The sequence below is a fragment of the Bubalus kerabau genome, chromosome 8, assembly GCF_029407905.1.
Source record: "Bubalus kerabau isolate K-KA32 ecotype Philippines breed swamp buffalo chromosome 8, PCC_UOA_SB_1v2, whole genome shotgun sequence".
Taxonomy (NCBI): Eukaryota; Metazoa; Chordata; class Mammalia; order Artiodactyla; family Bovidae; genus Bubalus; species Bubalus kerabau.
Genome location: NC_073631.1, coordinates 8,681,929 through 8,944,149, shown reverse-complemented (window position 1 = coordinate 8,944,149; position 262,221 = coordinate 8,681,929). Strand labels below are relative to the sequence as shown.

General features: G+C 39.2%; 2 protein-coding genes across 6 annotated transcripts; one reads left to right on the top strand and one right to left on the bottom strand.

Annotated features, from left to right (window-relative positions):
* Positions 1-23,904: 23,904 nt before the first annotated feature.
* Positions 23,905-187,077, bottom strand: ZPBP (zona pellucida binding protein). Of its 5 annotated transcripts, XR_008717529.1 has the most exons (9): positions 186,880-187,072; positions 182,949-183,029; positions 170,250-170,375; positions 160,653-160,802; positions 141,055-141,273; positions 107,970-108,046; positions 84,964-85,141; positions 55,076-55,164; positions 23,905-26,770 (listed from the first exon to the last, which is right to left on the bottom strand). XR_008717529.1 is itself a non-coding variant. In XM_055589667.1 (8 exons), the coding sequence occupies exons 1-8, from the start codon at positions 187,004-187,006 to the stop codon at positions 26,676-26,678; spliced, it is 1,053 nt and encodes a 350-aa protein (XP_055445642.1). In that variant the 5' UTR covers positions 187,007-187,069; the 3' UTR covers positions 23,905-26,675. The 5 variants fall into 5 exon arrangements, 4 of the variants coding, with proteins under 4 accessions (XP_055445642.1, XP_055445640.1, XP_055445641.1 ...); XM_055589667.1 differs by lacking the exon at positions 55,076-55,164 and having other exon boundaries at positions 186,880-187,069; XM_055589665.1 differs by lacking the exons at positions 23,905-26,770; positions 55,076-55,164 and adding an exon at positions 80,888-83,136 and having other exon boundaries at positions 186,880-187,074.
* Positions 187,078-189,271: 2,194 nt separating this feature from the next.
* On the top strand, positions 189,272-252,492 carry SPMIP7 (sperm microtubule inner protein 7). Its single transcript, XM_055589669.1, has 9 exons — positions 189,272-190,638; positions 198,980-199,077; positions 219,585-219,661; positions 222,836-222,974; positions 224,786-224,853; positions 239,307-239,348; positions 240,668-240,775; positions 251,080-251,187; positions 252,357-252,492. The coding sequence occupies exons 1-9, from the start codon at positions 190,080-190,082 to the stop codon at positions 252,478-252,480; spliced, it is 1,323 nt and encodes a 440-aa protein (XP_055445644.1). The 5' UTR covers positions 189,272-190,079; the 3' UTR covers positions 252,481-252,492.
* The last annotated feature ends 9,729 nt before the right edge of the window (positions 252,493-262,221 follow it).

Here is a 262,221-nt window from a genome sequence, read left to right as displayed (position 1 = left end):
AATCATGGTTTCCTGCCTTAATGGACTTTTGCCTCTGGTGTAGCATGAATAAGAAATGACTGTGCTGTGGTGGGAGCTGTGCTAGAGGTCAGCAGAGGCAGTTGGAGAGGCTTCATTCCATACAAAGAAATCATTCAGTCATTAAAGTATGAATAAGAGTCAAGGAAATTTGAAACTTTTGTCATCACTAAAAAATTGACCCATGTGAACCTTGTAACCTGCAAAGCCACTGCTAACTGAATCCTCTGGAAATTTACAAATGCTTATATTTCATTTTTATCTTGGGCCTGATGGGTTCTGCACACTGCTTTTCATGAAAATCCTCAGGGGAAGTGCTACCTAGACGATCTCAGGTATGATCAGCTTTCCAAAATTTAATTTTTGGCGTTCAAGGCTACTAGACATCAGCCATCTCTCCATCGTCCCAGGGAAACATTTTATGGGACAAGGTTATACAAAGGTATGATTCTGCCAACAAACAGCCCAGCCCCCTGGGGAAGTAGGGTTGTCTCAGCACACAGGAAGCCCCTCCGCTCTCCAGGGGACGTGTTGCCACTAGAGACCCCACCTAGGCGGCCCAGAGCCCCCCGGCTTCCCTTGGTGAAGTCATCCCTCCCTGGGGGCAGTGAGCTCAGTGAGAACTTCAGGTAACCTGCTGCCGTGTTGCGCAGAGACAGTGAACCTGATGTCATCCTGGGACACTGTCTTCAAACTACATATCTGAAAACATGAAGGTACTTGTGTAAGAGTAGAGTGATTCTAGAACTTTCTAAGCTGACCTTTTAGATTTTCAAGTTAGAGTCATTCTTTCGGTTATAGGCTCTTTCTTTGTTGGATGGATCCATCAGTACTTGGACATTACACAGAAGCCCTGGGGAGTTACCAAAGCTCTTATTTCACTATTGCATACAACAGACATTAGCTGTACCCTTGGTGATGTGCCAAGCCTGCAGTTCAGATGGAGAGGTGAGCATGTGCTTGCCTTCAAGGAGTTTATATGCTTTGAAACTCAATTGCATTTGATTATTTTCTTTTTAATCTTTTCATACCTTCCATGCCTTCATCTCTGGTGTGCAGGAAAACATATTAAAGGACAAATTCTCAACATTAAAAAATTTTTCCCATCATGAACATTTAATAAACTCTTCTCTTCACTCCCCCAATGTTGTGTTGTGTATCTATAGTGTTAAAAAAGAAGTCCAAAATTTTTCAGAGAATTCAGATGTTTTTGATTATTTTGTTTTGCTTTTAAGCATTGAAATGGATTTTGTAATGTGTCCATTAGTTGAAACATGCAAATACAGTTTCTAACAAGCATTATTGAAAACTACATCAATTATTTTAAATATAGATTATTGAAACAGTGAAAACAAAAGCATAGACACAAGCCAAATTAGTTAAATAGTAACAACTAACTCTATTTGCTTTAATAGGCAAGAAAGCATCGGCTTTTTGTTTTCAGATGTCTCCCCACTGACACACGGGGCAGTTCCGGCATCCCCATTAGTGCTGTGCTGTGCTGAGTCGCTTCAGTCGTATCCAACTCTTTGCAGCCCCACAAACTACAGCCCGCCAGGCTCCTCTGCCCACCGAATTCTCCAGGCAAGAATTCTGGAGCGGGTCGCCATGTCCTTCTCCAGGAGATCTTCCTGACCCAGGAATTGAACCTGAGTCTCTGTGTCTCCTGCGTTGCAGCAGATTCTTCACCCACTTGCCCCGTTAGTGGCACCATTGATTACAGCACATGGTTTCTCTGGCCAGTGTAATTTGGAACATAATGTTCTCACTAGATGCCCACCCACTAGCACTCTAATGGCTGATGCAGTCATTTTCCCTGAATAATCCGGTTTACAGCGAGCAATACACATATTCTAGAAAAAATGCATTTTTATGGTTCGTACTTTTCACATTCCAGCTGCCACTCCTCACTGTTCCATGCTCCTCACTGCAAATCAACCTCCCAGTCTACTTTATTTTCCTAAACATAGATTTCCATTTTGACTGAATTCTCCCAACTGCACACAGAACTGCCAGACTCCTCAGCATGGCAGACTAGCATCTTCACAAATAGGTCCAGGTCCACACTCCGACCCGGCCACTGGCTCATAGCACTTAGGCCCTGGGTGCCTCAGACAGTGCTCTGACGATGTCTCAACCTCCCACCCCTGCCTTTTAAGTGCTGGGAGAGTGGAGCCACTTTTCAGGATGAACCTTAAGGGTCATTACTTGTGAGGAGCCTTCCTTAGTCCAGATTATATGGTCATTCTATGCCCCACCATACTATTCACTTGGTATCTTATTTTAGCATGATTTACTTTCTAAAATTAAATTATTGTTGATTTACAATGTTATGTTAATCCTGCTATACAGCCAAGTGATTTAATTGTACATATAAGCACATTCTTTTTTATATGCCATTGTGGTTTATCACAGGATACTGAATACCGTTCCCTGTGCTGTACAGCAGGACTTTGTGGTCTATCCATTCTCTATATAATAGTTCGCATCTGCTAACCTCACACTCCCTATCCATCCCTCCCTCACCCCGCCCCCTCTCGGCAGCCGCAAGTCTGTTCTCTATGTCTGTGAGTCTATTTCTGTTTCATTGATAAGTTCATCTGTGTAATATTTTAGATTCCACATATAAGTGATATCATATATTCATCTTTCTCTTACTTCATTTAGTACAATCATCTCTAGCTGTATCCATATTGCTGGAAGTGGCATTATTTTGTTTTCTAAGGCTGAATAATGTTCTATTGTATGTATACCACATCTTCTTTATCCATTCCTCTGTCAATGAACATTTAGTTTGCTTATGTGTCATGGCTATTGTGAATAGTGTATTTAAGCATGATTTCAAAATCATATCATACTTTGCCTTATGGTTCATTTTATTTTTACTCTGTTCTTTAAAAGCTCTTTGACTCACACTATTAGCCAATCCCTACTGTTGCAGAGTTTAGGTTCAGCAGCCATAAGACAGTCATTGGCCATTTCTGATGTAAGTCAGGGAAGTTTAGTGAAGTGAAAGTCGCTCAGTCGTGTCCAACTCTTTCTAACCCCATGATCTGTAACCCACCAGGTTCTGCCCATGAGATTCTCCAGGCAAGAATACTGGAGAAGGTAGTCTTTCCCTCCTCCAGGGAATATTTTGGTGTAAACTTTCTGATGCTGAACATAACTATTTCTTATACTGAGGAGACACTGGTACTCACTGATGATAAAGCAAGTCTATAGTTTTGGTATTTATTTCCTATTTTTGGAATGTAAATCTCTTATCTTAGACCTTCTTACACAGTTGTGAGTGCTCCTGCACATTTGAATTTTTTACATGATTAAACAACTCGCTAGTATCTAATGAATTAATGAATCAATGAACTGAGTTATCAGTACAGAAAAGTTTCCATTCAGTTCAGTTCAGTTCAGTTGCTCAGTCGTGTCCAACTCTTTGAAACCCCATGGACTGCAGCAGCCAGGCCTCCCCGTCCACTGCCAACTCCTGGAGTTTACTCAAACTCATATCCATTGAGTCAGTGATGCCATCCAACTATCTTATCCTCTGTCGTCCCCTTCTCCTCCCACCTTCAATCATTCCCAGTATCAGGGTCTTTTCAAATGAGTCAGTTCTTCACATCAGGTGGCCAAAGTATTGGAGTTTCAGCTTCAACATCAGTCCTTCCAATAAACATTCAGGATTGATTTCCTTCAGTATGTACTGGTTGGATCTCCTTGCAGGCCAAGGGACTCTCAAGTCTTCTCCAACACAACTGTTCAAAAGCATCACTTCTTTGGCCCTAAGCTTTCTTTATAGTCCAACTCTCACATCCATACATGACTAGTGGGAAAACCATACTTTTGACTAGATGGACCTTTGTTGGTAATGTCTCTGCTTTTTAATATGCTGTCTAGGTTGGTCATAACTTTCCTTCCAAGGAGCAAGTGCCTTTTAATTTCATGGCTGCAATCACCATCTGCAGTGATTTTGGAGCCCAGAAAAAAATGTCACTGTTTCCCCATTTTCCATGAAGTTATGGGACCGGATGCCATGATCTTCATTTTTTGAATGTTGAGCTTTAAGCCAACTTTTTCACTCTCCTCTTTCACTTTCATCAAGAGGCTTTTTAGTTCCTTTTCGCTTTCTGCCATAAGGGTGGTGTCATCTGCATATCTGAGGTTATTGATATTTCTCCCGGCAATCTTGATTCCAGCTTGTGCTTCTTCCAGCCCAGCGTTTCTCATGATGTACTCTGCATATAAGTTAAATAAGCAGGGTGACAATATACAGCCTTTCCCTATTTGGAACCAGTCTGTTGTTCCATGTCCAGTTCTAACTGTTGCTTCCTGATCTACATACAGATTTCCACAGCCTGTTGGAAAAGTGTTAAAAATTTATGGTTGTCTATATTTAGGGCTTTCCCATTGGCTCAGTATGTAAAGAATCTGCCGGCACCAGTGTCAAACTTCAATCTGAATTTGCAAAGAACCTGCTGTTCTAACCTAACATAGAAATGTGGCAATTAAGTCCACATGCCTAATTTTAAAAGTAATAAATCTCATTGAACATTAAGTGACACAGGACAGTCATGCCAGCTGAGAGTACTCAACCGAAGTTTCATTAACATTCAGAAACCGTAAATGAAAATGTGGTCTAACTGCTTGGCACATGGGCATTTTTTGGTGTAAGGAATACATTTTATTTAATTCCTGCCTGTTAGGTTCAGATAAGTACACAAAGCCTGTGGCTGCCACATGATTTAGACACAGAATCAAAAATAATCAGGATTTTTGAGCACATCAGACAAAGTCTGATGAATAAAAAAAAATTTTAAATAGTTACACCTAAGTTTTAATTCAATTTTCAGAAAATATAAACATTTCTCAATTTTATATAACATTTAATAATTAATTTCTTACTTTAAAAAATCTTGGAAATAATTTCAGGCAAACTGTTCTTCAGTATACTTTCTTAGCATATTTGTTTTCCCATTTTATTTACCTTATCAAAAGAACACAACTATTTTTCTGTGTAATTTGAGGAATTTTTTTTCTTCATAAGCATGTATTTTCCTATAATTAAAGAGTGAAAATATGCAGTAATATGTTTTTATGAAATTATCAGCATACTATATATATAACAGACTAGTTTATTTCATAGTCTGAAATAACCCATTTAGGCAATCAAGAAACACAAATTGTAAGCCAAGAATTATGCAATTTACCCAGGCAGTATTTAACGTATCTTTTTTTTTTGGCAGTAAAGTAAATGTAGATTCAGAAATTAAAAAACTGACTCTAGTTTCAGCCTACTCACTCAATGATGGAACCAGACTCTACTTTATACCAGAGCCAGAGACTTGAAGTCTTATCATTTGCTTTAATAGCAGACACTCTAGGAATCAGAGGGAAATTTCCAAAATGCTCTTCTACTCTAACCCACAAACGTACAGGGAATGAACAGCCACAGATTCCTCTAATTCAGCTATGGTGATTTTGACAGTTGTGAGACTGAAATTTTTTCCTCACAAAATATGACTCTCTAAAGATTCGGAGAAGGCAATGGCACCCCACTCCAGTACTCTTGCCTGGAAAATCCCATAGACAGAGGAGCCCAGTAGGCTGCAGTCCATAGGGTCGCTCAGAGTCAGACACGACTGAGCAACTTCACTTTCACTTTTCACCTTCATGCATTGGAGAAGGAAATGGCAACCCACTCCAGTATTCTTGCCTGGAGAATCCCAGGGACAGGGGAGCCTGGTGGGCTGCTGTCTATGGGGTCGCACAGAGTCGGACACGACTGAAGTGACTTAGCAGTAGCAGTCTAAAGATTTGTCATATGGTTTTTACTTCTAACCAAACTGTACCAGCATCCCTTGTTAAGAGTGTTCAGTAATCAGTGGTGTTTTATATCTTGTTTAGGTATGGTCCTTGCACTGAAATGTATAAAATACGACCACATATTAGGACTCATCTTCCTGAAACTAAGCCAGTTTTATGACATGCAGCGCAACAGACATTTCAGATTCTTTCATCTGATTTCTTCCTTTTGTCAACTCTGCTGTATCAAGGCGGGGATGGTGGATGACTTGTCTATATTTCAGTGTTAGGACTGAGGCCACATCTGTCTGGTCCATTTCTCTGCATGGGGCATAGTCAGGGCTGGAATGGGTGGTTCCGCCTTCATCAAATTTCCCAGGGCAGCATCTACTGACCTTCCTTCACCATGGAAGTCATATTACAGACATTTTTTGAGTGTATCCTGTATGTTGAGTATGGTTTAGGCCTGGAAGACCAAAAAATACCTGGCCTTTTGGCCCAGGGAGTTCTTGTTTAGGACACTGACTCTTTGTGATTCCATGGACTGTAGCCCGCCAGACTCTGTTGTCAATGGGATTTCCCAGGCAAGAATACTGGAATGGTTGCCATTCCCTTCTCCAGGGTATCTTCCTGACCCAGGCATCAAACCCGGGTCTCCCATATAGCAGGCAGATTCTTTACTGTCTGGGCCTTAGGTCAGTAAAAACAGCTCTGGCATCACATGCCACTTTGAACTTTTGCACTAAAGTCATAAATTTGCATCAGTACCACCATTTGAAATGTAAAAACCTTGCAATCTCCTGATATATAGTAGGGAGTGAATTATGAGGTTAAGATTGTATGGAACCAATAACAGTATTAAGTGCTTTCTTGGGTTAGTTATACTCCACCCACATTTTATTTTCATTTAATCCTTGTAAACTTTAGTTTAACTAATATAAATTAATTATAAATGTAATCTGCCCACATTGTGCATGTGCTCACTCAGTTGTGTCCAACTCTATGGACTGTAGCCCACCAGGCCCCTCTGTCCCTGGAATTTTCCAGGCAAGAGTACTAGAGTGCATTGCCATTTCCTTCTCCAGGGGATCTTCCTGACCCACAGACCACACCCACATCTTGCATCTCCTGCATTAGCAGGTGGATTCTTTACCATTGTGCCATCTGGGAAAAGCCCCATGTGCCTACATTCCATGTTTAATCTGTGGTTTCAAAGCACTTGTTAAGTCTCAAAACGAAGGCAAAGACTGTCCCCATTGGGAACAATCGCAGCGGTGGTGAGGGTGGTTGGGGCGGTGAGAAGGTCCCTCTGGGCGTCAGTCTTGACTGGCCAGGTCAGTCCAGCGGCCGCCACCCTCCACTTTTCTCTAGAAGAATTTCTACTTAAAAATAGGCATCAGTGCAATAAAGGATATTATTTCCTATCTTTTTATAGATTTGGATTAATTATAATGAATCAATACCATAAAAGGTACAGATCTTACAAACAGAAACACTAAAGAATCAAAATGTGTCCTCTATTTATGCAAAAAAATTGAACGTCTTTACATAGAGGAGAGACTGGTGGTTACCAAGAGAGAGTGAGGGAAGGATGGACTGGGAATTCAGTCTCAGCAGAGGCCAACTGTTACAGACAGGATGGGTAAACAACACGGTCCTACTGCGTCCTACAGGGAACTACAGTCAACATCCCATGATAACTGTAATGGAAAAGAATATTAAAAAAGAAGGTATATATATATATATGTATATGCTGCTAAGTCGCTTCAGTCGTGTCTGACTCCGTGCAACCCCATAGACGGCAGCCCACCAGGCTCCCCTGTCCCTGGGATTCTCCAGGCAAGAACACTAGAGTGGGTTGCCATTTCCTTCTCCAATGCATGAAAGTGAAAAGTGAAAGTGAAGTCGCTCAGTCGTGTCCGACTCTTAGTGACCCCATGGACTGTAGCCTACCAGGCTCCTCCTTCCATGGGATTTTCCAGGCAAGAGTACTGGCGTGGGGTGCCATTGCCTTCTCAGTTACACATACATATATATATATATATGTATGTATGTATAACTGAATCACTGCTACACAGAGGTAATTAACACAACATTGTAAAGTAAATGTACTTCAATTAAAAAGAAAAAAATTAAATGTCTTTAAAAGAAACATAATGTGCTTTTTTTTAGTACAATAAGCAACATGCCTATACTTTAAAGGACAGATAGGCTATATAATGAGGGAAATGTAAAGGAAATTATTAATTTGGATCTGGAACCAAAAGGTGTAAATTTATACTAGTACAGATTTTTAACAGTGTGTTACACAACTTTAAAATATTGAGAAGCATGATTTTCCCTTAAGGAAAAAAAAGACATTTTAAAAAGTAGTCTTTTTGTGAGATAATTTCCCTCAATTTATTCCTCAGAATTATCTATATTTTCCAGCTGGACATTTTCTTCCCATACATGCATTGCATCTAAACAAATGGATGAATAGTTATGCTCTGAGTTCACTTAGATCTGAAGTATAAATATAAGCAGGATCAGATTAAAACAAAACAAATAAAAGACAAGTAATGCATCACTGGGTAGACATTTCTTTTATGTCTGACATCAAAGAAAGTTAGATGGAAGCAGTAAAAAGTGTGCAGAGCAGATTGAAAGAGATGCCGCATGGTGGACTTCGCCATTCTAATTTGCCCATGTAATTCATAAGGTCTATAACCATTTGCTCATAAGCATAACATGTATATGCACATGTGTATTTGTGTTATCTACTAATTATCATTTAATTTTTTATATAATTGCAGATACTGATTCCATAGATCCATATTTGAAAGTAAAAATAATTTTAAAGGGCATCATTTATAAATATGTGTGATGACTTACAAGGTACCAAGTGAATATCAAACCATAGCTCTCTGTTTTCATTTTTAGCAGACTGGTGTAGGGATTGTACTCACTGCATTTATGAATTACACAATTTCCTGTAGACTGAGGTGATATATATATGCATTTTTAGTACAATAAACAACATGCCTGTACTTGAAAGGACAGATAAGGCTATATAGTGGGAAATGCAAAGGAAATTATTAATTTGGATCTGGAACCAAAATGGAAAGGTGGAAATAGTCAATATTTTATAATAAAAAATTTTTGAAGATTCTATTTAAGTAAAAGTATTATCTTAATTTGGATTTCCCAGGTGGCTCAGTGGGTAAAGAATCCGCCTACAATGCAAGAAACACAAGAGATGCAGGTTCGATCCCTGGGTCAGGAAGATCCCCTGGAGAAGGACATAGCAACCCACTCCAGTACTCTTGCCTGGAGAATCCCATGGACAAAGGAGCCTGGCAGGCCACAGTCCACAGGGTCGCAGAGTTGGACATGACTGAAGCGACTGAGCACAGCACAGCAAAGGACTCATTCTGTGCCTCTAAAATATATAAATTTAAAACATACTAACTTAGTTGTACCCCATTAATATATAATATCTGCCAATAATATGTTTTATAATACTTTAACTATGTATGGAGCTGAATTTATATGATTAGGTCCAATGTGCATGCATTGGTTCATGGGTATGTGTGTTGAGCATATTTATTAAGTGAACTATTAAGCTGGGTTTTGCACTACCACACAGAGTCACATTTAAAAGAATACTTCTAAAATATTTCAGGCTTTTAAACTCTATTAAACAAGAAGAGTAATATGTGTGTCATTAAAAAAATACTCAAAATGCTACAAATACTTTGAGTTATTTCAATATAATCCTTGAGACTTAAATATACACTATGGTTTTCACTTCTTATTTAAATAAAGGATGGACATTACACTGAAGCAGTATCTATAATAGAAACATCCCACAGTACAGACAGTAATGACAAGGCATTCTCACTTTGTCACTTCTAAAATTAAATGCAATGCTCATTAAGCTGCATAACTAGAAATAGGGTCTAATAATCAGTAAATACCTTAAGTGCACATTTTCACTAGTTTCCTCCATGTTAGCTTGGAGGAAGACGTCTTTAAAAAGAAACAAAAACCAAAAATTTTCAATTTAAAGCTAAGAATGTCACATTATTGAATTGGAAGATTAGTTAACTTAGAAAAATTCTCCTGTCAAAAGCAACAAAAAAAGATGGACAGAAGATATAATTCTTTTGGTATCAAAAGGAACCATGGAATTCTGAAGACAGTGAGGATCTTCAATGTGCTAAAGGAAAACCATTGCCACCTTAGAATTTCATATGCAGAAACAGTACCCTCCAGACTGCAGAATACATGCGTGCCTTATTAAGATGTAATACTCATTGATGCTTTTATCATTTTTACAGACAATGCCAAGTCATAGCATGATTTAACTCCATTTACCTCTTCCTTATGTATGTTATTTAATGCACTTTAATTCTATGCACTTTAACCTTGTCTTTACTGTTATTTTTCTGATACTCATTATTCATTTGGCTATATCCCTGTATTTGCTATTTTACTGTTTTTTATTCCATCTTTCATTGAAAATCATATTTTTTCTGCAATACTTTTTGGTATCTCTTTTAGTGAATTTCTATAGTTAGTGATTTTTTTCAGTTTTCATTTAACTGAAAATACCTTTATGTCAACTGCATTCTTAAAATATAAGGATATAAGACGGTAAAAAAATAAACATTAGATCTAGATAAAAATGTATAGGATAGTTTATACAGTAGTATTTTTATATATAACTGGTAAAATGAATAGGAGACAAAATACTCATTTATAAAAGAGACATTTACCAACCTGATTAACTTCATTAACAAAGCTGACCTGGTGGACATGTACATAATTCTTCCTTAAAAAATTATATAATACATACTGTTTTTACAAGTACATGTGGAAATTTATAAACAATGACTTTAGGCTGAGCTACAAAGAAAAGTCTCAACACATAAAGAACTGACATCATCCAGATTGTAAATCCTGACAACAGTTCAATTAAACTATAAATCAATAAGAAGAGCTAAGTAAAAAGTCTCCATATGTTGCTAATAGAATTCCAAATATCCCAGAGGACAAATGAGATGTCACAGTAAAAATTATAAATCTAATGGACAAAAAGAAAGACAAGGCACAAATAACGTCAGGAATGGAAGAGGCAGTCACTTGAGACTTGCAAAATATTAAGATAGTAAAATTATACTTTAGGAGACATCTGGTTCTGCCAGACAGAGTAGTTTCATTCCTCCAAGATTCTTCCTTATTACTAAAAACCCTGGACATAACAAAGAAACAAAAGAGGACTCTGGAAATTTCAAAGAAGCAGGAGGTCCCCTAAGTGAAGTGAGATTTGAGGAGCACCACAGAAAGAGTTCCCTGGTTTCCTTACTGCCTCCCCTAGAATCCAGACCCACCACAGGCACAGACAAAAGTGCTCCAAGAAAGGCTGAGCATGGGAAGAGGATGACCAATAGTAGGAGACTTTTTGCCCATACCTAACTTACCCCGGGTGCACACCCTCAGAAAAGTGTATCCCACCCTTGGTTTCAGCAGCCTTGGCCCTCCCACCTGCCCTCCACCAGAAGAAGCAGATGGCATTCCTGCTCCCCTACTGGGTGGTGAAGGGTCCACTCCTGCACCTTCTACTCTGTGGAGTGGTCCCATCCCTGGCTGGCTACTCTTCTGGGCAGGATTCCATGCCTAGAGGTCAAGGCTCCTGAGAAGCAGTGCTGAACAATAATGGCTGAACAGTTCTTCAAAGGATGGCCCATTGAAAGAAGATAAATCAGCGACTTGCTATCAAATTGCTGTGTCCTTGAGAAGCAGACTGTACTGGAGACTCAGTGTTGGTCTCTGTTCCAGGTAGGCTGACATGAGTTAGAAGAGTCCAGGAAAATGGGACTCCATGCCTCTGGCGGCACATGTAGCTTCACCTTGCTGTCCTGGCTCTTCTGTCCATGTGTCCACATGGGGTTCTTGTGCTGCCAATGATGAAAGCCAAGTGTCACCTGGTTGGAACATTTTACCCACTTGTTTGTTCAAGGCCTCTTCCAGGGTACATGCCCCATCTATCCTGGGCACTGTGGTCCTCAGTTCACTCTGCCACAGGACACAAAGGTGCTTGGACATGCCACTGAGAACCCCAGCCTTCCTCTCTGTGTCCAGAGTGCTCGGAACCCAATCTCCTCTGAATATTAGAATCAATTCCTCTGACCTGAGTCACCTCTGTTTTAACATGTTGATTCAAGACCATGAGGTGGAAGTTCCAGGTTACAGTTTAATAGAAGTGTTCCTACCTTGGTAAATACTATATAATACCACTAAACTCGCAGAGTCCATAGCTGCAGAGGCCAAGAGGCAGTTGGCCAGTAGATCAGCAGGGTAAATGTGAGAATCTTAACACAATCTTAAGTACAGAAGTGACACTGTATACTATTGTCACACAGGGAGGGCCAGTCCTTCCACTTTGCCCTTCTTCAAATAATCACTATAATTCTGTAAGTGAAAGTCAGTGAAGAGAATGGCCAGTTGCTATTGGTCACTGATTCAGAGCATAGATCACACCCAAGAAGACATTACCTGAGCTCCACCGAGTGATCCATTCAGGCGGCACCAGAAGAGTCTTCACCAGACCAACCTACCATCCTGTTAGTAAGGATGTTTCGCGGCAACAGGGAACAGGGTACGGCCAGGACACTGTAAGAATACAAGTCTATTGCCAGGATTTACCTCCTAGAGAATGAACTCAGCAGCAGTGTTACAATAGCATTTGGTAAGTGGTAAAGTATCTGCCTGCAATGCAGGAACCATGGATTTGATCTCTGGGTCAGGAAGATCCCCTGGAGAAGGGCATGGCAACCTACTCCAGTATTCTTGTCTGGAGAATCCCATGGACAGAGCAGCCTGGAGGGCTACAGTCCATGGGGTCACAGAGAGTCAGACAGGACTTAGTGACTTAATCACCATCACAAACCCCAGGCAGTGGTTTTGGCAGAGATACTGGAACACAAACCTGTACCCTGGTCCAGAATGAACAAAGTCCAGCCCCTGTCAGGATGGTCTTGGTGCCCCACTGCTGCACTTGCTGCCTGGGCAGCTGGCCACCTCCCTAGTAAAAGCTGCCATAATGGGGGCTTCTTGTTGGAAGGTAAGGCTCTCAGAACACGTTGCAGCCAGGTTGTGTCTTGATAAACAGACAGATCTTGCATCTCTGTCACCATAGCAACTTGGTTCATGGCGAGGAAGAGAGGCCGACCACTGACCACAGAGCTGTCACCTTGGTCATCAGGTGGTCAGGCTCTCCCAGCTGACTTCACCTTCAGTGTGTTTATTTCAGGAGATCTCGTCACACACATTTCCTCCTTGTCACCAAATTTCCAATCCTGTCCACTATACTTTTGCTTACTGCTGAAGAATTTATACAGATCCAGATGTCTAATCAACTCTCATTTCTGACCAAGTGGAAACAAAAGGGCACAGCTTAAAGTCCATCTCTTGGGATTATTTCCCTCCCCTACTGTTAGGGGAACACCTTGAGTATGGCTTAGAACTGTCTACTTCTGGGTGCTTCCAACATATTGTGTACAATCTTCTACAAATCAGGCTAAAACATTTTCTCCCCAGTGAATATGTCCAGAGGATCCCTGTGAGGTCACAGGTGCAGGTGTGGTGGGGAGGCAGGAGTGGGAACCAGGGGAGTTGGAGCACAAGCCTGCGGGAGCCGCCCGAGCCCTTCCCATGCACACCTGTCTGGCTCGCCCGTGGCTGGTCACATGGGGACACCAGCCTGGGTGGGGAGCAGCATGTGCAGGGCCTGCAATGGCTATAGAGCCATCTCTTGCTCTGAGTCTCATTCAAAACTGGCAGCTTCGTGGGTAACTTAGTAAATGAGCAAGAGAAACACATTAGTAGAAATAACTACTGATTCCAAAACCAAGAGAACTCCCCTCTTTGGCTTTGTTTCCCCTTTCTTACTGGAAGCAGCCAGATGAAGAAATTTTTCCACAGTCATGGAAGGAGATTGACAGGCACCACATCACAAAACCCCTAGAAGTGTCACCAAGGTGGCAGGCTCCTGAATTCCTGTGGGGCATATATCCAACTTTCTGACACGTGTATCTTACCAAAGGATGGAAGAATATGATAATTGCTGTTTACCACTGCAACCGCATGGTACCTTTCATGTAGGCACAAAAGGCTTGGACTGCCAGCTGTCTGCACTTGGAACCTGGCATGTCCTGCAGCAGGACAGTAAAACTGTTATTCCTGGCTGCCCAGCTGAAAGCAAACTGCTTCTGGTGGACTTCAAAGAAGAAAGCATTCACCAGATCAGCAGCTGTGAACCACATATTAGCCTATTTCAATTTATTCTAGTAAATAAATGACTGGAAAGGAAGTTGTAACTGGAACCTCACCTAATGGGTTGGATGGTCATTCTCTAAGGTCCAGCATCTTCTGCACAGGCCACAGAGATGATAGGAGTATGATGATGTGTGAGGAATCACTCTCCTTCATCTTCTAGTCTTTGAAAACAGAACTAATCTCCTAAATCCCTCCAGAAATGCAACGTTGCTTTTCATTTATTATTTTCATAGGCAGGGACAGTTCTAGGGATTCCACCAGGCCTTTCCAGTCTCTGTTCCATTGTTCATGGAACCAACAAGAGGAATTCATCCAGCTGCTATTTTAACTATGTATCCTGGAACTCGGAAAAGTAGGCCATGCAGTGGATCACGGGACTCATCCAGCCCACTGATCCCACACTCCTTTACTAGCCCCCACCCTGAGCAGAGTGGTGTTCAGATCCTGGCAGTAACATCAGTTGAGAGCCAGAATCAAGTAACCTCGAAAGTACTCAATATTTTTCACTCTCTATTATGCATCCATTTTAGCAAACGGCCATGGGTTTCTCTGGGAAGGCTGGTGAAATGTGCAGCATAAATCTTGGGCGGCATGGCGGTCATTTCTGAAGAGCCACTGCGGCTGCCTCTGCCCCAAGGTATCTGTTAGATTGTGAACTGATTCAGTTCTGGAGATTAGCTAAGAAGCCAGGATTCTCAGCAGGCCTGGAGCTGATGAACCAACCCAAGTTTGAATTCAACAGACTGAACTGCCCTCCAACTCCTTCAGTCCTGGGGGGAGTCATGAGCAACACAACAAGATCCCTAGCTAGATATACCAACACAACTAGATCAGGATCTAGTCATCCTGATCGCTGTCTCAGCCCTAACATCCACCTGCCTCCAGCCTCTGCACGGCCTTTCTCCAGGATGCCATCACCCTCCAGTGATTCATGGAGTTCATTTCAACTCCCGTCCCTGTACCACAAAGGGCTGCAGGGACATAGGCCTCAAGAATGCCAGCACTCTCTTCACCAAGAACTCTTCTGAGCCCTGGAAAGGAGTGGCCTCTGGGCTGATCAGGAGCCAATAATAGGGGGGTCAGCATAGAAAGCATATATAAAAAGTCCACGTAAGCATTCCAGCCTCCCTTAGCTGTCAGATGCTTTACTCAGTATGCCAAGTAATTCCAGGCTGTCAGCTTTGTTCAGGGCAACCCACTGCTGGGTTCAGAGTCCAGTAAATTAGACAAATAAGCAAATTGTGAGTGTGTTTCTCAGCTGTTTGAATAACATTCTGAACCCAGGCTCTCTGGAGATGACATTCATAATACTTTCAGCCGACCCAGCTTGTGCACCCTCCACTCTGGCTGCACTCACTGAAGGTCTACTCCCTGTGCATTGGTTGTTGTTCAGTCACTAAGTCATGTCTGACTCTTTGCAACCCAATGGACCTGCAGCAGAGTGCCAGGGTCATCTATCCTCAACATTCTCCTAAAGCTTGCTCAAACTCAAGTCCATTCAACCATCTCATCCTCTGCTATCCTCTTCTTCTTTTGCCTTCAATATTCCCCAGCATCAGGGTCTTTTCAAATGAGTCAGGCTTTTTGCATCAGGTGGCCAAAGTATTGGAGCTTCAGCTTCAGCATCAGTCCTTCCAATGAATATTCAGGGTTGATTTCCTTTAGGATTGACTGGTTTGATCTCCTTGCTGCCCAGTGGACCCAGTCTTCTCCAGCACAATTCAAAGCATCAACTCTTTGCTGCGCAGCCTTCTTTATGGTTCAACTCTCACATCCATACATGACTACTGGAAAAATGATAGCTTTGACTATACTTTTTGTCAGCAAAGTGAGGTCTCTGCTTTTTAAAATGCTGTCTAGGTTTGTCATAGCTTTCCTTCCAAGAAGCAAGCATCTTTTAATTTCATGACTGCAGTCACCACCCACAGTGATTTTGGAGACCAAGAAAATAAAATCTGTCTCCACTGATTTTACTTTTTCCCCCTTTTTTTTTTGCATGAAGTGATCGGAACCTATGCCATGATCTTAATTTTTCTAATTTATTTATTTGGCTGTGTTGGGTCTTAGTTGTTGCACACGGGATCTTTGGTCTTCCTTGCAGCATGTGGGATCCATTGTCTGACTAGGGTTCGAACCCCAGGCCCCCTGCATTGGGAGCATGACATTTTAGCCACTGGACCACCAGGGAAATCCCATGATCTCAGTTTCTTAATGTTGAGTTTTAAGCCAGTTTTTTCACTACTATTTCACCCTCATCAAGAGGCTCTTTTAGTTCCTCTTCACTTTCTGCCATTAGAGTGGTATCATCTGCATATCTGAGGTGGTTGATATTTCTCCTGGCAATCTTGATTCCAGCTTGTGATTCATCCATCCTGGCATTTTGCATGATATATTTGCATATAAGTTAAATAAGCAAAGTGACACTATACAGCCTTGTCTTACTCCTTTCCCAATTTTGAACCACTCAGCTTTTCCATGTCCAATTCTAACTGTTGTTTCTTGACCTGAATACAGATTTCTCAGGAGACAGGTAGGTGATATGGTACGCCCACATCTTGAAGAATAAAGAAATTCTTGAAAAATGTTCCAGTTTATTGTGATCCACACAGTCAAAGGCTTTAGCACAGTCAATGAAGCAGAAGTTTTTCTGGAAATTCCTTGCATTTTCCATGATCCAACAAATGTAGAAATTTGATCTCTAGTTGCTTTACCTTTTTGAAACCCAGCTTGTATACCTGGAAGTTCTATGTTCACATACTGCTGAAATCTAGCTTGAAGGATTTTGAGCATAACCTTACTAGCACATGAAGTGAGAAAAATTGTATAGTAGTTTGAACATTCTTCCACACTGTCTTTCTTTGGAATTGGAATGGAAACTGAAATTTTCCAGTCCCGTGGCCTCTGCTGAGTTTTCCAAATTTGCTGGTATATTGAGTGCAGCACTTTAAAGTCACAGCATCTTTTAGGATTTGAAATAGATCAGCTGGAATTCCAGCTAGCTTTGTTTGTAGTAATGCTTTCTAAGGCCCACTTACCTTCACATTCCAGGATGTCTGGCTCTAGGTGAGCTGATCACACCATCGTGGTTATTGGAGTCATTAATATATTTTTGTATAGTTCTTCTGTGTATTTTTGCCACCTATTCTTAATCTCCTCTGCTTCTCATAGGTTCTTAGTGTTTCTGTCTTTATTGTGGCTATCTTTGCATGAAATGAAAACTGATCTCTCCAATTTTTGTAAAGAAATCTCTAGTCTTTCCCACTGTATTATTTTCTTCTGCCTGTATACTGTTCATTTAAGAAGATCTTCTATTCTCTCCTTGCTATTCTCTATAACTCTGCATTCAGTCAGGTATATCTTTCCCTTTCTCCCTTGCCTTTCACTTCTCTTTTTCCCTCAGCTATTTGTAAGGCCTCCCCAGACAACCGCCATGCTCTTGCATTTCTTTTTCTTTGGGATGGTTATGGTCACTAACTCCTGTACAGTGTTATGAACCTTCATCCATAGTTCTTCAGGCACTCTGTCTACCATATCTAATCCCTTGAGTCTATTTGTCACTTCCACTGTATAATCAAAAGGGATCTGATTTAGTTCATACCTGAATGCTGGTGGCTCTTCCTGTGCATGCATGCTAGGTTGCTTCAGTCATGTCTGACTTTTTGTGACCCTATGAACTGTAGCCCACCGGGCTCCTCTGTCCATAGGGATTCTCCAGGCAAGAATACTGGAATGGGTTGCCATACCCTCCTCCAGGGGCTCTTCCAGACCCAGCAATCGAATCTGCATCTCCTGTGACTCCTGCGTTGCAGGCGAATTATCTACTGCTAAGCCACCAGGGAAGCCCATGGTTTTCCCTACTTTCTTCAATTTAAGCCTGAATTTTGCAATAAGGAGCTCATGATCTGAGCCTCAGTCAGCTCTGGTCATGTTTTTGCTGATTGTATACAGCTTTTCCATCTTCAACTGCAAAGAATATAATCAATCTGATTTTGGTATTGACTTTCTGGTGATGTCCATATGTAGAGTCACATCTTGGGTTGTTGAAAAAGGGTGTATGCTATGACCAGTGTGTTCTCTTGATGAAACTGTTAACCTGCTTCATTTTGTACTCAAAGGCCAAACTTTACTGTTATTCCAGGTATCACCTGACATCCTTCTTTTGCACTCCAACTCCTTACGATGAAAAGGACATCTTTTTTTTTTTTTTGGTGTTAGTTCTAGAAGGTCTTGTAAGTCTTCATAGAACCGGTTAACTTCAGCTTCTTCAGCATCAGTGGTTGGGGCATAGATTTGATCAAAGTGATGTTGAATGGTTTGCCTTGAAAAGGAACCAAGATCTTTCTGTTGTTTTTGAGACTGCACCCAGGTCCTGCATTTCAAACTCTTCTGTTGACTATGAGGGCTACTCCACTTCTTCTAAGGAGTTGTTGCCCACAGTTGTCATTGTTCAGTTGCTCAGTTGTGTCAGACTCTTTGTGACCCCAAGCATGCCAGGCTTCCTTGGCATGCTTCCCTTTACTATTTCCTGGAGTTTGCTCAAACTCATGTCCATTGAGTTGGTGATGCCATGCAACCATCTCATCCTCTGTTCTCCTCTTCTCCTCCTGCCCTCAATCTTTCCCAGCATCAGGGTCTTTTACAACGGGTTGGCTCTTTGTATCAGATGGCCAAAATATTGGAGCTTCAGCATCAGTATTTCCAATAATTATTCAGGGTTGATTTCCTTTAGGATTGACTGGTTTGATCTCCTTGCTGTCCAGGGGACTCCCAAGAGCCTCTCCAGCACCACAATTCAAAAGCATCAGTTATTTGGTTCTCAGCCTTATTTATGGTCCAATTCTCACATCTGTACATGACTACTGGAAAAACCATAGCTTTGACTAGACGGACCTTTGTCGGCAAAGTAACGTCTCTACTTTTTAATACGCTAAGTTGTCATAGCTTTTCTTCCAAAGAGCAAGTATCTTTTGATTTCATGGCTGCAGTCACCATCCACAGTGATTTTGGAGCCCAAGAAAATAAAGTCTGTCGCACTGTTTCCCCATCTATTTGCCATGAAGTGATGGAACTGGATGCCATGATCTTTTTTGAATACTGAGTTTCAAGCCAGATTTTTCACTCTCCTCTTTCACTTTCATCAAGAGGCTCTTTAGTTCCTCTTTGCTTTCTGTCATTAGGGTGGTGCCATCTGCATATCTGCTGCTGCTGCTGCTGCTGCTAAGTCGTTTCAGTCATGTCAGACTGTGTGTGACCCCATAGACGGCAGCCCACCAGGCTTCCCCATCCTTGGGATTCTCCAGGCAAGAACACTGGAGTGGGTTGCCATTTTCTTCTCCAACGCATGAAAGTAAAAAGTGAAAGTAAAGTTGCTCAGTTGTGTCTGACTCTTAGCGACCCCATGGACTGCAGCCTACCAGGCTCCCCTGTCCATGGGTTTTCCAGGCAAGAGTACTGGAGTGGGGTGCCATTGCCTTCTCCGCTGCATATCTGAGGTTACTGATCGGCAACCTTGATTGCAGTTTGTGCTTTATCCAGCCTGGCATTTCTCATAATGCATTCTGCATAGAGGTTAAATAAGCAGGGTGACAATATACAGCCTTGATGTACTCCTTTCCCAATTTTGAACCAGTCCATGATGCTTGGAAAGATTGAAGGCAGGAGGAGAAGGGGATGACAGAATACAAGATGGTTGGATAGCATCACCAACTCAATGGACATGAGTTTGAGCAAGCTCCAGAAGATGGTGAAGGACAGGGAATCCTGGCGTGCTGCAGTCCATGGGGTCACAAAGAGTTGGACATGACTGAGCAACTGAACCACAACAACTGTTCCATGTCCAGTTCTAACTACTGCTGCTTGACCTGCACAAAGGCTTCTCAGAAGGCAGGCAAGGTGGTCTGGTATTCCCAACTCTTGAAGAATTTTTCACAGTTTGTGTTGTGATCCATACAGTCAAAGGCTTAATGTAGTCAATGAAGCATTAGTAGATGTTTTTGTGGAATTCCCTTGCTTTCTCTATGACCCAATGGACAATGGCAATTTGATTTCTGGTTCCTCTGCCTTTTCTAAACTCAGCTTGTACTCAGTTCTCAGTTCACATACTGTTGAAGCCCAGCTCGAAGGATTTTGACCGTTACCTTGCTAGCATGTGAAATGTCCACATTATATATTATATAAATATATCTATATCTAATATATCAATATCTATATATCTGCTGCTAAGTCGCTTCAGTCATGTCTGACTCTGTGCGCCCCATAGATGGCAGCCCACCAGGCTCCCCCGTCCCTGGGATTCTCCAGGCAAGAACACTATCTCTCTCTATATACAAAGTAGTAGATATAATGGTCATCTGAATTATATTCACTCATTCCCATCCATTTTAGTTCACTGATTCCTGTCAGTGTTCACTCTTGCCATCTCCTGCTTGACCATGTCCAATTTCCCTGATTTGTGGACTTAAAATTCCAGGTTCCTATGCAATTATTGTTCTTTACAACACCGGACTTTACTTTCACCACCCAACACGTCCACACTGAGCATCATTTATGCTTTGACCCAGCTGCTTCATTTTTCTAGAGATACTAGTAAATACTCTCTGCTCTTCCACAACAGCATATTGGACACCTTAAGACTGAGGGGGCTCATCTTCCATATCAAAGCTTTTTGTCTTTTCATACTGTTCATGGAGTTCTTGAGGCAAGAATACTGAAGTGGGTTGCCATTTCCTCCTCCAGTGGACCATGTTTTGTCAGAACTTGTTACTATGACCTACCCATCTTGGGTGGCCCTGCACACACAGTTCATAGCTTTATGGAGTTACACAAGCCCCTTTATCACAAGCCTGTGACCCATGAAGGGGGGCGTTGGGTACATACTCTCTATTGCTGGGTAACACATCACTATATGCTTCATGACTGGAAACAATCCTGTTTTCATTTCATCCCTGTTTCTAAGGAAAGGAGTCTGGGGTACAGTTTAGAGAGGTCCTCTACCCAGGACAGAGCTGTTGGCAGGGGTTGGCTGGGCTGGGTGCCTTTCTACAGGAGGGTGTCCTCTTCCAAGCTCATGTAGTTTCTGGCAGAATCTAATTCCTTTTGGTCTAAGGACTGAAGCACTGCTTTCTTGCCAGCTGACAGTAGGGGCTGCCTTCAGCTCTCTAAGCCCCCTGCAGGTCCTTAACAGTTGGTTTTCTTATAGGTCCACTCATGACACAGCAGCTCCTTCTGTGCCAGCAGGAGGATCTCCTGCTCCAGGACACTAATAAAGAGCATCATGTAATATAATTATGCAAGTGACTCTGTCATCTTTGACACCTTCTATTGTCTAAAATCAAGTCACAGGTTCTACCCACATTCAAGGAGAGAGAGGATTATTATTCAAGACATAACTAACTGGAGGGGTCCCCACTGGGTAATTCTGACACAACCAATGCACATCCCTGATAAGCTTTTGCTATAAGCCAGCAAATACAATTTTCTGATACATACTGCAGGTAACACTTGGAAAACAAACACCCTTGGAACTGCTGGGATTCAAGCTTAACCAAGCTTACCCTTGTGGCTCAGCTGGTAAAGAATCTGCCTGCAATGTGGGAGACATGAGTTTGATCCCTGCATTGGGAAGATCCCCTAGAGAAGGGAAAGGCTGCCCAATCCAGTTTTCTGGCCTGGAGAATTCCATGGACTGTATAGTCCATGGGGTCACAAAGAGTCAAACGCAACTGAGTGATTTTCACTTTCACTTTCAAGCTTACCAAGTGTTATCTATTATATGTATCAGAAGATGCTCAACCTCATCAGTACTCCAAGAAAGAAAAAACATGAGAAACTATTTCCATCTGTTGAAATAAGTCATTTTAAAAATGAATTCAGAGAGGGTGTGGTGAAGTATGTACTCTGATATATATCATTGGTGGGACTATGCTGCTGCTGCTGCTACGTCACTTCAGTCGTGTCCAACTCTGTGCAACCCCAGAGATGGCAGCCCACCAGGCTCCCCTGTCCCTGGGATTCTCCAGGCAAGAACACTGGAGTGGGTTGCCATTTCCTTCTCCAATGCATGAAAGTGAAAAGTGAAAGTGAAGTCACTCGGTCATGTCCGACTCTTAGCAACCCCATGGACTGCAGCATACCAGGCTCCTCCATCCATGGGATTTTCCAGGTGAGAGTACTGGAGTGGGTCGCCATTGCCTTCTCCGTGGTGGGACTATAAATTGGTACAATTCTTTAGGAAAGAAATCTAGCAAATGGTCCTAAGGATTATAATATTCTACTTCTGGGTACTCAGCATAGAGAAGACTTAAAAATACCAAAGTATTAAGAAAGAAGATGTTAACTATAATGCTATATAGAACAGTGAAAATCTGGAAGCAGCAGAAATGTCCAACAACTAGAAATGTTTTGCCATATTAATTTTGCTGAAATGTATCAAATGTAATAGTCATTAAAATTATGTTGGTGGTTTAGTCACTAAGTCGTGTCCGACTCTTTGTGAGCTTATAGACTGTGTAGACCTCCAAGCTCCTCTGTCCATGGGATTCTCCAGACAAGAATACTGGAGTGGGTTGCCATTTCCTTCTCCAGGGGATATTCCTGACCCAGGAATTGAACCCAGGTCTCCTGCACCGCAGGCAGATTCTTTACTAACTGAGCTACAAGGGAATCCCAAAATTATGTTGAGGTGAATACAATTCTATAGAAAACATTATATATTAAGGGACATACTGGCTGCATATGCATGAATAAAGAATTCACACAAATGTAGGAAATTTCCCCAAATGTTAACATTGCTGACATCTGGGTTATGAAGCAATAAGTGGTATTCTCCCCCTACTTCTAATTTCCTCTGTTTTACCTATTTCCTATAATGAATGAACACTCTACCAATTAGCATGCTTTTGGTTGCAGAAAACCTAACTTGCTTTAACTAAAGAAGCTTTTGTATCTCACAGAGCTGGGGAGTCCAGGACAGGCTGGGATTCAGACAAAATACGGGCAGTGATTCATCATCACCATCAAGGCCCAGCTCTTCCTGAGTCTCCACTCTGGGTCCTCAGTGTGGGCTCCATCCTCAGGGCATTCACCTCACAGTTTCAACAAAACAGAGGTCAGAAAAAAGCCACATGCTGACTGGCTAAGAAGGACAGTTCTCTGGAGTAAACAAACTTGGTGTTCCACTGGGAAGAAGGTGGGCGAGTTGATACTGAAGAGATGAGCAACAGTGTCTTCCCCAAATGGTTACTCTTGTCATTTGTCAAAATATGTTTACTGCTTCCAGGATTTCCCAAAGTAATTCATTTCATTGCAGAAAATCTGGAAAACAGATGGTATCAAAAAAACCTCACACAGGAATCTATTACAAAGGATGGTCACTCTTAACATTTTGGTTCATTGTGTTTTAAGACCTAAAATTTTAATATTTTATTTTTTAAATTAATTTTTATTGGAGTATAATTGCTTTACAATGCTGTTAGTTTCTGCTGTACAGCAAAGTGAATCGGTTATATGTACACATATAGCTCCTCTTTTCTAGATTTCCTTCCCATTTAGGTCACCACAGAGCACTGAGTAGAGTTCCCCATGCTATACAGTCGGTTCTCATTAGTTATGTGTCTTACACAAGTATCAGTAATGTGTATATCTCAATCTCAATCTCCCAATTCATCCCACCCTCCTCTTCACAACCCTTGGTGTTCATATGTTTGTTCTCTACCTTTGTGTCTCCATTTCTAAACTCTATATAGTACTACATAACATGCTACCACATGGAAACAACATAATTTATTTAACCATTTTGCTCTTGTAGATAATTTCTATTAATTCCATTTTTATTATTAGTAACCCTAGATGGAATATTTCACCTGATCTCTAATCTGCTTCCTTTGGATAGTGTCCTTTAAGTGAAATTACTGGACCAATATTACATATTGCCAAATGAATGCATATTACACATCTATAATGAGAAAAAATCTAAACAATAAAATACAAAATGGAATCATATTTGCCATAACTTCACAGGTCAATGTAAACATCAGACTGTGTAATTTAAGAAAAGTTTTGATAAAAATAAGTCATTATATAAATGCAAGATATTATTTTGATATTAACAAAAATAATAAACACCAAAACTGCCTTATGTCAACAATCTATCTTAGGGATTAGTTTATAGTTTTTAATCATACACATTGTCAACTGCTTACAACTTTCAACATTCCACAACCTATCTGTCAATACGATAGAGGCAACTTTTATCTTAGTTTTAAAGCATTTATATTGATGGGACATTAATAATCTATTAAGTAATTGAAAACTTACTAAGGTCATAGCTATGTGCTATGAAGAAGGCTAGGAAACTAGGAATACTCTGGTATATTAATATCGTTGAATGTGAAAGACAGACATACAGGCAACTAAAATAAATGTGACATGTGATCAAACAGGGCAAAGAACATTTCATTATGGGACCCAAGAAAGAGGAATAATGAACATTTCTCTTTCTGCTCCTAGTCTATTCTCTGTTTCAGTTTCTACCAACTGTTCTCTCTGCCTGCACGCTTAAATCTGGCCTTGCTCCGCCCCGGCATTTGCGTGGCCCTGCTCCTGGCCAGCCTCCGTGAAGTGAGAACCTGTAGCTGGCCCTGATCACCCTGCCCCTTGTCCCCTCTCACCCTGAGTCCTTCTGCCCTCCTCTGCCCACACCACCGCGACACCCCGTGCTGCTTCCCAGGTGATCAGCGAGGGGCTGATCCTGGTCTCTCCTTACAAAGACTCATGGGAAATTCAAGTCCTCTGAGCTGTTAAATAAGAAGAAACTAATCCCAACTCAGGGAGTACAAAGGAAAGAATACGTATCCCAATTCAACATACTATACAATGTAGAAATTTGGAAACTCAAGGAGGCTGCACTGCTTTCACAGATGGAGACTTAATAGGTCTTTTACGAGTTACAGAAAGCATGTGCTAGAAGAACAATAAGCTACCCAAACAGTAAAACAGCAGAAACATGTTACTGAAGGGTAGAAATAAGGTTCCTGAAAAACCTCTAAAAAATAGAGGAAAACAATTACAACACGATTACAGTCCAAAGGGCCTGTTAGAGAAACATCACTAGGGCTCACAAAGAAATGCCATTTCCCTTGCCTCTGTATTTCTGTGAGAATTCCAGGGTAACACTTACCCACAGGGAGAACAAATGAGAAGCTAATATAGTAACTGGACCTTTCAAAATGCCACACAGGGCCTCAGGGTCAGTAAATGCCTCTCTGTAAACTGTCCAGTGTCCTGCACACTTGCATCCAGATCCAACCTGTGTGCATTTGCCATTCACATGTGTTCATGTTTCAAGAAAGGTAAGATGAAGAGAAACACAGGAAACATTCCAAAGAGTATAATAAAGCTGATACAAATATAATAAAGCAGTAAGTATAAAACTGAGAAGCTACTGATTCTGTGATTTACTCATGTATTTTCCCTGTAATTAACGTCTAAATCTGTGGCAATTTTTCATATTGGAACACAGCACCCCAGGCTGAGACAGTGAGGTGGCTGTAGCAGTGCCTGTCACAGACACTTTAACAGGGAAGGAGTGGAAGAGCTGCTGGGCTCTCATCCTTAGAGAGGCTGTATGGGAAGGGGCTGCTTAGCTCCTCTTTGTCTCCACAAAAGCTCAAATGTTGAATTATTTATTCATTTTTTAAAGACATGCATTTCTTTATTGGGCTGCACTGGGTCTTAGTTGCGGCATGCAGCAGAGACTGTCTAGCTGTGTGTGGGCCAGCTGCTCTTTGGTATGTGGCATCCTAGTTCCCCGAGCAGGGATTAAACCTGTGTCCCCTGCATTGCAAGGCAGATTCTTAACCACTGGACCACCAGAGAAGTCCTTCAAATGTTAATTTAGGCACCTACAATGACTGCTTTATTCTAAGATGTCAAAAAGATAATTTGAGGGACTTTAAACTGAAAAGTTTAAGATCAGCACAGTGAACTGTATTAAAAACCCATAATGTGTTTGGGGGTATGTGTGTGTATGGGTCTAGGTCTTAACTAAAGTAGCTAAAAATTGCAATAATAAGACTTGGAGTTTTAAAAAAGTGACTTTGAGCTATGAAAGTTCAAACTGCAAGGAATAAAATCACATAAAATTAAAGAAAAGAACTGAAACAAGCTGAAATTACAATTACTGTAGAAGAATATGGTGGCCTCAGATTAGTTAACATATAATAATGACAAAATGGGCAATTTTTGAAAAATCATAAAAACCTTTTGGGTTAACCTAATATAGTATATTTGAAATTATCTTAAATACAGCGACCCAAGAAATATTTTGGAGTCATATGTAGGTCTGGCATTAATGAATAAAGATTATTGGCTGTTCTGTGTATAAAGAATTTGGATATACAGCATTTCAATTAAAATGACATCTTTTTTTTGGTAAAATCTAATACATTTAATTTTGGCATAATAGTGATTTATTATATATCAATACTTCAAAAATATACTTTTGTGTTTGACAAACCATCGACGAGCTCAAAATGGACCTATAAACATGCTTTTGCTCCAAACACCAGGCTGCTATTGCACTGAAGGCAGTGAATTCCATCACGGGAGTTATAAGACCCAGGACTGCAGATCACTGTGAATAAAAAATAAGTTAGTAAATAACAGTCTCCTAATGCCATGTAGTTTAACTTTAGATGGAGAATACATTTTCAAAGAAGATTTTTTTTTCTTTTTGGTTTTAAATGTGGTAAAATGCACATAACATAAAATCTGCCATTTTAACCATTTTTAAGTATACAGTTGAGTAGTGTCAAGTATACTCAAATCATTGCACAACTAATCTCCAGAACTTTTGCATCTGGGACAAACTGCACCTCTACACCCATTAAATACCTCCTTATTCCCCCTTTTCTAGGTCCTGGCAGCCACCATTCCACAATTTGTTTCTATGAGTTTGACTCCTCTAAATGTCTCATGTAAGCTTAAGCAAAGACAGCCCACAGTGTTGACATTAGAAGGTTTATTGGCCATCCTGGAAATTCTAGAACAATGTGACTACCAGATGGTCCATAGTAAGCATGCTCCAGATGTATAAAGACAGCCGCAAATATGGGAAGGACTTGCAGATTATTTTTAACAATCATCTGGTTTCAAATTCTATTTCTATCATGGGCTAAAAGTGTAATTTTAGAAAAATTACTTATCCTAAAATGTAACTCAGATTGGTCATCCCTAACATAAGGATCTATCATCAGTATTACCAATGTTCCTTCTGCATGATGGGAAATAAAGAAAGGTAGAAAGAAACCAATACATTATGTTAAATACATTCTTTTTGTTGACTAAGTTTGGGATCCTGGGCAAAGTAGTCAATTCTCGTAGTTCTAGCTTCCTCATTTCTTGGCCACCTGATGCGAAGAACTGACTCATTTGAAAAGACCCTGATGCTGGGAAAGATTGAAGGCAGGAGGAGAAGGGGATGACAGAGGATGAGATGGTTGGATGGCATCACTGACTCAATGGACATGAGTTTTAGTAAACTCTGGGAATTGGTGATGGACAGGGAGGTCTGGCACGCTCCAGTCCATGGAGTCGCAAAAAGTCCGACACGACTGAGCAACTGAACTGAACATTTCTAAAAGAAATACAATGACAATCAAGTCATAGTGTTATTGTGAGGACTGAAATCAGATGACTTACAAAAGACAACACCAAGTTTGTGACAAGCACTGCACTCAACAAATGCTTAACCCTGTGCACTGCCTGGCTGCTATCTTCACCCACCTCTTCTACGTGTGTACTGCCACGAAAGTCATGGGAAGACATCAGCCCTCTAATAGGGCTTGGGTCTCCGATTTTCCTATTGCATATGTCATCAGCCAAGGGACCACAAAGATGTTAATAAGAGCACATCCAAGGACGGGTTATCATAGGCCATGAAATAAGATTTTTTTTTTTAGCGCCGTAATTTTAATAATACATGTCACTGATTGGATCTGGGTCATATTATATTATTTAATTTCATATTTCTTTCAAAATATATATTTTTTCAAATTGGGAAATATCTTAACCATCACTCAGAGAAAGTATTCTCTGTTCTAGGTTTCATAGAGTTCCTTGGTTTTAATAGATATTTTATTTGGAAATTAATGTTCCAGATGGAAAAAAAAATGGTAAACAAAATTAAATTGATTTACTGCAGTAATAAGAAGAGTATTTAAAGTAAAAATGCATGTGGTAAAATTCTAATGATATAGTGTTTCTCAAAGGAGTGTGACCATGGTACACATTCTCTCAAAGAAACATATTAATATTTCTTGAAGCACAAATATGGAAAGACTGAACAAAGGTATTAAAAATGTTAAACATTAAACATGGAGAACAGAAGCCTGCATGATGTCTTACACACATATTTTTACATGACTGTCACAAACAGAATGGAAACTGGCATAAAACCATTGAAACCAAAGCATAAATAATGATATTCTAATAAATATTCTTATATTTAAAAAGCTTTCATAATACTGTATATTTATATTGTTTAGTCGCTAAATCATGTCCAACTCTCTTGTGATCCCATGGATTATAGACTGCCAGGCCCTCCTGTCCATGGGATTTCCCAGGCAAGAACACTGGAGTGGGTTGCAATTTCCTTCTCGAGGGGTCTTCCTGACCAAGGGATTGAACCTGTATCTCCTGCATTAGCAGGCAGATTCTTTACCACTGAGTACCAGACCAGGGCCCTTATCTGTAACACTCTCTCCTAGGATATATTCTGAAATATTTTGCTCTCTCTTAAGCCAAATTGAGGGAAAATGCTAAAATATTATTAAATTTAAAGTACAAAATTAGTGAAATCATCTTTCAGGTTTGAGTCTCAGGGAATGGAATATCTCATAGCTACAGTTAAAAGAGTAGCCTAATTAAATTTTGATTATTTCAATAAGAAGAGAAGGAACCATTGGTGACTGATCAGTATCAACATATAAAGAAATGATAAGGAAATACAGGAAAAAATCTTCATGAATTTTAGATGGGGACTAATTTCTTTAAAGAGAAAGTGACTAGCAATAATATAAAATAATTGATTCATTTAGTATTAAAATTAGAAACTTAATAAAAAGAATCATAAAATTGACAATAGTTAAGCAGGAAACCTAGGAAATAGTTGCAGCTATGTAGCCACCAGAGGACTATCATTCAGAAAACATACATAATTCATATCAATCAATGAGAAAAGGATAGAAAACTAAAAACAGGCCCCAAAGAGAAAATACAAATATCCAATGATTGCTACTTTATTGATCCACAAAATAGTGCTCAAACAAATCACGAATTTGGGAAACACAAATAAAGATCAAACTATAAGACACTGAGCATGCTCTCAGTGAGAAGTTGGACTAGGAAATCCCTTGAGATGGGAGCTTAGCATTTTCTTGCAACATCAGGATTAGAAAAAGATGACGACCATTTCTACTTCCATTGAACACAGTATTGAGTCTTGCCCAGAACAATTAGACAAGAAAAAGGAAGCAAATTCAAATGGTAAAGGAAGAGTGATGCTATATCTGTTTTTAGTGGGTATGATCCAAATTGCCAACATCCATTGGATCATAGAAAAAGCAAGAGAGTTCCAGAAAAACATCTACTTCTACTTTATTGACTATGCCGAAGCCTTTGACTGTGTGGATCACAACAAACTCTGGAAAATTCTTAAAGAGATGCAAATACCAGACCACTTGACCTGCCTCCTGAGAAATCTGTATACAGGTCAGGAAGCAACAGTTAGAACTGGACATGGAACAACAGACTGGTTCCAAATAGGAAAAGGAGTACGTCAAGGTTGTATATTGTCACCCTGCTTATTTAACTTATATGCAGAGTACATCATGAGAAATGCTAGGCTGGAACCAAGACTGCTGGGAGAAATATCAATAACCTCAGATATGCAGATGACACTACCCTTATGGCAGAAAGTGAAGAAGAACTAAAGAGGTTCTTGATGAAAGTGAAAGAGGAGAGTGAAAAAGGTGGCTTAAAACTCAACATTCAGAAAACTAAGGTCCCATCACTTCATGGAAAATAGATGGGGAAACAGTGGAAACAGTGTCAGACTTTATTTTTCTGGGCTCCAAAATCACTGCAGATGGTGACTGCAGCCATGAAATTAAAAGACGCTTGCTTCTTGGAAGGAAAGTTATGACCAACCTAGACAGCATATTAAAAAGTAGAGACATTACTTTGCCAACAAAGGTTCGTCTAGTCAAAGCTATGGTTTTTCCAGTATCATGTATGGATGTGAGAGTTGGTCTATAAACAAAGCTGAGAGCCAAAGAATTGATGCTTTTGAACTATGGTGCTGGAGAAGATGCTTGAGAGTCCCTTAGACTGCAAGGAGATCCAACCAGTCCATCCTAAAGGAAATCAGTCCTGAATGTTCTTTGCAAGGACTGATGCTGAAGCTGAAACTCCAATACTTTGGCTACCTAATGTGAAGAACTGATTCCTTAGAAAAGACCCTGATGCTGGGAAGACTGAAGGTAGGAGAAGAAGAAGATGACAGAGGATGAGAGGGTTGATAACATCACTGACTCAATGGACATGAGCTTCGGCAAACTCTGGAAGATGATGAAGGACAGGGAAGCCTGGTGTGCTGCAGTCCATGGGGTTGCAAAGGGTTGCACATGACTGAGCGATCAAACTGAACTGATCTTATATGAAGAAAATCCTAAAGATTCCACACTAAAAAATATTGACTGATACAACATTCAGCAAGGTTGCAGGATACAAAATTGACACGCAAAAATCAGTGGTGTTTCTATAGACTAGACAATCTGTAAAGGAAATGAAAAAAAAAAAGCAGCTCTACTTACAATAGCATCAAAAATATATGCTATTGTAACTTGACCATGGAGGCAATTTCTTGTGTACTGAAAACTACCAAAAATTGCAGAAATAAACCAAAGACAAATAAATGGAAAGATATCCCATGTTCTTTAGTATTTAATGTTATTAATATGTCAGTACTACTAAAAATTACCCATGAAATCTCTGTCTCTGAAAACTACAGATTCTATGAAATCTCTATCAAAATCTCAGTGGTGGTGTTTTCAGAGACAGAAAAATTCATCACAAAACTCATTTGAAATCTCAAGGGATTCAAAATAGCCTAAGCGGGAGGTGGTCCTAAGATGGTGGAGGACTAGGACGGGGAGACCACTTTCTCCCCCACAAATTCATCAAAAGAACACTTAAACACTGAGTAAAATCCACAAAACAACTTCTGAATGCCGGCAGATGACATCAGGCACCCACAAGAACAGCCCATTGTCTTCAAAAGGAGGTAGGAAAAATATAAAAGACAACAAAAAAGACAAAAGAGGTAGGGACGGAGCTCCATCCCGGGAAGGGAGTCTTAAAAAGAGAGAAGTTTCCAAACACCAGGAAACACTCTCACTGCCGAGTCTGTGCCGAGCCTTGGAAGCACAGAGGGCAACATAATAGGAAGGAAAAATAAGTAAATAATTAAAACCCACAGATTATGAGCCCAACGGTAACTCAGCCAGCAGAGAAGCAGCGCAGATGCCTGCACCCACCAGCGGGGGGCTGGGCAGGGAGGCGCGGGCTGCATTGCTTAGAGTAAGGATCGGGCCTGAATGCCCGGGAGGGTAATCAGAGCGAACTAATTTGGGCTAGCAAACCAGACTGTGGGATAGCTACCACGTGAAAAGCCCTAAGACACCGCCAGGCCTGCACACAGAAGGGCTGAACAGAACTAGCCAGCTGCAGACCATCCCCCTCTGGTGACAGGCAGCCAGTGCCGGAAGGGGGCAATCACACCCCCAGAGAGACATTATCTACCAAACTGCAAGCAGGCTTCTTTGCTTACTAAGACTTCTTGGGGTTCTGGACAGTCATCTGCCTGAGAAGGTGTACAAATTGTACACCCAGAAAACCGAGCAGCAGGGATGGGAGAGGTGACAAGTCGCAGTGACTGCACTCACCAAACACCTCATCACCCAAGCTGCTCAGAGCTGGGAAGGGCACAAAACACAGGTCCAACGGAGTCTGCGCCTCTGAGGACTACCCAAGTGCCTGAACCTGAGCGGCTTAGACTTGGGAGATGCATGCAGCCCAGGGCCGGCCTCCAACGGTTCCCAGGGGAGCAACCTAGAGCCTGAGCTGTGTGGGCAGGGAGGGCACACGCGCCAAGAGCGGGGGCAGGCCCAGTGTGGCTGAGGCACTGCGAGCACATGCCAGTGTTATTTGTTTGCAGCGTCCCTCCCTCCCCACAGTGCCACTGAACAAGTGAGCCTAAAAAAGTGTCCACCACCGCCCCCTTGTGTCAGGGCGGAAATCAGACACTGAAGAGACCAGCAAACAGAAGCTAAAACCGAGGGAGCCGCCTTGGAAGTGACAGGTGCAATAGATTAAAACCCTGTAGTTAGTACCGACTACATAGGAAGGGGCCTATAGATCTTGAGAAATATAAGCCGGACCAAGAAACTATCCGAAAACGAACTGACCCCACACTGCCCACAACACCACCAGAGAAAGTCCTAGATACATTTTTACTATTTTTATGATCATTCTTTTTTTTTATTTTCTTTTTTTAACTTTTTAAAACTTTTAAGTCCTCTATTGCTCCTTTAATTTTTATAACCTACTATTACTTTTCAAAAAAAAAAAGACTTTTTTAAAGCACACTTCATATATATATATATATATATATATATATAAAACAACTTTTGTGACTTTGTTTTTTTTCTTCTTCTTCTTTTCTTTAATATTGTATTTTTGAAAATCCAACCACTACTCTAGAATTTTAATCTTTGCTTTTTGGTATTTGTTATCAATTTTGTACCTTTAAGAACCCAATCTTCAGTATCCATTTTTACTTGGGAGCAAGATTACTGGCTTGACTGCTCTCTCTCCCTTTGGACTCTCCTTTCTCTCCACTAGGTCGCCTTTGTCTCCTCCCCCCCCCCCACCCCTTCTCTTCTCTACCCAACTCTTTGCATTTCTGTGTGTTCCAGACGGTGGAGGACACTTAGGGAACTGATTACTGGCTGGATCTCTCTCTCTCCTTTTCATTCCCCCCTTTTATCCTCCTGGCCACCTCTGTCTCCTTCCTCCCTCTTCTCTTCTCTGTATAACTCCATGAACACCTCTGATTGGTCCAGACTGTGGAGCGCACATAAGGAAGTGATTACTGACTAGCTTGCTCTCTCCTCTTTTGATTCCACCTCATCTCATTTGGGTCACCTCTAACTCCCTCCTCTCTCTTCTCTTCTCCATGTAACTCTGTGAACCTCTCTGGGTGTCCCTCACTGTGGAGAAACTTTTTTCTTTAACCTAGATGTTTTATCAACAGTGCTGTATAGAAGGAGAAGTCTTGAGACTACTGTAAAAATAAGACTGAAAACCAGAAGCAGGAGGCTTAAGTCCAAATCCTGAGAACATCATAGAACACCTGACTCCAGGGAACATTAAGTGATAGGAGCTCATCAAACGCCTCCATACCTACACTGAAACCAAGCACTACCCAAGAGCCAGCAAGTTCCAAAGCAAGACATACCATACAAGTTCTCCAGCAACACAGGAACACAGCCCTGAGCTTCAATATAGAGGCTGCCCAAAGTTACTCCAAATCCATTGACATCTCATAACTCATTACTAGACACTTCATTGCACTCCAGAGAGAAGAAATCCAGCTCCACCCACCAGAACACCAATACAAGCTTCCCTAACCAAGAAACCTTGACAAGCCACGGATACAACCCCACCCACAGCGAGGAAACTCCATAATAAAGATAACTCCACAAACTGCCAGAATATAGAAAGGCCACCCCAAACTCAGCAATATAAACAAGATGAAGAGACAGAGGAATACCCAGCAGGTAAAGGAACAGGATAAATGCCCACCAAACCAAACAAAAGAGGAAGAGATAGGGAATCTATCTGATAAAAGAATTCTGAATGATAGTGAAAATAATCCAAAATCTTGAAATAAAAATGGAATCACAGATAAATAGCCTGGAGGCAAGGATTGAGAAAATGCAAGAAAGGTTTAACAAGGACCTAGAAGAAATAAAAAAGTCAATATATAATGAATAATGTAATAAAGGAGATCAAAAATACTCTGGAGGCAACAAATAGTAGAATAACAGAGGCAGAAGATAGGATTAGTGAATTAGAAGATAGAATGGCAGAAATAAATGAATCAGAGAGGAAAAAAGAAAAACGAATTAAAAGAAATGAGGACAATCTCAGAGACCTCCAGGACAATATTAAACGCCACAACATTCGAATCATAGGAGTCCCAGAAGAAGAAGACAAAAAGAGACCATGAGAAAATACTTGAGGAGATAATAGTTGAAAACTTCCCTAAAATGGGGAAGGAAATAATCACCCAAGTCCAAGAAACCCAGAGAGTCCCAAACAGGATAAACCCAAGGCAAAACACCCCAAGTCACATATTAATCAAATTAACAAAGATCAAACACAAAGAACAAATATTAAAAGCAGCAAGGGGAAAACAACAAATAACACACAAGGGGATTCCCATAAGGATAACAGCTGATGTTTCAATAGAAACTCTTCAAGCCAGGAGGGAATGGCAGGATATACTTATACAGATCAAAGAAAATAACCTACAGCCCAGATTACTGTACCCAGCAAGGATCTCATTCAAATATGAAGGAGAAATCAAAAGCTTTACAGATAAGCAAAAGCTGAGAGAATTCAGCACCACCAAACCAGCTCTCCAACAAATGCTAAAGGATATTCTCTAGACAAGAGACACAAAAACAGTGTATAAACTTGAACCCAAAACAATAAAGTAAATGGCAACAGGATCATACTTATCAATAATTATCTTAAATGTAAATGGGTTGAATGCCCAAACCAAAAGACAAAGACTGGCTGAATGGATACAAAAACAAGACCCCTACATATGTTGTCTACAAGAGACCCACCTCAAAACAGGGGACACGTACAGACTGAAAGTGAAGGGCTGGAAAAAGATATTCCATGCAAATAGAGATGAAAAGAAAGCAGGAGTAGCAATACTCATATCAGATAAAATAGACTTTAAAACAAAGGCTGTAAAAAGAGACAAAGAAGGACACTACATAATGATCAAAGGATCAATCCAAGAAGAAGATATAGCAATTATAAATATATATATGCACCTAACATAGGAGCACCGCAATATGTAAGACAAATGTTAACAAGTATGAAAAGGGAAATTAACAATAACACAATAATAGTGGAAGACTTTAATACCCCACTCACACCTATGGATAGATCAACTAAACAGAAAATTAACAAAGAAACACAAACTTTAAATGATACAATAGGTCAGTTAGACCTAATTGATATCTATAGGACATTTCACCCCAAAACAATGAATTTCACCTTTTTCTCAAGCGCACATGGAACCTTCTCCAGGATAGATCACATCCTGGGCCATAAATCTAGCCTTGGTAAATTCAAAAAAATTGAAATCATTCCAAGCATCTTTTCTGACCACAATGCAGTAAGATTAGATCTCAATTACAGGAGAAAAACTATTAAAAATTCCAACATATGGAGGCTGAACAACACGCTGCTGAATAACCAACAAATCACAGAAGAGATCAAAAAAGAAATCAAAATATGCATAGAAATGAATGAAAATGAAAACACAACAACCCAAAACCTATGGGACACTTTAAAAGCAGTGCTAAGGGGAAAGTTCATAGCAATACAGGCATAGCTCAAGAAACAGGAAAAAAGTCAAATAAATAACCTAATTCTACACCTAAAGCAACTAGAAAAGGAAGAAATGAAGAATCCCAGGGTTAGTAGAAGGAAAGAAATCTTAAAAATTAGGGCAGAAATAAATGCAAAAGAAACAAAGGAGACCATAGCAAAAATCAACAAAGCCAAAAGCTGGTTCTTTGAAAGGATAAATAAAATTGACAAACCATTAGCCAGACTCATCAAGAAACAAAGGGAGAAAAATCAAATCAATAAAATTAGAAATGAAAATGGAGAGATCACAACAGACAACACACAAATACAAAGGATCATAAGAGACCACTATCAGCAATTATATGCCAATAAAATGGACAACATGGAAGAAATGGACAAATTCTTAGAAAAGTACAACTTTCCAAAACTGAACCAGGAAGAAATAGAAAATCTTAACAAAATAGCCTAAGCAAATATGTGAAAGAATACAGTTGAACATCTCACACTTGCTGATTTAAATACTCCAAATCTACAGTAATTTAAATGGCCTGATACTGGCATAAAGACAGAATCACAGGCAAAAGGAATATAAAGCTTAGAAATAAACTCTCAAATAATTTTTAACAAGGATACCAAGATCATCCAATGAGGAAAGGACAGTTTTTTCACAAATGGTGCCGGGAAAACTGACATGAGAATGAAGGAGGCTGCACTCTCAGCTTACACAATATATATAAAAATTAACTCAAAGACCATAAGAGCTAAAACTAAAATTCTTGGAAGAAAACAGAAGAAGCTTTATGACTTCAGATTTTACAATTATTTTTTATATGACACCAAAATACAGGTTGAGAAAGGGTGAAGAAGGGTTTAACAGAGGATGAGATCATTGGATGATATCACTGATTCAATGGCAATGAGTTTGAGCAAACTGTGGGAGATCATGAAGGACAGGGAAGCCTGTGTGCTGTAGTAAACAGTCCGACACAACTTACCAACTGAACAGTAACAAAAGCATAAGCACAAAGGACAAACATAAACTGAACTACATCAAAGACCGAAACTTTTTCTTGAACCAAGGAAAGACCATGTAAGGACAATGGGACAGTGACCCCCTATGCCACCTGCAAGCCAGAAGAGCACTCAGTGGAAATGAGTCACCAATACCTCGAACTTGGGGTTCCAATCTTCACAAGTGCAAAAAATGAACTTCTGGTGTTCAATCCATTCAGTTTGGAATTTTGTTATGTAGCCCAACCTAATACAGTATTTATCTAAAAGAACCAGAAGCAGGATTTTGAAGAGGTATTTGCACACCCATGTTCAATCAGTGTAGCATTACCCACAATAGCCAAGGTATGGAAGCAACCCAATGTCCATTGACAGATGAAGGGATAAAGACAATATGGCACACACATGTGGATAAAGAAAATGTATTAATGTGGGAATATAAACTTACAAAAAGTGCTGTGGAATGGGATGAAAATGTGTTATGGTCACACACTATACATGTTGGAGGTGGGAATGTGATACACACACACAAATGCTGTGAAATATTATTTAGCCTTAAAAAGGAAGGAAATTCTGACATATCCTACAACATAGATGCCAAGTTAAATAAACCAATCACAAAAGGACAAATGCTTTCATGATTTCATTCACACAGGTGCCTGGAGCAGTCGTATCTACAGGGACAGAAGAAGCACGGTGGTTGCCAGCACTGAAGGGGAGGGGAAATGGGGAGTCAGTGTCTCATAGGCACGGAAGTTCAGTTCAGGAAGATGAAAAAGTTCTGGACATGAAAGGTATTAACACACAACAGAGTGAATATGCTTACTGCCACTAATTTGTACCTTTTAATATGCTTAAAATATTAAATCTTTGAAATATTTTACCATAAAAATGTGATGCGTGACATACTCATCAGATTGCCAATATTTAAAGTTATGTCAAGATGACAAACCTAGACAGTGTGTTGAAAAGCAGAGACATTACTCTGCCAACAAAGGTCCATACAGTCAAGGCCATGGTCTTCCCATTGGTCACATATGGATGTGAAAGCTGGACTATAAAGAAGGCAGAGCACCAAAGAATTGGTGCTGGTGAAGACTCCTGAGAGTCCCTTGGACAGCAAGGAGATTAAACCAGTCAATCTTAAAGGGAAATCAACCCTGAATATTCATTGGAAGGACTGATGCTGAAGCACCAGTATTTTGGTCACCTGATGCAAACAGCTGACTCACTGGAAAAGTCCCTGATGCTGGGAAAGATTGAGGGCAGAAGCAGAAGGGTGTGTCAGAGGATTAGATAGCTGGATGTCATTACTGATGCAATGGACATGAACTTGGACAAACTTTGGGAGATGGTGAGGGATAGGGAGGCCTGACATACTGCAGTCCATGAGGTTGCAAAGAGTCAGACACAACTAGGCAACTGAACAACAACAGGCCAAGAACTGGCACAGATATAGAACAATAGGATATGTCCTACACTGTTGTTGTAAAAGTGTTTTCTAAATTTGATGTATTGATCCAGTTTGACATATTTTAATATATTTCTTGAAGTCCAATATTAGCCAAAGACTTATGATATACAAACAAAAATATTCACAAGACCACTGTTTGTCACAGCAGTAAAACTGAAGAGCAGAAAGAAATTTCAACCAACAATAAAACAGATATATCTCCCTTGATATATTCATAAAATAAGAGTATTACACCCAGAAAAGAAAAAAAAATTTTAATTGTGCTATAACCACAAAAGTGTGAATGAATCTCACAGATATAATTTTCAATAACATGAATCAGTTAAACTAGCATATCACTGGACAGATTCTCAGACTGAATTTTTAAAAATTCAACTTTATGCTGTTAATGGAAAAATGTAAATTTTAAACAAATTAATCTATACCCGCACTGAATTCACAAAAAAAACTCAATGATTTTATGTTACTTGACAAATCAATTAAAAGAAAAAAGGAAGGCTATTTACCCTCTCTACATATCAATATATTTAATTACAAGAGAATAGTAAAACAAAAAAGAGGATCCTGTAAAAGACATATATATATATATATATATATTTTTTTTTTTTTATGTGAATGTACTTATACGTGTTCAGTTCAGTTCAGTTGCTCAGTCGTGTCCGACTCTTTGCAACCCCATGAATCGCAGCACACCACGCCTCTCTGTCCATCACCAACTCCCAGGGTTCACTAAGACTCACGTCCATCCAGTCAGTGATGCCATCCAGCCATCTCATCCTCTGTCGTCCCCTTCTCCTCCTGCCCCCAATCCCTCCCAGCATCAGAGTCTTTGCCAATGAGTCAACTCTTCACATGAGGTGGCCAAAGTCTTCACATGAGGTGGCCAAAGTACTGGAGTTTCAGCTTTAGCATCATTCCCTCCAAAGAAATCCCAGGGCTAATCTCCTTCAGAATGGAGTGGTTGGATCTTCTTGCAGTCCAAGGGACGCTCAAGAGTCTTCTCCAACACCACAGTTCAAAATCATCGATTTTTCGGCACTCAGCCTTCTTCACAGTCCAACTCTCACATCCATACACGACCACTGGAAAAACCATAGCCTTGACTAGACAGACTTTTGTTGGCAAAGTAATGTCTCTGCTTTTCAATATGCTGTCTAGGCTGGGCATAACTTTCCTTCCAAGGAGTAAGCATCTTTTAATTTCGGGGCTGCAGTCACCATCTGCAGTGATTTTGGAGCCCAGAAAAATAAAGTCTGACACTGTTTCCACTGTTTCCCCATCTATTTCTCATGAAGTGATGGGACCGGATGCCATGATCTTCATTTTCTGAATGTTGAGCTTTCAGCAACTTCTTCACTCTCCTCTTTCACTTTCATCAAGAGGCTTTTGAGTTCCCCTTCACTTTCTGCCATAAGGGTGATGTCGTCTGCATATCTGAGGTTATTGATATTTCTCCCGGCAATCTTGATTCCAGCTTGTGTTTCTTCCAGTCCAGCGTTTCTCATGATGTACTCTGCATAGAAGTTAAATAAGCAGGGTGACAATATACAGCCTTGACATACTCCTTTTTCTATTAGGAACCAGTCTGTTGTTCCATGTCCAGTTCTAACTGTTGCTTCCTGACCTGCATATACGTTTCTCAAGAGGCAGGTCAGGTGGTCTGGTATTCCCATCTCTTTCAGAATTTTCCACAGTTTATTGTGATCCACACAGTCATAGGCTTTGGCATCGTCAATAAAGAAGAAATAGATGTTTTTCTGGAACTCTCTTGCTTTTTCCATGATCCAGCTGATGTTGGCAATTTGATCTCTGGTTCCTCTGCCTTTTCTAAAACCAGCTTGAACAGCAGGAAGTTCACAGTTCACACATTGCTGAAGCCTGGCTTGGAGAATTTTGAGCATTACTTTACTAGCGTGTGAGACGAGTGCAACTGTGTGGTAGTTTGAGCATTCTTTGGCATTGCCTTTCTTTGGGATTGGAATGAAAACTGACCTTTTCCAGTCCTGTGGCCACTGCTGAGTTTTCCAAATTTGCTGGCATATTGAGTGCAGCATTTTCACAGCACCATCTTTCAGGATTTGGAATAGCTCAACTGGAATTCCATCATCTCCACTAGCTTTGTTCGTAGTGATGCTTTCTAAGGCCCACTTGCCTTCACATTCCAGGATGTCTGGCTTTAGGTGAGTGATCACACCACTGTGATTATCTTGGTCGTGAAGATATTTTTTGCACAGTTCTTCTGTGTATTCTTGCCACTTCTTCTTGGTATCTTCTGCTTCTGTTAGGCCCACGCCTTTTCTGTCCTTTATCGAGCCCATCTTTGCATGAAATATTCCTTTGGTATCTCTAATTTTCTTGAAGAGATCTCTAGTTTTTCCCATTCTGTTATTTTCCTCTATTTCTTTGCCTTGATCGGTGAGGAAGGCTTTCTTATCTCTCCTTGCTATTCTCTGGAACTCTGCATTCAGATGCTTATGTCTTTCCTTTTCTCCTTTGCTTTTTGCTTCTCTTCTTTACACAGCTATTTAAGGCCTCCTCAGACAGCCATTTTGCTTTTTTGCATTTCTTTTCCATGGGGATGGTCTTGATCCCTGTACAATGTCACGAACCTCATTCCATAGTTCATCAGACACTCTATCTATCAGATCTAGGCCCTTAAATCTATTTCTCACTTCCACTGTATAATCATAAGGGATTTGATTTAGGTCATACCTGAATGGTCTAGTGGTTTTCCCTACTTTCTTCAATTTAAGTCTGATTTCGGTAATAAGGAGTTCATGATATGAGCCACAGTCAGCTCCTGGTCTTGATTTTGTTGACTGTATAGAGCTTCTCCATCTTTGGCTGCAAAGAATATAATCAATCTGATTTCTGTGTTGACCATCTGGTGATGTCCATGTGTAGAGTCTTCTCTTGTGTTGTTGGAAGAGGGTGTTTTTATGACCAGTGCATTTTCTTGGCAAAACTCTATCAGTCTTTGCCCTGCTTCATTGCGTATTCCACAGCCAAATTTGCCTGTTACTCCAGGTATTTCTTGACTTCTTACTTTTGCATTCCAGTCTCCTATAATGAAAAGGACATCTTTTTTGGGTGTTAGTTCTGAAAGGTCTTGGAGGTCTTCATAGAACCGTTCAACTTCAGCTTCTTCAGCGTTACTTGTTGGGGCATAGACTTGGATTACTGTGATAATGAATAGTTTGCCTTGGAAATGAACAGAGATCATTCTGTTGTTTTTGAGATTGCATCCAAGTACTGCATTTCAGACTCTTTTGTTGACCAAGATGGCTACTCCATTTCATCGGAGGGATTCCTCCCTGCAGTAGTAGATATAATGGTCATCTGAGTTAAATTGACCCATTCCAATCCATTTTAGTTCACTGATTCCTAGAATGTTGACATTCACTCTTGCCATCTCTTGTTTGACCACTTCCAATTTGCCTTGATTCATGGACATGACATTCCAGGTTCCTATGCAATATTGCTCTTTACAGCATCGGACCCTGCTTCTATCACCAGTCACATCCACAACTGGGTATTGTTTTTGCTTTGGCTCCATCCCTTCATTCTTTCTGGAGTTATTTCTCCACTGATCTCCAGCAGCACATTGGGCACCTACTGACCTGGGGAGTTTCTCTTTCAGTATCCTATCATTTTGCCTTTTCATACTGTTCATGGGGTTCTCAAGGCAAGAATACTGAACTGGTTTGACATTCCCTTCTCCAGTGGACCACAACTCTGTCAGATCTCTCCACCATGACCCGCCCGTCTTTGGTTGCCCCACAGGCATGGCTTAGTTTCATTGAGTTAGACAGGGCTGTGGTCCTAGTATGATTAGATTGACTAGTTTTCTGTGAATATAGTTTCAGTGTGTCTGCCCTTAGTATGATCTAATTGTTTCCAACACAGAGGAGACTTTAAACCTAAATTACCATAGCCTGGTGTTATCTATATAAATCCATCGCATAATTGAGGGAGATTTTTTCCTCCTTTGTTGAAACTTTTCTTGTTGCTCTGATTGAGCTTGAGTAATAGAAAAAAGCTCAAATTTATGGCCAGAGTCAGAGCAGGCATAATTAATTGGCCCAGTGAGGGGATCCCATCAAGTAATATCACAGTAACCTGAATATGACTATAATTTTTTTATAAAGTAAATTTTCTCAGGGCCAACCAGTTAGAGTCTTGTAGTAGAGAAATTTAATAAGGTAACCCAGAAGTAGACACAGGTAATTGGCCACAAACCCAACAATTGAATTGATTTCTAAAACTAGCATAGAATCAGGCCTATGATTATATGTGTGTATATACACATGGCAGAGAGGCGGGGATGGGAAAAAGGAGGGAGGGAGTAGGAAAGAGGGAGAGAAACCTGAGAACACATAGTTATTACTAGAGCTAAAAAAGGAATTCAGCATACAGGATACAACATCAACACAAAAAAAATCAGTTACATCTATACAGCAGCAGTGAAAATTTCCAAAATTTTATTAGGAAAACAATTTTATCTAAATGATAATCCACAAAAAAAATCCAGATGTAAAGTTAACCAAGGAGGTGAAAAACTTGTGCATTAAAATTATAAAACACTACTGTAAGAAATAAGAGACCTACACAGAGGGAAAGACATCCTATGTTCTGGAACTGGAAGACAGTATTATTAAGATCATTGTATGCTGCTGCTGCTGCTAAGTCGCTGCAGTTGTGTCCGACTCTGTGCGACCCCATAGACAGCAGCCCACCAGGATGCCCCGTCCCTGGGATTCTCCAGGCAAGAACACTGGAGTGGGTTGCCATTTCCTTCTCCAGTGCATGAAAGTGAAAAGTGAAAGTGAAGTCGCTCAGTCATGTCTGACTCTTAGCAACCCCATGGACCGCAGCCTACCAGGCTCCTCTGTCCTTGGGATTTTCCAGGCAAGAGTACTGGAGTAGGGTGCCATTGCCTTCTCTGAAGATCACAGTATAGTCCAAAGCAATCTATAGATCCAATGTATTCTGAATCAAAATCCTGCCAACTTGTTTTGAAGAGTTGGATTGATAATCCTCAAATTCACATGGAATTTCAAGGGGGGTCTCAAATATACAACATAGTGCTGAAAAAAATGAACAAAGCTAGAGTACTCACAAATTTCAAAACTCCTTACAAAGCTACAATAATCAAAACAGTATCAGTTGGTCAGTTCAGTCAGTTCATTCACTCAGTCGTGTCCAACTATTTGCGACCCCATGAATCGCAGCACGCCAGGCCTCCCTGTCCATCACCAACTCCCTGAGTTCACTCAGTTATACATATATTCTTTTTCAGACTCTTTTAAATTATAGATTACTACAAGATATTGAATATAGTTCCCCATTATAAGCTCAGTTCAGTTCAGTTCAGTCGCTCAGTCATATCCAACTCTTTGTGACACCATGAATCGCAGCACGCCAGGCCTCCCTGTCCATCACCAACTCCCAGAGTTCACTCAGACTCACGTCCATTGAGTCAGTGATGCCATCCAGCCATCTCATCCTCTGTCGTCCCCTTTTCCTCCTGCCCCCAATCCCTCCCAGCATTAGAGTCTTTTCCCATGAGTCAACTCTTCGCATGAGGTGGCCAAAGTACTGGAGTTTCAGCTTTAGCATCATTCCTTCCAAAGAAATCCTAGGGCTGATCTGCTTCAGAATGGACTGGTTGGATCTCCTTGCAGTCCAAGGGACTCTATAGTACTATAAAATGATAGAACATACACAAATGGAATAGAACTGAGAGTCTAGAAATAAACTTGTACATCAACAGCAACTGATTTTCAACAAGGATGACAAAATCACCCAAAGTGAACTTTCTAATGAAAGGTCCCAGGACAACTAGACAACCACATGCAAAGAATAGGTCTGGACCCCTAACTCAAAATGCTTTCTAAAAATTACCTCAAATATTTTTCTTTGAGAAAAAGAAAAGTGGTAGTTTTTTTTTACAATTTTGGATTTCACAACAGTTTTTCTTAGATATGACACCAAAAGCATGAGCAATAAATAAGAAAAAGATAAACTGGACTTAATGAAAAAACTTCTATGCACAAATGGACATTATCAGTAAAGTGAAAAAAATATCTGAGAATAGATAAATATTTGCAAATCATACATGGGCTAAATAAAGAGTACGTAAATAGCCCTTAGAACTCAACAAGAATAAGACAAAAACCCAACTTAAAAAATGAACAGAGGACTTGCCTAGACATTTTTTTGAAGATATACAAATGTCCACCAAGTATGGGAAAAAATGCTCAGTATCATTAGTCACTTGGGAATACACAGATACTACTAAGTCAATACTAAGATACTACTTCACACACAAGGACAGCTACAATTTTTTAAAGGAAAATAACAAGTGTTGAGGAAAAATAGACACTCTTGTATATTATTAGCAGCACTGTACAATTTTGCATGCACTGTGCTAAACAGTTTGACAAGTACTCAAAAAGTTAAACACAGAATTGCCATATAATCCAGAATAATTTCATTCTTAGTATATAATCAAGACTTGAGGATGAATACTCAAGAACATATATGCATCTCAATGTTCACTGCAGCACTGTTCACAATAGCGAAGACATGGGAGCAACCTAAATGTTCATCAACACAAGAATGGATAAATAAGATGTGGTACATATATACAATTAGATATTACTCAACCATTAAAAAGAATGAAATAATGCCATTTGCAGCAACATGGATGGACCTAGAGACTGTCATACTGAGTGAAGTATGTCAGACATAGGAGAAATACCATGTGCTATCCCTTATATGTGCAATCTATACAAATGAACTTATTTACACAACAGAAACAGACTCGCACAGACTTCTGAGAATAAACAATGGTTGCCAGGGTGAAAGATGGGGTGAGGGTTAGTTAGGGAGTTTGGAGTGGACATGTACACACTGCTGTTATCTAAAATGGATAATGAACAAGTTCCTAAATTACAGAACAGGGAATGCAGCTCAATGTTATTGAGAGAGTTAATTCTTAGGTAGGTTGATAAGAAGTCCAGGGTCCCCAAGGAGGAGAAAGGGGTCTGGGGCTCTCTCTCAATGAGGAGAAAAGGAGAAACTTTTTTTTTCTGCATTCTTTAGTCTTAGCCACATAAAGCTTTTTTTTTTTTTTTTAATCCTAAACTAATGATTACACAACAATTCATGTTTTGTTGAGACTCTGTACTAAGAATTATATAACAACAATGTACCCTACTTGAGGATGTGTTTCTTCTTCTTAAGACCCTTCAGACTAATCCTGTCATCTTAAAATGTATATTATGGAAGTGGGTCTGTTAAGATTTTTGTATTGTTAGTTCTAATCCCATTATCTTAAAATGTAAACTGTGGGAATGGGTCTGATAAGATCTTTACAATCTTGAGACATTCTTGTGATTTACTGTAATAACCAATTGAAAAAGTACATAGCTCCTTTGCTAAGGCTAGCAAGGGGGTACTCTCGGTCCCAATTCTGATGTCCATGTGAGAAGCTTTCTCTGTCCCTTTTTATTTTTTATTTTTTTAATTTTATTTTATTTAACTTTACAATATTGTATTGGTTTTGCCATATATCAAAATGAATCTGCCACAGGTATACATGTGTTCCCCATCCTGAACTCTCCTCCCTCCTCCCTCCCCATACCATCCCTCTGGGTCATCCCAGTGCACCATCCCCAAGCATCTAGTATCGTGCATCAAACCTGGACTGGCGACTCGTTTCATATATGATATTATACATGTTTAATTGCCATTCTCCCAAATCATCCCACCCTCTCCCTCTCCCACAGAGTCCAAAAGACTGTTCTATACATCAGTGTCTCTTTTGCTGTCTCGTATACAGGGTTATTGTTACCATCTTCCTAATTCCATATATATGCGTTAGTATACTGTATTGGTGTTTTTCTTTCTGGCTTACTTCACTCTGTATAATAGACTCCAGTTTCATCCACCTCATTAGAACTGATTCAAATGTATTCTTTTTAATGGCTGAGTAATACTCCATTGTGTATATGTACCACAGCTTTCTTATCCATTTATCGGATTTTTACGATCATTCTTTCTTCTTTTTTAATTTTTAAAAAAATTTTAAGTCCCCTTTTTATACTTAATAAAACTCTGCTACACAAAAAGCTCTTGGATGATCAAGCCTTGTCCCTGGTCCTGAAGCTAAACCTTCTTTGGAGACCACGAAGCCGTCATCGTTCACAGTAAGCCATCATTATGTGGCAGCCTGGATGGGAGGGGGGTTTGGGGGAGAATGGATACATGTATGGCTGAGTCCCTTTGTTGTCCACCTGAAACTATCACAATATTGTTCATCAGTTATACTCTAATATAAAATAAACAAGTTTTTTAAGTTTCTTTTTTAAAAACCCTGAAAGGTGACCAAAAAAAAAAAGGAATTATTTACCATTTTGCCTGAAATAATCAAAACATATTAATAACCATAGAAATGTATGTAAAATGATTTTCAAGAAACCAGACATCAAACCACAAGTGACAGTGATCAGAAGGGACAGATAAGAAACAAAATACATGAGCTCTACAACTGCTCTGAGAGCTGGACAATAAAAAAGGCTGATTACCAAAGAATTGATGCCTTCGAACTGTGGTGCTGGAAAAGACTCTTAAAGAGTCCCTTGGACAGCAAGGAGATCAAATCAGTCAATCGTAAAGGAAATCAACCCTGAATATTCACTGGAAGGACTGATGCTGAATTTGAAGCTCCAATGCTTTTGACCACCTGATACAAAGAACTGACTCATTAGAAAATACCCTGATGCTGGGAAAGACTGCAGGCAGGAGGAGAAGGGGACAACAGAGGACAAGATGGCTGGATGGCATCACCAACTCAACAGATATGAGTTTGAGCAAGCTCCAGGAGACGGTGAAGGACAGGGAAGCCTGGTGTGCTGCAGTCCATGGGGTCGCAAAGAGTTAGGACACGACTTAGTGACTGAACTACAACAACTGTTGTAGCTTATTGCCTTCAGGGAGTTTCCAAATTATGGCAAAGGAAACTGCGGTGCAACTAAGCAAACTGAACTGAAGAGAAAAAACTGAAGTCCAAGAAGAAAAATGCAGTTACATTCTTTCTGTGAACCAGGAAGGAGAGAACTTCAGAGACAGAGTTTCTTTCTGTGAACCAGGAAGGAGAGAACTTCAGAGACAGAGAGCTCTGGAAATGAGTAGAACATCTTGCTTGAATACAACAACAGAAGCCAGCGTATGTGTCTGAGGAAGTGACCTGAATCTGGTAAAAGGACTATCAATTTTGATAACACTAGAGGAAAGGGTAACTGGCAATCACTCAGGCTGATGAGGAACAGTGTCTGTTCCCAACAACCAGAATGGAAAATTCATATTCAAAAGGCATTGGGTAGAGCACTTAGCGAAGTCATATAAAATGAACAGCTTTAGACTGAATACTGAACCAGAACATCTAATAAAATTAGAAAAGAAATGATCAAGTTGTCTTTGATAATGTATTAATTACATCTGAAAAGAAAGAAGACAAAATTCACAGGAATATAAAATTATTTAGCCCCAAATAAAATAAAATCACTATATTTGGAACCTACACAAAAATTATGAGGGGTTAGAAACAGGCAAGAAAACACATAAAAAAGGGAATAATCAAACAATAAAACCAAACTAGAAAACAGGAGGTAAAATACTTGTATACTAAAAACTACAACACAGTGCTGAAAGAAACAACAGGAGGCCTAAATAAATGGAAATTTATTCTGTGTTCACAGTAGGAAGACTTAATATTAAGATGTCAATAGTACACAAAGCAATCTAGTGATTCAATGCAACCTCTATGAAAATATCACTAGGGTTTTTTAAGAAACAAATTTAAAATTCTCAATTAATATTAAATTGCAAATGGTCCTGAATAGCTAAAACACAGTTTTGAAAAACAACAAACCTGGAGGAGCCATATATCCTCATTTCAAAACATACTACAAAGCACTAATAATCAAAGCTGACAGACCTATAGACCAATGGAATATAAATAAACCTATTCATTTATTACCAACTGATTCTTGATAAGGGTACCAAGTCCATTCAATGTGAAAATTAGTATCCTCAATAAATGGTGCTCAGAAATTTGTATTTCTACAAGCAGAAAAATGAAGTTGGATGCTTAACCCCATACAGATATCAACTGTGACTTAATTACAAGAGCTAAAAATTTCTAGAAGGAAAGATAGGGCTAAATCTTCATGCCACTGGATATGGCAACAAAATTTTTTAAAAATGGATAAACTGGAGTTCATTAAAAGTACAATTTCTGCATATCAGAAGATGTTATCAACATCGCTGTCAAATGGTTAAACAGATGTTAACATGGTCTGTCTCAACTGGCACAAGACATAAGCACCAATCATCAGAAAGCTGGAGTGACTATATTAATATCTAACACAGTGGACTTCAGTGCAACCAGCATATCAGGAATGAAAGGTGCATCAGTACATAATGATGAAGACTCAACTGATCAAGAAAAAAAATAGCAATCCTAGGTGCCTATAATTACTGAGTTTCAAAACACTTGATAAAAGAGAAATAGTCCAATCCACAATTACAACTTTGAGTTTCAACATTTCACTCTTACAAATTGATTTAACAAGTGGAAACCAGAACAAGAGAGAGAAAGAAAACTTGACTTCTACCTTAAATGCCAGAATAAATATTTTTAAAGAGGACACGGAAACATTCATCAAGATGGGCCATACACTTCCCAAAACAACTAAAAATGCCAAGTAATATACAGCATGTTTTCTAAATAGGAAAAAAAATAGTTATAAATCAACACTATAAAGATACACTGGAAATGATAAATTATATGGGAATTAAATAGGATACTACAAAAAGAGCCCTGGGACAAAGAAAATTACAAAGAAAATTAGAAAACATTTTGTACCAAGTGAAAAACTTAAATAGTGGGATGAAGGTAAAACAAGGGCAGGGAAAAACATATAGCCTTAAATACTTATATAAGAAAAGAAAAAGATATAAATCAATGTAGTATGCTGCTCTCTTAAACTAAATAAAGTGGAGCACATTGTTTCAGATGAGAAAGAAAGCAAAAATAATATTTTTAAAATGTTAAAGTAAGATCAGATATAAGAAAGAAATCAGATAAATGAAAAATTCAATAAACTAAATGTTGGCTCTTTGAAGATACTAATAAAATACATAAATTTCCAACTAGAGCTTGTAAAACCAGGAACAAATTAGTCAAGATAAATGAGTAACACCAGAATGATGGAAGAAGTATCACTACAGATGCTATGACATTAGTGGTAAAATAAGATAATACTGCTAAGTTTGTGGAATAGATTTGACCATTTAAAGAAAATGGACACACATCTTGCACATAAAATTATAAAAATGGACCCAGAAAACCCAAAAAGCACTTTGTCAGTTAACCGTTTTAATTACAACTCTTCCCACAGGGAGCTACAGTTCGGCTGTGGTGGTGGTCTAATGCCAAACGCTGAATGGGCTAGTGCCCTTTCAGCCCAACGGTTATGACTAAAACCAGAACCAAAAACGAAATAACTACCTGAGGGTGTCTAAAAAGCAAAGACTTTAGGTGAATTCATAAAGGTAGTTAAGAGAAGCAACTCACAGCAAGACAAGTGTCTCATTTGTTTTAATTTTCTCTCCCAGCCATGCCACCAAGGTTGACTGATTTGCAAAGCATTGCTGTACAGGCAGATAAAACTTCAACTGAAGACGTGACACACTTCTGGTCAATGGAATCAAGGAATAAAGCCCAGAGAGACAACAGGGTGAGAGGGAAGTCTTGGAGGCAACTGATGCTAAGAAAGAGTTCCCTTACTTCTGTTATGAGCCTGTACAAGACTCAGCAAAATTCCTGTGCCACATGTACACTACATAGACCCAAGCCAATATACAAAGACTTTAGAGAACTAAACTTAGATCTGAAACCATACAAATTGCAGTCTAACTCCTGAACATATAATCAGGGAAAAGACCCCAAACCAGCAATAACAAAGTCTTTGAGAAGAACTGAACTGGATTTGAATTAGATTTCCTACTAAAACAAAAACATCAACCTTTTCCAGATGATTATAACAGAATTCAGAGATACACAACATAACATTCACTAGTTATAATGTTATAATAGAAAGTAAATCAACACCTAAAAATCCAAGAAAATGTGACCTATTAACAAGAGAAAAGATAAACAAATGCTAACCTCAAGATAACAGATGCTTGAACTATCAGACAAGATTATTCTAAGGTAGATAAATAAATAAACTGAAGAACAGACAGAAAACCTTGAAAAACACTAAACCCTCAGGCACCTATATTACAGTAGCAATAGGCATAATATATGGGTATCACTGTCAATATTGAAGAAGAAAACAGAAATAGTTAATCTGGCAATATATATAAATGATATTACATAATTTGGTGAAAGACAAGTTCACAGATTCAAGGATCTCATAGAATCCTAAACAGGTATTATTTTTCAAAATGTCTAAAAACATCACATTCAAAAGGTTGACAATATATAATAAAAATCCAGAAAGCAGTTGGACAGAAATGACAAACTATATACAAGGAAACAACAATTCAAGTGACTGTAGATTTCTAAATCAGAGTCTGCAGGGGTCAGAAGACAGTGGAACAACAGTTTTAAGAACTGAAAAAAAAAACCTTCAACCCAAAATTCTATACTCGGAGAAAATATCCATCAAAAAATGAAGAACAGAGATGTATAGATAGAGAAGTGTCATCTTTAGACAGAGAAAAGTTAAGACAATTTGCCACCAGCATACCTGCTCTACAAGAACTGTTGAGGAAATTCTTGTAGATGACATAATACCTGAAAGATACTATGTGAAAGATAATATCTGGCAGACAACATCTGGAAGAGGAAACCTCCATCAGCAATGGAAAACATCTAGATAAACATGAAAGACTATTTTCTCCTTAAGTTATTTAAATATGTAAGATTATTAAAAGTAAAAATCACAATATGGTTTGGAGAACTTTTCAGTGTGAAAAGTGAAAGTGAAAGTCAATCAGTCATGTCCATCCCATGGACTATACAGTCCATGGAATTCTCCAGGACAGAATACTGGAATGGGTAGCCTTTCCCTTCTCCAGGGGATCCTCCCAACCCAGGGATCGAACCCAGGTCTCCAGCATTGCAGGTGGATTCTTCGCCACCTGAGCCACAAGGGAAGCTGTTTCAGTGTACCAATAAGTAATAAATATGATTGTAAAATAAAGAGCGGTGAGATGGTAGCCAGATAAGGGATTTCAAGCATTGCAAGGTTTCTACATTTTTGTGGACTGGTGTAATATCAACTCTTAAGTAGACAATGAAATTTTAAATTTGTATAGTCTTTAGACTACCAAAAACATATAAAAAGTACAGTCAAAAAGGAAATTAAATGAATCAAATACAACTAAAATGGCATTAAATGTTTTAACTATAATACTTAAAATAATCAAATAATATAAAAAAGGCAGCTTAATGAATTGAAAATGTTATAAGAAAAAACAAATGAGCTAGAATAGCTAACACAACTTTGCAAAAGAAGAAAAGAGAATCACACTACCCAATCTTAGTACTCAGTAGCTACAGTACAGTACAAGTTTTGGTAGAAAAACCTGACACAAAGATCAATGAAACAGATCACCTTCCTGAGTAACCCATCAAATATTAAAAGAGGAAATAATATCAGTTTTACAGAAACTCTTTTGGAAAATAAAGATGGAGGGAAAATTGCCCAAGTCATTTTTATGATGCCAACATAACTGTATTTCATAAACATGACAAAGACATTTAAAAAAATAGATGAATACTCTTGCTGAAAAACATATAAATATTAACAAATGAAATAAAACAGTAAGTCAAAAGAATAAAAGATCACGATTGGTAGAGTTTATCTCAGGAATGCAAGGTTAGTTCAACATTAGAAAATCAACCAACGTAAATTTCTATACTAATATAATAAAAATATATTTTTTAAAAATTCAGATAAAGAATGGGACAAAATTCATTAACTACTCACAATCATGACTTTAGAACAGCAGGAGACTGGGCTTCCCTGGTGGTACAGTGGTTAAGAATCTGCCTGCCAATGTAGACGACATGTTCAATCCCTGCTCTGGCAAGATCCCAAATGCTACAAGGCAGCTAAGCCCATGAGTCACAACTACTGAGCCCACGCACCTAGAGCCTGTGCTCTTCAACAAGAGAAGCCACTGCAATGAGAAACCCGTGCACTGCAACAAAGAGTAGCCCCTGCCTGCCACAACTAGAGAAAGCCTGCACACAGCAATGAAATCTAGTATGGCCAAAAATGAATAAATACATCCTAAAAAAAGAAAATAATAGTAGGGGACTACAGCAAGCTGAAAACAAGTATCTAAGACAGTCCTAGTGCTAATATCATTCTGAAAACCGAAAAAGTTATCTCTAATATTGGAATCAGGATAAGAATGCCTGTTTTTACTCAACATTGTATTGGAAGACCTAGTCTTGGCAATAAAACGAGTAAAGGAAAAAATGGCACAAATATTAGAAAAAATAAAATTTATTTGAAGATGATACATTTATTCTTGAAAAAATATATACAGGGTCTAGAAAATAATTATGAGCTCTCATCATTTGAATTAAACAGAGACACTGGATCCAGGTTAATATTTAAAAATCAACTGCATTCTTATATGTTATAGTAATTCAGAAACACAGAATAAGCAAAGAAATTTTTAAATAAAGTACTTACTATGCCGCTAATTCGCTTCAGTCATGTCCAACTCTGTGCGACCCCATAGACGGCAGCCCACCAGGCTCCCCCGTCTCTGGAATTCTCCAGGCAAGAGCACTGGAGTGGGTTGCCATTTCCTTCTCCAATGCATGAAAGTGAAAAGCTACTCAGTCGTGTCTGACTCTTAGCGACCCCATGGACTGCAGCCCACCAGGCTCCTCCGTCCATGGGATTTTCCAGGCAAGAGTACTGCAGTGGGGTGCCACTGCCTTCTCCAGTACTTACTATAAAGCTACATTAATAAAGGCACATGGTATTGGTGAAATGATAAATATAAGGATAAGTGGACCAGAATTAATTCAGTTGAATTTTTGACTTTTGACAGCAGTACCAAGGAGCTTCCCAGGTGGCGCTAGTGGTAAAGAATCTGCCTGCCAATGTAGGAGACAAAAAAGATGTGGGTTCAATTCCTGGGTTGGGAAGATCCCCTGGAGGAAGGTATGGAAACCCACTCCAGTATTCTTGCCTGGAGAATTCCATGGACAGAGCAGTCTGGCAGGCTACAGTCCATAGGGTCACACAGAGTCGGAAACAACTGAAGCAACTTAGCACGCACCAAGGATAATTTAATGAGAAAAGAAAAGTCTTCCACAAATGGTTCTGGATCACCAAGATGGGCTACCTGTATTGTGAAAAATGAATACTGATCCTTATCCTCATACCAAACAGAAATATTAATTCAAGCATAGACTTAAATGCTCAACCCAAAAGTACTAAATAAAAAGCACAGTAGAAATCTTTGTGACATTAGGGTTGGAAAAGTTTTATTAGATCACAAAAACACATGAACCACAGAATAAAAAAAAAAAAAAAACTTAATAAACTGGACTTTTTCAACTTTTTGCTTTGAAAACAAAAATGCAAGCCTTAGTCTGGAAGAATATATTCATATTATATATATCAGAAAATAACTTTTGTCCATACTAAACTAAAAACTCTCCCACTTTAAAAATTGCAAAGATATTTGAACAGACATTGTGCAAAAGAAAACCAACATCCAATAGAAACTTGAAAATATCTTATTAAAAGGAAAATTAAAATTAAAACCACAATGAGATACCACCACTTCATGGGAAATAGATGGGGAAATAGTGTCAGACTTTATTTTCCTGGGCTCCAAAATCACTGCAGATGGTGACTGCAGCCATGAAATTAAAAGACGCTTACTCCTTGGAAGGAAAGTTATGACCAACCTAGATGGCATATTCAAAAGCAGAGACATTACTTTGCCAACAAAAGTTCGTCTAGTCAAGGCTATGGTTTATCCTGTGATCATGTATGGATGTGAGAGTTGGACTGTGAAGAAGGCTGAGCGCCAAAGAATTGATGCTTTTGAACTGTGGTGTTGGAGAAGACTCTTGAGAGTCCCTTGGACTGCAAGGAGATCCAACCAGTCCATTCTGAAGGAGGTCAGCCCTGGGATTTCTTTGGAAGGAATGATGCTAAAGCTGAAACTCCAGCACTTTGGCCACCTCATGCGAAGAGTTGACTCACTGGAAAAGACTCTGATGCTGGGAGGGATTGGGGGCAGGAAGAGAAGGGGATGACATAGGATGAGATGGCTGGATGGCATCACTGACTCGATGGATGTGAGTCTGAGTGAACCCCGGGAGTTGGTGATGGACAGGGAGGCCTGGCGTGCTGTGAATCATGGGGTCGCAAAGAGTCGGACACGACTGAGCGACTGATCTGATCTGATCTGAGATACCACTACACATACACAGATTAGAATGGTTAAAATTAAAGAGTGACAACTCTATGCTTTGGAAAATATTTATTAAATAGAACAACAGGAACTCCACAACTTTGCTGGTAGAACATGAAAATTTTACAGCCACTTTAAAAATAATTTGGCTTTTTAAAAAAATAAAGTTAAACATAAACTTACCATATGACCCAGCAATCGCAGTCATAGGTATTGTCCACACAGACTTGTACAGGAATATTCATAGCAGCATTATTTGTAATGGCCTAAAACTGGAAACAACCCAAATGTCCATCATCAGGTGAATGGATAAACAAATGTGGTATATCCATACAATGGACGACTACTCAGCAATAAAGAGGAGCAAACTATTACTACACGCAATTATACTGACGAATTTCAACATCATTATGCTGAGTGAAAGAATTCAAAGATTATATACTGCATCAGTTCAGTTCAGTTCACTTGCTCAGTCGTGTCTGACTCTTTGTGACCCCATGATTCGCAGCACGCCAGGCCTCCCTGTCCATCACCAACTCCTGGAGTTCACTCAGACTCACGTCCATCCAGTCAGTGATGCCATCCAGCCATCTCATCCTCTGTCGTCCCCTTCTCCTCCTGCCCCCAATCCCTCCCAGCATCAGAGTCTTTGCCAATGAGTCAACTCTTCACATGAGGTGGCCAAAGTACTGGAGTTTCAGCTTCAGCATGATTCCCTCCAAAGAAATCCCAGGGCTGATCTTCAGAATGGACTGGTTGGATCTCCTTGCAGTCCAAGGGACTCTCAAGAGTCTTCTTCAACACCACAGTTCAAAAGCATCGATTCTTTGGCACTCAGCCTTCTTCAAAGTCCAACTCTCACATCCATACATGACCACAGGAAAAACCATAGCCTTGACTAGACGGACCTTTGTTGGCAAAGTAATGTCTCTGCTTTTCAATATGCTGTCTAGGTTGGGCATAACTTTCCTTCCAAGGAGTAAGCGTCTTTTAATTTCATGGCTGCAGTCACCATCTGCAGTGATTTTGGAGCCCAGAAAAATAAAGTCTGACACTGTTTCCACTGTTTCCCCATCTATTTCCCATGAAGTGATGGGACCGGATGCCATGATCTTCATTTTCTGAATGTTGAGCTTTCAGCCAACTTCTTCACTCTCCTCTTTCACTTTCATCAAGAGGCTTTTGAGTTCCTCTTCACTTTCTGCCATAAGGGTGGTGTCATCTGCATATCTAAGGTCACTGATATTTCTCCCGGCAATCTTGATTCCAGCTTGTGTTTCTTCCAGTCCAGCGTTTCTCATGATGTACTCTGCATATAAGTTAAATAAGCAGGGTGACAATATACAGCCTTGACATACTCCTTTTCCTATTTGGAACCAGTCTGTTGTTCCATGTCCAGTTCTAACTGTTGCTTCCTGCCCTGCATACAGATTTCTCAAGAGGCAGGTCAGGTGGTATGGTATTCCCATCTCTTGAAGAATTTTCCACAGTTTATTGTGATCCACACAGTCAAAGGCTTTGGCATAGTCAATAAAGCAGAAATAGATGTTTTTCTGGAACTCTCTTGCTTTTTTCATGATCCAGCGGATGTTGGCCATTTGATCTCTGGTTCCTCTGCCTTTTCTAAAACCAGCTTGAACATATACTGCATAGGTCCACTTATTAAAAATTATAAAATGTATGTAAATATGTAGTGATACAGAGCACAATATCAAAGTTAGCCTGGGAATGGATATTGAAGGAGGACTGATTACCAAAAGGTATAAGCAAACTTCAGGATTATGGCAAAGATCCTCTTCTTGATCACAGTAATAGTTTCATGGATGAATATAGTCCAAGTCATTAAACTGCATAATTTCAACATGTATACTAAATTGTATGTCAATGGTGAACACAAACAACGCAAATTTCAGAAGTTATTCAAGATAAGACACTACTCATTGATTATCATGCAAACCAATTATTTGCTAGTGTTGACTGCCACAATAGGGTTGAAAGCATAAAATCCTGATTTGAGGTAAAAAATATCAAATTCTGATAATAGATATATCTGAACAGAAGCAAAGACAATAGATTGTCGAGGCCTTCACAGGAAGCTTCACCTGTGTTCTAGTTAAATCACTTTAGCATGGCCTTGCTAAAACTCATAGTTCTAAGTGTTTATTTTTTATTTTTAGGATTGTTTTCATACCCATTCTTCTCACATAGGAATAAAGACAGTTTCACTGCTTTATTTACAGTTTTCATGCTCTTGATTTCTTATTAGTCTTCCTAGAATGTTCAGAAAACTATTCACCAAAAGTGGTGAGAGTTGGCATTCCTTTTCTCTTCCAGTTGTCAGGGCCCACAGGCTTTCCCAACTAGGTGTGATACTAGTTGGAGGCTTTTCAGAGATGCCATTAATTGGATTGATGAGGGAAATATCAGTCAGTTTAATACACGTTTAATTAGAATCTCAGAAGGAGAAAAAGTAATTAATAGGAAAATTATTTGAATAAATACAATTTTCCAAATTTGAAGATCACTTAGTCCACAAATCCAAGAAACTCAACAACAAACTACTAACAAAGAATCAAGAAAAAATCAACACCAAAATGCATCATATTTATATTCCTCAAAAGCATAATAAAAAGAAAATCTTAAAAGAATCCTCAAAAAAAAAAAAAACACACAGATTGCATAGAGGAACAAAATGAGGATGATACAGATTTCCAACTGGAACAATTCAAGTGAGAATACAGGGTCAACATTTAAATATGTTCAATATCCAGTATACAAAACTTTCAAAAATGAAAACAAAAAAATGACTATTCATCAGTAGCAAACTCACACCAGAAGAAATGTTAAATAAAATCCTTCAGGCCATAGGAAGAGAATTGTACATGGAACTGAGTCTACATCAAGAATGAAGACTAACTGATAGGCTAATTAGATGGGTAAGTACTGTAGAATATTCTTAAAGAAACGGGAATACCAGACCACCCTATCTGCCTCCTGAGAAACCTGTGTGCAGGTCAAGAAGCAACAGTTAGAACTGGACATGGAACAACAGACTGGTTCAAAATTGGGAAACAAGTATGTCAAGGCTGTATACTGTTACCCTGCTTATTTAACTTAAATGTAGAATATATCATAAGAAACAATGAGCTGGATGACTTACAAACTGGAATCAAGACTGCCGGCAGAAATATCAACAACCTCAGATATGCAGATGATACCACTTTAATGGCAGAAAGCTAAGAGGAACTAAAGAGCCTCTTGGTGAAGGTGAAAGAGGAGACTGAATAGCTGGCTTAAAATTCAATATTCACAATATGAAGATCATAGCATTTGGTCCCATCACTTCATGGCAAATAGATGGGGAGAAAGTGGAAACGGTGTCAGATTTCATTTTCTTGGGCTCCAAAATCACTTCAGAGGGTGACTGCAGCCACAAAATTAAGACACTTGCTCTTTGGACGAAAAATCTAAACAGCGTATTAAAAATCAGAGATATCACTTTACCGACAAATGTCCATATATGTCAAAGCTATGGTTTTTCCAGCAGTCATGTATGTGAGAGTTGGGCCATAAAGAAGGCTGAGTGCTGAAGAATTTATATTTTTGAACTGTGGTGTTGGAGAAGACTCTTGAAAGTCCCTTAGACAGCAAGGAGATCAAACCACTGAATTCTAAAGGAAATCAACCCTGAATACTCACTGGAAGGTCTGGTGCTGAAACTGAAACTCCAATACTTTGGCCACCTGATGGGAAGGGTGGACTGACTGAAAAAGACCCTGATGCTGGGAAAGACTGAGGGCAAGCAGAGAAGGGGGTGACAGAGGATGAGATGGTTGGATGGTATCACCAACTCAATGGACATGAATTTGAGCAAACTTAGGGAGATAGTGAAGGACAGGGAAGCCTGGAGTGCTGCAGTTCATGAGGTCACAAAGAGTCGGATATGACTTAGTGACTGAACAACAAATACATGTAACTTTTTCTTCTTATTTATATTCCCATAAAAGATAAACTGTTTAATAAACAGAACAACATAGTGTGGGATTTGTGACACAGGTAAGCTAAACTGGATGGATGTCAACAATAAGGAGGGGATGAAATGGAAGTATATTTTAAGATGCTTATACTTTATATGAAGTGGTATAATAATAAATACAGACTGTGATAAATTAATGACATACACTATAAACCTAAAATAACCATTACAATAAAAAAACACAGAGTTGTAACAGGTCAATAAGGCAGATATGTAGAAGAACAAACACTTCAACTGATTTAATCGAATGCAGAAAAATATTAAAAAAGGAACAAAAAATAAGTTGGAGAAACATAAAGTGGTGAGATGATACACTTGAACTTGACAGTAAGAGTAGTTATAGTAAATTGGGTTTAAAGATCCCAATTAAAAGACATATTTTATAAACAAATTGAAACATTTATCTTTTCTCTATATCTAAACCCTCCAGAGATTGGAAGCTCTTAGTTTCCAGTAACTTTATAAGTTAGGAAGGTTATCTGAATAACAGGTACAGAAATCTCAAGGAATTTTGGAGACCCTGAGAAGGGAGGAAATTACTTAGATCTGTTAGGCAAAATCTGTGACAGCCTTTGACATGGCTTTCTGCGGGGAAGTGCACCAGCTGTGACAGACCATGCAGAAGCGTGGCCGAGAGGAGCTACCCCACGCCCGAGGTCAGGGGCGGCAGCTGAGAGGAGCTACCCCACGCCCGAAGTCAGGGGCGGCAGCTGAGAGAAGCTACCCCACGCCCGAGGTCAGGGGCGGCAGCTGAGAGGAGCTACCCCACGCCCGAGGTCAGGGGCGGCAGCTGAGAGGAGCTACCCCACGCCCGAGGTCAGGGGCGGCAGCTGAGAGGAGCTACCCCACGCCCGAGGTCAGGGGCGGCAGCTGAGAGGAGCTACCCCACGCCCGAGGTCAGGGGCGGCAGCTGAAGGAGCAACCCCACGCCCGAGGTCAGGGGCGGCAGCTGAGAGGAGCTACCCCACGCCCGAGGTCAGGGGCGGCAGCTGAGAGGAGCTACCCCACGCCCGAGGTCAGGGGCGGCAGCTGAGAGGAGCTACCCCATGCCCGAGGTCAGGGGCGGCAGCTGAGAGGAGCTACCCCACGCCCGAGGTCAGGGGCGGCAGCTGAAGGAGCAACCCCACGTCCAAGGAGCAGTGGCTGCACGGGCACAGGAGGGCCAAGATGAGCTACTCCACATTCAAGGTCAGGAGGGGTGGCTGTGAGGAGATATCCCTCGTCCAAGGTAAGGAGCAGCGGCTGCGCTTTGCTAGAGCAGCCATGAAGAGACACCCCACGTCCAAGGTAAGAGAAGCCCAAGTAAGACGGTAGGTGTTGCGAGAGGCATCAGAGGGCAGACACACAAACCGTAATTACAGAAAACTAATCAGTCTAATCACACATACCACAGCCTTGTCTAACTCAATGAAACTAAGCCAAGTCCTGCAGGACCACCCAAGATGGGCGGGTCATGGTGGAGAGGGCTGACAGAATGTGGTCCACTGGAGAAGGGAATGGCAAACCAATTCAGAATTCTTGCCTTGAGAACCCCATGAACAGTATGAAAAGGCAAAATGATAGGATACTGAAAGAGGAACTCCCCAGGTCGGTAGGTGCTCAATATGCTACTGGAGATCAGTGAAGAAATAACTCCAGAAAGAATGAAGGGATGGAGCCAAAGCAAAAAGAATACCCAGCTATGGATGTGACTGGTGATACAAGCAAGGTCCAATGCTGCAAAAAGTAATATTGCATAGGAGCCTACTACAGTGTTAGGTCCATGAATCAAGGCAAATTGGAAGTAGTCAAACAGGAGATAGCAAGAGTGAACGTTGACATTCTAGGAATCAGCGAACTAAAATGGAATAGAATGGGTGAATTTAACTAAGATGACCATTGTATCTACTACTGTGGGCAGGAATCCCTTAGAAGAAATGGAGTAGCCATCATGGTCAACAAGAGTCTGAAATGCAGTACTTGGATGCAACCTCAAAAATGAAAGAAGGATCTATGTTCATTTCCAAGGCAAACCATTCAATATCATAGTATCCAAGTCTATGCCCCAACTAGTAACGCTGAAGAAGCTGAACTGTTCTATGAAGACCTACAAGACCTTTAAGAACTAACACCCAAAAAAGATGTCTTTTTCATTATAGGGGACTGGAATGCAAAAGTAGGAAGTCAAGAAACACCTGGGGTAACAGGCAAATTTGGCCTTGGAATACGGAATGAAGCAGGGCAAAGTCTAAAAGAGTTTTGCCAAGAGAACGCACTGGTCATAGCAAACACCCTCTTCCAACAACACAAGAGAAGACTCTATACATGGATAACAACAGATGGTCAACACCGAAGTCAGATTGATTATATTCTTTGCAGCCAAAGATGGAGAAGCTCTATACAGTCAGCAAAAATAAGACCAGGAGCTGACTGTGGCTCAGACCATGAACTCCTTATTGCCAAATTCAGACTTAAATTGAAGAAAGTAGGGAAAACCACTAGACCATTCAGGTATGACCTAAATCAAATCCCTTATTATATAATACAGTGGAAGTGAGAAATAGATTTAAGGGCCTAGATCTGATAGATAAGAGTGCCTGATGAAATATGGATGGAGGTTCGTGACACTGTATAGGAGACAGGGATCAAGACCATCCCCAAGAAAAAGAAATGCAAAGAGGCAAAATGGCTGTCTAAGGAGCCCTCACAAATAGCTGTGAAAAGAAGAGAAGTGAAAAGTAAAGGCGAAAAGTAAAGATATAAGTATCTGAATGCAGAGTTCCAAAGAATAGCAAGAAAAGATAAGAAAGCCTTCCTCAGTGATCAATGCAAAGAAATAGAGGAAAACAACAGAATGGGAAAGACTAGAGATCTCTTCAAGAAAATTAGAGATACCAAGAGAACATTTCATGCAAAGATGGGCTTGATAAAGGACAGAAAAGGTATGGACTTAACAGAAGCAGAAGATATTAAGAAGAGGTGACAAGAATACACAGAAGAACTGTACAAAAAAGATCTTCACAACCAAGATAATCACAGTGGTGTGATCACTCACCTAGAGCCAGATATCCTGGAATGTGAAGGCAAGTGGGCCTTAGAAAGCATCACTACGAACAAAGCTAGTAGAGGTGATGGAATTCCAGTTGAGCTATTTCAAATGCTGAAAGATGATGCTGTGAAAGTGTTGCACTCAATATGCCAGCAAATTTGGAAAACTCAGCAGTGGCCACAGGACTGGAAAAGGTCCGTTTTCATTCCAATCCCAAAGAAAGGCTCAAACTACCGCACAATTACAGTAATCTCACATGCTAGTAAAGTCATGCTCAAAATTCTCCAAGCCAGTCTTCAGCAATACATGAACCGTGAACTTCCAGATGTTCAAGCTGGTTTTAGAAAAGGCAGAGGAACCAGAGATCAAATCGCCAACATTTGCTGGATCATGGAAGAAGAGAGTTTCAGAAAAACATCTATTTCTGCTTTATTGACTATGCCAAAGCCTTTGACTGTGTGGATCACAACAAACTGGAAAATTCTAAAAGAGATGGGAATACCAGACCACCTGACCTGCCGCCTCTTGAGAAACCTATATGCAGATCAGGAAGCAACAGTTAGAAATGGACATGGAACAACAGACTGGTTCCAAATAGGAAAAGGAGTATGTCAAGTCTGTATATTGTCACCCTGCTTATTTAACTTATATGCAGAGTACATCATGAGAAATGCTGGACTGGAAGAAGCACAAGCTGGAATCAAGATTGCTGGGAGAAATATCAATAACCTCAGATATGCAGATGACACCACCCTTATGGAAGAAAGTGAAGAGGAACTAAAAAGCCTGTTGATGAAAGTGAAAGAAAGAGAAGAGTGAAAAAGTTGGCTTAAAACTCAACATTCAGAAAACTAAGATTGTGGCCTCTGGTCCCATCACTTCATGGCAAATAGATAGGGAAACAGTGGAAACAGTGTCAGACTTTATTTTTGGGGGCTCCAAAATCACTGCAGATGGCGACTGCAGCCATGAAATTAAAAGACGCTTACTCCTTGGAAGGAAAGTTATGACCAACCTAGAGAGCATATTCAAAAGCAGAGACATTACTTTGCCAACAAAGGTCCGTCTAGTCAAGGCTATGGTTTTACCAGTGGTCACGTATGGATGTGAGAGTTGGACTGTGAAGAAGGCTGAGTGCCGAAAAATTGATGCTTTTGAACTGTGGTGTTGGAGAAGACTCTTGAGAGTCCCTTGGATTGAAAGGAGATCCAACCAGTCCATCCTAAAGGAGATCAGTCCTGGGTGTTGTTTGGAAGGACTGATGCTAAAGCTGAAACTCCAGTACTTTGGCCACCTCATGCGAAGAGTTGACTCATTGGAAAAGACTCTGATGCTGGGAGGGATTGAGGGCAGGAGGAGAAGGGGACGACAGAGGATGAGATGGCTGGATGGCATTACCGACTCGATGGATGTGAGTTTGGGTGAACTCCGGGAGTTGGTGATGGACAGGGAGGCCTGGTGTGCTGCAATTCATGGGGTCGCAGAGTCGGACACGACTGAATGACTGAAGTGAAAGGATGGTTTTCCTAGCCCTGAAGGGCTTTATTTTAAAAGTTTAGTCTGGGAGGAGCCAAGATGGCGGAGGAGTAGGACGGGGAGAACACTTTCTCCACCACAAATTCATCAAAAGAGCATTTAAACGTCAAGTAAATTCCACAAAACAACTTCTGAATGCCGGCAGAGGACATCAGGCACCCAGAAAAGCAACCCAACTCTTCGAAAGGAGGTAGGAAAAAATATAAAAGACAATAAAAGAGACAAAAGAGGGAGGGAAGGAGTTCCGTCCCGGGAAGGGAGTCTTAAAAAGAGAGAAGTTTCCAAACACCAGGAAACCTTCTCACTGCCGAATCTGTTCCAAGCTTGGGAAGCACAGAGGGCAACATAAAAGGGAGAAAAAAAATAAATAAAGAATTAAAAATCGCAGATTGTGAGCCCTACGGTAACTCCCCCAGCGGAGAAGCAGCGCAGACGCCTGCACACGGCATTAGCAAGCGGGGGCTGGGCAGGGAAGCACGGCGCAGGCTGTGTCCCTTAGAGTAAGAATCGGCCCGAATGTCCTGAGCGCTATCTGAGCGAAATAATTTGGGCTAGCAAACCAGACTGTGGGATATCTACCACGCGAAAGGCCAGCCCTAACCTAAGACACTGCCAGGCCCGCGCACAGAACAAAGGACTGAACAGAGATAGCCGGCTGCAGACCTTCCCCCTCCGGTGACAGGCAGCCAGAGCTGTAAAGGGGCAATCGCAGCCCAAGAGAGACACTATCTATAAAACTGTAAGCAGGCTTCTTTGCTAACTAAAACTTCCTGGGGGTCTGGACGGTCAACATCTGCCTGAGAAGGTGCGCCGGTTTTACACCCAGATAACCGAGTGGCAGGGAGGCGATAAGTCGCAGCATTGGCGCTCGCCAAACACCTCATCACCTGAGCTGCTCGGATCTGGGAAGAGCACAAAACGCAGGCCCAACCGAGTCTGCGCCTCTGAGGACTACCCGAGTGCCTGAACCTGAGCGGCTTGGACCTGGGAGCTCAGCCCAGGGCCGGCCTCTGATTGTTCCCGGCGGAACAACCTAGAGCCCAAGCAGTGTGGGCAGGGAGGCTACACGCGCCGTGAGCGGGGGCAGACCCAGTGTGGCTGAGGCACTGCGAGCGCATGCCAGTGTTATCTGTTTGCAACATCCCTCCCTCCCTCCCCACAGCGCGCCTGAACAAGTGAGCCTAAAAAAATAATAATAAAAAATAGTGTCCTCAACCGTCCCCTTTGTGTCAGGGTGGGAACCAGACACTGAAGAGACCAGCAAACAGAAGAAGCTATAACAGAGGGAAACGCCTTGGAAGCTACAGACCATAGATTAAAACCCTGTGGCTACTACGGATTACATAGGAAGGGGCCTATAGATCTTGAGAAATATAAGTCAGACCAAGGAACTAGCCAAAAATGAACTGAACCCACAATACTCACAACAAAACCAGAGAAAGACCTAGATATATTTTTACTATTTTTACGATCAATCTTTCTTTTTTTTTCTTTTTTTTTTAATTTTTAAGTCCTCTATTGTCCTTTAATTTTCACTTTTATAACTATTACTTTGCAAAAAAAAAAAAAAAAACTTCAGCAAACTTCATATATATATTTTATAATTTTTTGACCGTGTTTTGTTTTATTTTGTTTTCTTTTTCTTCTTTTCTTTAACATTGTATTTTTGAAATTCCAAACTCTACTCTAGATTTTTAATTTTAGCCTTTTGGTATATGTTATCAATTTTGTACGTATAGTTTTTTTCATAATTTCTGTGACTTTTTTTTTCCTCTGTTTCTTTCTCTTCTTCTTTTGTATAACATCGTATATCTGCAATTCCAAACTCTACTCAAGATTTTTAATTTATGCTTTTTGGTATTTGATATCAATTTTGTACCTGTATTTTCTTTATAATTTTTGCGACATTGTTTTTGTTTGTTTGTTTTCTCTCTTTATTTTTCTTCTTCTTTTTTTTTTTTTAACATTGTATTTTTGAAATTCCAAACTCTACTCTAAATTTTTAATTTTTGCTTTTTGGTATTAGTTATCAATTTTGTACCTGTAGTTTCTTTATAATTTTCGCAACCTTGTTTGTTTTTCTTTGTTCGTTTTTTCTCTCTTTCTTTTCCTTCTTCTTTTCATTAACATCACATTTTTGAAATTCCAAACTCTACTCTAGATTTTTAATTTTTGCTTTTATGTATTTGTTACCAGTTTTGTACCTTTAAAAACCCAATCTTCAGGACCCATTTTTCACTAGGGAACGAGATTACTGGCTTGACTGCTCTCTCTCCCTTTGGACTCTCCGTTTTCTCCACCAGGTCGCCTGTATCTCCTCCCTAACCCCTCTCTACTCTACCCAACTCTGTGAATTTCTGTGTGTTCCAGACGGTGGAGAACACTTAGGGAACTGATTACTGGCTGGATCTGTCTCCCTCCTTTTCATTTCCCCCTTTTATCCTTCTGGCCACCTCTGTCTCCTGCCTCCTTCTTCTCTTCTCTGTATAACTCCGTGAACATCTCTGAGCGGTCCAGTTGTGGAGTGCACATAAGGAAGTGACTACTGGCTAGCCCACTCTCTCCACTATTGATTCCACCTCATCTCATTCGGGTCACCTCTAACTCCCTCCTCCCACTTCTCTTCTCCATGTAACGCTGTGAATCTCTCTGAGTGACCCTCACAGTAGAGAAACTTTTCATCTTTAACGTAGATGTTTTATCAGTGGTGCTGTATAGAAGGAGAAGTTTTGAAAATACTGTAAAATTAAGACCAATAACTGGAAATAGGAGGCTTAAGTCCAAATCCTGACTCCAGGGAACGCCTGACTCCAAGGAACATTAATTGACAGGAGCTCATCAAACGCCTCCATACCGACACTGAAACCAAGCACCACACAAGGGCCAACAAGTTCCAGGGCAAGACATACCAAGCAAATTCTCCAGCAACAAAGGAACACAGCCCTGAGCTTCAAGATACAGGCTGCCCAAAGTCACCCCAAAACCATAGACATCTCATAACTCATTACTGGACATTTCATTATGCTCCAGAGAGAAGAAATACAGCTCCATCCACCAGAACATCGACACAAGCTTCCCTAAACAGGAAACCTTAACAAGCCACCTGTACAAACCTACACACAGTGAGGAAACACCACAATAAAGAGAATTCCACAAACTGCCAGAATACAGAAAGGACACCCCAAATTCAGCAATTTAAACAAGATGAAGAGACAGAGGAATAGCCAGCAGATAAAGGAACAGGATAAATGCCCACCAAACCAAACAAAAGAGGAAGAGATAGGGAATCTACCTGATAAAGAATTCCGAATAATGATAGTGAAATTGATCCAAAATCTTGAAATTAAAATGGAATCACAGATAAATAGCCTGGAGGCAAGGATTGAGAAGATGCAAGAAAGGTTTAACAAGGACTTAGAAGAAATAAAAAAGAGTCAATATATAATGAATAATGCAATAAGTGAAATTAAAAACACTCTGGAGGCAACAAATAGTAGAATAACAGAGGCAGAAGATAGGATTAGTGAATTAGAAGATAGAATGGTAGAAATAAATGAATCAGAGAGGATAAAAGAAAAACGAATTAAAAGAAATGAGGACAATCTCAGAGACCTCCAGGACAATATTAAACGCCACAACATTCGAATCATAGGGGTCCCAGAAGAAGAAGACAAAAAGAAAGACCATGAGAAAATACTTGAGGAAATAATAGTTGAAAACTTCCCTAAAATGGGGAAGGAAATAATCACCCAAGTCCAAGAAACCCAGAGAGTCCCAAACAGGATAAACCCAGGCGAAACACCCCAAGACACATATTAATCAAGTTAACAAAGATCAAACACAAAGAACAAATATTAAAAGCAGCAAGGGAAAAACAACAAATAACACACAAGGGAATACCCATAAGGATAACAGCTGATGTTTCAACAGAAACTCTTCAAGCCAGGAGGGAATGGCAAGACATACTTAAAATGATGAAAGAAAATAACCTACAGCCCAGATTATTGTACCCAGCAAGGATCTCATTCAAGTATGAAGGAGAAATCAAAAGCTTTTCAGACAAGCCAAAGCTGAGAGAATTCTGCACCACCAAACCAGCTCTCCAACAAATACTAAAGGATATTCTCTAGACAGGAAACACAAAAACGGTGTATAAATTCGAACCCAAAACAATAAAGTAAATGGCAACGGGATCATACTTATCAGTAATCACCTTAAACGTAAATGGGTTGAATGCCCCAACCAAAAGACAAAGACTGGCTGAATGGATACAAAAACAAGACCCCTACATATGTTGTCTACGAGAGACCCACCTCAAAACAGGGGACACATACAGACTGAAAGTGAAGGGCTGGAAAAAGATTTTCCATGCAAATAGGGACCAAAAGAAAGCAGGAGTAGCAATACTCATATCAGATAAAATAGACTTTAAAACAAAGACTGTGAAAAGAGACAAAGATGGTCACTACATAATGATCAAAGGATCAATCCAAGAAGAAAATATAAAAATTATAAATATATATGCACCCAACATGGGAGCACCGCAGTATGTAAGACAAATGCTAACAAGTATGAAAGGAGAAATTAACAATAACACAATAATACTGGGAGACTTTAATACCCCACTCACACCTATGGATAGATCAACTAAACAGAAAATTAACAAGGAAACACAAACTTTAAATGATACAATAGACCAGTTAGACCTAATTGATATCTATAGGACATTTCATCCCAAAACAATGAATTTCACCTTTTTCTCAAGAGCACATGGAACCTTCTCCAGGATAGATCACATCCTGGGCCATAAAGCTAGCCTTGGTAAATTCAAAAAAATTGAAATCATTCTAAGCATCTTTTCTGACCACAATGCAATAAGATTAGATCTCAATTACAAGAGAAAAACTATTAAAAATTCCAACATATGGAGGCTGAACAACACGCTGCTGATTAACCAAGAAATCACAGAAGAAATCAAAAAAGAAATAAAAATTTGCATAGAAACGAATGAAAATGAAAACACAACAACCCAAAACCTGTGGGACACGGTAAAAGCAGTCCTAAGGGGAAAGTTCATAGCAATACAGGCACACCTCAAGAAACAAGAAAAAAGTCAAATAAATAACCCAACTCTACACCTAAAGCAACTAGAAAAGGAAGAAATGAAGAACCCCAGGGTTAGTAGAAGGAAAGAAATCTTAAAAATTAGGGCAGAAATAAATGCAAAAGAAACAAAAGAGATCATAGCAAAAATCAACAAAACCAAAAGCTGGTTTTTTGAAAGGATAAATAAAATTGACAAACCATTAGCCAGACTCATCAACAAACAAAGGGAGAAAAATCAAATCAATAAAATTAGAAATGAAAATGGAGAGATCACAACAGACAACACAGAAATACAAAGGATCATAAGAGAGTACTATCAACAATTATATGCCAATAAAATGGACAACATGGAAGAAATGGACAAATTCTTAGAAAAGTACAACTTTCCAAAACTCGATCAGGAAGAAACAGAAAATCTTAACAGACCCATCACAAGCATGGAAACTGAAACTGTAATCAAAAGTCTTCCAGCAAACAAAAGCCCAGGTCCAGATGGCTTCACAGCTGAATTCTACTAAAAATTTAGAGAAGAGCTAACACCTATCCTGCTCAAACTCTTCCAGAAAATTGCAGAGGATGGTAAACTTCCAAACTCATTCTATGAGGCCACCATCACCCTAATACCAAAACCTGACAAAGATCCCACAAAAAAAGAAAACTACAGGCCAATATCACTGATAAACATAGATGCAAAAATCCTTAACAAAATTCTAGCAATCAGAATCCAACAACACATTAAAAAGATCATACACCATGACCAAGTGGGCTTTATCCCAGGGATACAAGGATTCTTCAATATCCACAAATCAATCAATGTAATACACCACATTAACAAATTGAAAAATAAAAACCATATGATTATCTCAATAGATGCAGAGAAAGCCTTTGACAAAATTCAACATCCATTTATGATAAAAACTCTCCAGAAAGCAGGAATAGAAGGAACATACCTCAACATAATAAAAGCTATATATGACAAACCCACAGCAAACATTATCCTCAATGGTGAAAAATTGAAAGCATTTCCTCTAAAATCAGGAACAAGACAAGGGTACCCACTTTCACCATTACTATTCAACATAGTTTTGGAAGTTTCGGCCACAGCAATCAGAGCAGAAAAAGAAATAAAAGGAATCCAAATTGGAAAAGAAGAAGTAAAGCTCTCACTGTTTGCAGATGACATGATCCTCTACATAGAAAACCCTAAAGACTCCACCAGAAAATTATCAGAACTAATCAATGACTATAGTAAAGTTGCAGGATATAAAATCAACACACAGAAATCTCTTGCATTCCTATACACTAATAATGAGAAAACAGAAAGAGAAATTAAGGAAACAATTCCATTCACCATTGCAACGGAAAGAATAAAATACTTAGGACTATATCTACCTAAAGAAACTAAAGACCTATATATAGAAAACTATAAAACACTGGTGAAAGAAATCAAAGAGGACACTAACAGATGGAGAAATATACCATGTTCATGGATTGGAAGAATCAATGTAGTGAAAATGAGTATACTACCCAAAGCAATCTATAGATTCAATGCAATCCCTATCAAACTACCAACAGCATTCTTCACAGAGCTAGAACAAATAATTTCACAATTTGTATGGAAATACAAAAAACCTCGAATACCCAAAGCAATCTTGAGAAAGAAGAATGGAACTGGAGGAATCCACCTACCTGACTTCAGGCTCTACTACAAAGCCACAGTTATCAAGACAGTATGGTACTGGCACAAAGACAGAAATATAGATCAATGGAACAAAATAGAAAGCCCAGAGATAAATCCACGCACATATGGACACCTTATCTTTGACCAAGGAGGCAAGAATATACAATGGAGAAAAGACAATCTCTTTAACAAGTGGTGCTGGGAACTCTGGTCAACCACTTGTAAAAGAATGAAACTAGAACACTTTCTAACACCATACACAAAAATAAACTCAAAATGGATTAAAGATCTCAACGTAAGACCAGAAACTATAAAACTCCTAGAGGAGAACATAGGCAAAACACTCTCTGACATACATCACAGCAGGATCCTCTATGACCCACCTCCCAGAATATTGGAAATAAAAGCAAAAATAAACAAATGGGGCCTAATTAATCTTAAAAGCTTCTGCACATCAAAGGAAACTATTAGCAAGGTAAAAAGACAGCCTTCAGAATGGGAGAAGATAATAGCAAATGAAGCAACTGACAAACAACTAATCTCGAGAATATACAAGCAACTCCTACAGCTCAACTCCAGAAAAATAAATGACCCAATCAAAAAATGGGCCAAAGAACTAAATAGACATTTCTCCAAAGAAGACATACAGATGGCTAACAAACACATGAAAAGATGCTCCACATCACTCATTATCAGAGAAATGCAAATCCAAACCACTATGAGGTACCATTTCACAACAGTCAGAATGGCTGCGATCCAAAAGTCTACAAGTAATAAATGCTGGAGAGGGTGTGGAGAAAAGGGAACCCTCTTACACTGTTGGTGGGAATGCAAACTAGTACAGCCACTATGGAGAACAGTGTGGAGATTCCTTAAAAAACTGAAAATAGAACTGCCTTATGATCCAGCAATCCCACTGCTGGGCATACACACTGAGGAAACCAGAAGGGAAAGAGACACGTGTACCCCAGTGTTCATCGCAGCACTGTTTATAATAGCCAGGACATGGAAGCAACCTAGATGTCCATCAGCAGATGAATGGATAAGAAAGCTGTGGTACATATACACAATGGAGTATTACTCAGCCATTAAAAAGAATACATTTGAATCAGTTCTAATGAGGTGGATGAAACTGGAGCCTATTATACAGAGCGAAGTAAGCCAGAAAGAAAAACACCAATACAGTATACTAACACATATATATGGAATTTAGAAAGATGGTAACAATAACCCTGTGTACGAGACAGCAAAAGAGACACTGATGTATAGAACAGTCTTATGGACTCTGTGGGAGAGGGAGAGGGTGGGAAGATTTGGGAGAATGGCATTAAAACATGTAAAATATCATGTATGAAACGAGTTGCCAGTCCAGGTTCGATGCACGATACTGGATGCTTGGGGCTGGTGCACTGGGATGACCCAGAGGGATGGTATGGGGAGGGAGGAGGGAGGAGGGTTCAGGATGGGGAACACATGTATACCTGTGGTGGATTCATTTTGATATTTGGCAAAACTAATACAATTATGTAAAGTTTAAAAATAAAATTAAATTATATTAAAAACAAAACAAACAAAAAATAAAAAATAAAAAAACAAAACAAACAAAAAAAATAAATAAAAGTTTAGTCTGACAGTCTGACAGCAAAAGAGACACAGATGTATAGAACAGTCTTTTGGACTCTGTGGGAGAGGGCGAGGGTGGGATGATTTGGGAGAATGGCCTTGAAACATGTATAATATATGTGAAATGAATCGCCAATCCAGGTTCAATGCACCACACAGGGTGCTAGGGGCTGGTGCACTGGGATGACCCAGAGGGATGGTATGGGGAGGGAGGTGGGAGGGGGGTTCAGGATGGGGAACACCTGTACACCCATGGCAGATTCATGTTGATGTATGGCAAAACCAATACAATATTGTAAAGTAATTAGCCTCCAATTAAAATAAATAAATTTATAATTAAAAAAAAAGTTCAGTCTGAGACTCTATAAAAGTCTCAGCAAAGCACAAAAGTCTGATCAATTATGGTTATATAAGTCATCAGGCCAAGTTTATTGAGAACAGACCTATAATACAAACAGGTCTTAATTTGGTTAGATTTGGTACAAATGATGGTGATTTTAAGGAGGAAGAGATGTTTCAATGAATGTAAATCCCAGTTTGTTAATGGAGGCTTTTCTTCTAAGTCTTAGTTATCTACTAAGACTTAGAACTAAGTCTTAGTTATCTACTAAGACTCAGTTCCTGGATAGTTCTTTGCTGTTAGGGTATATTAATGTAAAATTGAATTGAATTATTAAAGAACTTTAATAATGGCTTCCCTGGTGGCTCAGACGGTAAAGCACCTGCCTGCAATGTGGAAGACCTGAGTTCGATCCCTGGGCTGGGAAGATCCCCTGGAGAAGGAAATGGCAACCCCCTCTAGTACTCTTGCCTGGAAAATTCCATGGACACAGGAGCCTTGTAGGCTACAGTCCATGGGGTCCCAAAGAATTGGACACGACTGAGTGACTTCACTTCACTTCACTGACAGACTAGATTTAGAAAGCAAGATCAAAATTACATGTTATCTAAATAAGTACATCTTAACATAAAGACATAAGTTTAAAGTAAGGGTCTAGTAAAAGATACAGCATTTGTACTGATCAATTTTATGTGTCAACCTGGCTAAGTGATACTCACTAGTTATTCAAACACTAATCCAAGCATTGCTGTAAAGATACTTTGTAGATAAGATGATTGTTTACAATCAGTTGACTTTAAGTAAATGAGATAACCTGGTGGGACTGTTTTAATCAGTCAAAAGGCTAACAACAGTACTACAACTCCCCTAAATAAGAAGAAATTCTGCCTGTGGACTGCAGCTTCAGACAGTGGCCAACAGTTTTTTGCCTGCCCTTCCTGAGAGCCTGTCCTATAAATTCTGGAATTGTCTCACTAGTTGTCATAATCATATCAAACAATTTCTTGCAATAAATTTCTCAATATGTATCTCCTACTGACTGTCTTCTCTAGTGGAACCATGACTGATAATCCATGATAACACCAATAAAAATAAATCTGTAGTTGGTAGTATTAATATTAGACAAAACAGAAGTCAGAGGATAGATTATTACAAGGAATAAAAAATACCTCACAATGATAAGGGCATGAATATAACCAGAAACATATAGCAGAAAACATGTTTCAATAATTAAAAAGTCTGACTCTTTGTGACCCTATGGGCTGTAGCCCACCAGGATTGTAGGAGTGGGTTGCCATACCCTTTTTCAGGAGATCTTCCCAACCCAGGGATCAAAGTCACATCTCTTATGTCTCCTGCATTGGCTTTTATGTCTCCTGCATTGGCTCTTATGTCTCCTGCATTGGCAGGTGGGTTCTTTACTACTAGTGCCATCTGGAAAGCCCCAAAAGTATTCACATACCACACATTCCCTTTAACAATTGAATTACATTAGATTTCAATAAAAGAAAGACCTCTGGGAATTTCCATAACAGTTGGTAATTAAACAGTTTTAATAATCAATTGCCTAAGAAGAAATCAGAAGAGAAATGAGCATTTTGAAATAAATGGAAATGAAAATAAAACATGACAAAATGTGTGAAGTGCCACTAAAGCTAGGGACAAATGTATACCTTACAGGCCACACATTATCTGAATGTTCTCCCTTACTCAACCTAATTAATCATATGTATTAAAGAAATTGAATTTTTAGTAAAACAAAACACACTTCTCAAAAAAGAAGACAAAATAGAAGGTATTCTCTGTCTTTGCCTTGATGATTATATATAAGACTAAGCTAATTTCTCTCTCCTGAAGCCAGCAGTGAGTAGGAAGATATATTTAAAGTGCTGGGGGAAAAGCGTCAACTGAGAATTATATATCTGGCAACAATGTCCTTTAAAAATTTGGGAGACATAAAGCCATTCCAAGATAAAGAAAAGATGAAGAGATTCATTACCAGTAGATCTGTCCTACAAGAAATATTAAACGGAGTCCTTTCAAAGTAGAAATTAAAGGATTGCTAGACAGTAACTCCAAGTCAGATGAACAAATAAAGATCTCTAGTAAAGGTAAACACACAGTGGGTATAAATGTCAGAATTATGGCAATTCTGGCTTGTAACCACTATTTTTATTTTCTGTAAAATTTAAAAAACAAATGCATAAGAACAATTATCAATTATGTTATTGGGCACACAATATTAAAGATAAAATTTGTTGTGGCTGTTTGGTCACTAAGTCACATCACATTCTTTGCAACCCCATGGACTGTAGCCCACCAGATACCTCTGTCCATGGGATTCCCCAGGCAAGAACACAGAGTGGGTTGCCATCTCCTTCTCCAGGAGATCTTCCCGACCCAGGGATCAAACCCACATCTCCTGAAATGGCAGGCAGATTCTTTACTGTTGAGCCACCAGGGAAGCCTCTAAAGATATAATTTAGAACATCAATAAGTTAAGGGGAACGCAGAGTTGTAAAGAGGGAGAGTGTTTATACTTGAATGAAGCTAAGTTGATACCAGTTATAATTAGATTCTTATAATAAGATGCTATATTTCATCTTCAATGGAGCCACAGAGTAAAGAACTTTACAAAGGAAATGAGAAGGGAATCAAAAAGTGTCACTACAAGAAATCAACGATTCATTTTGATGTTTGGCAAAACTAATACAATTATGTAAAGTTTAAAAATAAAATAAAATTAAAAAAAAAATTTACTTCCACAAAAAAAAAAAAAGAAAAGAAAGAAATCAACTAAACATAAAAGAAGGCAGGAATGGAAGAAATGAGGAACAAAGGTATGAGAAGTACAGAGAAGAAACAGCAAAATGGCAGTGTCCTTTCATAAGCAGTGACTTTAAATATTAACGGATTCACCTCTCCAGTCAAGAAGAGATACCGGCAACATGGATCAAAGGAAAGGAAAAAAGGAAATGTTTCACCCAGTGTTAACTATAAGAGACTCATTCAGTTCTTAAGCACAAAAAGGCTGAAAGTGAGAGAACAGAAAAAGATCTTACATAGAAAAAAAAATTTTACCTGCAAAGATTAACCAAAAGAAAGCTAGGTGACTATACTAGTATCAGAAAAAACAGACTTTCAGACAAAAATTATTATAAGATACAAAGAATATTACATATGATAGAAAATTCAGTTTATCAAGAAGAAATAACAATTATAAATGTATATGTAGTTTTCACCCAACAACAAAACTCTAAAATATATAAGGCAAACACTGAAAGAACTGAAAGGAAATAGAGTTTTATATAATATTAGTGACTTCAATAACTCATTTTTAAAAATAACAACCATACAAAAACTCAATAAGGAAACGGAGAACTTGAACAACACTATAAATCCATTAGACCTAAGAGACATATATAGAGGCCTCCATCAGAATAGCTAAATATACATTTTTATCAAGTGAACATGGAACATTCTTCAGGATAGATCATATGTTAGGTCCCTAAAAAGTCTCAATAAACTTCAAAAGATTGAAATCATACAAAGTGCCTTTTCTGATTACAATAGAATAAAGCTGGAAATCAGTACATTAAGGAACACAGGAAAATACATAAATATTTGGAAATCAAATAATACTGTTAATTAATGAATCAATTGATAAACAAGGGAAATAGGTACTTTGAGAAAAATGAAAATGACAATAAACTTATGAGATGCAGCAAAAGAAGTGCTAAGAGAGTTATTTATAACTCTAAATACTTAGATCCAAAAAGAAAGATCTCAAATTAATAAACTGACTGCTCAAAGTGAAAGTGAAAGTGAAAGTCTCTCAGTCATGTCCAACTCTTTGCAACTCCATGGACTGTTTTCCAGGCCAGAATACTGGAGTGGCTAGCCTTTCCCCTCTCCAGGGGATCTTCCCAACCCAGGGATCAAACCCAGGTCTCCTACATTGCAGGCAGATTCTTTACCAGCTAAGCCATCAGGGAAGCCCGACTTTGTTTAAGGAAATAGGAAACGTGAAACAAACAGAGCACAAAGCCAAGAGAATGATGAAGATAATAAAGATTAAAACTGAGGCAAAAAAAAATATATATATATATAAATATATAGGAAAGTATATTAACAAAAACACAAAGCTGATTCTTTGAAAAAACTAACAAAATTAATCACTTTAGCTAGACTATGAATAAAAGAAAAAAAGACTTAAAACACTAAAATAACAATCTGAGTAAAAGTTGGGATATTACTACTGATTTTACACAAAAAGAAATATAAAAGTACACTATGAATAACTGAACACCAATAAATTAGATAACTGAAATGAAATGGACACATTTCTAACAACACATAATCTACCAAAATGACACATAAAGAAATAGAAAATCTGAATAAACCTGTAACTAGTAAGACATTAAATTAGCAATCAAAAACCTCCTCATAAAGAAAAGCCCAGGGCCAGATAGCTACACTGGTGAATTCTATTAAAATTTAAAGAGGCAACATAATTCCTTTTTCAAACTCATCTAGTAATGCAGAGGAGACACTTCCTAACTCATAAAGTTATCATTATCCTGATACCAAAGCCTCAAGAAAATTAAACCAATATCCTTTATGAATGCTGACAAAAATCCTCAACAAAATACACCAAATTTAGCAACATATTTAGAAGACTGTATGCTGTGACCAAGTGGGTTTTATTCCCAGAATGCAAGGATGATTCAACATACAAAAACTTGATCAATTATATATACCACATTAACAGGATGAAGCAGGGAAAAAAATGCTCATCTCAATTTATATAAAACATTTTGCCAATGTCAATACTCTTTCATAATAACAATAATCAACTATGTATGGAAGAAAACTCTCTTAAAAGTCATATATGAAAAACTAACAACTGATATCATATTCAACAGTTAAAGATTGAAAGCTTTTTCTCCTAAGAACAACATGAATGGCCACGTTTGCCACTTATATTCAACATACTGGAAATTTTTGACAGGGTAATTTGGTAAGAAGAATAAATGAATATAATTTTAAAAGAAGAATAAAAGTATTTCTGTTCATAGATGTCATGATCCTACATGTATAAAATACTCAAAAAAAACCCTTATTAAATCCAATAAACAAATTCAGCAAAATTGTACCATATGAAACCAATATGCTAAAACAGGTGCATTTCCAGAAATCAGTAATGAATAATCCAACATGGGAGTCAAGAAAACAATTCACTTAAAACAGAATAACAAAGAACAAAACATCTAGGAATAAATTCATCCAAGAAGGTTGAATTTGTAGCTTTCACGCACTGAAAACTACAAAACACTGCTGAAAGAGTTTTGAAACAGGATACAAAAATTTGAAAAGATATCCTGTGTTCATGGATTACAGGACTTAAATAATAAGATAAAAATACTACCTAAAGCAATCTACAGATGCAAAGCAATTCCTATCAAAATCACAATTTGAGTGTGTGGTTTTTTCTTTTCAGAAATAGTAAAACTCATCCTAAAATCCACAAGGAACTCTAGGATCCATGAATAACAAAACAATCTTGAAAAAGAAAGATCTAGGTCAATCACATTTCTTGATTTCAGAATTTATTAAAAAGCTATAGTAATCAAAACTGTGTGATATTAGCATAAACACAGATATACAGACCAACGGATCAAAACAGAGGTCCCAGAAACAAACACTCACATACATGGTCAACTGATGTTCAACATGGAAGCTAAGACCATTCCATGGGTAAAGCGTAATCTTTTCAACAACTGGTGCTGGAAAACTGAATATCCACATGCAAAACAATAAAGCTGGACTCTTACATTGTATACAAAAATCAACTCCCAAAGACTCCACCACCAAATAGAACCACACTGGGGATTAGGTTTCAGCATATGAATTTGAGGGGATATAACTTTGGTGAAAAGTACAGAGGAATTCTTTGAACTATTTTCCTAACTTTTCTGAAGTCTAAATTTTATATCAAAACAAAAGGTTTAAAACAATCAGTTACCTAGATACAAATCTAAGTAAAATATTTCTAAGACATCTATAAGAAGAATTATAATTGGGATACATTTAAACGAAAACCTAACAGGATATATTTCAAAGAAGATGCACAAGCATATGCACGTGCACACTCAGATACACACACATCATGCTCATGAGTTGGAAGACTCAATATTGGTAGGATGACAATTCTACCAAAGAGACTGATAGATTCAATGAAGTGACAATCAAAATCCAACAGCTATTTTTATAGAACTTGACAAGATGATTTCAAAAGTCTGACTGGAAAGGCAATGGACCTCATAGCACATAGTGAAAGTTGCTCAGTTGTGTACAACCCCATGGATTATGGGATTCTCCAGGTCAGAATACTGGACTGGGCGGCCTTTCCCTTCTCCAGGGGATCCTCCCAACCCAGGGATCGAACCCAGGTCTCCCACATTGCAGGCAGATTTTTTACCAGTGAGCCACCAGGGAAGCCCAAAAATACTGGAGTGGGTAGCCTATCCCTTCGCCAGGGGATCTTCCCAACCCAGGAATCAAACTGGGGTCTCCTGCATTGCAGGCAGATTCTTTACCAACTGAGCTATCAGGGAAGCCCTCATAGTACATAAGGACAGGGCTTATCAGAGATTTGAGACTCATTAAAAGTTGTAACTATTTGTTGAAGGGATAGACTAACCCATTAGTGGAACAAGAAAGTATTCAGAAACATATCTACCTATAGAGACACAAATATGTAGCACTGGGTAAAGGATGATACTATTGAAGGTTTTAAAGTAATGAGATGATTACATTTAGAATTCACAAGTATAATCAGAAGCAATATGGTATACGGACTGAAAAGGAGAAAAAGTAAAGGGGCACCAGTTAGGAAAAGACTATAATCATTCCAGGCAAAAAACAATGAAATCCAAATTACAGTGGGAATGAAATCAAGCAGATAAATTTGGGTGAAACCTCTGAACAAGAAATTAACTGTAGAAGAGCAGTGAGGCAGAGTGATGAGAAGGAAAACCTGGAAAGTGCAAAGGACTGCTGTCCAGTTAACAAGTCCTGAGTGGCAGACCTGTGAAATCTCCCAGATAAAGGAATTAGTCTAAGCAGATGCAGCAGGGTGAGAGACATGGTCCTGACTTCAAGGGCTATAAAATTTTGCTTTTTAATTTTTGAAAAGTCATACTCAGAATCTATTAAAAGACATACCAAAATGTCTGTCGTTACATATACATTATAACACTGCAAAACATTATAACATTGTAATCCCTGTTACACACGTATTTTAAGAGAGATTAAGATAGGGTGAACATGCTAAACTATTATAAAACACACCAAAAAATGTAAAATATCAAAATGTCCATTATTTAAGATTAATACTCATTTTTCTATAAATTTATACAAAGAAGTAACTAAAAAAAATAAGCTGGTTAAGCAAAAGTGTAAACATTTAATACAATCATAAAAAAGGAAATAATCTAATTTCTAACATAAACAAAATGTTTAAATGTAATTCCTATGATTAGTTAGCTATTTTTAATAAATAAAAGTAATATGCATAGAGTAGAGTAACATGCAACTGCATTTATAACTTAATGGTCAACAGAAAAAAAGTCACAATAATTTCATTATTTCTGCTGAACCATTTATTGATATAGCTCTGTTAAAATTATAAATTTATGAATACAAAGATCAGGTGATACCATACACAAATGATAAATTTGAATTATTAGAGAAAGGAAACACTTGTGAATGTTTTTCTTTAGCATGCCTTTAGCGTTTTACCAACGGTGCTCAAGCTTTAAGGGAAAATTTTAAATTTTTACCTTTTTATTCTGAACTCTAACACACACAAAAAAATAAGATAGAAATGTACAATATAATGAATGCTTGCACAGAAGACCTGTCTAGAAACAATTAAGGAACATAAAATAGGAGCCTGCCACCTCTCAACACTGCTCCTGTGTCCCACTCCACTCACTCCCTGTCCCCATCACAAGTCAGCACTAGTCATGTGCGTCACGGTGATAATTTCCGTCGACTGCACTGCAGTTTTAGCTTTCAGCATTCATAAATAAATCTCCATAAAACACAGTTCAGCTATGCCAAACTGTATGGATTACACTGTGCTTGATTGGCTTCTTTTCCATCAGTTATGTTTATAAAACTTATCTACACGGTTGTAATTCCCATTCACCCATTATAGCCATTCCTATATAACACTCCCATTATATGAATATATCACTCTTTCATTTGTACATTTTAACATGAATGGACATTTCGGTTGTCTCTAGTTTGGGACTATGAAAACATATGCTGTGAAGAAATTTTCCTGAGAGTCACATGCTAGATCATAGAGTATGTGCATCATCACGCTTATAATAATGCCACACCGCTTCCCCGGGCACATGACTCACATCCATTCAGGCAGTGTACCCCAAGTCTCCACAGCCTTTAAACATAGTGTATTAAGACTGTTTACTTTTCACCCATCTGATAACTGCGTAGCAGGATCTCATTTAGTTTTTAATTTACATTTTCCTGATTACAAAAAGGTTGAACATATTTTCACGGATCCACTGACCATCTGGAATTACTTTCTTGTGAATTACTTGTTCAAACCTCTTTCCATTTTTTTCAAAATTGTCTTGGCTTTTTCAAAAATGTTTTCTATAGGTTTTTTATATGACCTAGTATTTTGTTGGTTATATCCATTACAAATATATTTCCCACTCTTTGGATTATCTTCTCTTTGGAATATCTTTTGATAAACCTAAGTACTTAATTTTTATGTAGACAAAATTAACAACCTTTTTTTATAAAAATCAGTGATTTTTGTGTTTTTTATCTTTTTCTGATGTTGAAGATGTGATGATATTTTCTTGTTATATTCTAAAATGTTTACAGTTCTTGATCTATTTATGTTTGTAATACATCACTAAGTGATTTTTAGCTGAGTCCAACCTTAATTTTTTCTATACTGCTTTATATGCCAGTATTACCTGACAGTTTTCATGTATTTCAGACCTATGTTAAGTCCTCACAAATTCAGAAATACTGTATTGTCACCTCTTCTTATTGGACCCATCCTTTCATCACTATGTAAAGCCTCCTTGTGTAACAGTAAGACTTCTTGCCTTAAAGTTTGCTTTGCTGACATCAGCTTTTTTTGTTATTATTTTTATTGGTGCTTGAATATAAAATTAAAGTAAGAGTTCACACATGTGTGAGCAGAATAAATTTTTAGAGTCTAAAATACCTTATTAAAAACAACTATATCTCCTAAATAATTCACTTTCACTGAAAAATTGAAGTGTGAAAGTATACTTTATTAATAAAATTATCCAATGTTTAACCTGTAAGCTGATTACTTCTAACACAGACATTACATCATCATGATAATCTTGCTAAAGTTTCCTGGGACTCCCCAAAGCTTTGGATGTGTGACAGAAAGCTTTATTTATAAAGAAAGTAACAGAAAACAACAATGCTGCATAAAGTGTCAGAAAGCTATCTCTTCACCCATTATAATCAATGAAAACCAGTCTACTGCTTCAGCAGGAGGAAAGGCATCCCATCTAGGTACTGCTTTATCAATACCAATATTCAGCAGGTTTAAACTTTCATGCACATCAATCCACCTAGGACACTTATAAATGTAGCTGACTGGCTCCCATACCTCGGATATATTTTTGAGAAGATCTTCAGGTAACTTTAAGACAGTGCCATAGTTTAAAGAAGAAGAAAAAGGAGGAGTGGGATATTATGCCCAAAAATGCTGTTTGATGAGGTTAAATAGGAATAAAATAAAGAGGAAAACAAGATATACAGAGTCTTACAGAAATAGTAGAAACCACAGAAATTATACAGTGAAACATATTTTAGAATAAGGATTATAAAAAAATTTTATCAGAAACAGTATAATATTCCAGCTGGACTTCAGTTGTAGTACTTTTATGATATAATTTATGAAATTATGAGATATCTATAATTAACAAATTAGAACTTCTTAATTATTCATGTCAAAATTATAGGCAAAATGATGCATATAATAAGCAATGCTAAATGTGAAGTTGAAGTTTTTTAGTAAAAATCAATTTAAAATGCTAAGTTAACTAGAAATGATAAAATAGTAGAGGTAGAAATGTTAAGTTTCCGGGCTTATAAGCAAACAATCTTTATCTGTGGTCTAGACGTGAAAATTAAATGAGTAAAGTAAGATATCCAGAAAAAAAGAAAACATCACTGTCTATTTAACCGACTGTTGAGAAAGTAAATAAACTCACATAATAGATCTGCTTATTTCAGTCTGTGCTGAACATAGAGTGTCTTCATTTTGGAAGTAAGTTATTTTACACAGTACCTCATACATTTTATGTGCTTCTATCTAGTATTTCATTTCACACTTGAATGGATTTTAAGTTCATTTAATATGTTAATTTTGTCTTGTAAGTATTGTTGTATTTTATGTTGTTTTTGTTTAGTCATTAAGTTGGGTCTTACTCTTTTGCGACCCCGTGGACTGTAGTTCGCCAGGCTCTTCTGTCCGTGGGATTTCCCAGGCAAGAATACTAGAGTGAATTGCCATATTGCTCTCCAGGGAATCTTCCCAATCCAAGGATCAAACCCACGTCTCGTGCACTGCAGGTGGATTCTTCACCACTGAGCCACCAGAGAAGCCCACTATATTTTACAGAGTCTTTCAATTTGCAGAACAAAGTAAATGTGCTTCTGAGTAGCAGGTGCTCTTTAAAATTTTTAGAATGATAGCCTCTTATGATATAGACAAAAATAACTGTATATGACGAGGACTTGAAGGTCACATTGTACTTAATGAGTTCTGTGCAAAAAGGGAGCTCCATCTTGCTTAAGTAGTCTAACAGAGATGATAATAACACAAAAGTAATCTAAATTAAAATATTTATTTATCATTGAATGACAAAAACTGAAATATAACAAATCATTAGTTGATAAGTATACTAAGCAATGATAATAATCCCATAAAATTCAAGAAATAAATGCCATTTCTCTCCTCTATTCAAAGATACAGCTCATACTGCCACATTAAATTTGAATTCTCCCACTTTGCTCTCAAAGCCTGCCATGCCCTTCTGATACTAATCCTCTAGCTCCAGTCAAGTGAAATGCCCCCAGAAATCTGAAGCTCAATCATGCCCTTGTTTGGGTGGTACTTGCTAAGCCTGAATCTTCAGAGTCCTACGTCAAGTATCAAATTACTCAGAAAGCCTTTTTGCCAATTACATTAATCCTTTAAGATTCATCCTATTTCTAATTTGGTTTGCTTTATATAATTTCCTTTCTGTTCTTTTCCCTGTCGTGTAATGGTCTCTTGTTCACTAATTGTTTCCTGGATATATCTCCTGTATCGCTAAGCTCTGTGGGCCAAGACATGCATGTGGGAGAGCATTTCAGAGCCAGAAAATATTTTAGATATTTATACATATTTTATTTATACTTCCCAAGGTGTCTGTTGTCAAGAATAAGAGAGGTACTTAATGAACCTAATCAAACAGTATAACACATAATAACTTGAATGTTATAATTACATGGTAAAATGAGAATATCTGAAAATTATGCTATCTGAACTTTTATAAATGCAAAAAAATTAATGATGAAATTATTATTATCACAATAATAATTATGATGAAACCTATTATTTCACATGAAAGAGCTACATTTAACTATTTCAAAGTCTTGGAATTAATGACATACAACTATTTAAATGTTTTAGCTTGTCTTAAAAGACCTTATTGATGGATAATGTAAATGCATTTAATAGACAGCTAAACTACTGGGTTTTGTTTTCACTGTTTGGCATTCCTAGGATTTTCTTCATCATTTTCTGTGCTCTAGTGATGTATGTAAGCACAGATTCACAAAGCAGTCACTAGGTTGGTACTTGTAAGTGTGTTATTTGTTAAATTTGTATTTCCTAAGACGAATTTTCAGAACATTTTGTCAAAATTCATATCCCTAAACAAAAACAAAATTATGAAAAAATAGAGCAAAATCTAACCAAGTAAAGTGAAGTAAAAATAATATTTAGAGCTCTATCAAATGAACATAAGATAACAGAAGAAAAGGGGAAGAAACAGAGACTTGGAAAATGGTACTAATTTAGTGGTATTTTTATTAGAAAGTCTCTGAGGATTAATTGGCTCAATCAACAACTGAAACTAGAAATTCAAAGACTTTGCATCCATGTCCCCATGATAACAGCCTCTACAGGTGCTTCAATAAGAGCACACGATGGAGGAAATCCAGAGAGCTGCTCAGACCCTTCAGTGGGACGATCAAAGGCTAGAAGGAGGATTGGCAGTAAAGCAACGCACACACTTATTGTTTAAAAAAGTAAACAGATACCTAACCTAGGCTATATGAATGTAAACTCCTCAAAAATTGGTTCTAAAATAAATATAGTTTGGCCATTAAGATAAGTAACTCTAGGTGTCTCATAACTAGCATTTGTTTTTCCTCCCAGACAACTGCCTGATGCCCCAATCCCTCTTTAATATTAAATCAAGGCCAGAATTAAGCCAGATGTTTTCTTTTAAATCTTCAGGCTGAGTCTTTTCAAACACACTACTTCAAACCTAAATGATAGTAAATAAAAGTGAGAGACATTCACTTAGGCATAATGAAGGTAAGTGAATAAATCATAAAATCAGATTTCATTACATACCACAGCACTCAGGACATTGTGGGTGTTTCAGGATATTCATTCCATACCCTGGGAAGCAGCGATTAATCCAAACCATTTGGAGGGTACCTTCAATATAGTATATCTCAGGCAATGGCTCTGCACGTCTGCCCAAAACTTCCACTTGTTGATTAAAAAACCGCTCTATAAGATTTTTGGCCTGAGACAGAAATACAGTATGAAAAATCATTATTGCATAAATGTAAATATTAGAACAAATAAGAATTCATATGTCTTTAGAAACAGGAAAAATTCTCAAAGTCCTTATTTTTTCTGAATTCAAAGGATATAAATAGCACCTATAAAACTGAAAAGATTTCAACTATAAACCTCAAATATTTTCAAATACAACACAGAGAAACTATTTAAATATATAACCAAACATTTTGGTCTCTTTGGTTTTGAATAATATGTGAAAGTGTTACAGTCACTAAGTCATGTCTGACTCTTTGCGTCCCTATAGACTGTAGACTGCAAGGCTCTTCTGTCCAAGGAATTCTCCAGGGAAGATACTGAAGTGGGTAGCATTCCCTTCTCTAGGAAATCTTTCTGATCCAGGGATAAAACTTGGGTCTCCTGCACTGTAGATTCTTTATGGCATAAGAGCAAAAATAAGACAGTTCTTTGAAATGAAATGTACTTTCAGAAATGTAATCTAACAATTAAATGTTCTTTAAAAAATGTACTTTAAGAATCTTTAAGAAGCAAATGCTGAGGCATCTGCTCCACTCTTTCCATAAGAAAAATTAGGTTTAAAAACAAGAGGGAATACAGCCCATATTAAAACTTCTAGCTCTGTTTCAAAAATCAAATTTTCAAAATAATTAAGGCATAATTCTGACCTATAATTAATTACCTTTTTATTTATAATAATTATTCTGTCTTGACTCCTAAAAGTAAGGAGAGGCTTATACTTTTCAGTGACTAGTAAGCTTTACCTGGTAAAGCATGAGGTATGGTCATGAGTTAACACCCTCTGTAAGTCAGTCAGTTCAGCTCAGTTCTTCTACGCTAACATTCACCTCTAACACAGTAAGAAGCAGGGATGAAGCAACTCATGTTGATCTATAACCACTAATGGTGTATCTCAATCTACTGACTTCCTCAGATATCTTTCAAATTATATTCCTGCCATGAAAATTTCTACAAGTGATTGTAAAAATTTTTTCAGTATACTAAATTCAATCAGTCTATTACTGAATTACTACATTTTTACAGTCTACATGGTTTTCTTTTATTTCTAATAAATTCTGTTAAATTTGCTATTTATTTTTAGTTAAGGAAGTGCTTACAAATTAATTAGCTACAAGTCTGGTATGTAATTAACTATATTTAAATAGTGAGTGAAAGTCAGTCAGTCATATCCAGCTCTTTGCAACTCCATGCTATACAGTCCACGGAATTCTCCAGGCTGTAACAATGGAGCTGGTAGGCTTTCCCTTCTCCAGGGGAAGCTGTTCCCTTCCCCAACCCAGGGATCAAATCCAGGTCTCCCTCATTGAAGGCAGATGCATTACCAGCTGAGCCACTAGGGAAGCCCAAGATTACTGGAATGGGTAGCCTATCCCTTCTCCAGTGGATCTTTCTGACCCAGGAGTCAAACTGGGGTCTCCTGCATTGCCGGCGGATTCTTTACCAGCTGAGCTACCAGGTGAAAGTGAAAGCGTTAGTCTCTCAGTCGTGTCAGACTCTTTGCGAGTCCATGGACTGTAGCCTGCCAGGCTGCTCCATCCAGGGGATTTTCCAGGCAAGAATACTGGAGTGGGTTGCCAGTTCCTTCTCCAGGGGATCTCCCAGACCCAGGGATCAAACCCGGGTCTCCTGCATTGCAAGTAGACTCTTTACCATATGAGCTACCAGGGAAGCACAAGACTACAAATAAAATTTTCAGGAGCACACGCATAACCACTTAGCTTCCTAACATTCTATGCAGAAAACAACAACAATGAAACTAGATCTGGAAAACTGGACTTGATGAACAAAAATAATCATGCAAATCAGATTTCTGTTTCCTATTTTTCTTCTAAAAAGCAGAATGAGGATAAGTATCTCATTTGGTAGAAATGGAAAGAAAGTAAATTACTTGAATCATTGGCTCAATTTTTTAAATAATGACTATGTTGATGGTTGACAAGGGTCAACTGTACCAAATAAAGGGTGAAATTGGAGAATTCTCCAAGTTGGGTAGAATGAAAGATTTTAAAGCAAAAATTTTTGGACCAATTTGGATGACATAAGAACAAATCATGATTATAGAAATTCTTCATAGTTTAATCACCTAATTTAAGATATGAAGAATTAATACTATGGAACAAAAAAAAAAGAATACTACAGAACAAACATCATAATGCCTAGCCTAAGCTACTATTCCCTTCACCCCAAACTTTACAGAATGATTAAACATATATGGAAGGAATATGTTCTGTAGTTATCAGTTATTGATTACAAGACTAGAACAAGAAATCATTAAATATATATATATATATATATATATATGTATATATAAACTTCTGCATGGGGAAGTTGAACAGCTTCCTTTGAGTATCATAATCTGTTCCTATGATCATGCCAAGTTAGGTACTAAAAAAGGTGACTAGGAAGGCTTTTACTATTTGCACTACATTAGTCCAGCAAGCCCAGAAAGCAACAACAATTTAAAATTACGGAACTCCTAGGATAGGCAAAAAATGCTATACATTATACAGGATCAGATTTAGACTGGAGCTCCAATAACCATGAGGGGAGAATTCATTACGTACCAGCTATTACAAACAATACACTTCTAAGATAGAATCTGTTGCAAAACTTTGGTTAACACCTATATTTGGGAATCTCTTTGGAAAATGACTAGAGTCATCGAATAGGACTGGAATTAAGAAGCAAAACTAAAACAAAAAACAAAAGAAAAGGAGAAGAGTCTTAAGGTATCTTGAATGAAATGGAAAGAACTGTGAATCTGCACAGAAAAAACTGGTGATCTTGGTGCTCAGTGAGCAAATGAGAGGTAGGGTGTCCAGATCTTACAGGAGAATGTTCCAATGTCCGTATCTTATAGGAGAACGTCCTTTTTAACTGTTGAAGAAGATTAAATGAAAACACAAAGTCATCCCTCTCATGGTAGGAACACCAACACAAACGATGTATACACACTCAGATCAGGAAGGAAAGTAAAAGGTTATACAACAGTTTGAATTCCTTGGAAGGTGGAATCCATTCCTAAGAAGCACAACCAATCCTAGAACTTTAGAATAAAGGAAAATTTAACTTTGCAATGTAGAGTCTACATGAGTCCTGAAGCAATGGGCAAAAGGATCAACTCTTCACTCAGAGTTGGTCACTGAAGCAGTAGTTGTTCCACAGGAAATGAAACCTGCACTGGAACACCAGATTCTTTAGAAGAAAGATGAGAGATAATTCATAATTCAGGTTTTAAACTTATTAGAGATTTAGCTGTCATATTAAGGTTTTTATAGTAGTGTATTTCTAACTGATAAAAGCAGACAAGATGGAAGTAGAGGACAGAAATGAAATTTAAAAATCAGAAAAAGATTTCCCATTTCCAACCATATGATGCACCAGATATTCTGGAAAATCCTCCTGCTAAATATCAACTAACCACATATAACAGAGCAAAGATCTTGTGTAGCTATGTTTCAACAATAAGAGAGAAAGAAAAAGCAAAAAGGAAGACAGGCAGAAAAAGATGCTAAAAATGAAAATTACAAACCAAATATTAGCTACTATTAATGGTGTGGATCACAATAAACTGTGGAAAATTCTGAAAGAGATGGGAATACCAGACTACCTGACATGCCTCTTGAGAAACCTATATACAGGTCAAGAAACAACAGTTAGAACTGGACATGGAACAACAGACTGGTTCCAAATAGGAAAAGAAGTATGTCAAGGCTGTATATTGTCACCTTGCTTATTTAACTTATATGCAGACTACATCATGAGAAACGCTGGGCTGGAAGAAGCACAAGCTGGAATCAAGATTGCCAGGAGAAATATCAATAACCTCAGATATGCAGATGACACCACCCTTACGGCAGAAAGTGAAGAGGAACTAAAAAGCCTCTTGATGAAAGTGAAAGAGGAGAGTGAAAAAGTTGGCTTAAAGCTCAACATTCAGAAAACGAAGATCATGGCATCCGGTCCCATCACTTCATGGGAAATAGATGGGAAAACAGTGGAAACAGTGTCAGACTTTATTTTGGGGGGCTCCAAAATCACTGCAGATGGTGACTGCAGCCATGAAATTAAAAGACGCTTACTCCTTGGAAGGAAAGTTATGAACAACCTGGACAGCATATTAAAAAGCAGAGACATTATTTTGTCAAGAAAGGTCCGTCTAGTCAAGGCTATGGTTTTTCCAGTAGTCATGTATAGATGTGAGAGTTGGACTATAAACAAAGCTGAGTGCCGAAGAATTGATGCTTTTGAACTATGATGTTGGAGAAGACTCTTGAGAGTCCCTTGGACTGCAAGGAGATCCAAGCAGTCCATCTTAAAGGAAATCAGTCCTGTGTGTTCATTGGAAGGACTGATGTTGAGCTGAAACTCCAATACTTTGGCCACCTGATGCCAAGAGCTGACTCATTTGAAAAGACCGTGATGCTGGGAAAGATTGAGGACAGGAGGAGAAGGGGACGACAGAGGATGAGATGGTTGGATGGCATCACCAACTCAAAGGACATGGGTTTGGGTGGGCTCTGGAAGTTGGTGATGGACAGGGAGGCCTAGTGTGCTGTGGTTTATGGGGTCGCAAAGAGCTGGACACGACTGAGTGAGTGAACTGAACTGAACTGAACTGAATGGTTTGTAGTAGTAGCTAAACTAATGGTTTAGCTACTACTAACTACTCAATGATTTGCTTTCAAAGTGGGTGTGGGATTTTGTTGTATTTTCTATGGGATACAAAATCACCAAGTCAGAAATTAACATAAAAGTTGGCTTTGCCTGAGAACAGTCAAAAGCAAATATAATAACTTTACAGAAAAACACACACAACTTACGTCAAAGAGGCTATATCTACTGATAAAGGACTGACAAATACTACTTATCAGCCAGAATTATGAAGTGGCGGATGGAATTAGAAACTACAGAAGAGGAAACAAACTGCCACACGAGATGGTCAAGAGATTCATACAAGAGAACTTCAGTTACTAAAATAGCAAAAATGACACCATGGAGCCTTAAAACACATACAGAAACAGAAGTGGTAATGAAAATAGTAAAGGACATTTATATCATTATAAAAGAGAAAGTATATCTGAAAAACAACCTTACATTACAGTTAATAAAGGGAGAAAAAAATAGATTGAAATTAAAAACTGTGGACAGACTGAACATTGGATTAGGCCAAGCTGCAGCAAGAATAATTAAACACAATACATACCTGAAGAAATCACACAGAAAAAGGAACATATAAAAAAGTAAGAGAGATGGAGAAATCAATGAGATAATCTAAAACATACTAAATAGGAGTTGCAGAGAAGCAAATGGGGTAAAAGGTAATCTTCAAAGCTGTCCAGGCAGAAAAATTTTCCAGAATTGAGAAAGCAGTGAGTCTTCAGATTTCAGTGGAACAATGAATACAGGAGGAAGGAAAAATGACATGATGAGGAAAGAGAGACACAAGAGTAAATGGTCAGCAAAGAAATGGATAAAACCATGGGCGAATCTAAACAGACACTGACATTTTGAAATAATCTTAATAATAAGTGAAAAAAATTTTAAAAAGAAATAAAATATTATGGAACAAAAACTTGAGAGATGAAGGCAGGTCATGAGTTAAAGGTCTTTAAGGAAGGTTCTTACACTTTTTTTGGAAGGTACTATATACACTAAGTAACTTTTGGTTCTGCTATTAAGAATGTTAAAATTTGAAGCAAATCCATACAAAAAGAATAAAAAATATATGTTAAAAAAAAATAAATGCGAGGAGCAAACCTTGAAGAGTAAAAAACCAGGTTAAATGATATGTAATGGAATAATCAAAACCCATCTACATAAAGCAGTACTACGATTTAAAAACAATAAAGCAAGAAAGGGCAATGCCAAAGAATGTTCAAACTAGTGTACAACTGCTATATACAACTCATGTCATATGCTAGTAAGGTTATGCTCAAAATCCTTCAAGCAAGCCTTGGCAGTACATGAACCGAGAACTTCCAGATGTATAGTAGTAGTAGTGTTAGCCCCTCAGTCGTGTCCAAATCTTTGTGACCCCATTCACCACGTGATACCAGGCTCCTCTGTCCATGGGACTCTTAAGGCAAGAATACTGGAGTGGGTTGCCATTCCCTTCTCCAGGGGATATTCCCGACCTAGGGATTGAGCCCAGGTCTCCTGCACTACAGGCAGATTCTTTATCATATGAGCTATAGGGAAGCCCAGACATATAAACTGAGTTTAAAAAAGGCAGAAGAACAAGAGATCACATTGTCAAAATTTGTTGGATCATAGAAAAAGCAAGAGAATTCCAGAAAAACATCTACTTGTGCTTCACTGACTACACTAAATCTTTCAACTGTGTAGATCACAAGAAACTGTGGAAAATCTTAAAGAGACGGGAATACCAGACCACCTTAACTGTTTCCGGAGAAACCTCTGAGGGTCAGGAAACAACAGAGCTGAACATGGAACAATGGACTGGTTCAAAATTGGGAAAGGAGTAAGACAAGGCTATCTATTGTCACCCTGCATATTCAACTTTTATGCAGAGTACATCATGTGAAATGCCAGGCTAGAAAATCACAAGCTTGAAACAAGACTGCCAGAGAAATATAAAAAACCTCAGATGTGCAGATGACATTACCCTAATGGCAGAAAGTGAAGAGGAACTAAAGAGGCTCTTGATAAGGGTGAAAAAAAAGAGTGAAAAAGCCAGCTTAAAACTCAACATTCAAAAAACTAAGACCACGGCAACTTGTCCCATCACTTCATGGCAAGAAGAAGGGGAAAGAGTGGAAGCAATGACAGATTTTATTTTCTTGGGCTCCAAAATCACTGAGGATAGCGACTGCAGACATGAAATTAAAGACCCTTGCTCCTTAGAAGGAAAGCTATGACAAATCTAGACAGCATATTTAAAAGCAAAGACATCACTTTGCTGACAAAGGTCTGTAGAGCAAAAACTATGGTTTTTCCAGTAGTCATGTAAGGATGTAACAGTTGGACCATAAAGAAGACTGGGAACTGAAGAATGATGCTTTTGAACTGTGGTGTTGGAGAAAACTCTTGAGAGTCCCTTGGATGGCAAAGAGATCAAACCAGTCAATCCTAAAGGAAATCAACCCTGAATATGTATTGGAAGGACTGATGCTGAAGCTGAAGCTCCAATACTTTGGCCACCTGATACAAAGAGTCAACTCATCAGAAAAGATCCTGATGCTAGGGAAGACTGAAGGCAAAAGGAGAAGAGGGAGGCAGAAGATGAAATGGTTAGCTAGCATCATGGACTCAATGGACATGAAGCTGAGCAAACTTTGGGAGACAGTGAAGGACAGGGAAGCCTGGAGTGTTGCAGTCCACGGGAGTCACAAAGAGCTGAACATGACTTAGCAACTGAACAAAAACAACACAAAGCAATGAACAAGACTATAAAATAGTAGCACTAATGAAAAGGTTACAACAGATGTGACAAAAAGGGAAAAAATGGGGAAACGGTGGATTTAAATCCAAATGGCAGGTAATTTAAATGTAACTGGTCTAAATATTCTAACTGAGAGGCAGGGATTGTTAACAGTTAATAGTTCAGCAGCATAGCAGAACAGGAGGTTCATTTCCACTGCACAAAAACACTGATATAACAATCATTCAGGGATGAAAATACTTTTCTAAGAACTAGTGATTATAGCAGAAAGGCTCCAGCATCCCCATGGACAACAAAGCCCAAGATTAGACCTACTGAAAATTGTAGGAGAAACAGTTTTACTTTGACCACATCTAAGTCACAACTTCTCCCTCAGGGGAAAGAAAATGAAAAGTGAAAGTCTGATGGTCCCAGCCTTTGTGTCATTCCCCACAAGGACTGCTTCTGGATGGGAAAAGGGCTGGAAACCCACAGCACCTGGGACGCATGCCCCACAGACAGCACACAGATGTAAGCAGCCAGTACGGAATCCAGCAACTAGTTTAACGTTACAAAATATGGTAATGGCACACAACCCTGAGACTGTCCCTTCAGGAGAGAAGAGAGATGGAGACTCTACATGCTACCCTGGAGAAAAGAAAAAGTTAACTCTCGAGCACTTGGCATGACTTGGCATGCAACAGAGAAGGAGCAAAGTCCAAGACATCCCCTTCAGGAAGGAAGGAGAGAAACAGAAAATTCACAAAAAGTATTGACACTTCAGGCACTGCTGTCTAGAAAAGGACTGGTTCGCACTTAGCACCTGATACGACTCTCAGAACCTAATATGACTCAGTGAGACTGAGAGAAGAAACAATTCAAAACATCCTCCACATCCCCAAGGAAAAAGCAAGAGATGAGAAGAAAGGCTTGAGAGACGCCTAGAAGCTCTAGTCTAGTAAAGGCCATTATCCCTGGAAAGTGAAAGTGAAAGTGAAGTCGCTCAGTCGTGTCTGACTCTTTGCGACCCCGTGGACTGTAGCCCACCAGGCTCCTCCATCTATGGGATTCGCCAGGCAAGACTACTGGAGTGGGTTGCCATTTCCTTCTCCAGGGGATCTTCCCGACCCAGGGATCAAACCCAGGTCTCCCGCATTGCAGGCAGATGCTTTAACCTCTGAGCCACCTGGGAAGCCAGAATACAAAGATTGAAGAGGAAACTTCTCTTTAAATGCCCAGGCACCAACGCAAGGTTACCAGGATCATAAGAATCAAGAAAACATGAGAGCATAGAAGAACTAAAAAAAGGTCAAATAACCAGCTACAAAGACATAAAAATCTATGAATTACCTAAAAAGAATTCAAAATGATCTTAAAGAAACTCAGTAAGCCACACTGAGAGACAAACATCAAAAAAACAATGTATATACATATGGATACATACAAAACCCAAGAAGTGGAACAAAGAAACACAAACCATAAAAAAGAATTAAACAGAAATTCTAGCAAGAAGAATATAGTGACTGAACTTAAAAATTCAACAGAGAAAGTTTCAAAGGCAGACTCAAACAGAAAAAAAAGAATCAGTGAGTTAAGGACAGATCATTTGAAATGACCCAGTCACAGAAACAAAAAGAAGAAAAGAGTAAAGAAATCCAATGAAACTCATTTGACATCAGCACTAAATCAGTACATTCACTAGGGAGTTCCCTCAAGAAGAGAAAGTACCAGTAAGCTTATTTCAAAAAATAATGCCAAAGAAATCTGCAGAGGGAATGGACATTCGGATTTATAAACCTTGGATATAAGCAAATATGTTATCCTAAAGAAAACTACACCAAGAAATACTGTTATTAACATTAACAAGAAGCTAGAGAAAAGAAATTCATCAAATAAAGGGGACATCCTCCTCCTCAAATAATACTATCAGAGGAGTTCTTGGCACAAACCTTTTAGGTTAGGAGAGTATATAGTGATACATTCAAACTGCGGAAACAAGCTATGAACCAAAAATATTGACTGTTCTGTTGTTGTTCAGTCGCTAGGTCATGGCCCTTTCTTTGTGACCCTATGTACTTCACCAACTGCCAGAGTTTGCTCAACACCATGTTCATTGAGTCCATGATGCTGTCTACACCTCTCATCTGCTGCTGCCCCTTCATCCTTCTGCCCTGTATCCTTCCCAGGATGAAGGTCTTTTCCAATGAGTCGGCTCTTGTGTCAGGTGGCCAAAGGAATGGAACTTCAGATCAGTCTTTTCAACGAATATTCAGGGTTGATTTTCTTTAGGATTTACTAGCTTGATATACTTTCAGTCCAAGGGACTCTCAGGAGTCTTCTCTGGTACAACAATTTGAAAGTACCAATTCTTTGGCCCTCAGCTTTCTTTATGGTCTAACTCTAATGTCCATACATGACTACTGGAAAAAAAATAGCTTTGACTATATGGAACTTCATTAGCAAAGTGATGTCTCTTCTTTTTAATACACTGTCTAGGTTTGTCATAGCATTTCTTCCCAGGAGTAAGGGTCTTTTAATATCATGGCTGCAGTCACCATCAGCCGTGATTTTGGAGCCCAAGAAAATAAAACCTGTCACCGTTTCCATTTTTTCCCCATCTATTTGCGATGAAGTAATGGGACTGGATGCCATGATTTTAGTTTTCTGAATGCTGAGTTTTAAGCCAGGTTTTCACTCTCCCCTTTCACATTCATCAAAAGGCTCTTCAGTTCCTCTTTACTTTCTACAATTAGAGTGGTAACATCTGCACATCTGAGGCTTTTGAAATTTCTCCAAGCAATCTTTATTTCAGCTTGTGATTCATTCAGTCCAGCCTTTTGCATGATGTACTCTGCATAGAAGTTAAATAAGCAGGGTGACAATATATAGCCTTGTATTACTCCTTCCCTCCTTCCAGCTCCCTACTTCTGAGGTCAGGGCGGCTGCCGAAGGGGAAGGGAATGGCAAGCCACTTCAGTATTCTTGCCTTGAGAACCCCATGAACAGTATGAAAAGGCAAAATGATAGGATACTGAAACAGGAACTCCCCAGGTTGGTAAGTGCCCAATATGCTACTGGAGATCAATGGAGAAATAACTCCAGAAAGAATGAAGGGATGGAGATGAGCAAAAACAATACCCAGTTGTGGGTGTGACTGGTGATAGAAGCAAGGTCCAATGCTGTAAAGAGCAATATTGCATAGGAACCTGGAATGTTAGGTCCATGAATCAAGGCAAATTGGGAGTGGTCAAACAGGAGATGACAAGAGTGAACGTCGACATTCTAGGAATCAGCAAACTCAAATGGACTGGAATGGGTGATTTTAACTCAGATGACCATTATATCTACTACTGTGGGCAGGAATCCCTTAGAAGAAATGGAGTAGCCATCATGGTCAACAAAAGAGTCCAAAATGCAGTACTTGGATGCAATCTCAAAAATGACAGAATGATCTCTGTTCGTTTCCAAGGCAAACCATTCAATATCACAGTGATCCAAGCCTATGCCCCAACCAGTAACGCTGAAGAAGCTGAAGTTGAACGGTTCTATGAAGATCTACAAGACCTTTTAGAACTAACACCCAAAAAAGATGTCCTTTTCATTATAGGGGGCTGGAATGCAAAAGTAGGAAGTCAAGAAACACCTGGAGTAACAGGCAAATTTGGCCTTGGAATACAGTATGAAGCAGGGCAAAGGCTAATAGCGTTTTGCCAAGAAAATGCACTGGTCATAGCAAACACCCTCTTCCAACAACACAAGAGAAGACTCTACACATGGACATCACCAGATGGTCAACACCGAAATCAGACTGATTATATTCCTTGTAGTCAAAGATGAAGAAGCTTTATACAGTCAGCAAAAACAAGACCAGGAGCCGACTGTGGCTCAGATCATGAATTCCTATTGCCAAATTCAGACTGAAATTGAAGAAAGTAGGGAAAACCACCAGACCATTCAAGTATGACCTAAATCAAATCCCTTATGATTATACAGTGGAAGTGAGAAATAGATTTAAGGTACTAGATAGAGTGCCTGATGAACTATGGACTGAGGTTCGTGACATTGTACAGGAAGACAGGGATCAAGATCATCCCCGTGGAAAAGAAATGCAAAAAAGCAAAATGGCTGTCTGGGGAGGTCTTACAAATAGCTGTGAAAAGAAGAGAAGTGAAAAGCAAAGGAGAAAAGGAAAGATATAAGCATCTGAATGCAGTGTTCCAAAAAATAGCAAGGAGAGATAAGAAAGCCTTCCTCAGCGTTCAATGCAAAGAAATAGAGGAAAACAACAGAATGGGAAAGACTAGAGATCTCTTCAGGAAAATTAGTGATACCAAGGGAATATTTCATGCAAAGATGGGCTCAATAAAGGACAGAAATGGTATGGACCTAACAGAAGCAGAAGATATTAAGAAGAGGTGGCAAGAATACACAGAAGAACTATACAAAAAAGATCTTCACAACCCAGATAATCATGATGGTGTGAACACTCATCTAGAGCCAGACATCCTAGAATGTGAAGTCAAGTGGGCCTTAGAAAGCATCACTACAAACAAAGCTAGTGGAGGTGATGGAATTCCAGTTGAGCTATTTCAAATCCTCAAAGATGATGCTGTGAAAGTGCTGCACTCAACATGCCAGCAAATTTGGAAAACTCAGCAGTGGCCACACGAGTGGAAAAGGTCCGTTTTCATTCCAATCCCAAAGAAAGGCAATGCCAAAGAATGCTCAAACTACCACACAATTGCACTCATCTCACATGGGAGTAAGGTAATGCTTAAAATTCTCCAAGCCAGGCTTCAGCAATATGTGAACCGTGAACTTCCAGATGTTCAAGCCGGTTTTAGAAAAGGCAGAGGAACCAGAGATCTCCTAAAGGAGATCAGTCTTGGGTGTTCATTGGAAGATATGATGCTGAAGCTGAAACCCCAATACTTTGGCCACCTCATGCGAAGGGCTGACTCACTGGAAAAGACCCTGATGCTGGGAGGGATTAGGGGCAGGAGGAGAAGGGGACAACAGAGGATGAGATGGCTGGATGACATCACCGACTCAATGGACATGAGTTTGGGTAAACTCCAGGAACTGGTGATGGACAGGGAAGCCTGGTGTGCTGCAATTCATGGGGTCACAAAGAGTCAGACACGACTGAGCAACTGAACTGAACTACTCCTTCCCTAATTTTGAACCAGTGTGCTGTTCCATGTGCAGTTCTGTTGTTTCTTGACCCTCATATAGGTTTCTCAGGAGACAGGTAAAGTGGTACTGTATTCCCATCTCTTTAACCATTTTCCACAGTTTGCCGTGATTCACACAGTCAAAGGCTTTAACATAGTCAATGAAGCAGAAGTAGATTCAGGAATTACCTTGCTTTCTCTATGGTCCAACAAATGTTGGCAATTTGATCTCCTGTTCCTCTTTCCTTAACCCAGTTTGTACATCTGGAAGTTTCTGTTTCATGTACTGCTGAAGCCTAGCTTGAAGGATTTTGAGGATAACCTTACTAGCATGTGAAATGAGTGCAATTGTTGGTAGTCTGAACACTCTTTGGCATTGTCCTTCTTTGGGACTAGAATGAAAACTGAGCTTTTCCAGTCCTGTGGCCTCTGTTGAGTTTTACACATTTGCTTGTATACTGAGTGCAGCACTTTCACAGCATCCTCTTTTGGGATTAGAAATAGTTCAGCCAGAATTCCATCACCTCCACTAGCTTTGTTGTAGTAATGCTTCCTAAGGCCTACCTGATTTCATACTGCAGGATGTCTGGCTTTACGTGAGTGACCATATCATCATGGTTATCCAGGTCATTAAGACCATTTTTGTATAGTTCTGTGTATTCTTGCTACCTCTTTTTTTTTAAACAGGTGAAATGAGTTTATTTTAGGAACATATTTTATTTAATCCAGTATATCAACATACATCATAACATGAAATCAATGAAAATTATTGATCTAATTTGCATCTTTATTTTTATAGTAAATCCCAGAAATTCTATGTATATTTTATACATAAAAACATCTCAATTTCAACTAGATGTTTTTTCTCTTTGTAAAAAATTTATTTTTAACTGGAGGATAATTGCTTTACAATATTGTATTGGTTTCCACCACAGATCAACATGAATCAGCCATAGGTATATGTATGTCCACTCCCTTTTGAACCTCCTTCGTACATCCCACCCCATCCCACCTCTCTAGATTGTCACCGAGCCCCAGTTTCAGTTCCCCGAGTCATAAGGCAAATTCCCACTGGCTATCTATTTTACATATGTTAGTGTATGTACCTCCATGCTACTCTCTCCATTTGTCCCATTCTCGCCTTCCCTCACCCCTGATCCCCATGCCCACAAGTTCGTTCTCTATATCTGCATCTCCACTGCTGCCCTGCAAATAGGTTCATTAGTACTATCTTTCTAGATTCCATATATATGCATTAATACATGATACTTGTTTTTCTTTCTGACTTACTTCACTTTGTATAATAGGCTCTAGGTTTATCCACCTCATAACCACTGACTCAAATGCATTCCTTTTTAAGACTGAGTAATAGTTGCTTATACATATGTACCACAGCTTCTTTATCCATTCACCTATTGATGGACATTTAGAACGTGTCCATGTTCTAGCTATTGTAAATAGTGCTGCAATGAATATTGGGGTACATGTGTCTTTTTCAATTTTGGTTTTCTCAGGGTCTATGCACAGTACTGGGATTCTTGGGTCATATGGTAGTTTTTATTCCTAGCTTTTTAAGGAATCTCCATACTATTTTCCATAGTGGTTGTATCAATTACATTTCCACCAACAACTGCCACCTCTGCTTAATCTCTTCTGCTTCTGTTAGGTACTTACCATTCCTGTCCCTTATTGCATCCATCCTTGGATGAAATGTTCCCTTGATATCTCCAATTTTCTTGAAGAGATTGTTAGTCTTTCCCATTCTATTTCTCTGCATTGTTCATGTAAGAAGGTCTTCTTATTTCTCTTTGCTATTCTCTGGAACTGTGTATTCAGTTGGGTGCGCCTTTCCTTTAACTTTGCCTTTCGCTTCTCTTCTTTCCTCAGCTATCTGTAAAGCCTCCTCAGACAACCACTTCACCTTCTTGCATTTCTTTTTCTTTGGGATGGTTTTGATCATTGCTTCCTGTACAATATTACAAACTTCTGTCCATAGTTCTTCAGGCACTCTGTCTACCAGATCTAATCTCTTGAATCTATTCATCACCTCCACTGTATAATCATAAGGGATATGATTTAGGTCATACCTGAATGGTCTAGTGGATTTCCCTACTTTCTTTAAGCCTGAACTTTGCAATAAGGAGCTCATGACAGAGCTCCTCTGTCATGGCGTAGGAGCATGTGTAACAACAAAGCCACGAGCCAAACCATGCAGAGCTGCCCAAGAAGACAGTTCATAGTGAAGAGTTCTGACAAAATATGTTCCTCTGGAGAAGAATATGGCAAACCACTCCAGGGTTCTTGCTGTGAGAACCCCATGAACAGTATGAAAAGGCAAAAAGATATGACATGAATCCCCCATTAGGGAGTAGCCCCCTAATGTGCTACCTGAGAAGAGTTGGGGGCAATTACTAATACCTCCAGAAATAATGAAATGGCTGGAAAAAAGCATAAATGATGTTCAATTATGGATGTGCCTAGTGGTGAAAGCAAAGTCCAATGCTATAATATTGCATAGGAACCTGGAACATTAGGTCCATGAATCAAGGTAAATTGGACATGGTCAAACAGGAGATGGCAAAGGTGAAGACTGACATCTAAGGAATCAGTGAACTAAAATGGACATGAATGGTTGAATTTAATTCAGATTACCATTCTATCAACTTCTACAGGCAAGAATCTTTTAGAAGAAATGGAGTAGCCCTCATTGTCAACAAAAGAATTCAAAATGCAGTAACTTGGGTACAATCTCAAATATGACAGAATGACTTCATTCATTTCCAAGGCAAACCATTCAATGTAACAGTAATCCAAGTCTATGCCCCAACTACTAATGCTGAAGAAACTGAAGTTGAACAGTTCTATGAAGACTTACAAGACCTTCCAGAACTAACACCAAAAAAAGATGCCCTTTTCATCATAAGGCATTAGAATGCAAAAGTAAGAAGTCAAGAGATACTTAAAAGTAACAGGTAAGTTTGGCCTTGGATTATTAAATGAAGCAGGGCAAGGCTAACAGAGTTTTGTCAAAAGAACACACTGGTCATAGCAAACAAACTTTTCCAACCACACAAGAGATGACTCTACATGTGGACATCACCAAATAGACAGTACCAAAATCACACTGATTCTATTGCAGCCAAATATGGAGACGCTGTATGTATGTGTGTGTGTGTGTGTGTGTGTGTGTGTGTGTATATATATATATATATATAAATATATATCTGTAAAAGTGTATATATCTGTAAAACTATCATTTTAAGTGAAGGAGACATGAAGAATTTCCTAGACAAACAAACGTGAAAGCATTTAACAGCACTAGAAGTCCGAGCTATATATACAAGTGTACATCTGCAAAACCATATATCTATAAAAGTATATAATATATATGTATATATCTTTAAATTATCTTTTTAAAATGAAGGAGACATGAAGAATTTCCTTGATGAACAAAAAATGAAAGAGTTTAATACCACTAGAAGTCTGAGCATCTCAGGGCTCTGCCCTGGTGAGTGTACTGCCTTATAAGAACTGCTAAATCAGTCCAACAAGCAAATTGAAAGAGCATTTAAAAGCAACATAAAAAAGTATAAATCTCACAGCAAATACAGAATAATGTAATACTATAAGGATGACACATAAATCACATTTTAAACCAGTAGAAAAGTTAGAGAAAAAAGTATAATAATAAAGAGAAAAAAGTATAAAAAATCTATAATTACATACACAATATAAAAGATGTATATTGTGACATCAATAACATACCAGGTCAGTTCGGTTCAGTTCAGTCACTCAGTCGTGTCCAACTCTTAGTGACCCAATGAACTGCAGCACACCAGACCTCCCTGTCCATCACTAACTCCCAGAGTTCACTCAAACTCACATCCATCAAGTCGGTGATGCCATCCAGCCATCTCATCCTCTGTCGTCCCCTTCTCCTCCTGCCCTCAATCCCTCCCAGCATCAGAGTCTTTTCCAATGAGTCAACTCTTCGAATGAGGTGGCCAAAATACTGGAGTTTCAGCTTTAGCATCAGTCATTCCAAAGAACACCCAGGACTGATCTCCTTTAGAATGGACTGGTTGAATCTCCTTGCAGTCCAAGGGACTCTCAAGAGTCTTCTCCAACACCACAGTTCAAAAGCATCAATTCTTTGGCACTCAGCCTTCTTCACAGTCCAACTCTCACATCCATACATGACCACAGGAAAAACCATAGCCTTGACTAGACGGACCTTTGTTGGCAAAGTAATGTCTCTGCTTTTGAATATGCTATCTAGGTTGGTCATAACTTTCTTTCCAAGGAGTAAGCGTCTTTTAATTTCATGGCTGCACCAGGTCAGGGATGAGTATAAATATAGACTTTTGTATGCAATTGAAGTTATCAGATTAAAATAGACTATTATAACTAAAATATTTATATATAAGCTTGATGGTAACAACAAAGAAAATAACTTTTTAAAAAAGAAAGGAATCAAAGAGTATCAATGCAGAAAAAAAGCATCAAATAAAAAAGGAAGACAGCAACACTGGAAGAAAGGAACAAAGGAACTACAAAACATACATAAAATAATTAACAAAATGACAACTGTAGGCCCTTACCTATCAATAATAACCATAAATATAAACCGATTAAACTCTCTAGTGAAAAATATACCATAGCTTAATGGATAAAACAAGGTGATCCAACTACATGCTGTCTACAAAGATTAACTTTAGATTTAAGTACACTTCACTGAGAGGCTGAAAGTGAAACATGGAAAAAGATATCCTGATTTAAATGCATTGGGTGTTTATACACACCCAATTTCTCATTGGGTGTATATAAACACCCAATGCATTTAAATAAATGTATAAAGCAATCACTGACAGATCTGAAAGCAAGAACAGACATCAATACAATAATAATAGGCTTCAATACTCCAATTTGAATAACCAACAGAATATTCAGAGAGCAAATCACTAAAAAACCCTCAGGCTTAAACAATACAACAGATCAAGTGAACTTAACAGATACACAGAATGCTCCACAGAATGTTCCAAATGAACTTAAATACATAGAATGCTCCAGAGAATGTTCCAGTGTTAGCAGAAGAATATGTATTCTTCTCAAGTGCATACAAACATTCTACAGGATGGATCACTAAACATGTCATTATGAATATTAAAATACTAAAGTCAAACGAAGTATTATCTTCCAATCACAATGAAATGAACCTAGAAATAAATAACAGAAGGAAAATGAAACAATCTACAAATATGTGGAATTTAACACATCCTGGAACCACTGGGTCAAAGAAGGCAAATAAGAAAATATCATGAGACCAATGAAAACAAAACACTAAAATTTATAAGATGCAGCAAAAACAATATTACAAGTTACATTAACAACAATAAAAGCCTACATCAGAAAAAAAGAAAAATATCAAATAAACAACCTAACTTTATATCTGAAGAAACCAGAAAAGAAAGACAAACGAAACTCAAAGTTAAAAGAAATAAATTAAAAAAAAAAAATACTAGGGCAGAAATAAACTAGAAAAGAGAAAAACAATAGAACAATGAGGAAACCAAGAGCTGTTTTTTAAAAGATAATCTAAAAAGACAAACAATTATCAAGACTAACAACAATAAAAAAGAGAGAACACTTGAATAAATAAAATCAGAAGTCAAAGGGGACATATTACAACTGATACCACAGAAAGATAAAAGGTGATTAAAGGACTATTATGAAAAACTATATGCCAATAAACTGAATAAGTTAGAATATATGGCAAATTCCTATAAACATACAAAATACAGAGACTGAATTAAAAATTTAAGAAAATAAAAAAGATAAACAGATCAATAACAAGAAGACTGAACCAGTTATCAAAAACCTACTAGCTAAAAAACTCCAGGACCAGATGTCTGATACATGAATTATACCAAATATTTAAAGAATTAATACCAAAACTGCTTAAATTTCATTCAAAAATGGAAGAGTGAAAACTTCCAAACACATTTTGTGAGGCCAGTACCACTCTGATACCAAAACCAAACAAAGACACCAAAATTTAAAAAACAATTATAATATTCCTGATTAACACACATATAAGAATCCTCAACTAAACACTAGAAAATAAAATTCAACAACATATTAAAAGGATCATACACCATGACCAAGTGAGATGCATCCCTGGGATGCAAGGATCTTTCAATATATACAAATCAGTCATTAAAAGAATGAAAAATAGAAATCATGTATTATCACAATAGATGTAGAAAAGCATGATTTCACATCCATTCATAATGAAATTTCTCAGTAAAGTAGGAATATTAGGAACTTACTTAAACACAACACTGCAATTAAGTTCATATACAAAAATTCCACAGCTAGCATCATATTCAAAAGTGAAAAACTGAAAGTTTTTTCTCTAAGAGCAGGACAAAGAAAGGATACCCAGTTTGCCACTTTAATTTCAGAGTACTGAAATTCCTAAGGAGAACAATTAGAAAAGAAAAACAAATAAGAGGCATCTAAATCTGACAGGAAGAAGTAAAATCATCTCTGCTTGCAGATGACATGTTCATATATGCAAGAAACTCTAAGCACTCCACAAAGGAATCTTAGATTAGCAAATTCAGTAAAAGCTGCATGATATAAAATCAACAGAGGAAAAGCTGCATTTCTATACATAAGCAAGAAACTATCTAAAAAGGAAATCAAGAAAATAATAACATTTACATGAATACAAAGAAAAATAAAATACTTATAAATAATACTAAGTACAAAGATGAGAGACTTGTACATCAAAAACTATAAAACACTGATGAGAAAAAATTTTTAGATAAATAAATTGAAAGACACCCTACATTCAGATGGAAGAATATTGTTAAAATGTCCAGAACATCTAAAGGGATCTAGACATTCAATGCAATGTTTCCAAATCCCAATGGCATTTTCTCCCTCTCGCAAAAAAAAATTCATCTGGAACTACAAAATACACCAAAGAGTCAAAGCAAATTTGAGCAAGATAAATAAAGCTGAAAGCATCACACATTCTGATTTCAAATTACTATACAAAGCTATATTGACCAAAACAATACGATACTGGCATAAAAACAGACATACTGATCAATGAAACAGAATAGAGTATTCAGAAATAAATCCACATATATATTGTCCACTGGTCTTACACAGACAGTGATAGAGTCAACAATGCACAATGTTGAAAGAATAGTCTCTTCAATAAATGGTGCTGGGCAAATGATTTTTCCAGATGAAGAACAAAAGTAGATCTTTATCTTACACCTTATACAAAAATAAATTCAAATATACTAAAGATTTAAATGTAAGGCATGAAACTAAAATATCTAAGAAAATATTGAGAAAAAAAGTTTGATATTGGCCTTAGCAATGACAACCTCGAGCACAGCGGCTGCAACGGCACTCATCTCACACGCTAGTAAAGGAATGCTCAACATTCTCCAAGCCCGGCTTCAGCAATACGTGAACCATGAACTTCCAGTTGTTCAAGCTGGTTTTAGAAAAGGCAGAGGAACCAGAGATCAAATGGCCAATATCTGCTGGATCATCGAAAAAGCAAGAGAGTTCCAGAAAAACATCTATTTCTGCTTTATTGACTATGTCAAAGTCTTTGACTGTGTGGATCACAAATAAACTGTGGAAAATTCTGAAAGAGATGGGAATACCAGACTACCTGACATGCCTCTTGAGAAATCTATATCCAGGTCAGGAAGCAACAGTTAGAACTGGACATGGAACAACAGACTAGTTCCAAAAAGGAAAAGGAGTATGTCAAGGCTGTATATTGTCACCCTGCTTATTTAACTTATATACAGAGTACATCATGAGAAATGCTGGGCTGGAAGAAGCACAAGCTGGAATCAAGATTGCTGGAAGAAATATCAATAATCTCAGATATGCATATGAGACCACCCTTATGGCAGAAAGTGAAGAGGAACTAAAAAGCCTCTTGATGAAAGTGAAAGAGGAGAGTCAAAAAGTTGGCTTGAAGCTCAGCATTCAGAAAACGAAGATCATGGCATCTGGTCCCATCACTTCATGGCAAATAGATGGGGAAACAGTGGCTAACTTTATTTTTCTGGGCTCCAAAATCACTGCAGATGGTGACTGCAGCCATGAAATTAGAAGATGCTTACTCCTTGGAAGTAAAGTTATGACCAACTTAGACAGCATATTAAAAAGCAGAGACATTACTTTGCCAACAAAGGTCTGTCTAGTCAAGGCTATGGTTTTTCCAGTGGTCATGTGGTAGTGAAAGTTGGACTATAAAGAAAACTGAGCACCAAAGAATTGATGCTTTTGAACTGTGGTGTTGGAGAAGACTCTTGAGAGTCCCTTGGACTGCAAGGAGATCTAACCAGTTCATCCTAAAGGAGATTGGTCCTGGGTGTTCATTGGAAGGACTGATGTTGAAGCTGAAACTCCAATATTTTGGCCACCTGATGCTAAGAGCTGACTCATTTGAAAAGACCCTGATGCTGGGAAAGATTGAAGGCAGGAGGAGAAGGGGATGACAGAGGATGAGATGGTTGGATGGCATCACTGACTCGATGGACATGGGTTTGGGTGGACTCTGGGAGTTGGTGATGGACAGGGAGGCCTGGCGTGCTGTCGTTCATGGGGTCGCAAAGAGTCGGACACGACTGAGTGAGTGAACTGAAATGAACTGAACTGAAGCTGTCTTTTAGGAGACTAAGTTACTTAGTTGCTCAGTTTGCTCAGTTGTGTCTGACTCTTTGCAACCCCATGGACTGCAACCTGCCAGGCTCCTCTGCCCATGGAATTTTCCAGGTAAGAATACTGGAGTGGGTGGCCATTTCCTTCTCCAGGGGATTTTCCTGACCCAGGGACTAAACCTAGGTCTCTTGCATTGCAGGTAGATTCTTTACCATCTGAGCCACCAGGGAAGCCCTTCAGGAAGCTTCAGATCAGATCAGATCAGTCGCTCAGTCGTGTCCGACTCTTTGCGACCCCATGAATCACAGCACGCCAGGCCTCCCTGTCCCTCACCAACTCCCGGAGTTCACTCAGACTCATGTCCATTGAGTCAGTGATACCATCCAGCCATCTTATCCTGTGTCGTCCCCTTCTCCTCCTGCCCCCAATCCCTCCCGGCATCAGAGTCTTTTCCAATGAGTCAAGTCTTCGCATGAGGTGGCCAAAGTACTGGAGTTTCAGCTTTAGCATCATTCCATCCAAAGAAATCCCAGGGCTGATCTCCTTCAGAATGGACTGGTCAGAGCTTAGGGAGTACTAATTTAAGAAATCATTCTCCTGTCAATTTCACTGGGTAAACATAATAAATATTGACCTATGAAATATGCATTATTTCATAGGTCAATGCATATGAAATATGCATTACCTATGATTTTCGTAAGAAACTGTCACAATCAACATAATGTAAATTATTTTATACTAAATATTTTAAAATATTATTTTAAATGAAGTGTTCAGGGTCATTGCGATTCCCAGGTGGCACTAGTGGTAAAGAATCCGCCTGCAATGTACTGAGACCTTGGTTCAATCCCGGGGTTGAGAAGATCTCCTAGAGAAGGGAATGGGTACCCACTCCAGTATTCTTGCCTGGAGAATTCCATGGACAGTGGAGCCTGGCAGGCTACAGCCCATGAGGTTGCAAAAAGAGGAACATGACTAAGTGACTAACACTATCACTTTCAGGATCATTGAAGAATAATTTGAAGTAGGAAAATCTGCCATAAATTTACTGAGCATAAATAATATGTTAAGTATAATGTAAAAGAGAAACTAAACTAAACTGCTGCTGGGAATTACAGCATAATTTTCATCCTAAGCATAGATACAAGATGCTGGGTACACAGCAATATGAAAACAGTTAACAAACAGTATAGATCAAATTTATTATTTAGGATGAATAATAGTGACATGGAGAGAATTCTGATTATTAGTTATAAATTAATTTGCAATAGCAAATAAGACCATATAAATGGGAAAATCAATTTCCTAATATAATCAGTTAAAAATGCTAAATTTCAAAGCATTTCTTAAAAATATTAATTCTACTAAATTCTTATTTATTATTTGATGTTATTTGATGAAGTTTTATTTTTATTGTTGAATTCCCTAAGAATGTGTTTTGAGGGTAGTGGTGATGTGCTTTATAAATAGCTAAGATGCTTACTTATACACTGAGTATGTTCTCTTTTTTCTCACCTCATGTAACATACCTTAGATAGTCTTTTGGAAGATTCACAACTATGGTCTGCACATGGCTTGGGTCCTTTTTCAGTGTCTAGAGATGAAACTGAGAAAATAAATTATATTTTATCATGGTTCTAAAGTACTATATTACAATATTTAAATTGGCTTTTGAAATATAAAACAGGCCATGTGTCTAATATTTCTATTCCAATAAAAACTAAAGCAATTTTCCACGTGTTAAATCACTCTTTTTAACTAAAAATCTAAGATAATTATGTGTTTTATATAAGTTAGGAAAACCTTAGCATTGCAGTAAACTTAAGAATTAATCAACTAATTTGATAGTATTTGGCAATTCATTTCATACAATTTTTGACAATGAAATTATTTTATCTTTTGTACCATATAATATATATATGTATTTATTTTAAATAAATAAATTATTTTATCTTTTGTACCATATATGTGGATATATGTATGCATAAATGTATTTATTCATTCCATAGTCTACTAAACTCCACCCATATAATATTGTGTATATCACCTGACTGACTCAATTCTTAATCTCCACAAAGAGATATATCATTATAATACTGGGAAATGAAAGAAGCTGAACTACAGTAGTAGCCATGGTAACTAAAATGAACATGTTCATAAATGAGTGCATTCGTGTACCTATTTATTCATTAAGTAGTTATCAAGAGTCTATTACTTTTAGTCTAGGAGGCTCAAATACATAAGTGATCAAAATCTACAAACTCCCTGAATTTTTGAAATTACATTCTAATGCACAAAATTAGAATAAACAATGATACATACAAACAATAAACAATAATCATTAGAGAAACATTTTGTGTTGTAGGGTGATAAATACAAGAAAAGAAAGAGCAAGGAAAGAATTCTATAGCATACAAAACTGCCCTTCAAGACTGAAAGAGAAATTAAAACTTTCTTAAATAAGATGAGCTGAGGGAGTTTGTGACCCCTAGACTTGCCAAATGAAAAAACACTAGATAGTAACATGTGAAGAGAAATAAAGACCTCAACAAAGGTAAATACATGGACAAGGATAAAAGCTACCATTATTGGATTCAGATGGGATTGTAATAGCGATTTTATATATATGACTTAAGAGTCTAATATACTTAACAAAAAAACAGTCTAAAAGCTAGTGCCGGGAGCCGGCGAGAGACATTCCACTCGTGACAAAGGTCATGAGGAAGGGGGCTCGGCATACGCAAAGGCGGGATCGAGCCTCGGGAGTGCCCCCGGATATTCTCGAGCATCTACCCCCCAAAAAACCAGAGTCTGCCTACTTTATTGCTTTGTGCTCTCACCTCTGACTTTACTGGGGGCTGTCCCCCACCACCATCTCACTCTCTCTGTCAAAGAGTTAACTTACAGCTCCAATTAATAAAGTTCCTGGGCAATTAGGAGTGTTTAAATCCAAACCCCTCAGATGGCTCTCTAACTCGCCTGACAAGTTTACCCGGACACCTACAGCTATGCATACAATTGTTTACAGTCTCCCAGCCTCCAGAGGCACGGGAAGCTTAAGATATTCAAATAGCTTAGAGCCTCTCAGAGAATTAGAAACTGTCAGAATAAAACTAGTAAAAGATTTCATTGATGAGCCAATGTTCGTTGCCAAGTTTTCACATCCCCTGATCCTTGAATGTGCATTAATTAATACAGTTGGTATGTAGAAAAAATAAGTAGTGGCCTGGTGTTAGTAACTTTAGACCCTTAAGGTAGTAAATTCTTTCCTTTGTAAACCCATTACACATCCACCCTATAGGAACGTCATCTTATCTTCAGAAGATGGCGCCAAACCTTAAAATAATTACTCTTAGAGAAAATAAGTCTTTGTTGATAAGTGCTTGTCAAGAGTCATAAAATGTTAATAGGCCTCTGGCCAGAAGATGATGTAAATCACCTAAACCATTTGTATACGATAAATCTGCAGGAAAGAAACCCTGGTTTTTGATAAGCATCAAAGACTGCTGATTTTGCATCCCCTATTATCCTCTATGTGTAACTTAGGGTATAAAAGCCCCTGTTGAAAATAAAGCTATGGGCCTTGCTCACCAACGCTTGGTCTCCCCATGTCATTCTTCCCTTTAACTTCCAGCTGAGTGTCCATCTGGAGCGTGGATACCCTCTGCGACCATTTATTTGCCTGGGCTTCTAAGACCCACTCGAGAAGGCGTCTAAGGTGGGGCACCTTCCGCTATTCGAGAGGGCGCCTGCAGCCTCCGTGGTCAGAGCTAACCTGGTGTCACGGGTTATATTGATTTTCCGCGTAAACCAAGCCACTCAGCTTCTTTTCTCCACTGAATTTTCCTACTGAGCTATCCTCATTCTATTCCTCTTTATTATCTCTAATTAACATTTGAATAGGTCGCCTAGCCGTCTCTCCTTCGAATACCCTGGATCAGCCGGGGCTGGACCCCGGCAAGCTAGTATTATTGTAACTTTGGTTTGTAACTCCACATTCTGTTTTATATAATTTGAGAGACTAATTAATTTAATTATTAATTTATATTTTGGGGGACACAATTTATAAAGTAGTAATTCTATGTCATCATCTACTGAAAAGACTGGGAATAGAGCTCTTAAGGGAGATTTTTCACATATAGTATAGAAGCTAGGTTTGTGTAATTCATACTACAGTGTTATAAAATTAGGAATGTTCAATGTAATTCCCACAGAAAAACAAAGAAAAATACAGAATATACACAAAAAGAAATGAGAAAGATTTCACATTTAACTACAAAAAAGTCAACTAGACAAAAAAGACTATAATGAAGGAAATGAAAAACAAAAGCAAAAAGAAAGTAACAAAATGGCATAAGTAAATCCTGCATTATCAATAATCAATTTAAAAGTAAATGGGATATTTCTCCATCTATTAGTGTCCTCTTTGATTTCTTTCACCAGTGTTTTATACTTTTCTATGTATAGGTCTTTAGTTTCTTTAGGTAGATATATTCTTAAGTATTTTATTCTTTTCATTGCAATGGTGAATGGGATTGTTTCCTTAATTTCTCTTTCTATTTTCTCATTATTAGTGTATAGGAATGCAAGGGATTTCTGTGTGTTGATTTTATATCCTGCAACTTTACTATAGTCATTGGTTAGTTACAGTAATTTTCCGGTGGAGTCTTTAGGGTTTTCTATGTAGAGGATCATGTCATCTGCAAACAGTGAGAGTTTTACTTCTTCTTTTCCAATTTGGATTCCTTTTATTTCTTTTTCTGCTCTGACTGCTGTGGCCAAAACTTCCAAAACTATGATGAATAGTAGTGGTGAAAGTCGGCACCCTTGTCTTGTTCCTGACTTTAGGGGAAATGCTTTCAATTTTTCACCATTGAGGATAATGTTTGCTGTGGGTTTGTCATATATAGCTTTTATTATGTTGAGGTATGTTCCTTCTATTCCTGCTTTCTGGAGCGGTTTTATCATAAATGGATGTTGAATTTTGTCAAAGGCTTTCTCTGCATCTATTGAGATAATCATATGTCTTTTATTTTTCAATTTGTTAATGTGGTGTATTACAGTGATTGATTTGTGGATATTGAAGAATACTTGCATCCCTGGGATAAAGCCCATTTGGTCATGGTGTATCATCTTTTTAATGTGTTGTTTGGATTCTGATTGCTAGAATTTTGTTAAGGATTTTTGCATCTATGTTCATCAGTGATGCTATGCTAAGTCACTTCAGTCATGTCCGACTCTGTGTGACCCCATAGACAGCAGCCACCAGGCTCCCCTGTCCCTGGGATTCTCCAGCCAAGAACACTAGAGTGGGTTGCCATTTCCTTCTCCAATGCATGAAAGTGAAAAGTGAAAGCGAAGTCACTCAGTCGTGTCCAACTCTTAGCGACCCCATGGACTGCAGCCTACCAGGCTCCTCCATCCATGGGATTTTCCAGGCAAAAGTACTGGAGTGGGATGCCATTGCCTTAGTCAGACTCATCAAGAAACAGGGAGAAAAATCAAATCAATAAAATTAGAAATGAAAATGGAGAGATCACAACAGACAACACACAAATACAAAGGAATCATAGGAGACTACTATCAGCTATTATATGCCAATAAAATGGACAATTAATGCCAATAAAATGCCAATAAAGTGGAAGAAATGGAAAAATTCTTAGAAAAGTACAACTTTCCAAAACTCGATCAGGAAGAAACAGAAAATCTTAACAGACCCATCACAAGCACGGAAATTGAAACTGTAATCAAAAATCTTCCAGCAAACAAAAGCCCAGGTCCAGACGGCTTCACAGCTGAATTCTACCAAAAATTTAGAGAGGAGCTAACACCTATCCTACTCAAACTCTTCCAGAAAATTGCAGAGGAAGGTAAACTTCCAAACTCATTCTATGAGGCCACCATTACCTTACTACCAAAACCTGACAAAGATGCCACAAAAAAAGAAAACTACAGGCCAGTATCAGTATCATGATACTTCCAATTTTCTGGAAGAGTCTTAGTAGGATAGGTGTTAGCTCCTCTCTAAATTTTTGGTAGAATTCAGCTGTGAAGCCGTCTGGACCTGGGCTTTTGTTTGCTGCAAGATTTCTGACTACAGTTTCAATTTCCGTGCTTGTGATGGGTCTGTTAAGATTTTCTATTTCTTCCTGGTTCAGTTTTGGAAAGTTGTACTTTTCTAAGAATTTTTCCATTTCTTCCACTTTATTGGCATTTTATTGGCATTAATTGTCCATTTTATTGGCATATAATTGCTGATAGTAGTCTCCTATGATTCCTTTGTATTTGTGTGTTGTCTGTTGTGATCTCTCCATTTTCATTTCTAATTTTACTGATTTGATTTTTCTCCCTTTGTTTCTTGATGAGTCTGGCTAATGGTCTGTCAATTCTATTTATGCTTTCAAAGAACCAGCTTTTGGCTTTGTTGATTTTTGCTATGGTCTCCTTTGCTTCTTTTCATTTATTTCTGCCCTAATTTTTAAGATTTTTTTCCTTCTACTAACCCTGGGGTTCTTCATTTCTTCCTTTTCTAGTTGCTTTAGGTGTAGAGTTAGGTTATTTATTTGACTTTTTTCTTGTTTCTTGAGCTATGCCTGTATTGCTATGAACTTTCCCCTTAGCACTGCTTTTACAGTGTCTCATAGGTTTTGGGTTGTTGTGTTTTCATTGTCATTCGTTTCTATGCATATTTTGAGTTCTTTTTTGATCTCTTCTGTGATTTGTTGGTTATTCAGCAGTGTGTTGTTCAGCCTCCATATGTTGGAATTTTTAATAGTTTTTCTCCTGTAATTGAGATCTAATCTTACTGCATTGTGGTCAGAAAAGATGCTTGGAATGATTTCAGTTTTTTTGGAATTTACCAAGGCTAGATTTATGGCCCAGGATGTGATCTATCCTGGAGAAGGTTCCATGTGCACTTGAGAAAAAGGTGAAATTCATTGTTTTGGGGTGAAATGTCCTATAGATATCAATTAGGTCTAACTGGTCTATTGTATCATCTAAAGTTTGTGTTTCTTTGTTAATTTTCTGTTTAGTTGATCTGTCCATATGAGTATACTACCCAAAGCAATCTATAGATTCAATGCAATCCCTATCAAGCTACCAACAGTATTTTTCACAGAGCTAGAACAAATAATTTCACAATTTGCATGGAAATACAAAAAACCTCGAATAGCCAAAGCAATCTTGAGAAAGAAGAATGGAACTGGAGGAATCAACCTGCCTGACTTCAGGCTCTACTACAAAGCCACAGTCATCAAGAGAGTATGGTATTGGCATAAAGACAGAAATATAGATCAATGGAACAAAATAGAAAGCCCAGAGATAAACCCACGCACCTAAGGACACCTTATCTTTGACCAAGGAGGCAAGAATATACAATGGAGAAAAGACAATCTCTTTAACAAGTGGTGCTGGGAAAACTGGTCAACCACTTGTAAAAGAATGAAACTAGAACACTTTCTAACACCATACACAAAAATAAACTCAAAATGGATTAAAGATCTCAACGTAAGACCAGAAACTATAAAACTCTTAGAGGAGAACATAGGTAAAACACTCTCTGACATACATCATAGCAGGATCCTCTATGACCCACCTCCCAGAATATTGGAAATAAAAGCAAAAATAAACAAATGGGATCTAATTAAAAGCTTCTGCACAACAAAGGAAACTATAAGCAAGGTGAAAAGACAGCCTTCAGAATGGGAGAAAGTAATAGCAAATGAAGCAACTGACAAACAACTAATCTCAAAAATATACAAGAAACTCCTGCAGCTCAATTCCAGAAAAATAAATGACCCAATCAAAAAATGGGCCAAAGAACTAAATAGACATTTCTCCAAAGAAGACATACAGATGGCTAACAAACACATAAAAAGATGCTCAACATCACTCATTATCAGAGAAATGCAAATCAAAACCACAATGAGGTACCACTGCACACCAGTCAGAATGGCTGCGATCCAAGGGTCTACAAGCAATAAATGCTGGAGAGGATGTGGAGAAAAGGGAACCCTCTTACACTGTTGGTAGGAAAGCAAATTAGTACAGCCACTATGGAGAACAGTGTGGAGATTCCTTAAAAAACTGGAAATAGAACTGCCATACGACCCAGCAATCCCACTAGTGGGCATATACACAGAGGAAACCAGAATTGAAGGAGACATGTGTACCCCAATGTTCATCACAGCACTGTTTTTAATAGCCAGGACGTGGAAGCAACCTAGATGTCCATCAGCAGATGAATGGATAAGAAAGCTGTGGTACATATACACAATGGAGTATTCAGTTCAGTTCAGTTCATTCGCTCAGTCGTGTTCGACTCTGCGACCCCATGAATCACAGCACGCCAGGCCTCCCTGTCCATCACCAACTCCCGGAGTTCACTCAGACTCATGTCCATCGAGTCAGTGATGCCATCCAGCCATCTCATCATCTGTCGTCCCCTTCTCCTCCTGCCCCCAATCCCTCCCAGCATCAGAATCTTTTCCAATGAGTCAACTCTTCACATGAGGTGGCCAAAGTACTGGAGTTTCAGCTTCAGCATCATTCCTTCCAAAGAAATCCCAGGGTTGATCTCCTTCAGAATGGACTGGTTGGATCTCCGTGCAGTCCAAGGGACTCTCAAGAGTCTTCTCCAACACCACAGTTCAAAAGCATCAATTCTTTGGTGCTCAGCCTTCTTCACAGTCCAACTCTCACATCCATACATGACCACAGGAAAAACCATAGCCTTCACTAGACGGACCTTTGTTGGCAAAGTAATGTCTCTGGTTTTGAATATGCTCTCTAGGTTGGTCATAACTTTCCTTCCAAGGAGTAAGCGTCTTTTAATTTCATGGCTGCAGTCACCATCTGCAGTGATCTTGGATCCCCAAAAAATAAAAGTCTGACACTGTTTCCACTGTTTCCCCATCTATTTCCCATGAAGTGATGGGTATACTCAGCCATTAAAAAGAATACATTTGAATCAGTTCTAATGAGGTGGATGAAACTGGAGCCAATTATACAGAGCGAAGTAAGCAAGACAGAAAAACACCAATGCAGTATACTAATGCATATATATGGAATTTAGAAAGATGGTAACGATAACCCTGTATGTGAGACAGCAAAAGAGACACAGATGTATAGAACAGTCTTTTGGACTCTGTGTGTGTCGGGGGGGTGATTTGGGAGAATGGCATTGAAACATGTATAATATCATATAAGAAATGAATCACCAGTCCAGGTTTGATGCAGGATACAGGATGCTTGGGGCTGATGCACTGGGATGACCCAGAGAGATGGTATGGGGAGGGAGGTGGGAGAGGGGTTCAGGATGGGGAACACATGTACACCTGTGTTGGATTCATATTTTCATACTGATGTATGGCTTGAAAAGTAAAGTAATTAGCCTCTAATTAAAATAAATAAATTTAAATTAAAAAAATAAAATCACTGTTGAAAGTTTAAAACAAAAAATAAATAAATAAAAGTAAATGGGTTAAATTCTCAAATCAAATGATAAAGATTTAAGAAGGAATAAAAAACATAATCCAACTATATAATGTCTCACTTAAGAGTTGCTATACTCACGAGAGATAGAATAGACTTAAAATCAAGAAAGGGTATAAGAGACAAATAAAGATACTATATATTAATAAAATGTTTAACACAGCAAGAATATGTAACAATTATAAACACATATAAATCAGACCATGAAAATTTTTGAAGTAAAAATTAACAGAATTCAAAAGAGAAATGTACATGTCTACAATATTATTTGGAGACTTCAATATCTCACAATATTGGATAGAAGAGTCAGAAAGAAGATAACTAAGGAAATAGAGGTTATTAATAACACAGTAATAACCCCAAATTGGATAACTGTAGTGGTGGATTCTAACAACAGTCAGAAGAAGAATTGATACCTGTCCTCTCAAACATTTCTAAAAAGTTAAAGAGGAGCTAACACTTCTAAACTCATCTTTAAAGGCCAGCATTACCTGAACACAAAAGCCAGACAAAGACACTGTAAGAACAGAAAACTACAGATCATAATCCTAATTAACAATGATGCAAAACTCGACAAAAGACTAACAAATCGAATTCAGGTGCTTATTAACAGGATTATATACCACGAGTAAGTTGAATTTATTTATTTATTTATACCACGAGTAAGTCAGAATTTAAGAAAGGGTCAACGTAAAAAAATTAATCATTGTTATATACCACATGAAGAGTGAAGGGGAAAAACCCATAGGAACATCTCATTTGATGCAGGAAAGGCATTTTACAAAGATCAATATAATTTCATGAAGAAAAAGGCTAAAAAATACAGGAATAGGAGGAAAATAACAGAGCATAATAAAACCATATATGAAAATCCATAGCAAACATCATGTTGATGAGCAAAAGACTAAAAACTTCACCTCTACATTGAGGAACAAGCAAGAAGGTGCACATTTGCCATTATATCTCAAGACACTAATGAAGTTCTAGCCAGTGTGTTGTGGCAAGAAAACAAAATAAGAAGTATCCAAACTGGAAAAGAGGTAGAAAAATTATTTCTATTCACAGATGATATGATCTCATATGTAGACATTTAAAGTTTCCAAAAATAAAAGTGTAAGAACTAATAAATAAATGCAGCAAAGCTGCACAATACAAAGTCAACGTGCAAATCAGTTGCATTTCTATACACTACTGCTGCTACTGCTAAGTCGCTTCAGTCGTGTCCGACTGTGTGCGACCCCACAGACAGCAGCCCACCAGGCTCCCCTGTCCCTGGGATTCTCAAGGCAAGAACACTGGAGTGGGTTGCCATTTTCTTCTCCATCTATACACTACAATGAATACCTTTTTGGTGTTATTACAAATGGAATCACTATTATACTTATAGTAGCATCAAAAAGAACAAAATAAAATACTTAGGAATTAACTAAACCAAGGGGATGAAAGATTTATATCATGAAAACTACAAAGCATTGTTAAAAGTGAAAGAAAATATAAGTAAATTCAAATGCATCCAATGTTCATAGATTTGGAAATATAATATTGCTAAAATGTCAATACCAGACAAAATCTATAGACTCAATGCAATCAATATCAAAATTCAACCACATTTTTTGCAGAAACAGAAAAATCCAATTTAAAATTCATGTGGAATCACAGGGGACTTCATATAGCCAAAACTCCTGAAGAAGACTAAAGCTAGAAATCACAATTCCTGATTTTCATAGTTCACTACAAAGCTGCAGTAACCAAAACAGTATGTTATTGGCATAAAGACAGAAATATATACTAATGGAATAGACAACACAGAAATAAGCTCTTAAATAATTGGCCAAATGATTTTTGACAAGGTATCAAGACTATTCAATGGGAAAAGGATGGTCTTTTAATAAATGGTGCTGAGAAAGCTAGATATCCACATGCAAAAGAATGATTTTGGATCCCTACCTAATAGCATATATACAAATTAACTGAAAATGGATCAAACGTCTAAATTTAAGAGCTAAAACTACAAAGTTCTTAGAAGAAAACTTATGGCAAAAGCTTAACTGGACTTGGCAATGGTTTCTTTGATATGTTATCAAGGGTACAAGCCATAAAAGAAAAAATAGACAAAAATTTGAAAAAAAAAATTATGTGCATGAAAACACAATTTGTCAAAAGGCAACCTACAGAATGTGAGAAAATATTTGAAAATTGCATACCTGCTATGGGATAAAGATACAGAATATTTGGAGAATTCCTAAAACTCAGTATCAAAAAAACAGTCAGATTTAAAAAATGGGCAATGAACGTGAATAGACATTTCCCCAAATATAAGATGTACAAATGGCCCATAAGCTCAGAAAAAGATGTTTAACAAAACCAATTACTAGGGAAATGCAAATCAAAACTATAATGAGACATTATCACATACCCATTAGGATGATTACAATGAAAACAAAAGAAAATAACAAGCTGGTGAAGATGTGGTGAACTGGAACTCTTGTACACTGTTAGTGGGGATGTAAAATGGTGTAGCTACTGCAGAAAACAGTGCAGCAGTTCCTCAAGAAAAAATGTTATTATTATGACCTAGGAAATACACCACTGAATATATACCCAAAGAAGAACTGAATGTGGGGTCTCAAAAAGATACGTATACACCCGTAAGCAGCATTATCCACAACAGTAAACTGTGAAAACAACCCAAGTAGCCATTGGTACATCCATGGAGAAGCAAAATGTTTATGTTATATGGAATGAAATATTATTAGATCTCAGAAAGGAAGGAAATCCTGCCATATGTTAGAACATGGATGAAATATGAGGACCTGTTGCTAAGTGAAATTAGCCAGAACAAAAAGAAAACTACTGTACGATTCCACTTACATGAGAATTTAGTTAAAATCACATAGATAAGAAAGTAGAATGGTAGATGCTAGGGGATGCAGTGATATTAGCAGCTTATTGTTTAACAAAAAGAGAATATCAGCTTTCCAAGATGAAAAGTGTTTTGGAGATGAATAATGAAAACAAATAGGCATGAATGAATTTAGTACAACTTAACTGTATACTTGAAATGATTAAGATTAATTTTATGTTATATGTATTTTACCACAGTAATAAAAATGGAAAAACAAATATAAAAGAATTAAATCAGACTTCTCTTTGGAAACCATGCAAACAAGAAGAGAATAGTGTGAATGATTTTAAACATAGTATTGAAAGGGGAAAAAAAATGCCACCAAACTAAAATACTAAATTCCATGAAATTATTCTTTAAAACTAAAGTTAAAAACAAACACTTTCTCAGAAAAACAAAAATTGAGAGAATCTGTCACCAAAACCCAGCCTTGCAAGAAACATTAAAAGAACTTCTCATAAAGAAGAAAAATAATATGTACCTAAAACTCAGATCTTCCCTGGAGGTACAGTGGTTAAGACTCCATGCTTCCAACGTAGGGAGCATGGGTTCAGTCTCTGCTCTGAGAAGATTTCACATGCCTTGGAGCAACTAAGCGCATGCACCACAACCACTGAGGCTGCATGCCGCAACTACAGAAGCCCTTGCATCAAGAGCCTGTGCTCTGAAACATGAGAAACCGCCACAATGAAAAGCCCATGCACTGCAATGGGAAGTAGCCCCTATTCTCCACAACTAGAGAAAGCCTGTGCACAGCAAAGAAGACCCAAATCAGCTAATAATAATAATAATAATAATAAATAGATAAAATAAATAATTTTTTAAAAAATAAATAAAATATAGGAAGAGCATAAGAGAAGGAATAAAAGAAGGCAATATAAATATATTTTTCTTATTTTTAATTGATTTGACAATAGCTTATTCAAATAACAGTATGAATAAGATAACCCCATGAACAGTATGAAAAGGCAAAATGATAGGATACTGAAAGAGGAACTCCCCAGGTCGGTATGTGCCCAATATGCTACTGGAGATCAGTGGAGAAATAACCACAGAAAGAATGAAGGGACAGAGCCAAAGCAAAAACAATACCCAGTTGTGAATGTGACTGGTGATAGAAGCAAGGTCCGATGCTGTAAAGAGCAATACTGCATAGGAACCTGGAATGTCAGGTTCATGAATCAAGGCAAATTGGAAGAGGTCAAACAGGAGATGGCAAGAGTGAAAGTCGACATTCTAGGAACCAGTGAACTAAGACGAACTGGAATGGGTGAATTTAACTCAGATGACCATTATATCTATTACTGCAGGCAGGAATCCCTCAGAAGAAATGGAGTGGCCATCATGGTCAACAAAAGAGTCCGAAATGCAGTACTTGGATGCAATCTCAAAAACGACAGAATGATTTCTGTTCGTTTCCAAGGCAAACCATTCAATATCACAGTAATCCAAGTCTATGCCCCAACCAGTAACGCTGAAGAAGCTAAACTTGAACGGTTCTATGAAGACCTCCAAGACCTTTTAGAACTAACACCCAAAAAAGATGTCCTTTTCATTATAGAGGACTGGAATGCAAAAGTAGGAAGTCAAGAAACACCTGGAGTAATAGGCAAATTTGGCCTTGGAATATGGAATGAAGCAGGGCAAAGGCTAATAGAGTTTTGCCAAGAGAACACACTGGTCATAGCAAACACCCTCTTCCAACAACACAAGAGAAGACTCTACACATGGACCTCACCAGATGGTCAACACCGAAATCAGATTGATTATATTCTTTGCAGCCAAAGATGGAGAAGTTCTATACAGTCAGCAAAAACAAGACCGGGAGCTGACTGTGGTTCAGATCATGAACTCCTTATTGCCAAATTCAGACTTAAATTGAAGAAAGTAGGGAACACCACTAGACCATTCAGGTATGACCTAAATCAAATCCCTTATGATTACACAGTGGAAGTGAGAAATAGATTTAAGGGCCTAGATCTGATAGATAGAGTGCCTGATGAACTGTGAACAGAGGTTCGTGACATTGTACAGGAGACAGGGATCAAGATCATTCCCATGGAAAATAAATACAAAAAAACAAAATGGCAGTCTGGGGAGGCCTTATAAATGGCTGTGAAAAGAAGAGAAGCGAAAAGCAAAGGAGAAAAGGAAAGATATAAACATCTGAATGCAGAGTTCCAAAGAATAGCAAGGAGAGATGAGAAAGCCTTCCTCAGCGATCAAGGCAAAGAAGTAGAGGAAAACAACAGAATGGGAAAGACTAGAGATCTCTTCAAGAAAATCAGAGATACCAAGAGAACATTTCATGCAAAGATGGGCTCGATAAAGGACAGAAATGGTATGGACCTCACAGAAGCAGAAGCTATTAAGAAGAGGTGGCAAGAATACACAGAAGAACTGTACAAAAAAGATCTTCACGACCAAGATAATCATGATGGTGTGATCACTCACCTAGAGCCAGATATCCTGGAATGTGAAGGCAAGTGGGCCTTAGAAAGCATCACTACAAACAAAGCTAGTGGAGGTGATGGAATTCCAGTTGAGCTATTCCAAATCCTGAAAGATGATGCTGTGAAAGTGCTGCACTCAATATGCCAGCAAATTTGGAAAACTCAGCAGTGGCCACACGAGTGGAAAAGGTCAGTTTTCATTCCAATCCCAAAGAAAGGCAATGCCAAAGAATGCTCAAACTACCGCACAATTGCACTCATCTCATACACTAGTAAAGTAATGCTCAAAATTATCCATGCCAGGCTTCAGCAATACGTGAACAGTGAACTTCCTGATGTTCAAGTTGGTTTTAGAAAAGGCACATGAATGAGAGATCAAATGGCTAACATCTGCTGGATCATCAAAAAAGCAAGAGAGTTCCAGAAAAACATCTATTTCTGCTTTATTGACTATGCCAAAGTCTTTGACTGTGTGGATCATAATAGACTGTGGAAAATTCTGAAAGAAATGGGAATACCAGACCACCTGCCTGCCTCTTGAGAAACCTATATGCAGGTCAGGAAGCAACAGTTAGAACTGGACATGGAACAACAGACTGGTTCCAAATAGGAAAGGGAGTACTTCAAGGCTGTATATTGTCACCCTGCTTATTTAACTTATATGCAGAGTACATTATGAGAAATGCTGGGCTGGAAGAAGCACAAGCTGGAATCAAGATTGCCGGGAGAAATATCAATAACCTCATATATGCAGATGACACCACCCTTATGGCAGAAAGTGAAGAGGAACTAAAAAGCCTCTTGATGAAAGTGAAAGAGAAGAGTGAAAAAGATGGCTTAAAGCCCAACATTCAGAAAACGAAGATCATGGCATCTGGTCCCATCACTTCATGGGAAATAGATGGGGAAATAGTGGAAACAGTGTCAGACTCTATTTTTCTGGGCTCCAAAAATCACTGCAGATGGTGACTGCAGCAATGAAATTAAAAGACGCTTACTCCTTGGAAGGAAAGTTATGACCAACCTAGACACCATATTCAAAAGCATAGACATTACTTTGCCAACAAAGGTCCGTCTAGTCAAGGCTATGGTTTTTCCTGTGGTCATGTATGGGTGTGACAGTTGGACTGTGAAGAAAGCTGAGTGTCGAAGAATTGATGCTTTTGAACTGTGGTGTTGGAGAAGACTCTTGAGAGTCCCTTGGACTGCGAGGAGATCCAATCAGTCCATTCTAAAGGAGATCAGCCCTGGGATTTCTTTGGAAGGAAAGATGCTAAAGCTGAAACTCCAGTACTTTGGCCACCTCATGCGAAGAGTTGACTCATTGGAAAAGACTCTGATGCTGGGAGGGATTGGGGGCAGGAGGAGAAGGGGACGACGGAGGATAAGATGGCTGGATGGCATCACTGACTCGATGGATATGAGTTTGAGTGAACTCCGGGAGTTGGTGATGGACAGGGAGGCCTGGCGTGCTGAGATTCATGGGTTCGCAAAGAGTCGGACACGACTGAACGACTGAACTGAACTGAACTGTTCAAAATAATAATGTGAACAATGTATTAATTGAGTAAAATTTATGGATGAGTAAACTAAATTACTACATTTTTATAAGGGAACAGAGGACAAACTTTGCAATTCTATTATAAAGTGATTGTGGTGGTGGTTTAGTCACTAAGTCATGTCCCACTCTTACGACCCCATAGACTGTAGTCTGCCAGGGTTCTCTCTCCATGGGATTTTCCCAGACAAGAATACTGAAGTGGGTTGTCATTTCCTTCTCCAGGGTATCTTCCTGACCCAGGAATTGAACTCAGGTCTCCTGCACTGCAGGCAGATTCTTTACCAACTGAGCTACAAAGGAAGCCTTCTTGCCACCTCTTCTAAAAGTGATTGTATTACCCATGAAATGGTACAGCATTATTTGAAAGTAGACTTGTATTAGTTGTAAAAGTCTACTTCAAACTATAGGGCAACCACCTAAAGTAAAAATAAATTATAATTGATATGCTAAGAGAAACAAATGGAATCATATAAATGCTTGATTAAAACCAGAAAAGGCAGAAAAAGAAGACAAAAAAGAAAAAAATGGGCAACAAATACAAAACAGTAATGCATGTGGTAAATGTTAATCTAACTCCATCAATAATAATTTTTAAAGTCAATGGTTTAAAATCACCAATTAAAAGACAGAATGTCAGAATGAATTTTTTAAAGACCTAATTATATCTTGTCTACAAGAGACCTGCTTTATACACAGACACTGATAGACTAAAAGTATCAGAGGTATAGAAAAAAATATCATGCTAACACAAATCAAAAGAAAGCTGGAACAGCAATATTTACTTTTGACAAAAGAGACATCAGGGATAGAAAAATTATCAAAGAAAAATAATGTCATTATATAACAGTAAAGGAGTCAATTTTCCAAGAAGACATAACAGGCTTTAATATATATGAGCCTAAAACACATTGTTTATATTCATGATACAAAAACTGATAGAACTATAAGGAGAAAGTACAACCCACAAATATACATTGAAACATCAATATGTATCAGTAACTGACAACTCTAAAAAGCAAAAAAATCAGTAAGGACACAGTTGCCCTGAGGAGCACAATCAATCAACTGGACCCAACTGATAATTACAGGATATCTCATCCAACTATAAAAGTTCTTCTTAAGCTCACATGGGACAGTCACCATGGCATACCACATTCTGCGCCTTTAAAAATACTTTGAAGATTTTTTTAAAAATAGAAATTATACAATGTATGCTCTCAGACTACAATGAATTAAACTAGAAATCCGTAACAGAAAGATACCTGGAATGTCCCAAAACACATGGACATTAAATAACAGACTACTATGTTACACACAAGTAAAGAAGTCTCAAGAGAAATGAAGTAAATGAAAGCGAAAATACCACTTACCAAAATTTTCAGGATTCAGTAAAAGCAGTGTTTAGAGAAAAACTTAGTGTCAAATTAAAAAATTAGAAAAGAAGAAAAACAAAATCAACACTTAAAGCTTCTACTTTTAGGAAAATAAAAAAGGACAACTTCAATAGGAGAAAACAGAAGAAGAAAAATATAAAAACTAGAATAGAAATGAATAAAATGAAAAATAAGAAATGAGCAGAGAAAATAAATGAAATAAAAACTAGCTGAAGAAAGAACATAGAAGACGAGATTTAAATAAAATAAAGAATAGAAAAAAATAAAATGAAAATTGGTTCTTTGAAAAGATCAACAAAATTGACAAACACCTAGACAAAGAAAAACAAGAAATGAAAGTAGAAGACATTATTATCTACCCTTCATAAATAAAAAGGATTGTAAGAATATTATGCATATTTGTATGCCAAAAATTATTAAGAGATAACCTAGATGAAAATATAAATTATCTAAACTGACCCAAGAAGAAACAAAATACAAACAGGCATATAACAAAGAGATCAAATCAGTAACTGATGATCTTCCAAAAAAGAACACCCTGGACCCAATAGCTTGTGTGGTGGGACATGATTAATTAATTAAACCAAGATACAAGATTCATAAAAAAATCCAACAAATTTCTATACACTAGTGATGAACAATGGAAAAAAGAAAATTATTGTACTTAAATAGCTTCAAAACAATAAACATACATAGTAATAAGTTTATCAAACGGTACAGGACGTATACATTGAACAGTATAAAGCATTGCTGATAGAAATTAAAGAAGTCTGCTATGGTCTAAGTATTTTATGTCCTCTCGCATTCACATGTTGAAATCCTATGTACATTATGATGGTATTAGGAGATAGAGTTTGTAGAAGGTGCTTAAGTCACAAGAATAGAGCCTCAATGAAATCATCAGACCTTCTGATATGTGAGGATATAATGAAAATCTGTAACTCTCAAGAGGGTTCCTGCCAAACATGGTGGCACTGTGTCCTCAGAATTACAGCTTCCAGAAATGTGAAAAATAAATTTCCATTGTTTATAAGCTACCTGGTTTATGGTATTTGTTACAGCAGATGAAGACAAAGTACTAAACAAATGCAAAGATATCCTGTGTTCATGGACTCAAAGAAAATATTGTTATGCAGGTAATACTGGTCAAAGACATCTATAGATTCAATATGTACCACAATGCCTACTGAGATCCCTCTCTCAACCCAATGACCTTGTTTGGCAGGAATGGAAAAGCAAGTGTGAAAAAACATATGAACTGCAACTGACTTCAAATAGCCAAAACAATGCTGAAAAGGAAGGACAAAATGTAAGGACTGCCACTTCCCAATTTCAAATATTACTACAGCAAAGCTTCTATCAAAATGTTATGATTAAAAGAGTGTGATACTGGCACAAGGACAGGCATACAATGAAACAGAATTAAGAGTCCAGAAATAAACCCACATATCTGTGGCTAAATAACTTTCAACAAGGTTACCATGACAATTTAATGAGAAAAAAAGTCTCTTCAAAATTGGTATTGGGACACCTGTACATCCACATAAAATAAAATTAAAAATAAATAAATAAATAAATATAAAGATTAAAAAACAAAAACAAAGTATGAGGTTGGACCTATATTTCACAGCATATACAAAAATTAACTCAAAATGAATCTGAGACCTAAATGTGGACAGCAAACTTCAAAATTCTTTGAAAGAAGCAAATTGAATACAAATCAAGCAAAATGAACTGAAATAAAAAACCTAATATTAAATCTCAAAGAATTAAAAAAAAAAAGAAAATCGCACTAATGCCAACATTAGCAGAAGAAAGGAGATGATAGATTACAGCAGAAATAAATGAAATAGAGATAGAAAAATAGAAATGATTAACAAAACCAAAATTTGATTTTTGAAAAGATAGGCAAAACTGACAATGTTTAGCTAGAATAAGAAATAAAGGAGGACCCAAATAATTGAAATTAGAAATTAAAGAGAAGACATTACTCTGATACCATAGAAATACACTGGAGCTGAAGAGACCACTGTGAGTAACCACACACCTAGAATTGAACAACTTAGAAGAAACTGATAAATTCCCAGAAACTGAAACCCCCCAAGACTGAATCATAAAGCAACAGAAAATTTTCGACAGATCAATAGTAATTAAGAGAGAGAATCAGTAACCAAACCCCCCTCCACCACAAAACTCCAGAACCAGATGGCTTCACTGGGGAATTGCATCAAATATTTGAAGAACTAATGTTAATCTTTCTCAAACTTCCAAAAATTGAAGAGGAGGTCACATGCTCAAATGATTTTACAAGGCCTGATACCAAATCCGGATAAGAACACTAACAGAAAAAAAAAAAAAATCCTACAGACCAATATTCACAATGAATATAGATAGAAAAATTCTCAACAAAGTACCAAGCCAAAATGATTAGCAGGTTAAAAGCATCAAACAACATGAGCAAGTGCAATTCATCTCTGAGATGCAAGGAAGTTTCAACATATGTAAATAAATAAATGTGATTCATTACATTAACAGAATGAAAGAATTAAAACCATATGGTCATCTCAATATATGCAAGAATGTATTTGACAAAATCCAACATCTATTCAAAATAACACATCTCAAAATTGGATACAGAACGAATATACCTCAACATAATAATGGCCATATGCAGCAAGTCCACAGCTAACATCATGCTGAATATGAAAGGTTGAAAGATTTTCTTCTAAAAAAACAAGAAAAGGATGCCCATTGTCATTATCCCGATAATAACAGAACTAAAGTCCTAGCTAGTTAAGCAAGACAAATAAAAGACACCTGAATCAAACAAGAAGTGAAACTGTCTTTGTCTGCATATGACCAAAGACTGCACCAAAAACTGTTACACTTATTAAGAGAATTTGGGGAGAAGAAAATGGCAACCCAGTATGGCAACCCACTCCAGTATTCTTGCCTGGAAAAGTCCATGGACAGAGGAGCCTAGTGGGCTGCAGTCCATCGGGTTACATGACTGAGCACACATGCATGAGGAGGGTGGAAGGAGAGGGGTTGGTAGCAATAAACTGGTATAAATAAAATTTAAAAAAGAATTCAGATACATTTCACGATGTAAAATTAATATCCAAAATTGGTATAATTTCTATTTCATAACAAACTATCTGAAAAGAAATAAAACAATCCTATTTACAATACCATAAAAAAATATATGTAGAATTAAATTTAAACAAGGAGGCAAAAGATCCATGCAATGAAAACTATAAGACAATGATGAAGGAAACTGAAGAAGACACAAATAAGTAAGGCTATCTCATGTTCATAAATTGAATGGAATTAATATTATTAAAATAGCCATACAACTCAAACCAATCTATGGATTCAATGCAATCTCTCCTAAAATTCCAATGTATTTTTTAACAGAAATAGAAAAAATCCTGAAATTTGTATAGGATCACAAAACACCCCAAATAACTAATGCAGGCCTAAGAAACAACAAAGCTGGAATTATCACACTTGTAATTTCAAATTATACTGTGTAATTTGTAAAGGTGTAATTTGTAAAGGTGTAATTGTCAAAACAATATGGTACTGGCATAAAAACGGACACACAGTCCTGTGGAATAGAACTGAAGGTTCAGGAAATAAACCTATGCATGTAAGGTCAACTAATATTTGACAAGAAAGTCAAGAATACTTAGCTGAGAACAGGTACTCTACACAATAAACAATACTGGAAAAATTGGATATTCACATGCAAAAGAAGGAAACTATACTCCTATCTTATACCACTCACAATAATTAGCTCAAAAAGGATTAAAGACTTAAATGTAAACCTAAACCATAAAACTCCTAGGAGAAAACACAGGGGAAAAGTTCCTCAACAGTGGTGTTAGAAATGACATTATGAATATGACAACAAATCACAAGCAATGAAAAACAATACACAAATGAGACTACATACAACCGAAAAAGGATTCTTCAGAGCAAAAGAAACAGTCAACAAACTGAAAAAACAACCTAGAGAACTGTATAAAACATTTGATTAATCCCATTAAGTTTGGTAAGACAAGAATATTCAAAATATATAAGAACCTCACACATTTCAAAAGCAAAAAAAAATTAATAATGATAATAATAATGCAATTAAACATTGAAAACGACCTGAACAGACAATTTTTTCTAAGAAGGGATTCAAATGGCCAATAGTTAAGTGAAAAGGTGCTCAAAACCAAAATTATCAGGAAAATGAAAGTCAAAACCATGACAGATTACCCACACCTGTTAGAATGATTATTATCTAAGAGATAAATGTTGGCAAGGATGTGGAGAAAAGGGAATTCTTGTACACCATTAGTGGGAATATAAATTGGTATAATTACTAAGGAAAATAGTAAGGAGGTTCTTCAAAAATTAAAAAGAAAAAAAGAACTACCATATGATCCAGAAATTCCACTTCTGGATATAAACTGATATATATATATGAATGAAATGAAATCACTATCTCTTAGATTATCTGTACTCTGATGTTCACGGCAGCATTATTTACCATACTTAAGGCAGACAAACAACCTTGGAGTACATCAACAGATGAATGGATAAAGAAAATATATATGGTGCACACACATGAAACAGGAATATTATTCAACCATAAAAAATGAAGGACATTCTGCCACGTGTAACAACACAGATAAAACTTAACGGCATTTGTGAAACAAGTCAGACAGAGAAAGACAAATACTATATGATTTCACACGTAGAATCTGCAAAAAACTGAACTCAGAAAAAAAGAACATACTGCTGATTGCCAGGGGCAGAGGATGAGGGAAACGAATGGAAGAGGACAAAGAATACAAACAAGTTCAGGGATGTGATGTAAAGTACCCTACCGCCACCTTTTTGGCACAAGGGACCCCTTTTGTGGAAGACAATTTTTCCACAGATGCAGGTGAGGATGGTTCAGGTGGTAATGTGAATATGGAGAGCAGCTGATGAAGCTTCCTCACTCACCCACCACTCACTTCCTGCTGTGCAGACTGTTTCCTAACAAGACAAGGGGTTTGGGGTTGGGAACCCCTGATGTAGAGCATGGTGATCAGAGTTAATAACAGTGGTGGTTTAGTCGCTAAGTCCTGTCCTTCTCTTGCAATACCATGGACTGTAGAACGGCAGCCTCCTCTGTCCATGGGCTTTCCCAGGGAAGAATACCAGAGTGGATTGCCATTTCCTTCTCCAAGGGATCTTCTCAACCCAGGGATGGAACCTGAGTCTCCTGAACTGCTGGCAGATTCTTTACCAACTGAGCCACCAGGGAATAATACTGTATTAATGTTGCTAAAAGAGTGATGCCTTAGAAAGCATCACTATAAACAAAGCTAGTGGAGGTGATAGAATTCCAATTCAGCTATTGCAAATCCTGAAAGATGATGCTGTGAAAGTGCTGCACTCAATATGCCAGCAAATTTGGAAAACTCAGCAGTGGCCACAGGACTGGAAAAGGTCAGTTTTCATTCCAATCCCAAAAAAAGGCAATGCCAAAGAATGCTCAAACTACTGCACAATTGCACTCATCTCACACACTAGTAAAGTAATGCTCAAAATTCTCCATGCCAGGCTTTAGCAATACATGAACCGTGAACTTCCAGATATTCAAGCTGGTTTTAGAAAAGGCAGAGGAACCAGAGATCAAATTGCCAACATCCACTGGATCATCAAAAAGGCAAGAGATTTCCAGAAAAACATCTATTTCTGTTTTATTGACTATGTCAGAGCCTTTCTGTGGATCACAATAAACTGTGGAAAATTCTTCAAGAGATGGGAATACCAGACCACCTGACATGGCTCTTGAGAAATCTGTATGCAGGTCAGGAAGCAATAGCTAGAACTGGACATGGAACAACAGACTGGTTCCTAATAGGAAAAGGAGTACGTCAAGGCTGTATATTGTCACCCTGCTTATTTAACATATGCAGAGTACATCATGAGAAATGCTGGGCTGGAAGAAGCACAAGCTGGAATTAAGATTGTGGGGAGAAATATCAAAAACCTCAGATATGCAGATGATGCCACCCTTATGGAAGAAAGTGAAGAGGAACTAAAAAGCCTCTTGATGAAAGTGAAAGAGCAGAGTGAAAATGTTGGCTTAAAGCTCAACATTCAGAAAACTACGATCATGGCATCTGGCCCCATCACTTCATGGGAAATAGATGGGGAAACAGTAGAAACAGTGGCTGACTTTATTTTTCTGGGCTCCAGAATCACTGCAGATGGTGACTGCAGCCATGAAATTAAAAGACGCTTACTCCTTGGAAGGAAAGTTATGACCAACCTAGATACCATATTCAAAAGCAGAGACATTACTTTGCCAACAAAGGTCCGTCTAGTCAAGGTTATGGTTTTTCCAGTAGTCATGTATGGATGTGAGAGTTGGACTGTGAAGAAAGTTGAGTGCCGAAGAATTGATGCTTTTGAACTGTGATATTGGAGAAGACTCTTGAGAGTACCTTGGACTGCAAGGAGATCCAACCAGTTCATCCTAAAGGAAATCAGTCCTGGGTGTTCATTGGAAGGACTGATGCTGAAGCTGAAATGCCAATACTTTGGCCACCTCATGCGAAGAGTTGACTCACTGGAAAAGACCCTGATGCTGGGAAAGATTGTGGGTAGGAGGAGAAGGAGACAACAGAGGATGAGATGGCTGGATGGCATTGCTGACTCGATGGACATGAGTTTGGGTAAACTCTGAGAGTTGGTAATGGACAGGGAAGCCTGGCGTGCTGCGATTCATGGGGTCGCAGAGTCGGACATGACTGAGTGACTGAACTGAAAAGAATAGATTTTTAAAGTTCATTATTGCAGAAATAAATCACCTTCTTGCCCATGAACACATCTAAAATACACCTGGAACAGCTCCTGCTGCTGCTGCTGCTGCTGCTGTCACTTCAGTCGTGTCTGACTCTGTGCGACCCCATAGATGGCAGCCCACCAGGCTCCCATCCCTGGGATTTTCCAGGCAAGAATACTGGAGTGGGGCGCCATGTCCTTCTCCAGTGCGTGAAAGTGAAAAGTGAAAGTGAAGTCGCTCAGTTGTGTCCCACTCTTCAAGCCCCCATGGACTGTAGCCTACCAGGCTCCTCCATCCATGGGATTTCCCAGGTAAGAGTACTGAAGCGGATTACCATTGCCTTCTCCGGGAACAGCTCCTATAGAACACCTATTAAGTGCTGGCAGAAGACCCTAGACTTCCAAAAAGGCAAGCTAACCTCCATAGAATGAAGAAGGGCAAAAGAAGTAAGGAAAAAAAAAGAGAGAGAGAGAGACAACAGAATTTGGGATGGGATCTGCATCTTGGGAAGGGAGCTGTAAAGAAGGAAAAGTTTCTGCTCACTCAGGAACCCCTCTTGAGCAGAGAAAGTGGGGAGCCTTGCAACCTCAGAGAGGAGCACAGCAGCACATGCTCAGGAGGCAAAATGGAGAGAATTCACCACAGAGATCAGTGCCAACCAGCAATCCCCAGCCTGAAATGCTTGTTTCCGTGCCTGCTGTGGCAAGCGGGTTCTGGGTGCTGAGACTAAGACTTCACAGGTCAGACCCCAGGGAGAAGACTGGGGCTGACTGCCATAAAGGTACTCTGAGGCGGCTAGTATGACAAAGCTGAGGAAAACCAGGGAAAGCCTGGGCCTACCAGAGAGGCAAGAGAGCACTGCTGCAGAGAGTTTCTGACTCCACATGCACACAGATTGCAGGACACAGCCTTAACAAGTACCATAGCTGGGATGAACCAAGGGTTATGACCCCAGAGGTAGATACACTGGCTGGCCACCACCCTAGGCAGGACTAGCCATAACTGCAGTTTGCGATCCCAGAGCCAGGCTGCTTGGCTCTGCCAAAGCCTGCATGAATGCCAGAAGCAGGGGACAAGATGCTGCTCCAGTCCTGACCCAAGAGATCACAGCCGCCACCAAGTTGTGAGCAGGTGTAAGTCCCTGTCCACCCTTTCCTGGGAGCCTAGGTAGCTTGACTCTGCTGAGACCCACATTCCAAGATCAACACCTGGGGGAGCACAAAACCTGCCTCAGACTGTGGCAGCTTCCCACAGGCCTCAGCCACAGTAGGCACTCCCCACACACCCCAACTGTGTCCACCATACCTCTCCCTCTCCCCAGCCTGACTAAGCAAGTGAGCCCTAATAAGCTACCACTGTCTCTTACTCTTATCTGGGTGGGGAACAGACACTGAAGGGAAGCCTACAAGCAGAGGCAGCGCTAAAACCAAAACAGACTACAGGGTGTGTGACCAGGGAAGAGGATGGGAAATGGCTCCTGCAGCTGCAGGTGCAATAGATTAAATCCCTGCAATTTGCTTGAGACTGTGAACTTTGGGGGTAACTGTGGACTTTGGTAGCAAGTACAAGCTGGACTAAGGCCAGATCTGAGTATGAGCTGAACCATAATGCCAAGAGCAGGTCCAGAGATCTTCCCAGAAATATTGGAGAATTTTCTGAATAGGGAGATTGGCTGGAGGTCACTGTGTGGTGAGTACAATGGAGAACACAGGAGGATATTCCTCTTACTAGCACAACCAGTCCATTCTGAAGGAGATCAGCCCTGGGATTTCTTTGGAAGGAATGATGCTAAAGCTGAAACTCCAGTACGTTGGCCACCTCATGCGAAGAGTTGACTCACTGGAAAAGACTCTGATGCTGCGAGGGATTGGGGGCAAGAGGAGAAGGGGACGACAGAGGATGAGAGAGCTGGATGGCATCACTGACTCAATGGACGTGAGTCTGAGTGAACTCCGGAATTTGGTGATCTACAGGGAGGCCTGGCATGCTGCGATTCATGGGGTCGCAAAGAGTCGGACACGACTGAGTGACTGAACTGAACTGAACCACTATCTCTACATATATATTTTTGGTCTTTTTTGGTCTTGTTCTATTATTGTTCTTTTTTTGTTATTCCTTTAATTTCTTATTTTTATACTTGTTCCTTTTTTAAATGCTTTTATTTTAAATATTTTTATTTTATTTTCATCTAATTTTTCAATACTTTTTCATCATATTGCATTTTTATCCATGATTTTGGTTTTGTAGTTTGCCAGTCTAGTTTTTAGTATATGTTTTTACTTCTAAGCTTGTTTATTGGATTGACTTTTCTCTTCTTTTATGGTTCCTGTTTTCATTCTTTTTAAATCTTTTTCTCTCTTCTGTTCTCTCTGTGACTGTTTCTTTGGCTGTTCCTGTCTGAGTGTATTGCTCTCATCATTTGTCTTGAGGGTTTGTCCATTCTTTTTTTGTTTGTAGGGACACATACAGACTGAAAGAGAGTGGCTGGAAAAAAATAAAACATGCAAATGGAAATCAAAAGAAACTGGGAGTAGCAATACTCAGATAAAACAGACTTTAAAGACCATTACAGGAGACAAGGAAGGGCATGACATAATGATCAAGGAATCAATCCAAGAAGTTAATACAATTATAAATATATATGCACTCAGCATATGAATAGCTCAATATGCAAGGCAAACACTGAAACCATACTCACAGAAAACTATTCAATCTAATCACACTAGGACCACAGCCTTGTCTAATTCAATGAAACTAAGCCATGCCTGTGGGGCAACCCAAGACGGGCGGGTCATGGTGGAGAGATTTGACAGAATGTGGTCCACTGGAGAAGGGAATGGCAAACCACTTCAGTATTCTTGCCTTGAGAACCCCATGAACAGTATGAAAAGGCAAAATGATAGGATACTGAAAGAGAAACTTCCCAGGTCAGTAGGTGCCCAAGGTGCTACTGGAGATCAGTGGAGAAATAACTCCACAAAGAATGAAGGGATGGAGCCAAAGCAAAAACAATACCCAGCTGTGGATGTGACTGGTGATAGAAGCAAGGTCCGATGATGTAAAGAGCAATATTGCATAGGAACCTGGAATGTCAGGTCCATGAATCAAGGCAAATTGGAAGTGGTCAAACAAGAGATGGCAAGAGTGAATGTCGACATTCTAGGAAGCAGCGAACTGAAATGGACTGGAATGGGTGAATTTAACTCAGATGACCATTATATCTACTACTGCAGACAGGAATCCCTCAGAAGAAATGGACTGGCCATCATGGTCAACAAAGGAGTCCAAAATGCAGTACTTGGATGCAATCTCAAAAACGACAGAATGATCTCCGTTAGTTTCCAAGGAAAACCACTTAATATCACAGTAATCCAAGTCTATGCCCCAACCAGTAACACTGAAGAAGCTGAACTTCAACGGTTCTATGAAGACCTCCAAGACCTTTTAGAACTAACACCCAAAAAAGATGTCCTTTTCATTATAGAGGACTGGAATGCAAAAGTAGGAAGTCAAGAAACACCTGGAGTAACAGGCAAATTTGGCCTTGGAATACAGAATGAAGCAGGGCAAACACTAATAGAGTTTTGCCAAGAAAATGCACTGGTCATAGCAAACACCCTCTTCCAACAACACAAGAGAAGACTCAATACATGGACCTCACCAGATGGTCAACACCGAAATCAGATTGATTATATTCTTTGCAGCCAAAGATGGAGAAGTTCTATACAGTCAGCAAAAACAAGACCGGGAGCTGACTGTGGCTCAGACCATGAACTCCTTATTGCCAAATTCAGACTTAAATTGAAGAAAGTAGGGAAAACCACTAGACCATTCAGGTATGACCTAAATCAAATCCCTTATGATTATACAGTGGAAGTGAGAAATAGATTTAAGGGCCTAGATCTGATAGATAGAGTGCCTGATGAACTATGGAATGAGGTTCGTGACATTGTACAGGAGACAGGGATCAAGACCATTCCCATAGAAAAGAAATGCAAAAAAGCAAAATGGCTGTCTGGGGAGGCCTTACAAATAGCTGTGAAAAGAAGAGAAGCGAAAAGCAAAGGAGAAAAGGAAAGATATAAACATCTGAATGCAGAGTTCCAAAGAATAGCAAGAAGAGATAAGAAAGCCTTCTTCAGCGATCAATGCAAAGAAATAGAGGAAAACAACAGAATGGGAAAGACTAGGGATCTCTTCAAGAAAATCAGAGATACCAAAGGAACATTTCATGCAAAGATGAGCTCGATAAAGGACAGAAATGGTATGGACCTAAGAGAAGCAGAAGATATTAAGAAGAGATGGCAAGAATACACAGAAGAACTGTACAAAAAAGATCTTCACGACCCAGATAATCACAATGGTGTGATCACTGACCTAGAGCCAGACATCCTGGAATGTGAAGTCAAGTGGACCTTAGTAAGCATCACTACGAACAAAGCTAGTGGAGGTGATGGAATTCCAGTTGAGCTATTCCAAATCCTGAAAGACGATGCTGTGAAAGTGCTGCACTCAATATGCCAGCAAATTTGGAAAACTCAGCAATGGCCACAGTACTGGAAAAGGTCCGTTTTCATTCCAATCCCAAAGAAAGGCAATGCCAAAGAATGCTCAAACTACTGCACAATTGCACTCATCTCACATGCTAGTAAAGTAATGCTTAAAATTCTCCAAGCCAGGCTTCAGCAATATGTGAACCATGAACTTCCTGATGCTCTAGCTGGTTTTAGAAAAGGCAGAGGAACCAGAGATCAAATTGCCAACATCTGCTGGATCATGGAAAAAGCAAGAGAGTGCCAGAAAAACATCTATTTCTGCTTTATTGACTATGCCAAAGCCTTTGACTGTGTGGATCACAATAAACTGTGGAAAATTCTTCAAGAGATTGGAATACCAGACCACCTGATCTGCCTCTTGAGAAATTTGTATGCAGGTCAGGAAGCAACAGTTAGAACTGGACATGGAACAACAGACTGGTTCCAAATAGGAAAAGGAGTTCGTCAAGACTGTATATTGTCACCCTGTTTATTTAACTTCTATGCAGAGTACATCATGAGAAACGCTGGACTGGAAGAAACACAAGCTGGAATCAAGATTGCCGGGAGAAATATCAATAACCTCAGATATGCAGATGACACCACCCTTATGGCAGAAAGTGAGGAGGAACTCAAAAGCCTCTTGATGAAAGTGAAAGTGGAGAGTGAAAAAGTTGGCTTAAAGCTCAACATTCAGAAAACGAAGATCATGGCATCCGGTCCCACCACTTCATGGGAAATAGATGGGGAAACAGTGGAAACAGTGTCAGACTTTATTTTTTGGGGCTCCAAAATCACTACAGATGATGACTGCAGCCATGAAATTAAAAGACGCTTACTCCTTGGAAGGAAAGTTATGACCAACCTAGACAGCGTATTCAAAAGCAGAGACATTACTTTGCCAACAAAGGTTCGTCTAATCAAGGCTATGGTTTTTCCTGTGGTCATGCATGGATGTGAGAGTTGGACTGTGAAGAAGGCTGAGCGCCGAAGAGTTGATGCTTTTGAACTGCGGTGTTGGAGAAGACTCTTGAGAGTCCCTTGGACTGCAAGGAGATCCAACCAGTCCATTCTGAAGGAGATCAGCCCTGGGATTTCTTTGGAAGGAATGATGCTAAAGCTGAGACTCCAGTCCTTTGGCCACCTCAGCAAAGAGTTGACTCATTGGAAAAGACTCTAATGCTGGGAGGGATTGGGGGCAGGAGGAGAAGGGGATGACAGAGGATGAGATGGCTGGATGGCATCACTGACTCGATGGACATGAGTCTCAGTGAATGAACTCTGGGAGTTGGTGATGGACAGGGAGGCCTGGCGTGCTGCGATTCATGGGGTCGCAAAGAGTCGGACACGACTGAGCGACTGATCTGATCTGATACAAAGGGAAATTGACTGTAACACAATAATACTAGATGACTTTAGACACCCCACTCACACCAATGGACAGATAATCCAGATAGAAAATTAAAAAGAAATACAAGCCTTAAATGACACATTGGACCAGATGGACCTAATTGATATCTCCAGGATATTTCATCCAAAAACAACGGAATTCATTTTTTCTCAAGTGCACATGGAACCCAGGATAGATCACATCTTAGGTTAGTAATCAACCTTTGGTAAATTAAAAAAAAAAAAACTGATTCAAGCATTTTTTTCTGAGCACAATGCTATAAAATTAGATATTAAATACAAGAAGAGAACTGTAAAAAATACAAACACATGGAGGCTAAATAAAACGCTTCTGAATAACCAAGAGATCATTGAAGGAATCAAAGAGGAAAAAAAAAAAAAACCTAGAAACAAATGACAATGAAAACACAGCTCAAAACCTACGGGATGTAGATGCTAAGAAGGAAGTCCATAGCAATAGAAGCCTACCTCAAGAAACAAGAAAAACATCAAATAAACAACTTAATCTCACCCCTAAAGCAATTAGAAAAAGAAGTTTTAAATACCTCTAAGTTAGAAGAAGGAAAGAAATCATAAAGAACAGAGCAGAAATGAATGAAAAAGACAATAGCAAAGATCAATAAAACTAAAAGCTGGTTCTTTGAGAAGATAAACAAAATTTACAAACCATTAGACAGACTCATCAAGAAAAAGGGAAAAGACTCAAATCAATAAAATTAAAAATGAAAAAGGGAAAGTTATGACAATGAAGAAATATAAAGAATCTTAACAGACTATTACACACAATAATTTACCAAGAAAATGGACAACCTGGAAGAAATGGACAAATTCTTTAAAGTACAACTTTCCAAGACTGAACTAGGAAGAAACAAAATATGAGCAGAGCAATCACAACCACTGAAATCAAAACTGTGGTGAAAAATCTTCCAACAAACAAAAGCCCAGGGCCAAATGGCTTCACAAATGAATTCTACCAAACATTTAAAGAACTAACACCTATCCTGCTCAAATTATTCCAGAAAATTGCAGAGAAAGTAAAACTAGCAAGGTCATTCTACATGGCCACCATCACCCTGATACCAAAACCAGACAAAGATGATACCACAGAAAAGAAAATTACAGGTCAATATCATTGATGAACATACACACAAAAGTCCTCAACAAAATTCTAGCAGACTCCAAAAACACATTAAAAAGATCACACACCATGAATCAAGTGGAGTTTATCCCAGGCATGGAAGGACTCCTCAAAGCAATCTACAGATTCAATGCAATCTCTATATAACTAGCAATGGCATTTTTCACAGAAGTAAAATTAAAAAATTCCACAATTTGTATGGATATACAAAAAGACCTAAAGAGTCAAAGCAATTCTGAGAAAGAAAAACAGCTAGAGGAATCACTCTTTCTGACTTCAGACTATATTACAAAGCTACAGTCATCAAGATAGTACGGTACTGGCACAAAAACAGAAATATAGACCAATGGAACAAGATAGAAAGCCCAAAGTTAAGGTGCCCATGCACCTATGGGCACCTTATCTTTGACAAAGGAGGTGAGAATATACAATGGAGAAAAGACAGGCTCTTCAATAAGTGGTTCTGGGAAAACTGGACAGCTACATGTAAAAGAATGCCATTAGAATGCTTCCTAACATCATACACAAAAATAAACTCAGAATGGATTTAAAGACTTAAATGTAAAGACAGAAAGTGTAAAGCTCTATAGAGGAAAACTTAGGCAATACCTCTTTGACATAAATCACAGCAAGATCTTCTTTGACCCACCTCCTAGAGTAATGGAAATAAAAACAAAAATAAACAAATGGGATCTAATTAAATTTAAAAGCTTTTGCACAGCAAAGGAAACAATAAACAAAAGGAAAATATAACTCCCATAGTGGTAAAAAATAATTGCAAATGAAGCAATTGACAAAGGATTAATCTCCAAGTTATTATAAGCAGCTCATACAGCTCAATATCAGAAAAACAAACAGTCCAATGAAAAAATGGGCAGAAGACCAAAACAGACATTTCTCCAAAGATAATATGCAGATGGACAAAAAAACATATGAAAAGGTACTCAACACTGCTCATTATTAGAAAAATGCAAATCATAACTACAATGAGTTTATTACTTCATACCAGTCAGAATGGACATCATCAAAAAAATCTACAAACAGTAAATGCTGGAGAAGATGTGGATAAAAGGGAACCCTACTGCACTGTTGGTGGGAATGTAAATCGGTACAGTCACTATGGAGAGCGGTATGGAGATTTCTTAGCAAACTAGGAATAAAACTACTGTATGATCCAGCAATCCCAGTACTGGGTATATACCTTGAGACAACAAAAATTCAAAATGACACATGTACCCCAACGTTCACTGCAGCACATAATAGCCAGGACATGGAAGCAACCTAGATGTTCATCAACAGGTGAATGAATAAAGAAGTTGTGCTACATGTATACCATGGAATATTAGCCATAAAAAGGAACAATTTGAGTCAGATATAGTGAGGTGGATGAAACTAGAGCCTGGTATAGTGTCAGAAAGGGAAAAACAAGTATCGTTTATTAATGCACATATATGGAATCTAGAAAAATAGTACAAATGACCCTATTTAGAGAAGAAAGAGAGATACAGACGTAGAGAATGGACTGGTGGACAAATTGAGAAGGTAGCACTGACATGTCCATGGGCTTTTCCAGGCAAGAATACTGGAGTGGGCTGCCATTTCCTTCTCCAGCTCATCTTCCCAAAATAAGAATCAAACCCGTGCTCTTGTGTCTCCTGCACTGGCAGGCGGATTCTTTACCACTGAGCCACCAGGGAAGTTCCCATATATACACTATCACCTGTAAAACAGATAACTAGCAGCGAGCTAAAAAGGGAGCCTAGTCCGGCACTTGGTGATGACCTAGAGTGCTGGAATGGAGGGGAGGCGCAAGAGGGAGGGGAGATAGATATATATATATAATGTATGTGTGTGTGTGTGTGTGTGTGTGTGTAATTATGGCTGATTTACGTTGGTGTACGGTAGAGACCACCACAACATTATAAAGAAATTATCCTCCAATTAAAAATATAAAAATAAATATTAAATACCTACTGATAGCATTTATTAAACACACCAGGTACAAATACCTCATAACTCTTAGAAATGCTAACAGTGGGTCTGTGATGAGCTAAGGAAAGCATCTTTCATAATTCATCTTTCATAGTTTGCCTCAGATACTGGAAAACAACTCTCCAAGTTTTTTGGCAGAAGAAAAAATGAGTAAAGAAGACAAAAGACTGGAAAATGGTGTTGAACCCAACTTACTCTTTTCCCTGAAAGTCTCACATCTCTCACTCATATCTAATCATTCAATTCTAGATGTACCAAGAAAAGGCAAAGGGAATATCAGAGAAATGGTAAGTGCAATCAAACACCAAAAACAGATAATCAAGGACAGAGAGTAAGGAAGAAAGAAAGGAAACAGCAAACAGCACACTGAGATTGCCACCGGGACTCATTAAAAACATATGCATGGCTATTCCTAAATGCTAACTCATAAACAGACCCTTTATAAACCTAAGGCCTCAGATATGAAGACCAATTCTTGGTTTTCCAGAAAATATTGGGCTTTTACTCTGCACTATTAGGAAAAACATGCTAAGTTGTTAGAACGGTCTCTCTGGTCTACACTATTAACCTATTTATTATATAATTACATGGTTTTACAAATTAAATCTTGGTAGCTAAATACCATGATAGATATTCCTTATATTAAATTCTATTCTGTAGTAAATTATGATAGCAATGTTTAAATTATTTGGGAATCCAAACTTTTCATTAAGTATATGAATTAACAGAAATTTATTTGAGGGCTATTAGAACTAAGATGTGAAAGTGAAGAATATGAAACATTCAGATCTATAGTATTTACATTCTAAAAACGCTTCTGGTAATTCACAACACAGCTCTAGAATTAGTTCACATTCTAACTTCGTTTTCCTTAAAGAATTGCATATACTTACCTGAAAATGTAAAAAACAATTCATTTTGCAAACCAGCTCTTTGCATTTTAACACGATGACATTCAGACTTAAGTAAGGAAACTTCACATGAAAGGTCAAGAACAAGTTTGCTTAAAATCTGAAGAAGTTTCTTCTCAAAAGAAATATTATAGATACTGTTGCAGGGAGCTGCATGATATCGAGCTGTGAACTGGTAATAATAATGCGGCTCACGATAAGCTGCAAAAAATTAAACAGAGAATACGGTGACGGTTATTTAAGCAATTCAAATACATCTCAACTCTTCAAGACAAATTATTATTTTGAAAAAATTCATAATACAGTTAAGCCTTGAACAACACAACACAGGGTTAGGAATGCCAACACCCCCCCGCCAGTCACAGTTGAAAATCCACGTGTAATTTATAGTCAGTCCTCCTTACCTGTTTCTCTGTATCCTGGGCTCTGCATCCCAGGATGTGGATCATGTTTGCTGCTGAAAGTATCCATGTATGATTGGACCCACACTGTCAACTGTGTATGTTTTTATATATAGCTGTATATATATATTATTTTTAATTTAACAAATACTCATCTAGCAGTTACAAGTGACTTATAGGTACTATTAGAGGCCCTTTACAAACAGTAACTCATTTAAATCTCTTTAATTTATTAATATTGGATAATCTTTACATCCATCACAAGGAAACTGAAGGAGGCAGGAATTACATCACATGACTAATGTCTATGCTATGAAAACTGAGACTCCAGCTTCGGAGCCTGGCCCAGAGGCTACGCCCTTTACCACCATGTCTTGATGCCTCAAACTCAGAAGAGAAACTTCTGTAAGTTCAAATATTTATCTTGGAAGAAATTAGTCATTTAACAATAGGCAAAAAAAAAAAAAAAAAAAAGCATGCTTCTAACATATCTACAAGCTATACTGAGTTTGATTGTTGTTTTGTCGCTAAGTCATGTCTTTTGTAATCCTATGGACTTAGCCCAGCAGGCTTCTCTGTCCATTGGATTTCCCAGGCAAGGATGCTGAAGTGGTTACCATTTCCTTCTCTAAGGGATTTTACCGATCCAGGGGTGGAATCTATGTCTGCTGCTTGGCAGGCTGATCCTTTACCTCTGAGCCACCAGGGAAGTCCCTTGAGTTTAATTATAACATCTGAAACTAAGAATGCCTTTTTTTCCCCTATAAATTTCAAAATCTCACTGAAATGATATAAGAAATAGAAAAATGGTAAGAAATCTACAATACTAAAAATCAGAAAAGTTTACTTTCCAAGAAAGGGAGCTCTGCTGCTATTTTTGCTAATAAGGGGCCTGTTCCTGGCTCTCAGGCCGCGGCAACACTCACCACCAGCACTGAGATGAGAGCCACCACCGTTCACTTTCCTACCTGTTCATTTGAGCCAAAGTTAAATGCACAGATTGAGTACTGCCAGGCTTTGTCTTCAAGGCTGACATCAGACAGCTTATAATTAGTGAGAAAACTACCAGTTTCATTTACAATCATGAATTAAAACCAGACTTTCCTAACCAAATCTGGGGAAATACAGGAGCATTAAAGAAAAATATGAAAATGAAAAAACAAGGGAAAATAACATAAAAGAAATTAATGTTGGAATCATTTGTAAATATGTAAAATTCTAACTAGTAAATATAGAAAACATATCCATAAAACTACTATAAAGCTACTGTAGAAGAGAGGAGATGGTAAATATGAAAATAATTCTGGAAAAATTTTAAAATACAAATACTGAAAATTTTAAAAGCAACTGAATACATGAAAATGAGGTTAAAAATATAATTATATGTTTGTAAATGAAGTAATGGAATTCTTGTGTAGTGCAGAGCAAAATTAGAAGAGCAAAATTAGAAGAGCAAAATAAGGGAAAAGGAAGAGAGATCCTAGATATACAATGTCAAACGGAAGGAGTTCCAGGAAAGGACAGAGAAGACAGAGAAGAAATTAATCAGGGACAAAAAGGGACAATGCTCTGTAAGCTAAAGGAAGATTTGTGTCCCCACACCAAAAAGGTCCATGAAACTGTGAATAAGAAAACTGAAAATGTCACATTTCTACATAAATCTTAAAAACTTATCATGCATTTACTGACACATACATTGCTGCTGCTGCTAAGTCGCTTCAGTTGTGTCCGACTCTGTGCGACCCCATAGACGGCAGCCCACCAGGCTCCCCTGTCCCTGGGATTCTCCAGGTAAGAACACTGGAGTGGGTTGCCATTTCCTTCTTCAATGCATAAAAGTGAAAAGTGAAAGTGAGGCTGCTCATTCGTACCGACTCTTAGTGACCCCATGGACTGCAGCCCACCAGACTCCTCATTCCATGGGATTTTCTAGGCAAGAGTACTGGAGTGGGTTGCCATCACCTTCTCTGATACATACATTGCCATATGATAAATAATTGATTTATAATGATTGCATCATGACTGATCACATCAAAGCCATGTGATGTGATACAAGCACCATGTAGAAGAGTGAACCACAAAAAAAAAAAAAAAAAAAGAGTGAATCTCACTAGATGAAGCTGGAAGCTGGAGCAAGACTCACCACAAGGACTGCAAACAGAGCAAGTGTTCCCTATTCATGGACCAAAAAGGAACTCTCTTTTCTTTCAAGAATTCTGGCATGTATCATGTTACTGCCTTCCATAGAAAGAAGCCTGAATATAAGCCACAATACTTCCAAAATGCTCTCAAAAACTGTGTCAAGAGTATCCTCTTCTGAAGAGTGCTCCTTAACTTTGGGAGAAGTACACATTAACACACACAGAAATTCAGGATCCACGTGTAGGTGTCAAAGAGTTATTAACAAGTTGTATAAAAGAGAACACCGCAGGCTACCTACAGGACTGGCCCTTGGCTGGTAAACATTTCCTACCTGAACAGGCATCGTTCCCCACATGATAAAACTGGTTCCCACTCGAGGAAGTAAACCCTGCGCCTCTGAAGTCTGGGACTTTTGTTGTCAGCCTCTATGACTAGCTCCTAATCAATGCTTGGGTATTGAGTCGGCACACAGGCTACTGGATTCTCACCACTAAATAAGCGAGAGTTTCAATGTGGCCTCACACTGGAAGGACTGAGCACAGGAGGCCTGAACGGGACTCCTCCGGGTTCAGTCCATGCCGATCCCCATGTTGCTCCTACTGTATACTCCTCGCCTTAGCCACCAATATAACTCCAAGTCCTTGCAGTGAACCCTTGCAACAATTCACAAAATCAAACCCTCGTGCAAAAATCAGAGGCTTTAAAAGACGATAGATATATATGGCTCTAGAAAAATAAAAATGATAAAAAATGACAGGAAAAATCTACAGGAGCTGTTCTCAAAAGTTTTGGTTTCTGGATCCCTTTACATCCATTCTTAAAAATCCCTAAGAATCCATCAAAGAACTTTTATGTAGGATGTAGCTACCAATATTTAAATTACTAGATATTCAAACTGAAAAACTTTAAAAATGTTTATTAATCAAATTTAAGATGGTAAAAACTCATCAGGCAGTAATATTTAAAAACCCTTTTAGGCACAATAACATTCTTCAAAAAGAATCAGTGAGAAGAGCAGTATCGTTTTATATGTTGAAAAGCTGTTTAATATTTGGTTTAAGAGAAGTTAGCTGGATTTGTACACTGGCTTGTGCATTCAATGACATGTGACATGCCGGTTTATTGCCTCATAGAGATATGTAGTTGGTTGGCAAGAAACATTTTAACAGCTTTTTCGGGTAATTGTGGATTACTCCACAGTAGTTTACCCACTATAACTGCAAATCTCAACACAGCTAAATCAGTAAATAATATCATAGTATAATTATAAAATAGTTTTCACCTTATTGACCCACTGAAAGGGACTCAGGACTCCCAGGAGTCCCTAGACCACTATTGAAAAATTACTCATATATACATTCAGAGTTAGAGTACTTGAACTTACTAGAAATTGGTAAGAACACAACTTAGAAAAACAGGTAAAAAACAGAAATAGAACATCTCAGAAGGAATAATAAACACAGAATATGATGCTCAGAGATACTAGTACTAAGGAAACTGCAATCATGACAGTGGCATAGCATTTTATACTCACTATACAAACTAAAGAGCAATAACACCTATTTTTGTGAAGGATATGGATACAAACAAGTTTTCACACATATTATGAAAATTTAAAAACAAAACTAAGAAATGTATCTCAAAGTATTAAAGTAGTAAATAAGAATAGGAAATTACAGAACAAAGCCCAGCAGACATGACTAAACAATAAGTGGAGATTTTAGAGACAAAGATACAACTGGAAATACTGGAGGTGGAAAGTACAGTCACTGAAACAGAAAAACAAATGGCACCAAAGTTAAAACATTAAGTGAACAGACTAGCTGAACTGCAGACATCACATCCTTGAAGAATAGTTTGACAAATCACATAAAGGTACCTAAAACACAGGGCTATAAACATTTAAAGATCTGCATATATTGATACTATACAAGCCAAAAATATGGATGATAAATTGAGAAACCCTAATAAATATGTACATGAACCATGAACTTCCAGATGTTCAAGCTGGTTTTAGAAAAGGCAGAGGAACCAGAGATCAAATGGCCAACATCTGCTGGATCATCGAAAAAGCAACAGTTCCAGGAAAACATCTGTTTCTACTTTATTGACTATGCCAAAGCCTTTGACTTTGTGGATCACAATAAACTATGGGAAATTCTGAAAGAGATGGGAATACCAGACCACCTGACCTGCCTCTTGAGAAACCTATATGCAGGTCAGGAAGCAACAGTTAGAACTGGACATGGAACAACACACTGGTTCCAAATAGGAAAAGGAGTAGGTCAAGGCTGTATATTGTCACCCTGCTTATTTAACTTATATGCAGACTACATCATGAGAAATGCTGGACTGGAAGAAACAAGCTGGAATCAAGATTGCCAGGAGAAATATCAATAACCTCAGATATGCAGATGACGTCACCCTTATGGCAGAAAGTGAAGAGGAACTAAAAAGCCTCTTGATGAAAGTGAAAGAGCAGAGTGAAAACGTTGGCTTAAAGCTCAACATTCAGAAAACGAAGATCATGGCATCTGGTCCCATCACTTCATGGGAAATAGATGGGGAAATAGTGGAAACAGTGGCTGACTTTATTTTTCTGGGCTCCAAAATCACTACAGATGGTGACTGCAGCCATGAAATTAAAAGATGCTTATTCCTTGGAAGGAAAGTTATGACCAACCTAGATAGCATATTAAAAAGCAGAGACATTGCTTTGCCAGCAAATGTCCGTCTAGTCAAGGCTATGGTTTTTCCAGTGGTCACGTATGGATGTGAGAGTTGGACTGTAAAGAAAGCTGAGTGCCGAAGAATTGATGCTTTTGAACTGTGGTGTTGGAGAAGACTCTTGAGAGTCCCTTGGACTGCAAGGAGATCCAACCAGTCCCTCCTAAAGGAGATCAGTCCTGGGTGTTCTTTGGAAGGAATGATGCTAACCTGAAACTCCAGTACTTTGGCCACCTCATGCAAAGACTTGACTCATTGGAAAAGACCCTGATGCTGGGAGGGATTGGGGGCAGGAGGAGAAGGGGAGGACAGAGGATGAGATGGCCGGATGGCATCACCGACTCGATGGATGTGAGTTTGACCTGGTGTGCTGCAATTCATGGGGTCGCAAAGAGTCGGACACGACTAAGCGACTGAACTGAACTGAATAAATATGTTTAATTAGTATTCCAGAAATAAAAATAGTCAAAGGGCAAGATTTTTAGAGATCCTAAAGGAGTCAACAAATTTAAAAATTAATTATGTAAACCACACTCTCTGACACATTGAATTAAAAGTAAAATCAACAATTAAAATCCCTCAGACATTTCTAGGGGACTTCTCTGGTGGTCCAGTGGTTAAGATCCCACCTTGCAATGCAAAAAAAAAAAAAAAAAAAAATGGGTTTAATTCCTGGTCAGGAAACTAAAATCCCCCATGCCTAGGAGCAACTAAGCTCTCATGACACAACTACTGAGCCCATGTACCATAAGTAGAGAGCCCATGCCCCACAACTAGAGAGCCCACACACCACAACTAGAGTCCAAGCCCCACAAACAGAGAGCCCACACACCACAACTAGCGAGCCCATGCCCCACAACCAGAGAGCCCACACACAACAACTAGAGAGCCCACACACCACAAATAAAGTCTATGCCCCACAACCAGAGAGCCCACATACCACAACTAGAGAGCCCATACACCACAATGAGAGAGCCCATGACCCACAACCAGAGAGCCTACACACGACAACTAGAGAACCCACACACCACAAATAAAGTCTATGCCCCACAACCAGAGAGCCCACATACTACAACTAGAGAGCCCACACACCAGAACTAGAGAGCCCATGCCCCACAACCAGAGAGCCCACACATGACAACTAGAGAGCCCACACACCACAAATAGAGTCCATGAACCACAACCAGAGAGCCCACACACCACAAATAAAGTCCATGCCCCACAACCAGAGAGCCCACACACCACAACTAGAGAGCCCACACACCACAACTAGAGAGCCCATGCCCCACAACCAGAGAGCCCACACACCACAAATAGAGTCCATGCCCCAAACTAGAGATTCCGCACACCACAACTAGAGTCCATGCCCCACAACCAGAGAGCCCACATGCCACAACCAGAGAGGCCACACACCACAAATAAAGTCCATGCCCCACAACCACAGAGCCCACACACCACAACTAGAGAGCCCATGCCCCACAACCCGAGAGCCCATGCACAACAACTAAGAGCCCACGCACCACAACTAGAGAACCCACGTACCACAAATAGTGAGCCCACACATAACAACTAGAGTCCATGAACCACAACTAGAGATTCCACTCACCACAACTATAGTCCTTGCCCCACAACTAGAGAGCCCACACACCACAACTAGAGATTCCACACACCACAACTAGAGAGCCCATGCACCACAAATAGAGTCCATGCCCCACAACTAGAGAGTCCATGCCCCACAACTAGAGAGCCCACACACCACAACTAGAGATTCCACACACCACAACTAGAGAGCCCATGCACCACAAATAGAGTCCATGCCCCACAACTAGAGAGTCCATGCCCCACAACTAGAGAGCCCACGCACCACAATGAAAGATCCTGCATGACACAAAGACGATACCATGTGCCATAGCTAAGACCCTATAAAGCCAAAAAACCTCCTCAAGCATGTCTGAACAGAACACTCCAGCCCTGCCCACATGCGTGCTCAGTCATGTCTGACTCTCTGCAACCCCTTAGGACTATGGTCCAGCAGGTTCCTCTGACCATGGGATTTTCTGGCAAGAATACTGGAGTGGGCTTCCACTTCCTCCTTCAGGGGACCTTCCCCATCTAGGAATCAAACCTGCATCTCCTACGTCTCCTGCATTGCAGGCAGAAGCTTTTAACTCCGAGCCACTGGGGAAGAAACAGAATAACACCAAACACTCTTACTGCAAGTCAGTAAGAACAGTGGGACTCTGTGGATCTGAACCCAGGTTCTCTCTCTCTCTCCACTTCTCAGCTCAACTGAGGGAAACCCAGATTGGTGAAGACAAGAAAGGACAAGAAAAAGTCTTTCTTGTGCAGACCAGAGGTATCTGGTGCTACATGGAAGTTGCAGGTGAGGACAGCTGAGAGGTGAGGGCTCGCACCCTCCTCTGTCATCCCCACATTGTAAGATGGAGGCTCTAACCTGGCTATAGCAATTCTGAGAAAACTGGGAGCCCACAACCCTGATCTAGCTCATCGCATGAAGGCTCCACACCAGGAGAAACACACTGAAGAGCTCTGGGGCTGCTACTGCTACCCCTCCACCAAACACTAAGTTCCTAACGCAGTCAAAGTCACTCAGTCCTATCCGACTCTTGGTGATACCATGGACTATGCAGCCCATGAAATTCTCCAGGCCAGAATACTAGAGTGGGTAGCCTTTCCCTTCTCCAGGGGATCTTCCCAACCCAGGGGTTGAACCCAGGTCTCCTGCATTGCAGGTAGATTTTTTACCATCTGAGCCACAGAGGAAGTCCAAGAATACTGGCGTGGGTAGCCTATCCCTTCTCCAGAGGATCTTCCTGACCCAGGAATCAAACCGGGTCTTCTGCATTGCAGGTGGATTCTTTACCAACTACCAGGGAAGCCTAATGCAGGGTGTCACTCAAAGAGAAGAATGCCACTGTCCCCAGCCCCAGCTCCAGAGCTGCAGCTCAGAGAGTCTGTCAGGGATGAGAACACAAACAGACCACAGAACAGAGAGCTCAGAATCTCTTCTCGAAGGAACTCTGTGATCAACTGTGGGGCACTTTCAGAAACACTGGCAGTATGGAGAAAGACAACCTGGAGAAGGTTTGTAGACTCATTGGAGATACAGGCTAAATGGCAGGTGGCCTAGTCTGTCAGAGAGCAACACCTGAAGAGTCAGATGGAAGGAACAACCCCGAGGTCAGAACACAGCTCAAAGAAGGACCTGGGGAACCCACATTTAATTGGATCAGTTTTAGAGGAATTTATGCCCCAGGGGATTGTTGAAAATAATAGATATGCACATTACCGAGAAAGGAATCCACAGGGCACAACCTTTAAAAGGTTGACAAAGCCTGAGGATATGACATAAACTGATTAGAAGCAAATAGGTTCAAGATGGTCAGGGAGTAAACTTCCACTTAACCTTGCACCTCAGTACAGGCTCAGTGGGACACATCAGCAAGCTAAATAACACACACCTACAGGCGCCATTGACAGTTCCAAACCATAAAGGTCAAAAGGTGGGAAAGGCCCTAATTTAATTCCTGGAAATCCCCAGCCCTTCCCCAAAATAGCTAGAATACTCCTCCCACTCATTAGCCTATGAAATTAGCCAGCCCTATAAAAAGTGATAATCCCCATACTCAGGTGTCTCCTGTCCCCCAAGATGGCCCATACTCTGTCTATGGAGTGTGTATCTCCCTGAATAAGCTTTCTTTCTCTTTACTATGGCTCTTTCTTGAATTCTGTCCTGCTAGAAGCCAAGAACCCATGCTTGGCAGCCATCCCAGGGACTCTAAGACCTGGGACGTGACAATCCTTTTGTGCGCCACTTTCTTTCCTTCAACATCTTTTCTGTTGCCCAAGAGGGGCCTCAAAGAGCATAATCTCCATCCACCTGTTAGGCTACAGCTCCCACTCTGAAGGGTGACAGGGACTTGTCACAAGCCATGTAGATTCAAGTAGCCCCTTAGGTGGTAGCTGACGCTGCCTGCAGGATCTGGCAGAGACCAGTTCTCTGTCTGTGAAGGAGCCCACAAGGCCAAAGGCCCTCGATCTTTTGCTTTCCTCTATCGTTCTATCTCTGTGAACTTGAGAAGATCCACAAGATGACCACTGGACATTCAAATAAAGACTGTGTCACACGCAACTGACAACTTGCTTGGGTGAGTTTCCCCTGTGGCTCCTCCCCTCCCTGCTCATCCTTCATCCCAGCCCCAGTTCCAGGATGCTGGAACTATGAGAGGGCCCAAACTGGAGAATTCCCTGAATCCTCCTTCAGATTTGTAGCCTGGCCCTCCCCAAATACTTTTGGGGCTTACAGCATCATTGCATCCCCAAGAGAATGTTGTGGGCAAGCACTTCCCTCCAGAGGGCTGCAGGTCCTCCCTGCAATGAAGCTTGCAGCTGTGCACCTTCCTAGCCCCACTCAGTCTTCCTCCTTATTTCAACCCCATCATCAGTTGTGATACCAAGCCAGGTGTCATGCTCCCTCTTAAGGGTCACATCTGGTGGGGCGCCCAGACACCCTTGAATAGAAGTGTGGGTAAGCACTTATCTCGTGGGGGTCACAAGCAGACTTTGCCAACCCCTGAGAGGAGGTAGTGGGCTTACACATGTCTCTTGGGAAGCATCATGACTGTACACCTTCCCTCCTGTCCTAGATTTCTCTTATATACTCCTCTCTTGACCTCTTGGACTATCTATTGATCCCTGCTCCTGCTTGCTGGCTTTGCCGGCAGATTGGGTTTTGCCTCTTTTAATTCTATGAAGAGGTAGCTCTTCTCTGTCCTCCACTATCTCCCCGAGTTTGCTCAATTGCTAGGAGATTGAGCAAACTCGGGGAGATAGTGGAGGTCACAGGAGCCTGGCATGCTACCATCCATGAGATCGCAAAGAATGGATATGACTTAGCGACTCAACAACAGCCCTCCTCAACATCACATGGACCACATCCTGAGGAGAGATACCCTTCAGCTCTATTTGTTTCTTTCAGTGATAAAGGTAATCTGTTCAGTTGGCTCAGGGAGGTCTCCTCCCTCTGTCTCTAACGGATCTAGGTCCTGGGATTCTGGTTGCTTCTTCCCCCACTGTCTTTTATTCCTTTTCTTAACTAATCTAAGCGGCCTCCTCAAGCTAACCAATGTGGCAGATTTCAGGCATTCACAGGGACCCCACTGTTGACACTGGGAGAATGCCAGGACAAATAACTACTGTCTGACAAGGATCAATCAGACCCCTGTCTTATCAAAATACCCCCCAAAAAAATGGGGGCGACTACAAGCATCCTGAAGGACTCCCTGCTAGGATGCATATTAGCTAACTGGAGAAAATTTAGACAGGATGGTTTAAGGAAAAGAAATTAATTTTCTTTTGCAATACTGCATGATCCCAATACATACTAGGAAACCAAGAGATGTGGCCAAAAAAAAAAGTTGGATGACTGAATTACAATACCATCTTGCAGCTGGGCCTATTTTGTAAAAGGAAAGGAAAATGGCGGGGGGAGTAAGTCCCATCCATCCAAAGGTCCATGACGCTATTACAAAATCCAGGTCTGAAGAACTCCAGCCAGGTGTGCCTGGTTCACATCCCTTCAAAGTGCCTTCTTCCCCTTCAGGAGCTTGATGTTTCAGATGATCCCCTTACGACTTTACCTCCCTGAGATCCACAGCTGGGAAATCCTACTCCCCCCAATTCTGAGTGGGGACAGTCATCTAGACCATTTATCTGTAACTCCCCTTTGGGGACCTGAAAACCCTGCTGCTGCTGCTAAGTCGCTTCAGTCGTGTCAGACTCTGTGCGACCCCACAGACGGCAGCCCACCAGGCTCCCCTGCCCCTGGGATTCTCCAGGCAAGAACACTGGAGTGGGTTGCATTTCCTTCTTCAATGCATGAAAGTGAAAAGTGAAAGTGAAACCCTAGACCCCCATAAATCAGCTCATGGATTTGGCCTTTGTAGTATTTAACAATAGAGATAGGGTTGAAAGGGCAAAAAGGATTCAAAAGCTAACAGCACAATTACCAGAGGCAGCCCTAACCCATACACCACCTCAGGGTTACCCACCCTTGTGAAAACCCATGGTGAGGACAAGAACCAGGAAGCCTGGATCAAGCCTCTGTCTCACTGAGAAAATATCTGTTGTTTTAAGTGTGGCCAATAGGGTCACTGGAAAAACAAATGCTGCCTATATGGAAAAAGTCCACTGGGACTCTGCTTGATATGAAAATGAAAAGGTCACTGGAAGAGGAACTTCCCTCAGTCCCAAAGGGGACCTGGGGCTACCAAACCAATGATGGTAAGAGGACCGAAGACTGATGGAGCCCAGGACTTTCCCTGGCTCCCAAAGGATACCTGGTCATTTCTCCAGAGGAACCTGAGGTAATCTTTGATGTGGCAGGTAGGAAAGTCATTTTCTTACTAAATATGGGGACTGTCTACTGTGTGCTATCATGTCCCTGGACCCTTGTCTTCTCAATGTTGTATAACAGGGATGGACAGAAAGCCCAAACCAAGTAATCTACCCCTCCCCTCAACTGCTTGCTAGAAGGCTTTACCTTTGCACATCCATTTCTGCTCACATCCAAGTGCCCCATCTGCTTGTCGGGAAGGGACTTGCTCACTAAATTCCAGAAAACAGCCCAAGCTGGAGATCCTTATGGAGATGGCAGCCACCAGGACAAACAATTGGTCTTGGCCAGAGGAATCTAACACAGTCTCAAACTAGAGGAGATCACCATTCCATCCTGTCAGATACAAAACGACACCTGCCAAGAGCACTGCCAGTGCTTGGACAATGAGGGCGTCTGCCATCTGCCTCTGAGGAGACTGAACCTGTGCTGTGGCTGTTGACCTTCAACACCCCTGAAGGAGTTCAGGGTGGAGTGAGGCACTCTGTGCTCCAGGGAATCTGGTGGGGGACAGGTCTTTAGATAGTTAGATGTTTTCAGGAACTGACCTCATGATCCCAATCCTTGCATCTCTTCATATCTAGAAAAGCACTAACTCCCTTCATGAGGACCTCAGCATTTCATGACTAGCAGAAAATCTTTTATAAATTGAGTGCTTAATTGTACTGAACTTCCCCTTCACCAAAATTTTATATATTGACCTTCCCCCACTGCCTCTTGGGCGCAGTCTCTCAGAGCTATTTGAGGTGCTACCTCCTGGGATGCTATCCTCATTTTGCCCCAAATAAAACTTGATTCACTACTCTCAAGTTGCACATCTCTTTCAGTTGACAAGCCCATCTAAGCTGTAAAACTATGGGTGGCTGAACTGGTTCACAGTGTTAGGTGGTTTTCTTCCCTGCACCCAGACTCCCATTATCTATTTGCCTTTGAATGGACAAATCCAGACCCCATAGTGTCATGAATGGTTCCATCTGTGTGCTTACAGAATTCAAGAAGAGAGTGCCAATGGGAGAGGCAGTAGGCAAGCCTCCTCAGATCAAAGGTCTGAACACGAATATGCATGCTCATTCATGTCCAATTCTGCAACCCTATGGGCTGTCGCCCACCTGGCTCTTCTGTCCATGGGATTTTCCAGGCAAGAATACTGGAGTGGTTGCCACTTCTACCTCTAGGGGATCTTCCCAACTTGAGGATCAAACCCACATCTCCTGTGTCTCCTGCATTGCAGGCAGAAGATTTTTCACTACTTGAGCTATGTGGGAAGCTTCTTAAAGCCAGGGAGGATACCCAAAAGTGTTTGAAAATAGAGTACCAAAATGGGAGGCCACTGATCCAACTAAGCTAACCATGTGTATGTGCATTGCTCAGTCGCTCAGTTGTGTCCAACTCTTTGTGGCCCCATGGACTGTAGTCTGCCAGGCTCCTCTATCCATGGGATTCTCAAGGTAAGACTACTGCCCTGGGTAGTCATTCCCTTCTCCAGGGGATCTTCCTGGATAGAAACTTCAAAGAGGCCTTCTCCCCTAACCTACAGGAGGGAAAGTAAAACATCCCAACATGGGTAAATGGGTATATTAGTCCCTCAGTATCACTGAGAAGCCACCCAATCCTTTTTAAAAGGGGGGAAAAAAAAAAAACACAAAAAACTTTGTTTTACAAATCTAGTCTTTACAGGACCAGAGGTGTAGCTCCAAAAATAATTCAAAACCCAGCAATATTTTTAGCACTCCCAAAACCTTCCCCATCTATCTTAAGAGGTTTGTAAGTACTAAACAAAGGGGAAACAAAGTTATCCTAGGAGGGATTTGCCTGTGCCTTTAAGATGCAAATATCCTACCTGGTTTTTCTCTAGAAACCTTTCTCTATGCCATCTTTTTTAAATGTAAATTTTGAAAAAGTAAATAATTTGGAACTTGTCAAAGAAAAATACAAACTTTGAGCATCCTTTCCCTAAATATTAGTGAAACGGATTTAGCTATCTAGAGAAGTGAGCTTGATTTGTCCCATCTGCTAGAAATCCAAATTTAAACCAAACTCTTGCAGACAGATGGGTTTTACATTGCTGTACCTGATTCATGGCTGAAATTTGGAAGAGGAAATATGAGGCCTCTGTGTTTGTGTGTTAATTCACAAAAGAAGCTATATTTAATTGACTTAAGGGAAATTAAATGCTTATATAAATACTCAGACATATAAAGTAATGTGGCCAGAATGAAGTCATCTGGAAAGTATTCAGTACCAAACTGACATTTGGTACTGAAGGTAGCTTAAGCTTGTTGGTTTGATTAATATAGATTAATACAGACATAATACAGTCTCAGGAGTCATCAATGTTAAGCATAATACTTTTGTTGTACGTAGGTTTACTAGACTTTTGATCTCTTGAAAATCTGTCAGCAAGAAAAGTAATTTGGTGTGGAAAAATCTTTTAAGGAAAGTAAGATATGTTTTCAGTAAAAGAAGGCATGAGAATTTATGAAAAAGTATTGAAAGAGTTATGCACGATCAGGATTTTCTCAGATTGGATTGCATTTAGTTGGGTAAACTGATTATGTTGGTAGCAAGCTAAGGTAAGGCTTGGATTAAATTTTTCTTTCTGTTAAGAAAATAAAGTTTTCTTGGAATGCCATTTCTGATAAAATATTATGTGAGGTTCTTTGCTTTTAAGTGATTCTCCGTTTACTTGTGTTATCTCTTGTAACTCTGGTTAAGAAATAAGTATTGTCTCACAGTGACTGATGATTTTTGACCAAGTGTTTTAAAACTTTTTTCACAAACGTCCCAATACCAAATTTTAATCAAAGTGGATAAAACTAATTAGATCTTCAAATTTTCTTGAATTTTCAAGACTGAAAGAATATGACCTCAATACACAAAAAACAAGCTACACCAGTAAATTATGTAATTATAAAGACAGAATAAGTGCTTATTTCTACTTTTCCTCTTTACTGATTTAAAAAGCAATTATATAAAAGAATTTGTGTGCATGATGTTATCACTGGGACCAAACATAAATACAGATTTTCCAATAGAAACAGAAGGGAAGTAGGTAGAAGCAAGGCTGTATTAGCTTAAGAAATGATTACAGATGGAAGCTTGGAAGAATAGGAACATTTTAAGAAAATAAAAAATGATAAACAAGATTATGTAAAAAAGTCTATAAGTATATACTTGTTCTAATTTCAGCTTCTCTGAGATATATAAAATTATACAAAAAATAAATATAGAAATGTATTGTTAGTTTTGGAACATTTACAGATATAATATTTATAATATACCACAAAAAGCATGGAAAAGGAACGCATCTACTTAAGTTTAAGGTTTCTATATCTCACTAGAATTAAGTTAGTAAAGATATCAAGCTGATTCTGATAGGTTAAGATATATGTGGTAATCTCTAGAGAAATTAATAAGGAAATGACTCAAAATATATAGAGTAAAAATCACTAAAGTAATTAAAATGCTACATTAGAAAATATTCACTTAATTCACAAGATGTAATGTGAGAGGTGGACTGTGAAGAAAGCTGAGTGCTGAAGAATTGATGCTTTTGAACTGTGGTGTTGCAGAAGACTCTTGAGAGTCCCATGGACTGCAAGGAGATCCAACCAGTCCATCCTAAAGGAGACCCGTCCTGGGTATTCATTGGAAGGACTGATGCTGAGGCTGAAACTCCAATACTTTGGCCACCTCATGCAAAGAGCTGACTCATTGGAAAAGACTCTGATGCTGGGAGGGATTGGGGGCAGGAGGAGAAGGGGACAATAGAGGATGAGATGGCTGGATGGCATCACCGACTTGATGCACATGAGTTTGGGTGAACACCGGGAATTGGTGATGGACAGGGAGGCCTGGCATGCTGCAATTCATGGGATCGCAAAGAGTCAGACATGACTGAGCGACTGAACTGAACTGAATGAGAAATAGAGCAACACACAAGACAGGGAAATATAAAGTAAAATGATAAAGTATATCCAATTGTATAAATAACATTAAATGTGAATGAATTATTATATAATCAAAAGGCAGAGACTGTGAATCTGGATTTAAAAAGCAATGAACTTAGTGTCTACATGAGACACACATTAGATGCAAAGATACAAATAGACTGAAAGTGATGGTGGAAAATAATACACCATATATACAGCAATCACAAGAAAGTAGGAATGGCTATTCAACTGTCAAGCAGAGTAAACTTTAGAACGAACAAAAAATGCTACCATAGATAAAGGGCAACATTTTTTTTATGATTAAAAAAGACAACCTATCAGGAAGAGAGAAAAATATAAACACACACATCTAAGAACAAAGCACTAAAATGAAGCAAAAGAAGAAAAAAAGAAATAATCAAAGAAATAAACAATTAAAAATATTGCTCAGAGAATTCAATACCTCACTTACAATAATAAACGACTATGCAGAAATCAACAAGGACATACAACACTTAAATAACGCCAAAACCTAATATACATAAATGGTATCTACAGAACTCTCCATCTAGCAGCTGCAGAACATACATTCTTCCCAAGTGCTCATGGCACATTCTCAGGATAGAAACTATTTTAAGGGACAAATCAAAATAAATTTTAAAGGACTGAAATAATACAAAGTATTTTCTTTGACTGCTACTGCTAAGTCACTTTAGTCATGTCCGACTCTGGGTGACCCCATAATATAATAAAATTAGAGTTAATAGAAAAAAATATGAAAAATTCACAAATGTGTAGAAATTAAAGAACATAATTCTAAGTAGCCAATGTGTCAAAGAAGAAATCAAAAGAGAAGTTAGGGAAAAAAAATCTGAAGGACTTCCCTGGTGGTCCCGTGGTTAAAAATCCAACTGCCAATGCAGGAACAGACATTTGATCCCTAGTCTGGTAAGACTCCACATGCTGCAGGGCAACTAAGCCCATGTGCCACAACTACTGAGATCAAGCCCTAGAACCCATGTTCTGCAACACGAGAAGCCACTGCAATGAGAAGCCCACCCACTGCAACTGGAAACTAGCCCCCACTCACCACAACTAGCGAAAGCCTGTGCACAGCAACAAAGATCCAGCATAGCCAAAAATAAATTTAAAAATCTAAAAAGAATGCCTTGCAAAAATAAGTATTATATGTGTTTTGCTCTTACTATAGTTATACATAAAAAGACAGCATTACCTGGCACATAATAAATGCTCAGCAAATACTGGCTATCATTTTCCTTACTATAAATCAGCATTCATTTTAAGCACTGTTACATTTCTTAGCTTATGTGAATATACCCTTATGAGAGATTCCAAAGTATAGCTGCTATAAACTATATAAACTACATAAAATAACATATCTATATCATCAGTTCAGTTCAGTCGCTCAGTCATGTCCAATTCTTTCCGACCCCATGGACAGCAGCATGCCAGGCATCCCTGTCAATCAACAACTCCCAAAGCTTGTTCAAACTCATGTCCATTGAGTCAGTGATGCCATCCAACCATCTCATCCTCTGTCATCCCCTTCTCATGCCTTCAATCTTTCCCAGCATCAGGGTCTTTTCCAGTGAGTTAGTTCTTTGCATCAGGTGGCCAAAGTATTGGAGCTTCAGCTTCAGCATCAGTCCTTCCAAAGAATATTCAGGACAGATTTCCTTCAGAATTGACTGGTTTGATCTCCCTGCAATCCAAGGGACTCTAAAGAGTCTTCTCCAACACCACAGTTCAAAAGCATCAGTTCTTTGGCACTTAGCTTTCTTTGTGGTCTAACTCTCACATCCATACATGACTACTGGAAAAACCATAGCTTTGACTAGATGGACCTTTGTGGGCAAAGTAATGTCTCTGCTATAGGTTGGTCATAACTTTTCTTCCAAGGAGTAAGCGTCTTTTAATTTCATGGCTGCAGTCACCATCTGCAGTGATTTTGGAATCCAAAAAAATAAAATTGGTCACTGTTTCCACTGTTTCCCCATCTATTTGCCATGAAGTGATGGGACCGGATGCCATGATCTTAGTTTTCTGAATATTGAGTTTCAAGCCAACTTTTTCACTCTCCTCTTTCACTTTCATCAAGAGGCTCTTCAGTTCTTCACTTTCTGCCATAAGGGTGGTGTCATCTGCATATCTGAGGTTATTGATATTTCCCCAGCAATCTTGATTTCAGTTTGTGCTTCATCCAGTGCAGCATTTCTCATGATGTGCTCTGCATTTAAGTTAAATAAGCAGGGTGACAATATACAGCCTTCATATAATCCTTTCCCGATTTGGAACCAGTCTGTTGTTCCATGTCCAATTCCAACTGTTGCTTCATGATCTGAATACAGATTTCTCAGGAGGCAGGTCAGATGGTCTGGTATTCCCATCTCTTGAAGAATTTTCCAGTTTGTTGTGATCTACAGTCAAAGGCTTTGGCATAATCAATAAAGCAGAAATAGATGCTTTTCTGGACCTCTCTTGCTTTTTCTATGAACCAATGGATGTTAGCAATTGATCTCTGGTTCCTCTGCCTTTTTTAAATCCAGCTTGAACATCTGGAAGTTCACATACTGTTGAAGCCTGGCTTGGAGAATTTTGAGTATTGCTTTGCAAGCGTGTGGTATGAGTGGCATTATGCAACAATTTGAACATTCTTTGGCATTGACCTTTTCCAGACCTGTGGCCACTGCTGAGTTTTCCAAACTTGCTGGCATATTGAGTGCAGCACTTTAACAGCATCATCTTTTAGGATTTGAAATAGCTTAACTGGAGCTATATCAAGCCTATATCATATATTATAGAAAAAAACTACAACAAAAATGAAGTGTGGCTGATTATAAAGTTTAAACAAATTATTTGCCTAACAAAGTTAATATAATTTCTCATGAAAATTATGTCTTTCTTTGAATATATGGGATAGTGTTTTTTATTGACCAAAAAATGATCAAGAAACTATTAATAATTCAGCCATTTTCTGTATCCCAGCTGTGAAAATAATGGTACATTAGTTTCCTACTGCTTCCAATGGTATATTAACTTCTTAAGCTACATACATAGTCACTTAAAATAACACAAATATATTATCTTACAGTTTCAGAGATCAGAAGTTCAAGGTGAGTCTTACAAGGCTGAAATCAAGGTACATTCACTTTGGAAGCTCCAGGGGGTTCCCACTTCTCTGCCACCTCCAGGATCTAGAGATCTGCTGCCTCCTTAGCTTACGGCCCCTCTCTCCAGCCTCTCATTTCATCATATTTTTTTTTTTCTGCCTTTGGCCTTCTTGCATTCCTCTTTAAGGACTCTTGTGGATGCCCAGGGCCAGTCCAAGTAATTAAGGATGCTCTCTCATCTCAAGATCTTCACTTAATTGTACCTATAAAACCTGCTACTGTAGGGTAACAGGTTTAGAAACTCTGAAGGTGAGACAAGGGCATCCTTGACAACCATGACTCTGTCTCCATATGTAGGTCCCACCAATGACAGGGAACCTCCATTCAGGCTGTTCCCCTGGCCACTCCACTACTAATTCAGCTGTCAGTCTCAGACATCAACAGATCCAACTGTTATCACAAAAGGGTTTTACACACAGTGGCAACTCATGTTCTTGTTCAGGAGGATGGCAGTGAACCATCAAAAATGATACTCAGAATTTAAAGGCAGAACAGAATACAGTATCACCCTCATACTCTGAAAACATGACTTCTCTACCATCCTGTTTTTATTCACTGTCTTAAATTGATCTGTAAAAGTCAACATTCTCCTGAAGAAAAAAGAACTTCCCTTACCACTAACTGCTTACAAAGCACTTTGCAAAATACAAGCAGGCATAAATTTTTCTTTAAGACTAAAAATAACAAAATCCCTTTAAAACAAACTTGTTAAAATATGTAAATATTTGAAAACGTTAAGAAATATTAAACTAGAACTAAAACCTTTTCTTACCATATACAACATATTTCAGTTGGAGATTTTTGATGACTTCTTCCACAGTAGGTTTATACTCCAGAAAACATGTGTAAACACCACTCATGCTTTCCTCAAAGTTCTGGAATACAAGGCTTCCTGTGGAGGTGATTTGTGCAGTGCTGTTTTCTAATAGATAAGAAGATACAGTGATCAGTGGCTTAAATAACATGAGACGGAGATAAAGTAACAAGCTATTTTCTAAACGGAGAAAAGCCATCCAAATTTACCTGCTATACATTAAAGAAGTCGAGGGAACACAGTCATTGTGTCTGGTGTTTCTTGACAGTAGGTGCCAAGATGTACTTCTGAGTATCAGAATTTCACTAATCAGAATTCATGAAGTATGTAGCTGCCTAAGTGGTAAGAGGCTAAAAATCACACATACATGATGTGCTCCTAATCTGCCTGCTGCATTGAGATGGCATGATCAACATTCATAAACATATCAAATACTATATATTTATATATACTGTCAAGTAACTATATCTATATATATGCATATAAATATTTTATAGATGAGTTATGTTCTCAGTTAGCATATAAACTATATATTAAAAGGATGAAACACTGTATCTAGAACAAAGACTTAATATAATCACTGACAACTAGGGATTGGTTGTCATTACACAGGTATTAGGCAAAAGCTGGATTACAACTCTAAGGGTTGCACAAGAAAGAAAATATAGGTTGGATAACTTCATGCCCAGAGTCACAATCAGAACTGCTGTGCTAAAAGTCAGAACTGGATGTAAGATCTCTTGCAACTTCAACATTACTTAAAGTAGCAAATTGGAGAAAGCAGTGTTATGTGATGGAAAAGAAGCCTGATTTAAAAGGATTAGGACTTGGATTTGAGGTGTACCTTTCTCACAAACTGTAACTAAGGGATAATCACAATCTTTTGTGATTCATTTGTACAACAAAGAATCATAAAATATGATAATATATCTCATAGAATTGTTTTTGTATAACAAATCAAAGAACGCTAAATTACTTGAAAAAGCTGTAAGTCCTTAAGCAATTAAAGGTTGTTATTCTGAAAGTTCATAACCATGGTTCTGCAATAGAAAAATTATTAGACATTAAAACTCACTTACTTAATAATTTAATAAACCATTCATAACAATTGAAAATATTATCTCAGTAAATAATTGTTCATCATTTTCTATTTTAAGAAAATAATTTATTGCCTATAATTGTCAAATTGAAATTTATTTTGAAGCAATTACTTCAAAATAAGACAAAAAAATTAGTGTTATTATTAAGCAATTTTCATCATTAATTTTTCACTAAAAATCTGTTCAGTTTCTAGACATGAAAAGCCCTGTTTCAGATACTGAAGGAGAAATGAATAGATGGATACACCTGTCCTCAAGTGCTTTACTTAGAGCATTATGCCTTGAGAACTCCCATTTCTATATCCTGGATGAAGCTGAAAAATGTGACATAAATTTAGAATGCATTTCTATTGTATTGCCTATTTCCTCATGAATATCTTTTAATGAAAGAGTATATATTTATCATAACATATTGTCTCTTTTTTGGAACAGATAAAACTTTTTCAAGTGCCTGATATACTGTATTTCAGCAAAGACTCATATATCATATCATATGATAAAAGGTTCCCACAAGTTGTAAAGAAATTTTAGAATAATATGTCAGCAATGAGGCTATGTATTCCCTGGCATTAATTTGAAACTGAAATTTCCCCAAACAGAAGTATCAATTTAAAAATGTATTAATATATATGAATGCCTACTACAACATTAAATATAATGACAACCAGAAAATCTAGTATCATTACAATTTGTAAGAAAATACTCTCCAGCTACATTCTTATTTTAAAACATTTAAAAGTCAAACACTTTGAAGAAATGCCCAGGGATTTCACAGGCAGGAGAAGAATCCACTTAACAAATACCACTTACCAAACTGACTGTTAAATAACTAAGTTTAAATGGGATGCAATAACGTATCTCTATAAGAACTCATATAACAACAGTCAATAAATAATTGAACTAAACTCTGTACTTTTCTCTCTAGAATTTAGCTTGGTCATCTAAAACTTTAGAGTTGGATTCAATTTCTAGAAACCCATGCCTCAGAGCTCTCTAAAATTACATGGCAGAATTTAAGCACAATTTCATTTTAGCTTACTCTTTCAAAAAATAGGTTTATCCTTTTGCTTTCTGCTCAGATACAGAGAGTAAATATAAGAGCATCAACATCATACAACAATAAGGGAAAAGACAGACAAAGTGTCAGTCAATGAACTCTCTTGAACCTATCAAACCCCTCAGGAAGGTAGGGCCACCAATCACCTGAAATCTAGGAATGTACAGTGCCTACAAGGAGAGCCTGAACCCAAGCATTTGCTTCAAAATTGGCTGAAAGGCTTCAGTGAATTGCTAAACCCAAGTGCTAACTAGGAATCAGTGAACTAAAATGGACTGGAATGGGTGAATTTAACTCAGATGACCATTATATCTACTATTGCAAGCGGGAATCCCTTAGAAGAAATGGAGTAGCCATCACGGTCAACAAAAGAGTCTGAAATGCAGTACTTGGATGCAATCTCAAAAACGACAGAATTATCTCTGTTCATTTCCAAGGCAAACCATTCAGTATCACAGTAATCCAAGCCTATGCCCCAACCAGTAATGCTGAAGAAGCTGAAGTTGAATGGTTCTATGAAGACCTCCAAGACCTTTTAGAACTAACACCCAAAAAAGATGTCCTTTTCATTATAGGAGACTGGAATGCAAAAGTAGGAAGTCAAGAAACACCTGGGGTAACAGGCAAATTTGGCATTTGGAATACAGAATTAAGCAGGGCAAAGGCTAATAGAGTTTTGACAAGAGAATGCACTGGTCACAGCAAACACCCTTTTCCAACAACACAAGAGAAGACTCTACACATGGACATCATCAGATGGTCAACACTGAAATCAGACTGATTCTATTCTTTGCAGCCAAAGACAGAGAAGCTCTATAAAGGGAGCAAAAACAAGACCAGGAGCTGACTGTGGCTCAGATCATGAACTGCTTATTGCCAAATTCAGACTTAAATTGAAGAAAGTAGGGAAAACCACTAGACCATTCAGGTATGACCTAAATCAAATCCCTTATGATTATTCAGTGGAAGTGAGAAATAGATTTAAGGGACTAGATAGGACAGAGTGTCTGATGAATTATGGACAGAGGTTCGTGACATTGTACAGGAGAGGGGATCAAGACCATCCCCATGGAAAAGAAATGCAAAAAAGCAAAATGGCTGTCTGAGGAGGCCTTACAAATAGTTGTGAAAAGAAGAGAAATGAAAAGCAAAGGAGAAAAGGAAAGACATAAACATCTGAATGCAGAGTTCCAAAGAATAGCAAGGAGAGATAAGAAAGCCTTCCTCAGCGATCAATGCAAAGAAATAGAGGAAAACAACAGAATGGGAAAGACTAGAGATCTCTTCAAGAAAATTAGAGATACCAAGGGAACATTTCATGCAAAGATGGGCTTGAGAAAGGACAGAAATGGTATGGACCTAACAGAAGATATTAAGAGGTGGCAAGAATACACAGAAGAACTGTACAAAAAAGATCTTCATAACCCAGATAATCACGATGGTGTGATCACTCACCTAGAGCCAGACATCCTGGAATGTGAAGGCAAGTGGGCCTTAGAAAGCATCACTATGAACAAAGCTAGTGGAGGTGATGGAATTCCAGTTGAGCTATTTCAAATCCTGAAAGACGATGCTGCAAAAGTGCTGCACTCAATATGCCAGCAAATTTGGAAAACTCAGCAGTGGCCACAGGACTTGAAAAGGTCCATTTTCATTCCAATCCCAAAGAAAGGCAATGCCAAAGAATGCTCAAACTACCACACAATTGCACTCATCTCACATGCTAGTATATAGTAATGCTCAAAATTCTCCAAGCCAGGTTTCAGCAATACATGATACGTAAACTTCCAGATGTTCAAGCTGGTTTTAGAAAAGGCAGAGGAACCAGAGATCAAATTGCCAACATCTACTGGATCATCAAAAAAGCAAGAGAATTCCAGAAAAACATCTATTTCTGCTTTATTGACTATGCCAAAGCCTTTGACTGTGTGGATCACAATAAACTGTGGAAAATTCTTCAAGAGATGGGAATACCAGACCACCTGACCTGCCTTTTGAGAAACCTATATGCAGGTCAGGAAGCAACAGTTAGAACTGGACATGGAACAATAGACTGGTTCCAAATAGGAAAGGGAGTACTTCAAGGCTGTATATTGTCACCCTGCTTATTTAACTTCTATGCAGAGTACATCATGAGAAATGCTGGGCTGGAAGAAGCACAAACTGGAATCAAGATTGCTGGGAGAAATATCAATAACGTCAGATATGCAGATGACACCACCCTTATGGCAGAAAGTGAAGAGGAACTCAAAAGCCTCTTGATGAAAGTGAAAGAGGAGAGTGAAAAAGTTGGCTTAAAGCTCAACATTCAGAAAACGAAGATCATGGCATCTGGTCCCATCACTTCATGAGAAATAGATGGGGAAACAGTGGAAACAGTGTCAGAGTTTATTTTTTTGGGTTCCAAAATCACTGAAGATGGTGATTGCAGCCATGAATTAAAAGACGCTTACTCCTTGGAAGGAAAGTTATAACCAACCTAGATAACATATTAAAAAACATAGACATTACTTTGCCAACAAAGGCCCATCTAGTCAAGGCTATGGTTTTTCCAGTGGTCATGTATGGATGTGAGAGTTGGACTGTGAAGAAAGCTGAGTGCTGAAGAATTGATGCTTTTGAACTGTGGTGTTGGAGAAGACTCTTGAGAGTCCCTTGGACTGCACTGAGTCCATTCTAAACTAGTCCATCCTAAAGGAGATCAGTCCTGGGTGTTCATTGGAAGGACTGATGCTAAAGCTGAAACTCCAGTACTTTGGCCATCTCATGCAAAGAGTTGACTCATTGGAAAAGACCATGATGCTGGGAGGGATTGGGGGCAGGAGGAGAAGGGGACGACAGAGGATGAGATGGCTGGATGGCATCACCGACTCGATGGACATGTGTTTGGGTGAACTCCAGGAGTTGGTGATGGACAGGGAGGCCTGGCGTGCTGCAATTCATGGTGTCACAAAGAGTCAGACACGACTGAGTGACTGAACTGAACTGACTGAAACAGTGTGTGCATGTGAAACCTCTGAGGATCAGAGATGGGGGATGGGTAGAGGAAGTTGCACCCTCCTACAGGCTTTGTCCTTCATGAAAATCTCTGGGTGTTCAAAAGGAATATTAAAGAAACCCTAAAAAAAAAAAAAAAAAAAAAAAAAAAATAAAGAAACCCTGAGCAAGAGTCTCACCGGGTGCTGGCTGGAGGGGGTCCAGAAGCCCTGTCAAAACTCTACCCACATTCATTTCCCCTGCCTCTAGGTAAGGAGCAATGTTTTAACCTACAATGGGAGAAGAAACAAAAATCATTATCAAGAGCACTGGGGAAACATTTTGCCACAAGGGAAGGAAACAGGAAGGAAAAAAAATCATCCTTGAGGCAGAGTCAGCAAGAAGTACCAGGCAAACACTAAAGCTGGATGGAGGATAGGATGAAGCAATTCTGAAGGCCATACCTACAAGATCAGGGATATCACACCTGTCTAAGGCTTAATCCGAACACTAGAGATCTCCTCTCTCCCAACTGCCCATCACTAATAAGAGCCTAGCAACACAGTTAAATCAAGCTAAGAGAGTAGTAAGAAAGAGATTCTCTCTGAGGAAATCAGAAAAAGAGAAATCAAAGCCAAAGATGAGATACTGGAGATAAAAAAATTTTTAGTAACCATGGCAATAACCAATATCAAAGTCAGACAATTCTTGACTAATAAAAACTCCTAATAGTAAGGTTTAATACTATTTTTAAAAGTGTTCATCTCAAATATAACAATACTTAACTCAATGTTTACTATCTTATTCAAAATGTCAAACTTTAACAAAAATTAAGAAGCATACAGATAGGTAAAAAATGACACATTTCCAAAACACCAAGCTATGACACAGATGTCAGAAGTATCAGACAGTTTACTTAAGATAACTATGAAAGATACATTAAATAATTTAATGGAAAATTTTATAGAAAGCATGCAAGATCAGATAGGAGATTTCAGTAGAGATTGAAACTCTATGAAATAATTGAATGGAAATATTGGAACTAAAACCAAAACAAACAAAAATTATTAAAAAAAAAAAGTAATACAGATGAAGTTTTCCTCCAATGGGCTCATAAAGAGGCTTGACATGGCTAAGAAAAGAATCAATGACTTGAAGTTAGGTCAAAAGAAATTTACCAAGCCAGAATCACAAAGAGAAAAATACGTCCAAGAAGAATGAATCCAAGAGTTACAGAACAATTTCAAACAGTGTTCATAAGGGTGATAGAAACATCAGAAACAGCAGAGGAACAGGAATGAGCAGAAGAAACACTGGAAAATAAAGTGACTGAGAATTTAAAAATTAATGACAAACAAAAAAACAGATTCAAGAAGCTTACAGAAAACAAAGAAGAATAATACAAATAACAACAACAACAACAAAATGCATTTAGTGTTTAAATCACTGAAGTGAAAGGAAAAGAGAAAACCTTGAAATTAATCAGAAAAAAATGGCATAGTGCCTACAGAGAGACAAAACAAGTCTATAGCAGCCTTCTCATAAGAAACTGTGAAAGCAAAAATAATACAGAATGCCATCTTTGGAATGCTGGAAAAAACCTGCCAGTCCAGAATTCTACAACCATCAAAAGAAAAAGATAAGCCAATTTAAGATATAATCAGAAATCAATGAAACTGAAAACAGAAAAGTACCAAAGAAAAATTAAGTCAAAAGCTGGTCCCTTAAAGTGATTGATAAAACTGTTAAGCCTGCAGCCAGAAAGACCAAAATGAAGAAGAGACACAATCAATGTCTGGAGTGAATAAGGGCATATCATAGAGATCCTGAATATATAAAAAGATAACAAGAAAATGTCACAGACTATACACATTAACTCAACAAGTTGAAAAATCTAAGATGGACAAAATTCCTTGAAAGATAAAAACTACAGAAAGTCACAAAATGGTGAGAGGGGAAAATCCTAGTCCTACCTTCCTTAGATTGCCATCTGTGCACTCTAAAGCCAGACTTCAAAGGCACATGCCTTCCAGGAAAGTACCTTGCTTTCTCAGTGCCTTCATTTTCCACATATAAAAGGGTGAAAATGGCTCCAGTTACTGCAAAGAGCTATGAAATTTAAATGACTAGTGTATGTAAATTGCTCAGAACAGTATCTGCTACATGATGAAAGTACACCTGCTCATTATTTTTATAAAAGTGAAAATAAAAACAGTAAAATAAAAACACATTTACAGAATATATCCATATATGTGTGTATGCACACATTCACTACATGTATGAATACACATGCAATAGATATATGTATGTATTTGTGTGTGTATTCATACATGTAGTAAATGCATTAAAAAGAGTTAAGGAATAATATTGTAAAAGTTTAGGATAGAATTTAGCTGACAGGGGTTGGGGACAGAAGAATGGGATTTTTAAACATCAGAAGGTTCAACAGTCTTGAGAATGGTATACCTTGGCTTCTATTCTAAGATGTTGGTTTTATTATGCTTCATAATTTATATACACACACACACACACATATATATATATATCTTACCCAGATTTGTATATATCAGATACTTCATAACAAAAATATCAGAGTAAGAAATAATCTACAATCTCATTTTTAAAAAACATAATAAAGATGCAATTACACGGTAGAGCTCAACATACATGTGTGCATGTGCTTTCATAGGTTTGTTGAATATTTAGAAAAGTGGGTAAGTCCACACACCAAAAAAGAGTTAATTCATCAGAATAGTATTAGGACTGAAGTAAGAGATACAGGTCTCCTTGTAATAAATGTACTACTTTTCTAAACCAAAAATTTTGGAAGAGAGACAGAGACCAGGGGAGGCGTGGGAGTGGGCAGGGGAGGGAAAGAGAACGAGAACTGACCAAATCTAAGACTTGGTCCCTACACTTCCAAACCATCTAAATAGTCTGGGTATTTCTCTCCAAAGGAATGCTCAAGTACATAATTACAAGTTTCTTTGGGTCAACTGGAGGAGAACTATCTTTGGAATATCCATAAAAATATACCAAGTACAGTGTAGTTTAACCTACAGTCCAAAAAGCTCTATTTTTCAGGCTTTAAGAAAAGCAGACATTTCCTAGGTCTTTCAACAATAAGAGTGATAGGGCTGAGCTTTAAAGCCAGCTGACAGCAAACTATGATATGACACTGCACTGAAAAACAAACTGTAATCATGCTGTCAGAATTCTAGAATTTTCTGGGAATAGTTTTTATAAATATAAAACCATTGCATTAATATGATTTTATCCTTACCTGGAAACAGCTACATTTTTTACATCTATTTTCCATTATGAAAGTGAGTAAAATAAAATATCATTTCCAGTTAAAGGATTACAAATTCACGTACATTCTATACACTGCAATACAAACTGCAAGACCTCTCCTGGCTTCTTAGAGAACAACGACTTTCACATCTCAATTTCCAAGTCAAAGGGGTAACAAACTACAAATCAGTAAGTTAAATGCCTCTTTTTTGAACTCTCAAGAGTTTTAATATCAAATGTAAAATATACATAATGTATATCTTTTCATTATATTATGTGCTTTAAGAGAGCAATAAAAATAAAATCTGATTATATTTTCAGTATTGGATGCCTTTACACTTGGCGCATTTCATTGATTTGTATCAACTGCTCAACTTCTCAGAATTTCTGTTACCTACGCAGATTCCTTTCTATATTCTAGTACTACAGTCAGGCAGAGATTAAGTCTGCTCTTCGCATCTCCCACAAAGCTCATTAGCACAATGGCATCCACCAAGTAGTCACTAGCTAAGAGCTGAATAATTCACTTTGAAGACACATCACCTAACCTAGAAAGTGGAGTAGCTCTTTAAACCTTGAGCTATTTTAGAATCAAGTTAATTTAAGTTAAATTCAAACATAATCCATATTGTCTGGTCAGGATTTTGGTCAGAATGAAATATAAGATAAGAAATATAAAATCATAACTATTAATAAAGTCTCAAGTTATCCCTATTTGGGGTTATATAAAGCAAACAAGACCAGAGTTTTAAATCTAGAGCTCAAAGTACTCATTTGTATTTTTAACAAAAGCAAGAATCATATTTGTTTCTTCATACATACTTTGTTAACAAAAGTATAACAGGTAACCAAAATGATTTTATGAAGTTTATAATAAAAGGAACATTTTTTGAAATATGAATGCTTAGAGAATTCCCAGTTTAATCATTCATTATGTCTCTATCTCAAATTAAGATCTATGAAAAATGGTCACACTATCTACATTTGTAGATTCTAACTCCAAGAACAAATCACAAGAAAAAGAAGTGCTCTACTAGATAAATGTATATGAGATAAAAATATTGTTTTTGTTCTGAGTTCATTTCATACATATCATTTTTAATTATGACAACTGAAACAGAGTCCTACCTGAAATGATTTTTCCTTTAGGCCCATGCCACTGGAATGATGGGTCTATCAGTTCAGAATTCCGCAGCCTCTGGGTTACACATAACACATGTGGACTCTTTTGATGGAGCATAACATATACTTTCACTGAAAATACAATATTAAAATGTCCCAATAATATCTTATGTTCATTCATGTTCTATAATGGCTTACATTTTTGTAGTCTGGGCAACTTGTGTTCAGAAGTTTTCTTTGGATTATTGCTATTGCTTGGTAAGAATTAAATTTAACTGCATTCCAGTAACTAGCTTTAAAAAATACACACTTATTTTATTTGTGTGTATGGGTATATCTTAATCTTAGTATAAATTATTGGCCTTTTTATTCAGAGTTCATGTATACTTATTGCACTCTCAGAAAACTATTTTAATTACAAAGTATTAAGATAATTCTATATCACGACTTATTTTGCCAAGATACCAAATCTGAAAGAAACTGACATGATAAATTTGTTTAGATCATAGGAATGATACATTATCCACAGTGATCTAACACAACATACTGAATTTTAGAATAGTAATGTGATTAAAAAATTGACAAATATGTGCTTTGATTGATTTTAATTACCAAGTATTTTCTCAATTTGCTTTAAAATTTAAACAATACTGTTCATTAAACAAGCAAAAATAGTATTGTCTAGAAGATACAAAAGGAACACAGTGAAGATTCAGTTATTTTGAATTTACTGATAAGGAAGATTTTAGAAAAGCTTCTAGCAAGTCCTCAGCAATTTCATAGCAATACTTCACTGATCAACCATATACTAAGATTTCTGTGATCCAGTAAGATAAAAATTGTTTATGAGAATTAAAATTCTCCTTGACTTTGTACAGAGACTCTCTCTAAACTTTTACCATACAGCATCGTGTGTATTGAATGCCGCTTTTAGATAGCTACCCTTGCTTAGGTTAAGAAAGTTCCCCTCTATTCTTGGTAGTATGTTTTCCTGGGACACTTACACCTATATTCATAAGTGTAATGTGCATAATTTTCTTATATTATCCTTTGTCTTTTCCAATTTGTACAAAATTTGTGATTTAGTATTTAGCATTATTGTTATTATTTAGCATTATTAAGTTAGGCATCTAAGATTATAATAGACACATAAAAAGAATTAGGCAGATTTTTCCTATTAATGTTCCCTGAAAGAATATGTAAAGTGTTTTTGTCCCTGGAAACTGTATAGTCTGGTACTTACTTTTGGCAAGGAAGGAAACAGCAAAACAAACTTTTTATTACCAATCAGGAAAATTTAATTATTAGTTTACTAAGTACTTTAATCAAGTCTGTTTTAGAAGCTTACATTTTGATAGTTATTCATTACAAGATTATTATATAAAATTATTCAGAATATTAAGCTATGATATTTAAACTTCACCATATCTTATTCATAATATTTTTATACATGAGTTATTCTTTCATGAGACAAGGCAGCTTTTAGTTCCATTCCACTTCTTCTCTGGTCTCAATTTTTCCTCTTATTTTCTACTTACCTCAGTTTAAATGTTTCTTCTTTTTTCTACTTTTAATAAATGCTTCTAGTATTAAAGTGTCACTCTTCAGCACAAGTTACTGGCCCTTTAGTAAGGACACTATTTGAGTGGGATTTGGGCTTACCCTGATGACGTCATTTTAACTTGATTACTTCCATAAAAATTTTGTCTCCAAATAAGTTCATTTTCTAGGAAACTGGGGATTAGGACTTAAACATATGACTTTACGGAGAAGCGTAATTTAGCCCACCATACTGAGACTCAATTGTTTTTCTTAACTGAAATATTAATTCATTTTAAGGATGCATTTAAGCATATCCTATAAAAGAAAGTAATAAAAAGGGAAGGTAGTTACATATGACTGTTTTATAACTCAGGTTTAAAAACTATAGCTTTAAAACAAAAGCTGCAATAAAAGTTGTAATATCAGTGAAAATGGCAGAGTAAGGAACCCCAAAATCACCCCCTTCATAAATGTAATATGAAAAATAACAATGTGGCACATACTCTTAGAATCAACATTTTTAGAACTCTAGAAATTAATCAAAGACTTGCAGCAACCCAGGAAAAATGTATTTAAAAAAACCAACTGAATTGTGTGGTCATGTATGGATGTGAGAGTTGGACTGTGAAGATGGCTGAGCGCCAAAGAATTCATGCTTTTGAACTGTGGTGTTGGAGAAGACTCTTGAGAGTCCCTTGGACTGCAAGGAGATCCAACCAGTCCATTCTGAAGGAGCTTAGCCCTGGGATTTCTTTGGAAGGAATGATGCTAAAGCTGAAACTCCAGTACTTTGGCCACCTCATGCGAAGAGTTGACTCATTGGAAAAGACCATGATGCTAGGAGGGACTGGGGACAGGAGGAGAAGGGGACGACAGAGGATGAGATGGCTGGATGGCATCACTGACTCGATGGACGTGAGTCTGAGTGAACTCCAGGAGCTGGTGATGGACAGGGCAGCCTGGTGTGCTGCAATTCATGGGGTCACAAAGAGTAGGACACGACTGAGTGACTGAACTGAACTGAATTTGAGCATTCTTTGGCATTGCCTTTCTTTGGGATTGAAATGAAAACTGACTTTCTCCAGTCCTGCGGCCACTGCTGAGTTTTCCAAATTTGCTGGCATATTCAGTGCAGCACTTTCACAGCATCATCTTTCAGGATTTGAAATAGCTCAACTGGAATTCCATCACCTCCACTAGCTTTGTTCACAGTGATGCTTTCTAAGGCCCACTTGACTTCACATTCCAGGATGTCTGGCTCTAGGTGAGTGATCACACCATCATGATTATCTGGGTCATGAAGATCTTTTTGTACACTTCTTCTGTGTATTCTTGCCACCTCTTCTTAATATCTTCTGCTTCATTAAGGTCCATATCATTTCTGTCCTTTATTGAGCCCATCTTTGCATGAAATGTTCCCTTTGTATCTCTAATTTTCTTGAAGAGATCTCTGCTACTGCTAAGTCACTTCAGTCGTGTCCAACTCTGTGCAACCCCATGGACAGCAGCCCACCAGGTTTCCCCGTCTCTGGGATTCTCCAGGCAAGAACACTGGAGTGGGTTGCCATTTCCTTCTCCAATGCATGCAAGTGAAAAGTGAAAGTGAAGTCACTAGCGACCCCATGGACTGCAGCCTACCAGGCTCCTCCGTCCATGGGATTTTCCAGGCAAAAGTACTGGAGTGGGGTGCCATTGCCTTCTCCGTGAAGAGATCTCTAGTCTTTCCCATTTTGTTGTTTTCCTCTATTTCTTTGTATTGATCACTGAGGAAGGCTTTCTTATCTCTCTTGCCATTCTTTGGAACTCTGCATTCAGATGCTTATATCTTTCCTTTTCTCCTTTGCTTTTTGCTTCCCTTCTTTTCACAGCTATTTGTAAGGCCTCCTCAGACAGCCATTTTGCTTTTTTGCATTTCTTCTCCATGGAGATGGTCTTGATCCCTGTCTCCTGTACAATGTCAGGAACCTCCATCCATAGTTCATCAGGCACTCTATCAGATCTAGTCCCTTAAATCTATTTCTCACTTCCACTGTATAATCATAAGGGATTTGATTTAGCTCATACCTGACCTAATTTAGAGCACACCCACTGTAAAAAAGGCTTTCCCCTCAAAGAATCTGTTTAAAAACAACTACAGGCTACTTAACTTTGTAAATGCCTGAAGCAGTGGGAACATCTGAGGTAAACATCATTCTAACCAAAACCTTACAAGGAAAAGCTGGGTATGACATGTCTATGGGAGCTTTGAGAAGTTCGATCACATTCCTAGGAAAAAAGAAGGCCACAAGCATGCACAGAGTAGGGCACGTGAGCAAGACTGAGCGTGCTCAGTAAGAATAAGACGCCTTAAAGTTCTCACCTCTGGCTGAAACTGAGTCTCTGCAAAGCAGAAAGTGAAGGATACAACAGAGCTGTCAACTGCCTGGCTAAATGTTTAAGGTATGCCACAACAGGCACACAAAGATTCTCAGAAAATGCTAGGAGACTAACTGGTTCAGGTGTTTAGTGTAATCTCTCTTGAACCATCTAAAGAAGCAGAGACTTCAGTGACCACAGATGGCAAAGAATACAGAATTAAAAGCGAGTTCAGATAAGTCACTAAACAAATGCTAAAGGAATACCTCGTTCTATTAGACTCTGCTTTACTGTACGTAACAGATTTTACATTTTTTATCTTCAATGGTTTATAGCAACTCTGAGTTTCAAATGATGGCTAGCATTTTTAGCAATAAAGTATTTTCTTCTCTTTTTAAAAAGATTTTATTGTAGTATAATTAATTAACAGTGTTGTATTAGTTACAGGTGTACAAGCAAAGTGAATCATTTATACATATAACCACTCTTCAAAATTCTTTTCTCATATAGGCCATTACAGAGTATTGAGTAGAAGCAGGCTCTTATTTGGGGCTTCCTTGGTGGCTCAGTTGGTAAAGAATCTGCCTGCAATTCAGGAGACTCCAGTTCAATCCCTGGGTTGGGAAGATCCACTGAAGAAGGGATAGGCTACCCCCTGCAGTATTCTGGCCTGGAGAATCCCCTGGACTGTATAGTCCATGGGGTCGCAAAGAGTCAGACAGGACTGACTGATTTTCACTTCTGGCTTCCCTGGTGGCTCATATGGTAAAGCATCTGCCTGCAATGCGGGAGACCCTGGTTCAATCCCTGGGTTGAGAAGATCCCCTGGAGAAGGAAATGGCAACCCACTCCAGTAGTCTTGCCTGGAAAATTCCATGGATGGAAGAGCCTGATAGGCTACAGTCCATGGGGTCACAAAGAGTTGGGCACGTCTGAGCCACTTCACTTTATTTTGGTGGCTCAGCAGGAAAGAATCCGCCTGCAGTGCAGGAGACCTGGGTTCATTCCCTGGGTTGGGAAGATCTCCTGAAGGAGGGCATGGCAACCCACTCCAGCATTCTTCCCTAGAGAATCCCAGGGACAGAGAAGCCTGGTGGGCTATAGTCCATAGGATCGCACAGAGTCAGACGCGACTGAGCACAGCACAGCAAAGGCTCTTACTAGTTATCTATTTTATACGTGTATGTGTGTGCACATTCAGCCATGTCCAAATTGTTGCAACCCCATGGACTGCAGCCTGCCAGGAACCTCTGTCTGTGGAATTTTTATAGTCATATCTATATGTCAATCTCAATCTCCCAATTTATACCTCCCGCCCTTATCCTCTGGTAACCATAAGTTTGTTTTCTACATCTGTGACTCTTCTTCTATTTTCTAAGTTCATCTGTACCCTTCTTTTGGTTCCGCATATAAGTAAAGTCACATGATATTTGTATTTCTGTGTCTGACTTACTTTACTTACTTACTTAACTTATTTTACTATGACAACCTGTAGGTCCATCCATGTTGCTGCAAACAGCATTTTTTATGGCTGAGTAATACTCCATTGTATATTGTATATATGTACCACATTTTTTTTAATCCATTTCTCTTTTGATACACATTTAAGTTGCTTTCGTGTCCTGGCTATTGTAAATAGTGCTGCTATTTAACAGCAAAAAATACATGAACACTGAGGTGCATATATCTTTTCAAATTATTATTTTCTCCAGATATATGCCCAGGAGAAGGATAAAGTATTTATTATTTAAGGTACATATACTGGTTTTTAACCAAATGCTATCGTACACTTAGCAGACTATAGTATAGTGTAAATATAACTTTTATGTGCACTGGTAAACCAAAAAAATTCATGTGCTTTGCTTTATTGTGATACTCACTTTATTGTGATACTCACTTTATTGTGATGACCTGTAACCAAACTTGCAATATCTCTGAGGATGCCTGTGCAACAAATAGCAACTACAAAAATACTGAGTAAGGAAGAAGAATCAGATTTCCAGAGTACTACATAATAGTACCTATAAAAATCCAGTTTTCAACTAAAAATATGAGTCATGTAATAAACTAAGGAAACATAGTCATAGGCAGGAAAAAAAAGCAACCAATAGAAACTGTCTCTCAGGAAAGCCAAAGTCTGGAGCTACTGGAAAAAGACTTTAAATCAATTATTTTAAATATGATCAAAGAACATCATGGCTTTAAAAAGGTATGAAAATGATGTCTCTCCAAACAGAAAATATCAATAACAGAATAGAAATTATCTTAAAAAGAGAAATTCTGGATTAAAACATACGATAGCAACTAAAAATTGACAATAAAGAATAAACAGCAGATCTGACCAGACAGGAGAAAAAAGTCAGCAAATTTTACTATATATCAGTGTGAGAGACAGGAAATCTGAGAGATAGAACAATAAACTGATAAAAACTGTTTTCAGAGACCTTTGGGAAACCATCAAACATGTTAGTGTATATACATATGTATACACACATACACACACATATATATATACACACACATATATAAAAGTCCCATGGAATAGTGGAGAGAAAAGGACAGAAATAATAGCACTTTCCCAAACTGATGAAAAACAATTCACACATCAAAGAAGCTCAATAAACTCAAACTAGCATAAATTAAATAGATCCACACCTTAGACACATCATAATCAACTGTGAAAATCCAAAAACAAAGAATCTTGAAACCAGCAAGAGAAAAGCAACTCACTACATACATGTGACCCTCAATAAAAGCAGCTTATATTTCAACAGAAACCATAATGAAACAGCAAGTCTGAATAGACCTAAAACTTCCTTCAAGGAAAAGTCCAGCATCGCTTGAATTCACTTCTGAATACTGCCAAACAAGTAAAGTAGAATGAATACTTCACAAACTTCCAAAAAAAAAAGAAGAGGTTTTTCGTATTTCCATACAAATTGTGAAATTATTTGTTCTAGCTCTGTGAAGAATACTGTTGCTAGCTTGATAGGGATTGCATTGAATCTATAAATTGCTTTGGGTAGTATACTCATTTTCACTATATTGATTCTTCCAATCCATGAACATGGTATATTTCTCCATCTGTTACTGTCCTCTTTGATTTCTTTCACCAGTGTTTTATAGTTTTCTATATATAGGTCTTTAGTTTCTTTAGGTAGATATATTCCTAAGTATTTTATTCTTTCCGTTGCAATGGTGAATGGAATTGTTTCCTTAATTCCTCTTTCTGTTTTCTCATTATTAGTGTATAGGAATGCAAGGGATTTCTGTGTGTTGATTTTATATCCTGCAACTTTACTATAGTCATTGATTAGTTCTAGTAATTTTCTGGTGGAGTCTTTAGGGTTTTCTATGTAGAGGATCATGTCATCTGCAAATAGTGAGAGCTTTACTTCTTCTTTTCCAATTTGGATTCCTTTGATTTCTTTTTCTGCTCTGATTGCTGTGGCCAAAACTTCCAAAACTATGTTGAATAGTAATGGTGAAAGTGGGCACCCTTGTCTTGTTCCTGACTTTAGAGGAAATGCTTTCAATTTTTCACCATTGAGGATAATGTTTGCTGTGGGTTTGTCATATATAGCTTTTATTATGTTGAGGTATGTTCCTTCTATTCCTGCTTTCTGGAGAGTTTTGATCATAAATGGATGTTGAATTTTGTCAAAGGCTTTCTCTGCATCTATTGAGATAATCATATGGTTTTTATTTTTCAATTTGTTAATGTGGTATTATTACATTGATTGATTTGGGGATATTGAAGAATCCTTGCATCCCTGGGATAAAGCCCACTTGGTCATGGTGTATGATCTTTTTAATGTGTTGTTGGATTCTGATTGCTAGAATTTTGTTAAGGATTTTTGCATCTATGTTCATCAGTGATATTGGCCTGTAGTTTTCTTTTTTTGTGGGATCTTTGTCAGGTTTTGGTATTAGGGTGATGGTGGCCTCATAGAATGGCCAAAGCGATCTTGAGAAAGAAGAATGGAACTGGAGGCATCAACCTACCTGACTTCAGGCTCTACTACAAAGCCACAGTCATCAAGACAGTATGGTACTGGCACAAAGACAGAAATATAGATCAATGGAACAAAATAGAAAGCCTAGAGATAAATCCACGCACATATGGACACCTTATTTTTGACAAAGGAGGCAAGAATATACAATGGATTAAAGACAATCTCTTTAACAAGTGGTGCTGGGAAATCTGGTCAACCACTTGTAAAAGAATGAAACTAGAACACTTTCTAACACCATACACAAAAATAAACTCAAAATGGATTAAAGATCTCAACGTAAGACCAGAAACTATAAAACTCCTAGAGGAGAACATAGGCAAAACACTCTCTGACATACATCACAGCAGGATCCTCTATGACCCACCTCCCAGAATATTGGAAATAAAAGCAAAAATAAACAAATGGGACCTAATTAACCTTAAAAGCTTCTGCACATCAAAGGAAACTATTAGCAAGGTGAAAAGACAGCCTTCAGAATGGGAGAAGATAATAGCAAATGAAGCAACTGACAAACAACTAATCTCGAGAATATACAAGCAACTCCTACAGCTCAACTCCAGAAAAATAAATGACCCAATCAAAAAATGGGCCAAAGAACTAAATAGACATTTCTCCAGAGAAGACATACAGATGGCTAACAAACACAGGAAAAGATGCTCAACATCACTCATTATCAGAGAAATGCAAATCCAAACCACTATGAGGTACCATTTCACAACAGTCAGAATGGCTGCGATCCAAAAGTCTACAAGTAATAAATGCTGGGGAGGGTGTGAAGAAAAGGGAACCCTCTTACACTGTTGGTGGGAATGCAAACTAGTCCAGCCACTATGGAGAACAGTGTGGAGATTCCTTAAGAAACTGGAAATAGAACTGCCTTATGATCCAGCAATCCCACTGCTGGGCATACACACTGAGGAAACCAGAAGGGAAAGAGACACGTGTACCCCAGTGTTCATCGCAGCACTGTTTATAATAGCCAGGACATGGAAGCAACCTAAATGTCCATCAGCAGATGAATGGATAAGAAAGCTATGGTACACATACACAATGGAGTATTACTCAGCCATTAAAAAGAATACATTTGAATCAGTTCTAATGAGGTGGATGAAACTGGAGCCTATTATACAGAGCGAAGTAAGCCAGAAAGAAAAACACCAATACAGTATACTAACGCATATATATGGAATTTAGAAAGATGGTAACAATAACCCTGTGTACGAGACAGCAAAAGAGACACTGATGTATAGAACAGTCTTATGGACTCTGTGGGAGAGGGAGAGGGTGGGAAGATTTGGGAGAATGGGATTGAAACATGTAAAATATCATGTATGAAATGAGTTGCCAGTCCAGGTTCGATGCACAATACTGGATGCTTGGGGCTGGTGCACTGGGACAACCCAGAGGAATGGTATGGGGAGGGAGGAGGGAGGAGGGTTCAGGATGGGGAACACATGTATACCTGTGGTGGATTCATTTTGATATTTGGCAAAACTAATACAATTATGTAAAGTTTAAAAATAAAATAAAATTTAAAAAATAAATAAAATAAAGAGAAAAAATAAATAAAAAATAAAAAAAAAGAAGAGGAAGGAACACACCCAAAACACAACCCAACTCATTTTATGAAGCCATTATTGCTCTAAAACCAAAATCAGACAAAGATAAGAAAGCTACAGACCACTTTTCCTGAAAAATATGTACATAATAATCCTCAAAATACCAAACCCAGCAGCATGAAAAAGTGTTATACATCCTAATCAACTCAGATTTATTCCAGAAATGCAAGGCTAGTTCAAACTACAGAAATCAATCAATGCAATACCTTATTATATCATTATAATGGATGAAAACCACATGATTATCATAGTATATGGATAAAAGCATCTGACTGAATCCAACACAATAAAAGCAGTAAGCAAACTGAGTGCATTCATGGGCACTCAGTAATGTCTGACTCTTTGTGAGTCTTTGTGACCCCATGGACTGTAGCCCGCCAGGCTCCTCTGTCTATGGAATTTTCCAGGCAAGAATACTGGAGCAGGTTGCCATTTTCTTCTCCTGGGGATCTTCTCAACACAGAGACTGAACCAGTGGTGGGTTTTTACTAGCTGAACCACTAAGAACAGTTCTCTTGCAACAGACGAGAACTTTCTTAATCTGATCAAGGGCATCTACAAAAATTTACTGCTAACATAGTACTTAATACTTAAAAATAAAACCTTTCCCAGCCCTCCAAGTCCAGGAACAAAAGGTTATCTGTTAACAGCAATACTGAACTGGAGGTTCTACCTAAAACAACTGGCAAGGGGAAAAAAGGCATTCAGATTGTAAAGGAAGAAATAAAACTACCTCAATTTGCAGATCACATGATATTATATGCATAAAATTTAAAAAAACTCCCCCTGCCTCCTGTTAAAAATAGACCTAATAAATGATTCAGCAAGATGAAGGATACCATATCAATTTGCAAATCTCAATTATATACAATTCTATACAACAGCATTGAGCAATCAAAACACTAAATCGAGAAAAACATCCTATTTACAGTAGCATCAAAAAAAAGAATAAAATATTCAGGGATAAATTTAACAAAAGTAGCACAAGACATACACTGAAAATTGTAAAACATCACTGAGGGAAACTAAAGAATACCAAGGGCTTCCCTTGTGGCTCAGCTGGTAAAGAATTCGCCTGCAATGTAGGAGACCTGGGTTCAATCCCTGGGTTGGGAAGACCCCTGGAGAAGGGAAAGGCTACCCACTCCAGTATTCTGGCCTGGAGAATTCCATGAACAAAGACATTCCATGTTCATGAATTGGAAAACTATAGTGTTAAGGTGATAATACTCCCAAAATTGATCTACAGTTTCAATGAAATCCCTATTAAAATCCCAATGGGTTTTTTCCCCAAAACTTGATAAAGCTGATTCTAGAATAACATGAAATTTCAAGGGACCCGAAGGAACCAAATCAATCTTGATAAAGAAAAAACCTGCAGTACTCACACTTGATAATTTCAAAGCTTACTATAAAGCAACAGAAATTAAGACAGTATGTGTGGTACTGGCATAAAGACAGATGTAAAACCAAAGGAAAAAAATTCAGAGTCCATAAAAAAACATACATCTATGGCAAACTGTTCTTCAACAAGAGCACCAAGACATTCAATAGAGAAGGGAAAGTTTCTTAAAACCAATGGTGCTGGAACAAATGAATATCCACACACAAAAGAATGAAATTTGACTTCTGCTGCATACCATATGCAAAATTCAATTCAAAATGGATCAAAGACCAAAATATAAGCACTAAAACCATAAAATTCTTTTAAGGAAATGGAGGAATAACACTTTATGGCTGTTGATTTAGCAATTATTTCTGATACATGACTCCAGAAGCACTAGTACCAAAGAAAAAGTAGAAATCAGATTTTATCAAAGTTTAAAATGTGTACTTTAAAAAGCACTATTAAAAAGTGAAAACACAATCCACAGAAGAAAATATTTGATAATGCTCTACTATCCAGAACATATTTTAAAAAAACACTCTTCCATCTCAACAACATAATAGACAACCAAATTAAAAAATTGGCAAAGGACTTGAAAAGGCATTTCTGTAAAGAAGCTATCCAAGTGGTCAATAATCACATGAAGAGAGGTTCCACCTTATTAATCAAATATGGAAATGCAAATAAAAACCACAATGGGACTCCACTTCATACACACTAGGATGGCTACAATTTTAAAATTTGGACAAAAATCAATGTTAATGTGGATGCTGGGAAATTTGAATCCTCATAAATTTCTGGTGTCAAAGTACAATAGTTCAGGCTCTTTGAAAAATAGTTTGTAAGTTCCTCAAAATGTTAAACACAGAGTTACCATATGTCCCAGCAATTTTACTCCAACGTACATACCCAAGAGAACTGAAAACATATGTTCACATAGAAACTTGTCCAGAAATGTTCATAACAGCATTTTTCAAAACAGTCAAAAAGTGGAAACTTCCTAAATATCCATCAGTTGATGGATACACAATTGTAGTATATCCATTCAATGGAATATTATTCAGCCATAAGTGAAATACTAACACATTATATAATATAAATGAACCTTGAAAACACTAACTAAGTGAAAGAAGCCAGACACATCACACAGAGTGATTGCACTTAAATGGAATGTCCAGAATGGGCAAATTCATGGAAAGTAGATTAGTGGTTTCCAGGGGCTGGAATGTGACTATTTAATGGGTAATAGTGAGGTTTTTTTTTACAGTGATGAAAATATTGTGAAATTACATAGTGCTGATGATTTCACAATCTGGTCAATATACTAAAAACTACTCAACTGGATACTTTAAATAAGGAAGTTTAAAGCATGTGGATTTACCTCAATTTAAAAAATGCAAAAAAGTTATAGATGCTATACCTCATGTTACTACTGCAAAATCTCATTAATCCAAAATCTTTATGATGTATAGATCTCATTTTTAAAAAAATTTTAGCATAAGAACTGCATATACCTAATATTATGTTTATTATACAAGCAAAATCACTGTAGGCAACTTTAATTAGATAACTTTTAGAAATAATTATTTTTGTACTTTTAAGCAGTTACAGCAAATAGAATTGGACTATATGACTCTAACTCTGTGGAAACAACTTTAATCCATTTCCACAGAAGGAAAAGGGCCATAGGAGACAATATAGGGAACATTAGTTTTTGGCAAAAGATTGACAAAATTTAAAACAAATGCCATTTACTTTCTTACACTTACTGATAATCTAATAATACCTGGAATATTTGGTGATCCCACTATTTTCACGGCATCTTGGGGTAACTGAGCACTTCTTGGTAATCGATCCAAATATCCAACTATTAAAAAAAAAAAAGACAGAAATAATCAACAGTATGGTTCACCAGAAATTTCAAAACATTCAAATAGTACACTGTCTTACAATATTTGATATTTGTTTAAGGGAAGCCATAAGTCAACATCTGACACCTGGTACCTGTTTCAGCTCCAATGAAATTAACATACCTACCGCTTCCCCTATTTATCTCAGCTCCAACTTTTTCTACATCCACTTAGAATACTTTCATTTTTAAAAATCCAAATCCCCACCCTTCAAGACACACATCATAAGTCCTTCCTCCCTCAAACCTTCTGTTTGCCTTCCTCATTCTTATCTCTTTAGTACATAATCTGCAACAATCACTCTACACTGTATCACAGTTCTTCATGCAGATACAATTTTCCTTATTTCATTATAAGCTCAAGAGTAGGATCAATGTTTATGTCAACTTATCAAGAACAGGTATTTTTTGGCTGCCTTCATCCAATTCTGCCCGCTCCCTTTCCTTTGGTAACCACAAATCTGATCTCTTTTTCCGTGAGTTTGTTTTTGAAATATAATTACTCCACAACACTATGCTAGTTCCTGTTATACACATAGTAATTTGATGTTTGTATAGATTTAAAAATGATCACCATGGTAAGCCTAGTTATGATAAATCACCATACAAAGACATTACATACCATTGCCTATACTCCTCATGCTGTATATTTCAAACCTGTGACTCATTTATTTTGCAACTAGAATTTCATACCACTAATCTCCCTCACCTATTTCTTTCCTCCCATCTGGCAAACACCTTTTGTTCTCCACCTGCAACTTTTTATGTTTTGATGTCTGTTCACTTGTTTGTTTGTTTTTTAGATTTCACACAGAAGTGAAATCATGCAGTGTTAGTCTTTCTCTGTCAGACTTATTTCACTTAGCATAATACTGTCTAAGTCAAAATCCATGTTGCTCACAAATGGCAAGATTTCATCATTTTTTTTATGGCTGAGTAAGAGTTTACTGTATGTACATATATCTTCATTATCCATTCATCTGTTGATGGGCTCTTAGGTTGTTCCCATATTTTGGCTGTTAAGTAATGCTGCAATGAACACAGGGGTTCATATACCTTTTCTAACTAGTGTTTTTGTTTTCTTCAGATAAACACCCAGGAGGGATACTGTAGGGTCATATGGTAGTTCTATTTTTAATTTTCTGAGGACCCTCCATACTGTTTTCCATGGTGGCTATATAAAATTTACATTTCTACAAAGAATGCACAGGATTCCCCTCTCCACATCCTCTCACACACTTATTTATTGCCTTTTTGATCACAGCCATTCTGACAAGTGTGATGTGATATCCCATTCTGTTTCTGACTTGCATTTCCCTGATGATTAGTGATGTTGAACATCTTTTCACATGGCATACTGGCCATCTGTATGTCTTCCTTGGAAAATGTCTATTAGATCCTCTGCCCTTTTTCTAATCAGGCTCTTCATTTTTTGATGTTGCATTGTACAAGTTGCTTGTATATTCTAGATATTAATCCCTTATCATTTATATTCTTTGCAAGTATCTTCTCCCATTCGGTAGGTGGCAGTTGAAAGGTGCAAATTTCCAGTTATAAGTAAGTGCGTGGGATGTAATATGCCATCAGTTCAGTTCAGTTCAGTTCAGTCGCTCAGTCGTGTCCGACTCTTTGCAACCCCATGAATCGCAGCACGCCAGGCCTCCCTGTCCATCACCAACTCCCAGAGTTCACCCAGACTCATGTCCATCAAGTTAGTGATGCCATCCAGCCATCTCATCCTCTGTCGTCCCCTTCTCCTCCTGCCCCCAATCCCTCCCAGCATCAGAGTCTTTGCCAATAAGTCAACTCTTCGCATGAGGTGGCCCAAGTACTGGAGTTTCAGCTTTAGCATCATTCCTTCCAAAGAAATCCCAGGGCTGATCTCCTTCAGAGTGGACTGGTTGGATCTCCTTGCAGTCCAAGGGACTCTCAAGAGTCTTCTCCAACACCACAGTTCAAAAGCATCAATTCTTTGGTGCTCAGCTTTCTTCACAGTCCAACTCTCACATCCATACATGACCACTGGAAAAACCATAGCCTTGACTAGACAGACCTTTATTGGCAAAGTAATGTCTCTGCTTTTCAATATGCTATCTAGGTTGGTCATACAATAATATAAATTATGATAAATATATGATTAATGTAATTAACACTAAGTTATGTATGAATCATTGAGAGAATAAATCTGAAGTTTACAACACAAGAAAACAATTTTTTCTCATTATGTTGTATACCTTAAAATTATACAATGCTGCATATCAACTATATTTCAATGAAACCAGAATAAAAAGTAAGTTTGTTAAACCTGGAGAAGACAGGGATGGGAAGCAGAAGAGGAAGCTGGGTGATACTAGGAAGGTTTTTGTAAGTCATTCTTTCACTCTGCGAAAACCAGCAAGTAAATAAAAGACTTAAGAAAAAAATAATAATCTGTACCAGGCACTATACCTCGCACATAGCAAATATTAAATATATATATTATGATGTTCAGTTATCCTTGAACAAGCAAATGTGATGGACACAGGTGTGTGCACAGAACAAATGGAAGAACAACAAAAAAATGCAATATGACTTGGAACTAAGTCCTCTTTGTTGTTAACAGAGAGTGGGTACAGCACAAAGAAGAGTACGGTATTCAAAGTCAGATGACCTGGATTTAAATCCCAGTTTGAAATGAGTGTTTGGATGAGTGTTTGGAAACTCACTTAAAACTCCAGGAGCTTCAGTTTCTCATCTGTAAAGTGAGATTAAATTCTAGATTTATTGTAGGAACTAAATGGACTATTGTACAAACTATAAAATGCTACATAAATGTTGCCTTCACTATTCATACCTTACATATTAAGATACAGCCTTCTTATTCTATGTCTTATACCCTCAAGCCTGATCTTGTTCTTGGATCAAAAAACACACAAACACACACAGTCGTATCTAATAGTAATATAAGATCATGGGCCATGGTCAGGAAGCATCCTTCTCCTACAGAAGTAACTAAAGGCTATTGGCTATTGTCTAGTTATACGGCAATGACCTTTGGACAGCTAATGCCAAGACTTTGGCATATTTTGTAACATCCACTCACTCCATTTCTTTCCATTCTCCTATCCCTGCCTATCTATGCAGCCCTTCGTCACTCAAATTCTTGGTGGGATTCTTTTCTCATCGCCCCTTATCTACACAACTTTTTTCTAAACACACCTCTTTTATCCTTTCTATGATTCAATTCTGGTAGAAACATTAAATATTTCTAAAAAGTCTAAAACTTGAACGCAAAATAACGCAGCCAAAACCTTTCAGATTAAATGACGACCGTTTAATTAAGCTCTCCCTTCAATATCTTAACTGTATTTTGAAAACGTGAAGTATCTCGGATTTCTGGATACAAAGCAGGAAACAAATGGCGACAGCAAAATATCAAAAGTTTAAAATCCCACGCTTTGTACTTTATAGCTAAAACCAACAGATGGAGCTCCAGGTCCATGGGAAGTGACAAAGCCGTAGGATGTCTGCTGGTTTTTGAAATATATTTAAATCCAGAGCCCAGAACATCGTGGAAAGCTGGCAAAGGACCTGTGGGCTGATTAGGGGGTTATGAACAGCCCATCTGACCTCAAGCCTTGAGCGGTGGATGTTTCAATAACCTCACCCATCTAGACATAAATGTGACAAGTCCTTGGTTCCTGAGCACTTACATCTTATTAAACATATGGGCGGGACCTGTGATACAGGCTTTCCCATCAGAGGGCGCACGTGTGATACACAAAAATCTCCGGGAGCTGCGGCCCCGCGCCGCTCGCCGCCGCCTCACCTGACGGGGGCGCCCAGAGCACCAGCGCGGAGACCACCAGGACCACCGCGGCCCGGGAGAGCGGGGAGCCCGCGGCCCGGGCCCGCCGCCAGCCCCGCCGCGCCCGGCCCGGGGCCGAAGCCTCCATTCACACGCCGCCGCCGCCTGCCGACCGTCGGCCCAGAAGGTCGTTAGGCGGCGCGCGCACCCCGCCCGCCGGAAGCTGGAGGGATGTGGGCCGGAAGGGTGGCCGGGAAGAGGGCGGTCGTTTCCGGCAGGGCGGGGCGGGGGCGGGGCTTGGCAGGTAGATTAGGCCACTGGACCTCGTCGTCCCGACGCCCGCGGAGGGTCTAAATGTTGTTAGTCTTCGGGACGTCGCAGCATCTCAGGGAATCCGAATTGCATAGGCGACCTATGGAAGGTTCTGGAGCCAGAGAAGAGCCGCGGGCCCCGCAGTTCGCGCATGTTCGTGGGCCTAGAGACTGCTTGGCCGAATCTGAGTGTCGAGGCCAAACCCGGCCTGCGGTGTGAGGGTCAGGGAAGCGAGTGCTGGTGCAGCCCCAGAGGGCTGCCTGCTTCTCCCAACCTTGGCTGCTGCTACCTTCAGATGTACTGGCCCCACACAGCAGGCGAGAGTGGAAGTGGACCCTGAGCCCCTGGAAGAGCCTGAGTGGGAAGAACGGGAAACAACCTTATATGGAATTGACCGCATGCAACGTTATCACCTGAGTTCAGCAAGATGTATAAAACCACCTGTCCCCCCTAAGTGGGTGTTCCTTTATAGCCAGAACAAGTTAGAGTCTTCTGCATTTCTGCAGCAGAAAGATTTACTTAACATGAGCAGAGCTACAATAGAAGCAAATATGCTGCTAAGTCGCTTCAGTTTTGTCCGACTCTGTGTGACCCCATAGACGGCAGCCCACCAGGCTCCCCCGTCCCTGGGATTCTACAGGCAAGAGCACTGGAGTGGGTTGCCATTTCCTTCTCCAATGCATGAAAGTGAAAAGTCAAAGTGAAGTCGGTCAGTCGTGTCCAAGTCTAGCGACCCCATGGACTGCAGCCTAGCAGGCTCCTCCGTCCATGGGATTTTCTAGGCAAAAGTAGTGCAGTGGGGTGCCATTGCCTTCTCCGAGCAAATACGCAATTAACTCAAATACTTGGATGAATGGAGTTTAAGCAACTGAAGACATAATGCCTAATAACCATGTATAAAAGGAAGGTATGAGTGAACTAGAATGGACTGAAAGCCGTCTGTGGGTGTCCATTGCACAGGAGGAATCTCATACTGACAGCCTAACCTCCACTCTTCTTTGGTAGAGTGACTCCAGTAGTGATACCTTCGGGTGTATCTTGGTTGCACCACAGGTAGACCCCTTGCTGTCTTTCAGCTAGACTGCTTTACATGCTGTATCTTCAGAGCTAGGATTGTGTCTGTTTTGCAAATATTTTAACTTCAACTGCTGGGCTAGTTTCTGGTATAATGCAAGCATTCCAGTAGTCATACACTTTTTTGAAAAGGAAACATCTAGTAGAAAGGAGTTAAGAGTTCTTTTGAGACTAGGACCGGGACTACGATGGAGACATTTCTTAAGGACTACTTCTGAAGAAGTCCTTGGATCTTAATAGCAAAGGGAGTTGAAATTTCTGCATATTCCCTGGACTTTCTGGATATATTTATGCAGGTGTTAATAGGTAAAATGTATGCAGTACAGTTTATTCCACTGAGTAGATTCACTTCTTTAGAAATGCTTGCTAATCTGTATAAACTCCTAAATTGAATTTTACGTGTCTAGGCATGTCTTAGTAAACAGAGACCTGGATGATTTAGATCCAACCAGCATTTTGGTCAAGGTCTTGCACTTGTTTGAGCATACCTGGAAAACAAATTTCAGTGAATAGTACTCAGTAAATCACTGTGTTTGAGGATGTGTTCTGCTAAAACTTCTTTTAATTTTTATAAACAACTCAACCTGCACAACATGATTTTTAGCAAATGACCTTGGAGGGTAGAGAAGACTATCACACCATGCAAAATTCTGAACTCTCTGTTTTCTGTCTTCAAGAATTTGCTTCAGTTCACCAGTCCCTCCTGCCTTAGTCTGCTATGTAAATTTCTAATATTCAACCTGAGAATATGAAGTAATATTGGAAATCTTAGTTAATATGTGGTGTGATTCTAAAGATGAAAGCTGATTGCTGAAAATCAGAAGGTAGGTCTGTCATTTGTATTTGCATTTTTTATTCCAGTAAGGATAGTGTGAGTTTCATGCCCAAATTCTACTGTCTGGAATTCCTTTGATAGCTGTTTTCATGCAAGACCAAGTTATCTAGTTGAAATGAGCTGTTAAATGAACAGTGTATTGATGTCTTTTTTTTTTTTTTTTTTTTTTTTTTTTTTTTGCATTGAGCTAATAGCTGGTGCTTACTGTAGTTTTCTTGAAATGAGTTTAAGAACCTCATTGCTCTTACTCTGTCCATCATGGTGGAAAAAAGGTAAGTAAGGCTAATGTAGGACATGTAAAAGATAAACCCATGCTTTGATTATAAATGTAAAATTTCTTTAAAAATTAGATATATTGATTTAGCTATAGTGTAATATATGTCCATTTTTTGCACTTTTCAGTTTACATTTGTATAGGTAGCATGTTTTGTAGTTTATTATATCTATGAGGTGAAATATTTAAAATATATGAGAGAATACCTTAAAAAATATATTGCCTCTTCATTAACTGCTTTATTTATACCCTTTACTGAATATCATGTGCCCGTAAAGTATCAACTTATGGAAAAATTGAAAAATAAATGAGCACAGTTTTCCTGAGCAGTGCTGAAGAAACTATCATGGAGGTTTTACTAACAAGTCTGTTTAATTGTTTTTCCTAAGAATTACATTATAATGTATATAGTGATACAGTGTTACCTAAGAATTAAATTATGCTGTATATAGTGATACAGTGGGTTAGAGTTCTAACTGTTGCCAAGCAACATGGGCTCTGTTTTTTGTTTTTTCTGTGCTGGTCCCTTACTTCCTTTACTGGAGAAAAAATATTTGCCTTAAAAAAAAAAAACTACTCTATTGGCATTGAGAAAGCCAAATCAATAACTCTATTAGTTTAACCAGTCCTCAGTGATTAAAAATATAATAGTTTTTTAGTTAAAGAGAAAGAAGCCATCAGAAACAATTAATATACTGTCAATCCACAATTTTAAAGTGAGAGGCCATGGATACATATTCACAGCTCATACCTGGAAAGATAAGTATCTCTGAAGGATCCTTCCTTTCAAGAACAAAGGCTGTTGAGAACATAGATTACCCCCACTACTGTGCTCTCTTAAGAAAGCTGAACATGCCTTTTGTGAAAGGAGTTGAGGACAGACATGACTATGGCAGAATGGAGAAGAAATGCAACCCTACTTTTCTTAAATTTCATCCTTATCCCCCTTCAGTCCTGCCGGACTATCATTTACACTATCCATATCCCCCGCCGTATGGGCCAGATTATCCATTATTTCCACTTCGGGATGATGTACCCTTACAAGACCCCTGTTCAGGGTTTTTGAGTCCTGGTGGTGATGCTGACCTAAAGCCTGGCGTTGGCAGGACCATACCAAGCCTAGTAGATTTCAGTGATGTGAAACCTCAACATCGAGTTCCCAGGCCAGACACAGGATTTCAGACGACATTAAAAAGGAAAACAGTTTTATTGGAAGAACTGAAACAGGACAGAAGATGGAATTCCAGGGCAGTACCAGACATTTCCATCAGAGCAAGACTTGGAGGTAAATGAAGTGATATGGGCTTTGTAATTTTTAAAACTTTCAAATGACAGAAGAGCATGGATCTAAGATTCATTCAGTACTTAGCAGTTCATTTGACATAAAATTGTAAAGAACCAAATAAGGAATTCTTATTTTTAAATTACAGACTGTAAGGAAAATGTAGTAAGAATGATAAGCTTTTTATAAACCTGTTTGTAAAAAAAATGGTTTTCAAAAAGTGCATTCATGGTGTAAGTGACAAACACAACGTGTATATCAGATAACTTATTCTAAACATACAGATAACCTAATTTTGCCACAAAGGAATATATTTAACTCTGATAATTGCATATCATGCCACCTTATCTGTTTCCCTTGAAAAAAATAACTTTGCTGATGATTATCAAAAAGTTTACACAGGCTGAAATGCAGTGAGAAAGTAGCTGAAAGAAAATTTGAGGGTCTGGTAAGAACCAGCGCTGAAGAGAGGCAACCCCTGCATAAATTACTCCACGACAACCCTGGAGGCAGAATTGATGACAGTTACTGACAGCTGCACCTTATGGATTCTCTGTAAGAGAATGTCACAAGCCTGGTCCAGAAGTGCTGAGAAACACTTTCGGAGAAAAACCATGGGCAGTGTTCCTGTATGGAATGTGTCTGACAGGCAGGGAGTGAAAAGAGATTAACACATTTGAGTTTCTGGGAAAGGAAAAGGCCGGGTGCTGTAGCAAGAGATGCTGAGCCTAGGCTAGCCTTCCGGGGCTGCGCCCACTTCCCTGCTCCTCTGGAGCACCCAACCACAGACCAGAGGCCCAGGGAGGCTGTGTGGAGAAACTGTGACATCACCATTTTTCGGAGCAGTGGATACTCAACGATTCCTGCCGCTCCTCCATGAAGAGAAGCCATAGGCACTTGGGACCGGGAAGGGAATATGGGTAAAGGCTAAAGGGAGTAGCAGTGCAAAGCCCCACAAGGTAGTGGTCCCAAGCTACTCCCTCTGGATGCCAACTTTTAAATGAGATAAGAGTACTTTAGCGAGAGAGAAGTGCAGGGTAATAGTTACACTTTTAATGTGCACTACAGTTGTGGCCTCAGCAGCTAAGGGGGACATTCCTTAGTTTGGAATTTTCATGTAAATAATGCATACGAGGTTCACTACCTTTTTTAAGAAAGAATTATTTTTGTTGTTGTTCAGGCACTTGGTCATGTTTGACTCTACAACCCCGTGGACTAAAGCCCACCAGGTCCCTCTGTCCATAGGATATCCCAGGCAAGAATACTAGCATGGGTTGCCATTACCTTCTCCAGCAGATCTTCCCAACCAGAGATTGAACCCACAATTCTTTACCACTGAACCACCAGGGAGGCCAATTATTTTTCTATAATTCATTGGAAAATACCATCTAGGGTAATAAGATATTACAAGAAACAAATGCACTTCACGCTGAAGGAACCACTGATGAGTTCATGTCAATCTCACAGCCATAGTACATTTTCACTGATTCTGCACTAGTGACCCAATTCTCTGTCAAGAAAGGAGCTTGAGTTCAGTCTTTTGCTAATGTTTCAATGTATAATAAAAATAAGTCATTGTCAAAGACACTTCTTTAAAGGAATCAAAATTATTTTTCATTGTCCTATTTTAGACAAGTATGTCACTTTGCTTGTAAGCAGAAAATCGCAGCCTAGTGTAATTTTTAAGAACATTATTGTTGATTTTTAGGGAGGTGACTTTTTCAAAGAGTGAACTGTCAAAACATTCCAGCACATTAGAGGTTGAAGAAATAATTTGTTAAGGCTAACCTATGACTAACATAGGGTTAACAGATGTGCACTGAGAACCAAGCATAGAGCTCATCTAGCCTCTATGTCACTGCTTAGATCAGTACAACAGAATTCAGAAGATAGGCTCTAGAGTCAGACTATCTGCACTCAAATCCTGGCAGAAAGCTTACTTGCACTATGACCCAGGAGCCATTGCTCATCTCTGTGCCTGTGTATCCTTATTTGTAAAATTGATATACTAGTTATACTTTATAAATTAATAGCGAGGGCTATTTAATGTTATTCATGTAAAAATATCTGACAGAAAGGAATGAAACAATAACATTTGTTAGATGTTAGAAAGTTAAGCAAAGTTCAGAATTTTCACTTCCTTTGTATTTAAATTTTCTTATAAAATTGTAAGAACTGAATTAGCTAAGATAGGCAAAGGATTTAGCAAAATTCATGGAACCTGGTAAAGCATTTAAGTAATAGTAGCTGTTACTAGCTTTTAACAGTTCAAAGAGCAATCAAAGTTTAGGGATTGCATTCAATATAATTTGTCCTATGCTTTCAAAGATGTTGTGGCTTCTGGAAATAATCATTAATTATAAATAATAAGTACTTTCAGATTTTAGCCAACCTAATACACATAATTTCTGATACATTCTGATAAAGAAGGATATCTTATCAGAATTAATTATATCACATTCCAGTGGGCTTTCTTAGATATCAAAACAAGATCCTGAAAGGTTATATTGCTGATTTTTTATCCTATTTTAACCTTATCTAGACATCTAACTTTGTTCAGTTGTTTTTTTGTACCTGGTTCCATCCTGTCATGGGAGCCACACCTCCATGGCCTTATCCAAACCTAATTACTTCCCAAAGGTCCCACCTCCAAATATCATCATATTGTTGATGATATGATGCATCATAAGAGCTGCACCATGAATTTGGGGTACACAAGCCTTCCTTCAATCACCATCTTAACCATTTTTAAGTGTGTAGTTCATCGATATTAAGCACATTATTGTACAGCCGTCAGAACTGTTGATCTTCATAATTTTTCATCTTGCAGAACTGAAATCTATGTCCGTTGAACACAACTCCATACCGTCCCATTCTCACCCGCTAGCAATCAGTTTACTTTCTGTCTCTGAATTTGACCACTTTACCTACCTCATATGAGAAAATTATACAGTACAGACCCATTTATATTTTTTGTTTCCTTATGATTCAGTCTTGGTAGGTCATGTGTTTTTAGGAAATTTGTCCGTTTCATGCAGATTATAAAGTTACTTGGTATACAACTGTTGATAGTACTTTCTTATAATCCTTTTTATGTCTATAAAATAGTTTGTTCAAAATCTCAGGAGTTCCTCAGGTGAAATACAGAACTGAACCTGTACTCAAAGGGCAAAGAGGAAGAGGCAGACACCCCAGATGGGTGGGTGGCAGGTTAAATGAGCAGAGAAATTATTTATGGTGCTTGTCATAGGTGCCTCAAGATGAGTAGATCTCCACACCTGCCTGCCAGAATCCTAAAGCCTACACAGAAGACTTGACAGGGCTCAATCATGTACACTGTGGCCTCAACAACCATACTCTAGTCTCTGCGTTGTATCCTTGAAACAGCTCCAACTGTGGGAACAGTGGACAGAGCATACATTCTATGGACAGGGGAGGGGACGAGGAGCCTTGGATTGCCTGAGTTCACCTCATGGGCCAGTGGGTGGTCACAGCCTCTCAGTGACCTCCTCGGACAAACATCAGCTGTCATGTTCCCTCTTTCATTTGTAATTTTAGTTATCTAAGTCTTCTTTCTTTTTCTCTGAGTCAGCCCAGCTAAATGCTTATCAATTTTGTTGATTTTTTTCAAGAACCAACTCTTGCTTTCATTGATTTTCCCTATTATTTTTCTATTCTCTATTCTGTCTATCTCTGACTTAATCTTTATTATTTTGTTTTCTTCTGGCTTTGATTTAGTTTCTTCTTTTGATAGTTTTTTTAAGGTGTAAGTTGAGGTAGTTGATTTGAGATCTATTTCTTTTTTAATATAAGCATTTATATACCTATAAGTTTTCCTCTTAGCATTACTTTTGTTGAATCCCATAACTTCTGTTGTATTTTAGTTTTCATATGTCTCAAGATAATTTTTAATTTTCCATGTTATTTCTTCTTTGACCCATTGGTTTTTTAGGGGTGTGGTGTTTAATTTTCATATATCAATTTTTAATTTTATTTCACTTTATTGTTTTCTGGTTGTGATCAGAAAATATAGTTTGCATGCTTTTGGTCCTTTTAAATTTACCAAGACTTGCTTTGTCACCTACAGTATAGACTAGAGAATGTTCCACATGCACCTGAGCAAAATGTGTATTCTGCTTGGGTGTTCTGTTGGTTAGAGTGTTCTGTATATGTCTGTTGGATCAAATTATTGTTCAAGTCCTCTATTTCCTTACTGATCTTTGTTTGGCTGTTCTATTTGTTATTGAAAGTAGAGTTCTAAAGTCTTCAACTATTATTGTACAGCTGTTTCTCCCTTCAAGTCTGTCAATATTTGCATCATATATTTTGAAGGTCAAATGTTTGGTTTATAGAAATAAAATAGAGAATAGAAAAATAGTAAAAAAAAAATAAAATAAACCTAAATTTGGTTATTTGAAAGTGTCAACATAATTCACCTACCTTTTGCTATATTGAGAGAGAAAATTTATGGAAAATAACTTACAAAGGGTATTGTGTGTGTGTGTGTGTGTGTGTGTGTGTGTGTATAAGACCTAGTGTAACCATTAGAGGAGAGATAACACATGAATTTAAAAAATACATAGAATAGCCCTCAAATCTTTCTTGTAATGTTTTGGTTTCCTTAAAGGCAGCATATTATAGAAATACTTTATAATAAAAATAAAGCCTATAGGAGAATAGTGTTCATGATAGACTCTTCCGGACTCATATAATTTTGGGTTACACAGAAAACCCATTCAACGTAAAAAAAAAAATCACAATTTTTAACTTGTTAAATATCTAATAAATGAGGAAATACCGTAGTGCTTTCCTTGACAAAAGACTTAGATATGTATTTGGTAGCATGAAGTGAGACTGGGTTTTGAAGGAGAGGAGTGTAATAGCTGTTCCCAAAAGTGCTTTTGGCAACTCACTGCCTTCTGATGTGTGCTTGCTAACTCTCTTACCATGAAATGAGGTCTGTTTCCTTCTCACCTTGACTCTGGACTTGGACACGTGAGTGGCTTTCACCAATAAGATATTAGCAAGTGTGATGCAAGTGGAAGCTTGGTAAGTACTTGCACATTGAGATTGGTCCTTTTGGGATTCTTCCCCTGAAGTTTCAGTCACTATTTTGGGAGAGACCCAATCTAGATCCATAGGAAAAAAATAACAGGCACTGGTCTTCAGGCCCAGCCTAGCTCAAGCTAATAGTCAACACCAACCTGCCAGCCATGTGAGTGAGGTCATTTTGGACCTTTCCAGCTATTGAAGCTATGCCATATCACATAGAGAGCTTCAGAATCCTAGGAGATGATGAATGGTTGTTTACATGACCAGGTTTGGCGGTGTTTGTTGTGCAGCAGTAGATCCTGAAACAGTAAAAGAAAGGGCGTCATCATACGTGTGATGCCGCAAGGTATTAATACAGTGTAGCCGTAATTCATTGCCCTGTTTACTTTTGCTGCTGCTGCTGCTGCTAAGTCGCTTCAGTCGTGTCCGACTCTGTGCGACCCCATAGACGGCAGCCCACCAGGCTCCCCCGTCCCTGGGATTCTCCAGGCAAGAACACTGGAGTGGGTTGCCATTTCCTTCTCCACTGTTTACTTCTACTCTGGCTTAAAATCAGAATTTTAGTTTTCTTGTTTTTCTATTTTCTTTTGTTTTTTTCTAAGCATCTGGTAAAAATGGCTTCAAATCAGAGGATACCAAAAAGTGCCATGTGTCTGCTGTTGGCATGAGAATCTTCTGGAGGATTTTCTTTGGCCAGCTGAGTCACAGAATTATCATTCTCAAAGCTGAAATGATTGTGGAAATCAGCACTGCCTCTTGGCCTCTCACCTCTGCCTCTGTATTAATTTTTCTTGCCATTGTAACAAACTGCCACAGACTTAGCAGCTTTAAATGAAACACATTTATTACTCACAAGTTTGTGGGTCAGAAGCCACTCTGTTCTTTGTTTGAGATCCAATGATGCCACAATCAAGGTGTACTCTTTGTTTATATCTAGAGAGTTGGGGGAAATCTGCTTTGGGGTTTATTCCAGTTGTGCAGAATTCAGTCCCTGACATCTGAGGCACCCGTTTCCTTGCTCTTTGATGTCCAGGGGACACACTGTGCTCCTGGAGCCCTCTCACATGGCCAGCTCCGTCTTCACAGTCAGCAGTGCTGTTGAAGGCCTTCTCACATGCTACTCTCTGACTTCCCTCAGGATCCACTGCTGCTGCTACTGCTAAGTCGCTTCAGTCACGTCCGACTCTGTGCAACCCCATAGACGGCAGCCCACCAGGCTCCCCCGTCCCTGGGATTCTCCAGGCAAGAACACTGGAGTGGGTTGCCATTTCCTTCTCCAATGCATGAAAGTGAAAAGTCAAAGTGAAGTTGCTCAGTCGTGTCCGACTCTTAGCGACCCCATGGAGCCTACTGGAGCCTACTGGGCTCCTCTGTCCATGGGATTTTCCAGGCAAGAGTACTGGAGTGGGGTGCCATTGCCTTCTCCACAGAGGGTCCCAATTCTCTGGCCCTCCATTGCCACTTCTCTTTTCAGATTCTGTCCTGAGTTCCTTGGTTAAATACTGACCGAATCTTCATCATCATCATGAAAATGATATTACTTCCATGGGTACTAATAATGTTATAGCTCCTAATTGATAATTAATAAAGTTGTAAATAAAGATGTGGACTTCATGCCAATTTGCCAGTTCCGTTAAATACAGTTGTAGTTTTTACAGCTGTGACAGCAGTCATTAAAGGTGAGGAAAAGAAGACTCAGAGGAGGTCAAACAATTCATGAGGCCACACTGGCATCTTAGCCAGGAAGTATATATGTTATTAAGCCCTAAGAATTGCAGCCCTCTCTTATAGAGCTCCACCAGATTGGGATCAATGGTAACCATGGTACTCCTGTGTTATCCCAAACCCCTCTAACTATGTTTAAACATCTATGTACTGTCCATCTAGCCCCACATTTTAACATTTTAGTTTCATCATCTGCTAAGTTAGATTAATTTATGGGGTTTCAAAGGTAAACAGTTGAAAAGTTGAAAGTGAAAGTTGCTCGGTTGTTTCTGACTGCAACCCCATGCACTGTACAGTCCTTGGAATTCTCCAGGCCAGAATACTAAAGTGGGTAATTGTTCTCTTCTCCAGGGGATCTTCCCAACCCAGGGATTGAAGCCAGGTCTCCTGCATTGCAGGTAGATTCTTTACCAGCTGAGCCGCCAGGGAAGGCCAAGTGTACTGGAGTGGGTAGCCTATCTCTTCTGCAGGCGATCTTCCTGACCCAGGAATTGAACCAGGGTCTCCTGCATTGTAGGTGGATTCTTTACCAGCTGAACCAGGGAAGCCCCAAGCTAAAAAGTAGAGGACCAAATTAGAAGCCCCCATGCAGTAGGGAAAGGATTTCTGTGGTACAACCATTATCTACACCTACACTAGTCTCCTGTCCAAACCAGAGTAATTTACAAAGTTATCAGTCTCTCTGATTAAGGACTTTGTAATGGCCATCTCTCTGAAGGTTAAGTCCAAGACTTTCATGTCGTGACTTTGGCTGACCTCTTCTGTTTATCTTCTACCATTCGCTGGCTGCCATTTCAACATGTAGCTATACCCAACCTTCAGTAATTTCTCATAAGAGTTTTGATATTGCTCAACAGGTCTAGCCTGCCATCACACATACTGTTCCTCTGTCTGGAATGACTCTACTTCTGCCACTTCCGTTGTTAACCGAGTTGTAATCAGTTGTCAAATGAAGTCGTCTTTTGTCGGAAAGATGTTCCTAACTTCCTGCAATCTGGCTGGATTAGATGTCCCTCCCCTGCACTCCCTCAGCACTCAGAGCTCAACTGTTATTAAAGTTAACACATTATACTGCATTACCTACTTGACATGTCTGTTTTTCCATTTGTTCATGAGCACCTAAAAACAGGAAACCTGTTTTCCATCTTTAAATATTCATCCTCTTTCATTTATAGGGCAGTAAATATTTGTTGAAGGCAGCTTTTATATTTGCTAGTCTCTTATTGTTAGGTTGAATCATCTACATAGTAAACTCCTTTGTGTCACCAGCATCTCCAGCATGTGTACATGCACATACACAGATTAATAGTACCCAAGAGATCTCTTACAATAATAAGTAATAAGTATCCGATAATTGTACACTATTATCATTATACTAAAATACAAATTTCAGGGCTGTTCTGTTCTCAATGAGAAAAGTTTTTAGATAACCCATTGAAAAATAAACACCACCTAAGTTCAGCTTTCTAGTAGAAAACAGTTCTGGTGGAAAAATAAATTTCTATTGCATTTTGTTTGTATGTATTTCATATGTATGTACCCAAACCACATACATTTTTGTTTTCAGGTTGGACGAGCCCACTGAAAGTTACTCCTTTCCAACCGCATCATGGAGAACACTCAATAAATCACCCATATACATTTGATGAGGAAGCAACATGTACAGTAAGAATTTCTTACTAGATGGGTTATGTAATATTTGTAATCAACTTATTTCATTGTGTATTTGATATTTTATGCCCTGTAAACAAATAGCTATCATACTGAATTGTAAGAGAGAGAAATATTGTTGATAGCACTTAAAATGATACAAATGAACTTATTTACAAAGCAGAAACAAACTCACCGACTTAAAGAACTAACAAACATATGGTTGCTAGAGGGTAAGGGTGGGGAGAGGGATAGTTTGGGATTGACATTTACATGCTATTATATTTAAAATGGATAACCAAGAAGGACCTATTGTATAACACAGGGAACTCTGCTCAGTATTTTGTAATAACCTAAATGGGAAAAGAATTAGAAGAAGAATGGTACATGTATAATGGAATCACTTTGCTATATACCTGAAACTATCACAGCATTGTTAGTCAACTAGCATATAAGTTGTTTTTTTTTTTTTAATAGCTACCATTTATAAAGTACTCCTTCCTTACCTGTCAGGCCCTGTGCAGAAGTTCACAGTCATTGTAGAGTCTCATTGTCTGTGCATCCCTACAGCAACACTATGGAAGAGGAGTGAGTAGTGGATGATGGTATGTTCAACCAGGCCCCCTCTGCTGGCAAGCGCACCCTCCCCAGTAGCAGCGGGCAGTGCACACTACGTGTCTGACGGCTGCCAGCTGGACAATACACCCTCCCTCATGACCACTCAGACTTGCCAGTGACTGACTTCCTTGAGGAAAGAATAAAGCTAGACTTCAGCTGAAACCACATTCCCATCAGCGTCCTTTCCTTGTTGTATCCTACACTTCACCTGGAGCACTCCTACCATGTATTAATTGAAAAAAAAAAAAAAAGTGTGTTCAGTTCCTGCTTCTAGACAAGACAATGTGTTTATCTCATATTATTTGAGAAAGCTGAAACCTAGTGATTTAAAGCAACTGACTTGACCACAAAGATAAAGTCAAACTTTAAAGCTGGATATATTTCTGAATCTTCCTATGTGGATTTAGTAGACTCTAATTACTTGGAGACTCCTCCAGAGATACATAGATATGACATGTTTCTTTTTTTAAGCAGCTTTATTGAGGTTTATTTTACAAAATATAAAACTTGCCCATTTGAAGTATTCAATTCAGTGGGGTTTTTCTTTGGCTTTCCACTGAATTGTACAACCATTATTACAGTCTAATTTTTGAACATTTTCATCACCACCCCCGCAAAAAAAAAAAAAAAATGTCTATTATCAGTAAAGTTATGGATATCTTCAAGGAATCTATTTCCATTTTTGTAACTCTTGTATTTATTCCTTCCTAAAGTTGATCTGCCTAAATTTATCCGTAGTTTTTCAAGTTGATTTCTCCTTTTCCCACCTCTCCCTTTGCCTTTTCTAATTCTACCACAAAGAGAAATGGAGCATACCTCCCACAGGTCATCAGGTATACTAGGGTGTATGGCCATGGAATAAAAAGGTTACTCAAAATATATGTCACCTGTGTCTCCTTTACTCAAGATACCATCCACCCATGCCAGGACTTCATGTCTATTCTTGTCTGCATTTTTTTCTATAAGAAAATCGTGGCATTAAAATGGAGGAGATTTTCCCTGTTTTGAACTATTCTAAATTCAGATGAAATGGAGAATTTGATTTCAATAGTAAGGAGAATTTGTATGTGTTAATTTTGCTTATTCCATCTCCAGACTCTTCAAAGAATCCATTGCTCCTTCTGATAAGTCCTGTGAGAGCTTGGAAAGGGGACATTATTATTGAAGGCACTGATGCATTTTTTCCCCCATCGAAGGCTGTAAATTTATGGCAAGGCTATATGCTTTACCTAGCTATCTATTTTAGAATTAGAATTCTGAAGTTCTTGTCATGCAAAAACTCATAAAGCATACTTATTTAAATTTAAGCATAGAGTTTTATGTCAAGATAAATCTTGATATTTTCCTACCAGTAATGGAAGCTAACTAAGTAACATGGGACAATATTTCCAATGGAAATAACTAGATTAATATTTACTTTTTTAATATCAGAAAGCTAATGGAGAGAAATTGCTGAACCAATGAAAGGTTAGAAACTTTAAAATGTAAGCCAGCACTTAGGGTCACTTTGGCCTGATAGGAATTTGCTGCTCTGAAAGGGGAAACTACTCTTAACTGAACATTTGCTAGTCTCATAGGTATAAGTCATCAAAAATTAGAATTGATCTTTGAAAACCACCCACTATTTTGAGCTAAATGCCTGAAGGCTGGCACCTTAAAGGTAAGGGTAGATCAATAGTAAAAAATACTACAACTGGCTTCAGAATAAATGAGAAAACTTTAAGTCTTTAACCAGTGTTAAAGTGACCCAAGATTGCTATCATTTCCAGGCAGATACAAAGAAAACTTATTTGGAGAAAAATAATATACTAATTACTAAGCCTTAAATTATTTCTGTCAATAACTTTTAAAATATAGTGTTTAATACACAATCAACTGTAACCAAACACAAAAAGAGAATGGACACCATGAGTGAGAACCAGAAAAAATGAGAAAAAAACAAAAAGACTCACAAATTGATTATGGACATTGGAAGTAGCACAAAATGTTTGAAAAGAAAAAGAAATGAGCTAACACTTTAGTAAACAAGTTGGAAATTGTGAAATGCAAAGTTCAACTGGAAAATAAAACAAACAGAGAACATAAATGGATCCTGTAGTGAATCAGACATGGTTAGAGAGAGAATTGGAGAACAGTGGATAAAAGAGAGGAAACTACTCTTGATGCGCAAATTTATAAAAAGATGGAAAATACCAAATTGTTTACTTTTATGGGAAAGTAAAAAGCATAGAAAATACAGTGAAAAAGAACATATGTTTATTTGGAATCCCAGATGTGTATAAGATTAGTATAGAAGCAATATATGAAGATACAATTATTATACCCACTGCTGTTTATTTCTGGAGTTCCCTGGGGCATCCCCTCACAGTGTCTGCTGTACATTAAGGGTTAGTTATGGTTCCATACAGAATGCCAGACATGACAGCAGAAGCTGTTGGTGTCAGCCAATAAACATGGCAGCAAAGTCTTAAAGACAAAGCATGGAAGACACAAAAGTGGAAAGAAGTAGAGAGTTTTTGAAAGTTTTTTCTTCATATTGTTTACAGTAATCATATTGTTTAAAAATCTGAGCATTAGTTGTTAACTTTTGTTAGGTCTTGTTCAACATGAAGAAGCTCTAGGAAACTGAAACATTCGTGATGATGGCGATGGAAGATCTTAATGGAATGATGCTCAAGTATTAGCACATAAAGAGGTCTCCTTCAGTGTCATCAATCTTGTCATAGAATCTACGAAATTAGATCTAGAGTCATTAGTATAGGTCTCCATTGAATCAGATTCCAAGAACACCAAAGATGAAGTCAAAGAGCAAATTTAATCACTTCTTTATGAAATAGTACACGCAAAACATTCAGAAAACAGAAGTAGAAAGAAGATGCACCCACAAAAGAATAGCTACTAGAAAATGAATGTTTATTAGGAAATGATGTAGATTATGTAAAGTTGAGGACCTGGAAACTGAAATAGTTCATAAAGAAATTGAAGATACATAACATAGAAGTGTTGTCTTACAAGACTAATCAGGAAATGGAAGAGATTGTGTATTTGAAAAAAATCCAGTTTCCAGTGAAAGACTGTGCATGATACCAAAGATGTGATACATCAAGATGACGATGGACACTAATAGGGATCACCAGAAAGTGAAGAGGCATAATTTCAGACCCTGTTAGCTATCTTCTTAAGAACAATAAGAAATGACAGATTTCAGAAATTTTGCACTAAAACTAGAAGAGGACCAGTCTTAGGTACACATCACTCACCAATTTTATCAATAATTAGCCATGGGAAACAAGTTAATTGTGACAGATCTTGTAAATTACTGAAAAGTTCACAATCTAAAATATTTTAAATGAATTATAATTGTAATTTAGAATGCTTTTTAGAAATTGAAAAAATGATCTGATTTTGTATTTTTCCATGCCTCGTTTTTAACTGTAGATCCCATTGGTTTTACTTGTTTGTTCCATCTCTCAGTTCAGTTCAGTTAAGCCACTCAGTCATGTCTGACCCTTTGTGACCCCATGGATCATGCAGCAAGCCAGGCCTCCCTGTCCCTCACCAACTCCTGGAGTTTATTCAAACTCAGGTCCATTGAGTTGGTGATGCCATCCAACCATCTCATCCTTGTTGTCTCCCTCTTCTCCCACCTTCAATCTTTCCCAGCATCAGGGCTTTTTCCAGTAAGTCAGTTCTTCACATCAGGTGGCCAAAATATTGGAGCTTCAGTTTCAGCATCAGACCTTCCAATGAATATTCAGGACTGATTTCCTTTGATCTCCTTGCAGTCCAAGGGACTCTCAAGAGTCTTCTCCAACACCACAGTTCAAAAGAATCAATTCTTAGGCACTCAGCTTTCTTTATAGTCCAACTCTGACATCCATATATGACTACTGGAAAAACTGTAGTATGACTAGAAGGACTTCCGTTGGTAAAGTCATGTCTCTGCTTTTTAATATGCTGTCTAGGTTGGTCATAACTTTTCTTCCAAGGAGCAAACATCTTTTAATTTCATGGCTGCAGTCACCATCTGCAGTGATTTTGGAGCCCAGAAAAATAAAGTCTCTCACTCTTTCCACTGTTTCCCCATCTATTTGCCATGAACTGATGGGACCATCTCTAACACAGCTCTTATTCTTTCCTATGTGTATGGGTCAGATGTAGAAATTATATTGAGGTAGCACCAATTTGTTTGGCATAAATTTCATATTTGTTAGTCATGCATAACACTAACAGTGTTGGTTTGATTTTGGTGACTTCTGCGCTAAACATGGATTTTTATCTGCAAAGGCACTGAAATATTTGCTGATGACTTGCTAATATGAGTCATCATAAACTGTGCTGATTAACATGACAATGGGATACTGGGGAGTATAGTACCTAGAGATAACCTAGAACTATAAACAGTGTAATAAAACAAAACAGTTAACAACTTGATCTAATAGACATACATAAATAAATATTTTTGCAATAATCATTGATAAAAATTACTACATATTACCCATAAAACAAGTCTAATTTTTTTTAATGTTTTAAACCATACAGAATATATTCTTTGCCTACAAGACAATTAAATCAAAATATACTTAAAGAGTATGTATTTGAAAATATAAAAATATGTTTTTCAATGAGTTACTGACCAGAGAAGAAATCATAAGGGAAAAGTAGAAAATATCTTGAACAATAATAAGATATCATACAACACAAGGAATATAACCTGTATTTTATAATAACCTATAAATGGAGTATAATCTTTAAAAATTGTGAGTCACTATATTGTACACCTATAACATATAATATTGTACATCAACTATAGCTTCAGTTAAAAATGGAAGTATTGTAGCAACATGTGTGGGAATGCAATTACAAAAATCTCTGGAGGAAAATATATAATCTTAAAAAATACAGCAGAAGAAGTCCTGGAAATTTAAGAACTATGCAAGCATCCATCTCAAAAAGTGAGAAAAAGAGGACTTTTTTTTTTAACTGAAGGGAGGATATAATAAAGATAAAATAAGAAATTAGGGAAATAGAAAACAAACACATTTTAAAAGATCAGCAGTGCCACAAGTTGGTTCACTGAAAAACATTTGATAGTTATCTGTCAGTGCCAGTCAAGAAGAATAAAAATATAACTTTGGGGGAGCCAGTATAATGGTGGCCACATAAAACTGGCCTTCTGCACAGAAACTCAGAAACAATTCATAAGACGACAAACGATAGTTTTCAAGAGCCTATTATACACAGTGAAGTAAGTTAAAAGACAAAGATAAATATCGTATACTAACACATATATACAGAATCTAGAAAAATGGTACTGAAGAATTTACTTACAGGGCAGCAGTGGAGAAACAGACATAGAGAAGAGACCTATGGACATGGGGAGAGGGGAGGAGAGGGTGAGATGTTTGGAGAGAGTAACATGGAAACTTACATTACCGTATGTAAAATAGATAGCCAATGGGAATGGGCTGTATGTCTCAGGAAACTCAAACAGGAGCTCTGTATCAACCTAGAGGGGTGAGATGGGGAGGGACATGTGAGGCAGGTTCAAGAGGGAGGGGATATATGTATACTCATGGCTGATTCATGTTGAGGTTTGACAGAAAACAAAAAAATTCTGTAAAGCAATTATCCTTCAATAAAAAAATAATTTTTAAAAATCAGCATAACTAGAAGACAGAGAAACTCTAAAATTGAAATTACTGCAAGTTAAAAATAAAACAGGTCATGCCTGAAGTTCTCAACAGAAAACTTTTTATGGTAAATGAAAACAGTCTTGCAAAAATTACATGGTAAATAGAAGGCAGCCTAAAATTGTGTTTGTTTGTTTGTTTGTTTTAAAAAAAAAAAAAAACCTGGATAAATAGACTAAGTCTCTGGTGATTTAGACAGGAATCTGCCTGCAGTGCAGGAGACCCAGGTTTGATCCTCAGTCGGTAAGATCCCCTGGAGAATGGAATGGCCTCCCACTCCAGTATTCTTGCCTGGAGAATTCCATGGACAGAGTCTGACAGGCTGGGGGGTCACAAAGAGTTGGACAAAATTGAGCAACAAACACTACTAAGACTGAAATATAAATGATGCCTAAACCTAAAGTCTAAGTCTACAGAGAATGAGTTAAAATAGCACATGATTTGTGATGGCAGTTTCTGAAGGGAATTGTTTGTGTAGGAGAAGAAGATTAAAAGGAATGAGAGTCACTTTTTGGAGGTTGGGTGACAAAGGGTCAAAAAAGGAAGGAAAGAAGAAAATTTAAGATCCTGAAAGGCAAAAAGAATTACTTAATTGGAGATTACACAGCCCATCTTCTAACAGTCAAATAAGATTTAAAAAAAAAGAAATAGTACTTGGCTACACTGACAAAAGAGGGCACAATTGAACTTTAAATTTTATAAACCACATGAAATTCACAGATTGAATTAAACTGTAATAAAACAGAAAACAAGAATTAGAATACTTCAGTGAAGACAATTACTCCCCAAACCAACTATAAAACAGAAGAGCATTGTAATACACTCTGAAGTTTGTTATATATTTTCAAACAACCATTTGGGGATGTGAAAAAGTACAGAAATTTCATACAGAAATTCAAAGAATAATTGCAAATAAAATTTTAGGTAAAATAAAGATTCATTCAGAAATTATGACTTCATTACATGAAACCCAAGAAAAAGGCAATTAAAATAAAAATTTAATAAAAATCATCCAAGAGAGTAAAAAGGCAATAAAGAATTAGTTCAAAATAGCTAAGGGAAAATGGTTGAAAAGGAAGATATGCAAAGAAGAAAGAGTTCAGTTCAGTCAACTCAGTCGTGACCGACTCTTTGCAACCCCATGGACTACAGTAAGCCAGGCTTCCCTGTCCATCACCAACTCACAGATTTGCTCAGACTCATGTCCATGGAGTCAGTGATGCAATCCAACTATCTCATCCTCTGTTGTCCCCTTCTCCTCCTGCCTTTGATCTTTCCCAGCATCAGGGTCTTTTTCAGTGAGACAGTTATTCGCATCAGATGGCCAGTGTATTGGAGCTTCAGCTTCAGCATGAGACCTTCCAATGAATATTCAGGGCTGACTGGCTTGATCTCCTTGCAGTCCAAGGGACTCTCAAGAGTCTTCTCCAACACCACAGTTCAAAAGCATCAATTCTTCGGCACAGCTTTCTTTATATTCCAACTCTCATACCCATACATGACTACTAGAAAAACCATAGCGTTGACTACATGGACCTTGGTCACCAAAGTAATGTCTCTGCTTTTTAATATCCTGTCTAGGTTTGGCTTAGCTTTTCTTCCAAGGAGCAAGTGTCTTTTACTTTCAGGGCTGCAGTCACCATCCATAATGATTTTGGAACCCAAGGTAATAAAGTCTGTCACTATTTCCATTGTTTCCCCATCTATTTGCCATGAAGCGATGGGCCTGGATGCCATGATCTTAGTTTTTTGAATGTTGAGTTTTAAGCCAGCTTTTTCACTCTCACTTTCATCAAGAGGTTCTTTAGTTCCTCTTTGTTTTCTGCTATAAGGGTGGTATCATCTGCATATCTGAGGTTATTGGTATGACATCTTGTACTTCATCCAGCCTGGCATTTCATATGATGTACTCTGCATATAAGTTAAATTAGCAGGGTGACAGTATACAGCCTTGACGTACTCCTTTCCCAATTTGGAACCAGTCTGTTGTTCCCTGTCTGGTTCTAACTGTTGCTTCTTGACCTGCATACAGATTTCTCAGGAGGCAGGTTAGGTGGTCTGGTATTCCCGTCTCTTGAAGAATTTTCCAGAGTTTGTTGTGATCCACACAGTCAAAGACTTTGGTGTAGTCAGTAAATCAGAAGGAGATGTTTTTTTTTGAAACTCTCTTTCTGAAACTTTCTGTGATCCAGTGGATGTTGGCAGTTTGATCTCTGATTCCTCTGCCTTCTCTAAATCCAACTGGAACATCTGGAAGGTCTCAGTTCACATACTACTGAAGGCTTGCTTGGAGAATTTTGAGCATAACTTTTCTAGTATGTGAAATGAGTGCAATTGTGTGGTAGTTTGAGCATTCTTTGGCATTGCCTTTCTTTGGAGTTGGAATGAAAATGGACTATATCCAGTCCTGTGGCCACTGCTGAGTTCCCCAAATTTGCTGGCATATTGAGTGCAGCACTTTCATAGCATCATCTTTTAGGATTTGAAATAGCTCAACTGGAATTCCATCACCTCCACTAGCTTTGTTCTTAGTGATGCTTCCTAAGGCCCACTTGACTTTGCATTCCAGGATGTCTGGCTCTGGTGAGTGATCACACTATCATAGTTATCTGGGTCATTAAGATTTTTTTGTATAGTTCTTCTTTGTATTCTTTCCACCTCTTGATATCGTCTGCTCCTGTTAGGTTCATACCATCTCTGTCCTTTATTGAGCCCATCTTTGCATGAAATGCTCCCTTGGTATCTCTAATTTTCTTTAAGAGATCTCTAGTCTTTCCCATTCTGTTGTTTTCCTCCATTTCTTTGCACTGATCACTGAGGAAGGCTTTCTTATCTCTCCTTGCTATTCTTTGGAATTCTCCGTTCAGATGGGTATATCTTTCCTTTTCTCCTTTGCCTTTAGCTTCTCTTCCTTTCTCAGCTATTTGTAATGCCTCCTCCAACAACCATTTTTCCTTTTTGCATTTCTTTTTCTTGGGGATGGTCTTGATCACTGTCTCCTCTACAGTGTCATGAACTTCCGTCCATAATTCTTTAGGCACTCTGTCTATCAAATCTAATGCCTTAAATCTATTTCTCACTTCCACTGTATAATCATAAGGGATTTGATTGAGGTCATACCTGAATGGTCTAGTGGTTTTCCCTACTTTCTTCAATTTAAGTCTGAATTTTGCAATAAAGTGTTCATGATCTGTGTGCAGTCTGCTCCTCGTCTTGTTTTTGCTGACTGTATAGAGCTTCTCCATCTTTGGCTGTAAAGAATGTAATTAATCTGATTTCAGTATTGACCATCTGGTGATGTCTATGTGTGGAATCATCTCTTGTGTTTTTGGAAGAGGGTTTTGCTATGACCAGTCCATTTTTTTGGCAAAACTCTGTTAGCCTTTGCCCTGCTTCAATACTCCAAGGCCAGACTTGCCTGTCGCTCCAGGTATCTCTTGACTTCCTCCTTTTGCATTCCAGACCCCTATGATGAAAAGGACATCTTTTTTTGGTGTTAGTTCTAGAAGGTCTTGTAGGTCATCATAGAACTGTTCAATTTCATCTTCTTCGACTTTAGTGGTTTGGGCATAGACTTGGATTACTGTAATATTGAATGGCTTGCCTTGGAAATGAACAGAAATCATTCTGTCATTTTTGAGATTGCAACCAAGTACTGCATTTCATACTCTTTTGTTGACTATGAGGGATACTCCATTTCTTCTAAGGGATTCAGTGGAGTAGAAGGTCATACACTCATCTTCTCCTATGAGAGCTCCAAAATTGCAGCTCTCTGCTGAACAGCCATTGATGGGAGAATGTTGGATCCCACCAAAAAAAGATACCCCATATCCAATGGCAAAGGAGAAGTCCCAGCAAGACAGTAGGAGGGGTGAAATCATGTTTAGAATCAAACCCCATTCCCTGCAGAGAGGGCTCAAACAAAACCTGTGAGCACTAGGCCCCAGAGACCCCACAGAGAATGAGCCAGACCTGCCTTTGAGTGTTTGAGTGTCTCCTGCAGAGGCACCAGTCAACAGTGGCCTGCTGTGGAGACAGGGGCTCTGGCTGCTGCAGACCTGGGACACACAGCATGTGCAGAAGCCCTGTTGGAGGAGGTCACCATTAGCCCCACCATAGAGCCGCTGAGCAGACAACCACAAACTGCAGAACAATTATACCAAAATAATTTTCAACCTGGTAAGAAAGTTCTAGGACCCACAATAGATTTCCCAACCTGGGAATTTGGCAAAGGGACTGAGAAACCCCAAGGAATCTGACTTTGGAGGCCAGTGGGATTTGATTACAGAACTTCCACAGGACTGGAGAAACAGACTCTTGGAGGGCACAAACAAAACCTTGTGTGCACCAGGAGCCAGGAGAAAGGAGCAGTGTCCCACAAGAGAGTGAGCAAGACTTGCCTGTGAGTGTCCAGGAGTCTCTGGTAGAGGCATGGGTGGCCTGCTGTGGGGTCAGGGGCACTGAACACAGCAGCATGGGCATGAGTCCTTTTGAAGGAGGTCACCATTCTCATTACCTCTGCCATGATTTGGCTTCAGGCCAAACAACAGGGAGGGAATGCAGCCCCACCTATCAACAGAAAATTGGATTAAAGTTTTACTGAGCATGGCCCTGCCCATCAGAACAAGACCCAGATTCTCCCTCAGTAAGTCTCTCCCATCAGGAAACTTCCACAAGCCTCTCATCCTTAACCATCAGAGGGCAGACAGAATGAAAGAAGAAACAATATATATATAATTAGAGTCCCTGAAGAAGAGCTAAATAATAGACTTAGTATAATATGTCAAACCAGTGTTTCTCAACCTTGACACAATTGGCGTTTGTTGGTGGTGGTGGTATTTAGTGGCTAAGTCATGTCGGACTCATTTTTGGCCCATGGACTGTGTAGCCTACCAGGCTCCTCTGTCCATAGAATTTCCCAGGCAAGAATACTGGCGTGGGTTGCCATTTCCTTCTCCAGGGGATATTCCTGACCCAGGGATTGAACCCACATCTCGTGAATCAGCTGGCAGATACTTTACCGCTGAGCTACCAGGGAAGCCCCACACTGACATTAAGGGCTGGGTAATTCTTTGTTGTGCGGGACATTGTGTGCATTGTAGGATCATTAGCAGCTTTCCTAGTTTCTCCCCACTAAACACCAGTAAAACTCTCCTTGCTGAATTAATATACCTTCTCAGAAAGCTAGAAAATGGGCAGCAAAGTGGAGACAAAATAGACAAAATAGTGACAGTTTCCAAACCACAGCCCAAGGAAGGGAAATCATACAAAGCTTTTCATGCTTATGCAGTTGAGGAAACTGGAGTTGCAGGTGACTAAGTCAAGCAAAATGTGCATAGTAGGATATCAGGGTGGAGGGAGCTACATAGAAGGGGCTCTGGAGACCTGGGTGTGGGGCAAAGAATGCACAGGTCTCTGAGTGTAGATCTGCATGTCCTTAAGAGGAAATTACCAAAGCTGGGCAAAGACCTATTGTAAAGAACTTCATAATCATTCTCTTGACACTCAGACAGTCAGGGGATGGTTCATGTCCCCACAAAGAAGGAAGACACCTAATACATGGGATATCAGTAGATGTTTCAGAAGGATATCACCTCTAGTCAGGTCAAGACAGTCCTCTAAAGGTTCCTCTGGACTTGAACGAACAAAGTTTAAAAGGAACCCTCGAAAGCACCCAACTGATTTCAATTATTGAACTTTGCACTGAAATAGAGTCTATTACTGAGTATAAAACTACTTCTAGCAACCAACAAACTAAAGTGCAAAATAGACACACAATAAAAAAAAATTTATGCAGAGAAGAAGAAAAATATTACCCTAGTCAAGAGAAAAACAAATCAATAATACCAGACACAGGAGTGACAGACATGAAGAAACAACAGGAATATGTTACAAATTTGTTCCCTACATTCAGGCTGTGGAGGAGACCACAACCATGACAATGTGCAAAATTGGCTGCACAAACAAGATGCAAAAGGATTTATAGAGAAAAATACAGCATCTAAAATTAAAGATAAACAGCTCCAAAAGCAGATTAGACCCTGCAAAATAAAAGAATAATGAAAGACATAGGAATAGAAACTGTCCAAAATAAACACAGGGAGAAGATCTGCAGTCAACTGTGGGACAATTTCAAGCAGCCTAACATACATGTAGTTGGAATCCCAGGGGAGAAAAGAAGGTGGGAAAAATTATTGGAAATAATAGCCAAAATTATTCCTAACGGATGGAAATTATAAATCTGCAGACCCAAGAAATTCAGCAGATGCCAAGCTGAATATAAATGAACCCATGTACATCAATCACATTGCTGAAAAACAGTGATAAAAGAGAAGATCCTAAAACAGGTAGAGGAAGAAATGTATATACAAAGAAGCACATATAAAAATGGCAGAGGCTTCTTGTTAGAATCCGTACAAGCCAGAAGAAAATGAGGACACAGTAAATTTTTAAAAAGTCAACTAAGAATGCTTTAACCAGCAGTTACAAGTATTTGGGAACCCTCTGGCAAAAATACAAAGTGTATTGAGAAAAATTAAAAAGTACCCAAATAGAGCAATTTGCTCTCATCTGGATTGGAAGGCTCAGTGTTAAAATTTTTTTAGACCTTTCTAAGTTGATTTTTAGTCTTAGTGCAATTCCAATCAACATCCGAGCTTTTTTTTTTTTTTTTTTTTTTTAACCTTTTACTTTTTTATTTTTGTTTCAGATGATTGGATGAGGCATCTACATTCTAGCACATCTTCTTAATCACTAAACAAGTGAAAAACAGCTTGCTGCTGCTGCTGCTAAGTCGCTTCAGTCGTGTCCGACTCTGTGTGACCCCATAGACGGCAGCCCACCAGGCTCCCCCGTCCCTGGGATTCTCCAGGCAAGAACACTGGAGTGGGTTGCCATTTCCTTCTCCAATGCAGGAAAGTGAAAAGGGAAAGTGAAGTCGCTCAGTCATGTCTGACTCTTAGCGACTCCATGGACTGCAGCCCACGAGGCTCCTCCGTCCATGGGATTTTCCAGGCAAGAGTACTGGAGTGGGGTGCCATTGCCTTCTCCCGAAAAACAGCTTACTTACATATAAAAAGGCTACTTACATATAAAAAGGCAACGGGAAAAGGTCATGATTGTCTAATAGGGGACTGGAATCCCCCAATAAATTATCTTACAAAAATATCAAACTTACTTTTCCACTTTTCTACTCTTAAAAATGGAAAAAAAAATCACATTAAAGAGAAGAGATCTTAGGCTGGTAAATAGCAAATAATCATGTTTACATCCAAGTCCTTCAAATAAATATTTTAAACAGATTTGTTTCCCAAAAAATAGGTCAAGTATTTAGCCTACACTTGTTTGGTCCACTAAAAGACCATTCATGAAATGGACTGCAACTCAGACCCTACCAAGAGCGACATGCAAGTCACTGAGGCTGGATATGCACCAGTGCATATTTCATACATGGGACATAGCTATTAATAACACTGCTGTGCATACTACTCCCATAAGTAGTTTTACCCTGTAAAACCCCTCAAACCCAACTGGGAATGGAATTGCAAGGAAAGAACAAAAGAAAACACTTTGCCTGTTGTAGACATTTGCTCAGTAATTTTTAAAACTTATCACACTTTTGGGACTTAAAGATTACTGAACATGAGATGAAATTCAATACTGCTTACAAATCCCTGAAGTTGAAGAGCATATTCAACACTCCTGTGGAGAGCACACAAGGGAGTGTCCGTCACAGCATACATTATAGCATATTCTGCCTGGTCTAGTCCTGGCTTTTCATTCTAAAGTCTTAAATGGCCTTGAATCTTTAAAAGATGGAGACTTAATAAAAAATGATGTTATGTTGCATTTTTCTGTTCTTACAATCAACTTTAGAAGTACAGTGGAAGGGTTCATAGGGCTTTCTGTATCTTCTCATACTTTAAAAGCCAATTTTAATGTGTTAATTGGAATATGACATCACAATAAAAATCAAATTGGCTTTTAAAGTATGAGGAGATACAGAAAGCCCTATGAACATCCAAGCTTTTTGCAAATTGAAAATTTCTTTATAAAATGAATACAGAAATCTAAGAATCATAAATAACCAAGACTATTCTTAGAAAGGGAGTGGAATCAATATTCATTTTTAATAAAAGTTATGGACAGATTAGATTTATAAGGGGACTTCGTCAACCTGATTTTGGACATCTGTGGTACACTAAGGTTAAAGTAATGATAAAAGACAATTTTCTTTCCTTAGAATCAGGAATAAGAAATGCCTGCTCTTGCCATTTTTCTTTTCCATCTCATGGAGGTAATAGCTATTAAAGTAACATAAGGAAGAGAAGTAGAAGTCATAGATATTGGAAAGGAAGAAACAAATCCATCTTTACATAGATATTATATAGAAAACCCTCAGGAATCTGCAAAACAACTACTAAAAATAATAGCTGAGTCAATTAAAGGCACAGGTTTATTGTTTAATGTACAAAATCCAATTGTATCTTTACATATCAGAAGCAAACAATTGGGAAATGAAAATTTAAGATTATATTTTACAAACCAAACCAAAACTAACATAGAATTTTGTCCCAAACATATCCCAAAGAAAGGCAATGCCAAAGAATGCTCAAACTACCACACAATTGCACTCATCTCACACGCCAGTAAAGTAATACTTGAAATTCTCCAAGCCAGGCTTCAGCAATACATGAACCGTGAACTTCCAGATGTTCAAGCTGGTTTTAGAAAAGGCAGAGGAACCAGAGATCAAATTGCCAACATGTGCTGGATAGTCAAAAAACCAAGATAGTTCCAGAAAAACATCTATTTCTGCTTTATTGACTATGCTAAAGCCTTTGACTATGTGGATCACAATAAACTGTGGAAAATTCTGAAAGAGATGAGAATACCAGACCATCTGACCTGCCTCTTGAGAAACCTATATGCAGGTCAGGAAGCAACAGTTAGAACGGGACATGGAACAACAGACTGGTTCCAAATAGGAGAAGGAGTATGTCAAGGCTGTATATTGTCACCCTGCTTATTTAACTTCTGTGCAGAGTACATCATGAGAATTGCTGGGCAGGATGAAGCACAAGCTGGAATCAAGATTGCCAGGAGAAATATGAATAACCTCAGATATGCAGATGACACTACCCTTACGGCAGAAAGCGAAGAATAACTAAAGAGCCTCTTAATGAAAGTGAAAGAGGAGAATGAAAAAGTTGACTTAAAGCTCAACATTCAGAAAACGAAGATCATGGCATCCAGTCCCATCACTTCATGGCATCCAGTCCCATCACTTCATGGCAAGTAGATGGGAAAACAGTGGAAACAGTGTCAGACTTTATTTTTCTGGGCTCCAAAATCACTGCAGATGGTAACTGCAGCCATGAAATTAAAAGACGCTTACTCCTGGAAGGAAAGTTATGACCAACCTAGAGCAGAGACGTTACTTTGCCAACAAAGGTCCGTCTAGTCAAGGCTATGGTTTTTCCAGTGGTCATGTATGGATGTGAGAGTTGGACTGTGAAGAAAGCTGAGTGCCGAAGAATTGATGCTTTTGAACTGTGGTGTTGGAGAAGACTCTTGAGAGTCCCTTGGACTGCAAGGAGATCCAAGAAGTCCATCCTAAAGGAGATCAGTCCTGTGTGTTCATTGGAAGGACTGATGTTGAAGCTGTAACTCCAATACTTTGGCCACCTGATGCGAAGAGCTAACTCATTTGAAAAGACCCTGATGCTAGGAAAGATTGAGGGCAGGAGGAGAAGGGGATGACAGAGAATGAGATGGTTGGATGGCATCACCGACTTGATGGACATGGGTTTGGGTAAACTCCGGGAGTTGGTGATGGACAGGGAGGCCTGGCGTGCTGCGGTTCATGGGGTCACAAAGAGTCGGACATGACTCAGCGACTGAACTGAACTGAACTGAACTGATGCACATTTTCTTCCCTGAAACTAGAGTAGTATACTGAGTGAAATAAAGAAGACCTAAATAAATGGAAAGCAAACCAGGCTTATAGACAGAAAGACTTATTAGTGTTAATATGCTAGTACTTTCCCAGTTGATCTGTAGATAGTTTAAATGCAAACCCCATAAAAATCCTAAGAGGCACTTTTGAAGAAATTGGCAAGCTGATTGTAAAATCAGTATACAATGGAAACCTAAAATAGCTAAAACTATTTTGAATAAAAAGGACAAGTTGGAGGATTTATTCCACCTGCTTTCAAGTCTTACTATAAAGCTACAATAATCAGTGAATGAGTGTGAGTGAAGTTGCTCAGTCGTGTCTGACTCTTTGCGACCCCATGGACTGTAGCTACCAGGCTCCTCTGTCCATGGGATTTTCCAGGCAAGAGTACTGGAGTGGGTTGCCATTTACCAATAGGCAAATGATAGACATACAGATTAATGGAACCTAAGAGTCCAGAAATACAGCCACGAATGTGCCAAACATTTTAGTGAAGAAAGGAAAGTCTTTTAATGTATTACAGAAACAGCTGGATATACCATTAACCTGTACAAAAAATAATCTTAAATGGATAATAAGCCTTAATATAAAATTAAGATTATAAAATTTTTGAAATATTTAGATTTTCAAAATGCAGTATTAAAAAAATGAATCAGCAAGCCTCATAATGGGAAAATATTCACATTCATATAAATAAGAAAGGATTTGTTTCTAAGATGTATAAACATCACTTAAAATCAATCAGGAACAAGATGAACACCCCAAATGAAAAATTTTTAAAAGATCTGAATAGACACCTCAGTAAAAAAGATAAGAATGGCTAATGGGCACATTAAAAAATGCTTGATGTGCTGAGTCATTAGTGAAATACAACTTAAATACAGTATATCTCAATAGCTAAAATTTAAAAGACTGAAAATTCCAACTGTTGACAAGGATCCAGAACACTGGACCTCTCACACCCTGCTGGTGGGAACGTGAATTGTTACAAATACTGCAGAAACTTTAACACTTTGTTCAGAAGTTGGACACACACCTATCAAGTGTCCAGACAAGCTACTCTTAGATATTTACACAAGACAAATTTGAATATATGTCCACACAATGACTTGAGCATAAATACTCAGAGAAGCTTTATTCCTTATTGCCAAAAAGTGGAAACAAATTGTTCATGTGCATGTGAAAGTATGAACACATTGTAGCGTATCCATACAATAGAATAATATCCAGCAAGTAAAATCTGTTATTCTAATACATGTGACAGCAGGAATGAAACCGAAAATCATTATACTGAATGAAAGTAGCCAGAAACAAAATATTATATATTAGCTGATTCTATTTAACTAAAGCTCTAAAAATGCAAAACAGCATAGAGTGACAAAAAGCAGATTACTTGTTGACCTGGACTGGGAACATAGGGATATATGGATACAAAGAAGCATGAGAAATGCTTTTTTAAAATATAAATACTCTGAATCTTGTCTGTTGTGGTGGTTTCATGAAAAAAAAAATATATATATAGCTATAATATCAAATCATATGCATTAATCAGATTTAGTTCATTAAAGATCTCAATATAGTTTATCTTTTAATGAAGGATATGGTAAACAACTTTATGTCAGTGAACTTGACATTTTAGTTAAAATGAGCAAATTCCTTGAAAACACAGCTTATCAAAACTGACATAATAAAGTCTGAGTGACAGAGGAGCCAGAGATCAAATTGCCAACATCCATTGGATTATAGAAAAAGCAAGAGGGTTCCAGAAAAACATCTGCTTTATTGACTATACCAAAGACATTCACTGTGTGGATCACAAAAAACCTGTGGAAAATTCTCAAAGAGATGGGAATACCAGACCACCTTACCTGCCTCCTGAGACATCTGTATGTAGATCAGGAAGCAACAGTTAGAACTGGACATGGAACAATGGACTGGTTCCTAATTGGAGAAGGAGTATGTCAAGGCTGTATTGTCACCCTGCTTATTTAACTTATACTCAGAGTACATCATGCATAATGCCGGGCTGGATGAAGCACAAGCTGGAATCAAGATTGCTGGGAGAAATATCAATAACCTCAGATATGCAGATGACACCACCCTTATGGCAGAAAGTGAAGAAGAACTAAAGAGCCTCTTGATGAAAGTGAAAGAGGAGAGTGAATAAGCTGGCTTAAAACTCAGCATTCAAAAAACTAAGATCATGATATCCAGTCCCATCACTTTATGACAAATAGATGGGGAAACAGTGACCGATTGTATTTTCTTGGGCTCCAGAATCACTGCAGATGGTGACTGCAGGCTTGAAATTAAAAGATACTCGGTCCTTTGAAGAAAAGCTATGACCAACCTAGACAGCATACTAAAAAGCAGAGACGTTACTTTGCCAACAAACGTCCGTCTAGTCCAAGCTATGGTTTTTCTGGTAGTCTTGTATGAATGTAAGAGTTGAACCATAAAGAAAGCTGAATACTGAAGAATTGATGCTTTTGAACTGTGGTGTTGAAGAAGACACTTGAGAGTCCCTTGGACTGCAAGGAGATCAAACCAGTCAATGCTGAAGGAAATCAGTCCTGAATATTCATTGGAAGGTCTGATGTTGAAGCTGAAGCTTCACTATTTTGGCCACCTGATGTGAAGAACTGACTCACAGGGAAAACACTGGATGCTGGGAAAGATTGAAGACGGGAGGAGAAGGGGACGACAGAGGATGAGATGGTTGGATGGCATCACTGACTCAATGGACATAAGTTTGAGCAAGCTCTGGGAGTTGATGATGGACAGAGAAGCCTGGGGTGCCTCAGTCCATGGGGTTGGAAAGAGTCAGACACAACTGAGTGACTGAACTGAGCTGAACTGAGTAGCCCTTTATCTACTAAAATAGTTTAATTGATTATTAAAACACTTTTCACAGAAAAACTCCAGGGTTAGATAGTTTTACTGATGAATAAAAGGATGTTTAAGGCAGAAATAATATCATCTGACCCAAATAATATATCTGAGAACAAAAGAAGCCTGTCATCAAAATGTGAAAAAGATCCTACAACAAAAATTAGTCTGATATGCCTATGAACAGGCATATGAAAAATATTCTTAGCAAAATTTTACTAAATTGAATTTGCATGTTAAATCGCTTCAGTCATGTCCGCCTCTTTGTGACCCTATGACTGTAGCCCACCAGGCTCCTCTGTCCCTGGGATTCTCCAGGCAGGAATACTAGAGTGGGTTGCCATGACCTTCTCCAGGGTATCTTTCCAATCCAAGGATTGAACGTGCATCTCCTCAGTCTCCTGCATTGGCAGGTGGGTTCTTTACCACTCGCACCATCTGGGAAGACCAATTGGTGATATATAAAAAGGATAAGACATTAGGACTAAGTGGGGATTATTCCAGGATTGCAAATTTGGTTCAGAATTCCAAGTCAGTGACTATAGTTTACTATATGTGTTCTCAAACTACCACATACTAAGTCGCTTCAGTTGTGTCTGACTCTTTGTGACCCTATGGACCGTAGCCCGTCAGGCTCCTCTGTCCATGAGATTCTCCAGGCCAGAATACAGAATGGGTTACCATTTCCTCCTTCATGGGATATTCGCTACCCAGGGATCTAACCCACATCTTGCATCTTCTGCGTTGGTAGGTGGGTTCTTTACCACTAGCAGCACCTGGGAAGCCCCTAACTACCACAGAGTTAAAAATAAATAATATAAGATGTCTGGGAAAGCATCAAATATTTTAAAATGAAGTACCACGACTCTAAATAATTCATGGGTCAAAGAAGAAATCATAGGAGAAATTAGAAAATGTTTTTTTAACCTAAATTATAAATTTGAAAATAAAACTGATAATTTTATATAAAGGAGTTAAAAGTGTTTAGGAAGAAACAATTAGTCTTTTGTGTGTATATTAGAAAATAAGAAAGGTCTAGAATTAATTATATAAATTACAATCTTAAACTAAGAAAATGATTAAGCCAAAAATCAGGGAGATTAAAAAGATAAATAGAATAATATATATTTGTAAATTTTAATGTAATCAGTAGCAGTGTGTGTGTGTGTGTATGTGTGTGTGTGTAAACAGTGTAAATTTTCAAGATAATAGAGGACAGTAGGAAAGCATTAAATCTGGTTGATCCAAGAGATGCTTTGAAAAAAGAAAAATGCAGAAAGATGAGAAAAGAAATAATGATGAATAGAAAACGTTAGCAATTCTCATTTATATCTTATCTTTTTAACATTATTCACCCCTTCTAGGATAATGAAGAACCAGTTTTACAATCAAACAAGAAATATAGTGCAAAAGACTCATTTTACAAGTCCTCTACACAAAAGTAAGCATTTTTTCCTAATAGAATTTGATTTAAAAATATATTTCTATTTATTTTTTCTTTAATAACACATCTCCTTCCTGTGCACAATATTCAGGGTCCTGCGAGGACTTCAAAGAACTTCAGACACAATTCTTTACTTACTTACATTGATTGATTGCTAAAATAAACAGTTGAATGGAGGAAAATCTACATTTAATAGAAAAATAAAACCAGAACAGAAAGGAAATGGTCAGAGAGAGAGGATGAGATAAGGGTACAGCAGCATGGAAAAGGAGAGCAGAGAAGTTTGAAGGAGAGAATCATACAAAGTATCTATTATGTGTCTACACCCCAGGCTGAGATTCTCCAGTGAGTACTCACTCTAAAGGGAGATGGACGCTAAGCTACAAGCCTAATAGGTAGACAGATCATATCTTAGAAGGTAATAAGTCAATGCAAAAATGAGAAAAAAAGTAAAACATGATAAGATCAGGAGTGCCCGTGTGGGGTAATAGGCTTCTGGAACAACTGAGAGGTCTGGGTGGGCCTCCTTGCACAGTGAGATTTGAGCAGAAACTTGGAGGAGATGAGGGGATGTGAAGATGTCTGGAGGGACTGTTTTCCAGTCAAAGGGATTACAGAGTAACAACCCCATGTCAGACATGTGACTGAGGTGTCTATCAAGGAAGAACAAAGGCCAGGGTCTGCAGCAGAGTAAGGGGGCGGTAGTGGAAGAAGTCAGAAAGTGCCAGGACCCAGATCTCATGGGGCACATTAAGAAACTGTAAATAGTAGGGCATTGGCAGTGAAGTGGCCAGATCGGGTGTGTATATCAACAGTCATGGTGGCTGTTGGATTCAGAGTGGATTGAGTGAGAGAAGAAGCTGGCAGGCCAGTTAGAAGGCTGCCACTGTCATCTAGGTCAGAGGTAAAAGCAGGTAGGAGGTCAGTAGGAAGTTTTAACAGTTATTGGCCTCTGGATACATTTTCAAAGCAGAGCCAACACAATTTCCAGGCTGGAGGGTATGAGTCTGAAAGAAAGAGGCATGAAGAATGATTCCAAGGTTTTAGGTTCTGCAGCCGCATGGACTGAAGCCATTGCTTGTCACGGTGAAGGCAGGTAGAGAAGGTTTGGAGTGAAAGAAGAGAGGTCAGTTTTAGACATGCTGAATATCAGAGTTGCTCATTAGGCATCTTAGTGGATATATCAAGTGGGCTGTGGGTCTGCAGTCTGTGGGGAGAGGGCTGGGCTGGAGGAATACATATGGTTGTCATGATTAATAGGGAGGGATGTCAAGCCACAGCATTGAATGAGCCAAAGAAGAGCAGAGCTTGAGTCTTGGCATGTGTACATCAAGGAAAAGGAGAGAAGGAAGCCCGCAAAAGAGACCAAGAGGAGGCAACAGGTAGAGGAGGAAGAAGATGCAGAGATGGCTTTAGGGAGGAGGGGGATGAACTGCTTCACATCATGTGAATATAACTGACCCTTCAGAAGCCAGTAATCGAGATGGGAGTCCTAATTGACCATCAGTGGCTGAGTGACCTCAAGCAAACAAACTCAGTTCTCTAAGCCATAGTTTATTTATGTATTAATGTTCTTCTTGTCCTGCTGCAGAGACCAAATGAAAAAAAAAAAAAAAGTGTGTAACAGATTACCACAATGTACCAGCTTTAAATCATGCCCATTTATCATCTCACATTTCCATAAGATGAAAGTGCTGGCATGTCTACACTGTGTTCAATGCTCAGGGTTTCTCAGGCTGGAATCAAGACATCAGTGACAGTTGGGTTCTCATCTCCCAGGATCATTTGGATTGTTGGCAGAATTCAGCTCAGTGCAGCTGCGGGACTCACTGGTTTTGTTTAAGGATAACTAAAGAGTGTCTGCTGCTGTTTTCTTGCCTCTTTTAGGGCTCACCTGTTTAGGTTAGAACCACTTAGGATGAGCCACCTTTTGATTCACTCAGATTCAGCTGATTACAGACCTTAATTACATGTGTGCAATCCCTTTTGCTTAAAGCTCAACATTCAGAAAACAAAGATCATGGCATCTGGTCCCATCACTTCATGGGAAATAGATGGGGAAACAGTGGAAACAGTATCAGACTTTAATTTTGGGGGCTCCAAAATCACTGCAGATCGTGACTGCAGCCATGAAATTAAAAGACGCTTACTCCTTGGAAGGAAAGTTATGACCAACCTGCTGCTGCTGCTGCTGCTGCTGCTAAGTCGCTTCAGTCGTGTCCGACTCTGTGCGACCCCATAGACGGCAGCCCACCAGGCTCCCCCGTCCCTGGGATTCTCCAGGCAAGAACACTGGAGTGGGTTGCCATTTCCTTCTCCAATGCATGAAAGTGAAAAGGGAAAGTGAAGTCGCTCAGTCGTGTCCGACTCTTAGTGACCCCATGGATTGCAGCCTACCAGGCTCCTCCATCCATGGGATTGGGTGCCATTGCCTTCTCTGTATGACCAACCTAGACAGCAGATTAAAAAGCAGAGACATTACTTTGGCAACAAAGGTTCGTCTAGTCAAGGCTGTGGTTTTTCCAGTGGTCATGTATGGATGTGAGAGTTGGACTGTGAAGAAAGGTGAGTGCCGAAGAATTGATGCTTTTGAACTGTGGTGTTGGAGAAGACTCTTGAGAGTCCCTTGGACTGCAAGGAGATCCAACCAGTCCATCCTAAAGGAGATCAGCCCTGGGTGTTCTTTGGAAGGAATGATGCTAAAGCTGAAACTCCAGTACTTTGGCCACCTCATGGGAAGAGTTGACTCATTGGAAAAGACTCTGATGCTGGGAGGGATTGGGGGCAGGAGGAGAAGGGGATGACAGAGGATGAGATGGCTGGATGGCATCACCGACTCAATGGACATGAGTCTGAGTGAACTCTGGGAGTTGGTGATGGACAGGGAGGCCTGGTGTGCTGCGATTCATGGGGTTGCAAAGAGTCGGACACGACTGAGCGACTGAACTGAACTGAATCCCTCTTGCCATATAAATTTGCCGTAGAAACTGTCATAGGAGTGGTACCTCTCACAGTCATTTGCTCTGCTCACACTAGTGGTTGTGTACAGTGTGTACATGAGGGGCGGGAGTCTTGAGGGACATCTTCCTACTACAGAATGCGATATTGTTAGGAACCATGCCAGTTGGATATGTATGTTTCACAAAATGTCATTATTTAATAATTTTATAGAGCTTATGAAATGGTTCCTTGGGACAAGATGCTACCACCAAAACTTGATCCAGAAGAAACAACAGTGGAAAAAGCCGCTGACCCTGTTTCACATTGTTTTACACTGAAAAGATACGAAGGATTGCCAGCAATAACACAGGTCAGTGATTAGGGACCTTAATTATGTGTGCACAATCCCTTTTACTTTATAGTTACATTTTTTTGAAATAATGCATTTATTACTGAACCAAACTTTAAACCACAATAATATTTATTTTATTGTTATGAAAAGAGCAAAGCAAATACATATATTCATGGAACTGAAACTTCCATAATCATAAGTCATCAATAACCTCAAATGCATTCATACCTATATTGAAACTTTTCAAATTTCATTTAAAGACCACCTCTTTCTCAAAAGTTATTTTCAAATACTGTGTTTACTTTAAAAATTGCAAAAGAAGGAGTAAGTAATGAAGACAGAAATATGATTATGATTCCTCCAGAGAGCCTATGCTGAGAACAGTCCTTAAATCCAGAACTTAGCTCTGCACTTTTTGAGGCAGAATGGAAAAATCCATGAATCATAAAGCTTTTGTGACAGGCATACCGAATTATTGGTAGAGATGTTCATTGTTTTCATTTCTGACATCAAGAACTTATCATGGGGTAGGGGGAAACTCATCACAGGGATTATTATATCCACATAAAAGCCAGGGTGCTTTCCTTAAAGGATGAATCACTCCATGTTACCACACTGATTAAAACCCATCACTTTCTAGAAGGTAAAACTCATCCTCCTTGCATGGCACATGCCCAGGTCTCTGTTATTTGCCCATGACCTCCATCTTATCCTCATTCTCTCATCTCTTCCTCTAGCTTCTGCTCCACCACCGACATCTCACCCTCCACATTGCACATCACATTCTGTGCTGAGCTGCTTTCAAATCTCCGAGCCCACCTGCTGCTTCCTCCAGCCTTGTCTTTTGTGGATAGTGGTCCGCTGCCTTCACCACTGTTTTCTCTGGGCTATATCTCGAGAACCATTCAGTTCTTCCTTTAGGCCTCACAGTTGCATGGGATGTCCTTGCTCTGTGCTTGCAAAGCACCTTCTGCTTCCCTCGATTCCCTCATCTTTTGGGGGAAATCTGAGCCCTGGGACCACCTTTCAGAATGAAGTTTTTAGTATGTAAAATACACGGGACTATAAAAGAGATCAACTATATATTGAAATACAGTTCTAAACATGGACTCCTAAGAGGTTCATGAGCTACAGGTTAAGAAGTCTAGATTATCTTGAAACACTTCAGCTTTTACAGTGAAAAAAATGATAATAAGAGGAGAAAATAAAGCATTAGTATAAAATCTCAGCATGTGATTTGCACACAGAAATTAAAACCAATTAAAGGACCAAAAATATGTCTGGATTCCTAAGTATTAATATTTTTAAGGCTCTCTCAACTCCTTTAAAATATTTTATACCTTGTGAGAGCTGGTCTTTTATTACATATTCTTTGGTGTTGAACTATACTTGTGTCCAAAGTCCTTCACAGCAGGATGAGATTCAGAGCTCAGGCTCAGGGTGGGAGAGACTATCCTGAGGCTGAGGAGCCAAGAAAGCACCCTCTTGAGATGAGAACTCAAGTCAGACCTTTAACAAGGGCTTCAGTCCAGAGGACGTGGCTAATGAGGCAGAGTCCAGCTCCTGAAAACAGAGTTGACGCTGAGGGCCTGAGGGCGAAGCAGAGAGCAGGAGCGGTTCCGGAGCAGCCCTCTGAGTAGGTGACGATGCTCCAGCTGTGCCTCCACTAGGTACCCTGGGCCCGCGCCTGTGATAGGAGGGACTGAGCTTGTGTACTAGGAATTACGGTACTTGAAACTTACATACCAGAAATCGCAGCAATTGAAATTTAAATACTAGAAATTACAGTCACTTTGTTAAATACTTGTCATTCATTTTGATGATTTTAGATGGTTGGTGGACTCTGGGACAGATTTCAAACAAGATCTTTCTCGGCCCCAGTCAAGCCAATTAATTTGTAAGTTTTATCTCCTAATGTTCTCATCACTGTCACATATTTATCTTTAATCATCGGATGCTTTAGCCCACGGGTGAGGAGCACATCCTCTGGAGAGTATCCCAGAGGCCCTCACACTTCGTCCTTGTGGCTGGAGAGAGAACCCAAATCCCAGTGCGTGTTCCAGCTTTCTCTGGTTTTCCCTTAACCCTTCTTAAAGTGTAGACTATCAAATATACCACAACCACTTAAAAATAAGGAGTGTTTTTATATCATTTGATATGAAGATTTATAGTGTTGTAAAATACCTGGGCTTCAAGGGATTATAAATTATTTTCCATCAACTTTTGTATCTTATAGTTATTTTGTGTTCTGTTAACACTAAAAGCAATGACTTTATTACTAACCGTTCCACAAATATAATTTTATGCATTTAGTCTAAAAATACTTGGTATTTCTGTCTTTGAAAATGTCACTGTTTTGGTTTTTTTTTTCTTCTAATTTTAACTCACAATCCAGCCATCACCTGTTTTTATTTTTTTTATTTAATTTTAAATATTTCCTATATAAAAATGTAAAATAGAAATATGATATAACCTGTGTATCTACTTCCCAGCTTTAGAAACAAACCATTACTAATACCCAGAAGCCCCTATGTACTTCTCTCCAAGAAGATGTGCCTTCCTCAGGGATCACAGTATTCTGGACTTGATGTTTCATATATTCCTGCACCCTTAAAACATATATGTCATTCCTAACTAAGATACGAAATTGTGTTCCATATGTGGAGACTCAGTATAAGTGATATCAGACGTACAGTCATACAGCTTAACATTTTTGTTCCTCGTTGTGTTTGTGAGACCCACATATGCTGGCTTCTCTAGGTATTCACTTTCTCTGACACACAGTCTTCCAGTGAATGGATATACTGCCATTTAGTCGTCCATTCTCGTAATTTAATTTTTTGTCTGATTTCTCTTGCAGTTGGAAACAATGTCCCTGCATCTTTATAAAGTATAAAGATATTTCTGGGCTTTATATATGCATCCTTACATCTATAATTGCTGCATCTAGAGATGTGAACTCCTTTATGTTCTTAACATTGCAGCATTATTCTCCAAATGAGTTTTGCCAGTGGACCAACCATCAATAATGCTTGAGTTCCCACTGCTGCATTCTGTGGCCTGCATTTGGAATTTCCAAATTTTAAACATCTAACTTTAAAAGTATAAAATTGTGCTTCAATATAATTTTAATATTCACTGTTACTAATATTTTTTTGTAAGTTGTGACTTACTTGCATGCTCATGTGTATACATTACCTTGTCATATATTTTGCATCTGGGTTATTTGTCTTTTACTTTTTGATTGTAGAAAGTTTTATGTCTGTTATTCTGGATAAAAATCCTTTATTGGTAATATGCATCAAGATATCTCCTTCTAGTCTGTGACTTTTCTATTTTGTGGTGCCCTTTGCTGAACTGAAGTTTTGAATTTTAATATGACTAAAGTCATCAATATTTCCCTCAGTATATTGTTATTTTCTGTGGAATTTTAAATAGATCTTTCCCTGTCCAGAAGTAATAAGGATATTATCCTTCTTTACTTTTTTCCTAAAACAATTAAAATTTTGCTGTTCACATTTATTTCTTTAAACCTTTTGAAATTGATTTTTACTTATGGCCTGAGCAAGGAACCTATTTCTCACCAGGAGTAGGCAGGTGTCCTGGCCCAGTTTAGTGAGTAGACTGCTGAGTAGTGGCCTGTTGGTTGCAGCCCATTAGTGGAGAGTCACAACCAGAATTTTTGTGAAAATTAAGTAGAATAGAAAATATAAGAATAAATCACATGGAACCTTAAAGAGATAGTTTTATTTTGCAACAAATACTGTGGCCAGTTATGAAGAATAGTGTGAGACAGATAATGTATAAGAAAAATACATGTGCCCACAGTGAGATTATCGCATCTTTTGTTCCCTGGAATTTCATCACCTCAGTGGAAGGGTGTTAACCTTGTACATTTAACTTTATATTTACCTAATCCACAATTCGTTGTAAAGCAAAGTATGGGAGATTTTAGCCTTAGCAAAATCAGTAAGTTATTGAAAAATTTAAGTTAGGGAAAAATAATATCAAAGTGATATTTTTCAAATATTTTAACAATTTTATCACTTCAATAGAGCCAACATAGCAGGATTTTTTATTATTATAAGAAAAAAGGCTAATGAAGTGGAAACATGCAAAATCATAATCAGGTTTAAATGCTGAATCTGAAGTTGCAAACAATGACAATGTTGAAAAAAATAATTGAGTCTCATCAACAAACAGATTTTATTGAGCCATATTCTAAAAATAATCTGTTAAGTTCTAATAACGATTATTTAAAAGATGGTTTTAACATGTGTAAAGCACCCCAATAAAAATAATAGATTCTCATGTATAAATTGAATGGTAATAATGTAAATAATGCAGAGTACATCATGAGAAATGCTGGGCCGGAAGAAGCATAAGCTAGAATCAAGATTGCCGGGAGAAATATCAATAACCTCAGATACGCAGATGACACCACCCTTATGGCAGAAAGTGAAGAGGAACTAAAGAGCCTCTTGATGAACATGAAAGAGGAGAGTGAAAAAGTTGGCTTAAAGCTCAACATTCAGAAAACTAAGATCATAGCATCTGGTCCCATCACTTCATGGGAAATAGATGGGGAAACGGTGGCAGCCTTTATTTTCGGGGGTGCTCCAAAATCACTGCAGGTGGTGACTGCAGCCATGAAATTAAAAGACACATACTCCTTGGAAGGAAAGTTATGACCAACGTAGACAGCATATTAAAAAGCAGGGACATCACTTTGCCAACAAAGGTCCATCTAGTCAAGGCTATGGTTTTTCCAGTAGTCATGTATGGATGTGAGAGTTGGACTATAAGGAAAGCTGAGTGCTGAAGAATTGATGCTTTTGAACTGTGGTGTTGGAGAAGACTCTTCAGAGTCCCTTGGACCGCAAGGAGATCCAACCAGCCCATTCTGAAGGAGATCAGCCCTGGGACTTCTTTGGAAGGAATGACGCTAAAGCTGAAACTCCAGTACTTTGGCCACCTCATGCGAAGAGTTGACTCATTGGAAAAGACTCTGATGCTGGGAGGGATTTGGGGTGGGAGGAGAAGGGGACGACAAAGGATGAGATGGCTGGATGGCATCACTGACTCGATGGGCGTGAGTCTCAGTGAACTCCGGGAGTTGGTGATGGACAGGGAGGCCTGGCATGCTGCAATTCATGGGGTCGAAAAGAGTCAGACACGACTGAGCGACTGAACTGAACTGAATGTAAATAAAAGACTGAAACATTCAAAATTTAAGATCGTTTAAACATAGCAAGCTGAAATAGTTGATAATCTCACTCAAACATCTTTTAAGAGAATAAAGATATAAATTATGGGTACTAACTCTTAATGTTATGTGAGAGCTAATGAAAAAACCTTTTTTTGCAGGAATTTGCTAGAGTTTCAGTTGTTGGGACTAGGTGCTTTCACTGCCGTGGGCCCAGGTTTGATCCCTGATAGGGGAACTAAAATCTCACAAGCCATGTGACATGGCCAAAAAAGGAAAAGAAAAGAAAAAAGTTTATAAACATTTTTTTTTATTTACATGTCATGTAGTGAAACAGCAAATAGCTCACCCAGTTTCTATGGATCCATTGCATTTACTGTTTTAATGATGAATCATTTAATGAACTAAAAGCCATATATCTTACCAGTTCTGTCATGTCTCAGAACTCCTGAGGGTTCCTTCCACTCACCCTGGAACCTTTATCTAGCAAATGCTGCTCTCGTGAGCAACAAAAATCTATATGTGAATGCCCATAACAGCTCTATTCATATCTTCAAAATCTGGAAACAACCAAGATTGCTTTCAAGAGGTGAATGGAAAACATCTAGTAGATGAAGATACTAGAGTAGAGCCAGTAATACTATTCAGGAATGAAAGAGAATAAGCACAGCACACAGCTCACAAGTCAATTTTCAATGCATTTTGTTCAGTGGAAGCAGCCAGACCCAAAAGCCTCATACTGCACTATTCCATTTATATGACATTCTAGAAAAGGCAAAACTACCAGGGTGGAAGTGGGTTGGTGGCTGCCAGGAATTGGAGGAGAGGGAAAGAGCTGCAGACAAAGAGCCTGTAAACTAACATTAGGGAGATGGGACAGCATGGTTCTGTGGTGCTGGCCACAGGACACTCTGTCATACCCACAGAACTGTATACCACAGAGAGCAAGCTTTACTGAACACAAAGAAAGACGTAGATTGATAGATACCATGACAGTGGGAAAATCTAGATTGGGATGCAGATGGTGACAAGTGAATCTGTGTTACAGACAAATGACATAACTACATTTAAGTGGATGGAGAAAATCAGGAGTGGTCTTAAATTTGAACCTTCATAATCTTGGAAACAGTGTTTGGACCAAAGACTGTAAGATTCAAGACAAAAAGAACTGTATATAAGTGCTATCTATACTCTATTTGGTAAATGTGTTTCTCACCAGAAATGGATTGGCAGTTTTAAAACTTCTTACATGTATGCTAGGTTTGAACAAAAAAGTAGGCCTTTGGTAGATGGCTAGAGTCAGGTTTCATACTGTCAGAGAGAAAAGGTTAAGATGAACCCTGTGGTTCTGTTTAGATCTGGGGACATTCCAGGAAGCTTACGTTGACAGGCACACCCTCCTTTTGTTGTGCTTCAGATACTGTGATTTTGCTTTTGATTTTGTGGGTTTGTTCTTTTTTTGTTTCATTTTTTTTACAAATTGAAGACTTGTGGGAACCCGGCATCTAGTGAGTCTTTTGGTGCCATTTTTCCAACAGCATTTGCTCACTTTGCATCTCTGTGACACATTTTTGTAATTCTCACAATATTCCAAAAATTTTCATTATTATATTTGTAATGGTGATCTGTGATCAGTGATCTCTGTTAATAGTGGGTCACGGTCTTCATAGACCGGGACCTGGGGTCTGGAGTCGATGAGAAGGACGCAGGGGACCCAAGTCTCGAGTGAAACAAGAGTACTTTATTTGCAGAAATTAATGCTTATATATCTTCATACAAGGCAGCTTTAGGCAGTAAAAAACAGAGCCAAGCAAATAACAATCTTCAAGGGGCCAGAAAGCATTCCATATCCTGAGTAAGAGGGGCATAACTGAATAGATTACTTTCAAGTAAAAGGTCACTGAAGGGAGTCATGGAAAGAAATCCAAGCAGGTGCTCTTTCTCATGATCTCAGTCTTGAGAGCTGCATGCAGCTCTACTCGCTCCTGTTTTCCAGGAACTGATAAGGAACAGAGAGTCCTTGAGAAATGGCACACAAAGAAGAAAATGACATATTGGATCCCTTAAAGTTGAACATCCCCTGACAATTCCCCCTTTTTTATTTTTTCATAATTGGGGGTGACTGTAGATACTTTTGTGAAAAAGGCCCTGACCAGTTGAGTTTGTTTAGTTTGAACAATTTTAGTTGAAAGGCATCGGTATACTACAAATATAATCACCAGGACAATTATCAGCATTATAGTTCCAGATCCAATACTGTGTGTAATTCTTTGAAACCATCCTCGAGGGTCCAGCCCAGATAATTGATACGTTAGCTGTTCAGCTAAGGTTTCCAAATTGTTGGAAGAGGGTAGACTCTTAGAGAAGGTTTCAAAGATTCCCTTTTGCAACAATTGTACTTTTAAGGAAGCATTATTATGTATATCTTGCAAATGAAATCTGATTTGTTCCCAATTGTAAGCACTATGGTTGAACCGAACAGGAGAGATACAAAATTAAGTAGAATTCCAATCACATTTTAATAACACTTGATTTTGTAAATCTATTAATTGATCTCCAACCCTTTGGATGGCTGTTTCTAATTCCTGAATTTTATCCTGAACTTCTTCATCTGTCTGAGCCTGAGTGGCCCATATAGTATGAGCATCTTTAGTCCAATTTTGAATAAAGTTTTGTGTTTGAATTGAAGTTTGGAAAGCAGTGCCTGCAACAGCAGCAGTGGTGCAGATGGCTGTTAACCCAAAATGCCAAGAAGCAACCATCCAACGAATCGCTTAGGTCAGCGGAGCAATTTAGTGAGTAACCGGGAGGCAAGTCCTGCCATGGGACTCTCTTCCTAGGGTCGTTGGAGATCTACTGGCAGCCACAGACTACGTCGAGATTGAAGAATCAAAAGGGATTTGTTTTTTAGAGAAATAGAGGAATTAAGACAAGCATACAATTTGCAATCTATACAAGTCACAGAATTTAAAGTCTTATTAAATTGTAAGTTCCCTATGGCTATAACAAAAGGAAGGGGAACACAAGCTTGTATAAAATATGAATGATTATAACGGAAGGAATGGTTACTATGACTATGACTGGTCCCTGTGAAATATCCAGTCCAAGTTCCAAGTTTTCCAGTACTCACAGCAAGTTTCCAAATGTCTCATTGTTCAGGCCCAATCCATTTATTGAGGACGATTTGAGGGCGAGGAGTCTGCCATTCCACCATCAAGCCAGCCAAGGAGTCCTTTGTCATGGAAGTGTTCCATTGAACTGTTGGTAGCCTTCCATGCTACTTGAGTAACATAATCACACATAGTACTATTAATATCATCTGAGCAGTTAGATAACCACATACCATGGGGTCCCCAATCAACAATGGTGTAATTGGCCACAAACATTAATTTTCCTGATTTAGCTTGACCATCTATCCCAATAAACAGGAGTATATTTAAGATGCTTATAAGTAAACCCCTTACATTCCCACTTTTGTGCTTTTCCTAGAGTTTTGGTAGTATTGACATGGTTCTCATAAAAAGACAGGGCAGCAAACAGTCCAAGCAATGTGTGGAAGTTCTTTTTTGGAGGCAGGACAAAAGCCCACCTTTGTCAACTAACATTAATACATAATTCTGCTGGGCCCATGCATAAAGGAAGGATTTCATAGCCTGCCAAGTCACTTCAGTCATGTCCAACCCTGTGCGACCCCATAGACGGCAGCCCACCAGGCTCCCCCGTCCCTGGGATTCTCCAGGCAAGAACACTGGAGTGGGTTGCCATTTCCTTCTCCAGTGCATGAAAGTGAAAAGTGAAAGTCAAGTCGCTCAGTCGTGTCTGACTCTTTGCGACCCCATGGACTGCAGCCTACCAGGCTCCTCCATCCATGGGATTTTCCAGGCAAAAGTACTGGAGTGGGGTGCCATTGCCTTCTCCAATTCATAGCCTAGAGAAATGTTAATTAGTCTTCCTTCTTCCTCAGGATTAGAGGGCCCCTCTAAGCTCCAAGGAGGAGGCATATGTACTGAGTCATTAGAGGATACGACCAGTCCTATATCTGTCCATTCTACAACCTGCAATAAAGGGAGGTTAGGTATATAAGCCCAATAGGTGTGATTAATCAAGTCAGCCTGAGTGGGGGAAGCAAAAACAAGCAAAGCAAGCATAGCAACAAAAATACTTTCAGGATTCTGAGGCATTCCCTGTTGAGAAACCAGATTTTCAGCTTGATTAGTAAGGGTTTTTTATCTGTCCCCAAGTAGGGAGATCATAAGGTGGATGACGTCGAGTGTGGCCTTTCTTGGAAATTTTTAAAGCTGCCATGGCTTGTACTGGAATCTCCTCCTCCTGGGGATTTCTTCTCTATCTTGAATGCCAGTGGCTCCCCTGGGGTGGATCTTCTGAAGAGGGAGCCAGCTGATTTCGTTGGATCCATCCGAAGAAATACAAGCATACCCCTTCCCCTGTAATATTAATTTTCCAGATTTCCATTGTTTAGTCAACCCGTCTTGATACCAAATGGGCAGAGGAAGGGAGGTGTCCTTCAATGCCTCAAAATGTTTTTCTACTTTTGTCAAAATATCTCCTTGTGGTAGGTTTAAAAAATTTAAAACAAGTAAAGCTGTATTAAAAATAGTTATAGGATTAAAAAATACATTGCATTGGAATCTAGTAAAGTCTGCTCTGGATAAGGAAGATAGACGTGTTCCTGTGTATTCCCCCTTTTTTAATTTATTTGTAGTTTCAGTGTGTGATGTGCTTGTTCAACTATGCCCTGTGCTTGTGGATTATAAGGAATGCCTGTAGTATGTTTAATAGAAAATGATTGTAAAAATTGTTTGAATTGCCTAGAAATACAGGCAGGGCCATTGTCTGTTTTTATAGAACTAGGTGTTCCCATTATGCAAAGTAAGCTAACAGGTAGGTTATAACATGTCATGTAGCTTCACCTCAGAGAGGTGTGGCCCATATAAAAGAAGAATTTGTATCGATTGAGACATGTAAGAAGGAAGAGGGAGAAAGTTTAGGGCAGTGAGTTTCATCCATTTGCCATAGTTCATTGGGTTGTAATCCTCAAGGATTGATGCCTTGTGCAATAGGTCGAAGATGTAGGGGCCTACAAGTAGAGCGATCGTTAATGATTTCTTTAGCATGTCAGTATGGAATTTTCCAAATTTGATGTAATGAGCCAGCATTATTGTGTAATAGAGCATGTTGCTCTTCAGGAGTAGCAAAAGAGACAAGTTTATCAGCTTGTTCATTGCCATGAGCCATAGGGCCAGGAAGACAAGAATGTGCTCGAATATGGGTAATAGAAATGGGGGAAGTGTGGTTCCTAATAATAGATTATAGTTCAAGGAAAAGTTGTTGGATAATAGATTGATTCGAATTTATGGTAGAAGTTTCTATATTTCTTAATACAAAAACTGAATATAAGGAGTCAGAAACTATATTAATAGGATAAGAATGTAGGTGAATAACCTGAATGAGAGCATATAATTGTTGAGCAGAGTGAAATTTAGTATAAAAGACTTTATATTCTTTGAGAGACCAGAATGAGGCTTTGGCGTTTTTAGTCCCATCTATATAGAAAACATCACCTTGAGGTATAGGTTGTGATGTGACAAGGCGAGAGATAAATTCAGTATTTTTGAAGAAATTCCAGTGTTTGTTAGAAGGATAATGAAATGAAATTTCTCCAAAATATTCCAGAAAGGCTATTTGGAAATCAGTAGAAGTTTATAATGCATTCTCAAATTAAGATTTATTAATAGGTACTACAGTTTTATGAGGATCGGAGCCAATTAGAGTCTTAGCTCTGTTTCTTCCATTGATAATGATTACAGTGATCAAATCAAGATTGGGTGTAAGTGACCTTGTCCCTCTAAAATGGGTATAGATCCATTCTATCCGGTATTATTGTTGGGTAAGAAGTCCTGTGGGAGAATGGAGAGAGGGGAGTATAAATAACTCTAGAAGTAAATCAAGTCTAATACGAGTAAGAAACTGCTTTTGCAATTTATTTTGTACTAAACAGAGTTCCTCTCCTGCCTCTTGTAAAAGTGAACGAGGGCTATTTAAATCAGGATCTCCTTTTAAAGTGTTAAATAAATTAGTTGATAATTTGCAATGCCTAAAGAGTGTCTAATCCAATATTTATCGCCTAAAAGTTTTTAAAAATCATTCAAGGTGATAATTTATCAATACAAATCTGTGTTAGTTGGGGAGTAATATGTTGTCTATTAACAACAAATCTTAAGTAATAGTAAGGTGTAGATGTTTGAATCTTTTCAGGGGCAATGATTAATCCAGAAGCTTTAAAGCATTGTTGAGCTATGTCAAACACCTGCTGAGTTTATAAAATAGATGGAGCTGAAAACAATATATCATCCATATAATGAATAACAAGAAAGTCAGGAAATTGTTTTCTCACAGGTTCAAGGACTTTGGCTACATAATATTGACACATGGTGGGAGAATTCATCATTTCTTGAGACAACACAGTCCATTGATACCGTTTATGAGGCCTGATATGATTAGGATAAGGAAGAGAGAAAGCAAATCTCGCTCAGTCTAGAGGGTGTAAAGGTATAGTAAAAAAGCAGTCTTGTAAATCTATAATAATAATATGCCAGTTTTGAGGAATAGTGGTAGGTGATGGAATTCCTGATTGCAATGCACCCATAGGTTTCATAGATGTATTAACTTTTCGAAGATCTGTTAAGAGATGCCATTTGCCAGATTTCTTTTTTTTTACAAAAATGGGAGAATTCCAAGGGGAACAAGATTCTTCAATATGTTTTAATTTCAATTGTGTATCTGTAAGTTCCTTAGCAGCTTCTAATTTCTCTTTTACAAGGGGCCACTGCTCTGTCCAAATAGGCTCATAATTTTTCCAAGTTATTTTAATAATTGTATTGTTTATTAAATGAGCAGTGGCCCCTAGGAAAAATGTGGATTATATATTTGAGTTTGCCATTGCATAAGTAAATCTCTTCCTATTGAGAGGTGCATCTATCACATAAGGTCATAATGTTGCAGGCTGGCCTTCTGATCCCTCACATGGATATATTTGGACATTTTGATAAACCTCTTGTACTTTGGTTTGAGAAACTCCTGCAATTTGGCAAGAAATTCTCTGTATAGGCCAAGATTTGAGCCATAAATGTTTGGAAATAATAGTAATATCGGATCCAATGTCAAGAAGACCAGAAAATATTTTGCCATTAATTTTGATATTTATATTTGATCATGCATATTCAGATACTATTGATGTCCATAAGGATTGCTTTTGATCTGTACTACCAAATCTACCTGTCCGTATACCATTAGAGGAGTTAATAGAAATGTAAGGTAAAAGAAGTAATTGGGCAATTTTGTCCCCCTTTTTGAATTGCCATAGTATCTGAGATGACATGATAATTTGAATTTCTCCCTTATATTCTGAATCAATTATTCCAGGGTGAACAGTAATTCCCTTAAAAGTCAGACTAGATCGGCCAAGTATAAGACCAAAGGTTTGTGGGGGTAGGGGTCCGTAAGGTCCGGTAGGTATTCTAGAGGGGACTGCTTGAGGAAAAAGGATAAAATCATTTAGAGCTGGTATATCGACTGCCGGATGTTGAGGGTTTGAGGGAAAAGATGGAGTTTGCCCCTGGTTTTTGTTGATGGGGACCCAGGGAGTCCCCATCTTTGAGTTTCCTGAAATAGGATTTCCCTCAACATCATATTTAGATTGACATTCTTTAGTCCAATGTACCCCCTTACGACAGCGAGGGCAGACTTCTGGCGGTTTTTTAACAGTTTTAACTTTTTCTGTGCGTTTTTTAGGGCAGTCCTTTTTTAAATGGTTCTTATCCCCACAAACAAAACATCCTTCATTCCCCTTTTTAAAGGCAGCAGCCATTGCTTCAGCTAACATTTGCATTTTCTGAGTTTCTGATCCTAAGTTGCGACAAGCCTTCAAATAATCAATATTCCTGGACTCACGAATCAGAGTGATGGCTCTCTGACACTTCTGATTCGTATTCTCATATGCAAGCAGTTTTTCTAACTGCACTCTGACTTCCTCTCCGATAACACTACAGGAGATAGCAACTCCCAGTCTAGCTAAAAAATCAGCATAGGCTTCATTAGGCCCTTGTAATATCTTTGTGTAGCTACCTTTAGGTTCCCCTTGAGGAGTAATTCGATCCCAAGCTTCAAGGGCAACTTCTTTCAATTGCTCATGCAACAAAGGAGGGCATTGTATCTGAGCTTCCACTGAATCAAATTGCCTCATACCAGTTAACATTTCAAAAGTAATTTGGTTTTGGGGAGTGCCAGCTCTAGCATTAGAATTGGCACGATCTTGGACCACATCATGAAACCACATTATCCATTGAAGATATTCTCCTGGTTTAAGAAGAGCTTTTATCAAAATTCACCAATCATAAGGAATAAAATTTCCAATAGAAGATGCCATAGCGTTTAGAAAAAGGTGAATGAGGGCCATACATAGTTGCAGCCTTTTTCATTTGTTGCATGTGAGAAAAATCAATGCCTTCATATTGAGGTATTAGTTGTCCTTGAGCATTAACATTTCTTAACACAGGAAGGGCAAAAAGATCATTGGCCTCAGAGACTCGAGATTGCAAAGCCAGTAAATCAGAAGGCCTTCGTCATGAAGGAGAAGGGGTGGACCGTCCGTTTTCATAAATACGAGTGCGTGTTAGGGGTTTATCATTGTCATCAAAAAAAATATTGTTGGCTTTAGTGTCAAAGAGAGCATCAGAAGAATCATTATCAGATTCATTTTGTCCTCGAATCCAGGAGACCTTCGGTTTCGTGCCCATTACAAGAGGAGGAGGAGTGCATGGGACAGTTGGAGCAGGGATGGTGGGAAAGTTCTGAAACATTTTATGTTGCTCTAACTGGGCCTTTTGTAAAGTCTCATCATCTAATTCATATTCATATAATGAGCATTCTGCTTGTTGACGAATATCAGGGGGGCCAGAGTTGCCTTGAAATGGCAAGATCACGGCTTTAATGAGGACCCATAAGGGCCAGAAATCTATTGGAATATTTTTTCCCCGTCTTGTGGCTCATTCAACATTCTCTTTAGCCCAGTTACAAATTTCTAAATCGAAACTGCCTTCATCAGGGAACCAGGGATTATATTCAACCACTCTTTGGAGACAAGCCTCCATCCGTTGACATGAAACCAAAAGTCCCTGAACCTTAAATAAATGCTGAAGTAAAGTAGAAAAGTGGTGGGGCTTTCCACCCATTTGTCCTATAACCCTGCACTTACTGACCTCCGTAGGTCCTAATAGTCACTCCATCCGCTTACCAAGGGCGTTCACCACGTCCGTTTGGGTGCCAATTGTCACGCTCTTCGTAGACCGGGACCTGGGGACTGGAGTCGATGAGAAGGACGCAGGGGACCCAAGTCTCGAGTGAAACAAGCGTACTTTATTTGCAGAAACGCATGCTTATATATCTTCATACAAGGCAGCTTTAGGCAGTAAAAAAAAATTTGAGCAAAAACAGAGCCAAGAAAATAACAATCTTCAAAGGGCCAGAAAGCATTCCGTATCCTGAGTAAGAGGGGCATAACTGAATAGATTACCTTTAAGTAAAAGGTCACTGAAGGGAGTCACTGAAAGGAATCCAAACAGGTGCTCTTTCTCCTGATCTCAGTCCTGAGAACTGCGTGCAGCTCTGCTCGCTCCTGTTTTCCAGAAACTGATAAGGAATAGAGAGTCCTTGAGAAACGGCACACAAAGGAAGAAAATGACATATTGGATCCCTTAAAGTTGAACATCCCCTGACAGTCATGCAACAATTTTACAACTTGCTAAAGGCTTAGAGTATGGTAAACATTTTTTAGCAGTTAAGTATTTTAATATTAAGATATTGACTTTAGGCATAATACCATTGTACACTTAATAGACTACAGTATAGTATAAACATAATTGTTATAGGCACTGGGGAATCAAAATATTGGTGTGACTCACTTTACTGGTGGTATTCATTCACTTTTATTGTCGTGATCTATTACCAAGCTCTTAATATCTCTGTTGTATCCCTTTATTTTAATACATGTATATGTGTGTGTGCATGAATATATAAGTGTGTGTGTGTGTGTGTGTGTATATATATATATATTCAGAAATATATGTAGACATGTAGGTACACAGGCTTCCCTGGTGGATCAGACAGTAAAGAATATGCCTGCAATGCAGGAGACATGAGTTTGATCCTTGGGTGGGGAATATTCCCTGGGGAAGGGAATGGCTTCCCACTCCAGTATTCTTGCCTAGAGAATTCCATGGACAGAGGAGTTAGGGCAGGCTACAGTTCATGGGGTCACAAAGAGTTGGACATGACTAAATAGCTAGCACTCTCACTTCCTTTTCAGGCACACACGGGTTCATATACACTCATACATACATTTGAAGCATATCCAGCTCCAAAATGTTGGTTTAAAATGCCCTTCTCCAATAGAAGACATTGTAAGATCCTTGGAGAAATGGCTAATTCTGGGGTTGGAGCAGGGAAAGTACAAAATAAACCCTAAGCTCCCTGAAGTGCCCTAGGTAACTGTAGTCTTGTCTGAGACACCGAACTTCTTTGGGCCACGGAGGCTTTCTCTCCACCATGGAGGGTTACACCCAAGGCTCAGTCAACTCAAATGTCTGCCTTCTTTGTGTCTCTTTACAATCCCATGGATTGTAGCCTGCCAGGCTCCTCTGTCCCTGGAATTCTCCAGGCAAGAATCCTGGAGTGGGTTCTTCCCAACCCAGGGATCGAAGCCAGGCCTCCTGCATTGCAGGCTGATTGTTTACTATCTGAGTCACCAGAGAAGCCCCTAAGAAAACTAGAGGTCAACTTTGCCAATGTAATCATTGAGGATGAAAACAGCAAACAAAAACTAGGAGAAGAGGCTTTGGAACTAAATCATAGGAGTCAGCAAGGATTTACTCATCCTTGGCTGTTCTGTGTTTGCTTTTCATCACGTAAAGCTACATTTTCAAGTCTCTTCTGTTGTTTAAAATTACAAACTTCTGGAAGCACATTCTTTTGAGATATATCTGAAGACTTAGTAAGAGAAGTACTCTGACAACCTAATTTTTCTTAACGTCAGTAACTCAGTCGCCCATATTTTCTTTTTTTCTAAGTGTGAGTCCAAGTTCCAGAAGCAAATACATCCCTCTCTATACGTAAGTAACATTTCTTAATGTTTTAAAAATTACTAGATTTACATCTGTATTGTAGTTACTTACAGCTCAGTCACGTTTGTAACCCACTCTTTAAAACAACATACACTTTCTAGCAGATTTGTAATGTTTTCCTAGCATGGTGCCCGTCGACAGTTTCATCAAAAATGTGTTAAAGATTTTGATAAAAGAAATAAAGCGTTAGCATTTTTTTCAGTTTTCCCAAATTGGTTATTTTATGAAGTAAAATACCTTGGATACTGCTCATATTAGGTGTTGTCAACCAGAAAGACTTTTACAGTTGACGTGGAAGCTGTAATGGGGCTCACATGCTGAAGGGCAGGAAATGCGACCTCTCGCTTTTCTAAATTTAAATCTGACTTCCCGTGGGTGGCAGAGAAGTGCGTCACCCTCCACTCGGGTCTTCTGTGCTTTATACTGGAGAAACACCTTGTGTTTTAGAAGTCTTGGGGTGTTGGCACAGCCCGGCACAGACTGGGGCTGATAACAGCAGACGTTTATTTCCTGCAGTTCTGCAGTCTTGACAGCGGGGATGGCCCAGGAACGGCCCTGGTCATACGTTTGTGTCCACAGGAGGTGTAGGGAATGAGGGGCTTGTGGGGTCCCTTTTATAAGGACACTAATGACTCAGGTACCTCCCGCCTCCTGATACCATCACCTTTGGGTGTTAGTATTGCAGCATATACATTTCGTTGGGGGGACATACACATTCAGATCACAGTAACTTGGAACAAAGAAAATCCAAGAAGTGGAAGAATCTGGGCCTTTCATCTTTACCCCCGCTCCCCCCGTTACTCTAGCCTCTTCTGTTCCCCAGCTAAGTTGACTCCTTTTTCTATGAGTGGCCCCAGAAATGCCTCCAGGACACCCTCTCACTTCCACTGATGGATTGGGCCTTCTCTCAGGCCCGGAGGCACACTGCTGGTTTCTCAGAACCCCAGGCCTGTTTCCGTCTCCACAGAAGCCTCCTCCACTCTGGGACACCACTCCTGCCTGCCCCAGGCCATCTCCAGGCTCCAGGGAAGGACTTGGCTCATGGCTGCAGACAGCCTACTTCTTTGCTCAGTAACACAGGCCAGCTGTTACTCACTCTGGCCCAAACCGAAGATCAATTCTTACTCTAAAAAGGAAAATCTCCTTACTTTATTTTTTAGGGCAAATTGTTCCATCACTGTGGTTAATGTATTACATTTTGAATTTTGATCTGTTTTGGAAAGATTTCCTTTGCAAGTTAGGGTATGTTCACCTATGTTTTCTATGTTTCTAATAAAAACTATAAAAAAGTCTTTGCTTCCCAACAGTGGTTGCGTTCAGTCTACAAATGCTGATGACATTGACAACCCCTGTGGAGACATCACATCTCTCGCCAAGCCTCGTAGCTCTGAAATCCTTTATACAAACTCAAGTCGGTGAGTTCCACCTGTGATTATGCCTCTTACGTTATTATTAAGGAAGAAACGTGGTCATTAAGGCTTTTCAGTGAATGAAGCAATAGAAAAATGGCCTTGAATAAACAAGTTCCTACTGAATAGTGCAGGGAACTATATCCAGTGTCTTGTGATAAATTCATAATGGAAAAGAATATAAAAAAGAATGTGTATATAACTGAGTCACTTTGCCATATAGCAGAAATTGGAACAACATTCTAAATCAACTGTACTTCAATAATTAAAAAAACAGAAAACAGCCTGGTACTGACCACAACTTAAGAAGAAACATATTGTTTCCTGAAAGAACTATAGTTTCTCACAAAGGAGATTACAGTTTTGAACACTGACTAACCTGGGTTTACATCCAATGTTGTATGAATATATATATATATTTGCTTTCACCCATGGAAATACTGAAGCTCAGAAATTGCTTCATTAGGATAATTCACAAGACACACTACAATAAGCCGATGTTCTGTGTGGTTTTTTAAAAAAATTTGTTGAAGTAGATTTACAATGTTGTGTTAGTTTCTGCTGTACAGCAAAGTGAATCAGTTATACATATATATATATATATTCCACTCTTTTTTAGATTCTTTTCCCATATAGATCATTACAGAGTGTTCAGTAGAGTTCCCTGTGCTATTCAGCAGGGATTGTATTAGTTATATATTAGTTATATACTTCATATATAGTCGTGTCTGTACAAGGGCTTCCCAGGTGGCTCAACAGTAAAAGAATCTACCTGCCAAGCCGGAGATTCAAGTTCAATCCCTGGGTCAGAAAGTTCCCCTGGAGGAGGGCATGGCAACCCACTCCAGTGTTCTTGCCTGGGAAATCCCATGGACAGAGGAGCCTGGCAGGCTATAGTCCCTGGGGTTACAAAGAATTGGACAGAATCAGCGACCAAACAACAGCAAAACAGTATGTGTATGTTAATCCCAGTCTGCTGTTTATCTCTCCCAACCCTTATTCCCCAGTAACCATAAGTTTGTTTTCTGCATCTGTGACTCTGTTTTGTAAATAAGTTCATTGGTACCATTTTTGTTTAGATTCCACATGTAAGTGATAGCATATGGCATTTATCTTTGTCTTCACTCAGTATGACAATCTCTAGGTCCATCCATGTTGCTGCAAATGGCATTATTTTGTTCTTTTTCTGGCTGAGTAGTATCCTGTGGTAATCATGGACCAAATTTTCTTTATTAGGCCCTGAGCTGTTGCACATCACTGCTGGTACACCTTCAGTTTCTGTGATGACTGGAAGGCTTGCAGGAGAATGTAAGCCTATAGTGTGAATCACCAACAGTATTTTAAATGTCAGTTGCTCTATTTTTTTTTTAAACATCCGTTTTGCCAAAATAACAAACCAGCTCAGTTTCACATTGGCTGTCCTTCATACCTGCTCTACATCCCCTAATAATTTTGAATTTTCATGTGTTACACATTCTGACACCCTAATTCTTTTGACTACTTGACCAAAGTAAACTATCTTTCAAAAGTAACTTGGGTTTTAAATTATATTTCTACAACTTAATGCATTGAAGAAATAAATGAGTTGTTATATTTCAACCAGTAAGAAATAAAGGAAGAAAAGAAGAGAGAGTACATAAAGTATCCCAGGTACTGTACCAAACACTTGGCCCTCACGTAGCTTGCAAGCCTGAAGGGCCGGTGAGCTCCACACTCCAATAATGATAGTATAAGGCAGGATGGAGTGAGGCTCCTGAGAAGCAAGTTTAGTGTTCTTGATCTTGGTTGTATGGAGAGGTCACTTTTATCCACAAGCCTTGAAGGCTGTGATGTTTTAGCTAAGTCCTAAGAAAGGATTTGTCTGTTATGATTCTTGCCTAATTTCTGCAGGGAAAGGATTGCTATTAAAAGTAGAGATTGTAAAAAAAGAGTTTAAGAATGAACATAAGGATAAACTCAATTGAAAATCTGCTGGCATCAAATTTTCTAGTATTTTTCCTTTGAAATGTACATTTGAATTTTGAAGTGTTTTATGAAACATTCTTGCTGAAGAATAGAATATATTCTTCTGGATCACTCTTCAAGGAGAGTAAAGAGCAGTCTGGCAGCATTTTAAAAATTTGATGTATAACATACTGTTTAACTTGAATAAATTTGGGAGCATGCCCTTCTACATCATCTTGATGTTAGTGTTTTTAAGAAAAGGAAATTTGAGTGGATCATGTAGAATTGGACATTAACTGTACTTACTTAAATTGGGCACTAGAGGGCATCCAAGGTTGCAAAGTTTCTTCTTTGGATGAGGTTTCAATTTTTAATAGAATTTTAATGGAGCATAGGTGGTTAGTGGTAGAGTTCTCACCTGCCCCACGGGAGGCCCGCGTTGGATTTCCCACCCATGCAGCCGCAGCGTCCCCTTTAAGGATTCCGTGGTGGCTCAGACCCCTTTAAGGCTTCCCTGGTGGCTCAGACAGTAAAGAATCTGCCTGCAATGCAGAAGACCTGGCTTTGATCCCAGGGTCATCAGGAAGATCCCCTGGAGAACTGAACGGCTACCAACTCCAGTATTCTTGCCTGGAGAATTGCATGGACAGAGGAACCTGGTGGGCTACGGTCCATGGTGTCACAAAGAGTCAGACGTGACTGAGCAACTAACACTTTCATTCACTGTAACGTTTTAACACAGAAAAAGACTTTCTGTTTTTATTATGAGAGATAGATACAAAATATGTAGTGTCATATTTAAAATATAAAGCAAAATAACAAGGAAATGCCTATGTCACAGGCCTAGCTAAGGAAATAGTATTTTATTCACATCTCTTACACTGCCTGTATACCCCTTACAACCTCGTCTCCTGAGTTTCCTTCCCCAACCCAGAAGTCATCGCATCAGTCTTCGTGCTTATCCTCTGCTTGCTTTGCTTGGTAGCTTTGCTACATATACTTGAACCTCTAAACAAAATTCTGTGTTGCTTCCTCAGTACCGCACTGAGCCAAGTACAGAAGACGCATGCAATGTGATGTCATCTACGTGAGGTCCAAACCCCAGAAACAGATAAACTTACTTTGTGCCCAGTAGAATACCATCCTACTGGAAAGCAAAAATGACTCTTCCTTGGTTTTCTCACCTTAAACTTTCCTAAAGGGAAACGTCTTTATGAGATCATCTTTAAGGATTTCCTCGTAACCCATGACACTTAGGCCAGGAACACTGCCTGCCCCGCCCTTTCAGTGGAAGCCGTATTTCAGACACAGTCAAGGCTACAGACTCTTGGGTTCAGTGGTTGGAATCACCAGTTTCCGCAAAAGGTGAATGCTTTCAAATGTTCCTTATTCATTGATTTTGTATTCTGGGCACCAATACATGCCCAGTGGATTGGTGGTGATTATGCTAATGGTTTTAAAATTAACTTTTAAAATTGTAGGACGGAATCTGATCATTATAGAAAAAAGTACAGAAAAAAATTAATGATAATAAAAATATAACTAAACTGTCACATAAAAACATAGCTGGTATGAAGATTTTGGCATATTTCCATCTGTCATCTGCATCCTTCATCTTTCTTGTGTGTATTTATACAGCTATAATGATGCTACATATGTAATTTTTACTGCACTCACTTTATAGCATCATCATGGGCACATGTTATTATGAACTCATCATAATATTTTATTTGTGTAGACCATAATTTTTTTTATTTTTATAGATGTACTGTCATTGACTTCCAGGGGGCTTCCCTGGTAGCTCAGCCAGTAAAGGATCTGCCTGCAATGCTGGAGACCCCAGTTTGATTCCTGAGTCAGGAAGATCCCCTGGAAAAGGGATAGGCTACCCATTCCTGTATTCTTGGGCTTTCCTGGTGGTTCAGATGGTAAAGAATCCTCCTGCAGTGTGGGAGACCTGGGTTCAATCCCTGGGTTGGGAAGATCCCCTGAAGGAGGGCATGGAAACCCACTCCAGTATTCTTGCCTGGAGAATCCCAAAGGACATAGGAGCTTTACGGGCTATAGTCCATGGGGTCTCAAAGAGTTGGACATGACTGAGCAACTAAGGAGAAGGCAATGGCACCCCACTCCAGTACTCTTGCCTGGAAAATCCCACGGACGGAGGAGCCCGGTAGGCTGCAGTCCATGGGGTCGCTAGGAGTCGGACACGACTGAGCGACTTACGACTGAGCGACTTCACTTTCACTTTTCACTTTCATGCATTGGGGAAGGAAATGGCAACCCACTCCAGTGTTCTTGCCTGGAGAATCCCATGGACAGGGCAGCCTGGTGGGCTGCCGTCTCTGGGGTCGCACAGAGTCGGACACGACTGAAGCAACTTAGCAGCAGCAGCAGCAGAGCAACTAAGCACAGCACACGCAGCACTGTCGTTGACTAGCGTCTAGGTTACATATGTAAATGTTTTCTGTTTCTTACTATGATAAATAATGTTGTCAAATACTTTTTAAGTGAATCTTTTCCATAACTTGGAGTTATTTACTAAAGGGAGACTTCTTGCAATGGACTATGAGGTCAAAACATATAAACATATTTGCAGTGGAACCATAGTTTACGTCTAGTGTGTGTCCTCACACCTTCAGTGCTCGCATTTAAGCTCACCAGATAGCACCTTCTTTTCCTTCCAAATGTGTTTATTATAAAAATAATTCAATTATATTTGTAAAAAGTAAATTACCTCTTCCTTTCAGTCTCAGTGTTGAAAGTTGATGCATATTTTAGACTTTGCTGCCAGGCCTGCATGAATGTCTGTGTGCAAGCAGCTGCACATCAGTGTGTGTGCAGGGGGGCGGTGTGGAGAGGCGTGAGATTGACAGGTGCAGTGGACACGCTCCTCAGCAGTGGGCGGGGCTGTGAAGATCCTTTTTAATGGCTGCATGATACTCCACTGCAAGGTATAGTTTACATGGGCCAAGTAGTTATTGAAATTTTTTTCTGTTGTTAAAAAAATACAGCAACAAACCTCCACATTATCTTTGCACAATCATGCACACATTTCTTTTAGAACAAATCCCTAAAAGCAGAATTCTTGCATGAGTTTTGCATTAAAATATTTTTTGATTCGGCAGGCATGACGTATTATTAAAGGATATTCAGAGTTAAGGGATTCAAGACAGTAATTCAGTCTCCACTGAAGTTCCTAACTTCTAACTTGAGCCTCCTTTGGGAAGTAGAATCCATAGTATCCGCTAGATTCAACAGGAGTTCTGGAAGTTCAGGGAACTGAGTAGGAATTTAAAAAAAAAAAGATACAAAGTCACTCCTCACTTATAATCTGTGTCAAGCAAGCAAGGGAAACATAAGGAACCCCCAATTTTTACCAAATCTGTTCTTTACCTTTCTCCTAAATACTAGAGCCATATTCTTTGCAAGAGCGTAATGAACAGGGTGGAAGAGAAGTTTTTTTCTGTTAGTACCTATCTTGTGGTTCCACATGGTTTCAAAACAGCAGATCTGTGCCAAGTCAGGACCCCAAAGCATGGAACCTTGCCCTTTCCTAAGAAAAGGGAATGGGGCTTTCTTCTGAAAGGGACCACACGGGGTCTCGGTATGTGCATCTCAGCTGGCCCAGCCCCTCCCTTGTTTTACCAAGGAGGACAGGAGGGGGCACATCCAGGTGACGGAGCAGAGCCCGCGCCCTCTGACCCACACCCAACCCCACCACACCCGGTGCTTTCCAGACCACCGTTTCCCAAACCCGCTTGGTGCTTCCACCGTGCCGTCTTCCACTAAATCTCAATCTTTTAGTTCAGGACTTCACCCAGTTTCACATTCGCTGTGCCTTTAGCTCAGTTATCTCTCTGATGAAGTATTTGCAAATAACACGTAACTGTCCAAAGTGATCCCAGGGCGGCCATGGGCTGAGTCCTGAGCCGGCAGAGGGGACCGCCCTGCCCTCCTGGGTGTGCTGCACCTTTAACAAAATCTTAACCACAGCCCAGCTTCAAGCCAGGCTATGAATAGCAGTTCCTTACATTGGCCCACACTTCTGCCTTTTCAGAGAACTTTCACATCGACTCTCTCATTTGTTTTTCAAAGTAGTGTGATGAGGCCAAAGGTGGGGGAACAGGCTCTCTCCCCACTTTACAGATGAGGAGGCTGAGGCAGAGTAAATGATTAAAGAGCCCCAGACACTCATTTTGTGAGCAGTTAAGAGAACAGGGCTCCCACTCCCCTGGGCCACCTGCGGCCAGTGAATCCTTCCTGGGGCCTCAGCCCTGCTCTGGTCGGGGCTGTTGGCTCATTTCTGTGTCCCTTTTGGACGGAAGAGGTAAAGGTTCCCTGAGAACAGAAGGAGAAAAGCATGTCCTGTAGAGCACAATGATGATAAGAGTGAAACTAATTTTTGAGCAGATCCTGGGGCCACAGTATCTCATTATATTCAGGGACGCACAGCCCAGGGACCAGAAGCATGCTGGTGCTGTTAGGACTTCTCAGCGGCTCCCTCAGCCTTCCCTCCCCTTGCCCCACCTTCCCAGGCCTGCCTCCTCCTCTCCCTACTCTTGCACTAGGCCAACACTTTTCCCAGGTACCCTGACCCCACACTCCCTGTAAGGGAACTGTGAATTTCATCACCCCAACTTGGGGAGACGTCGTCCTGAAAGACCCGGTCCAGGGTCACAGGGCAGGGGTGCCACCCTGGAGGCAGATGCCGGCCCCCAGCACACTCAGCGCAAGCATCTGGCTGCATCCCTCTCTGATGCCCCCGCTCCTAGTTCGCATCAGTCGTCTTTGCCCCACTTGGGTTCTGTTCCTCCTTAATGTGAAAGCGATCAGGAGCCTAGCCTGTTTGAGTCCTGACATAGAATAGCTCTCGATAAACAAGGCTCCAGGTGACAGATGCTGCTCAGCTGGGAGCCTGGGTTTCAGGGGTTCCACCACCCGCCAGCCTTGTTGTCTCTGGGCACATGGCTTAGACTTGTGCTCAAGCCTCAGTGCCCACATCTCTACCATGGCATGGTCCCAGGACCAAGGACATGGAGTGTTGGGAGATTAAATAAAGCAGCCCACGTAAGTGTCACAAAGGGTACGGGCTCCTGAGGATTATTCGGGCCTGTGTTACAGACAGACAGCCTGTTCCTGTTGGCATTCTCATCCACGTATGCATGACTTATAATCTACATATAACATGGTTTTCTCCATGTTTCCTTTATTTTTCTATTTGTCTTTTAATTATATGCCATCTGGGCCCCTTTTTCTCTAACTGATTTACTAAACTTCCTTATATTTTTCAAGTTATTTAATTTCTATTTTATTATGCTTTGTTGAGAAAAGCCAGTTAGTTATAAACTTAGGCAGTAATTTATTCAGTTACCCATAGTGGACCAACCCTAGGCTTATTTTGGGAATTGGGTGCCACAGAAGGTGTTCAGAAGACTAGCAACTATGGAGCAAAGACAGACATGAAGACGACTTATTTTTAAATGGGTTCCTGCTTCCGTTAGCTTTCCTTAAACGAGGGAACGGGTCTGATCATGCAGCTGACTTGGAAATTCTCTCAGAGCCTGTACTTTTCAGTGTCTTTCATCTGAAAAAGCTTATCACCCATCAGCCATGGGTCTATAGAGCATCCCCCAGAATCTGCTCTCCTGTAGTCTTGTTGCACTTAAGATGGAAAAAAAGTTCCCCTTTGTTGTCCCTGAAAAAGGGTTAAATGGAATAGATTCTAGAAGCAGCGTGGGTGAGGACTTTCATTTTCAAATAGGTGGCAGTTTATTATGCAACTGCATTCATTTCTCAAGCCCAAGCAGCTTATCATTAATACAGTCCTCTAGTTCATGTTTGTTATTTTTAGACATGATGTAATATAATCTCATTATTATAACATGACGTAGAATACTATTTAACATCAGTAACCTGTACGCCGCAGGTAAAGCACCGATAGTCGGATGGTGTTTTAGATCCAGCCCTTGCCGAGCTTCCATCTTGGCTTCTTACTGCTCTGATGGAAGGCTGTGACCTTAGAGGCATTTTCATTCTGCAGGTGTTTTAGAGGCAGTGGAAAAAAACTCTCACGCAGAGGACGGGGGTTTCCTTCATAACATGCATGGAACCTTTGATGAATTCGGGGAGAGATATAACATATGAATGACTCTGCCCCACTTTTTGCTCCCACTCTGACATACAGCTGCAATTCTAGGAGAAGATTCCAAGAAATCCTGAAGGGTCCTGCCTAGAATTTGGCAGCGGTGGTTCACTCACCCAGGGCCCTCCAACAAACCTGAAACCTGAAACAGAGACTTCCAAACGTGACTGCCCATGAGAGTTATCTGGAGAGATTAAAAAAAAAAAAAAAAAAAAAAACCAATTTCCAGCTCACAGCACTTACCAATTAAATTAGCATGTCTGGTGGGTGGGAGTCAGGCGTTGGTACCTTTGAAAAATCCCCGAGTTGTCAGGCGCAGCAGCGTCGGGAAACCACTGTCTTTACCTCTCTCTCCAGCTGCCTGTCCCGGATCAACTGCATTCTTCACTGCCAGGCTGCTGTTTCATACATTTCTTATTTCTTTGAAATCTTGTATTAGGACTACAATTAGTTGAGCACCTACTAAGTGCTAAAGACTTGCCAGCTGCTTTTACCTTCACTGAATCCCTCTGACCCTAAGGGCCTTGGGAGGCTGCGTGCACTCTTGGCTGCAGCCGCCCAGGGCTCTCCCCGCTTAATCTCACAGCTGCTGGAGGGGTGGAGGCAGGCCTGGCTCCCTGATTTCCCAGCCTACCGTATCCGTTAACTTGCACCGCTCATTCTGCTGTGGCCCTTGATGTGCTTGCCCTTCCCTTTGTCTGCATTGGGTCTCCTATTTTATTGCCTGAAAGCCGGCTAGTCACAGACTGACGTGCTTGGAAGAGACACAGAATGTTTACTGGCGCAGGCCCTGCCCTGTATGTCCTGTCCCCTCGTGTGCTAATGCCCGGAAGGATCCCAGAGGACCTGCCTGCCCACAGACACAGGTAGACTCTGGCCTCCCTCTTGACTGCAGCCTTGAGCTTGGTCCTGTCACCCTGCTCGTAGCCGAGGCAGCGAGGCTTCCAGGGGCGTAGTCTGTGTGCGGGTCTGCGAGTCAACAAGCAGAGTCAGAGGCCCAGGTCTGAGTCCCAGCCCCTGAGCACTCACCATTCACTGCCCTGCCCTGCACTGCCTGCTCATCGCCTGCCACTGCATGTGTATCCTCTCTGAAACTGAGTGTTTTGACAATTCCTCCAGCCATCAGTGGTGCTTGGAGGTCCCCTTATTGGACATGTGGACAGGATGGGATCAAACCAGGGGCCCCTCAGAGGAGCCGACCCTGCGCCTCCCATGGGACTCAGTCCTCGCTGCTCCTTACCTTGTGTCTGGGTATCCATGGCAGGTAAGGGCCCTCGCCGAGGGATGTCCCGCTCCCAGAGGAGGGACCAGGGAGTGGCCGGGGCAAGCTGACCTTCCTCTCTCCTTACTGTGGCACCAGGAGGACCCTGAGAGCTGCACTTAACAAAGACGGTGTTATTTGAAGTGCCCTGTGATTGCAGAGAGCATGTTTCTGCTCTTTGAGATAGTCTCAACCCCACATCTTCCCTCGCACCCAGGGATGAGGTCCCATGTCTCAAGCAGCACTCGGACTGGCCCCACCTCTTCCCAGAAAATGATCCGTGGAAAGGGTTTTGTATGCTGTAAAAATGTCAAAACAGTAGTTATTATTCACACACCTCTGAATTACCCAATAGAATATTTGTTTTGGATGTTTGCTTGCCTTCATCAAGACGAATTTCATACCCACACTGAAAAACCTGCCATACATTCTTGTGTGTTTCTTTTACTCTCTCTGGAGGAAAAGGGCCATGATCACAGAGGAGTATGTGGAATTGTGCTAAATTTGATAAACTGTGTGAAGTCAGTACATTAGTGGTGGCGAGAAAGAAGTATTATTTAAAAATCATGCTGTGTGTCCACCAGCATTGGAGTCGGCACCGCAGAGCTCTGTTCGGGAGCCAGGTCTGCTTTTTGGTAAGGAAAGCATGTCCACCTTCCTTAGGAAACAGAGCTCCATGGTGGATCAGGTATGAAAAACACATGCAAATTCAAGCAGCAGAGAAACATGGACTTGAAATAAGCTTCTTCAGTCTGAGAGGAAGGCTGTCACCTACTCATCTCTGCCCCCTGCCTGCATGTGTTCCTATCTGGCAATCTGACTTCCAGACCTTCACGTGGGACAAAACCCTTAGATTACGTCCTTCTTTATGTTTTCATAATTGGGTGCTGGTGACCGTGACTCTTTGGCAGATTGTTGTGTGCATTTCCTTTCTTCCCCTCTTTTCACTCTTTCCTTTAGCTCTGCAAATATTCCAGGATACACTGGTAAGGTTCATTTCACAGCCACCCATCCAGCAAATTCTGATCGTCCATCAACGACCCCCTCACCAGATTCAGAAGTGCACCAGTAAGTATGAATCCTATTACTCAACATGCTTGGATATATTGGGGAGGGGGAAATCCTAATGATGATTATTCCATTAAAGAGCAATTAAGTATTAGGAGTAAATTTACATTGTTTAAAAAATAGGGTGTCAAGTCCAAAAAGACAGAAGAGTTCATTTTCCCACTGTTGTTGCTAGAAGGAGGGCATTAAGAGATTGAAAGCATCTTAGCGGACAGCATCTTAGCCTCTTGGACTCAACTCTGCATACTTATCACCCTTCTGCATTATCCTTAGAACATGCATAGAACATACTACATGAGACACACGTTCACTTATTGTGGATAGCCATCTTACTTTTCATAAAAGACAACATTCTGTTAAAAGCCATATATATATATATATATATATATATATATATATTAAACACCATTTTGCAAATTGAAAACAGGAGGCATTTGATGGGAGGTTAGTGCAGACTCCGTGCTTTGAAGCTGCCAGTGAGAAGCAGGGGGTTATTGCTCATTATATCTCAAATTTGAAAACATTTGATGAAAACCCTGCCTTGCCAGTAAGGTGACACAGCTCTGAAAATGCAAATGCATCTAAGCCGGGTCCAGAGACTGGCCTCATGTAAGTATAAGCTCTCGAGTTAGGTCAGTGTGCATCTGGGAGGAGAAGGAAGGCAGTCCCCCAAAAGGGTGCCTTTTGTCCTTTGTTGGTGAAAGGTGGAGAAGCCATTCATTTCTCAAAACCAGAAAGGTCCCTTTCCAGTCTAGAAAGATGACTCTACCTCTGGGCAGCCTCACACCCTGAGCCCACACCCCCAAGGCTTTGTGTGGTAGCTGTTGGTTACTCATTGGCCTCTCTGCAGCTTCACCTCCTTCTCTCTGTATTTTCTGTCTTCTTGGCACCAACTGTAATTCTAGGCACAAGATAGATTTTCAGCCTGTGATATAATGCATAGTATGCAGTCAATGAACTGAATGCAAATAAATGAAATAAAGGAAACAGGACTCACAAGGATTAACCATTCCACCCTCTCTCTGTTCTGTGCATCCTTTTTCTCTCTCCCTCTACTCCTATCGCTTTCTCTCTTCATCTCTCCCATTGGTGTATCATTAGTTGGAGAATACATGAGGTTATATGTCTCACTTTATTTCACATGTCTTTTTTTCTCTCCATTTTGTTAGTGTCTTACGGAAAGGAATGGCAGTTGACCTCTTCCGTCACCAGGGGCCGCTCTCTCGAATGGTCACAACTGTGACACCCTACGATCCCTTCAATAAGAAGGATAAGGAAACTACAAGCTACTGAAAGGGACCCGCCCTGAGTGACCCCCGAGCCTGGGAGAGGTGCTGGGTGTGATGTGATGGGGAGGTAACAGAAGCCAAATAAAGGCACGTTCTCAGTGTGTCTGGCGGGGCCTTGACCAAGCGGAGCTCCAGCTCCAGAACCACGTGGTCATGGAAGTGGACTGTGTGAGATCCCTCCATCCTCTCACATGAGGTTGTATTTGTATCCACACGGCTGTGGATCCCATGAGCTTTCATAAACCTTAGCTCGTTCGCCCTCGCAACCCCGCAGTGGGCATTTTGCGACTATCTTACTATTTTATGAATAAGAAGGCTGAGATTAGGAGAAGGAAAATATTAATCAAAGGTCACACAACTCATAGTGGAGTTAGAACTAGAACCCAGCTTTCTGAATTTAGAAACCTTTGCTGCTCTTTTTCGCTGCTATAGATCAAATAACCTTCCCTGAGTTATTAAAAAAAAAATTAGAGACAGAATGCCTCTTCTCCCAAGAGATTCAGAATGAGCTAGGGATCCCGCAGAACTCCATGCAAATGTGTAAATCCTTCGGAGGTAGTTTGGCCTTGCTTTCCCATCAGAAGGGCGAAATCAGATGTTTTTGCTTGAGGATCATGTGTTGCCTCAGCTGACCCCTACACAGACTTGGGAGCTGACTGCCGCCCTCCCTGGCTGCTGCCTTCTGCCAGGATACACAGGAAGGCTGCCGTCCACCCTCCATCTGTGCTATGGAGCTGATCGGCCTTCGCAGAAAAGTAATGGCTTCTGAACCCAATCTTGTAGCCTTAATTATTTTCAGAAAAGAGCAATTCTGTCAAAAAATCTGACCAAAACAAAAATCTTCATCTCTTGGAAGATTCTCACCCAGACACAGATGGGAATGATGAGCCCTGTCCAGGGAGCAGATGAATGCAGGGACCTGAGATTACATTTTGCAGTAAACATCCCTGGCAGGCCACTTTGTCAGGAGGCACAGCTGCCCCAGGTCCGAGGCCTTGTTTATCATTCTGGGCCTTTCTGAGCAGGGCACCAGTGGCACCCAGTCCTGATGCCCCTCAGCCTCAGGCGACCGTTCACACCCTCCATGCCGCCGGCCCCTGGACACTATCCAAGGACTGAGCGCCTCCAGAGCTGCTCCTGGAAGGATAGTGGCCTTGTCTGCAGAGTCCCAGGGCCACCTCCAGGAGAGGTGAGGTGGCAGCTCTTCATTTTCACTGTAACCAGCTCAGACTTCTCATGCGTAAAGGTCAAATGCAAACCCTGCTCACCACGGATCCAGAATTCTGGCCTGACTGACTACCAGAACCTCTGAGTGTTTTAAGTCCTGTGACCTGGGTTTCCATGGTCAGCAGTTCAACTGAAAATCATAAAAGTCAAGGAAGAGAGCTGCAGGGATTTCCATCTGCTCATCAAGTTCTGAATTGGGTCTTGGTTTATTCCAACGGGCTGGGAGCCAACATCCCTGTTCCTCCTCAGGGCAGCCACTTGCCCTCGGCTCCTCTCCCCAAGCTCAGTCTTTCTGACAGTTACTGCCTCAGCTTTTATTTATCCCCAGGGATAACACACACAAACACACACACACACACACACACACACACACACACACAGAACCTATGCGGGTTTTGTAAAACATAGGTGGAAGACGGTGTCAGAAATCACTAAATAATTCACTTGGAAGAGAAAATGCATTCTAATGAGCTTATTCTCGCAAATAAGGATATTACAACATAATATTTAAAAATATTACACAAGTACTATGAAAATATGACACTCGTGGGAGAGCAGAAGAGAAAGTCTAGAAATGGACAGATAATCATTTTAAACCTGAGCCCAGAACAGATTTTTTTTTCAATTGATGATACTGTTAGGTAGTTAAAACAGAAAGTGTGAGGTGAAAGTCGCTCAGTCGTGTCCGACTCTGCGACCCGACTCTGCGACCCCACGGACTGTATAGTCCATGGAATTCTCCAGGCTACAACAGTAGAGGGAAAGGCCTTTTCCAGGGGATCTTCCCAACACAGGGATGGAACCCGGGTCTCCCGCATTGTGGGTGGATTCTTTACCAGCTGGGCCACAAGGGAAGCCCTAGAATAGGGAAAAGGAGTCCAAAATGGTGGTAGCTGAAGGCAAAGAAAGGGAAAAGCCTGTGAAAAGGGAACAAAGGAAAAATCCACAGACCAGAGTAAGAACCTCAGGTGAAACAAACACATCCCCTTCCTGGCCCACCCTAATTTGCATAGGGCAGGCTCATGGGGGAGGAGACAAAAAAAGAAGGAGCCAAGATGGGTGGAGGCCTCTCCTTTGGGTTGGCCTGTCCTCATACCTCAAGGGTGTACTATCCTTTGTTTGTGAATAAAACGCTGAGCTATAACCAAGCTGTAACTGGGCCACCATTTCTGTTGCTGCAAAACAGAACCAAAGAAATTACACACTCTCCTGTACAGAGACAACTGTTTGGAAACAAAACAGAAAGGAAGATCCAGGTCTCAGCCATAAGAGAAAGAGAACCGCTCTTATAATACAGCTTTAAATGGATAATTTACAGCCTCAGACAGGTGACCTCAAAATTCAGGAGAATTGGTTTATAACATGTGGATAGTGGAAAATTTTTCCAAAGAGGCCACTGAAGCCAGAAATTATGAAGAAAAAGAAATAACTGCTTTTAACATCAAAAATGCCACCAATTTTTTTTTTCAGACTATTGGGAAAGTATATTGAACAGGAGGTTCGTATCCTTATAAAAACAGCCCATGACAAAAAGTAGTATACCAATAGAAATAAGTCAAAGGATATTAACAAATACATTAAAAATATCAATGACCAATAAATAAGTATTTATATCTATGGAATATTAGAAAAATAGGGTGGTATTTCTTTTTTTACCCATGGTCAGTGCTCATGGGAAGAGGTCTTGTATCTTTACCTTCCACTAGTTGGTCTTGACCTTGCTAACCCTTTCCATTTGGAAAAATGTCTCAAGAGTTTTTCCGGGTGATAAAAATTCAGACTTAGCAATTTCATTCTTATGATTTTTTCAAGCAAATAATTTCACCAGTGAGCAAATATATTTTACAAAGAGATTGAAGGCACAACATTTCATAACAGAAATTAGCAACAACTTCATGCTCATCAAGAGAAAACTTAGTAAAGTGCTGTCCATGAATATATAAGAATACATGTATTAAAAGACGATGGAGTTTATTATCTGTGTGTTTTGTTATCTCTGTATTATTATGTTTATCTCTGTGTATTTATATCATGGAAAGACATACATGCAATTATTGGTAAGTGCCAAAATCAGATTTACAACAGTATGTATTTTGTTATCTTAATTTTATATATGAACATATAGAATAATGTAGGAAAATATTTAAAAAGTTAATAGTTTTAATTCTATATTTTATACCATTACTATAGTAGACATGTATTTCTTTAAAGTTGAAAATTTTGAAAAGTTATGAAAAGACTATCTTTAAAACTTTGAAATCCCTTATAAAAGAAACTATCCCCTGACACACACACACACATTTCTTCTATGAATCGAGTACCAGGAAAACATTTGTCCCTCTTGAAGAACTGGTGTCAGAATATGAGAATTATGTTAGCCATTTGCCTCAGTATATTCTAAAATTTGATGATTTTTAATATATACAGGCGTGAAATTGCAGTTCCCATAAGTGGAAATGCTGAAATGGGAAGTGCTCCCATTTCCCCATGCCTGCCAGGAAGCTCAAAGCCAAATTAGCTTAGAGCCCAGGGCAGATCTGAACCAGGCGCCTGGTTCAACACGCACGCAGGCCCCTGCAGTTCTCTGGCCCATGCCCAAGTCTGAGACCACTGATTCTGTGGGACACTGTACCTGCTTTTCCCTCTTTCCATGTGGGTTCAGATTTTTCTGTTTCTACCGAAAGAGACTTATACTTTAGGGAGATGCCTTCACCCTTGGGGAAACTTCTAGGATATACATTACATTAAGTGTTTAATGTTTCTCCATTAGAGTTTCATGCAAAAAAAAATAAATAAAAAGAGCACTGGCTAAGGAAGGAAAAGCCCAAGCTGGGACCGAGTGGTCAAAACTGTCCCAATTGCCTTTGTTGGGGGCACCCTCCAGCCCTGTTTGTCCTGCCCAAAGCAGATTGGTGGCAGGTGAGAGTCAAATCACCCTGCAGCAGGCATGACCTGGTGACCAGGACTGTCTTCTAATAAGTGAGAATATTCCACAGTAGATTCATTCCTTGCCCCTTGGCCTAGAGTAGACTGGGTTGTCTTCATCTTTGGGAATCCAAGAGTTCTGCTTTGTGATCTATAAACTAGCATATAAAAGGTGAATAAGAAAATGCAAAATAACTACGATGAACTAAGATGCGTTTCTCTGCAAAATACATTTTCAGGGTTGATTTTTTTTAAAATCAGCTTTAAAGATGTTGTTTTTTCATCTCCATTCATCTGTAAAGCCAGGGAGGAGACATCCTGGCTACAAGCATGGGTTTGAGAATCAGCCTGGATGGGGTCCAAGTCCTGGTTCCCATACTGTCCACATGAGCTGCTTCCTGGCTCTGAGGCACACTTTAGAAAGGGAAGGAGAATAATATGTTCCTGTATTCATAGGAGGCTTCCCAGACAAAGCAGTGGTAAAGAATCTGCCTGCCAGTGCAGGAGACACAAAAGACATGGGTTTGAGCCCTGGGTCAGGAAGATCCCCTGAAAGAAGGCATGGCAACCCACTCCCTGGAAAATCCCATGGACAGAAGGAGCCTGGCAGGCTACAGTTCATGGGGTTGCAAAGAGTCAGACACGACTGAGCACACACTTTTATTCATAGGCAATAGAGGTAGTGCTGTGATTGCAGCCACACACCTGGGTATGATGGTAGCCACAACAGTGCTGAGAAGCTCGTTCTCTGAGACAGTGAAGGGGATGGCTGTACTCATCTGGTGCACATTCATCATTCAGCAAATATTCTGAGGTGAAACATCGTGTGAGATGAGATGCCTGAGGTTCGGGAGCTGTGGCCCTCACCCAGCATTCACACCAGCAAGCAAACAGGAGCAGTGGAAAATGTAAAAACGTGTTGATTGTGCTAAGGAGGCAGATAGTAGCCATGTGCTCATCTCAGCTCAAACACGTGCACAAATTAAATCCTTATTGTCATAAACTGAGTAATCTTTCTTCAAAAACACTACTTTGCATTTTTAAAAATAAAAATATTTCCTATCGTCAGGCATTCTTGTATATACGCATACACGCAAATACACGTAAGGGATCATCTAGTGGAATGAATCTATCTTTGCCATAAAAAATCTTGGTTTATCCAAATCACTGCTGTTCTTGAAAATGGGAATAAATTATATTAGCTTTGGGGAGGGAGGAGATAGAAACTTCTAAACTGTAGGAGTACTAGGTATCCAGTATGTTCCGTTAATTTTTTTTTAATACAGTTTCATGCACGGGCAGTATCTGGACACCCTGATTTTTAGCACTTTTTTTTCTGACTTTGACTCACAGTCAGTCCTGTGTTCTATCCAAATGGTTCGCACACTGCACTATGGTTTCATTTGATGTGCTTGTATTTTCTTACTATGGTTGGTTTTGAGTACACTCGCTGTCATCAAAGCAGTTCGTCTCACCCCCCAGCATAGGTTCCCCACACCCTGGTGGAAATTGACATGAAAGGCTGCTCCCGCCCGGCACACCTTCTCATGGCAGGTGCACAGGAAGAGGGCCGCCCCCACAGGGCACTCACCCAGGGTGGGTGTGAAGGGCAAACCCCACCGCTTCAACTTCTAAACTGTGAATGCAAACAACTTTACTTCCTTGCATTCCCACTTTGGAAATAAAGTGTCACATTAAATTTACAGAAATCGTCTTCTGTGGGCAGGGCCAGGACGCAGCAGACAGACCAGCCTTGGTGGTGTGCCCTGGGTGGGAGGCTGCTGAGGAGGAGGGCAGGCGGGCACGGGTCCTCGGGGTTGTTGGGTGTTGGTAGGGAGAGCCCCAGGGACCTGTCGAGAGGACAGAGCAGCCCTGGGCTCCCAGCAGGGCGGATCTGGGGAGGGGGTGGGCAGCAGGGTGGGGCTGCCCTGGCGAAGCAGAGTTGAGGAAAAAGGAGACCTAAACAGTGGTCCCATGGTCTAAGTTATGCAGATCAGAGATTTCAAGCCCATCTCACTAGATGGGGTAAATATTCTCTAGCATTTACTGTTTTAGGGCCACTCTCTCATCTCAGCTAGTTACCTAAGCAGACAAACACAGCACGTCTTCCCGGAAAGCGTCACTGAAAGTCACACTGTTTTGAGCCAGATGTCTTAGGGGTCCTTACTGAGACAACCAAGAGGCTGCTGCAGACCCTAGTCCAACATGGAAGCTAGGCCAAGATCGCAAGGTTGCAGTCAAGAAGGACCCTTGGCTTCCAGAGACACTTTGGCCATCGGGTCCCCTCTGCTCCTATGACCTCGGCTCTGCTTACAGGGTTTCACTCCCTCAGCCGAACTCTGCTGGCAGTGTGGACGTGGCAAGAGGGGGCACTGCAGCTCAACTGCCTGGACCCAGTAGGGTGCAGGTTCTTGCAAAATAAATTAGATGTTGAGGGCAGGTTCAGTCCTAGAGGTGCTGACAGCCGTGACCAGCACTGATGCAGACAGAGGGACTTGCGGCTGTGCCCTGGAGTCACGGCTGCCGTGCACTCTGATCCCTGGCTTTCTCTCCCACCTGTTCTGTCATCCAGGTACTGATTAAGTGTGTGTGTGTGTGTTAGTTGCTCAGTCGTGCCCAACTCTTTGCGACCCCAAGGACTATAGCTGGCCAGGCTCCTCTGTCCATGCGATTCTCCAGACAAGAATACTGGAGGGGGTTGCCATTCCCCTTTATGTGATCCTTTAAAAACTCAAGTAAGTTACCTGATATATAACAAGGAACTGTTGTATAAAGCACCACAGCACATCAAAAGATGGAACTTAATCATGTCTGCAAAACATTGGAATCATCTATTTATCTGTCATCTATCTGATAGCATCTGTTGAGTTTCTGTTCCCTTTGGGAAAAGAGTTCTCTCTCTTAATTTGTTTATCAAACTAAGGTCAGTTCTATGCACTTTAGGTGATCCGTTTTGTTGCATTTGCTATTTAAAAGAATATGTCTCAACTGCCGTCTCATAAAGGTCACAGAAATCTTAATGTACTTCTAAATCCAGAGGACCCAGAGGCTCGGCTTTCAACACAGGTTAAAGTGTGGTGATGCAAATTGCGGGAAATCAGTGGCCTGTATCTCTCTAAGAATTATTTAATGATGAACCTACCAGTTGAAAAATAAAAGGATCTCTCTGAGGTCAGTGGGGAAATAGACAAGGGGCTTTCAAAGAGACCTTCTGACACCAACAGGGGGACAGGGGGCTAAGGTCCACATGCCCTGCGGGTGAGTGAGCGAGACCTGATCCAAGGTACTGGGGGGCCAGAGCAAGCCAGTCTCCTGGAATGGGGTGTGTGTGTGTTTCTGTGTGCAGAGGAAGACTGTGCAGGGTGCATGGCAGGAAGTTGGGTGTAGGAACCTGTCCCCTCCTGAGGGGCAATCTGGTGGACAACACCCCACCCACGTGCAGTTTTCCCCAGCAGACCCAGATGGGGCTCCTGGCCACCCGCAGAGGTCTGGGTGCTGCGTGTTTGAGGAGAAGAACACTGAGGTGTCCGCGGACCCCTGCAGTTGGAGATGGATCTGCAAGGGCCAACGAGGGAGGCTCTGCCTGGGCTGTGGGTGGTGCAGCCGTCCTCCTGTGGGCCTGGAGAGCACACCCTCGTGCCGGGTGCTGGGTTGCCTTCTGAGAGGGCCCCCCATGACTCTGGGGTGGAGACCACCACACCATGGAGGTGGAAGCATCAGACATTTCTCCAAAGCCCAGGAACCTCTGCAGAACCTTTTGCCCTCTTCTGCTCAGAAGGTGAAGTTAGTGAAGGCGGAGGCAATGTTTGTGTTGCCTGTGGTTTGATCACAGTTCCTTTGAATTCTTCATGGCTCACCCTTCGTGGTGCCTGAAGCAGGCTCCTGAGAGAAGCTGCTGTTCTTCAGAAATCCTCAGCCCTCTTCAATCACAGCCACCACACCCCTCCCTTCCCCGCAGGCCGCACCACCGAGAGGTAAACCTTTCCATCAGAAGCACCTCTTGTGAGCAACTTTTCACTTCCTGCTTGAAAAGAAAGCAAGGTCTGAACTGGAGGGAGACTGGGAGAAACAGGAGGACAGGGCTTCCCTGGGGTCCAGAGCAGAGAAGCTATCCTAGGTGTGCAGGTGGGGGACCCCAGATTTCCAAAATTCACATGCATATCCCATGAAGACAGTGACCTGTCCCCTTGAAAGGCGGCTTTGAGTCCATGAGACCCCTCCCTCACAGCCAACTCTCCAGCCCAGGTCGAACTCAGTGTTTCCCCAGAGCAGGTGGGCTTGGGGGAGGGAGACTGCATGGCACCTGCTTTGATTTGTGGCAGGAAATTCGTGTCCTCACATTTCTCATTAAGGAAATGCTGGGTGGTTGAGGGTTTCAAAGGAGAGAATATTCTTAGGTAACTGGTGCCTTAGAGATATTGAATAATACTAATAATTATTGTTATTATGAAAAGTAACATTCCTCTTGAACAAACCTTAGCTTCCCTTCTTAGACTGGAAGCACCAATCACGTAATAACTGGCCAGTCTCCCGCCACTAACCATGTCCTGTGGCTTCCAACCCAACTCAGCCTCTGCAATTTCAATGAGCCAGTGATTCCATGACTCACCACAAGTTGAAGCTGGAAGCTGGGAGTCATCGTACATCCAATTTGAATTCTACTTGTTCTCTCTTTTGCTACAGCTCTCAAATGAGCCCTCCTATTTCCATGCCTGCTAATATTGTGTTACTAAGATTTTGTATGTAATGTATTATAGCACCTGTCACGATAGGATCTGTTTATGTGTTTTCCTTTTCCATCCCTTGAAGTCTAGAATTGTGTTTTATTTATCTCGGTGTCAACCAAGTTCTATACCTGAAAGTGAACGTCGCTCAGTTGTGTCTGACTCTTTGTGACCCCATGGACTGTACAGTCCATGGACTTCTCCAGGCCAGAATACTAGAGTGGGTTACCATTCCCTTCTCCAGGGGATCTTCCCAACTCAGGGATCAAACCCAGGTCTCCCACATTGCAGGCAGATTCTTTACCAGCTGAGCTACCAGGGAAGCCCAAGTTCTATACCTAGCCAGGCACTTACTAAGTAGTTAAAAATATCTACATAATAGTGAATGAGTGGGTGGACGGAGGGAGGGATGTATGCATGGATGAATGATGGATAGTTGGATGAATGGGTAGATGAATGGATGGGTGGATTGATGGATGTACGGACAGGCACAGGGATAGATGGATGGATGGGTAATTGTTCACCCCGTACTCTGAGCAGTTCCCTTAGCAGAAGGTGAATTTGACCCTACAACCAATAAAACTGAAAATCAGGATTCCTTATACTTTTTCTTCTCTGGCTGTACCTCCACTTCCTCCCTCCTTTTGTTTCCTGTGTTTCCTCCCTCAAACCATTTTCCTTTACCTTGTGCTCAGGTGATCATCCTTCCTACTCTTGTCTTCTGCTTCCCTCTGCTCTCCCCATCCCTACCTCATTGCCTACAATTTGAATCTGCTGCTCCATCCCCATTAGGGAGCATTTGGCGAAGCATTTAATTTCTGCTTATTGCTGAGAAGAGGTATCAGCATGTCTCCCTTCCCAGCTGGGGG

Bases quoted from the DNA above. Each gene is read 5' to 3' on its own strand.
- ZPBP (XM_055589665.1), bottom strand. From the start codon at position 187,006: ATGGAGGCTTCGGCCCCGGGCCGGGCGCGGCGGGGCTGGCGGCGGGCC. The intron at 141,274-160,652 runs GTAAGAAAAGGT...AATTTTTTGCAG, and splicing joins ACTGAAATATGTTGTATATG to CTTATCGTGAGCCGCATTAT. The intron at 108,047-141,054 runs GTAAGTATATGC...TTATTTTCTCAG, and splicing joins ATTGTTTTTTACATTTTCAG to TTTCATCTCTAGACACTGAA.
- SPMIP7 (XM_055589669.1), top strand. From the start codon at position 190,080: ATGGATACATATTCACAGCTCATACCTGGAAAGATAAGTATCTCTGAA. The intron at 199,078-219,584 runs GTAAGAATTTCT...CACCCCTTCTAG, and splicing joins ATGAGGAAGCAACATGTACA to GATAATGAAGAACCAGTTTT. The intron at 222,975-224,785 runs GTCAGTGATTAG...TGATGATTTTAG, and splicing joins GATTGCCAGCAATAACACAG to ATGGTTGGTGGACTCTGGGA.